Genomic DNA, 275,505 nt, shown 5'->3' with positions numbered 1-275,505 from the left:
AAGTCTTGTGTTGAGTACTAGCAAGATGGAGATGTTGGCATCCAACATCCATGTCTATGTTCTGTTTCAAGTGAAGTGATTAAGTAGGGTAAAGTGGGGGCAGCTAGGTGGTGCAGTGGATAGAGCACCAGCCCTGGATTCAGGAGGGCCTGAGTTCAAATCCAGCCTCAGACACAAAGCACTTACTAGCTGTGTGACCCTGGGCAAGTCACTTAACCCCATTGACTATCTCCCCCCAAAAATAAGTATGGTAAAGTGATAAGCAGTGCTACTCTCATGCATTTTGGGGCCACATTCAACACACACACACACACACACACACACACATCTCTACAGCTTACCAAAATACGGATGGAATTATTCAATCAATTAGCATTTATTAAGACCTTTATTGTTGTTGGTGTTCACTCATTTCAGCTGTTTCTGACTTTTCTTGACCCTAATTGGAGTTTTCTTGACAAAGATACTGGAGTGATTTGCCATTTCCTTCTTCAGCTCATTTTACAGATGAGGAAACTGAGGCAAACAGGGTTAAGTAACCCACGCAGGGTCACACAACAAGTGTCTGTGGCCAGATTTGAACTCAGATCTTCCTGATTCCAGGCTCAGCACTCCATCCATTGTGCCACCTAGCTGCCTTTATTAAGGTCTATTATGTGCCAGACACAGTGCTAAGCTCTGGGTATCAGATAAAGTCAGTTACATGGTCCCTGTTTTCAAGGAGGTCACAGTCTAATGAAGGATCATGGCAACAGTTATGAATAAACAAGATATATGCAGGGTTAGGGAAAGTATCGGAGGGAAAGCATTAAGATTGAGGAGGATAGGGCAAAGCTCAACCTTCTGCTTCGATGGTATAGACATAACCTAAGAATAATCATAAAAGACACATTGAACCATTTTAGGTTACTTCGTGCTGCTGGGAGTGCTAACAAATAGTAGCTCTTGGTACAATTGAGCATCAAAGAATTATTAAGAATTCTATAGACCTTCCTTATAGACTCCTTAAGAACTCTAACCATAGATGACCCTGCCTATGACCTCCCAGGTAGTTCAGAACAAACCTACTACAATTTGGCTTGAATTATATGGAGAAATGTTTGGAGCAGGAGAAGGAGTTTGGGGGATGTGGACACAAATTATCCACATAATCACACGTACAACATTTCACTTAACCCAGACATGTATTTATACTACTAGATCTAGAACATACAATGGGTAATAGATTTCTTTTAAAAAAATAATCCCAAGTTACCTTGTGTTTGTTTTATATCGATGATATAGATAGAGATGTAGAGAGATAAAGATGGAGATAGAGACAGAGACAGGTAAAGGCAGAGATAAACAGTGACAGAGATAGAGGCAGAGACAGAGAGAGATAGAAATAGAGGCAGAGGTAGAGATAAAGAAGGGGAGAGAGAGAGAGAAGGAGGGAAAGAGAAGGAGAGAAAGAGAGAGAGGGAGAGAGAGAGAGAAAGAGAGAGAGAGGTACACATAATACATGCATATTGTCTCACCATTGCATGTGAAAGTAAGCTCTTTCTTTTCTTATTAAACCTTAATCACTGAATGGGCATTGCCTCAGTCAGACTGAGACCTGTTAAAGACCTTAGCTTGAAAAGGCCAAAGTCCCCCACTGCATCCTGGGCCATCTCCAATTGCCCTTATCTATATCCGGACACTGGACTTAGATGACTCAGGAGGAAAAAGTGAGGCTGGTGACTGCATAGTCCCTCCTCACTTAAATCCAATTCACTTGCATGTCATGGCATCACCTCTCTGATGTCATGGTCCTCTTTGAGAATGAAAGACAAACAAGAAGAAGAAGAAGAAGCTCTTGAGGGCAGAGACAGTTTGACTTTTGTCTTTGCACCCCTTACTGGCTCAGTGCCCTGCTAGGTAGGTACTTAAGAAATGCGTGTTGATTGACTAATCAACTGAAACAATAGAATCCTAGAAGAGACTCATATCTGGTCTGGTCTTTCAGCCCTGCCAGCCCTGAAGCTGGGCTTTAGGCTGCAAAGCTACTGCAGATTAATTCTCTGAAAACATTTGAGGTTGGTGAACATTCTGGGGAAATATCTTCTTATTATGTAACAGTGAATGCTCTGGAAAGAACTTTGCTGAGAAAGGCTAGTTTGGTTTCTCCTATATGCCCAGGAACACAATCTACAGCCAGGTGGCTTCCTGAGTGTCCCCAGTGAATCACTCCCTCTGTCTAGCCTAACAATCCCTTTGTCCCTCGGCATCGGAAGAAAGGAAAAGGGAATGAAGGATGTTTTCTCTGCCTGTGGTTCTCTTTATTTCTTTGTTTCTTCATTTGTCCATTCATTTTTTAATTCTTTCATTCATTTTAAGACTGGGTCTCCCTATTTTGCCTCTGTTGAAAGTGCAGAGGCTACTCGTGGGCCTGTTTCCACTACTGATCAGTGTGGCTGAAGCTTTGACCTGATCCATTTCTGATGTGAGCTGGTTCTTTCCTCCTCCATCATCCTGGTGGCCCCTGGGCTCACCGTATCAATGTCAAACTTAGTATAGACATCTATTGGCTTAACCTACTGCAACTCAGAACTGCCAGGCTCAAGAGATCCACCAGCTTCAGTCTTTCTGGTAACAGGGATTATAGGTGTGTACTGTCATACCTAGATGCTTTTCTATTCCATTAACGTAGATTTACCTGGAAGTGAAAAAGATCATGGACACCCTATGTGTACCTGCATAGGCAAAGTGTAGCTCCATGATAATCTTGTTTCCAAACAGGAGAAATAAACATTCTACCATATTCTTCTCTTTGAAGGGATATTCTACAACTTCCCATATCCTCCAAAATACACACACACACACACACACACACACACACACACGCATGTATGCATGCACATACGTACACACATACATACACATCCTATCCAATCCTTGCTTAATCTTTCCAAAATTGTATCTTAATTAGCTCTACAGCTTTCTGCCATATTATAATCTGATCTCTGACAGCTTTTAAATTCCTGAAGCAATAAACCAATCACATGACAATACTAAGGCCAAAGAAATTCCAACATTCTCTCTATACCTCCTAGTGAACTGATATATGGTGGATCAATAGTTCCTGAAATATTGGGTTCATTGACCCAACTGAGCATTTGGCATTCAGTCTAGTCATTTGAAACAATGCTTAAACTTTAATAGTTTCCTTCCTATAAATTGAGGGGGAGGGGGAGAATCCTATAATGCATCATATACAATAATATACATTTATTGAGTACCTGCTGTTTGCAGGGTAATGGACAAGGCATTGGAGAGATCTGTAAGATGCAGTCTCAACCCTTAAAGAGTTAACCAGTAACAGGACATATACATAGATTGTGTAAGACTTTAATATATTACAGTTATGAAAAATTACAATATTTGGAACCAGATGATCTGAATTTGAAACCTTGGATGTCATTGAACTCTAGATTCCTCATTGGTAAAGTAATGTTGCAATAAACCTTTTAGCTGTGTATCTTATGACTTGAAATTCATGTAGTGGGTGCTAGACCAGCTAGGTGGTACAGTAGATAGAATCTCCAGCCTGGAGTCAAGAAGACTCATCTTCCTGAGTTCAAATCTAGCCTCAGACACTTACCAGCTGTGTCACTTAAATCCTATTGACTGCCATTTCCTCATCTGTAAAACGAGCTGGAGAAGGGAATGGTAAACCACTCTACTGTCTCTGCCAAGAAAATCCCAAATGGGGTCATGAAGAGCTGAACGTGACTGAACAGCTACAAAAGTAGGTGCTAAATAAGTATTTGTTGAAAATCTCATGGCAAGACAAATAGCCCTCCTAAGCATGATAAGATAAGAATGAGATTGTCCCCCATTGGCCAGGCAACACAAGTCACACATAGACTTGTATTTATATCATGAAGATAAATTTAGCTCATGTGGCTCAAGCCCCAACCTAAAAAGAAATTGGGAACCCCTATAATGCAAGTCAAACCTAGGTAACCAGTTTGCTACCATGCTGAAGTAATAGTGAGGTTGATTGTCACCCTACCCCACTTAAAGTATGTGATAATATGCCCAATCACGCTCTAAATTGAAGACTATGACCCCTTAGACTCAGTATATTCTTGTGGGAAAATGTGTCATAGACTTTTAGGGGAATGTTTTGCCCCACCTGTTCTTATAGTTACAGCACCTTAGTAAATGACCCTTTCTAAAGGGGTATTTCTAAAATTTCTTGGGAAAAAAAAAAGGAAGTATTTCTTCAGTAGCTTTCTAAAAGCTACTTAGCATTGAAGATCACCTGATAATCTTGGGTCACATCACTGGGGGGAGCTTGAACCAATGAGATTAAAGAATGACCAATAAACTCCTTGGGGATATCTAGAACCCTAAAGATGAGATATAGCCTTACTCTAGGACCCACGGTTCATCTCTGAGAGTAGTACTTAGGAGAAGGAACCTCAGAGCTTACATGGGCTATACTCACAAATCTAGGCCAATAGCAGCAAAATTTCCAAAAACATCAGGGAAAACACATAAATAAAAAATGGAAATGGAAATTTGCTATTCCTATTCCCTGAGTGAGCACCCTCCCATTTCCTTCTTCCTTAGCACAGTTTGGGAATCTCTCCTCCTCCAGCTTTCCTGCCCTGAGGAAGTCAGGGCAAAGTAGAGGCAGATTTGAGCCATCGCTGCTTCTAGTTCTCAGTCACCCCACTCTGGCCAGGTGTACCTCTCCTTGGCACTTTCAGACCCTGGCAGTTTGTACAGCCCTGCTGGCTCATATCCTCATAGCTTGGCCAGTAGCCTGCTCATCTAGTTCCTGGTTGGCTCCAGGACTTGCCATCTCAACACATGGCTCAGCTCCTACTTCCTCCTGGACTCTGCTCTTCCCCCTTAGGCCATCACTCTGGGTCACAGGCACCTAGTGTCACAAGAGCCAAAGTCTCAAAAATCTCCAACAGAACTGTCTATAGCCCCGAGGTCTATAGCCCCATAACAAGAGAGTTCTCTCCCTTGGACACGCCCCTGTTACAGAACCACAGATGACAGAAAAGAAAGTGTATGTGATAGAATGTAAGCCCCTTGAGGGTAGGAAATATTTCCTTTTGTGTGCGTATCTCTGGAATACATAGTAGGTTCCTAATAAATACTTGAGGACTGATTGCTTTAGTTTACTTCTCAGTGAAATGAAAGTAGATTAAATGATTTCCAAACGTGGGGGTTTTTTTTTTATTATTATTCAACTTACTGAGATTTGAAGTCATTTTGTATGAATTGCACATACCAGAGCTACCATATATATGGAGTACTAGGTGCTTACTCTTGGCTTAACCTGGTTCTTTCTTCAAGATTCTGTTTGGAGTTCATTTTAAGCTTGTCCTTTTGTACAAATTTTTGCTTAATGTCTCAGTGCCCTAGCTACTTTTGTAAGATTATAAATTGCAAAGAAGGTACTGAACTATATTGGTAGAAAGAGCTTCCTTATCCCAGAGTCCCCAGTGGGCCTCGGAATGGCCCTACAATGAATGACCTCTGAGAACTAATGGGTTCATCTAAGGCCCGATTGACTCCTATACTAGAAAGACCAATAAAGTGAGGGACTAGAGGCCTGGATTCCTCAAAGTAGCTGTCCTATTGAATAAGTCACTACCATTTGTGGTCTGTTTTCTCATCTGTAAAATGAGGCAGGATTGAACCAGATAACAACAGAAAGTCCCTTCTAACTTCAACATTCTACAAGTCTAGGAGACTTGGGCACTGAGAGAATCCATGTTGCTGTGTCAGAAAATATTGCTATTGGGACAGTGAGGTGGTGCAGTGGATAGAGCACCAGCCCTAGAGATCCTGAGTTCAAATCTGGCCTCAGACATGTGACACTTACTAGCTGTGTGACCCTAGGCAAGTCACTTAACCCCAATTACCTCACTCTTAAAAAAGAAAAAATTGTTGTAACATAACAGTTATTTTCTGTTGTTATTGCTGTCGGTATTCTGTTTTTGTTGTATGGAATTCATGATGGAGAAACTCTCCACCAAGGAAGATCAACACGTTGCATGAGTTCATAGAGAGTTGATTTGAATCCTTTATTGTTTGCAAAGCTTCCTAAGGTCCACTTGACCTCATTCTCCAAGATGTGTGGCTCTAGATCAGTAACCCCATCAGCATGGTTATCAATGATGTTAAGATCTTTCTTTTACTAGTTCTTCTGTATATTCTTTCCACCTCTTCTTAATCTCTTCTGCTTTTGTTCCTACCATTTTTGTCTTTTATCATGCCCATTTTTACATGAAACTTTCCTTTGATATCTCTAATTTTCTTGAAGAGGTCTCTTGTCTTTCCCATCCTATTATTTTCTTCTATTTCTTTGCATTACTCATCTCTCCTTGTTATTCTCTGGAATTATGTATTCAATTGGGTATACCTTTCCCTTTCTCCTTTACCTTTCATTTTCCTTCTTTTCCTCAGCTATTTGTAAAGCCTCATCAGATAGCCATATCTTCATTTTTTAGAATATTTTTTCTTGCAACCTCCTGTACAATATTGCAAACCTCTGTCCATAGTTCTTCAAGCACTTACTAGATTCAATCCCTTAAATCTATTCATCACTTCCACTTCATATTCATAAAGGATGCTATTTAGGTCCTACCTACATAGTCAGGTGGGTTTCCTACTTTCTTCAATTTCAGTCTGATTTTTGCAATAACAAATCTCAGTTAGTATTACTCATTTCTGGAAGCAGATAGTTACTTCTGAAGTAGTTCTTTTTGGTATGTAGCCAACCCTTCTAGCAGGTGGTGCTAATAAGGAAAGTAGAGGTGCCCATCACCCACGAGTGTGTTGCCTTGACTGTGCCAAGTTAGGGGAACTCTTCTCTTCACATGGATGGAGAACATCACTTTCTCTCTTCAGCTCTTTCTCTTTCCTTTCTGGTGGGTAAGCCTTTCTTGTCAAGGCCAGTGTGGGCTACACTGCTACCTTTCCAGATAAGTGGAGAAACACCTACCTGTTTCCACTTACTCATTAACTTCCACACTTCAACCAGCTCATGTTTACTGGGAACATCTAGTCACAAGGATTGTTCTCTCTCCTTCTCAAATAAACTCTCATCTCCATTAAATATGTGTCTATTGGGCCCCAGGACATTTGCAATTGGCAGTATTCAAAGTAGGTGTATACATTCCCTTTCCTTCCCTTCCTGCTCTTTTCTTCCCCATCTCTCCAAAACTATTCAAGAAAGTAGAATTGGCATAGTCTTAATAGCTACCTGTTTTTAAGGCAATTTCAAATACATAACAAGAAACAAAAAATTCTTCTTAAAGTACTGAAAGTCTGATGCCAGCTGCTCAGATTGTACCTGGGCAAGGGCCTCATCTCCCCTTATCCTGTTCCACAGGGAACGTATGAAGGCAGATAAAAGGAGCGTAAGTGTCCTCTCTCATGAGTGGGAACCTCAAGTTAGCTGGAACATGAAACACTCATTTCTCACAGGTGTTAGGCTATCTTTTCTCCCCCTCACAATGTCCTCAGAGCCTAGACCTCCTTGTTAACATGGTCAAGGGAAGCACATTCATTCAGGCCATATCTCAACAAAACACCGTAGAAAGTTCTGCATGAGGATCTGAGCTGGGGGCTCTTCCCGGCCCCCAACTAGTGCTATAGCGCCATTCTTCTCCACCCCCTTCACTGGCACAAATTCTTCTTTCTCTCTGGTAGGGGAAGCCTTGTCACTCTTCCAAAACCATTAAGAATTGGAACACTGCCAAATGAAAAATGACAGTGCTCTGTTCCCTCCCAGACCTTACTAGTCTCTGGAAGGATCATAGATTGAGTTGGAAGAGACCCCAGAGACCATCAAGTCCAATCCTCTCATTTTACAGATGAGAAAACTGAGGCATCAAGAAGTTAAGTGCTGTTTTCTTCTTGTCCATGTTTTCTTTCACGACATGACTATTACGAATTTGTTTTGCATGACTACAAATGTATAACCTATATGGAGTTGCTTGCCTTCTCAATGGGGGGGAGGTGGGAGGGAGGGAGGGAGGAAGGGAGAGAATTTGGAACTCAAAGGTTTAAAAACAAATGTTAAAAATTCTTTTTACATATAACTGGGGAAAAATAAAATACTAAATAAAAGCTTAAACAAAAGAAAGCATATAAAAATTCAACATGTAACTTTCAAGAAAAAAAAAGCTAGGTGACTTGTCTTGGGTCTGAAGCCAGTCTTTCTAGCTCTGGGTCCAGTACCCTATCCACTGTACAGCTACGTTAGAAGGGAATCTATTTACCCATTATAGAAGCTATCTTGGTCAGGTTGTCACTGACCATATTTTTAGAAACCCTCCCATTTTCAAAAGGTGAGCTCCTTTTTCTCAGACTTTCAAAAATCTTAATTTATCCATTGGGATTGGCACACAGGGGAGGCAGGTCTAAAGAGTTAAAGAGATATACCAATTACTGTGTACACTACAGTCTCCAAGCCTGAGATGTTTATTATTTTTGTTATATATTTCAGCTCTTTTAAATAACTTGTACCATACTCTTCAAAAGGGTTAATCAGCAGGTGGTCAAAAAATGAAAGAAGGCTAATGTAAGACTCAGCATATAAGGGTTCAAGACTCTATGCTAAAAGCAAGCATGAGAAAAAGTCAAGGGATCATTACAGTATACAAGGAAATTACAGATATGACAGATAAAGTGAATGGAAATTTGACGCGATACTATTCCCTGAATTATCCTGTTTTGAACTCATTAACAATTATTTCTAGGCATCCAGAGCCTCAGGCTGTCCATTTCTGTGGCTCTGCCCAGATGTTCTACTGAGACCCCAGTGCATTACTAACAGTGTATTCATATACAACGGAGAGCCAGATAACATCTACTAGTACATCAGAGCATGAGTTCATACGAAAAGTATCTGGACCAAATCCTCATTGGCTGTTTCTGGAACTCTTCAGATCACATTAATTAAAGAGCTCCTAGGGGAAAAGGAAGAGGATAGGAAGAAAAGGAAGACAATGTCCTCTTTCTCTGATAACAATCTGTTGTGATACTGGGATACAATGAATTGAAAGATTTGGTGGAGGAGAGGAAATATGAGAGGTCTTTTCAAGTACTTAAAGATTTGTCATGTGGAAGATGGATTAGACTTGCTCTGCTCGACCCCATAAAGCAAGAGTAGGAACACAGGTGTCTGTCAGAAAAAAAAAAAAAGATTTCCCAATAATTCGAACTGCCCCAGAACAGACTGCCTTCGGATGGCTTCCCCGTTACTGGGGCCCTTCAAGAAAAGGATGGGTGATCTCTTGTCAGGGACATGGCAGAGGGGATTTCTGCTTAGGTACCAGTTGGACTAGATGACATTGCTAGAGTTCTATACTCCCATGACATCATTTAAGGTCTATTTAGGCCTTTTAAGCATTCCAAAAGCAAAATTCAGCTACAAATACCCACCTGCCTAAAATATTTATAGTACATCACCCACAGTGTAGCAGCATTTTCCTATTCCAGTTGTTCAAGTCTAAATCAAACTTGGGCAAAATTTATTTTAGCCTTTCTCTCTTGACCTTTTGGAAAAGAAATATGCACATTAAAGAATGACTTTCAATCAAGAATAAGTGTCCCATCACTGAGCTATGTGGAGAACTCTGTGCAGTATGCCAATTTGCTAAGGCATGAGAAAAGGCTTGTAGGTTCTCTTCCTTTCAAAAATCAGTTTTTAATGGGAATAATGACAGCCTACGTTTCAAAAAGCAAAAGCAATATGGTCCACCTAGAAATTCATAGACCCTACCTAGCTAAGGAAAGGTTGTTAGGTTACATGATAGAAACCACAGCTACTCAAGACTCCATATCCATCTCCACTTATTCAAATTCAAACTCCAGTTAGTGTCCCTGGGTTCAGTTTTGCCCATGTCGCTCTCTCCTGGTTTTCCTTCTATTTGTCTGAGCAATTCTTTGCAGTCTGATTTTTTTTTTTTTTGCTGTATCTTTCATTCACGTCACACTAACTAGAAATGCTTCCCACAGGTCTGCCACGAGCCCTCTTTTCCTTTTTCTCTTTACTCTCTCACTTGGTGATATTGTCAGTTTCCATGGGTTTAATTATATTCTTCCTGTGAATAATTCCGAGCCTTAGTCCTTCTCCTGAACAGCAGTCCTGTATCAGCAGCCACTTTTTGGACACTTAAGCATCTCTAACTCAAAATATCCAAGACACATGTAATTACCTTTCTTGCCAAACCTTCCTTTTTCCAGATTTCCTTATTACTATTCTCTTCTCAGTTATTCAGGCCCTCAACTTTGGTATCATCCTCATCTCCTCATTGTCTTTCCCTTCATATAACCCAATTAATTGCCAAATCTCATTGTTTCTTTTTGTACATCTCCCATATACACTCCCATTTTTCCTGTCATAGAGGAAACTATTCTAGTCTAGGCCCTTATAACCTTTCTCCTGGACTGTTACAATATCCTACTAATTGGTCTCCCTGCTTTAAGTCTTTCCTCATTTCAATCCATCGTCAGCTTAGCTGCCAAGGTGATTTTTTAAGGTGTAGGTCTGGCAGCGGTGATGGCGATGGTGGTAGCAGTTGTGGTCATGGTGGTGGTAGTGGTCATCATGGTCAAGGTCACTGTGGTCTTGGTGGTTAGCTAGGTGGCTCAATGAATAGAGTGCCAAGCCTGAAGTCAGGAAGACTCATCTTCATGAATTCAAATCTAGCTGTGTGAGCCTGGGCAACTCACTTAACCTTTTTTGCCTCAGTTTTCTCATCTGAACCCAAAGACCCTAAGATGCAAAAGTGAGAGGGGAATAAGTAGCGGGCCAGTGATGCTTAGATGGAATGAAAGCTGGGGACAGTGCTTTTATTTATTTCTTAGATTGATAAGTTTGTATCTTTTGTAATAAGAATTCTGACATAAATGCATTTAGGTAAAATAGTGCTTAATTGAAGTATTTAATGCTGAGCCAAGGGGAGGCACTAATTGTCATCAACAGAAGATCAGTTTAAAAAGACACATCTTGGGGGCAGCTAGGTGGTGCAGTGGATAGAGCACCAGCCCTGGAGTCAGGAGGACCTGAGTTCAAATCTGGCCTCAGACACAACACTTACTAGCTATGTGACCCTGGGCAAGTCACGTAAGCCCAACTGCCTTGCCTAAAATAAAATAAAAAGACATATCTTGCCTATGCCCTAACCATGGCCCCAAAGAATGAGGATGGAGTGAGAGCCGCATGAGAGAAGGTGCTTCCTATGAAACATCTTGCATCACCCAGCTTTCTGCAGCTGGCACTGAGCAACTTGTGGGCAGGAACATCCCCAGGGAACCTGAACTGGTTCTGTGCTTTAATCAGAGATGGGCCATTTTTAAAGTTACTAGAAACCAATTTCCTGATAATTTCTATGCAGTGAATTTCACAGACAAACCATCAATGGTTCATGGTGTTACAATAAATATACGTCCTTATATGCTTATGCAACAAAACCAAATACAGCCTGTGCCCAGGAGGCTGGGGCCCTGTATTGTTTCCTCTAAGAGCTCCCTCTTAGCTCTAACCCAAGCAGATGTGCAGGTAAGGTTCAAATATGGGAGAGCTTGACTTCTAATGAAAGGGTCAGACTATTTGGCCATTTGTATTTCTCTCCCAGAGTCCCAGGGGAAAATATTTAAAGCTTAGGTTGAAGCTACTATCTAGGTCCTCAGAAAGCAGCATAATGCATATAAAAGTTACCAATGTACAATACAAATCACATATAGGACAACTATTTACTTCCTCCTCATGAAACAAATTCTAAAAAGCACACAGACTCATGGTACATATTGTCAAAGACTTAAAATAGGATATAATGCCTTTTAATTCTTCTTACACCATCACAGGAGGCTCAGGCAGGTGTCAGAGTGTGAAGCAGCCTGTAGGACTGCAGAGAGGTATCTTATCTTTCACATTGAATCTGTTCTGTTCAAAGAATCCCACATCTTCCAGCAAGCCGGGCCAAGGACTGGACTCATCCTCTGGCTGAGTTCTCCAAGAAGCTCTGTAGTAGATGTAGATGTAGAGAGAGCACCCACCCTTCTGGATACTCAACACCACAGCTGGAAATGTCCATCTCAGGATCACTGTTCATCACCTACAATCAGGCAGAAAAATACAAGGGAGCAGAGGCAGCCAGGTCTCTGAGCACCAGGCTCACACTTGCCCGAGCAGGACATTTGTTTCAGTTTCCATGTGATCAGGGCCTGCCATGAAGCCTAGGTAGCAGAAAGGGCAGCCTTTCTCCCTATCCATCATAGGAAAGTTACTCCCAGAGAATTGAAGTAATTGCTACAGTGCTGACACACTTCCTGATTCTGTCATGAGATGGGGAAAGAAGAAGTGTTTGCTCTGTCATCCCAGGGGACCTTGGAAATCATCTACTGCTAGGGGTGGGCAACCGCGGCCTCCAGGCCATATGTGGCCCTCTAGGTCCTCAAGTGCAGCCCTCTGACTGAATGCAAACGTCACAGTAGAAATCCCCTTAATAAAAGGATTTGTTCTGTAAAACCTGGACTCAGTCAAAAGGACCTGGAAGGCCATGTGTGGCCTCAAGGCAGCAGGTTCCCCACCCACTCCTGATTTTTCCAACTCTCTCATTTTACAGTGGAAGCAAATGAGGCTCAGAAAAGCAAGGCAGCTAAATGACACACTGTTGGACATCAAATCAGGAACACCTGAGTTCAAATCCTGCTCAAGAAACTTAACCTTGCTCAATCTCAGTTTCCTCATCTGTAAAATGGGAATAATAGCACCTAACCCATAGGGTTGGTGTAAGGATTATGAGATATCATATTTAAAGTGCTTTACAAACTTTATTATTCAAGCACTAGCTATTTTTTATTATTAGGAAAAGTGACTGGCCCACCGGTAGCAAGTGGAAGAGCTGAAATTTGAACCAAGTTTCTGATTCCAAATCCAGCACTCTTTACAATGCTTTGCACTATCACCTCTACTAATAGACTTTTCTGTGGCAGGGTTTCTGTTGAACTGAATACACAAAGAAGCTTTCTCAATTTGAACAGATAATTGTTTCTTAAATATTTTTTAAAACAATTCTCCCTGTAGTACCCAAGAGGAGCCTGAAAGTTTGCTCACCCTAGTGAGTAAACACCCTTGGTCTTCCAGCACCTAATAATCCCTATTTCAGATCAGATCCCTCTAGAATGGAATGGATTGAAATTTTAGGTTTGGGAAATATTTAAAATTATCTTTAAATTGAACACTCATTTGCATCTTCTTTTTCGTAGAAAAAGGACATTTATTCAAAACTAGTTCTGAAAACACATTGTACCCTGAAACATATGGGAGAGAGGAGAAAATATCACCTAGAAAATTGTCGATTGACAAAAATAGTAATACCCTGTAGGGAAATTGACTAGAAAAATAGGCAGCTGCTATGAAGTAAGGCTTCTGAGGAGTCCTGGAAAGACCTAGATGTCAATAATCTCAAGAATGAATAAACGGAACACTAAAATAAATCATAGATTCGTGACCTCGAGCCCACACACCCCTAAATGGGGTGATGGATTTCAAGGGGTCTATGGACTTAGATGTGAAAATAGTTTGATAATTGTATTTCAATATAATTGATCCTATATATTTTATTTTATGCATTTAAAATGTTATTCTGACAAAGACTACATAGACTTTACTAGGTAGCTAAAGGGGTCCATGAAACAAAAAAAAAAAGTAGGAACACCTGAAATAAAGAAATAACTGAAACAAGTCAATCCACTAAAGAGAGGGATGGGAGGGAGGATAGAAGGATTAACTTCATTATGAAAAGATCAACTAGTCTCTTTTCATTCCTCCTGAGGAGATACTGTCCTCAGTGGTACACTGAGGTGAAGAGAACACGCGGTTTGGAGCCAGGGCAGACCTGAATCTGTACCCTCCTACAGACCGACTCGCCATGTGACCCTGGGTAAGTCACTTAACTTCTCAGATTTGGTTTCCTCCTTTGTAAAATAGAAGTGATGACAAGCACTTACCTCACAAGGTTGCTGTCAGGAATCATGAAATAATCCAGGTGAAATGCTTTGCAAACCTTAAAGCGCTCTATAAATACTAGTTATTATCGTTAAATTAGATTTTTAAAAATTTCAACAAGAAGGTTTTGGGTTAAAAATATGGAAGAAGACCTATGAGAAACTCTTGTTCTTGTAGGAAGCAATGAATTACCTTTGGGAGGGAGACAGGGAGAGAGTGGTCTTTGAAAATACAATAGGTTTGTATTGGGCTGAATCTATTAGAGTCAGCTATCTAAAGATGAAGGATAAACTTTATAGGTTCTTGAGGCCTCATCAACTCTGTTTTCATGAGCCGAGAAGGTAGGGTTAGGTTCTTTAGAATATCTTTTAGATACTCTAATTATATCTATTTTTTGGATATTATCCTCAATTTTCCCTCCTTTCTTCCTTTCCTCCTCCCTTCTCCCAGCTACCACCTACACATTCCAACTCCCCCTTCTGTCTCCCAAAAAATCATTTAGGAACAAATACTGGTCTATAGCATTCAGATTTAAATGAGAAAATATATACTCGGTATCTAAAATCTTTAGACTTAATGAAATTAGAGAATCATTAAAGTTAAGAATCCAAAGGGACTGATGCTGTCTATGATAGCCTAACCCTGAGCAGGAAAGCACCTTGGAGAGCCCCAACCAGGCATCATCCAGATTGCATCCATTTCCCCTTTTCCTCTCCTAAGAATTGAAAGGATTCACCTTAAGAATCTCTGAAGCTCCTTTCAGCCCTAAAATCTATAACTATGTGTCTTAGAAATCTTCCATTACACTAGCACAAAGTAACATCATTGGCCTATGGAATTCACAAACGAGTGTCACGTGACTATCTGGCTTTTGTTGTCAATGATCAGAGCCATGATTTTAGTGATGGTTAGGCCATGGCAGCCCATCACTTTGCCTTAGCCTGCACTGCACCTACTGGTGAAAGACGAAACATCCACTCCCTTTCTTATCCCTACTTCTTACCAGCCCTTCATTCAAAGATAGACTGGACAGATGATAGATAGATAAATAGATAGATGATAGATAGATAGATAGATAGATAGATAGATAGATAGATAGATAGATAGATAGAAGATGGATATAGATAGATACATAAATAAATAGATGATACATAGATAGACAGATAGATAGATAGATAGATAGATAGATAGATAGATAGATAGATAGAAGACAGATATAGATAGACAGATAGATGATAGATAGTTAGATAGATGGTAGATAGATATAAATAGACAGATACACAGACAGATAGATAATAGATAGATACATAGATAGATAGATAGAAGATAGATATAGATAGATAGATGATAGATAAATACACAGACAGATAGATGATAGATAGATAGATAGATAGACAGATAAATACACAGACAGATAGATGATAGATAGATAGATAGATAGATAGATAGATAGATAGATAGATAGATCAAAGACAGACAAATATACTAAGTACAGAATTTACGAAGCACTTACTTTGTGCCAAACAACGACTCTTCAGATTCCAATATCGTACATTCCGAGAGTCCCAGTGTTACCTGGCTAGTGCTCTCCTTTACTCTGTGGCCATCCTGGGCAGCCACACTTGTCCATAAGCAACATCATCTGAGAAACCTTTTTTCTGGGTGAGGCATGAGAAATTCATTCTAGCTGTTCTGCTATTTCCACAGCTAGATGATGCAGTTGACAGAACACTGGACCTGGAGTCAGGAGGACCAGAGTCTAAATTTGGCCTCAGACACTTACTAGCTATGTGACCCTGGGCAAGTCACTTAACTTCTTGTATGCCTCAATTTCCTTAATTGTAAAATAAAGATAACAATAGCACCTAACTCCCAGAGTTGTTAGGAAGATCAAATGAGATATTTGCAAAGTGCCTGGCACATAGTAGGGCACTTAATAAATGTGTTTCCTTCCCTCCACAGGATTCTGAGTGGGTCTAGTTCCATAAATAGAGTTCACATCTGAGGTCTGCTCTACTGCTTTCCAGGATTCTTCATATCCTTCCTTCTCACTCTGGAACATCTGTCTTCCCCGGCATTAGCAAGTAGGTGGAAGGGAGGAATCCTTCTCCCATCAGTGAGTTTCTCCCTGGACCTCCTTTTGGGAGAGGCTCAGGTCAGCCATTCTTCATTCCCCTCTCAGCTCTGCTTCTTACTCTCTGGCTGCCAACATGATGTCTCCAAATCAGGCCCTCCCCACCCACTCACCCCTTCCCCTCTCTCTGCTTTCCAACTCCCCTTTATGTGTTATCTTTTCCCTTAGAATGTAAGCTCCTTGAGGACATGGACACTCTTTTTACCTTGTGTTTCTATCTCCACATTTAGTACAGAGCCTGGCACATAGTAAAGGCTTAATAAAAGCTTGTTGTCTTTCCTCATTTTCTATTTCTTATGTCTTACACTTATTGGGCGGGGGGGAGTGATTCTATTATTATTTTCATTTACTAATTGAAAAAAATGAGAAATAACGTTTAACCAGCACTTTTCACATTGTCTAAAACCATGTATTCTTACATTAAATTCTCAATGTCCTAGGATGAAATCTAGAATCAAAGATGATGACAAATGTCCATGTAGAAATATTCACTCACTGATACTCTAAGAGTGATCCTTGTTCAGTAACCAATGAATGATCCTCCTATGAGAAGGCTGGGGGGGTCTGCTAGCCAGCAAAAGGGGAGAAACCAGAAAGTGAATAATAAGGAACACCAGTAAAAAGCTAAAACACCAAGAATACAAAGAGGAGAAAAACTCAATAAAATAGAAGAATGAGTAAAACCTTTAAAAGAATTCAAGCCAACACTATTGCTTACTGCTACAATACAAAATAATGTTATCATATGAAGCAAAGTGAGACAATATTGCCTGGTGAAAGAAAAATGCCTATGGACTCCCTCAGAGAGCATAAAACAACAGCAAAAATGCCACAGGATCACACATGAGAATGAGAAAAGATCTTAGGGGTTCATTTTTTTTTTTTGCTAGGCAATGGGGTTAAGTGACTTGCCCAGGGTCACACAGCTAATAAGTGTTATGTGTCTGAGGCCGGATTTGAACTCAGGTCCTCCTGAATCCAGGGCCGGTGCTCTATCCATTGCACCACCTAGCTGCCCCAAGGGTTCATTTTTTTAAATCACATACTAAGAGCAGAGTAAAAATTATGGATTCAGGAAAAATCATAGACATATAATTTTACAATGTATACCACAATAAGCTCAAAGTAGAAGTATAACCTAAATGCAAAAAATCATACCATGAATAAGTAAAGGAATGAATGGATGGATGCAAATGTAATTATTAAGTGCTTACTATGGGTGAAATAGTGACTGAAAAGTCAGATAGCCAAAGCTTTCAAGGAGCACATGTTCTAATGGGAGAGACAACACATATGAAGGTTTTAGCCAAAAGTCAGATGGTCCCATGGTCCTTAGGGGGCAGCAGAAAAACAAATGGTGAAGTCTCTTTTTTAATGTCATTTCCATTGATTAAATCATATCAATGTTTTGTCTTTGTATTCCTGGAACCTAGAGGAGTGCCTTGCACATAGCAGGCTCTTTATCAATGTTTGCTGAATAAATGGAATTAATACAATGTCAAAGTACAAAAAGGAAAAACATTTAAAGTGCAAAGTATGGACCCTTGCTTCACCATTGACCATGCCAATGCCTACGTTTCAGTTGGCAGTGTCCCAACACTGACTTCGCGTTAATACTGCTTTTATCACTATTGCTGTTCTAAGAACCCTAAGCTTTTAAAAATAATGTTGTATTGATGCCATTTATCATTTATATCATAGTCCATTTAATTTTAATCATGTGCGTCTTGCTTTTCTTTTATCTCCAGTGATCAGTCTGGTACCTGCAAAGGGTAATTGCTTAACAAATATTTGTTGATTGACTGGCTGGGTTTGAGTAATCCTGAATGCACTAAGAAAGTTCTGCCATATTCTGGGGCTTCATACAATCAGCACAATGTCAAACACAAACAGGAGCTTCTAGAAGACCTCAGCACACACAACCCCACCCAAGGAATCCTTTTCATATTTTTATTTGCACGATGGTAATGAACAGCTTTGGGGGGTATAAATCTACATCCCTGTGTTACGCCTCCCTTGACATTAATAATCAGAGGACCACTGGTTAGAGTTATCTCTGTGGTTGTATTTATCAAGCAATCCTATAGCATCCTAGCACACACCTGAGAGCCTCCTTGTTGAGAGACAGCCTTTAAAGGTATGTTTAGTTCTACTGCATCAATTTAAAATAATAATGAACAAACAATAGGATCCTGAGTTTTTTGCATGTTTCAACCAACTATAGGACTATAAAGATGTGGACTGCTATAATAAATCACTTGCATAAATCTGCAGTAATACTCTTGATCACCTTACACCGGTCAGTGTTCCATATCCATGATCAGAAATTTCTCCATCTAATTCCAAGGCAGTTAAGTGGCACAGTAGATAGAGCACTGGGCCTTAAGTTGGGAGGACCTGAGTTCAAAACCAGCCTAAGCTGTATGACCTGGGGCAAGTCACTTAACTATCTGCCTCAGTTTCCTCAACTGTAAAAAGGGGACCATAATAGCACCTACCTCCTAAGATTGTTGGAAGAATCAAATGAGTTATCTGTAAAACACTTGATACAATGCCTACCAGGCAGATGCTTGTCCCCTCTCTCATGTCTGACCACAACTTTCCATCTCTCCCTGTACCTCACTCTCCTCCTAAATCTGTTCTTTTGGTGATCGCCAACCTTTCCGTGGCTCATTGCTCTCCTGGGCCATCACCACTCACTTAGCTTTACTTCCTTTCCTTCCCAAGCTTTATCCTATCATTAAGCATTTCAGCCATACACTGTCCTCTGGGCCAAGCCCATTGTCTCCTTCTCCCATCACCACTATGCCTTGCCAAACACCCTCTCTAAGTTTCTCTCACAGCCCACCATCTTTGCTCTTATTCACGTGCGATCAGATGACGCTGGGGGAAGTCACATAGCCATGCTGCTGGGGCCCAAAATAAATTTATGTCATCAAATCTCAGTTGAGCTTTCAACGAGCAAGGCAGTCTTTTTATTCTTCTTTATTATCTATCATACTCCCCACAAAAACGGCTGCAAACCTTCTCTTCTCTCCTCAAGACTCCTTCTTTCTCTCCGTCTCAGCAGAGGCTATTGTCTCGGGTCCTCCTGACTTGAGGCCCAGCGCTCTGTCTCCTGAGCTGCCTTGGAATTGGATAGAGGAACTTCTGATCATGGAAATGGAACACTGACCGGTGTAATGGGATCGAGAGTATTACTGCAGACTTACGCAAGTGATTGATATACTTTACTGAAACAATAGAAGGCAGTTCCTATGAATTCCTTCTTGTCTCTATCTCAAAATTCCTCATCACCATCCATTTCCTTCTTATTTTTGCTAGTCTCTGGTGTAGGCCTTCTCATCCAGAACAACCTCTCTGCTTATAACCTTGATTACCTAGGTAGCTCTGTTTTCTAGAGTGCTTCTTAAGCTGTCAGTTGTGAGCCCTTGTAGGGTCACAAAAAATTTGGCAACAGTAAAAGGTTCCTGAATGCACAACGACCAAAAATTAATTAAAAATCAAACACATAATGAATCTGAGGTGTTTCTGGCAGCCCTTACCCATTCTGCATTGCACAACTTCCCTGCAGCCTTGGTTCTGAACACAAAGCATGTGCACTTTGCACTGTGCATGCCCTCAGGCCACGCAATGCCAGCAAATGCTGCTGAACCGGGAAAACGGGTTGCAAATGAAAAAAGTTGAAGAAGCCCTGTTCTAGAAGATAGAGTGCTGGACTTGGGACCTGAGTTCAAATCCCACCTCAGACACTTCCCAGTTGTGGGATCCTGGGTAGGTCATGTAGACTCTTCTGGCCTCAGTTTCCTCCTCTAATAATAGCACCTACTTCACAGGGTTGCTGTGAGAATCGAATGAGATAATATACATAAAGCACTTTGCAGACCTTAAAATGCTTTATAAATGTTAGCCACTCTTATTATCTAATCTCTTCTTATAGCTTTCCTTTTCATTAATCCCTTGTCTAGAGTTTTTGGTATCTACTGGCTCCTTCCCTACTGCCTACAAACACACCCCAAGGGTCCAAGGTCCTTCAAAAGTCCTCTAATAATTATGCTAAATTTCCCCTCACATTCATAGGCAAACTCCTAAGGGAAAAGTTGCTCACACTCAGTGTTACAGTCTTCTTCCTCCCTTCCATCACACTCCTAGTCTGACTTCCAGCTTCACTACTCAACTGTGACTGCTCCCTCCAAAGTTACCAGCGAACCCTTATTGGAGTGGATAGTTAAAGCACATTGGAAATGAATTCCTCCATCTCTGTTTTCTGCAGAGAATGTCAAAATATTTTGGCAATACCCTGTTTCCCAGAACTAAGGCCCAGCAAGCAGGCTCTGTCCTGAGCTTGGCATAACAAGAATCCTTAGAGCCCTTGTTCCCCACCATTACTCCAGAATTAGGACCGCTCCTACAACCCTGGCCTCTAATCATCTCCCTCTCTTGGTACCATAACTGCAGGCTAATGATTGTGCATGCTTCTTGCGTTTCTCCATGTGGTCCCAGTCAGTGGCTGCTTATTCCCTTCACTCTGATGGCAGACAAGAAGTCCAAATCCCTGAGCATGGAAGAAGGTAAGCTTATCCCAGATTCCACAGGTTCTGTCCTTCTCTTTCCCATTACATAGCATCCTGCCTCAGAATGACTTTGGAGCAAAGAAGGTTTCACTGTCATCTCTCTACACAGAGAGAATTAGACAAATCTCCCCTCCAGTGGCAGCTAGGTGATACAGTGGCTAGAGTACCAGGCTTAGAGTTAGGACCACTCATCTTTGTGAGTTCAAATCTGGCCCCAGAAACTTACTAGCTATGTCACCCTGGACAAGTCACTTAACCTTGTTTGCCTCAGCTCCTTATCAATAAAACAAGCTGGAGAAGGAAATGGCGAACCACTCCAGTGTCTTTGCAAAGAAAACCCAAAATGGCATCAGGAAGAGTCAGATGTGATGTGACTGAAACTTGACTAGACAAGAAAAACCTTCCCTTTGAGTGGAATATAAGGCACTTCCCTTGGATGGGTCTTAGGCCAATCCCTTTAGGGGTGGGGAGAGAAAGAGAGGGAGAAAGGCAAGATCTTCAAGAAGATAAGAGGTCCTCTTTGTTTACATTTTAGTTTCTTCCCTTAATCCATTTCCTTATACAAGAGGCTTTTTTTTGTCCTTGACTTAATTCACCTTGAAACAGTGAAGTCTGAAAAGTCACTTAACCCTGTTCCCCTCACTTTCCTCATCTGTAAAATGAGATGGAGAAAGAAACGGCAAACTACTCAAGTATTTTTGCCAAGAAAATTCCAAATGCAGTCACAAAGAGTTAGACACAACTATAATGACTGAGCAACAACACATCTAGTGATGTGTCTTACAAATTTTCCTCCATCTATCTACTGCTTTGGAAACATTTTGGGTGCTAGTGAGGAGGATGGGATCTAGACTGCAAAGAGGAAAATCCCTGGACTTTCCTACATAGCCAAATTGGCGGTCGCCTGAGGCTCAAGATTCTTACAATCTAGCCAAAAGCTTACTAATGTTCAGACTCCTTAAGAGTCTGCTCAGGGTGAAGTACTGAACTCCATGTGCTGAACTCCATTTTGTTTTCTGACCTTCACCTTGTATGCCCTTCTTCACGGAAGGAGGAGTTCCCACCTTAGAAAACCTGCCAAGAAAGATACCCGCTCCAATCTTATTCCATGATCCTTATATGGTCCCAAAGGCAGGATTAACCAATCGCTTGTTTGGCTTCTGTAACTTCCCACTTATGCAACCCCTGACCGTTTCCTCTGTGGCTTCTGCCCTTATAAACTCAAGCTCTGCCCCTGATCGGGGCTGCTTGATTTGGGTGTGCATACCCCTTGCAGCCTCGTGCTAATAAATCCACATTTCAAATTATGTCTGGGTCTCGCTTGCTGATTTCTCTGTACAACAGGGGCAGCTAGATGGTGTAGTACCAGCCCTGGATTCAGGAGGATCTGAGTTCAAATCTGACCTCAGACACATAACACTTACTAGCTGTATGACCCTGGGCAAGTCACTTAACCCCATTGCCTAGCCAAAAAAAAAAAAGTTTGCCTTATATGACAGATGTTCTAATAAACCTTATGTTGGGCTGAAAGAAGGCTTGGGTCAAATTCTTTCAGGCAGGATCCATGTGCCATGATCTCAAGGTCCCAGCACCCCTAAACCTCAACATTAAGATCTCCACAAAAGTGAAATGGGTGATGAAGCACCAATTACATACAAAACTGTTTAGCACCAGAAAAAAGAAATAGATCGATGGGACAGAATAGAGAATCCAGAAGCAGAATCTAATGAATATAAAAGATAAGGATTTGATAAATTCGTGCTTTAAAAAAAATCACTGGGCAATGGAATTATTATTTAATTGTTAGCCCAGGAAAATTAGATGGCTAAGAGTAAAAATAAAAAATGTATTTGGATCTACACCTCCAAGAGTGTGGATTCTATCTCATCCCCATAATAGGATAAATATCTACCAGAATATCTCCATCCCATACCTGAAGTGGAGTTTAGACTAGTTTTTCCCCTAAAAGACAATAAAGTTCAGACTCAATTGTCCCCAGGGTGAGACAAGAATCAGGTTTTGCTTCTCTGAGTTTTCTGGTAGCCTCTGTTTATATGGATGTGGATTCATGGTCACCTAAGGGCATAAAAAGATCCACCTACAAGAGGTCAGAGTTATCTAGACTTGGCAAATGTCCCAAGAATAGCAATGCACCACATTTTACCTGGCTGAACAGATGCATTTTTATATGAAGTAAGAGAAGGGGCCACAGGGATGAGGGCGGGGGTTGAATCTACCCAAGCTAAGTACGTGGGTATCCTTGTTGAATATCCTTTCTATATCAGGGCTAAGTAAACCTTTTGCTAACTTTTATTTGGGGGGTTAACAGAGATCTTTTGCTCAAAGACCTTTGAATAACTCATGGCAACCCAACATTGAACCTGAACTAAAAGGAGCTAGCCTGAGTCAGGACAGCCTATAACTCATCCTCTCCCCACCCCTGACACTAGCCCTCCAGAGCTCAGAAGGTTACCCTTACATTTAAAGTTATCCTTTCCTATAAAATTATCCATATCTATAACCATATATATGCATGTGTGTATGTATGCTATATATGCATATTTATATATCCTTACAATAAACATATCTTACCATCAGGGGAGGTCTAAAGGGTGAGAATTTCCCCTTTAGTATATTCCCAGAGTTCTGCCTCAGCCACCAAGACGATATATTTTTAAAAGAATGCATAAAAAATGAAAAAAAAGGAATATTTACCTCCCCAATGGAGAAAAGGGATTTTTTTTAATGTCAAACAAATAGAAGAAGTAATTATATAAAATTAAGGTATGTGGCTATACTAAGATAGGATTTTTTTCAATGAATATTTATTACTTACTACATGCTACGCTGTTCTAAATATTGGAGACACAAAGGCAGGCAAAAAATAAAAATAATTAAAACAACCATCTCTGCCCTGAAGGAGCTCGCATATTAATGGGGAAGATACAATATAAATAAGGCTGCATATATACTAGATATATACAGAGCAGAAGAAGGTAGCAGGTAACCATAGAGGAGAAACAGAATGCCTCCTGCTAAAGGAGATGTTTGATCAGAGTCTTGATGGAAGCCACCAAAGCTAAGAGATGAAGGCTAGGAGAGAGTGGATTCCAGACTTGGGCAACAGCCATTACAAAGGCAGGAGATGGTACGTCATGTACAAGGAACGAGTGGTCCAATGTGGCTGGATCACAGAAGTCTTCCCATTAGCTAGGAAGGGACCAGACTGTGAAGGACTTTAATGCCATATGGAGGTCTTTGAATTTGATCCTGGAGGTAACAGGGAGCTGGTTAGAGTCAATTATGTCAGGTGAGGGGTGGCAGGTCACATCTGCACTTTAAGAAAATCACTTTGACAGTTAAACAGAGGATGATTTGACAGTTGAGTGAAGAGAGACTTGAAGTAGAGAAACCAATTAGGAATTTATTACAATGTCTAGGTGAGAGGTGACGTCAGTCTTACTAGGGTGGTGACTGTGTGAGCAGAGAGGAGACATAGGAGATGACATGAAGGTAGATATGACATGATCTGACAACAGATCAAATATGAGGTGGGGGGAGGAATCAAGAGGACACCAAGTTTACAAGCCTGGTGACTGGAAGGATGGCACCCTAGACAGTCATAGGAAATCTGGAGAAAGGGAATTGTTTGAAGTGAATGATAATGAGTTCTGCTTTGGATGTGTTGAATTTGAGATCTCTCCTGGATGTATTCAGGATGTATAAAAGGTGACAAGGAAGTGCAGCTTAGGAAAGAGACAAATGCTGAATCTATAGATCTGGAAATCAACGGTAAAAAGGTGAAAGAGAAGAGGGCCCAGGAAGAGCCTCAGAGGACACCTTTGGTTAGTGGGGCGACTTGGATAAAGATCCAGCAAAGGAGACCCAGCAGTGCAATCTGACATGTTGGAAGAGAACCAGGATAGAAAAGAGTTAGGAAAACCTAGAGAAGAGCTTGGCAGTACCCCCCAAAAGAAATAGATACATGTTGCACAAGCAAAAGCAATAGTGAAGAATTAGAAGTGGGGAGATCTTTGTAGCAAATTTTATGATAAAATTCAGATAACCAAGAAATACAGGTACTTAATTCATCTATACAGGGTATCCCAAAAGTCTTAGTACAGTATTAAGTATTAATAATCTTATTCAAGGGGCAGCTAGGTGGTGCAGTGCATAGAGCACCAGCTCTGAAGTCAGGAGAACCTGAGTTCAAATCTGGCCTCAGACCAAACACTTGACACTTCCTACCTGTGTGACCCTCGGCAAGTCACTTAACCACCATTGCCTAACCAAAAATAAAAATCTTATCAAGCATATTAAGCTTGAATAAGTTTCTCTCTTATTAGAACATATTAAATAAGCTTATTTTTTTATTATTAAGTTTATTAAAGCTTAAAACTTCACTAAGACTTTTGGGACACCCTATATAAGAATAAGAACCATTCCCCAAAAAATCTGAACAGGCAATTATCAAGAGAAGAAATCCAAGTTATCAACAACCATATGAAAAATGCTCCAAATCACTAATAACAAAAAAAAGAAAAAAGAAAATTAAAACTCTGAGTTTATACTTCACAACCATCATATTGGCAAGGATAGGAAAATGATAATCATTGCGGGGGCTATAACAGGGAAGGCATACTAAGGCAGTAATGACGAACCTGTGGGTTGAATTGGTCCAACCATTCCTGAATGCAATTTGGAAATATACCCAAAAAGTCGCTAAACTAGGTCACCTTTTGAACCAGCAAAACTGCTACTAAGAAAACACCCCAAAGGAAAAAGACCTTCTATGTATGAAAAATAATTATAGTGGGACTTTTTGTTTTAGCAAAGAAATGTGGGTACCTATCAATTACAGAATGGCTTAACAAATTGTGGCATAAGAATGTAATGTAATATTAACGTGGCGTAAGAGTTGGTTAAAATGACAGATACTGAGAAACCTTAGAAAAGTTGCATAGACTGATTCAGAGTAAAGCGAGCAGAAATAGAACTATTTAAAAAATAACCAACAGCATTATAAATGAAAACAACTTGGAAAACCTTAAGAACTCTGATCAACGCAATGAACAATTACAACGCAGAGAACTACTGATGAGAACACACTTCCCACTTCTAGTGGAGAGGTGATGACGCACTACAGGTTCAGAATGAACCATACTTAAGGGGCAACTAGGTGGCACAGTGGATAGAGCACCACCCCTGGAGTCATGAGGACCTGAGTTTAAATCCAGCCTCAGACACTTACTGGCTATGTGACTTAACCCCAATTGCCTCAAAAAAAAAAAAAAGACACACACACACAGGCAGTCAATGTAATAGAAGTTGATTTTACTTGAATATGCATAATGTTACAATGGAGGGCTTTTATTGAGGAGAAAGGGGTTAAGTTGTGAGATAGTGATCAAAATATTTTTTTTAAAAGGAGAGAGAAGAAAGCACACCAATGAAACAATTTTAAAATACATACCAAAGAGCAGAGGAAGTTTAGGAAGGGAGACTGAAGAAACAAAGCAATGTTGACACTAGCATGTTAAATTTTATTTTATTTTTAAAACAACTTGTATATAACAGATTCAAGAATTTATATGCAGTTCTCCTGCTGACCTTTGTATATGCAAATACTCATGTTAGCTAGTGATTTTCTAGTTCATAGTAAAAAACAATTTTTTAAAGAAATGCATAGCATGGCATGCAATTACTATTTGAGGAGCAGTAATATAGCTTATTGAATTGTTTTGTTGATTCCCTTCTTGTATGGGGACCAATAAGAGAGGAGCAATTCTGTGTTGTAAGGAAAGTAGCATTGGAATAATGGACATTGGTTAGGGAATGGGAAGAGGATTGCCAGTCTTAGGGAACCTCTAACACAGCAAGAGATCATGGAGGGCGCAGCATTAAAAATTGGTAACTCCATTCCTGAGTGACAGAACAATCAAGGGGACCTAAAGTCAGACCTTAAGAACTGAGGACCAAAAATAAAAATGTTAGTCTCTGCTACCTAAGACCCTTCAAGCCTTTACTCTTCAGCAAAGAACTGCCTCTTACAACTTTTCCTAAGATTTTACAGAAAATTAACTAAAATCAGAAGTGAAGAAGTCGATTTTTCTTCATTGAAAAAAGCAAAATATTAAAAAGAACTAAGGTAAAAATTCAAGCCTGACATGTAAATGATTAAACTCTTATCTCATGATATATGTAAAAAGCTCAAAGACCTCAAGAATGCAGGTTAAGCTGAATTCCAGCTTTACAGTAGCCCTTAAGAGTAATATAAACAATTATAAGTGCCACATGAGGGATAATTTGTACTATAAACTAGATTTTCAATAGTTGAAGGAGTTCAATTGGAGGTAATCACAAGGTCATAGTACTCTTATCTCTAAGGTCATTGTTTATGACCATGGGCAAATCACTTAACTCAGTTTGTCTCAGTTTCCTCATCTGTAAAAAAAAAAATGAGTCGGAGAAGGAATTGGCAAACCATTCCAGTATCTCCACCCAGAAAACCCTAAATGGGGTTATGAAGAAAAAGACATGATTAAAACATGTTTGGGGTTGTTTTTATGGCCCTGCTCTGCTAAGTACAAATTAATTGTACAATTTAACTTTAAAATGGATATATATATACACATATGCATATATATACATATATAATATATAATATGTATAATAACTATCATTAGATTTAGCCTACCATTTTAAGGTACCCTCCAATTTTCACTCACAGTTTAGGTTCCCTGAAGAATGACTACTTCAAGGTCAAAGATCTGCACTCTTCATGAGCCCCCACCAATGTTTACCTTTCAAATAGCCAGAGGTCACAACTGGCTTAGAGCAACGACATTTACTGGAATAGCTGAGGAAGAGAATTTACATTAGAGCATTACTGCCAAAATCTAGGGCATACTTCCTCTTGAACATACTATTATCAAAGAAAAGATATTAATACTGTACCAGCTGCACTTTAGGTGCAAGTCTTAGCACAGTGCTTAATAAAAGTTCATTGATTTATTAAATTTTGCCACAAAAATTTTATTTAATTTAACAATGATCCAAGCATTTCTAACTTGAAGAGAGAAAGAGAGAGAGATGTCCAAACTCATATGGTCTTTCAATACCCTTGGACATGACTCTTTCCTCTCAAGACAATTAAAGTCAACATTTATAAAAATATTGAACAAGGAAAAAATTATCATAAAAGTCATCATAAAAAGAAGTGATGTCTGCATTTGCTCTTCTCTCATTCTCTTTTTAACTGTTGACAGTCTAGCTTCCAACCTCATCATTCAACCAAAACTGCTCTCTCCAAAGTTACCAGTGCTTTCTTAAATGCCAAATCCAGTGACATTTTCTCATTCCTCATCCTTCTCAACCTGATTGCAGCCTTTGAGATTATCATCACTCTCTTCTTCTTCATACTCTCTTGAGGTTTTGGGGACACCACTCTCTCCTGGATGTCCTCCTCCTCCCTATCTGATATGCTCCTTCTCACTCTTCTTTGCTGGATCTTCAGCCAGGACCCACTCACCAAGGGTGAGTCCCATGGTGGTCTGTCCTGGGCCTCTGTTGCATGAATTGTCTTAGAGTCCTCTTAAGCCATTACCAACTAGCCAGCACAGGAGATAGACACAGGGGGAAAAAATAGTTTATTGCACTCAGAGCACAGGCTACACTGAACACTTGCCCATAAATCAGTGAGCCCCAAACATCAGTTTTAAGATACCCACATAGGTCTTGGCTACATAAGCAGGATGGGAACCATGGAATTTTACAGATAGCAGAAAGATAAAAGAGCATTCCATGAGGAACACAGGAAACAAGGTGGTTAAAACCAGAATGGTGGCTGATGTCTCAAGCTGGATATCACAAACTTCAGCAGGTTACGTGACAGGACTCACCTAGGAAGTTCAAGATGGAGCCAGAGACAGTTTTTCTTGTAACACTCTTAATACAAAAAACACTTTATACTACTTCAGCTACTGATCTTAACAGCTCCCAGGAATTCATCTCTCATCTCTATGTAGAAGACTCTCAGATCTGCTTATACAGCCCTAATCTTTCTGCTGACCTCTACTCTAAAAGCCTATTAGACATCTCAAACTGGATATCCTGCAGATATCTTAAAATCAACATGGCCAGAACTGAACTCATTATCTTTCCCCCTAAATCATCCCACCTCCCACCTTCCCTATTATAATCCAGAGCACTACCAGCACCCAATCCCTCAGGCTGTCAACCTAAGTGACATTCTTGACTTCTCATCATCTCTCATCTCCCATATCCCAATCTGTTGCCAAGACCTATTGCTTTCACCTTTGTAACCATCTCTCAAATATGTTCTCTTCTCTCCTTTGACACCTCATGCCTGGATTACTGCAAAAGCTTGCTGGTGGGTCTTCTGGACACAAGTCTCTCCCTACTCAGGTCCATCCTCCATGCAGCCACAAAGTGATTTTCTTAAAGAGCAGGTCTGACTACATATCACCCCCACCCCCACTCAATAAACTCACTCTCACCTCCAGGATAAAATCCTCCAATTTTCCCTCAAAGTTTTTCAAAACCTAGCCTCCTGTACAAACCCATCCAGTCTTACACCTTATATACCACACCCATACGTTACATACATATACTCTTGGTTCAGGGACACTGGCCTCCTTGCAGATCTTCCAACAAGCCTCTTCCTCTCCTGGCTCTAGAATTTTCACTGGCTACAAACCTACACACGTTCTTCCTCCTCATCTCTACCTCTTGGCTTCCCTGGCTTCCTTCAAGGCTCAGCTAGAATCCCACTTTCTATTAGTCAATGAACATTTATTAAGCACCTACTAGGTGCCAGGCATTGTGCTAAGCCCTGGCAGTTGTCGGACATTACCCCAGGGTGCGCGATGTTGGTGGAGTCAAGAGCAGCTAATGGAAAGTGAAGAGTTAAGCTGAAAAGTTCTGAGCCCTCTGTAGAGGAAGGCTTTGAAAGCAGTTTATTATCCTGTCCTCCAGCCCTCTAATGGGGGGGGGCAGCTGAGGAAGTTGAAAAGGTGTGGAGAATCCAAGCTGGATGAGTCTCCAGGAGGATGGAATTTCAGGTGAAGACGAGATTATCCTGGTGGAGCCATGATGTGCCTCTGCTTGCTATTGTTCTGTTCTTCTTTTCCTTTTTGTCTCATTTAGGCTTATACCTCCAAGAAGTGCTATTCCCTAAAGCCAGCCTTCTTAATGGCATTGTTTAACACGGATCGTTCTTATCTGTCAGATGAAGGGACTAAATAAAATCAGTTAAGTGGGGCAGTGGTTAAAATGCTGGTCTGATTAGGAGGGCCTGAGTTCAAATGTGGCCTCAGACGCTAAGCTGTGTGGACAACTCATTTAACCTTGTTTGCCTCAGTTGTACGACCTTAGGCAAGTCACTTCACCCTATGTGCCTCAGTTTCCTCATCCATAAAATGAGCTAGAAAAGGAAATGGCAAACCACTCCAGTATCTTTGCCATGAAAACTCCAAATGGGGTCATAGTCAGACATGACTGAACAACAAAAACAAAAATGATTAAATAACACCTACAGGAAACTTTTCCCAATCCCTCTTAATTCTAGTGCCTTCCCTCTGTTGATTATTTCCTTATTTACTTTACATATCACTTGTTTATACATATCCATTTGTGTGTTTTCTCCTCCTTTAAACTTGAGCTGTTTGAGGGCTGGGACTGTCTTTTGCCTTTCTTTGTAAGCCCAGCACTTGGCACAATGCCAGGCACAACACAATAAATACTTACTGACTGACTGACTAAATACATTTTGGAGCTAATATTCCGAACCGATAATTATTCATTCAGATTCTTCCTTGGCCATTTCCCTCAGAGAATCCAGGAGGCTTGTCCCAAAGATCTCTATCAAGAATGATTTTTGAATAATAATTGAGAGTAGGTGTTTCAGTGGATAGAGCTGGGCTTGGAATCAGGAAGACTCATCTTCCTGAGTTCATATCTGGCCCCAGACATTTACTAGATGTGTGATCCTGGGCAAGTCATTTAACCTTGTTTGCTTCAGTTCCTCATCTGTAAAATGAGCTGGAGAAGGAAATGGCAACTTCTCCAGTGTCTACGCCAAGAAAACTCCAAATGGGGTCATGAAGATTTAGATGCGACTGAAACTTAACTAGACAAGAAAAAACTTCCCTTTGACTAAAATATAGGGCACTTCTCTTGGGTGGGTCTTCGGCCAGTCCCTTTAGGGATGGGGAGAGGAGGAGAGAGAGAGAGAGACAAAGGCATTTAGGGTTAGGTCCTCTTTGTTTAAATTTCAGTTTCTTTTCCTTAATCCATTTCCTCATACAAGAGAATTTTTGTGTGTGTGTCCTTGACCTAACCTACCTTGAAATGGTGAAGTCTGAAGAGTGTTTTTCAAGATCATCAAAATAATATTTCTTGAGGTTTTCACTTTTTCTAGAAAGAAGGATTTCAATGTGTTTCTACAAGACATCATTTGGGAGATTGAACATTTACAGAGTTTACTCCCAAGGGCTTACTCTATGTCAGAAATACACGTTAAAGGACCCATTACAAACCGACCATTGCAGGACCTCTCCTGCCTCCTTGTTTCTCCTCCCAGGCTGGGCTGGGCATACAGCTCTGCTGATTATCCATGATCTCCAATTAAGAATTCTGATCAAGGTAATGACTATTGATGACTCTAGAAGACAAATGACGAAACATGTTTCCCACCTCCTGACAGAGAGGGCATGTGCTGTAGTATAAGGAACATTTCAGAAATGACTAATACAACATACATTTGTTTTACTTGGCTACACTCTACATTTACATAGTACCTCCTATTGCCAGCCACTGTGCTAACTACTTTACCTATATTATTTCATTTGATCATCACAATAACTTTAGAAGGTGTTCTTATTATCCCCATTTTATGGTTGAGGAAACTGAGGCAGATCCAAGTCCTCCAATCTTGACCATTTACCAAATTGGAATAAGAAAGTATATCCACACATCTCAGTTGTACATGGCACCTTTATTACTATATGCTAGAACATAAAAACCTCATCCACGAAGGAAGAAGAGCAGAACTATTCAATACTACTTTTACTGATCATAATACAATAAAAATGACAATGGATTACAGACCTTTGAAGAAAGGATACAAACTTAGATGGAAAATGACTAACTTGATCCTAAATTAATGGGTGCCTCAAAGATCATGACAATGATATATAATTTGAAGAAGATAATGACAACAATTAGACAACAAACCAAAACTTTTATGATGCAGACAAAGTAGTCCTTATGGGAAAAATTATATCTCTGTACACGTTCATTGAAAAGGAAAAATAAGAGATCAAAGAACTGGGCATTCATCTAAATTTCTGTAATAAAAACAGATCAAAAATCCCAACCTGAACACAATAATAGAAATGTTGAAAATTGGAGGATAGATTAAAACTAAAAATTAACAAGACAGTTAGCTAAATTTAATTTTTAAGAGAGTAAAACCTAATGGCTAATTTTTTAAATCAAAAATGAGAATTCACAACAAATGAAAAAGAAATAAAGGAAATTATTAGAAGCCATTTTTTCAAGTTTTATGTCCACAAAACTGGTAACAAAATAGGTGCATATTTACAAAAAATATAAAATACCCAGATTAATAGAACAAGAAATAGAGAATTCTAATAATGCAATCTGGGAGAAAAAATGAACAAGTCATATATGGAGTTTCAAGGGGGGGGGACTGGTCCAAGTGAGTTCTAATAAACATTAAATGAACTGTCAATCTTAATATCACTTTTTTTTCTTAAATAGGAAAAGAGGGGCTCTTGCCAAATTCCTTTTAAGGTGCAGATATGATCTTAATATCCAAATTGGGGAGAGAGAAAGTAGAGAAAGAAAATTATTAAACAGTGTTGACTATCAATACAAAAACATTGGAGGAAAAAATAGTAGCAAGAGGCTACAACATTATCCCTATTTAAAGAATTGCTGGGAAAACTGTAAAAGCCTGACACGAATTAGGTTTAGACCAGCATTTTATATTGTGTGCTATGATCAATTCAAAATGGATATGTGGCTTGAACCATAAAGACCATACTATAAAAGCTTAGACGAATCAGATCAGAAACCTGTTACAGCTATGGGTAGGAGCTAAATTCTTAAACAAGGGATATAGCAATTACAAAAGTTCAGTAAGAAAACTTTTTCTATAAAGAAAATTGGTGCACCTCAGATGAGAAGGGAACAGTGCATGTGAAGAATGTTTACATCAAATATCTCTGACAAAGGTCTTGATATCCAAGAAATATGGACAATTAACAGAAAGGTGTAATTAGCCTTGTATAAGAAAGCAATCTGGTGAAGTGCTTTACTACTAATTCATATGCCATTGTGAAATATTCGAGTTACTAATTATGGATCTTCTGCTGACCCAACATTTTCCCGTTTTGTAGAAAAGCTAGTTCCTATCACCATTCTTGAAGAACATCTTTAGCTGTACACGTTTTCTAATATATTGAACTTATTTCTGCCAAGTAGATGATCAGAAATTTTCCACGTCCTTCTTCTTCAGGGGTTCTACATCTTTCTAACGTCTTTGTTTCTCATGCTTCTCCAGCTTCATTTGGGCTTATGTTGAATTTTTTAAATTTTCTTATTTTCACTTTCATTCCTTATATCACCTTAACCTTTTTGTTTTCACTTTTATAGATTTGTTAAAGATATCAGAAACTGGGGTAGCTAGGTGGCACAGTGGATAGAGCACCAGCCTTGAAGTCAGGAGGACCCGAGTTTAAATCAGGCCTCAGATCAAACACTTGACACTTACTAGCTGTGTGGCCCTGGGCACGTCACTTAACCCCAATTGCCAAAAAAAAAAAAAAAGATACCAGAAACTTCAGGTATACTAGATTCCATTCTGCATACTACTTTTTCAATGCCATTAATCAGGGGATATAAGCATTCAAGTTTTCTACTGCATGTACCAATTAGATATTGATGTTATCTTGCATTGCCTTTCTTTAAATTTTCAATAGTGTTCTCAAACACCAAGCTTCTACCATGATTTGCATTTGATGTGTGTCATTGGAAGTATACCTCTATACCTCCACCTTTCTTTCCTCCTATGGTCCTTACCATGGCGGCAGCAGCAGCAGCAGCAGCAGCATTATTTTGTGTGCAGGTTCTGAAATGTTTTTATGCTATCAAATTTTGGGAGGATACGTTTCTTTATGATGGTTATAACAGGTACATTCATTACTTTGTTTTGATGTAATCAGATCCATACCATAAAACTCAATTAGGACTTTTCAAAATTACACTTTAATTATTCTCATCTCTTCATCAAAATCACTTGAGACATCAGTGTGGTTTTTGCCATATATTTCATGATTAAGTAACTCTCCTGAGGTTTGTGACAAGTATAAATTTCCAATTCCTTCCACTTCTTCAGATTTAAGTGCCTCAATTTCCATTTCCATCCTATGTAGGTTTTCGAAATGCGGTTCTCTTTATGATTGCCCTGCACTGATCTGTAATTATGTTTTATAAATTGGAAATGAGGATACCATTGACAAAATTGCAGTATGAAGCCCTTGCCTTTACCTGGTAAGATATTTCCAATTCTTTTTTATAGTACAGTAGTGTATCATAATAAAAGCATTCCTATATTTAGTCTATTTCATGTTTATTCATGGTTTGTCCAGTTTGGTGTCATGTACACTCTATATTTCTAGCAAATGGGTGTGGGGGTAATTTTTTATTTGTTCCACTTTATCTTGCCTTCTTGTGGCACCTGGGAAGGAAGAAGCCCCATTTGCTTCACTGTTTTTCATGTCAAGAACAACATGACACTTTGAAGTAGAGCCAGCCTGCGTTCTTCTATTTCTTAGGTTTGTAGGACCAGTTACAATACACTGGCAAGGTGTTAAACCCAATCAGTCATGTAACTAGAACCTAACTGACTGATTTTTCAGAATTCCTGAAACTGCAGTGGTCCCAGGACACATGAAATCCCCTCTGTGCATCACACAGACTGGCCTTGCTGTTCTTTGCTGTTACACTCCAATCAAAACATGGACAACAGATTAGCCTTTGAGGCTAATTACTATTATTATTATTATTATTATTATTATTATTATTATTATTATTATTATTAGACTATAATCACTTTATATTAGAGAGGATCAAGCTCACTTAGTATAAAGAATACTTTTTTTTCAAAGCTAAATGCTTCATACCTTAAGATTGGATTTACTTCTTGGGGAAGAATCTACTACCTGCATGACTTCAAGTAAGCTTCTTTAACCTCTCTGGGCCTCAGTTTCTTCCTTTGTAAAAATGGATATGTGGAGCTGAATTTGTTCTCAGGTTCTTTTCCATTCTGAAACTATGAGCCTCTGCCTATTACTAGTTGTAACAAGTATTACATGGGCTAATTTCTCTGCTCAAAAGAGCAGATCTAGATAAGATGAAAAAATCCTGGGTATTTTATGTAAAGGGAATCCAGATTCCAACATCTCTGTGGGAGATTTTGTGTGAAATCTGAGAAATCTCTCTGCAGCTGTGCTCGGGGAGATCCACTGCTCCTTTCCTGAGCAGATTATGATACAGCACGATTTGATGTCAGAAGATCCGGGTTAAAATTCTGCCTCTATGACCTACTACCACCGTAACCTTGAGTGAGTCACCAAACTTGGGGTGCCTATAGGATCCTATCCAGTTCTATATATATGATCTTATCATCTTCCTCTCTCCAAACTACCCACCATGCCATTCACCTCACTCTGGGCCCAGAGAGAGGGCACATCAGGAAGGAGCACAATTCAAAACATGTTCCCAGTGGTGAGAGAACACGTGTTTTGGAAGACACATCAACAATATGGAACTCAAGTGTCCATGTGGAAGAACAAAGAAACCAATGCTCTGAGAGGGATTGACCTGTCTTGAACTTCTCTCTTTCATGTTCCTCAAATATTTATTTAGCTCCAATTAATGAAATTCATTCATGCTTATGAACAGATTTCACCGCTCAATTTCTTTCTTTTCTTGAGGGCTCTGCCTATCTGTTATTAGCAGGAATACGGATGTGGAAAGCTGTTTATTGGCTGCAGTGCCATATTTGTGGTTCCAACTTTCTTGGTGCACATTCAAATGTGTAAATATTGGGGTGAGACGATGGGAAGAGCTGGCTTCTTTTTTGATTGTCCGACTCTTACTCATTCTTCCTGAGTGTATTTGATCTCTTGAGACAATTCACCTACATACTATTCTATGCCAGCTACCTTAAGTCCCTCAAGGTACTCAGCACCCTTTTAAGGTTTTTATTACAGTCGCCTGACCGGCAAAGAGACAGAATTGTAGAGTGGAAAGTCTGATAGAGTGAGAGGCAAGAAGCTCGGATTCAAACCCTGCCTCAAATATCAACTGTGACCTAAGCGAATCAGTCAATATGACCGGTAATGGCCCAGGATACAGCGGATGACCTTGGCATCTGTGATGTCTGACCTAAGTGCTCCACGTTACTTGCTTTAGCCACCTTCACGGCCAATGGAACAAGTTCTCATCCACCCATTCCACCAGGGAAAGTCTTCCCATGTTTGAGGTGGACATCCCCCTAACTCATCGATAGGTTTGAGGCCTGTTGGTTACCCTCAATCTGGTTTAGCCCACCTGCCAAGACAGTTTTAACAGGGTGTGGCCATCGTGCACACTACAGCTTTTTGGTGAGAGTTGCCTTGAAAAGGGTTCAGGCAGCCCTCACACCAGAGGCACTACTTCTCTCTTAACACCCTGTATACCCCTATTAATAATACCAACATTAATTAGCATAATCTATTATTATATATCACATATTAGATTGATATTAATTCATTAATAACATTAATCAATAATACAGTCATATTAATAGTGCCCCTGTTTCCTCATCTGTAAACCGAGAATAACAATACCACAATCAATCTCATGGAGTTGTCACTGAGACTCAAATGATGTGATGTATTATGATATGCGTAGACTTGGTGCGTGGCCCAGATGACACTCGGAGCACTGCGCTACTTCGTGTAAGCAGCACACATTGGCTTATGTCTTGCCTTCTACAAGCCTCAGAAAGACATGGACCTTCTCGGCAGCTTGGGTGTACTTTATAATTTTATCACCAAGTGGCGCTCTACTCCAACCAACAGACCAGTGGTCCATTAAAGATCCCTTCGACAGGTGCACAAAAGATTCCTTCCCTGCAAACGGGCAAGAAGCCCAATCCTGCCAAACTTTCACCTTCAAAAAGACCCAGAAGGAAAGTTCTTGCTATTCCAGGCTCAGGGGGGGAATTGCCACTCTGTACCATAAAGACAGGGCAATGTAGCTCTAGAACCTCCATCTCCACTGGCTGGGACATTCTCTAGCTGCATCTCAAGCTCTCTGTGTTAATATGGAGAAAACGAGTGCTGTCAGGGAGAAGTATTCTTCAGAGTCAGCTCTCAGTACGATGGTTCCTGCCTGGCTGCCGTCTCTAGTATCATGCCAGCCTTCGGCCACAGCTCCCAGTACAGATGGCACATAGGGCCACAGGTGCCAGTGGCTGCTCAGCAGACTGGGAGGTCCTGACCTAACAGGGATGGCTCTTTCCTGTCCCTGTGCCCTAAGGACTGCTGGATAGTTCCTCTTGGTCCAAGGCCAACGTGGTCATGGCCCCAATCCCATTTCCCAAAGTTGGTTGGTGTGTTAAGTCACCACTATGACTCCACCCAGCAGGAGCCAAGCATGCTTTCCTTAGCAAAGGAAGATTCCCAGTCCCAAGGGTGAGTTGGAAGAAGGGTAGGAATTCCAACTCAGTAATCTCACATTCAGCATCAACACTCCTCTGTCTTTTTGTTTTTCTTTCTTTTTTTTTTTTAGCTTCTCCCTTTAGAATATATTGTGGCATATAGCATAAGATGCCATTCTAAACCTATTTTTTTGCCAAAATGTTTTCCAGTTTTCATAGTCATTCTTGTCAAATAGTGGAATCTCTCTCTAAGTATGTTCTAGGTTTTCCAAACTGCCTCAAGGATTGTTTTCACTCTTGCCTTTTGCCCCTGAATTGTTCACAGAGCAAGACAAATATTTAAGCCATGTCAAGAAGTCACTGCTGTGGAAAGGACTGAGTCTGTGATTGAACCTGAGCTCTCCCACCAGAATCACGTTTGAGTGTATTTAGATCACACCGGCTTTCTCTCTGCCTTCCCACGTTGTGAATGCTAGGACAACGTACAACACGTGAGGCACTAGTGGTTAACTTATATGTTCTGCCAGCTGAGAGCCCTCCTGGGCTGGGAGGCAGCACATTTGGATCTCTTTTGGGCCTGAGTACTTGAAGGAACATTTAACAGATCATCCTATGCCTGGAGATGTGGCAGGTGTAATATTAAAAACATTACGGAATTTGGTGTTGGAGAATTCCGTCTGGATCCTCACGATGCTCCATACTCCTACGTGACCCATCGAAGCAGGAGAGGCAGAAGCCTGGGCATGCGTGGGTCAGAGACTGAGGTGTTCTAAGGAGCTGCAGTAATGGACTTGCCACTGTCTATGCATCCAATGTGATGGCCCTGATTGTACAGACTGGCCATGCCAGCAAGTCAAAGCTAGGGATTATAGGAAGGTGTACTTAGAAAGGGGTTAGCAGAGATTGTAAGACTGGTTAGGAAGCTATCTCTGTCTTTTAAGGATTGGCAATACTGAACTTACTAAGGCCAGGATTTGCTGTTTCCCAGGTGCAGAATATCATCAACTGGTCCAAGAGGGAAAGCAACTAAGGAAGAGATGTCAGGTGCCAGGTGGAGGGAAATAATAAGTTCCAGGGGCATAATAAAGATTTTTCCCCTAACTACAATTGAGGGTGTGTTTTCCTAGGGCCAAAAGCCAAGGGATACTGGACGGAGATGAGCCATAGCTGATTCTGGAGTTTCAGAAAATATTGCCCAGTGCTTGCAATAAAAAGGAATGGATTGTTATTCTGGGGAAAAACAATCCCAGGATTAGTGATGATGCCAGAAGGATGGTTTAGGAAGAAAATATCCATTAGACATCCTTGAAGACAGAGACCATCTTTTACTTTTCTTGGCAGAGTGCTTGGCCCACAGTAGGCACCCTCTTAAATGTTTGACTCATGGAAACAATTGTCAGGAAGTCACTCAAAGCTGGTGATGTGAGAGTCTGAGGCCGACATGATCTCCACATCAATAGAGTTTGAGCTGTGGTGACTCAGGAAACACAACCATTGCTCTGACCTCCACTCATCTTTATACACCTTCCTTGTATCCAGTTCTCGTGGATGGAAGCTGTGCCTCTAAAGTGTCTGCTGTCAAAGCAGAGCCTTGAGTCAAGAGAGCTTTCCCAGAAGTGCCGATCCACAGCCTTAATACCATGAGTCAGAAGAATGTAATATGTCTGAGGGCAAGGATCCCTTCCCACGCTTGTATTTGAACAGTATGAGGCTACTAGCAGATATGTATTTAATGCCCATTGATTGTCTGATTGAAGAACCTTGCATCCAAGGCACACTGTCTAAAGGGACATAGAGAAACCTTTGGCTGACAAATATTTAAAATTTAAGCCTCTGCTTCAGAAAGAAAGAAGGATGTTGGATGGAGGCAGTATTCTATCCTTCCCAGCACAGCTCCTTCTTCTCCAGCAGCCTCCTGCTGCTTCAGCGTTCCTAGGTCCCCATCTCTCCCCATGCCTTTAAGTGGTTTCATGACTGTGGCAAGCAAATGCCTCCCCAGGGAGAGATCCCATGTCAGACATTCCCAGTGAAGGCAGAGGGGAAACAAGGCAATAATCATGAGTACTTAAATCTTTCTTTCTGATCTCCAATCGACTGTCACCCTGGGCCCTGGGGCTTGAGGGCACTAGTTATATGGGACTCTTTAATGTGCTTTATAAATATCAGCTATTATTACTGACCCCTTGCAAGGGCTATCTTTGTAAAGGTCAATCAAATACAGAGGAATATGCTATTCACAATTCATGCTGGCTGCCACCCCACCCCGACTCCCCTCCCCACCCTAGGTTTGTAATGTCCCCATGCCAACCTGGAAATGTCTTACAACAGTTGCAGCCTAAATTTTGCTGTATAAAATGTCATTTGAAAAGCTTAGCAATACACCACAGCAGAAGAGTTGGTATTTTTAGTGTACCCTTGGAGAAATCTATCCTATTCTCACTTGCCAAACATACTTATAAAACCGTAATCCCTTTTATAACCACTTAGCTCATTTCACAGGGTGACAGAACATGTTTGCTTTGGTCCTTGATGGGTTGTATGGAGCATTTGAAAATGCCTTCTACATACCTCCAGGTGACCGTGTGGGTGCTTTGAGTCTATTTTCAGCCACGTGGGACCTATTGATGATATCATTTGGTATTTTCACATCACAAAATAGACTGCTGCCCCTCCTCCTGCTCCCCACCCCATGCTTTCTTTGGTTGGGAGGACAATGAAGGGATCACTTAGAGGCTATACCATCTATCATCAATGGATCTCCACATGGCCTGAAAGCTTTTATGCTGCCATAAACTGGAGGTAGGAAGAGAATATTTACACATACTCTGGGCAACCACCAGAAGGGCCAATCTAAACATCCCCCTATGTTAAACAGCCAAAAGTTGTATGGGCATGTTGATTAAGAATGAGCTCAGTTTTTCCAATGACTCAACAAAAATGTGGTAACTTCATTAGATGGAAACTAATTCAGGGTTTCGGATCATTGTGGAGCTCAATTAGCATGATGTTTATGGGCTATTGTCATTGATTTTTTTCTAGCTTTATATAAAAAATGTTTCATATTCAAACCTCATTCATTTAAAAATTATTTTATTTTAATTTATGAAATAAAATAAGCATTTCTATAACATAGAATAATAAAAAGATGATTGCACATGAAACTGCAAATCTATTATGTATAGCTTGCTATTGCTTTTAAATATATACCCAATTTATCATGCCATTTTCTTTTTCTTCTTTCTCTCCCCCTTCACCCTAAAGATGGCTACCATTAGACACAAATATGTGTATGTAAAATCATATATATGTATATATGTGTGTGTGTACATATATATATATGCATATACATATACATATATATATACGCTTCTATTTATCAGTTCTTACTCTGGATGCAGATAGCATCTTCCTTCATTTGTCCTTTGTAGCTAATTAGGATATTTATAATAGTCAAAATGACTTAGTTGTGCAAATTTGTTCTTTAAACAATATTACTGTTACTGTATACAATGTTCTTTTAGTTCTGCTCAGTTCCCTTTTCATTATTTTGTGCAAGTCTATCCACGTTTTTCTAAAACCAAAAAACTTGGGGCAGCTAGATGGCGCAGTGGATAGAGTACTGGCCCTGGATTCAGGAGGACCTGAATTCAAATCCGGCCTCAGACACATAACACTTATTAGCTGTGTGATCCTGGGCAAGTCACTTAACCTCATTGCCTAGCAAAAACAAATAAAATCAATGAAATTCATTTGGTTTTGGCCAGTAGCAATCATCCTTTCAACTGTCTCTTAAATTTCTCAGGTGCTTGGCAATGGACCACCTACCCCCTACCTCCTTACTTTTCTCTCTTCAATCCACCATTTCCCCCCTACTAACACAACTACTTTCGGAGTATTTCATTTGGTTAATTTACAGGGTGACCCAAAAGTCTTAGTGCAGTTTTAAGTTTTAATAACTTCAGAAGTATAAATGCTACAAACTTATTTAGAAAATAACATTTGAAAAGATAAATATTTAAAATTTTAAAGTATCAATGTGTTTCTTTTTATGTAAATAGTATTTTATTTTTTCCAATTACACATAAAGATAGTTTCCAACATTCATTTTTCATAAGATTTTGAGTTCTAAATTTTTCTCTCTCCCCCTCCCCAAGATAGCAAGCAATCTAATATAGGTTAGACATGTGCAATCATGTTAAATATATTTCCACATTAGCCATGTTGTAAAAGAAGAAACAGAAAAAAAGGAAAAGCCACCCAAAAAAGTGAAAATAGTCTGCTTCGATCTGCATTCAGATGGCATAGTCCTTTCTCTGGATGTAGATAACATTTTCCATCATGAGCCATTTGGAATTTTCTTGCACCGTTGTATTGCTGAGAAGAGCTAAGTCTACCAATGCTGACCATCACACAATGTTGCTGTTACTGTGTATGGCAAACCGTTCCAATATCTTTGCCAAAAAACAAAACAACACCAAAAAAGCAAAAAAAAAAACCCACCAAAAGGAGTCACAAAGAGTCCAGCATAAAACAACAACAATGACAACAACCTCCTGATACCAGGCTGGCACTCTAACCATTGTGCCACCTAACTGCCCCATACAAATATTAGCTGTTATTATTATTACTGTTTGGATAAAATGAGTCAATTTTGTAAAGCTCTTTGCAACCTTTAAAGTGCTCTATAAATACAATCAATATGCACATTTATGACGAACTCTACAAGTCATTTCCTTTCATACAGAAGGAGGATGCCAGAAAGTTTACCAAAAGCCCAGGTTGGCAAACCTTGGACTGGATAGGGTTAACCCACTGAACGCTTTAGGAAGCAAGTATGTCTGACTCTGCAGGCTGGTTTGGCTAAAAGCTAAGCTTTGATACAATGAAAAATTGTTGTATTTTCTTAATATGGTCTTAGTTTTCTTAACATTCACTTTATACTAGTGCCTAACTCCGTGTCCTCTAACAGCTACACTTATTGACTTGGCCAAGTATTGTGTGCCATTGATTAAAAAAAATGTGCCTGCTTTCCCCCCTCTGTTTTACAGCCCCGTAGTTATAAGTACATCTGTTTCTGGTCCAGCCTCCCTCCCTCAGGGGAGGAGCTGGGAGGGCTGAGTCCATCCTTTATCTAACAAACATATTTAGTCACAGCACCTGGTCCTGCAGCTGAGCCCGGTACATTTCCTCTGCTTTTGTTTCATCCTGACCCCCCCACCAAGGCAAAATACTACACCTTCCCAGCTTAGAATAACAACCATAAAAACTGCCTGATCAGGTCACTTTGTTGAATATCCTGTTCATCTCGTTTTATTGCCTTTTCTAAGAACATTGAAAGAAGTCATCTAAGTTGACTCGGTCACAGGAGCTGAATCATTTTCCAAGTCAGGCAGAGAAAATCTGGATTTCTGATTTCTCGGGAGAGGCAAGAAACAGGTAAGAAACAACACTACCCTCTGTTGAACCCAATCTTTCTTGGATTAATCAAAAATTCAAAGAACCAAAAAACTGAAGGGTGAGCAGAGTGTAGAGGAAGGTATGGGTAGTATTTGGGAGAACTGCCTTTTTAGCCCTAGCTCTACTAACCACCTGTATGCCTTCAGGAGAGTCACTTTGGGTGAGCTAGTTCAATATAAAATGAGTGAAGCTCTTAGCTGAGGTAATCTCTGGGGTGCCATCCAGCATTGAAGTGCCCTGCTGTGCTGTGCTGTCAGAGACATGAAAAAACAGTTTGAATGCACCATTGTGATGTAAGCCCCTATACCACAGTGTGACAGCTGGGTTTTCCCACCCCCCAAACAATTCAGGCGAAATCTGAGGACTCTCTGGTGCAAGAGGCTAGCATATGGACTGGAAATGTGTTTACAGTTAGATTAAACTCAAGATGAAGGCAGTTCCATATGTTATTTTTGAAGCTGAGCAATATAAAAATAAGAAATTTCAAGTTGTTAGGTGTGAATGCTTCCTCTGGCTAAGCAGTAATCCTCTCTCAGTATTTCTGATATCATTCAGTTGTAACTTCTCAGAAAATAGTACTAAATTCAAGTAATTAAGAGCCCTATACAGGAAAGAGCTCCTTGGGAAAGGGGATGTCAGGAAATCAGTCATGTGATTCATTTGCCAGCCTGTCTTATGTGAGTTTCTTTTCCTGGTGGCTACAGCATCAACTTTTACAAATGCACTTTTGGAATTTTACTTTTCAATAAATGCACTCATTATTTGGCTATTGTCATGGTGGATTTCTCCTCTTTTTTTTTTTAATATTATCTGAACATCATGAAAGCACATGAACCAACCTCTCATCATCAGAAGGCAGGCACTAATTAAGCCCAGCTCTGGGAAGTTCAGTTGTTTCAGTCATGTTTGACTCTTCTGACTCCATTTAGGGTTTTCTTGGCAAAGATACTGGAGTGGTTTGCCATTTCCTTCTCCAGCTCATTTGACAGATGAGGAAATTGAGGCAAACAGGGTTAAGTGACTTGCTTAGGGTCACACAGTCAGTAGGCTTGGTGCTGCTCTATCCACTATGCCACCTAGCTGCCTCCTCTGGGAAGGAAAAGAAGGACAATTGGGGTAGGCAGGTGGAGTATTCAGGGATCGCTGCAGAGCAGAACTAGCTAGCCAAAAACTGAACTTCTCTGTATATGGAAAAGGAAATGAAAATGCAGCCAGAGCCTGACCTGCCCCCACTAGGATTTACTTTGGGCAGGAACTTGAGCCAGACCCTACAATACCACCGTCTTAGATCACAGTCTTTCGTGTGGCCATGATCTATTGTCATTCCACATCCTCACTGTGACCACTAATCCCTCCACTCCTCGGGTTTTCCAGGTCTTCACTCCTACACTGGCTACACTCCCCTCTTCCCCAATTTGACTCCTTGTTTCAACCAGTTTAACTCTCCACTTTCCCCTTCTCTCGAGTCCCTCACCTCCTTTTTCCACAGATCTTTCCCTGCCAAGCACTAGTCTGGAATCACTCCCACCATGTACTACCTTTGCTCCTACTCATGTGTTGCTAAACAAAGCTGGAAAAATATTACGAAACTGTGCTCACTCGGTCCATTACGAGTTTATTTGACATCATCTCAAATGGGCTCTCACTGAGGCAAGGCAACCCTGTAATACCTCCTTAATTGCACCACATGCACTGACTCACCTTTAACACCTTCTTCCATCCTTCCTCAAACCTCCTGTGACTCCTGTTCCCTCGCCCTGTCAACTAAGAACATTGATTCATATTTCACTGAAAAATGACAATATTTGCCAAGAGTTGCCTCTTCTCCCCATTTCTTCATCTCAGATCTACATACTGTCCTCTCTCACCCCTGTCTCATGTGAAGAGGGGCCCCTTCTCCTTACCAAGACAAACTCCTCTCGATGCAAAAGTACATCCTATCTCATCTTCCAACATCTATGATTCCCACTCTCTCGCTAACCTTCAATCCCTCCCTTTTCACTAGCTGCTTCCCTCCTGCCTACAAACATGTCTGTGTCTCCCCCAACCTCAAAAAACCCTCACTTGATCCATGCATCCCTGCTAGCTACCAACCTATATCTCTCCTCCTTTTCATGTTAGGTGCCTCCCCTTTCTCTCCTCTCACTCTCTTCTTAACCCCTTATCATATTGGTCTGACCTCATCACTCAGCCAGAACTACTCTCTCCAAAGTTACCAGTGATCTAATTGCCAAATCCAATGGCCTTTTTTCATTCCTCATTCTTCTTAACCTCTCTGCAGCATTTGCCACTGGGTTGTTGGGTTTTTTTTTAATTTCTTTATAGGCAATTGGGGTTAAGTGACTTGCCCAGGGTCACACAGCTAGTAAGTGTCAAGTGTTTGGTCTGAGGCCAGATTTGAACTCAGGTCCTCCTGACTTCAGGGCTCTATCCACTGTGCCACCTAGCTGCCCCTGTGTTTGCCATTGTTCTTCTCTCTAGATCATTGTGACACTGCTCTCACTTGCTTCTCCTCCTGTCTGACCACTCCTCAGTCTTCTTTGTTAGATTTTCATCCAGGTCGTGCCCACTACCCATGGGGTTCCCCAAAACTCTATCTTAGGTCCTCTTTTTTTTCTCTCTTGATACTACTTTGCCTGGCAATCTCATTAGCTTCCACATAGGGAATCATACCCTCACCTGCAGGTGCTCTGCCCAAAAGAATATAAATTTTGATCACTGAAACTTAGCAAGATATCTTGGGGTTTATGGGCTAGATTTCATTTTTATGGATCATGCCTTAAATCCAAATCACTATGGCTCTCATCGAGTGGCCAACAATGGGCCTGCCCAAGCCTCACTTGATCATTGTTTGGATTCTGATGGCTCCCAGTAAGTACAAATAGCAAGTGTCTCTGTTTTGGCCAGAAACCCTGAGGGCCTTCCCCTCCCAGACTGATTGTTTTATGTTAGGTAAAAATTCTTTGCTTCATTTTTACCCAGCTTTTTATCACTGAATGGGTATTGCCTCAGACAAAGTGAGACCTGGAAAAGACTTTAGCTTAAAAAGGTCAAGGCCTCCCACTGCATCTGGGGCTATCTGTATTCATCCTGATCCATATCTGATCACTGGACCCAGAGGGCTCCTTGGGGAGAGAGTGAGGCTAGTGACTTTGCCCAGCCCTCCCTCACTTAAATCCAATTCACTTGGAAGTCATGACATCTCCTTCCTGATGTCATGGTCCTCTTTGAGAATGAAGGGCAAACAACAACAATCTGTAAGGGTCAGAGTTAGACTAGGAGAGTGGAAATGTGGGAGGCAGATGAAAGGATTATGTTGGAGATGTGAGATAGATCCTAGCAGGGATCAAAAGGTCTGAGTCTGAATGTTTAAGCTTCTTTTGTTTCCTCCACACCTCATAACACCAACTTATGCAAAACTACCAATTTGGTTCAGGGGGAAGTAACAATAGATAGACAGATAGGTATTATATATACATATGTGTATATATACATACATAATTATGTCGAGACAGAGAGAGAGAGAGAGAGAGAGAGAGAGAGAGAGAGAGAGACCATATTTACTTTTTGCTTTATTTATAATAAAATGTGGAAGAGTTGGTTAAAATTAATCTCAAAAATTTCAGCAAGAAAATCAACACAGTAGATGCTGCAATCTCCTAACTACCATCAATCAATCAACATTTATTAAGTACCTACTATGTGCCAGGCATTGTGCTAAGTGCTGAGTGTTTGAGATTAAAAAAAAAACTGATAAAAGCAAGTGACGACTGCAGAGAAATAAAAAGAATATGTTTAAATAGACAGATGGCAAAAGGAAGAAGAAATAAAGGAGGTATATACACACAAATAAATAAAGATGGAAACTCTTTGATTGTTGAACTCTACTAACTAAGCTTCTCCCCAAAAGAAAACCTATTGAGAAAATTAAAAGCTGTTTGTCCATACTGTCAGCAGCAGCTGGAATATATGATCTCATAGACGTCTTCAATTCCTCCTGAGGTTTATGCTGGTAGATGGTGTCTATGGCATCCTCAGACCCTGGGGAAGACAGGTGGACAGAAGTCTAGTTAACTCTTCCACTGGCTGTCACCTGTACTGGGAGCTCCTAAAACAGATGCCTCAGTAGCCGCTAGAATCCTACTGTATGCGTACATTGTATGAACTGTCAGAGAATTTCAAAGCACTTGATGGTATCAGAAACAGTAATGAATCTGGAATTGGAAAACCTGAACTCTTACTTGCTAACTGTGAGACTTTATTAATAATAGCATATATGTATCACCTTAAAGTTTGCGAAGCACTTTACCTAAGTTATCTCCTTCTATCTGCCCAACAGCCCCGGGAGGTAGGTGCTATTATTGTCCCCATTTTATAGATGAGGAAACTGAGGCTGAGAGAGGTAAATGGTTTGTCCCAGGGCATACAGCCAGTATATGCCTGCCACAAGATTCTAATTCAGATCATCCTGATTCCCAATCCAACATTCTGTGCACTCGCCCCCTTAGCTGCCTTCTTAATTTCTTCATCTACAAAATCAGAAGCAATGGGCATAGTGGAAAGAGCCCTGGACTTGAAAATAGGGGAGCTCAATTCAAATCCCATCCCAGGCACTTGTATCTGGATGACACTGGACAAGTCTATATATTTATAGAGAGAGAGATTCTGGGCAAGTCTATATATCAATAAGATGAGAATAAGAATACTTGCACCAACTACTACAAAGGGTGGCTTACTAAATAATAATAGTACTAGCACTTGTGAAGTGCTTTAAGATTTGCAAAGCACTTTACAAGCATTATCTCATTTGATCCTCACAACAACCCTGGAGGATAAGTGCTATTATTATCCCCCTTTTACAGATGAGAAAATTAAGACAGACAGCAGTAAAGTGACTCACCCAGGTCACTCAACGAGCAACTGTTTAAGGCAGAATTTGAACTCAGGTCTTCTGAGTCCTATATATTCAGGAAGCTAGGTGGTAAAATGGGTGAAGTGTTGTATGTGGAGACAGGAAGACCTGAGTTCAAATCCAGCTTCAGACACTTACTAGCTATGTGACCCTGGACAAGTCACTTAACCCTGTTTGACTCATCTGTCAAATGAGCTGAAGAAGGAAATGGCAAAACACTCCAGTACCTTTGCCAAGAAAACCCCAAAGGGGTCACGAAGAGTCGGACACAACTGAAATAGCTGAACAGAAACTTGCAGTCAGGCTGATTTTTCATTGACTGAAGGAAAACATTACTAAGCAGTAGAGTTATCCAGAAGTTGAACGAGCTGATAGAATGAGAAGAATCTTGACTTTGGTTGGAGGCAATGGGCAGCCATGAAGTTAACTTAGGCATTTGCTTATCTTTGAATTATTCCAGTTAATTAATAGCCCAAGTTACATAATTCAGGCACAGATTGGACTTGAGAGCTTGGAGTTCCTTGATAACCATAACATTTTATAATTCTGTCATATGAAGTCAACTTTCTTTATCTATTAAATTAGAGATGATAACAGTATTTTCCCTTCCTACTTCCAAAGGTTTGTTATGAGAATCAAATTAATTCATATTTCTAAAAGTGGTCTAAAGGGTACTAAGGAGTGTTTTGTAATATATAGTATTATTATTTTAATTAATTATTAATAGTGATGACAGTTAAAATTTAAAGTTAAGCAAGAAAAATCCCTGTGGGTAAGGACTTTCTTTATCTTATCATATTAAGGGGCAATAGAATTCCACAGTATGCTTTAGTTAACCCCTGCTAATGGGTTAATCATATCTTTCGGGGGACTGATCGTTTTCTGAAAGATTATAAATATCCTCTGGAGGAAACTCTGTTCCCAGACACCTTGGTTACAGAAGTAAACAGTAGGGGCCCAGTGAAAACTATTAACAGGTTGTCTGTGATTTGAGCTTACTCTTTTGCAAGGATCCCTGATGTAGGAATTTGGAAGGTACTCAGAGCAGAGTAAATTCAATGATCTTGGCCCTGATGCTTGATTTTTAAAATCTCTGGAGTTTAAAGGTAAGTGAAATTTGCATCCAATAAGATAAGATACATTTTGGGAATTTCTCACATAGAAGAATGTTTTGGTTCTAAGGAGTCATGATTTTGTTATATGATGTAAACCAACTCAATGTAAATCGGACTAATATCCATAAAGTGGGATAGGAGTGGAGGAAGGCCAACCTAAACTAATGCTTACTTTCTGCATGTAAACTATAACAGCTAATTCAATTCATTGTCATCCTAGGAGGGTTAGAGGTAAACAGAACATCCATTATTGTGATGTGGCCATACATTAAGTGGGATAAACACAAGGCATAGTATGTCCTCAGAAACAGGTCAAAAGAAAATATTCTCAGCTTTTACAAACAAGCAAAGCAATCCTGATATACGAACAGGAAGAAGAGCTATTAAAAATAAAATGCCAGATCACATGAAGTCCATGTTTTTACTTGGAATACGCATCCCATCCTGTGCATTAGACTGCTACAACATGTCTACTCTCATATTTTCATGAAGACAATTTATGTTTTTTTTAAGTACTGCAGTGTCCTAGAAAGGGAACAAAAGGCATTCTGAGCTAACACTATTCTATTCTGGAATGCTTCCCTCCTCCCTTCTAGCGACTCATCTTTGGAGGAGCTCTAGTCCTCTTCGAAAGCCTAACCAAATTCCACTCTTTCCTCACCACAACCCACCCATGAAAGCTTTCCAGTCCGTGCTAAATGCACAGCAATCTCTCACTTCTATGAGTGTCTGTAATACCTAATGTCCAATGCTACTCATTTGTCCTATTGGATGGAAAGGATAGTATTTTCCCCTTCTATCCCCAAAAGTTGGTTACGAGAATCAAATTTCCCATTTGAGAAAGTTGTCTAAGTACTACGAAGAAGTTCTCTCCGATGCACAGTATTATTATTATAATTAGTCATTCATAATATCAATAGTTATGATTTAAACACTACTTGCATTGGCATTCATCACTTGAAATTGACATCCTATCGCTAGACAACTTAACAGTAAACACTTCGATAGCTCTATTGCCCAGCACAGTGTTTTTGTTCCTAACAAGAAGTTACTACGTTTGTTAGTAATAATGCTTATATATACTTGTACTGCGCATTTTTCTCACTGGGGTGAAAGGAGACCACCCAAGAATCTACGGGTCAGTAATGTCTTTATCTACCCCTCCAATTTTCCTGGTGTAGAATAAAATTGCTTGGACCATGGTGTCACCTATACACAAACAGCCCGGATTTGGAACAGCCAAATCTTTGGAAAGGCTTGATCTGTGGCCTTCCTGTGTTCTATAATCTACAAAGTGCATCTTTACTGTCATGACCATGATATGGAGTTTCAACAGAGTGTTTGCAATTAGCTTGAGAATGTTGCCACACAAAGGCTCTCTTGATCTCTGGAAGAAGACATACAGATAAGATCTATCCGTTATTATTAAGGACAGGATTTTGCAAGTGATTCATGTTGTCATTAATACAAAAGAAGATGCAAGACATGTAGGTTTTCCTTAGGAAAGCTGAAAAATGAAACAGAAGCAGGTCAGGCCTAGCCAGACCAAGAAACCAGTGGAAACAATAAATGAAAAAGCATTTCTCTCCACCCAGGCAGGCAGGGTAGGCCAGGCCAGAAGATAGGTGGGGCAAGCCATCAGTCAATAAGCATTTCTTAAGCTCCGACTGTGTGCCGGGCACTATGCTAATCAGATCCTGCATACATAAAAATGTTACAGTCAGTCAGTGTCAGTCAATAACAATAAATAAATATTGTTAAGCACCTACTCTATGGTAAACAAGCCAAGTGCTGGGGATATAAAGAGAGGCAAAAGATAGTGCCTATCCTCAAGGACTTTGCCATCTAATGGGGAAAAGAATGAGCAAATAAATATATACAGAGCAAGCTATAGACAGGATAAATAGGAAATACTTACCAGAGGGAAGGCATTACAATTAAGAGGGGTTGGGAAAGGCTTCCTGGAGAAGGTGGGATTTTAGCTGGGATTTGAAGGAAGCCAAGGAAGCCAGGAGGTGGAGACGAGGAGGGAAAGCATTCCAGGCATTGGGGACAGCCAAAGAGGTGGAGCGTGTGGCCTGTGGAAGAGCCAGGAGGCCAGTGTCAAAGGATCAAACAGCATGTGTCAAAGAGTAAAGTGCAGGGGCAGCTAGGTAACACAGTGGAAAGAGCACCGGCCCTGGAGTCAGGAAGATCTGAGTTCAAATCAGGCCTCAAACACTTGACACTAGCTGTGTGACCCTGGGCAATAATCCCAATTGCCACATACAAACACACAACACACACACACACACACAAAGTAAGGTATAAGAAGACCAGAAAGGTAGGAGAGGGCTAGGTTATGAAAGGCCTTGAATGCCAAACATATGACTTTGTATTTGATTCTAGCTGTGATAAGATGGAACGAAATCTTTCTCTGTCCCCTGCAAACAGGAAGAGACCAGCCTAGAAGACTGGCACACTCAGTCCCTACTATTCATCTTCCCAAGTTCTCTTTGCATGTCGGCATTATGCAAATGAAAGAAAGAACATCATGCTAACTTATAGTTACCAGGAGCCCTGGGAAGTTCAGTGGCCCCTGGGCACAGCTGGATGCGAGGCCAGGTCTTCCTGACTCTAAGGCCAGCCCCTATACACATCTAGACATGAGGATGCCTTGTTTTCATGCTTTATAGAATTTTCTCAATGGCTCTGCTTGTCATCCATAGCTAAATTCCCATCTTGGGTAATTCACTTTCAGCGTACAAATAAATCCAAATACATTCAGGAGAAATGTGAAATAAATCTTCCTCATCAAGTGTAAATGAGGGGGCAGCTGGGTGGTGCCGAGGATAAAGCACCAGCCCTGGAGTCAGGAGGACCTGAGTTCAAATCTGCCCTCAGAGACATAACACTTACTAGCTGTGTGACTCTGGGCAAGTCACTTAACCCCATTGCCTAGCCAAAATTAAAAAAAAAAAACAGAGTAAATGAGGGGGAAACCTGTTTTAAAGGGATGCAGTTCCTTTGTGGAGTGCCAAATTCACTCTAAAAGGCTTCATGTTTAGGGACTAGAGGGCTGGCTTTGGAGTCAGAAAGACTCACCCTTCTAGGCAAGAATGCCGGAAAACTATACTGCGTGATATTCCCTGAGATTGGGGTTTGCCATTAACAGCCTAGAAAAACGAGCTCATTAAGGGGTATTCACGCCGGCTCTTCCCCTACCCCTTTCCCAGTGGCTGCAAGAGGAGTCAGCTAGGGGTGTAAATCCCACGGTCTTTAAGAGGTCTTGACCCAAACACACACACACTGCTAGTGCCTTCCCTATGAAATTATTTCTCATTTCTGATAGATAGATAATAGATAGCTATATACATATGTGTCTTACAAGAGATATGTGTAAAGCATAAGATATAGATATAGATATAGATATAGATATAGATATAGATATAGATATAGATATAGATATAGATATAGATATAGATATAGATATAGATATAGATATATGTAGCTCCCATTCTTTGTTTCTGGGTTGGTTTTTTTAGGCAATTTGGCTTAAGTGACTTGCCCAGGGTCACACAGCTAGTGCATGTCAAGTGTTTGGTCTGAGGCTGGATTTGAACTCAGGTCCTCCTGACTTCAGGGCCGGTGCTCTCTCCACTGCGCCACCTAGCTGCCCCCTTGTAGCTCCCATTCTTACGTGAGCTCCTCCAGAGCAGGAACCATATTTTTGCCTTTCTTTGTATCCCCAGGGCTTAGCACAGTACTTGGCACATAATAAGCTCTTCATAAGTGTTTGTTGACTCATTGATGCCATTCCATTGATGCCATGCCACTCTCAACCCCCCTTGATATCAACTAAGTTATTCTAAAACTACATTGGTTAGGGCAGCCTATCTTGTGAATGATGTTATGGGCTATGCCTGAACTTTTTTTCTCCATCATCTCTTATGGTGCCATCCCCAGGGTCTCCTACAATATTAGGAACATTATTGACATGCCAACCGGGAGGGGCTGTGCTCTGGTGGTGACTTTGATGGAGTGTAGGAGCCTGATGTTTGAAAACTAAATTACAGGAAATGTGTGGTGCCCTCCCAGGAGGCAGATGCTGTGACATCAATGCTAAGCAACAGAGGGGACAAAAGCCGTACAGGATAAATGAAGAAACTCAAACACTTGAAAACCAAAAATGCTCTTGATGAAGACTTTTAAATAGTAGCTTGGCAATAAGCTTCACGATCACCTAGCAGGGCCTCTGACAACACGACAGGCCCACCGCTCACGGGATAAGCTCACACCACCAGGCAATAGACCAGAACATCCTAGGAGCTAAGGGATGTGGGATCCAAGAGCCAGAAAGGATTAAACGATAGGCAAGTCTACAGTCCATGCAGCTAGGGACCAACCGACATAATTGGGCACCCTGATATTGGCAGCACAGGGGAATACAAGGCATGCCATGAGCCCTGGGTCACTGACACTCAGATTTCACTAGTTCTGTGTCCCTGTAGGAAAGGGGAGCCTACAAATAGGTGGCAGAAAGTAGAGAAGAACCTCTAGCAGTGAAGCAAAAGCCTCTAGTCCCCAGCCCATTAACATTCTAGCGTGGCCTGGGCCCAGTTTTTAGACATGAATGGACCTGGAATATTTGACTCCTTTGTGTAGGCAATGGTGCATTGATGGAAGATATGGGCAGTGATCTTACACAGGACTCAGCTGAGATGGGCAAAGTCCCACCAACTCCACCTACACTGATATCAAAACAACGATCTTGAGTCCAAAGTTGTAAGAGGTAATGAGAACCCAGAATAAGGGGTGATTTGGGGAAAGAGCAGATCAACAGCCTTCCAGCCCCAAGGAAAGGGTTCAGTCTAGCCTTGTGTCTTAGAAGATGGAAGAGAGCCACTTATCAGAACCCTGAAATTCAGGCTTCTCTGTCAAGAGACTTTGACAAGGACTAAGGACCTGGATGAGAATTTCTGGGATGGCAACAATAGTCTACTTCCCAGCCCCCATGTGGTTTGGTCTAGATTTTCATAAAAGGTTATGAAGACCAACCTAGTCCATGACAAGCACCTCAGACAAGGGGGAGGGGAGGTTCACTCAGCTGAATTAACTCATTTTGTCCTCAGTCCAAGTTCTTGTTGAATATTCCCCCCCTGCTATGGCTAATTAAATTCCCCATCAGTATCTCAGTTTGTCCCAGCATTGAATTGAAACCACCAGGGCACTGACCCAGAACAACTGGTTTTTTCCCCAAGTTGTATTCAGCACTCGGAGAAGATCAGTCTATAGAGAAGCAAAAGGTAGAACATTAGATAAAATATTGGACCAGGAAGCATTTAAGAAAGCATCGATACCTTTCCTGTTTATTCTAGCTGAAGCTAGCCAATTTCTTCCACGAGTCCAAGCCAAAAAGGCCAAGGATTAGAGAGAAGAGGCCAGAGCGCTGGGCCAAGATGGGGGAAAGCAGAAGTAGTTGTTCCCTGCCATCTTTAATGAGAGTCAGGAAGTGGAGTCGGGGCTGGGATTGCTTGAATAAGGCATTTTAAAGACAAGCCTGAGAAAAGGGATGGAGAGCTGCCTAGCTCTGGGAGTGAGGATGCATGGAGTGCTTGGAAAGTAGGACAGTAATATAATTGGAAAGGGCAGGCACCATGTGGGTGATTTCAGTGAGTTATGTGGGAGATCCAGAGAGTAAGGGACTTGGGGGGTATCAGCTGGCGAAGGGAATGATAGCAAGGAACTATTCTTCCTCTAATCTGAGGAAGATTATTGGGGGCAGGGAGCAAAGCCTAAGGCTGTGAATTGGGTTTCTACTGCATGCAGGAGAGAGAAGAACCATGGAAAACTATAAAATCCCATTCTGTCTGTACAGACTCTAAATCATGGGTTTCTGAGCTCCTCAGTTCTCTTTTAAGAAGAGATTGCCTTTTTAGTGGGATATAGGGTCACCTAGGCTATATAGGACATGCATCATTGCATCAGGACATTCCTTTTTGGGTGGTTCCATTTCTTCTTCTTCTTCCTCAGTCATGTCCAGCTCTGCATAACCCCATTTGGGGTTTTCTTGGCAAAGATACTGAAGTGGTTTGCCATTTCCTTCTCCAGCTCATTTGACAAATGAGGAAACTGAGGCAGTCAAGTGACTTGCCCAGGGTCACACAGTTAGTAAGTATCTATGGCCAGATTTGAATGCAGACCTTAACCCTGTTTGTCTCAGTTCCTCAATCTGTAAAATGAGCTGGAGAATGAAATAGCAAACCACTCTAGTATCCCTACCAAGAAAATCCCAAATGGGGTCACAAAGAGTCAGACACAACTGAAAAATAACTGAACAACAACAACAGCTCTCTGACTCCAGGTCCGGTGCTCCATCCACTGTGCTACCTAGCTGCCCAATTCCATTTCTACTGCCCTTGAATTCCATTTATCTTAAATGCTCATATTTACCGCTGATTTCAGTTAAGCTTTAAGGGGTTTCAGCTTTAGGAGAAATGGCATTGTTGCTACAGCCTTCATCTATACAACTAGTTATAAGACCATAGAAGAAACCCTAGGAGCCTTCCAGTTTATTTCCATCCTTTTACAGGTGAGGAAACTGAGGCAAACAAAGGTTTAAATCACTTGCCCATGGTCACATCTAATATGAGTCAAAGGCAACATCTGATCCTGGGTTCTCTGGCTCCAAAGCTAATACTTTCTCCACTGTACCATATCTATTACTGAGTATGTTTTCAAAAGGTTTTTTTTTTAGGCAATTGGGGTTAAGTGACTTGCCTAGGGTCACACAGCTAGTAGTGTCAAGTGTTCGTCTGAGGGCAGATTTGAACTCAGGTCCCCCTGACTTCAGGGCAGGTGCTCTATCCACTGCTTCACCTCAATGCACCATTGTAAAGTTATTTAAAGTGCTGTCAGGCATAGGGAGATAAAACTTGGGGGTAGTTTTCCCACCACACATCAAACAAGAGTCCTAAAATGCAGCAAAGTCAGCACTGGAAGATGTCTGCAAGAATCCTCCTTAAGATAAATAATACTGGAAAAAAAAAACATGATTAACCAGTTAGTTATTCGATCGTTAAGCATCTATTAAACATCTACACTGTGGGCCATCTAGGTCTGAATTAGCGTGAAGAAAGAATCTGGTAGGTGGCCATGAGGATTCAAATTCACACCATTTGAAGTTATAATTCTTTAAACTATGGTTATTGATCCCAGTCCAATGGAAATTCTCAGAGGGAACTGAAATAATGTGACTACTACACAGGATTCATTATTCACATTCATCAGGACCCAGCTGACTAAATAAATGTGTGTTGATTAATTGGTTTATTACTACTGCGGCCAAAGCTAAAATTTGGACCATTGAAGGTACTTTAATAATTGACAGTTGCTTGTTTTTTTTTCATATCCTTGTTTTTCCTCCCATTTGTTTTTCCTTACAAGAATTTTGAACTTAGATTCTAACCCTATAATTAAATTAATAAAAAGGGATTAATTTCTAGGACATGCTGATAAAATCTGGTTGAATGTCCCAAGGAAAAACTGAACCACTCAGTCCAGTATTGTACAATTTTCATGTATGCAAAATTAACTATTTAAATCACTATTTGCTCTATAACTGCTCCAAATGATTCCGTGTTAGTCATTCAACAACATTTGTATGCCAGCCACCATGGTAATCACTGAGTATACAAAGGAAAGGAGGCAGATAGTATTACTGAAGATCTTGCAAGCAGTTTGCCAATTTTGAATTCTGGAAGTTCTTCCAAATGCCCAATTCTTTTTGTTATCTTCACAGTGGTGATACAGGAAGTCAAAACTATTGTCTGCTCCATAATCAATGTTAGATCAGGATTTTACTATATGTGACTTAATAACTGTGACTGAATAACTGTATTATAATATGGTGCCACCATATATACTTTATTGTTTAATCGACCCAAAAATCATATTATAGATCTATATGTACATAAAACATATGTATATCAAAAAATATATATCAAATGCTAACGTCAAAATGAAGATTTCATAAACTCTGCCAATATTCATGGGGGTCTTCCATTTGATTGTTTTAAAGCCGGTCTCTGAAAAATGGACAACAAAAATGTGTTCAGACAGGAATTAGTGGATGTTAAGGGAGTCCCCCTCTTCTGGACCATTGCAGAAGCGTGGTCAGAGGTAGAAGGATTTGAGGCCAGACCAGATGATCTTCTCATCTCCACCTATCCCAAGTCTGGTGAGTTCAGTCACTTCACTAAGACCATTTTTATTTATTTGTAAAAACAATGTGCTACTGTGGTTTGAGAGCTGGCCTCCAGCTCAGAAGGCTGGTTTAGGTCCCATTTCTGCCACATACTGCCCATGTGTTACTAAGCCAATCACTTCATCTCTCAGTGCTCTGCATCAGAGGTGTCAAACATTCAGTCATCAGGCATATATGGCCCATAGCTCTCCAGAGTATGGTTGGAACCTAATTAAAATGGAGTTCCTATCTGATTTTTATGCGTTGATGTGTTCATTTAAATATAGATATACATATAGATATATTACATGTGTATGTATGTGTTGTTCTAAGTCAATACGCAACCCACAGAGATCCTCATGTATGGTTTAGGGGCCATTTCTATTTGAGTTTGACCTCACTGATCTAGACAACTATTTAAAACTCTAAATGATTTTCCTAAAGCTCAGATCTCCCTAATCAATAAACTCCCATGACTCCCTACAACCTCCAAGATCAAATGTAAAGTGCTCTATTTGGCATTCAAAACCCTTCATAACCTAGCTGCCTACTACCTATGCAGTCTTCTAACACCTCGCTCCTGGTTCCATCCTCTTTGATCCAGTATCACTGGCCTCTTGGCTGTCCCATCAAGAAGATGCTCCATCTCTCATTTCTTGGGCTTTTCTCTGGCTCTCCCCCATGCCTGGAATGCTCTCTCTTCTCTTCTCTACCTGCCAGCTTCCCTGGCTTCTTTTAAGGACCAACTAAAATCCCATTTGTTACAGGAAGCCTTTCTCAACCCCTTTTAATCTTGTGCCATGCCTTTCTTGATTATTTCTTTATTTCTCTTGTAAATAGCTTATACGGATTTGTTTGCTTGTGTCTCCCCCATTGGATTGTGAGCTCCTCGAGTGCAGGGATTGTCTTCTGTTTCTTTTTGTATCTCCAGCACTTAGTACAGTACCTGGAACAAAGTGGGCTCTCAATAACTGTTGATTGATTGATTGAAGATGGTAAGTTGCAGAGAAGATGACAACCTGCATCCCCTGGGATCCTTTGTATGCTAGCATCTAAACTTACTTTTACACAAATGGCTCCCACCCACATTTGGTGAATCACTCGATTTAAAAAATTGAGGGGTTCTTAACTTATTTTTTTTGGTGACAGAGACTCCTTTGGCAGTTTCATGAAGCTTATAGATCCCTTTGCAAAATAATTTTTTTAAATAACTAAGGAGAACGCTAGTTTTCAGTCCAAGGTTAATGAAAATAAAGGTGTCATTTTTCCCCTACAAAGTCGTGAACCCCCTAAAATCTATTCACAAAACAGGGTCTATAGATCTCTGATTAAGAACCCCTCCTTTAGATGTGAACAGACAGTTCTCAGGTAAAGAAATTAAAGCCATCTATAGTCATATGAAAAAATGCTCTAAATCATTATTGATTAGAGAAATGCAAATTAAAACAACTCTGAGGCACCACATCACACCTATCAGATTGGCCAACATGACAAAACAGGAAAATGATAAATGCTGGAGAAGATGTGGGAAAATTGGAACACTAATGCATTGTTGGTAGAGTTGTGAAATGATCCAACCATTTTGGAGAACAGTTTGGAACTATACCCAAAGGGCTATAAAAATGTGCATACCCTTTGACCCAGCAACAGCACTTCTAGGGCTATATCCCAAAGAGATCAAAGATATGGGAAAAGGACCCACATGCACAAAAATATTCATAACAGCTCTTTTTGTGGTGGCAAAGAATTGGAAATCGAGAGGATGCCCATCAAGTGGGGGAATGGCTGAGCAAGTTGTGATATATGAATATAATGGAATACCGTTGTGCTATAAGAAATGATGGACAGGTTGACTTCAGAAAAACCTGGAAAGACTTGTATGGTCTGATGCTGAGTGAAGTGAGCAGAATCAAGAGAACTTTGTACACAATAACATTCACATTGTGCAATGATTGATAGTGATAAACTTAACCCTTCTCAGCATTACAAGGATCTAAGACATCTCCAGAGGCCTCATGATGGAAAATGCTGTCCACATCCAAAGAAAGAACTATGGAAGTCGAATCGCTATTTTTTTCTCTTCTGTTGAGTTTTGTGTCCTCTTTCTGATGGTTCTTCCTATTGGTTTTAATTTTTACTTACAACTTCACTAACGTGAAAATATGTTTAATACGAATGTAAATGTATAGCCTATATCAGATTGTGCGCCGTCTTGGGGAGGGTGGTGGGGAGGAAGGGGGAGAAAAATTTTCAACTCAAAAGCATATAGAAGTGATTGTTGATAAATCAAAATAAATTAATAAATTTTAAAATAAAAATATAAAATACAAAAAAGAACCCCTTCTTTAACTCTACTAACTCTTAACTGAGTTAAGTAGATATGAAACCAAACCTTTCTTGACTGAAGACCAATAAATTCTACATCTTTTTTCTGCTCTGCAGTCATCAAAACAGCAATGACAAACACAAATATCTCACAAGCTTCATCTTAATTAGTCAAAATGGATTATAAATTCGCTTGTATTTAATTAGCAAATCCGAATGGCTTTGTATCTGCAATGCTAATAACTTGTCTTCTCCAGTATTGGATACTTCATTTGATTGTGAAAGGCCTTAATTAATTTTTCTATTTTTTCCAGACAATCCCCATCTGGGATCTCAGTGATACAGTCAAAAGAGCACTGTACCTGAAGTCAGCCAATCTGAATTCAAACTCTAGCTCTCTTCACCTTGGGCAAATCACTTTACCTGCCTGGGCCTCAGTTTCCCCATCTGTAAAATGAACGGGTAGCACTAGAAGATCACTAAAACCCTGTGCACCTAAACCTATTATCCCTTTCTATGTGTCTCTCACAGCTCCTCCTCCAGGACCTTTCAGTCTCCTTTGCTGGGATACTCAATCAGCAAATACTTCTTCTGGGTGGCATGATGGCTTCTAGGTGGCAGGACATGGAATGAAGAACAGCTGAATTTGAAGCCTGCATCAGATGCTTACTCCCTGTAAATGGGGTCTGGAATCAGGAAGCCTCAGTAGATCCCTCTGCAACATTTCATCAGCTCCCCTTTCTCTCCCCCTTAACATTCACTTTCACCAGATTTCAGCTGCTTACAAATCTCATAGGGTGGGGCACACAGCAGAGCCTCCCTTCCTAGGCTGTTGTGAGGACATTAATGAGATAACGGTTGTAAAGCATTTTGCAAACCTCCAAGCACTACATAAATGCTGGTGTTGCTGTCCTTGTTACTGTGGTTGTTGTCGTCCCACGCCGCACTCTCCAAGGGATCGCCTGCTTTTTTCACTCACATTGGTAGAATGTAAGCTCTTTAGGAGTGGGGATTCCCAAGTGCCTGGCTCATAACAGTCATCCAAGTTCTTAATGATTGATTCTTACGTTTCCCATAATTTTAGTCTTCTACTGTTTACGATATGACCTTTTATATCTAAGTCATGTGTCCATTTAAAGCTTATCTTGGTATAAGGTATTGGTCTAAACCAGGGCTGCAGAACCTGTGGCCTCGAGGCCACATGTGGCCCTCTAGGTCCTCAAGTACAGCCCTTGGACTGAATCCAAACTTCACAGAACAAATCTAAACCTAATTTCTGCCAGACTGCTGTCCAGTGTTCCCTGCAATGTTCATCAAATACTGATCTCTCACTTCTTTAGCTGTGGGTCTTTGGGTTTATCAAACACTACATTAGGTTACTCTGTTCGTTTGCGTTTGTATCTCATGAATCGAATCTGTTCCACTGATTGACCTTTCTTTTTCTTCACCAGGACTAAAACATTTGAATGATTTCTGCTTTGTAGTATAATTTGAGATCTGCTACTTCTAGGCCCCCTTCCTTCCCACTCTTTATTTTCCCATAAATTTATCACACAATTTCCCTCATAATAATAATAATAGCTAACATTTATATAACATTTGCTATGTGCCAGACATGGTACTAAGCATTTTACAATTTTATCTTCACAACAACCCAGGGATAAGTACTATTATTATCCTTATTTTACAAATGAGGAAACTGAGGCAAACCAACATTAATTGACTTGTCCAGGGTCACATAGCAAGTAAGTATCTTAGGCAGGATTTGAACTCAGGTCCTGGTGACTCAAGGACCAGTGTTCTGTCCACTGAGCCACTTAGCTACTTTCAGTTCCCTTGTGTGAAAATGTTTTTTTTAATAATCATGTTTCCATAAAACTAAAATAAGTCTTTTTCTTAATTTAAAAATCTAATTTCTGTAATTTTTTTTTCAGGTACCACTTGGGTCAGTGAAATCTTGGATCTGATCTATAACAATGGAGATGTGGAGAAATGCAAACGAGATGCTATATTTAATCGGGTCCCTTTCATGGAACTGATAATGCCTGGATACGTAAATGGTATTTTAGTGAATGTGTCTTTATTTTAGAACAAATCAGCATACCCATACACTTCCCATCATCTGTAGAGCAGACATTCTGAAAAGTTATGCTGGAAAAAAAATCTGCAAAGCTAAAAAAAAAGCATAGGAAACTAATCCAATGTAATCTGAGTAAATAACAAATTATAATAAGCTGGTCATCAGATAATAGCAGTAAACTCTCTCCCTTCATTATGCAACCTCTTGGTGGCTAAGGGGGCAGTAAGAAGAGAAGCAGGAAACATCATTTCACTGGCCAAGAAACACATCACTCCCTAAGTGCAGATCTAAAGATTTTTAGAGCTTTGATCAGATCCTAATGGAAAATCTTGAATGGGCTTATGAAGCCTTCCCTAACTTTGTTATAGAAGGAAGCTATCCCCAGGAGTAACAAGAACCCAAGCCAAGTCTTTGTTTCTCAGCAGACCCTTCTCACATAACAACATCCTCCCCCTTGCCTTTGTTAGCCATGGTCAGCCATTACTGCCTAAGGCTCTCCCTCCCACTAAAGGTCTTCCTGACCTTTCCAGGTGCTGTCAAAACTTGTCCAATTACCTGTTTCCCAGTTAAATAACACAAAGGAGAGACCACTAAACTTAGCACGGGAAGACTGAGTTTAAAGTCTGCTCAGACATGTCTATGATGCTGAGCAAGTCTTGTAACATCTCTCAGCTTCAGTTTTCTCATCGATAAAATGGGGATGATAATATCATCTCTCTCAGGGGGTAAAGCAGCAAATGGCATAATGTATATCAAGCACTTTGCCAATCTTAAAGCTACTCTGTGGCAATCATCCTATGTCTAAATGTCTTGCTCTTTCATTTGAAAAGCAGCTGCCATAATGGATTGAGCACTGGACTTGGCATTAGGAACTCTGGGTTCAAAGCCCATTTTGACACTGGAGTCAATATGGATCAAGTTCTGACCTGTACCGCTGTGGAACCAAAAGGAACTCAATCACACTGAACCTATTTCCTTTACCAGAACAGGATAATCATGATGACGCATTTAATATTATATGTTTGAGTCGTGGTAAGATAAGGGTCTGACCAACCTTAAAGTGTTAGAGAAGTTCATTCACTCATGAGCAATCAATTTCCCCATCATTTCTCCATCTGCAAAATGGAATTGATAATGACTTCCTCTAACCACCAAATGGTGGCATGTTTAAATATGAGTGAAATATTTATTGGTGAAACATATAAGCTCCTAAGGGAATTGTTTAGAAAAATAGCTGAATAAATAATGTAGAAGCCAAGTAGAACATAAATTATTAATATGTGGATTTGGATATATATATGGCAGCTAGGTGGCTCAGTGGACAGAGTGCTGGGCTTAGAATCAGGAAGACCCATCTTCATAAGTTCAAATCTGGTCTCAGACACTTACTAGCTGTGTGACCCTGGGCAAGTCACTTAACCCTATCTGCCTCAGTTTCCTTACCTGTAAAATGGGGATAATAATAGCACCTACCTCAGAGGGCTGTTGTGAGGATCAAATTAGATCATATCGGTAAAGTGCTTAGCACAGGACCTACATCGCTGGCATTTGTTTCCTTCTTTCCTCCCCTGATGAAGATCAGCTCTAAGAGGCTGCTAAGTGACACAGCAGATAGAGCACGGGGCCACGAGTCAGTAGGGTGTAGATTCAAATCTGACCTCAGACACTTACTAGTTGTATAATCTTGGGCAAGAAACTTAACCCCAGTTGCCTCAAAAAAAAAAAAAAGAAAAGAAAAGAAAAGAAAAGAAAACATCAGCTCAAAATCTAAACTGAGACTTTGGCATTTGCCCAGAGCATGGAAGGGTTAAATGATTTGCTCATGGTCACATAGCTTTTATACATATGTATGTATATCTTTATTAGGCAGAACTTGAACCCAGCTCTCTAGCTCTTCCTGACCCTATCCAACTGAAATATTGCATCTCCTAATATCATTTGCTTATTTAATTTATTTGCTCTTCTCTTCTCTTTATTTCTATGGCACAAACTAGGGCTCTTGACCCTCTGTCCCCCTGCCTCCCTCAGAATGCAATGACTCTCTATAGATCTACTGGACAAAACTGTGCACTTTTCTATGTAAAGTTTTCATGAGATGTGTGTGGCATTTGGCTAGGTTTGTATTAGCTAACTAGGACCAAACATGCCTGGGAGGCTAATGGCACTATTTAAACACCTTTATTTCTTGCTGTGGGCTGTTAAGGTTTTGTAAAGCTGGTTTGGCCCTAGTTTTTAGAGTTAGAGTACTGGCCTTCAAATCCTGTCTCTGGTACTTATCACCTGGGTGAGCCTGAGCAAGTTATTTAAACCCTTGGGGTTTCAGTTTCATCTGTAAAATGGGAGTATTTTACCTCTGCACTCCCTAAACCAAATGACCTCCATGTTGATTCCCGCTCTAACCTATGATATGGTTTCAAGAGAACATGCTGATGATGACTTGGACCACGGTGAAACTCCCCCACCATGATGAGGCACCACTGATCCTCACCAATCTTGGTTATTTCTGCACTTACAGGCATAAAGCAATTGGAAGCACTGAAGTCCCCACGTCTGGTGAAAACCCATCTGCCCGTTGAGCTCCTTCCTTCTTCTCTGTGGAAGAATGACTGTAAGGTAATCAACTCTAAAGGAAGGAGAAGGCTGAGGGGGGAGGCTGGCCTTCTCCAGACAGGACTTCCACCTCCCAATGGGAGAGGTATTTGTTTCCCAGGGAGGAGATAATTAGATAAGATATTGTCTGCAGGGACGCCATACCGGTAATCAGAGACTCACAAATCAGAGGTACAGAATTTTACTAATGGCTATCATTTTATATATCACTTTAAGGTTTACAAAGTACTTTACAAATACTATCTCATTTTGTCTTCATAATTATGCTGGGACGTATGTCCTATTATTATCCCCATTTTGCCAATGAGGAAACTGAGTCAGAAATTAGAAGACTTCCCTAGGGTTATACAGCTTCATCTGGATTTGGACTCAGCTTTTCCTGACTCCAGATCTACTGCTTTATCTACTGGGCCACTGATCTGCTTCCCTTCTTAGGGATTCTCCTGCAATGAGATTATGTTTCTAGGTATACATGTGACATGATATTGCAGTATAACACAGTGGGAAAAAAAAGCTGTCATGTCAACAAGCCCTTATGAAAGTTATTTTTTCCCCCAAAGAATGCAAGTTCCTTTAGGATAAGGTTTTCTTCTTTATTTCCTTACCCTGTGTATCCCTAACCCTAGCACAGTACATAATACACAGCAGATACTTCAGAAATATATGAATGAATTAATTGAATGGAGTCCATTAAAGAGTAAGCATCCCTCACTGGAAAGTCCCTTGATCACCCTGGCTATTGGGCCCTCTTGCCAGTCATCTCATACACTCCTGAAGAACTGATAATCTGAAAGCACAGGTCTAATCAGGTCACTCCCCCATTAAAGAAGTTTATAGGATCCCTGTTGGACCCTAGAATTAATATAAATTCCTTTACTTCACCTTTGAAACCCTTGAAAACCTATCTCCAGTCCACTTTCCCAGCCATAGTACAAATAATTCTCCTTCATACACTAAGTTCCAGTGAAAGTATGTATTTTGCTGTCCCAGGAGCTGAACTCCCTGTGTGACCCTGATGGAGTTCATTCAGCTCACTTACCCTCAGTTTCCTCACCTATATAGTGAGGGAATTGAAAGGTCCTTTCTAGACTTAGATCTGTTCTCCTGTGGTCTTCTATTTCTTAATTCTTATGGGTTATCAGGCTGTCTCCAGTGGTTGGAATAAATTTCCTCCTCACTTCTGCCCCAGTGTCCATAGTTTGATTGAAGGCTTAGCTCAAATTCTACCTCTTATAGAATTCCCCCCATTATGAATCCTCCCTATGAAAGTTGCCTTGTACTTGTATATTTTTTATTTAGTTTTCTTGGTATTTCATTTCTCTCCCAAAGGAATGTAAGTTTCTTAAAATCAAGGGCTATTTTGGTATTATCTTTGTATGCCTAGCACAGCACCTAGCAAATAGTAAGTGACTTGCCCAGGGTCACACATAAGCGTCAAGTGTCTGAGGCCAGATTTGAACTCAGGCCCTCCTGACTCCAGGGCCAGTGCTCTATGCAGTGTACCATCTAGCTGCCCCACAAAGTAGAAACTTTATAAATACTTGGTGAATAGATGAATAAACGGTTTTAAAACTTTCTATAGTAGCCAATTTTCACGACTTCATACGTAAAATGTAATCAACACAGCATTTTCTTTGATGACTGCAACGCCTTAATATCATTCTTCTTATACAATAAGAGTGCCCCTCACTGAAGTAGATGGGAGTGAGCTAAACTACCTTGGGCCATCCCCAGGGACATTTTTGGCCCACCTGAAGGACTTGGTCTTTGAGATGGTAATGCAACACCCTTACTGGCCACTGAACAGGAAGAGCTGCCCACTCAATAGTCATTATTTTTTTTTTTTGGTGAGGCAGTTAGGGTTAAGTGACCTGCCCAGGGTCACACAGCTAGTAAGTGTCAAGTGTCTGATCTGAGAGTGGTTTTGAACTCAGATCTTCCTGACTCCAGAGCCAGTGCTGTCTTCACTAACTGCCCCCTCAGTAGTCATTATTTAAAGGGAGAGAGAACTCCTGCCCTCACTCCCTAATTCCCACAGGAAGTCTCAGAGAGAGTTCCAAGGCACACACTCTTTCAGGAAAACAAAAAGTAGAGAGTAAAAGCAGAAGTTGTCTCTCTTTTCAGCTCCACCCTGAATGTTCCCATGGGGCTGTGATCTTGTCAGAGCACATGGGGAAGGAAGACATGGAAACCCCTATTACATCAAAATATCCACACAAAGTCATTGCAGTCATCAATAAATTGAGTTTATTATATTGTACTTAGAGCTAGGTGACTTAAAGGATAGAGCATTAGATCTGGAGTCAGGGAGATCTGAGTTCCGGTCCTTCCTCAGACACTAGTGGCTTAGCCCTGGGCAAGTCACTTACCCTTTGTCTGCCTCAGTTTTTCAATCTGTAAAATGAAAATAATAATAATACCTACCTCACAGGGCTGTTGTAAAGATCAAATGAGAGACTATATAAAGAGCTTGGCAAACTTTCAAGACATATAGTGTTGTCTATTATTATTACCAGCTAAGTCATGAAAATTGGCTGCTGTATTTTTAAAAATCCAACCATGAAGCTTCAAAACTCAACAAGCTGGTATAGAGTGCCTACTATGTGATAGGTGCCATACCAGGCACATAAAAACAAAAACAAAACAGTCCCTGCTTTCATTCTCCAGGGGAGGAGGGAGGGGAGAATGACATGTAAGGAAAAAGCTAAATATTTCATGTTCAAAATACCAAGTAAGTCTCGCCATTCCACAGAGCAACAGCTTTTTTGTAGTAGGAGAAATATGCTATCATAGAATCACAAAATCACAGGGAGGAAAGGAATTTTAATCAACTCATCCACTCCTCTCCCAAAGCCTGAGCCTTATCTATAACATCCCCAACTGTGGGTATATGCCAGAAATATTTGGGGTTTTTTTTTCATGGAATCTCTGATGTTAGGTTTGTATTTTTGTGATTGGCTTGTTTCTACTAAAGATGGAGTACAGAAAAAGATTCTAATTGAAGGTTATAGTTTAATTGGATGTTGGTTACCTGGAATTTTTTCATAGTACAACATTCGTATTTCTGATGACATAATTTCTTCCTAATTAGAAGCTATACATGCAATGGTGTTCTGGTGAATGTTTAACAACTGAGCCCTAAAGGGCACCTGGGTGGCTCAATGGATAGAGTGCTGGGCCTGGAGTCAGGAAGACGAGTTCAAATCCTGCCTTAGATACTTACTAGCTATGCAACTCTGGGCAAGTCACCTAATGCTGCCTCAGCTCCCTCATCTGTAAAATGAAGTGGAGAAGGAAATGGCAAGACACTCCACTATCTTTGCCAAAAAAAACCCAAATGGCATCATGGATAGTTGGACATAACTTAAACAACTGAACAACCCCAGGGGGAAAAAATGGTAGGGTATGTTTAAGATTAAAGGCATTATTAAAATTTTCTCCACCACCTTCTTAATTATAGACAATCAATAAAAGAATAAATCAAGCCCTGATTTATTTGCCAATATTTGAGGTGGAAATGCTCACACTGAAAATTTAAATCAGTTCTCTGAAGCCAATTCGAGCTGGCTCCAACACATGCCTGGAGAACTGAAAGTGTTGCCCTCACCCCTCCATGTTGTGCTAATGCACAGCTATGCAGGCCCTATGTTAGAGGACAGATGTGGAGGCCTAGATCTGAAAGTAGGAAGGGGAAGCATCTGTTCTAATAATACAAGTGCACGTTACTGAAGTCACTTAATTATCGTCTTGTAAAAGAATATGAACGAAAACCCACAAAATCTTCCATCTCTTCCCACAGATGATCTATGTGGCACGGAATGCTAAGGATGTAGCTGTCTCTTACTACTATTTCTACAAGATGGCAAAGATGCACCCAGAGCCTGGTACCTGGGAGCAGTTTCTGGAGAGTTTCATGACTGGAAGGGGTAAGACTAGCTATTCATTGGAGCTCAGAACTAAAAACAAGAAGTGTCCTAGAACACACAGTGAGTGCTTAATAAATGCTTGATGACTGAGTGACTGAATAAGGGCACATGGAGTTCACAGTGAATCAAGATGTATTGACTGAGGTCCCTTTCTCTACTTCCTATCCTCTTAGACAGCCGGTGGCAGTGAATAGAATGCTGGCTTCAGTGCTAGGAAGACTTAAGTTCAAATCCATACTCAGACACTGCATGACCTTAAGAGGTTACTTAACCTCTCTCAGCCTCAGTTTCCTCACTTGTAAAATAGGGCTAATAATAGCACCTCATTCCCAGCATTTTCATGAGACTCTTTTAAAAAATATAACATCTGGGGCAGCTAGGTGGTGCAGTGGATAGAGCACCAGCCCTGGAGTCAGGAGGACCTGAGTTCAAATGTGACCTCAGACACACAACACTTACTAGCTGTGTGACCCTGGACAAGTCACATAACCCCATTGACTAGCCAATGCTTTGCAAACCTTAAAACACTACATAAATGTTGTTATTATTATTATTATTATTATTACAGAAATGAAGGAAAAAAACAGAGGTGAACATGATTAAAAGAATGAACATTTTATGGTATCCCTTCCAATACAAGAGGTGTTTACAAATAATCAGAACTTATAGATCATAATTTTTCAGAATCATTTGCCCAAATTCATTCTCATTACCCTAGTGTAGCCCCAAGCTTATGGCAGAAATGTTTCAAAACTCTCCTAACTTGTGTTCCTGACTCCAATCTGCACCTTTTCAAATCTACCACATTTTCCAATATTTGTTTTTGTTTCAAGTCTTCAGTTCCTACCGAATAAAGTGGAGATTGCTTGCTCTGTTACAAGGGAAGGACTACATTAATTATCTTACCCACCTAAAAGTAATTACCTAACCTTAACAAATTAGATTATTGTTGTTATTGCTGTTCTACCATTTTCCATCCCGTCCAACTCTATGTGACCTTATTTGGAGTCATCTTCACAAAGATGCTAGAGGTGTATACCATTTCCTTCTCTAGCTCACCTTACAGATGAAGAAACTGAGGCAAAGAGTTAAGTGACTTGTCCAGAGTCACCAGCTAATGTGTCTGAGGCCAGATTTGAACTCAGTCTTCCTGATTTCAAGCCCTTCACTGTATCCACTGCAGTGCTACCTCACTGCCCCAACAAATTATGTAAGAACACCTTTTTGATTGAATCACAAGAGAAAGGATCAGGAACAAAGCCTATATACCTCCCTGAATTCCTCAAAGCCCACTGACTGAGAGACTGCTTATGCCCTAAGGAATTTGTATGAAAGGAAGACATGATCTCAGAACCTGAGATTCTAAGGGTGTGGATTCAAGAGGTATCCCAATGGGATTCCATTCTCATATAATGGCTTTGATTGATTCATGGAGGTGAACGGCCCCGTACATTGATTCTGGTTGTCAATCAAAAAGATGTTCTTACCTAACAAAGACAACTACTTTTAATTGAGTGGGATAATCAGTGGAGCCCTATCCTCACACTGACATTCAAGGCACTGTACAACCTGCCCTAGACAATCCCTCCAACCTTCAAACTTCTCCTCCATTAAACACGTATCTACTCACTTCCTCCAAGGCTGTCTTAGTTCCCCCTTTTTACTTTTGCTCATGATTTTCTACCTGCCCAACATTTCCCCCCCCCATCTTTTCTTATGATGTAAGTCCTATGTGTCCTTCAAGGCCCTGCTTAAGTCCCAGCTTCTTGCAGAAGCTCATAGATCCAGAGCTGGAAAGGACCAAAGAAGGCGTCCAGTCCAGCTCCTCTACTTTAAAAAAAGAAACTGAACCCCAGAGAGGTAAATGACTTGTCCAAAATCACACAATAGGCAAGCGGAAGATGCAGGATTTGAACCCAGGTCCTCTCATTTCAGATCCCCAGTTCCACATGATTTCTCCCTTCTCTGAACTTCCACTTTATCTATTGTTTTGACAAGGCATTTTGAACTTCCACTTCCTTACTTCCCTTCCTAACATCACTCATCGTTTTTGTGTAGATGTCCTTTAGATTGTAAGTACCTTGAGCAGGGACTGCTTCTTTTTTACAATCTATCTTAGTGCCTTAGTTGTATAGGTACTCAGCATATTGTATTACCACAGCAGAATGTAAGTTCCTTGAAGGCAATTTCCTTGTTGTTTTTTCCTTTATATCCCTAAAATTTAGCAGAGTTTTCAACAAACTCGGCACTTAATAAATGCTTCTTGAATTAAAATGGATAAGATGATAATGGTGACAATAACAAGAAATGTGAGTGGTTTTTAAAGGTCTTTCTTTCTTATAAATCCTTCTTTTTCCCTGAATGTCTTATGTTTTGTAACCTAGTGAGTTTTGGTTCCTGGTATGACCATGTGAAGGGCTGGTGGGAGAAGAAGAAGGACTACCGTATCCTCTACCTCTTCTATGAAGATATGAAGGAGGTGAGATAAAGAGAACCTTCTTCCACATGAAAGAAACTCTACCTCCCTCCCTTCCACCCTTGAAACTCTCTTCATTCATATGATTATTTCAAATATGACTGTCTTATAGTCACTCTATCTTCTAACAAAGCATCTCATATTCTTCTTGTGGAGATGAAGAGAGATGAATTAGGCAAGAATACAATTAGATGGATTCAAAACTGGTTGGATGGCCCCACTCAAAGAGTTATTGTGAGTAACTCAATGTCAATGGCCCAGGAGATCTGCAGTGGGCTGCCCCACAGATCTGGGCTTCACCCTGTGTTATATAACACTTTTATCAATGACTCAGATAAAGGTATAGAGGGCATACTCCTCCAATTTGCAGATGACTCAAAGTTGGGAGATAGTTAACTCACTGGATGACAGAGGCAGGACCCCAAAGGGCCTTTACAGGCTAGGGTGAAATTCAGTAGGAATAAATGTCAGATCTTATACTTGAGTACAATAACAAATTAGCTTTCCATGTATGAGATCAGAAGTCATGATTAGATAAGGTTGTATCTTTCCTGAGGTCCTCTCAAGTTGTCTTACGAGAACAACTGCCATACCCCTTTATTTTTGCGGCTCTATGTTCATTTTGGTATGATGTTCTGTTTGCAGAAGAAATTTGGAGAGCTTGGAAATTTCTGACCCTCCACCACCTTCCCAGAATGCTAGAGAACATAATTTTTCTTTAAAAAAAAAAGTTGAAGGATTTTAGTGGACCATGAGGTCAATGCGAGTCAGAGGTTATGTGGCACCCAAAAAAGCTAATACTATCTTGGGCTTCATTCAGAGAAGCATAGCTTCTAGGAATAGGGAAGTGTTGGTACAAATGTATTCAGCCCTCATCAGCCATCATGTGGAGTCTTGTCCTCCATGGTAGAAGGATTTTGATAAACTGGAGACTATCCAGAGTAAGTGGCCAGGTCGGTAGAAGGTCTTGAGCCCATAATGATCCATTGAAGGAACAGGATAGATCAAAGAAGAAAAGATGGGAAGAACATGATAGCTGTCTCCAAGCATTTGCAGCTTGTTCTGTTTGTCCAAGAAAACACAGCCAGAAGCAAGAAGTGAGCAGCATAAAGAAAGTCATTTAGTTATGATGTCAGGAAAACACTGCCTAAAAGGGAGAGCTTCCCCAAGTGGATTGAGCTTCCTTGAAAGGTGGTGGGTTCTCTTCTTTGGAGATCTTCAGACAGAAGCTGCATAACCATTTGTTGGCCGTGTTATAATGGGGGATTTCTTCCAAGTATGAGTTGAGCTACCTAACCATTGAAATCCCAGCTTTAAAATTCTGTGATTCCATGATTCTCTAGGACCCAAAACGTGAACTCCTGAAAATTCTGAAGTTCCTGGGAAAGGATTTGCCGGAAGAGATTGTGAATAAAATCCTCTATCACACTTCCTTCAATATCATGAAACAGAACCCAACTGCCAATTATACCATGATGACAGAAAAAGAAATGGACCACAGCATATCTCCTTTTATGAGAAAGGGTGAGAGTCTTACAGGAGAACTCATATTCAAAAATATGTAGGATTTGGGGATTGGAAGAGATATGAAAGCCCATCAGTCCAGCCCCCAAATTCCACGAGACTAAATGGACTAATAATAGCAGGAGTGGGAGAGGGAAATAGTAACCATGAGTGGGTTCTTTGTTGTTGTTCAGTCATTTTCAGTCATGTCTGACACTTCATGACCCCATTTGGGACTTTCTTGGCAAAGATACTGGAGGGGTTGGCCATTTCTTTCTCTAGCTCATTTTACAGATAAGGAAACTGAGGCAAACAGGGTTAAGTGACTTGCCCAGGATCACCCAGCCAATGAGTGAGGCTGAATTTGAACTCAGGTCTTCCTGACTCCAGGCCTGGTGCTCTATCCACTATACCACCTAGCTAGGTGGTTTAGAAAAACAATAAGGTGAGGGTAAAAAGAAAAATACAGCTTTAAGGTAATATTCTGTGGCAAACATCTTTACTGCCACAAACGTAACCTGATGGGAAGTTTTCAGGTGAGAACTTTCCCTTCGCATCCGAAGTGAGTATCCCAACCAATGTCTTTCCTGGGATCCTTTACTGAACTGAAACACCTTGGGCTTATGTAATGACTTGGGTTTCCTCACTCAGGAAAGTGTCAGTAACTGTAAGAGAAACAGGAACACGGATAACTGAGGTGTGTGTGCTTCCCTGAGCAGCCTCCTCATTGATAAAGTGAGTAGGTTAAGCTAGATGATCAGCTCAGACCTTTCTGGTCTAAAATTCGATCTTATATAGTTAGTGTACTTTGAGCTAAAGTTGTGGATGGATAAGTGGTTGAAATGGTGTGGGGCTTAGAGTATCTGCTGGGGTTTAGCCTAGCTGAGCTGTGTTCTGTGATTATTGCCCAGAAATTCAATTCAATTCAGTTCAGTAAACACTTACTGAGAGCCTACTGTATTCCAGGCACCATGCTAAGCACTGGGGATACAAAAAGAGGCAAAAGACCATGGTGGGCAGCTAGGTGGCGCAGTGGATAGAGAGTAGAGTCAGGAGGACCTGAGTTCAAATCCGGCCTTAGACACTTGACACTTACTAGCTGTGTGGCCCTGGGCAAGTCACTTAAACCTGATTGCCTCACCAAAAGCAAAAAAAAAAAAAGAGTCAAAAGATAGTCCCCACCCTCAAGGAACTTATAATCTCATGGGAACAGTATAAAAATATACAGTCAGTGGCAAATGCTTTTGCAAATTTGATATGAAAGTACTCAATTTGCATATTTATTAAAATAATGAAGTACCTTGTTGGGATTTGCTAAAATTGGGTTTTCCTAGACAACTAGATAGACCTGGAGTCTAGGACAGAGTACAAGACCTGGAATCACAAAGACTCAAGTTCAAATCCAGCCCTAGACGTTTAATAGCTGTGTGGTCTTGGGCAAGTCACTTAGCCTCCGTCTGCTTCAGTTTCCTCATCTGTAAAATGGGGAAATGGTGGGCAGCTAGGTGGTGCAGTGGATAGAGCTCCAGTCTTGGAGTCAGGAGGACCTGAGTTCTAATGTGAACTGAGACACATGACACTTACTAGCTGTGTGACCCTGGGCAAGTCACTTAACTGTGATTGCCTCCCTCAAAAAAAAAAAAAGCTAAAAAAAAATTGGGGGCAGCTAGATGGCGCAGTGGATAGAGTACCGGCCCTGGAGTCAGGAGGACCTAAGCCCAAATCTGGCCTCAGACACATGATACTCAACTAGCTGTGCGACCCTGGGTAAGTCACTTAATCCTAACTGCCTCACCAAAAAAAAAAATTTAAAAAAAGAAAAGTAAAATGGGGAAATGGGGATAATAATAATAGCACCTACTTCCCACTATTGTTGTGTGGATCAAAAGAGCTAATAATTGGAAATAATTTGTAAAACTAATTTATAAACCTTAAAGTGCTATAGAGGATGCTCTAAAAGTCTTAGCTTTTAAAATTTAAAATATAAAAGGGTATCACAGATACAACAAAGTTACACAGTTACCCACTAATTTGGGGGCAGCTAGGTGGCACAGTGGGTAGAGTGGCTGGGCTAGAGTCAAGAAGATTCATCTTCCTGAGCTCAAATATAGCCTCAGACAGCTCTGTGACCCTGGGCAACTCACAACTCAGTTTCCTCATCTGTAAAATGAGCTGGAGAAGGAAATGGCAAGCTGCTCCAGTGTCTCTGCCAAGAAAACCCCACATGGGCTCATGGAGAGTTGAACAGGACTGTACAACAACAACACACCTATTAATTTCAGGCTTAAAACTGTACTAAGACTTCGGGAATATCCTGTATTAATGCTAAAGACTATTGGAATATCAAATGCTATTATGCTATTAATTTTCTCTGCCATCTACAGATATCTAAGCTACAAAAAAAAAAGATTGAAGAGATTCTTGGTGCAGTGGGGAAAACACTGGGCTTGGAATCAGGAAGATTCATTTTCTTGAGTTCAAATCTAACCTCAGACACTTACCAGCAGTATGACCCTGGGAAAGTCACTTAACCCTGTTGGCCTCAGTTTCCTCATCTGTAAAATGAGCTAGAGAAAGAAATGGCCAACCACTCTGGTATCTTTGCCAAGAAAGCCCCAAATGGGGTCATGAAGAGTCATTCACAACTGACCGACAACAACAAATAAGAGAAAATACCTAGGGCAGCTGCCCTACCTTCCTTAAAAAGCATATTTCATCCCCCTTAATTCTAAAGGATTTGGGTGGAAATCTTGAGGGACTCTTCATATTCAGGATTTCGGTTAAATAAAATTAGCAAGAAAATGAAACTGTCCAGACTTTGAATCCCAGAGTCCTCTCTTGGGTGGCTCAAGAGCTGTCTAAGCCATGATTGCTGATGTAATGTTGAAAAAGCCACAGGAATTATACACCTGGAGAAAATAAAGAAATTTGAGAAACTTGAGAACATGTAAAGCACAGCTCTAAAATCAACATACAACATTTGGGCCATGATTTAGAAAACAGACTAAAAATGGTTTGACAGGAGAGCGACACAGTGGGTTAATTCTCTATCCTTTCTTTTCTGCCAGGGATTTCAGGCGACTGGAAGAATCAGTTCACAGTCGCCCAGTATGAAAGATTTGAAAAACATTATAACCAGCAAATGGAAGAGACCACACTGAAGTTTCGAGCAGAGGTCTGAAGAATGTTTCCCTTCCCTCCAAAGCTTTCAGATACTTTGCAGGAGAAAAAACACCTATTAAACACTTAGTGAAAATACGTGAGTTTCTGCGGTTGTCTAGCTTAGTAATTTGCATATACATGCATACACACACACACACACACACACACACACACACACACACACACACATATATATGTAAAATTCAGGAAAAAGTCCTAAAACAACTATATATCAGAGGATATCAAGAATGATAGTCCAAGATTTCCTAGTAAACTGCCCAAGGGTTTGAATTGTCTTAAAGAATTAAATCAAGAAATGAGACAAGAATTTTGAAAGCATGCAATTACATACCTTCCTATTATCAGAGTTGTAACTAGAGTTGGACAGGTGGGGCTTTGTCCAAGAGCAATGAAATCTAGAAGGTTTAAAAAAATTGTAAATGATGATTTTAAAAGACTACAATCATGGACTCTAGCAGAATTAAAACACACCTCAGTAGCAAAGATTATTAGTTCAAAGTGGAAGATACCAGAAGGTAGAATATGTGCCCCAAATGAGTTCCTTCTTAGCCTGGCCACACCAAGTTCCCAGTCAAGGTGGACACCTAAATACATGCTACAATCTGCCTGCAACAAAATTCCTTGTGTCCGTGTGTCTCTTCTACTCAACTGACTTTGTCTTAATTCTCTCCTACCTTGTTTTTGTATCACATTTTATAAAGTTTATTTGAGGTCTCCTTTTGATCTGCTTGCCCCAGACATCAAAACTGCTAGTTACAGCTCTGTGATGCCATGTTTCTTCATGATTTAAACGTATAGGCAGTAGAAAGGCCTAGATTATGGGTTCTTGATCACAGAAAATCTCAGCACGACGGAGGCTTTGGATTTCTGAGGCCTAGAAACAACCTTGATCAAAACTAGCTCACTAACTCCTCATTGTCTCCTTCCATAAGAACTGGGATGTACCAAGTCAACGCTACGTTTTTAACTGAGTCTATACAAGAGAAGCACTAGATAGATTCACCCTCAGATGGCCCAATAATCTATATTACAGCAAATCAAGATGACTGCATCAAAGTCTTGGAACAATTCAGTATTTTGGTAATCCCTCTCTCCAATGGATACATTTTATATAATGAGGGTATAAAGTAATATCAGGGGCAGCGAGGTGGCGCAGTGGATAGAGCATCTGCCCTGAAGTCAGGAGGACCTGAGTTCAAATCCAGCTTCAGACCGAACACTCTGACACTTACTAGCTGTGTGACCTTAGTCAGGTCATGTAACTCCAATTGGCTAAAATAATAATACTGGTAATAAAATAATATCAAAAAAGCAACAAATAAATATAGTGAACAAATGCCAAAAATGACAAGATTCACTTGGAATACGTCTTTCAGAAACTATTTAGTGAGCATTTGTCATCCCTTTTAATCAAATTAGCTAATCTTTACTGAGCAACTGCATTGTGTGAGACTGTACTAGTCCTGTGCCAGGCACCACACGGGATACAAAAATGTAACTTGTGGTCCCTGCCCTCAAGAAGCTTACAGTCTTCTTGGAGAGGCAAAGCATACGAAGCAGTAAAAGAACAAAGGCAAAATGATGGGGGAGTAATGGAAGTTCAGGAAAAGGACCACTCTATTCCCCTTTCCAAAGATTCAGACTATTCACGTTTAATTCCAAGGCAGGCCCCTTTCCACATGAAGAGATTGAAGGGGATTCCCTTTTTCAATACTAACTACAAAGGTTGGAATGGAAGTGGGGCCAGTGGTCTAGGGCAATGCTGTTGCTGAAATGCTAGGGCTTGGGGCAGCTAGGTGGTGCAGTGGATAGAGCACCAGCCCTGGAATCAGGAGGACCTGAGTTCAGATCTGGCCTCAGACACATAATACTTCCTAGCTGTGTGACTCTGGGCAAGTCACTTAACCCCAATTGCCCCACAAAAAAAAAAAAGAAAGAAATGCTACAGTTTACCTTTTCATTAGTGGCATTTAGACAGCAGTTGGCAGTGGGTTTGGCAGATTTGGTGGGCCCATTCTCTACAAGAATTTCTTCCATCAATGATAATTTCAGGAGTCAATATAACTCAAATACAATAACCATTATTAAGCACCTACCATGTGCCAGGCACTGTGCTAAATCCTAGAACAAGTCACTAAGCAAGAGGAGTGGTCAAGAGCCCCAAGCACACTGGGGTCGAAATGGAGAAAGACCACAGCTGCAATCATGTGTGGGAAGCAAGGGAGATAGCACCAAGCCCTTCTGCCACCACTGCCACATCCAAGCGGCTTCCACCACTGGGCAACCAGAGGTTAAAGTGGGCATAAGCTTCCCTCCAATTTAACTAAAAAAAGGTCACAACTTGGCAATTGAGAAATCTTTGGCAAATTTAGAGAAGGCTATTTCAGTTGAATAATGAGGCAGAAAACCAGACAACAGAGTTAAGAGGCGAGCAAGATGAAAGTTGAGGCACTGACTGAAATGGCTTTCTCAAGGAGCTTGGCCATGAAAGGGAGACAAGATACAGAAAGAAAGGTAGTAGAGATGGATGGATCAATTGAGGGTTTTTTGAGGATGAGGGAGACATGGGCATGTTTATAGGCAGCAGGAACACAGCCAGTAGAAAGGGAGAAATTGAAGATAAGTAAGAGAGTGGGGATGACAGAGGAGGCAACCTGCTGGAGAAGACAGGATGGAATGGGGTCACCTGTGCAGGTAGAGGGGTCTGCCTTGGCAAAGAAAAGCGACATTTCTTCATGTGAGAAAGGAGAGAAGGAGATAGTAGAGGAAGGCAATTGCAATGAAAGAAATGGAGCAAAATGAAGAGAGAAAAAGAGTGAGGTAAATGATCTCAATTCTTTTTTGATGAAGTATAACACAAGCTCCTTAACTGAGAGAGTTGGAGGAGGGGTGCCATGGGGGCTTAAGGAGAGATGAAAAAGTTTGGATAACTGTTGTGGTGAGTTGGATAGGAATAAATTAAGAAGGTGTGAAAAATTGATAAATAAACAAAGATGCCTGGCTATAGCAAGTCCCCAGATGAGATTATATAACATAAGTTTACAATGCGCCCAATCAACAGTTTTGTGCTTTTTCTCCAGCTCCACTTGTAATGCAGAACATTATTTTACCATTTGGGTAGTAGAACCCTTTAGGCCATGGAAAACTCCAAATTCCTTAGCAAGACCCATATCTGGCTGCTCAGGCTCCAGCCCTCAGATCATATCTCTGGAAACCTCCAAATTCCTTAGCAAGACCCTTATCTGGCTGCTCAGGCCACAGCCTTCAGATCATATCTCTGGAAGCCTCCATTGTGAGAAAGTTTGCACAGCATTATCATATCTACACAGAGGGAGAAGGGTGTCCTTGACCAGCCCCCAAAAAACCTCTTCCTCTTGCCAGACTTCAAAGATCCATCCCCCTCCCTGTCCTGTATACTCCCTATATAAACCCTAGCTCAACCCCTGATGGGGGCTGCTTGATTTGGATGTGAATATCCCTGGCAGCCGCACACTAATAGCTAATAAAGTCCACAATTTAAAATTAGCTTGGGTGGTCAACTCGCTCATTTCTCGGTATAACACACTCAAGAGCAGGTCAGTGGCAGTGAAGGTTGCAAATGGTGGTAGTAATACAAAGTTGAAGCTGGCAATGCATGCTTGATGACAAGATAAGGGGGCAAGGGTGTGGTCCTGAATTGGTTTACTGAAGGTTTGAGAAAGGAAGGGGAGCAGAATGTAGCTAAAGCTTAGGTGATAATTGGAGAAAACACTGAAGGGTGTAGAGATTGAAGGTCACAGTGAGAATGAGAGCTGCTTTCCCTGCCTCAAGTGTCTTCCATTCTCCATTCAAAAGTCATGATGTGCCCAAAGTCTGGGTCTGACCATATAACCTCACCCCACACAGAGTACACTTCAGTGTCTCCCTTATCTACCTCCAGGATAAAGTCTTCTGTTTGGCTTTTAAAGCCCCTCTCATCCTTATGCTTTCCTACTTCTCCAGTTTTTTTACAGGTTAGTTCCTTCCAAGCACTTTCTGAACCTGCTACAACAGCCTTCTTTCTGTTCCTTGCACAAGATAACTCTATATTCTGATTCTATGACTTATCACTGGCTGTCTTCTATGCACAAAATGCTCTTCCTTCTCTTCTCTGCTTCCTGACGTCCTAGGCTTCCTTCAAATTTCACCCCAAACCCCATCTTGTGAAAAAGAGCTTCCCCTTCTTCCTCAATGCTAGTGCCATCCCTTTAAGAGTAAACCTCCCATTTATTTTATATATAGATACATATATAATATACATAATATACAAACATACATACAAAGAGAGAAAAACCAGGAAGACTTATGTGAACTGATACAAAATGAAGTGAGCAGAAACAGGAGAAGAATGTACATAGTAACAGCAAAATTGTATGATGATCAACTGTGAATGACCCAGCTATTCTCAGCAATCCAAGACAATTCCAAAAGACACGATGGAAAATATTATCTACTTCTAGAGAAAGAACTCATGGTGTATGAATGCAAATTGGAGCATATTTTTTTTACTTCCTTTATTATATTTACTTGTTTTGGTCTGTATTTTCTTTTGCAACATAGCTAATATAGAAATGTTTTATATGACTACACATGTATAATGTATATTAAATTGCTTGCCTTTCCAAGGAGGGAAAGGGGGGAGGGGGATTTGGAATTCAAAATTTTTTTAAATGAATGTTAAAGGGGCAGCTAGGTTGAGCAATGGATAGAGCACAGGACCTGAGTTCAAATTTGGCCTCAGACCAAGCATTTGACACTTACTAGCTGTGTGCTTCTGGGCAAGTCACTTAACCTCAATTGCCTAAACAATTTTTTTAATTAATGTTAAAAGTTTTTGTTTACATGTAATTGAGAAAAAATAAAATGAAAAATGAAAGAATTAAAAATAAAGAAATAAGTATTTTTATACATATAGATTCATCTTTCTTTAATCACTTTGAAATATAGGCCTAGAAGCAATGTAACTGCCTCAAACAGTAGGCACAGCTTCATACTTTGGAGACATAATTGTAGCAATGAGCTAATCTTACAAAATAATAATTGCCTAAATGTGTGAATAGGAAGTGGGGGGTGCATTTTTCATCATAAGTCCTTTGGAATTGTCTTGGACCATTGTATTGCTGAGAATAGCTGAATCATTCAGAGTGATTATCTTACAATATTGCTGTTATCTCCTGGTTCTGTTCACTTCACTTTGTATCAGTTCATATAAATAGAGAGAATTTGGAACTCAAAAATTTTTTTTAATTAATGTTAAAATTTTTGTTTACATGTAACTAAGAAAAAATAAATGAAAAATGAAAGAAATCAAAAAATAATTATTTCTATACATATAGATTCCTCTTGGGGGTAGCTAGGTGGCCCAGTGGATAGAGGACCTGGATTCAGGAGGACCTAACTTCAAATCCGGCATCCAACACATAACACTTACTAGCTGTGTGACTCTGGGCAAGTCACTTAACCCCATTGCCTAACCAAAAAAAAAAAAAGTGCTGCTAGATTCTTCTTTCTTTGATTTCTTTGGAATAGAGGACTAGTAGCAGTATAACTGCCTCAAACAGTAGGCACCTAAATGTGAGTGGGGAAGAGGGCATATATGGAACCATTCCAAGTAATGGGTGTTTGAACAGGGGTCCTGTAATGCTATCATCTTCACACAAAGGACTGGCTTTAATACAGCCATCTAGTGAGGAAGGGGGCCACCTCCAGGCATCCTGATCTAAATCTTGCCACTGGACTCAGTTGGTTCCACAGGAGAAAATGAGACTGGTGATTGCCCAGCTCTGCCTCTCTTAAATCCAATTCACTTGCAAGTCATGATATCACCTTCCTGATGTCACAGTCCCCTTCAAGAACGAAAGACAAATAACAACAAAAACCAGTGAGGAAGACATAGATGGGCCAAGTGTCCTCCAGTCCCCTCAGATAGTACTATAGAAATATCACAAAGTTCAGGTAGGGTGGACCTGCCCTGTTACATTCACCACTGTATTTTTTTTTCCTCCAGCCAGCAGCAAGAAGACATTATAAAGAAAACATTTGTCCAATCTTGCTCATTAAAATTGTAATGTTTTATTTCTTCCTTGGCTCCCTGCCCAAGGCTCTGCACTCACTGTTGTAAATTAGTTCTCAGCCAACTAGCCTTTGCTGTTGTGTGTTCAGGAAACTCTTGCTCAACTCTAGATTTTAACTCCTTATACAGCAGCCAGTGCAGAATTTGCCCACTTCTGTTTTCTCTTCCTGGTAAGTCTTTGATGGGGAATGTGGAATATTTGTTTTCTTCCTGTTCTGGTATCTCCTTGTAAAACCACATCCATAGGCCAACTCTACCCTTCAATCATTACCATGGGCTTTTCCCCAAATGGTTCGAGGGTTTCAAAGGGGATGATAGATTCGTGCCAGGAACACTCTTATCTCTTCAGGGTGGAGTGGAACTTGACCACAGGGATTGAGTTGTCAAGAACAGAAGTGTGACAGGCTGCAACCTGAAGAGAAGGGAAGGAAGGCTTGTCTGTTGGGAAAAGATTGAATATTTGATCCAGAGGGTAAGTCTTTTTATTCTCACCCAGGAATTTCTTCACTGTATGCCTGAGTTTTTTAAACACCCATGCTGTCAGATGTAGGATTCTGTAGAACACAGAACATCTGGCATTGGAGAAGCTGGATTAAAATCTGGGCTCCTCTACTATTTCCACAATCTTTGACAAATGTGGGAGGATTGGACTGAATCAAAGATTCCCAATCTTTGGGCCCCAGAATTTTTGCAATAAGTACATATCTAGGCAAGTACTAAATCATTTAATGGATATCCACTGCACATCTACTATTATGTGGAAGGGTTTAATTTGAAAAAGAGATCCCTCATGCTAGAAAATATTGGAATGATTTCTAAAGTCCATTCTAGCTATAATTTGAATTAATTAATTGGACTAGATACATCAAGTAACCTTGACACAAAGTGCCTGAATTTTTCTAGCTAGAAGGGATTATTCAATTTATCATATAAATAAAGGAACAAAACTCAGGAAGGAAATGATTTCTCACATATGCAACTGAAGCACTTTGGGCATAAATGATTAGTGGCAGTCAGGACTAGAACTCGGGTGTCTGGGGTCCTAGAATTTTTCTGTTCTACCGCACTGTATAATATATGATACTGTATTAAAATATGTAAATATATGATATTCAAGTTTCAATCCAAATCCTATCTTCTGAAAAAGAACCTTAAAATATATGATAGTTATTTTAGACATTGTCTTTACTCTGTATCTCTTCATGCTCATCTCACATTTCTTTGTATTCTTTACATTCATCATTCTTTGCAGTATAATCAGCCACTTACTAATCCTTGGGCAGACATTTTATTTTCAGGGGGTTTTTTTTATTACAAATAATGCTGCTGTGGACACCATTGAATGCATGGGTTCTTTCTTGCTGCTATTAATCTCCTTGGGGCAGAATCCAAGGAATGGAATCTCTGAGTCAGAGGATATGAATGATTTGTAACTTTTCTTGCATAATTCCAAATAATTTGCCAAATGGTTTGTGATGAGGGCGGGGCCCAAGCCAAGATCTTCACCCTTTGCCCTAAAGGGAATCTGGCTCCCCTTTTGTCTACAGACCCCAGCTCTTATCTCCCCTTGAAAGCCCTAGCTTACCTTTAGATCTTATTCAGATGCACCTTCAACCCTTGCCCAGAATAGAATCTGGCTCTTGTCTATAGGCCCCAGAAAGGCCTTCCTTTATCTCCTTTTGAAAGTCCTAGCCCCACCTTGATTTTGTGCAGATGTCTTTCAAACTTCTGCCTTCCTGTTCCTCCATTATCTATTCCCATTGTCTATTCAATCTCACTGACCTCCCCAATTAGAATTGTTACCTACACCCTTTACCCAACCCCCTTCTCTGGCCACCCAAAGTTACTTTAGTATTTAAGATCCACCTTGGCCCTCATTCAGATGCTGAGAATCTCACGCTCAAAAGGCTGAGAACCTCTCATGCCCGCTCATCTTTATGGGTGTCACCTGGCCTATATGTTTTATCACTAATAAACTTTTCCTCTGGCTGAAGAAGATTTGAGTTGAATTCTTTCAGGCAGGGCCCGGTACCGCAATCTTGGGGTCCCAGCACCCCAAAACCCCTGGACCTCTTCAGTTTGGACCAATTTATACCTCTACCAACATTGAAATATGTGCGTGCTCCAGGATTTATAGCTTTCCCAGCATTGAAATATCTGTGTGCTCCAGGACTCTCTTCACTACCCCTACAACAGTCCCTTTCCTTCTTTCTGATTTGAAACTAATTAAAAATACCACCACCAACACCCTTCCAACACACCCACCAAGGTGCCTCTTTTCCCCTACCATTTTTTTTCACAGTACTCAGCTCAGTCCTTGGGCTGTAAAATTCCTGAAGCCAGTCCTATACATTTGTGTCACACTTGAGTATTTGTTCTTATTAAAACATCCCTCTTTCACCTTTGCTACACATCTTTTAAAATATAAGCTAAGCAGAGGACTTATAGCCTGAGCCCCGGTTCTTCTAGGATTTAAACATTGGCATTGTATTGAAAATTAAATGAAGAAACCCCTCACTCCATTCCCAAATGTCAGATGCTCCTATTTTCTTTTCTCCCATTTTAGACTCTTAGGGAAACTTTGGTGTAAAAAATGTGACCTAAGCACCTCAGCCTCCAGCCAAATGGAAGCATTCCAAGAATAGGGTTTTGAAGTGCTGAGAATGGAATTCATAATGTCACATTTCCTTCAGAACAGCTTAGCCCCCTCAATCTTGAAAACAGGAAAGAATGTCTCTATTGTGATCAGATTATAAACAATTTGAACTGATCCACATCAAAAAGCACTAGGCTGTAGGAGTTCCAAGTTTCAATAAAAGTCCCAGGCTCTTTGGGGGTCCCATATTGCAGTGATTTAATCAGGAGCTCCTGATTTTGTTCCCCTGTTTCCCAGCTGTAGCTTGTCCTTAGAATCCATTCTAGTCCTTAGGTGCCCCTACTACCCTCTGAAAAGCAGAACAGAGCAGAGCTTATGTTGATCTCGGATCCTTGGAATGACCCATGGACTGATGTGCCCACTGGCATTTCCTTTTTTCTTTCCTTCCTGGGAAAGGCAGGGTAGCAGAGTTGAGAGATAGGGCCATCATTGGAATTAGAAAAACCTGAACTAGAATCCTGCCTCTGACATACTAGTTATGTGGCCATGGACAAGTCACTTGACATCTCAGGGTGCTAGGCTAGCTGGTGGCACCATGGACAGAGCACTAGACCTAGAGTCAGGAAGTTGTTTTGTTTTATTGTGTTTCAGCCATTTCTGCCTCTTTATGACTCCATTTAGGGAGTGGAGTGGCTTGTCATTTCCTTCTCCAGCTCATTTTATAGGTGAGGAAACTGAGGTAAACAGGGTAAGTGTCCCATGGTCAGGAAGACCTGAGTTCAAATCCAGCCTCAGGCACTTCTTAACTGAGTGGCCCTGGGCAAGTCATTTAACCTCAGTCTGCTTCAGTTTCCCCAACTGTAAAATAGGGGCAATAACAACACCTACCTCACAGGGTTGTTGTGAAAATCAAAAAAGGTAATATTAGTCAAGGTGCTTACCACAGTGCCTGTTCTCTTCCGTTCTTCTGCCTAAGGTTGTCATAGAGAAGTTACTGATCACACTGAGAGCTCCTTACACCGATGAAATAACTTCACTGGAAAGCTCCTCCTCAAAAACAATTTCCTGCATCTGAAAAGGCTGACTTACCAATTAATTATGAGGTTTAAATACATTCAAAGTGCTGCTACAGTAATATATGGTGTCTGGATTTTATTTTTTCTTTCTAAAACATCTTCACAGCCGAGATTCTTTAGGAGGCTTTTCCTGAGCCCATTAATTAGTTATTGCAGCTCTCTCTCTCTCAAAATTTACTTGTATTACTTTTTAAAATAAATTTTATTCATGTCTTTTGTTTTTACATCACCTAAATTTCTTCTGTAATCCTCTCTCTTCTCCCAGAGAACCTTTTCAGATAACAAAGAATATTTTTTAAAAGAAAAAGGAGAATTTTTTTAAAAATCAGCAAAACCAATTAAATTCTTTAGAAAAATCTCATACTACATGCAAAGTTAAACATCTGCGGACTCTCACTCTGAGAAGAAATAGAAGTACCTTGTCTTATCTATTCTTTGGTGCCGAGTTTGAACTTTGTAATTTTGCAACATTTATTTTCAATAGTTTTGTGGTTGTTATTCTTTTCATTTACATTGTTATTGTCATTGTGTATACTGTTTCCTTGATGCTGCTTACTTCGGTTCGCATCAGTCCATGTAAGTTTCTTTATACTTCTTTATATTAATCTTATTCTTCATTTCTTACAGCAAAAGAATATTCTGCTGCATTAATGTACCATGAATTCTTTTTATGTACTTTGGGTTGAGTTTTGTTTTTGTTTTTGTTTTTTTGCTAATCTGTATATGTGCCATTCCCCACAACCCCAGTTTTAAAGGATTTTAAAGGTAAACAGAAAAGTTTATACATACTACTACAGGTCAAAAGGTAACACTGAATTTCAAGTAGTGGAGTGTCCTGGTTAGATCTACACTTAAGCTGAAATCACTTTGATAGCTGTGTTGAGGATGGATTGGAGTTAGGTACAAACTTGAGTCAGGAAGGATAATTAGGAGGCTGTTGTAATAAAGGTAATGAGAACATAAACTAAGGCAGTGGGTTTAAATGGAGAAAAGGGGTCTGATGTAAGAGATGTTGTAAAGAAAGAAAAAACAAGATTTAACAACTGATTGAATACGTTGTCTACAAGAGACACACTTGAAACAGAAAGACACACACAGAATTAAAAATAAAGGGCTAGAGCAGAGTGTATCATGCTTCAGCTGGATTTTTAAAAGGCTGGGGTAGTAATCATGATCTCAGACAAAGCAAAAGCAAAAATAGACCTACTTAAAAGAGATAATCAGGCAAATTACATTTTGCTAAAAGGTACCATAGACAATGAAGTAATATCAAAAAAAAATTTTACAACAACTTTCTCTGATAAAGGCCTCATTTTTCAAATATATAGGAAACTGAGTCAAATTTATATAAATAAGAGCCATTCCCCAACTGATAAATGGTCAAAGGATGTGAACAGGCAGTTTGCAGAAGAAGAAATCAAAGTTATATGTATTCATATGAAAAAATAAATCACTGTTGATTAAAAATTCAAATTAAAACAACTTTAAGGTGAAGCTAGGTGTCACAGTGGATAGAGCACTGGCCCTGGAGTCAGGAGGACCTGAGTTCAAATCTGCTCTCAGACCAGACACTTGACACTTACTAACTGTGTGACCCTGGGCAAGCCACTTAACCCCAACTGCCTCAGAAAAAACCACTCTAAGGTACCACCTCACACCCATCAGCAACTGTTGTTGTTTATTCTTTGATTTTTTTCATTTAAAACTGATTATTCATGTCTTTGATCATTTATCTACTGATGAATGGGCATTGCCTCAGACAAACTGAGACCTGGGAAAGATCAGCAATTACAAATGCTGGAGGAGATAGGAGAAAATAGGTACACTGATGGTGCAATAGTGAACTAACCCAACCATTCTGGAGAACAATTTGGAACTGAGTCCGAAGCATTATAAAACTGAGTACACCCTTTGACCCAGCAGTGTCACTACTAGGTCTGTATGCCAAAAAGATCAAAGGAAAAGGAAAAGGACCTATGTGTACAAAAATATGTATAATAGATCTTTTTGTGAGGGCAAAGAACTGGAAATCGAGAGAATGGTCATCATTTATGGAATAGCACAAATGTAAGTGGCAGACTTAGGATTCAAAGCAAAGTCTTTGACTCCAGATTCATTCTGTTACTGTTTTGTTACCTCTAAAGATGGGATGCTTGTTTTGTATGTGTGCCTTCCAGAACACAAACACATGGAAAGGATAGGTTTAGGATATCTTTGGCATGTTGTAGGACAGAGTTACAATATCTGGCACTTAGTTATTCAGGGGAAGGAGATTTCAATGGGAAAGCCTGCCAATCAAAGGCAATAATTGAACAAGAGAAAACATTAGTCAGGTAAAAAATGTTTTCAGAGAATCTGAATTTGAAAGCTATCCAATAAAGCAGTCTTCCTTCCCATGAAATCCGACTCTTGAGGCTTCATTGTAGTACAGAGTTGTGAGTTCTCAAAGGGTTCTGTCAGAGATAAGCTCTTGCAAGTCCTGCCAAACTAGAAATGCTTCAAGTATCATTTGGCAACACAGTATAGCTTTCCTTTCTTTTTCACATGTTTCATTGACATTCTTTTCTTTTTTATATATCACTGTTACTTCTCAACAACAACCCTACCCTTAACTTTGAACACTCAATGAATTGAATAAGTACAATGTTGTAAAGCAAACACATTGGTCATATCTGAAAAAAAAATGGGAGAGACTTGGGGATGATTGAAGGTAGGAGGGATGGAATCAGTAAATATGGAAAGGTTAAAGATTAGAAAGGGAGATGACTGAGTGGGCAAATGGATGGAGAAAATGGGAGAGCATGTGAAGTACCTTGGCAAAGAGATGTACAACTTCATGGTCAGAAACTGGGGTAAAGCAGAACAGAATGGAGGATGATGTGAAGGGGTTTTGAAGGCAAGGGGGAAAGGAGTTCTCAGCAAATGATAACAATTTTCTCAGTTAAGTTAGATCCTCAACAAAGACAATGCAGTGAGGGGAAGATATGGAAGGCAGGAGGAGAGAAGAGATTTGGAGTAGCTTCTGTGGGGAGTGAGATAAGGAATCAGTTAGGGAGGAATAAAAGAACTGCCTTATTTCCCTGACAGCCCATTTGTAATTAGGGCCTATAAATCTATAATGTAATCCAGTCAGCCTTGTTAAGTGACTTTCTCCAACCCCATTCAGCATCAAAAGAGTAAAGTGGAGGAAGTCATTGGTGAAAATAATGCAGGGCTAGGGTTTGGCTAGAAATGGGCAGTATTTAAACAAAGGGGCTAAGGAATCCAAGAGTACAATTAGGTGTACTGTTGAATTGGCTATCTCTGAGGTCCAGAGTAGGAAGGGGAATAAGTGAAGTCAGAAAAGGGTAATGGTCTAAGAAAGTGAAGGGAAGGAGAGAAAAGAAATTGAGGTCAAAACAACAGAGAAGAATACATTTAGGAGGGGTGAGGTATAAGGGGGTCCGAGTTAGGGTAGTAAGAGATTGTGGTCAAATAAAGGACTGTTAGGGGTTTTTAATGAGGAAAGTTGAACACTGTGATAGTGAAATCCCAAGAGTGACCATATCTGTGTGTGGTAGAGAATAAGCATAGGAACAGATCTTGGCATTTAAAGAGATTAAGGAATTAGCAGTTTGGGAAGTGGGAGAAAGCATCAAGGTGTATGCTGAAATCTCCTAGTAGGAGGGCAGAAGTTGAGGAGGAAAGAAAAACAGCATTCCAGACACTGAATATGTATGCCCCATGACAAATGGTATAAGGCCACATTCACAATAGCCAACAGGATTTAAATGATGTGCAAATTTTTAATAGAGTGAACTTCAAAGTAAGTGAGATTACTGAGCAATGAAAGCAAAAGGAAAAACTACAAGTGTCAGTGGAGAGCAAGAAGTATTCCAACTCTACCTACAGAGCCACTGTGCCAGGTGTTGTGAATAAAAATAATGGTGAGGATGATCGGGGAGGCAATGATTTCTGGGAGAAGTCATGTTTCAGTGACAGCAAATCAATAGAAGTATGAGAGAAAGAGTTCCAGAATGAAGGGAAATTTGTTCAGTAGGGCACAGGAATTCCAGAGGGCAGCATGGAAGGAGGGGACAGAGTTGGAGTGGGTAGAGAGTAGAGTTGATAAAAATGGGGATGAGAGCACAGGAAGGTAAGTTAGGGAAGAGTTTGTTCCTTGCCAGCTGGTGATGAAGTAGGATAAGGAGGGTAACAGGTGCTAGGAATTTGCTAGTTATAAGGGCAGTGGGTAGAAGCTGAATTATAGTGGCCAGTCTCAAATAACACCTGTACCACCTATCACGAAGGGCTGTTGTGAAGACAGTGTTTTGTAAACCCAAAGTGCCATATAGATGTGACATAATATTAGCATGAATTGCACTAAAAATGAAAAGTAAAAATAAAAAAAGAATTGCCCTATAAGACTTTCAAAGCAAATATGAGAGACAATTAGAGAGCCTCCACTAACATCTGAAACTCTTAAGACAGTTCTCCAAACAAAGCCACTAGTTATGCAGAAATCAATGATTTATCCCATTAAACAAATAAATGACATAAAAACCAGGGGAACATGGGTAGGAATGGAAGTCATGAGGCCTGAGTTCTAATACTAGTTTTCCCCTGAAATGGCAGTGGTCAAACTTTCAGCCAGTCACTCCACACTCCAGAGGGCAGCTAGGCACCAGCAGGTAGAACACCTGAGTTGGAATCAGGAAGATTTCAGTTCAAATCCTGACTCAAATCCTTCACTAAGATATATCACACTGAGCAAGTCACTTAACCTCTCTCAGGCTGTTTCCTCATCAATAAAACAGAGATAATAATAGCACCTACTTCCCAGGGTTATTGTAGGAATCAAATGCAAAAAATGCAAAATGTTTATGTGTTATATAAATATATTATTATTATAATATAAATATACTTCACATGTCGTATATATGCACATATACACAAATATATATTTCTTTCTGCATATGATATTGTTCAGTCATTTCAGTCATGTCTGACTCTTCCTGATCCCATTTGGGGATTTCTTTGCAAAGCTACTTAAATGGTTTTCCATTTCCTTCTCCAGCTCATTTTACAGATGAGGAAACTGAGGCAAATAGGGTGAAGTGACTTGCCCAGGGTCACACAGCTAGTAAGTGCCTGAGACAAGATTTGACTTCAGGAAGATGAGTTTTTCTGACTCCAGGCACAGCATTCTATTCACTGTGCCACCTAGCTGTGCCATGCATATCTATCTGTATATAATATGTGTGTATGTTAGCCACTATTATCTAGAATTTAGCTCTCTCTCGTCTATTAAATGAAGAGGTTATATTCAGTGATCTCTAAAGTGCCTTCCAGCTCCACCACCCAAAGAAAGACCCACTATGGAATCTTGATCATCCACAACTGAAAAACTGCAAAACCCACCCCAGATTTCGTTAATGTTATGACTGGTCTAGAATGAAATAAGACACAGGCTCACACATGTGCATGCCTGGCTTCTCTTCACTCTGTATTCCAGCCCAAACTACACTCTCCAAAGTATTAAAGCAAACCCACTTCCTGATAAAGAGGAGATGGACTCAGGGTACAAAATGAGATATGGACTTTTTGGATATGACCTTCTGGGAATTTGGAATAGGCACAGCTTGGAATCAGGGAAACCAATTTAGAGGCCATTGGAAGAATTCAGGTAATAGGCAATGAGGGCTTGATTCAGACTAAGATAGTGGCTGTGAACTGGGAGAAGGGGTTAGATGCAAGAGATATCATAGGGATAGAAATGCTAGCATACGGCAACTGGTTGGATATGTGGGGTATGGAAGAGGGAGGAAACAAGAATAATGCTGAGCTTACAAACCTTGGAGACTGACAGGATGGCCTTGCCTTTGATAGAAACAAGAAACTTTGGAAGAAGGGAGGGTTTGGGGGAAAAGTTAATGAGTTCAGTTTTAGATCTATTGAATTCATGGCATCTCTGGGACATCCAAAACATAGGCTATTTGGTGACCTGGCCGACTTCATCCTTCCTACCTCTTTTTAGCCCTGCCCCAGTCTCCATTAACAGTATCCTCACTTGGAATAATTAATACTCATTTGCATGCTAAATGCAAAGGAAATCTTGTCCAGGAAGTCTCCAAACACTTAAACCTTCAGTACTGACCTCATAACCTCACGTTTCCATTTGAATATGGGAAAAGTTTCCCGATTTGTCTGTTTCTATTACAAAAATATCCCTTCTTTGGAGAAGAAATGCACAGCAAAATAATGAAGGAAAGGTGGCAGGGGAGATGGGTGTTCTAACGTGCATGTGGAAGAATAGGGACTTTCTGCATTCTTGATGTCTGGGGAACCTTTCTCTAGATCCCAGATGCCATCTTCACCTTGAAGCCTCTTTATTCTTTCTGGCCAAAGACTTTCCACCCTCCCTTCCTGAATCTGAAGCTTTGATAGCCAAGCCTGACTGGCAGATGATAGAGATCTGAGCACTACAGTGTTATCCACTATCTGGAATGGTTATTCTAGCCAACAGAGGATGTTTTTCTGAACTAAGTAGGAGTTTGACTTCAGCACTAGCTTTTTCTGCAGGCTCAAGTAGTGAGGTTTCCCACTTCCTCTAATCTCTGCTTTGTTTCTTCTCCCATTATCTCAGAGCTCTTAAAGATTTTCTCCTAAACTTGTGGGATTACTCCTGGGTAAGAAGCAGATATGGTTATGTTGGAGATAGGCCCCAGGATAGGGGAGGAGAGAATCCTGCTTAGATTTCCTCCTTCTAGGGGCAGCTAGGTGGCACAGTGGATAGAGCTCTGTCCAGCCTGGAGTCAGGAGGACCTGAGTTTAAATCTGGCCTCAGACATTTGACACTTCCTAACTGTGTGACGCTGGGCAAGTCACTTAACCCCAATTGCCTCACAAAAAAAGAAAAAAAGATTTCCAGCTTCTCATTATTTGATCACAATTTCATTGTGGGTCATGCCATGGCTTCTCACTTTGAAGCCCACTAGTCTGCAAGAAATAATTCACGTTATACATGGCCACTCCAAACTTTGATTCAGTCTAGCTTTTCATCCCCCCCTCTTCTAGTCGTGTACAAGACTCACAAAGTTAATGGTATTTTTTTCCTTCTCAACGTACCCTGAATTTCTACTTTTCTTCACAGTGTTCTGCTGACTACAATTTCTGCTTTGATTCCTCAGTTTTACAATCGACACATCCACCGCCCAACACCAGAATGACTTCTCCAGATTTCATCCGACGGGCTTGGGAGACTGTCCATGGCTACCCCATGGTTTATGCCTTTGCAATAAACTGGGAAAGGATTGAGCAGTTCCAATGCAGGCCAGAAGATATTTGGATAATCACTTATCCCAAGTCTGGTGAGTATCATGTCTTCAAAAGGGATGTCTGCCTCAAATGCATATTTCCTTATCCCCACAACCTTTTCCCTTCAATCTTCACAAAGCACTTGACTTTGTGACACTCTGACAAAATTATGAAATAATACTAATTTTGTTGTTGTTCAGGAATGTCCAACTCTTCATGACCTCATTTGGGGTTTCCTTGGCAAAGATACTGAAGTGGCTTGTCATTTTACAGATGAGGAACTGAGGCAAGTAATAAGTTAAGTGATTTGCCCAGGGCCACATAGCTAATAAGGCCAGATTTGAACTCAGGAAGATGACTTCAGGCCTAGCACTCTATACACTGCTCCACCTGGTTGTCCTCAACAGCAACATTTCATCCTCACACCAACCTTGTGAGATATGACAAACAACAGGCAAAACGTTAGATTGCGACAAACATTAGCTCATGAGCTCCTTGAGGGCAGAGGCTGTCTTTTGCCTCTCTTTGTATCTTCTCTGCTTAGCACAGTGCCAGGCACATAATAGGTACTTAATTAAAAAATTTTATGTTTATTGACTTACTGTTATTAACGACTACAAGAAAATAAAAATAACTATGATAATAAGTACAATGTACATAGCACTTAAAGGTTTGCAAAGTGCTTTACCTATATTAACTCATTTGATCCTCACAGCAACTCTGGGAAGGAAGAGCTATTATTAAGCAGATTTTACAGTTGAAGAAACTGAGGCAGAAAGCAGTTAGTGCCTTTCCCAGAGTTACATGGCTAATAAGTGTCTGAAGCAGGATTCAAAGTGAGTTCTTCTTGACTCCAAATCCAGCCCAACCTCTACTAACACCTAAGTACCTCATTACCACTTGTACCCTTGAACTCAAGTTAAATGTATGACTGTACTATTCTTTGCCTTTATTTCAGGTACCACGTGGGTAAGTGAAGTCATGGACTTAATTAAAAATGATGGATCCGTTGAAAAACAGGAAAAAATTCCAATTAACCAACGAGTTCCAATGATGGAAGCAGCAGCTCCTGGGGTACTTCCCTCAGGTATATGTCAAATTTTTCCTCTTTAAGGAAAAGAATGGGGGAGCAGGGTAAGAGGGCAGGAGAATGTAATTGAGAGAACACTGCACTGAGCTCTGGTAGGCCTGGGTTTGAGTCCTAGACTTGCCCCTTCCTAGCTCTTGACCAAACAAATCATTTGATGTTTCCCAGAATCATTTTCTTCCTCTATAAATTGGGTGGTTGGACGACATGCCTTGTAAGGTCTTTCCTAGCTTCAAATCTCACCCTATCCCATTAGAACCATTATTACTCAGTTATTACATGAAAACTCACTAATTAATCTATATCTTTCTTCAGGTAAAGTAGTATGATGGTAAGAGCACTGATCCTGAAGTCAGGAAGATAAGAATTCAAATCCAGCCTCAGATACTTATTAGCTGTGTGACTATGGAGCAAATCACTTCACCTCAGTTTCCTCATATGTAAAGCAGGAATAATAATAGCATCTATTTCCCAAGGTTATTGTGTGGATCAAATGAGATAGCACAATGCCTTAGACACTATATAAATGCTAGCTAGCTATTATCATTATTTATTATGATTATCTTTCTCAAGGACAAAGTTACTAAAAGGTTTAGGACGTTTGTCCTAAAAAATAGAAACAAGCCCAGTAACCTGTGCAACAGGATCATTGCTGCTGCCCATTGACTTAGAAAACCAGATATTAACATTATCTATGTTTTGTATAATGGGTATCATATTGCTTGCCTTCTCAATGGACAGAGGAAGGGTTGGGGGAGGGAGAGAATTTGGAATTCAGAATAAAAAATTAATCTGAACCTCCCTTCCAAAAAACCAACATTATTTGTGTTCTATTATAATTGTGTTTATTTTGTTAAATATGTCCCAATTCCATTTTAATCTAGTTCAGGTCACACTTGGGAATGTGGAGGCAACAATTCAGCCCCCTGGCCATGGGTTTGACATTTAAATTCTACACGATCTTTGGTTGCTGACAGCAGTTGTAGTAGTTACTGTGGTGGTGCTAAGTAATCGTAGTAGTTGTAGCAATGGTAGTAGTCATAGTAGTAATTGTGATGGTAGTAGTAAATAGTAGTAGTTGTAGTAGTAATAATAGTAATAGGAGTAATAGCAGTAGGAGTAGTAGTAATAGTAGTTGTAGCAGTAGTAAATAGTAGTAGTGGTGGTGGTGGTGGTGCTAGTAGTAATAGCAGTAGTTGTAGTGATAGTTATAGGAGAAGTAGTAGTAGTAATAATAGTAGTAGTAGTGATAGTAGTAGTTGCTGTTGTACTTGTAGTAGTAGTAGCTGTTGTAGTAAATAGTAGATAGTAGTAGTCATAGTAGTAGTAGTAGTCGTAGTAGTCGTAGTAGTAGTAGTAGTGTAGTAGTCGTAGTAGTAGTAGTAGTAGTAGTAGTAGTAGTATAGACAAGTCTTCCTGACTCCAGGCTCAGCACTCTCTCACTGGGCCACCTAGCTACCACATTTCTATTGACATATCCAAATTTACATTTGCAAAATACTTTATACTTTTCAAAACACTTTCACATACATTATCCTCTCTGAATCTCACACTAAGTTAGGGCAATAGTCAAAGTACTACGATCCTCATTTAATCGATGAGGAAACTGAGGGTCAAAGTGGTTAAATGTGTTGTAAAGGAAAGACAATTTTTGAGCCTCCCATCTATCAGAGTCTATGATTACGGGGAAAATACTGACTGTATCACCAGTGCTACCATCATTATCTTTCCCTCTCCTGCCCCAGGGCTCTGAAGTCAGTTAGACTTGAGGTCAAATGTGACCTCAGACACATACTAAGTGTGTGATCCAAGGCAAAGTCATTTTAACCTTTGTCTGCCTCAATTTCTTCATCCATAAAATGGGAATAAGAAACGTACCTACCCCCCACCCCTGGGTTGTTGTGAGGACCAAATAAGAGACTATGTCTAAGCATTTTACAAGTCACTATTTCTTCTTCTTTATCATCTTCATCATCATCATCATCATTCTTTTTTGTTTACCTTGCGCTTCTCCCTTAGCCCACAGATTTCAGGCTCTCCCCCCCCCACCCTGCTTGGTGTATATGGAACTATCTTCCTCTTGTACTCACCTTCGTTATTCTTCTCATTGACAGCTGCCTCTCCCACTATCATTCTTTCTGTCTGTTGAGCTTTTGGAACGATAATAATAATAATAAATTAATGATGATGATGATGGAATAGTGGCTTGCAAAGCTCTTTACAAATATTATCTTATTAATAATAGCACTTACTCTGTGCCAGTTTCACCATATTATTTCCTTTGGTTCCCACAAGAAGCAGGGGAGGTGGGTCCTATTATTATCTCTCTTATATAGAGTAAACAGAGAGGTTAAGTGAATCTCCTCCAATAAACACACATTTGCCCTAATATTAATTGGCCGTGTCATAATGTGCTGCCTTAGGCAACCACACAGACGGGTGACTATGTCTGTACTTATTATCCTCAAAGCACACTCAGGAAACAAAGGCAGTGGGGCTGAGTAGACAGGGGATCTACCTCAAAGTCAAGAACTAGGTTCAAATCCTGCCTCTGTGTCATCAAACTTCTCAATATTCTAGAGTCATGGCAACTTACTAAGAGATATAAATTGGAGAGAAGGTGTGTACTACATGAGGAGAGGGAGCTTTCTCACCAGCAAGTTCTCTATAGCAGGGGCTCTCCAACATTTGGGTCTCAGGACCCCTTTACACTCTTAAAAATTATTGAGGCCCCAAAAAAGCTTTTGTTTATGTGGGTTATATGATCTCTACCAATACTTACTGTATTTGAAGTTAAAACTGATAAAAATTTAAACTATTTATTAATTCATTTAAAAACAACAATAATGAACCCATCATATGTTAATATAAATAACTTATTTTATGAAAAAATAACAAAAAATATCAGTGAGAAGAGTAATTCTGCTTTACATATTTTTTCGAAACTTTAATGTTTGGCTTAACAGAAGAAGCTGGATTCTTCTACCGGCTTTTGCATTTAATCTGTTGGAATCTTATTTTGCCTGAAGAAAATCCAGCCTTAAACAAAAGTGTTGTTGGAAATAGCAAGAGTATTTTCATAGGCAATTAGCATCTTGTTATTGAATACTCTGAATATATACTTCTGCACAAATTGTTAGCAAGAGAGGGTATACAATATTTGGACCTGTAGTGTTTTCAGAAGGTTGCTAGGTGGTTCCATAGTGCACAGGAGTCGGGAAGATTCATCTTCCTGAGTTCAAATCTGGCCTCAGACACTTACTAGCTGTGTGACCCTGGGCAAGTCACTTCATCCTGTTTGCCTCAGTTTCCTCATCTGTAAAATGAGCTAGAGAAAGAAATGGTTAATTATTCTAGTATCTTTGCCAAGAAAACCCCAAATAGGGTTAAGAAGAGTAGGACTTGACTAAAAATGACTGAACAAGTGTTTTCAGTGTGCAAAACTCAACTAATCAGTCTCTGAAACCAGTCTTCTACAACGTTATGCAGTCATAGAGCTGTCTGAAACCAAGAGACATTTTGGACGTGCCCAGGGTTACACAGCCAGGAAATATGAGCCCAGGTATTCCTGATTCCAAGTATAGTGTTGTATCCACTATTCCATATTGCCCAGGAAGGATCATATTAGCCGAGATGATGCTATAAACAAAAACGTTTTCCATAACCTTGAGATACAGTAGTTCTTTGACCATTAAAGGGAACCACGTGTGCATAGGTCCTCTAAGCCACAATCACACCTTTCATTCAGCTGCAGCCGCTGTTTTCAGTGGTCCTCTGCTGAGCTGACACAGTAAGCAGGGAAGGGGAGAGGGGGTTCCATCTCAGCCTTTCCCAGCACAAGAAAAAGCAAAGACAACTCGAGATTGGGTTAGTCTTCCCAAGCAGACAATACTTTTCAGAAAGTCGCAGGAAAGCCATCAGTTAAGACAAGATGGTAGAAATTTCAAGGGGAAAATCTAATTTCTGCATGTATCAAATTGACTTTTCCCAGGTACAGAGTATTTAGAAAATATGCCATCTCCTCGGTTTGTGAAGAGTCACCTGCCAATTTCCCTCCTTCCTAAGAATTTCTGGGAGAGCAACTGTAAGGTAACCACACTCTTGAGAGGCAGATGAGGAGACACAAGACTGGGGACCTAGGCAGATTATAGCACCTGCCTTGCCCACCTCAGAGGTCTATGTGTGAAAGTACTTTGGAAACTGTACATGGATAGACAATGCAAGCTCGTATTATCATCTACCTCCCCTCCCTACCCACAGTCCTAAGGATATAGAGAGGTCAGTAACCTAAGCTTTACTTCCACCTTATTTTTCTACCAGTTTTCAAGTTAACTCTTCATCTATGTGACTTTTAATTTCTCAGCAGGGAGAAAAGTGTATTCAATGACAGGTGACAAAGGTCAGTACTTTAAGGACAAAACTCACTAAATGTCAGTCCTGACTATGTGCCAGGCACTGTGCCAAGTGCTGGGCATATAGAGAAAGGAAGAAGGAAGTCTCTGCTCTAGAGGAGCCCACAGTTGAATGGGGGAGACACTGTAACTGGTACAAAAACTAGCATCTCCAGTCCCTAGCTTGGACTCCCCCAAGAAGGCAATAACATACTTTGGAACTTGCTGAAGTTGGCCCTGTCAAATGAGCTCCCTAGCTTTGCTCTAGAAGTCAGGTTCTGCTATGCTCAAAGGGCTACAAAAATGTGCATACCCTTTGATCCAGCAATAGCACTTCTGGGGCTATATCCCAAAGAGATCATACAAATGGGAAAAGGACCCACATGTACAAAAATACTCATAGCAGCTCTTTTTGTGGTGGCAAAGAATTGGAAATTGAGAGGATGCCCACCAATTGGGGAAGGGCTGAACAAGTTGTGGTATATGAATGCAATGGAATACTATTGTGCTGTAAGAAATGATGAACAGGCTGACTTCAGAAAAACCTGGAAAGACTTATATGGTCTGATGCTGAGTGAAGTGAGCAGAACCAAGAGAACTCTGTACACAATAATAGCCACATTACGCAATGACTAATATTGTTAAACGGAACCCTTCTCAGCATTACAAGGATCTAAGACATCTTCAGAGGCCTCAGGATGGAAAATGCTGTCCACATCCAAAGAACTATGGAAGTCGAATCACTATCACTTATTTGTACCTTCTGTTCAGTTTTGTTTCATCTTTCTGATGGTTCCTTCTATTGGTTTTAATTTTTACTTACAACTTCACTAATGTGAAAATATGTTTAATAGGAAGGTAAATGTAAAGCCTATATCAGATTGCGCTTCATCTTGGGGGGGGAGGAGAAAAATTTTCAACTCAAAAGCATATAGAAGTGATTGTTGATAAATCAAAATAAATTAATAAAATTTAAAAAAAAGAAGAAGTCAAGTTCTGGGCAGCCTTCTGTGGACTGCCCTTCTTTTTCCCAAGGGTGGACTGCATCCAGAAATCTCCATTCTCAAACTCAGAATCTCTTAATCTTGAGGTTACCAAAACTACCAAGACAGATACTCTAGAGGAAAACAAGCTTCTCTGATCAAAAGGCTGGATTCTAGGACCACACTGCCTATGGAGTTAAAATCTCCATGGCACCCCCTCTTCTTTACACAAGATGCTGGGGTGCAGGAATAGTGTCCTTGAACTTGACTTCCTGGCCTCTGCAAGCACGTCTGACACCATCATGTAAGGAAAGCACATGCTGTTGGTTTGCATTACTGTTCCTGGAGAGGAGGGAGAAATCCCTGCCCCAAACACACTCTGGAAGGAGTCCCAAGGGCAGAGTGAAACAAGAAGCCCAGAGAGCAAGGGAGACAAGCTTGTTTTTAGACTATCGGGATGGGACCCCCCAATCCCCGCTCCTCAGTTGGACAAATATTAGGAGCTCTCCGATCCCCTTCAGTTGCTTTCAAAGCAATGGTCCACACCCTGTATTTCCATCAGGTTGAATGAACTCAATTTGATCAGAGACTCAGTTAATCCAACCTTTAAACATTCCACTGGGAAAATACACCATGTACCAGCTAAATCAATACCAGAGGGTCAGTTACACAAGGTAATTTTAAAAGGGAAAGAGAACACTAAAAACTAGAGAGATCAGAAGATGCTGCACATAGCACGAATCTTTGGAGGAAGCTAAGGGGGGCTATGAGAGAGAACTGAGAACACAGAGTTCATTGCAAAAGTGAGACATTACCTGAGCAAAGGCATGGAAATTAGTGATGGAATGCTGCTGCGTGTGATTGTTGGAGAAACCCTTCTCCAGAGATTTAGAGTGCACAATGTCCTAAGGGACAACCAAGGTCCAAAAAGTCAAATAGCTCAGCCTTGCCAAATTACATATTGAAAATTATATTATATACATATATATAAACACACATATACATACACATATGTATTGTGCGCACATGTGTATATACATATACATACACATACACATATAACACATACACATAAAATACATTCATATATAATTACATCTATAAATTATATGCATATATAAATTATATCTAATACATATATAAATTAAAATATACATATATAACCAAATATAGGCATATGTTGATGTGTATGTGTATTATATGATTACATTTGTATATTACATATTTATATAATTGCATATATAAAATATCTCATGTATGTATGTATGTATGTGTGCATATATATATGTATATATGTATGTATGTATACACATACAGTCCTCTAAGGCTTATGAAACACTTTACAGAAATTATCTCACTTGATCCTTGCACAACAACATTGGGAGGTAGGTTCTATATTTATCCACATTTTACAGATGAATGAACTGAGACAGAAAGAGGATAATGATTGTTCAAGGTTTCACATATAATTAGTGTCTAACGCAGGATATGAACTCAGGTCTTCCTGCACCTCCAGCACTCTATCCACTGGGCCACCACCAAGGCTCTCTCCTGTCATCCTGATCCATATCTTGCCACTGGACCCAGATGGCTCCAATGGAGAGAGTGAGGCTGGTGACTCTGCACAGTCCAGCCCTCTCCTACTTGTATCCAATACTCTTCCAGGTCATGGCATCGCCTCCCTGACGTCATGGTCCTCTTTGAGAAAGAAGGACAAACATAAATAACAACAACAACACCCGCTGAGGCACCAGCTGCTTTTGCAGGGACGGGTTTGTACATATCCACATATAACTAAATATCCACATGTATGTGACGTCTATACCATCACTCATAGTGATCTAATCTTACTCCATGCTAGCTATCAACTAACCTTGCTAGACTTTCCCCAGTAGTAATAACATAATAAATTTAGAGCTTAAAATAGCTTTGAGATCATCTAGTCTCTGAGACTAATTGAGGTTAAGTGATTTTCTCAGTCTCACAGTAAGTACCTTAGGTAAGATTTGAATCTAGGCCTTTTGCTCAAAGGGGAAGCTAGGTGGCGCTGCAGTGGATAGAGTGCTGGGTCTGGAATCAGGAAAACTCCTCTTCCTGAGTTCAAATCTGGCCTCAGACACTTAGTAACTGTGTGACCCTGGACCAGTCAGTTAACCCTGTTTGCCTCAGTTTCCTCATCTGTAAAATGAGATGGAGAAAGAAATGTCAAACCACTCCATTATCCTTGCCAGGAAAACCTCAAATGAGGTCAGGAAGAGTCAGACACAACAATTTCTGTTCAAAACCAGCAATCTTCCCACCACACCACACTGCCCCCAAATGCTAATGCATAGCTGTTCTTCTGGAACTTTTACTGAGTTACCAAAGCTGGAAAAAGGCTGACTACAAACTGGATTTTTTCCTTGAAGGTCAGGTTTAGGGTATATAAATATCTTAGCCTCCACCTTAATAATCTGATGGCAAGTTGAAACTGTCCACCCAGGTTTATTTGAATCTCAAATGGTATCATCTTCATATTTAGTACAAAAACTTCTTTTTCAGGGTCCCAGAAGATTGTTACAGCACAGTGTGAATACTCCACTATCATTTTTTTTATATAATTCGGGTGAGGGGAGACCTATCCTTTTGACTTGGCAGAGCTATCCTATTAAAATCACAGTTTAATGATTTATATGGTGTAGATGTAGGGAAATCTCTTTTAACTAGGGTTCCCAGGCTCTGGACTCATAATAATGACTTGCATTGATATACCACCTTAAGATGTGCAAAACACTTTACAAATATTATCTCATTTTATACTGACCACAACCCTGACTTGGAGATGAAGTGGCTTGCCTGGAGTCATACAATTAGGAAAGATCTGAGGTCAAATTGAACTGAAGTATTCCTGACTTCAGGTCCATTGCTCCACCTAGCTGCCTCATGCAAGACCGGGTTCAATCTTCAGAGAGTCAGTCTGACCTGTAAAGGAATGGGATTAGACTTTCCTCACACTCCCTGCCTCATTATGCCCTTGCCTCCCAGTAGAAAAGCTCTGATGCCCATGCTTAGAGTCTCTCAATAATTAACAGTGTCCCTTCTAGAAAAACACCCAATGCACAAAACATATCAGGTATAGGACTGTTATTTATTTCCTCTACTACAAAAGAAATGCTTAAAATATAAAAGTCGCAGAAACCCACATTGATAGATACTTAAAACATGAAATTCCTCTTCTACTCTCCTAGAAAAGAAAATTCCTGGGAGATTTGTGGGACTGCCAACAGGCATTTCAACTTCACATCAGTCAACAAGCACTTGTTAAGCTCTTACTATATGCCAAGCCCGGTGCTGAGTTCTGGGAATACAAATACAAACAGAAATTAAAATGGTCCATGCCCTGATGGAGCTTGGGAGCTGAAAAAGAGATGGAGGGAAGATGAAGAATGCTGGGGTGAGGACACTATAAAGAAAATCCAAGAAGAGAAGAAAACCCGCGTTTATTAAGTGCCTACTAAGTGCTCACCCTACATTGGCTCACTTAAAACAATGGCTTTTGATCTTGACCTTTCCCATTCCCAAAGCTCAGGTGGTTTTAGCCACAGATTTGAATGAGGAGCTCCTCCGCACTCTCGGCTCTGCTCCCTGTAATGCCTCTTTCCTCTGCTGCCTGCCTACAGGTAATCTACTTGGCTCGGAATGCCAAGGATGTGGCAGTCTCCTATTACAACTTTGACAGAATGAACAAGTTCCACCCCGAGCCAGGCACATTTGCCGAGTACCTGGAGAAATTCATGTCTGGGAACGGTAAGCAAAACAATTATGACAAACTCACTGGGATAACAGTCACAAAAGATGCTGCTGGCAGAAGTACTATGCAGATCAGAAAGTGATCATTAAATGGTGTATATAAGCATTTGCCCTCTTTTTTTTTGTTTGTTTGTTTGTTTTTTGTTTGTTTGTTTTTTCTAGGTAATGGGGTTAAGTGATTTGCCCAGGGTCATACATCTAGTAAGTTTTAAGTGTCTGAGGCAGGATTTGAACTCAGGTCCTCCTGATTCCTTGGTCTTTGCCCTCTTAAATGTTCATCTTCTTTGTTCTCTCCTTGATGGGTTTTCTATATCTTCCCATGTTCTTTCTTTTTCTTTATGTACTTATAGTCATCTCCTTTTCCCTAGAACTAAATGATCAGTTTCACAATCACAGAATCATCAAGAAGAAGTTGGGGGAGGGGACAGTGGAGAGCAGAAAGCTAATTTTCTTCTTCCTTCAGTACTTTCATATCCAGGGTTAAAGCAGATTACTGGTATACTTCATTAGATGTCTAGAGATCCCAACCTAGTGTGGGCACATGTCTAGCCTGAAATGTTTCTAATGTATTTCCCCTCTCCATTTTATTTTGTTTTCTGAACATAGTGGCCTACGGCTCCTGGTATGAACATGTCACAAGCTGGTGGGAGAAGAAGAAAGATCACCCCATACTCTATCTGTTCTATGAGGACATAAAAGAGGTAGAGTTGGCACAGTGATATATTTCAACTAATATTTTTCATACCAATGAGATGGGAGGTTGAGTCCATCCAAAGTGAAATAGGCAAATTGGTAATGAAGGGCTTCCATGCAAGAGATCCATACCAACCTCTTGCCTTTAATAACAACATCTATTGAATGAGTGCTTTCCATCTTATTTTGGTTTTTGAAAATTAGGTATGCATAACTGTGGCCATTAAAAGGTTCAGCTATCATTGATTGGGTACCAATGAGGATATGATAACCCCACAGAGCAGTTTTTGCTTCCAAATCTTCAGCTTGACTTCTTTGAAATCAAAGGGTTTGGGAAGTTCCGCTTCAGGGAGCAAAGATGGTGGAGGAAAAAGGTAGTCGCTCTAACCCTCCCCTCTCAACCTCTGAAAACCCAGAAAATATCACCCCAGAAAAAAAAAAAAACCCTGGAACAGCTGAACTAGAAGAAAGACAGGGAACAGCAGTGCAGCAGTCCAGCAAACAGGTCTCCCAGTGCCTCAGCAAAAATAAGGGAAGCAGCACTACAAAGGGCCCCAGCATAAGCACCCTGCAGCATTCATCTGAAAGGAGCTGAAGGAAGCAACCTAGAGTCTTCCTAAAGTCCCAGCCTTGCTGATTCCAACCCAACACCAGGTAAGCTGTCAGAACCCTACAGCCTACAGTCAACCAGGAGGAGATCCTGAAGCCCAGGTGGCAGAGCAAGGAAACACCAACACCTGGACCTCCGAGTGCCTCAGTGAGGGCAGTGGAACCGGTGGAAACCAGCTCAGAAAACCACCAGACGCCTGGCACTCTACCACAAAGGAATCTCCCAATGCATTAGCAGAAACTAGGAAGGCAGCATTGCAAGGGGCCCCAGGCAGATAAACACCCTGCAGCACACATCTAAAAGGAGCTGAAGAAAGCTAAAGGAAAGGAAAAGCAGGCAACCTAGAATTGCCTGAAAGTTCCAGCCTTGCTGATTCCAGCCCAACATGAGGTAAGCTGCCAACCTACAGCCTCCAATTGCCAACATAAGAGGCCCCAGCCCACAAAGCCAGTGACCAAGACCTAGGCTCCCAACACAAGAAGTTTGGGTCAGTGCCCTCTGTTCCTCAGCAGAAGAGCTCAATCTCTTTAAAGGCCAGGGAATAAAGAAACCATGAGTAAAAAGAAACGTACCATAGATTCATATTATAAGAGTGAAGATCAAGACAGAAATTCTGAAGAGGACATTGTCAACAAACCCACATCTGCAACATCAAAAGGGAATATGAACTGGTCTGAAGCCCAAAAAGCCTTCTTAGAAGAGCTCAAGAAGGATTTTAAAAGTCTAATGAGAGAGGTAGAAGAGTCCTTAAAAAATACAATTGGCCAATTGGAAAAAAAGTACACTGAAGAAAACAAGTCCCTTAAAAATACAATTGGCCAATTGAAGAAGGAAGTACAAAAACTAACAGAAGAAAACAATCTGTTAAAAACTAGAATTGGACAAATGGAAACTAATGACTCTATGAGAGAGCAAGAATCAGTCAAACAGAAACAAAAAAATGAAAAAATAGATGAAAACATAAAATACCTCATCGGTAAAACAACTGACCTGGAAAACTGATCCAGGAGAGACAATTTAAAAATCATTGGACTACCTGAAAATCATGATGAAAAAAGAGCCTGGACAGTATCTTTCAGGAAATCATAAAGGAAAACTGCCCTGAAGTCCTAGAACCAGAAGGTAAAATAACCATAAAAAGAATACACTCACCACCTGAAAGAGATCCCAAATTGAAACCAAGGAATATAATAGCAAAATTCCAAAATTACCAGATGAAAGAGAAGGTGCTGCAAGCAGCCAGAAAGAAACAATTTAAATATCATGGAACCACAGTCAGGATTACACAGGACCTTGCAGCTTCTACATTAAAAGACCACAGGGCATGGAACATGATATTCTGTAAGGCAAAGGAGCTTGGATTGCAGCCAAGGATCAACTACCCTGCAAAAATGAGCATGATTTTTCAAGGGAGGAGATGGATATTCAATGAAATAGGGGACTTCCAAACCTTCCTGATAAAAAGACCAGAGCTCAACAAAAAATTTGATCTTCAAGTACAAGATTCAAGAAAGACATAAAAAGGTAAATGGGACAGAAAGATACAAAATGTTGTTAATAAGGGCAGACTGTTTACATCCCTACAAGGGAAGATGACACTTGCAACTCTTGAGAACTGTATTATTACACCATGTTAAAGGAGTATACATAAAGGGGGTGGATATTAGTTGACTTTGATGTAATGATAAAAAAAATCTAATCAAGTGGGTTAAATGGATCCAAGTAAGTGGATTAGTCTGATCTTAGAAAATGTACTGAGAAAGGAGGAGGCAGACAAGGGTAAATTACATTACAGGAAAAGACAGAAAATCCTATTACAGCAGAGGGAAAGAAGGGAGGGGTGAGCATTGTTTGAACCTTACTCTCATCAGATTTGGCTCAAGAAGGGAATAACATAATCAGTTAGGTATAGAAATCTAACTTGCCCTATAGGCAGTAGGAGGGAAAAGGGGAAAGAAAAGGGAGGGGGATAGAAGGGAGGGAAGAAGCAGTAAGGGCAAAGGGGAAGAAAAGGGAAAGGGATAATAGAAGGGAGGAGAGACTGAAGGAGGCAGTGGTCAAAAGCAAAACACTAGTGAGGGGGGAAAGGAGAAAGGAGAAAGAAAAGCATAAACAGGGGAAAAAGGATGGAGAAAAAGACACAGATAGTAATCATAACTGTGAAAGTTGAATCGTTATCTTTCTTTTTCCTCTTCTGTTGAGTTTTGTTTCCTCTTTCTGATGGTTCCTCCTATTGGTTTTAATTTTTACTTACAACTTCACTAATGTGAAAATATGTTTAATAGGAATGTAAATGTATAGCCTATATCAGATTGTGTGCCGTCTTGGGGAGGGTGGTGGGGAGGAAGGGGGAGAAAAATTTTAAACTCAAAAGCATATGGAAGTGATTATTGATAAATCAAAATAAATTAATAAAATAAATTTTAAAAAAAGAAAAAAAAAGAAATCAAAGGATTTGGGTTTATATCCCAACTCTGACGTTTATTACTTGTGTGACTTTGAGCATGTCAATGTCTATCTCAAACATCTAGTAAACTAAACGAACTGGATACGGTCTTCCCAGGCTTGTGCAACTACTAGGTGAAAGAACCCTAATGCATCTCCTGATTCAATTCATGGAATCATACATTTAAAGCTAGAAGGAATCTGAGTACCTCTGGTCCCAAATCCTCCTTCTATAGATGAGCACACTGAGGCTTGGAGAGATCAAGTGATTTAGCAAAGGTCACATAACTAGTGAAAGGCCAAGCAAGGTCTCCCACTGGAGATCCACTGGAGCCATCACCAGTCATCCTGACCTATGTCTTGCCACTGGACCCCAATGACTCTGGAGGAGAGAGTGAGGCATAGCTCTGCCTCACTTAAATCCAATTCAGCTGCAAATCAAGACCTCACCATCCTGATGTGTCTTAGAGAATGAAAGAGGATACTGTGGGTGACACAGGAGTTGCCATCGATGATGTCTTCCTTCCTTCAGGGGGATCCAGAACAATGCCCTCCCTGGTCCTCAATACCTGTCTGCCCATCTTGAAAGTGCACCACAATGCAACTCCTGGGATTAACGGGACTGAAAAGTGCTCAGGTTGGAAAGGCACACAGACATAAAAAAGAGCTAGTGTCAGAGTCGAGATCTGAGCCCTGGTCTTCCTGGCTCCAGGCCCCCTCTCTCTCCACTGAACCACTCTGATTGCATCCAGCTTTCTCCCACATCTGACTGCCTTCCTAAAACATTAATAGTAGAGGAAAATGAGGAAGCTTATCCTTATGGAAGGCAGAATAATTGAAATGAGAATACAATGTGCATTCCATCTCCAAAAGCAGCACCCAACATAGATCAAATGAGAACAAATTGTTTCTGATTATTTTTTAATCCAGTAGATATTTATTAAATTTTAAAATTGATTTTTAATTTTAAAAAATAAATTGTGGCAGCTAGGTGGTGCAGTAGATAGAGCACCGGCCCTGAAGTCAGGAGGACCTGAGTTCAAATCCGGCCTCAGACCAAACACTTAACACTTACTACTTGTGTGAACCTGGGCAAGTCACTTAACCCCAATTGCCTAAGAAAAAAAAAGTTTTAAAAAATTAATTAATTTATGTATTTTCCCTTTTTTATCATTGTGTAACTTTGTGGCCCGCCTGAGATATAAAGATTAAATTAAACATATCAAGTCCATAAAGCTTGATAAGGATTGTTGAATAATCATCTTACTATGGGAATCCACATGATTTAGAATCAAATGCGCTGATAAATATTTACGTTGTTGATCAAACAAGAGTATATTTAACAGTAGAAATTCTACTTAACAGTAGAAATTAGAAGGAGTTACAGATTTTAAAATCACAGAACTTTTCTTTAACTAGCTTAAATGTAGTTCACCATACTACTGAGGACCTTCATCTTTCTGCGTCCACAGGACCCAAAGAGGGAAATTCGGAAGGTGATGCAATTCCTAGGGAAGAAATGGGATGAAGAGGCCTTGGACAGAATTGTCCAACACACCTCCTTCGAAGCAATGAAAGAGAACTCCATGGTGAATTACAGCTTACTGCCAACTACCTTGATGGATCACAGTATCTCTCCTTTTATGCGCAAGGGTGAGTATCTCCATTTTTACCTTTTTTGGTTCAGACCTACAATTTTAGCAATGTGGGGAACTCCCCACATGGAGAGGCCCTCCACCAATACAGCTTAGTGCTTCACTGATTTGTCATTTATGGTTTAAATGAGTTGTCTGGGGCATTGAGACATTAAATACCTTGTCCATGGTGACACAACTATTCCTGACTCCAAAGTGACCTTCCATCCACTACAGAAGCTACCTCTCCAAATAGTTTGGAGATCATAAATAAATATAAAAATAAGTTGGAAAGCCTAAAAAATAAGCTTGAAAGTGTAAATCTAAATATTTATATTGGGAAGAGAAATTAAAGGTCGTCCAGTCTAATCTTCTTATTCTGTGCATGTGGAAACTTAATGCCCGTCGGCATTTAGTCCAAGATCACACATCTTATAAGCAAAAGAACCGGAATTATTATCATCATTGTTATTATTACTATTGCTGTTGTTTTTATATAGTGCTTTAAGACTGGCAAAGTACTTTACAATCCTGGGAGGTAGATGCTATTACTAGCCCCATTTTACAGTTAAAGAAACTGAGATGCAAAGAGGTAAGTAATTTGCTCAAGATTACAGAGCTAGCATCTGAGGACACATTCGAACTCAGAGCTTATCCTAATTCTAGGTCCAGTGCTCTATCCACCTAGCTGCCTCAACCTTTTTTGAACTTCATTTCCTCTCATTTCAGCCTAAGGAGAGATAGCATGGCTTTCCTCCTGTAGTCATAATGATGGTCAGAAGTAATTGTTAACATTTATTAAAATATTATTTGGTTCCTCCAAGTATCATTGACCCCTCCTCCTCCTCAATACTCTCACAAGTGGTTGGTATTTTCATCTACCTTTTTTTCCTTTGGTCTTCAGGGATTGCTGGTGACTGGAAGAACTACTTCACTGTGGCACAAAATGAAAAATTTGATGGAGATTATGAGAAAAAGATGAGCGGAACAACTCTGAAGTTCCGAACTGAAATTTGAAAAAAATATGGGTTTTTATGCATAAATAGATTTGTTGCAATTTCATTTTAACAGATATCTCTAATGAAGAGTTTTGTTTTCTTAACCTAGAAAATAAAAGCAACTACCTTGATGGTTCAAATAAGGGTAATTGCATAAAAGAACAGAGTCAAAAATTTGGGCAATTCCTAAGCAAACCAGCTCCTATCCAACTTCTGATCAATAGTTTTTTTAATTTTATTTAATTCTTTCCAGTTAACACATCTATTTTCTCTCTACCCCATCTTGCTGTCTCCTTCCCCACTCCCTCCAAATGAGGGGGAGAACTCTAGTAATAAATATGCTTAACCAAGCAAAACATATTCACTAACTGACTGTGTCTCATTTTGCACCTTGAACCCTTTTTTTCTTCGTAGGTAGGTAGCATGTTTTGTCACTGGGCCCTGAAGTTATGGTTAGGCATTGTGCTGATCAGTAGTTTTTAATTGACCACGTTTTTCTCCCCCCATTCTTACCCTATGTGAATAACTTAAATCATGGTTGGGTACAAAGACTAAACCAGTATTTTTTGATACCATCCTACCCCTTTTTGAATTGGTTTTATGTTGCATAGGTACTTCAGTTGGGATAGAGAGAGTGTGTATTCACCTGGGGTCTGACTCTGAATCAGGAAAGGGCTGCCAAGGAAAAGCAAATCCAGGCTGTTCACCAAACAACTTCTCTCTCACCCAGTCCTTATGTTCCCATTAAAGAACAGCACCCAGAGTATACAGTAATTCATAAGGGAAACTTAGCTTGGCCATTAGATTGTAAGCTCCTTGGAGTCAGGGACATTTATCTCTCTTTATATCTCCAGCGCTTGGCATAGTGCCTGGCACATTATAAGTGCTTAATAAGTGTTGATTGTGGGGCAGCTAGGTGGCGCACTGGATAGAGCACCGGCCTTGAAGTCAGGAGGACCTGAGTTCAAATCCGGCCTCAGACCAAACACCTGACACTTACTAACTGTGTGACCCTGGGCAAGTCACTTAACCCCAATTGCCTAAAAAAGAAAAAAAAAAGAAAAGAAAAACAGGTCTGAGTGGCAGGGATTACTCCTTTAGCATAGCCATGGAGTTCCAGTTCAGCAGCCAGTTATAATGACTGACAGGAAGTGGTCAGAGTATGTCTGCCCCTGTTTTGAAGTAGGGGATACAGGAAGTGACACTCTATCACATATTCCCAAGACGGTGATACTGCTATTAAAGGCTTGAGACTTTTTTCCTCATTTCTGGTATTTTTTTTTGATTCACCAACATGAGGGTGACCCTTTCCCCAATGTCTTCCTTCATCATCCCCTTGCCTGGCCCTGGAATTGGCTAAAACCCATTTGAGATGGCAGGCAGCAGGAAGACTCACCACCACTGAAAAACATCACCCACCTTTGCCCAGCCTCCTTGAAACTCACGTGGCTTAGTAATATAAAAGTTTATTATATTATATTACACTACATTATATTGTCATATATTATATTATATCATATTATGTAATTATTACATGTAATATTATATATTGTATAATTATACAATTCTATTCTTCCTGATGAAATAGAAGTACCTTGTACCTTACTATCTACCCTTATACCCTTACCATAAAACTTTTAGCGCTCTTTCTGTCTGACTTACCAGTATGACCTAGGAATGCCTAGGCCTTTCCATATACCCCATCAGCAAATTCTTAGGATTCCGAGGTCTTTCTTCATTGGAATCTCTCTCTCTCTTCTCTCTCTCTCTCTTCTCTCTCTCTCTCTCTCTCTCTCTCTCTCTCTCTCTCCCTCTCTCTCTCTCTCTCCCCACATATACGTGTATATATATATATACACACACATATGTAGGTGTGTGTGCATGTGTATGTGTTTGTATATGTTGTCTCCCCTAATCAGAGGGAGGTTCATTGAGAACAGGGTTAGCCACTTTTTCAGTTTGTATTGCTGGTGCTTAGCGCATAGTAAACACTTCACTTTTTCATTCATTCATTTCTTCATATTTTCCAGTCCCCTCATACCTTCACATTGTGTGGCCTCCAACATAAATCTCATTTTTGTACATTTGCTCTCATCAAGGTGCGTTCCTCTATCTTTTTCTCTTTAGTGCCATTTCTAAAGACTGATATTACAGTCCAAGTATGACGTCTTTACTTTCCTCAATGGTGAAGAGGATTTTTTATAAAAATCTTTGCAGATCTTCTACATTTTTCTTCTGTTTGCTCTTCAGTTTTGATGCTTAAATGGCCTCAGGAGACCTTTGCTTACTTGGATCTCTTACCAAGCTTTCGGTACATGGGTTTCACACTCCATTGCCTCCATTTGATGACTTATTATCCCCAGTTCATAGCCTTCTACCCTTCTTCTCTATTAAGATTTCATAAACTAGTTTACATTCTAAAGTGGTGTTGCATTAGGCTACTTAGTAAGTAAGTCAATTGCTCGATGACGAATGTGTTTTTAGGACGTTTTTGTCTTCTTGTTCCAGACGTTTGCTTACGTTGATTAAACTTCTACATAAAATTATTATGATTCATGCCTATGGCAACTTCTTCTTTCTTCTTTAGCTCTGTTCTACTGTGCTGTGAATGGCCAAATTAGTTTTATAAAATTTTAATGACATGTGTAAATAAACATTCCAAATCTGACATTCATAGCTCTCTCCCAAATGCATACATCTTTTAGCATTGAGATTCAGGTTTATTCTACAGTTATACTAAGAATTTCCCAAAGATCTTCCTAATTATTTCTCCATCCTCCTTATCTCATGGCTTTGCAAAGAAACCAGCCCAGGAAAAGGAATGATTAATAATACAATGTGGAAGCCATTGTCAAACACAGAGCACTCTTCCTCTTGGCTCTTGGGCGGTCAGGATGCACATTTGCTGCTGCCTTTGTTTTTTCATACTAGAAAGTCATTCAGTCCAAGCCCCCGCCATACTTCCAAGGCCACGCAGCCCAGACTCTAGAGGAACAAGGCAAGAACGAGTCCTCCATGACAGTAAATTCATATGGAAACTTAAGTCAGCAGACCCTGCTCCCTCCACATGAGATGGATGTAATCAGGTTGCCATGGGTCCCCTGGGTTCTATTGGTCTATTTAGGCTTCAGCAATATCAATTTTGCTCAATGAATTTTAGAGACCATGGAAATAGTTACGGCACCAAGGGAAGGGCCCTCCAGGTCCCTGATGAAAGACCTGAGGTCTGTCTTTAATGCTCTGACTTCTTTCTCAGGGTCCAAAATGGCAGCCAACCCAATCCACAATCTTTGCACCTGAAAAATTTAAATACCGAGTCAAGATAGCAGATTTAAGGAGTTCTTTATCATGTACCAGGGCCACTACAGGGGCAATTAAAAAATTTTTTTAATTTCCCATAGTCTGGCAGCCTGGTATAAGGACCTCAAACCCATTTTTCATTCCCTTGATGAAACATTACACTAACCCTAAAATAAGGAACATGGAGAAAGGGGGAAATGACTAAAGAGAGAAGGAGAAAAGGGAAGACAGAGCCACAGCCAAAGGGGAATTAATGCTTGGGGAGGTGGGGAACAGGAACCAGCCCCTCCCCCCCAGTCTCTATGCTTCACTCTTCCAGCACCAAAATTAACGGTCTATGATGCTAAACACTAAGATCTGCCCAGCCCTCACCCCACCCCCACCTTCATAAGGACTGCAGCAGTAAGAATGAAGTAAAGCAATAGAATTTTAAGTCACCAGATATTTTTTGAAATATATGCCACTGTGGTTACTCTATGCAGGCTATGCTACATTTTCCCTAAAAAGGAATGAAACCATCCTCAAGAATTAATTGGCGGGGGGGTTAAATCTCAGACTATTGATGCAGCTTCCTGGTGGCCTGAAAATAAAAGCCCAGGGCATAAAAAACTGTGACTTCCTTAGGCTTGACACACTGCTGACCCAAACCATTAGGACAGGAGTTTGAAAGAAAGGATACAGCCAGGGATGTCACTGGACCTCAGACGGTCTTCAAGCCGTGGCAGGATTGTGGTTCAGTCTTTTCAGTCGTGTCTGACCTTTCATGACTCCATTCGGGTTTTTGGTTTTGTTTTTTTGATGAGGCAATTAGGGTTAAGTGACTTGCACAAAGCTAGTAAGTATCATGTGTCTGAGGTCAGATTTGAACTCAGGTCCTCTTGACTCCAGGGACAGTGCTCTAACCACTACTTCACCTAGCTGCCCCATTTGGGCTTTTCTTGGCAAAGACACTGTAGTGGTTTGCTATTTTCTTCTCCAGCTAGTTTTACAAATGAGGAAACTGAGGCAAACAGGGTGAAGTGACTTGCCCAGAGTCACACAGCTACTAAGTGTCTGAGGCCAGATTTGAACTCATGAAGATGAGTTTCCTGACTACAGGTACAGTGCTGTATCCACCATGGCACCTAGCTGTCCTAATGGCAGTATTGAAGTAGCTGAAACAAAAACTCAAGAGATACACTTGTCAGTCAACAAAATTTTAACTTATAAGCAAAGGAAGATTTTGTTGTTCAGTACTTTCAATCATGTCTGACCCTTCATGACCCCATTTTTGGGATTTTCTTGGCTAAGACACCAGAGTAGTTTGCCATTTCCTTCTCCACATCATTTGACAGATGAGGAAACTGAGGTAAACAGAGGTAAATGACCTGCCCAGGGTCACGCAGGTACTAAAGTGTCTGAAACTACATTTGAACTCATGAAGATGAGTCCTGACTCCAAGCCCACCTAGCTGCCCAGCAAAGGGGATACACAAAGACAAATATCGGAGCACAGTTCCCTCAGATTTTACTATAGGATTTCTTTTCCACAGGAAATCAAAGTTTAAAAAAATGGCTTACTCTATTCTGGCTGGCTACATTAACAGGACATAAATATATACAAGAAACATCTGCTCTGAACGTTTTAAATGCTATGTTGTTTAGATAATTAATTGCAGTAAATGAAACATCTGCATAAACAGGATATCAATGATATATTGCACAGAAAATGAACTACAAGGAAGAAATACCTATTAGGACAAAAAGCACGAGGTGTTTCTTTAGTTACACGTGGTGACACGTTGTGTTTACTCCACCAACTCCGGCTGTTCTGCCATTACTCGAAGCCAAGACACAGTAACTTGAGTTCATACTTGAGCTCCATTTCCGCACAAAGAGAGTTCTTTGGGGATCACCAACCCCACGTTTTCCATAAAGTATTGTTTAGAGAAAAATACAGTGCCCCAGGAGTTAGGAGACCTGGACTCTAAGCCTAGCACTGCCATGAACTCAGGGTGTGATCTCAGCCAAGTCAGTCACCTCTTTGGGTTTCTATTTCTTCATCTACATTTGAAATAAGGGTGTTGTCTAAGTTTATAAGTGGCCATGTTTTTTCATTGTGAGCGACATGATCAGAAATTCATAATATGTAAGAGCCACCTGAATTTCATTTTATAATTAATTTTAGTTAGTTTAATTAATAAATGCGAATTGACCAAAGCCAGCTGGAGTAAACCCTGACAGCAGGGGGTTACAAGAAGGTAGATATAGGCAGGCTGCTAAACCCTACTGGCCTACTAGGTTCAATTGTACTAGAGTGGGGCCACATGATTACTCCTGAGCAAAACTGACCAGACTGTCCTGAGGCAACCCGTCAGCCAGGTGTACAAGACTTAGCATACAGGCAGCACATCATGTCTTTTCCTCAGGGACTCTTTCCAAAATCACATCTCCCTGCCGTGGCTCCTCAAATCCGTCCTTTGCTCCTCTGCTACCTCATCGGTGGGCTCACTACTGACCCACATAGTTTCCCCAGTAGTTAGAATCCCATATAAGCACTCACTTGGGTATAAGCCCCCTCGTACGATGCCCTGTGGGACACAGAGGGCACCAGGAGCCACCTGACCCCCAAACCTGTAAGCCTAATAAACACATTGACTGCTCTGATCCCGGCAGCACTGGAGTCAGTTTTCCTGCATCTCCTCCCACTCTCTGCCTTCTGTACTTTTTGACACGGGAAAGTCATGCACTGTCTCTCTACGCCCATTTCTTTTCTGACTCACAAAGTCAGTGCAATCATGCTTAGAGTGAACTCTTTCCTATGAAGTCCTGGAGGCCAGATGAGGGGTGTCCCAATAGTGAGCACCAAAGGGTGATGTCATTACTGTCGCTCATTCTCATCAATCATTCAATTATTCAAACAAAAAATGCCAAGCACCTCTGATGTGCCAAGCACTGTGTGAGGCATGAGAAATACAAGGACAAAATGCAAACCGCCCCAGCCCCTGGGGAGAATCCTGGACTGAGAGGTGGGAGGGGCCTCATCTAATCCCCCCCCTCTTCATTTCAGAGCTGAGAATGCAGCTTTTCTGGTCCCAGAGCCTGTGTTCTTTTCACCATTTACATTCTACCAGAGAGACAACAGGTGTGTGCATCTATGTGTGTATACATAGATATACATAGATATAATATAACATATAACACATATAATAAATATGGGAGTGGGGGAGCACTCACATCCAGGGAGACCGGGAAAAGCCTCATGCAGGAGGTGGGGCTCGTGGGGAGTTTTGAAGGAACACAGGAATTCTGAGAGGCTGGGAGAAAGGGGAAGTGGACTCTCTCCTCGGCCTTGGGCCACGGGACGCAGAGACTGAATGTATTGTGGGCAAGACAGCAAGCGGCCCGCTTTGAGCCTAACCCAGAATATCAGGTGAATGATGTGGGAAAAGGCTATAAAGGGCCATTTCACAGCAATACACATCAACAACACATGTAATAATAATAACAGCACTAACAATGGCTAGCTAGCATTTCAGTAAAGCTTTTAAGCTTTGCAAATTGCAAATAAATATTTCAATAAATAAATAAAAATTTCGCAACAGCCCTGGAAAGTAAATGCTATTATACCCATTTTATAAATGAGGAAACTGAGTCACATCCCTAGGGCCACATAGCTAGCCAGTGTAAGGAGGCCGGATTTGAGTTCAAGTCTTCCTGACTATCAGCTCTACCCACTTTGAGGACATCCCTTGACAGGCTGTTTCAGTGACTATGGGTCTGAATTTCACGTAGCATATATTATATGGATGTGTCTCTGCATATCCGCGTAACACAAAGGAAGAGCAAACAAAATTAATAGGACATTTGTGACCTATGCGAGATACCTAAAATGGTATCCGCTAGGAGACACCAGAGTGCACAGAGCACTGGGTCTGAACTCAGGGAAGATCTGAGTTCAAGCCCAGCCTTAGGCATTTATGAGCTGTTGACCCTGGGCAAGTCACTTCACTTCTGCATGCCTCAGTTTCTTCATTTGTAAAATGGTGTCAATAATAGTACCTACCTCCCTGGACTGTTGTATAATAATTATAAAGTGCTTTACCATCCTGCTTAGCACATAGTAGGCACTCTATAAATGTTTATTTCATTCCACTCCCCCTTCTCCTTACTGTGTATCCCCAGTGCTGAGCATCGTGCCTGGTACATAGTAGGTATTACATAAATGCACTTTGTCCCTCCAGTGCCTAGCACACAGTAGGTGCTATATATATGTATATACCCATTCTCCTTTCCTTCCAAAAATAGATTATGAGCACATAGCTTAAAAAAAAACCTATTTAACAAACTATGCTATACATTCACAATGCTAATACAGAGAAAATATAAGTGAGAAAAATAATCATGAAACAGAAGCACATTGAATAGGGAATCATTAATCTGTGCATTAATGCGTGTAAGGAACCACATGCATGAGTAGACATTACCATGACGGTCTGGCGCGGCTTCCCCAGGCACATCGTCATTTGGGCCACCCCCTTGCTCATTATTCAGGCATTCCTTGCTATTCTGTGACCTGCTGACCCATCTGTCCCTATCCAAGTGCGAGCTGCCAGGTGGGCTCATCATAATCCTCATCAAAACTCTAGCCTTGCCTTTCTAAACCCGAACTTACAGAGGACCCAGGAGGCTAGAAGTGTTAATGATATTCTGGGTCAGAATGCCGGCCCCTGTGAACTACAAATCCCAAGGTGCCAGGCAGTTGTCAAACCCTTTTAAAATAAGGATGGAGAAGACCTGGGCATGGATGTAGACAGCAGAAAAAGAGTCAGTAGGTGGAAAGAGACTGAAGATTAGACAGAGGAGGGCTGATTACGGGATCTGCCAAAGGAGACGAGAGGTCAGAGGTACAAGGGGCTGGCGCTCAGGCCTTCAATAGGCCAGCATCTTCATCAGACACTATAACAAATAAGAGGATGAAGGATGATGTCAAGGGGTTTTGAGATGTAGGCAAGAAGAGATGAGGGCGGGGGCAGCTAGGTGGTGCAGTGGATAGAGCACTGACCCTGAAGTCAGGAGGACCTGAGTTCAAATCTGGCCTCAGACACATAATACTCACTAGCTGAGCGACTCTGGGTAAGTCACTTAACTCCATTGCCTAACCAAAAAGTAGAAAAAATAAACATGATAATAGTATAGGAGTGGTTGTGAAGATCAAACAATATATTTGTAAAGTGCTTTGCAAACCTTAAAGCCCAATAAAAAGGATGAGGTATGGGAGGAGGTCCTCATTTAAAGGGGGCAGAGAAAGCGGTGGTGAAGAAAGATTAAGCATCACAGATGTAGAGTTAGCAGGAAGCTCCAGGCCCATCTGGTCTTATCTTCTCACTGTGCAGACAAGGAGAATTAGGGCCAAGGAGATTAAGCCCAAGGTGGCACTGTATCAGAGGAGAGATTCAAACCCAAGTCCCCTGAGAAGAGGAGAGCTGGTACTCTTCCCACTATACTCTGTTGCCTCTTAGAGAAAAGGTTTAGAAGAGCCCCAAGCAAAAGGAGCGTACTTGAGATGTAGATATAGGAGGCAGCTGGCTGGCACAGTGGATAGAGCACCAGCGCTGGATTCAGGAGGACCCGAGTTCAAATCCGGCCTCAGACACTGAGTAGCTGTGTGACCCTGAGCAAGTCACTTATCCCCAAATACCTGGGGAAAAAAAAGGAATCAGTTATGAAGAAGCAAGTCCTTTCCCCTTGCATATACAATAGCAGTTCAGGCCAATAATCCCTGCAATTTTCTGCCAACACTGTCTGAGCCCCCATGACTCAAATCTGAGCAGGCTGTGCCTTTGTTCACCACTGGCCACCTCCCAGCTGCATTTCCTTCTCATTCCTTCTTCACTCTGCCAGATGTTGAAACAGTAGGGCCTGCCTGCTCATTGTCTAACACACACTGCTTACAATACAAACTGACTCTTCAGTTTTGTTTTGTTTTGTTTTTTAACACCAAAGATCCCCAAAACTTATTCTTTTCTAGTGAGGCTGCTCAATTCACCCTGACTGCCGACCCCACGGCTATGACTGCTGCTCCCTTGTTGATGACTGCCTGAGAAAGAGAACGAGGAAATCTGCACTAAGGTTTGTCAATTTTTCTATTTTCTTGGTGTTTCCTGCTGTGTGTCCAGAGCTGCTAAATGGATTTTCATTCAGTGTATGTACTTCCTGTGATCTCAAAGTAGCCCTTGCAGAATTCAGAACTAGTCTACTGACTGGGATCCCTCAGGCTCTCTCTAAGTGTGACTCCTGTTTTGATGGGCACAATGCATCTCCAGGAATTTTGAATTCTAGATTCAGAGTTGAAAGACGTTAGAGTTCATTGGCTGCAGCTTCCTCATTTTGCAATTAGCATGAAGCAACAGTGATTCCTCCCTTCCTATTGCCTTCCACTAAGGGCTACTCTGGAGCCAGGGACACAGGCCAAGCTAGGTTCAATTGTGGGGGAGCCAGCCCTCTAACAAGAGGGCAGTTTTTCCCTTAAATTCTTCAGCTGCTTAAAACTCCACCCTGGTGCTCCTGGGAAGAATTCTTCAGAGCTCATGTTGCAATTCATATCTATGGTCTCTCCAAAAGAGGAATAAAAAGATATTCAATTTACAACAACAATCAGTTATAGGACAAATAATTATTTCCTACTAACAAAAAAAAATGTATATACTAAAAGACACAAAAAGACTTACAGCACACATTGATAAGACTCCAGTAACAAGTTATCCCTTCTACATCATGGGGGTTGGGGCATGGCACCCCCCTGATCTGGAAAATCTGGGTAAAATTTTTTTGGCCCTCCCTTCATATTGGAGAAGTCTGAATTTTTTTTCTTTTTCTTTTATGGGGCGTTTACAGTACCTTATTGTAAAATGTGGGTTAACTATTTGGTCATAGGCTCTGTGTCATCTATTGGCCTTCACATGTCATCTGCTACTTCCACAAGACTCCGAAAAAATTCCCATTTAATTTCTTATACTGACTCAAGATATATCAAAACCATGATGGGGAAAGTCATGAGTTTCAAGGGATAACTGTGCTATCATCCTCTATCGCGAGGTTGAGTTATAAACATAGGAGCATGAACAGTTTGGACCACTGAACAGGCATAGCTACATTTCACCTTTTTTCTGCACTGTCCAAACAATTCCCAAAACATCGTCCTGCCAGTGGTCATCTTTTCTGATAAAGAAACTCCCTTAGGCCAGCCAGCTTCACCCAATGGACCCAGCACATCTCAAGCTCACAAGATCACCTCTAGGTCTAGACAGCATCCATCTAGAAAACAATGTTTATTCATCTATTCTGGAAAAGAAACAGAAAGAGGAAAAGGCAGCCAGAGGCCCAGAGGTAAACTCTCCTGGTTGCTTGAGCCATGATCCTAGGAGTGGCCACACTCCTAGCAAAGAACACCACTGATCTCCCCTAATCCTTTACTAAAAGTCTGGTGACAGAGAGAATCATTTACCACACAGGAGAGTCAAAGGAAAAAATCTAATCAGAAGCTGGCTCTTCTTTTTAACTGATGCAATATCTGACCATGCTAATGATGTCACAGGGTGGGGGAAAGGATTAAGGGACCACCCAGGGTTTTCATCATTTTTCAACATTGAGTCATACGCATCCTGGAGTCACAGGAATTTTACAAGGGAGTCCTATTCACACAATTCCTGGAGTGGCCCCTGTAGGCCATAAATACAGCCAAATAAAGAAACTGAGGCCCCAATAATTGATTTTTGGGCTCTCCATATCTAGCATTCTCCCACTGTGCCTTATTTCTGAGCATCTCAGGTCCCTTTTTGTAGACAGCCAGACTTTGGTAACTAACACCCAACCCCCACTCTGCCATTATAACCCTTTCCAAGAGATTGACTATAAAATTTATATCAACAGCTGCTCTGTGTGTGTGTGTGAATGTATGTGAGTACAGGGCAGAGAAGGACATAGTAGGATCGAGGAAGGGAGGCAGGGAGAGAAGAAGCAGAAAATCGAGGGGTTTTTTAAGAGTTATACTACAACAGATACAAAGTGAAGTGAGCAGAACCAGGGGAATATGTACACAGTATCAACATCATTGTGTGATGAAGTTATGCTACATTTTACATTATGCTAAGTCCTCCTTTAGGGGTATTATTCTTGTATTTAATTTATTCATTGCATTGATCTTCCCTAAAGTCTTTAAAATCTTTCCCTAGAGTCTATTAAACATTTACCTAAAGTGGTTTGCCATTTCCTTCTCTAGCTTGTTTTACAGATGAGGAAACTGAGGCAAACAGGGTTAAGTGATTTGCCCAGGGTCACACAGTCAGTAAGTGCCTGAGGCCAGATTTGAACTCAGGAAGAGGAGTCTTCCTAAGTCCAGGCAGGGCACTCTATCCACTGTGTGACCAAGCTGCCCTATATAAATATATACACATACATACAAATATGGGTACATACACACATATTCAGATGAGTTTAATTCCTTCCCCTGACATACACAACTCTGTGACTCTGGAAAAGTTACATAACTTCTCAATGTCCCATGCAACTCTCTTTATTATATGTTACAGGGGAGATACCAGGACCGGTGGGTGCTGATGGAAGAAGTTTCCCCAAAGGGAGTTTCCTACACCAATGGAAACGTAGGTCTGATAGGGAAAAAAAATAGAGAGAGAAAGAAAAAAGCAATATAGAGAGAGAGATGGATAGATACACATATACACATATGTATATACACATGTATGTACATACGTATGTGTATATATATGTATATATACATAAACACATATACACCTTACTTTTTCGTACGGCTGCCAGGTGGTGCTGCATTGGATAGACAGCCAGCCTGGAATCAGGAAGATGAGTCTTCCTGAGTTCAAATCTGGCCTCAGACACTCTCTGTGTGACCCTGGGCAAGTCACTTAAGCCTGTTTGCCTCAGTTTCCTCATCTGTCAAATGAGCTGGAGAAAGAAACGGCAAACCACTCCAGTCACTTTGCCAAGAAAACCCTAAATGGGGTCACAGAGAGTCAGACATGACTGAAAAATGACTGAACAACAACTCTTTTACTGAGCTAAAGCAAAGTACAAAGTACAAGTATTGTTTGTACAAACTTACAGCATATTCTTAAGTTTCTCATACATCTGATGGAAAATATACTGATTCCCCTGTAAATTTTCTGAATTGTATTTCTGGAACAGCTAGGTGGTGCAGTGGATAGAGCACCAGCCTTAGAGTCAGGAGGACCTGAGTTCAAATCTGGCCTCAGACACTTGACATTTACTAGCTGTGTGACTCTGCACAGGTCCTTTAACCCCAATTGCCTCCCAAAAAAATGCTTAACGTAAAACTTAAAAAATAAATTATATTTCTGTTTGCCTTGAAATCAGGGAAAGAGAGCTGGATTTGAAGTCAAGAGATCTGGGTTCAAATCCTATCTACAGCTGTGTGAATTTGGACAAGTCAAGTAACCACCTTGGGCCATAGTTGCTTCATTCATAAAATGATGGAGTCAGACTAAATGGTTTCTATTATCCCTGACAGCTTTAAATCCTATGATCTGGAACAATTATTTTATTATTATTATTAATTATTATTATCCATTAAAATGGAATTCTTATTCCTACACAGATATTTTCAATTGTCAGTGAATCTTCTGAATCAATCCCAAATTCTACCGGTGACTGTATTGGACTCAGTCATATGCTCTTTGAGAGCAGGGACTCTTTTTTGCCTTTCTTTTAACCTCTAGTTTTTAGTACAGTACCTGGCACACAGTAAGTGCTTAATTAATGTTTGTTGACTGTCTTGGGTGGGATCCCTTAATAGTTTTCATAGAGGCCTTTATTTCAGTGTGCCTATGTACTTAGACTTAACTCCAATATCATCAACTCATTAATTCCATGCTTCTTAAACAATATTTTTCTACCAGGAGAAGCTTAAGGCATCTGGCAGTGGAAACTTTCTTAGTCAAAGAAAACAAAATCATCTAAGAAACTGTTTGTATCACTGGTAATGTTTCTGGGTCATCTGAAGGTGTTGGTGAGCCTCTAGTTTTCCCAATCACTTCCTGAGTCTACTTTTTAAGCTCTCAATCTATGACTCATGTGACTTTAAAGAGTAGGGGTAAGAATAAGGATAAGGATAAGGATAAGGATGAGGATAGGAATAGGGACAGACAGAGCAACAGGGATAGGGATAGGGACCGGACTTAAGATTTCACTGGTTTAAGGCACTCCCATGAAACTCCCTCTACAATGGAAGTTGAGGTTCATTGACTTACCCAAAGTCACTCAGCTATCACACGACAGAGACAGGACTTTGTAGCTTTGAATCTGTCTGTCCATTGCAATACACTGTCTTTCATGACTTTGAACACTCCATTTATTGAAAAGCCATGAATATGCTGATTATATTATTCATTGAGGCAACTTGTTGGCAGTGTATAGAGCATGGGGACTGGAGTGAGGAGGACACGAGTTCAAATGCTACCTCGGACACTTACTTGCTGTGTGACCCTGGGGAAGTCACTTAACCTCTGCCTACCTCAGTTTCCTCAAATATAAAATGAGGATAACACAAAGCACCTGACTCACAGAGTTGTTACAAGATGACATCAAATGAGATGACATTCGTGCAGCCCTTAGCACAGTGCCCAGCACACAGCAGGCACTTATAAATGCTTGTCTCCTTTCTTTGCCCCTTCTTTTATAGCTTCATCAAGGCAGCTTTACTGGCAGTCTCTACTTTGACCCAGAGGAATTGCTGCTGAGTCATTTCAATTGTGTCCAATTCTCCATGACCCCATTTGGGGTTTTCTTGGCAGAGATATTGAAGTGGTTTGCTATTTACTTCTCCAGGTCATTTTACAGATAAGGAAACTGAGGCGAACAGGGTGAAATGACTTGCTCAGGGTCACATAACTGGTAAGTGTCTGAGGCCAGGCTTGAATTCTGAAAGATGAGTCTTCCTCATCACAAGACCAGTGCTCTATGCACTATGGCAACACCTAGCTACCCTGACCCAGTGGAAAGAATGCCACACGTGTAGTACTTCAGTGTGAAATAAGGCTCCGCCATTTTCTATTTGTGCGACCTTGGGCAAGCCACTTAACCCATGCTTATCTCAGTTTCCTCATCTGTAAAATAAAAAAAAGAGGTAGAACTAGACAGACTCTAGACCTATGGACCTACTTTGGCAGCTGAATCCCAGTTATTGTTTGCAAGTAATAGACTTACATTTCTTTCAAAGTAGTTTATCTTTAATAATATCTTTTATCTTTAATGATATCTTTTAACCTTTAATGTGGACTTTGACGAGTTTAAACTGATTCTCCCTCCATTTGGGATCCTTTTCACTGAACGGTCACCCAGAACAATGAAGTGTGAATAGGTTATGCTTTCCCAAGAGCCCTCAGGCATCCACATTTAGCAATGATTGCTACTTCTCAGGTATTTACATCGCAAAGAAACCTTCTGGTGAGAAAGAATATCAAGACTTTCAGTACCTGGATGGTTCCTTATTAAAGAGACACATTTTCAGGAACCTTTGTGGCCAAGAAAACCTCAAGCTGGATGGGAACGGAAGCCACGCTCCTAACCCGAGTCGTTTTGTAGGTGGTAGAGCCAGCCTGGGTGTGCGGTTGTTTATGTGAATGCGTCAGTAAAGGAGCGTGTGCCCAACCTTCAGACAGGGCTGCTCTCCCTCCTGTTACTGGCATGAAGCTCTCTGTCAGGAGTGTTTGTATTCATTGGGAAAACTAAAAAGCCAGAGTCTGTGAGAGCTGCCACTTTCCTCCTCCTCCCCATGACTGCAGCCTTGACTTCAAATGAGGCAGCAACAGGACATTGGATCCAACAGATGAGTGTTGACCTGAAGTGGGAGGTTAAGACGTTCCTGGGTTAGAGTGGAGAGAACCCTGATTAACTACTGGATTCAGAAGACCTAGGTTCAAATTCTGCATCTGTCACTTCCTACCTGTGATATCTCGGGCAAATCAACTTCTTTTCTCTGGGCCTCAGTTTCCTCATCTGTAAAATGAGGGAATGGGATTTGATGGCCCCTGGCCACAGGAAGATGGGTAAGAAGAAAGGGAAAACTAAAAACAAAGCAAAACCCAGTCCCTGGTCTCCAGGAGCTCCTAGTCTAATAAGGGAGAGATCCTCCTAGAAGTGTTGTTAGGATCAAATGAGGCAACATTCATAGTTATAACACATGTAGAGTTAATGTATACAATGCATTACGGCATCTGCTCTGTGACTTTCAACTTGAAGAATAACAGGTATCACATTTCATTCTTTGTGGACAAATGACGTATAAGTAAATCGTATACAATCAAGACATCTGAATGAAGACAAGCAGTCTGAAATGGTAGTAGAATTTGGTGGGAGTGTTATTTCAATGACAAGTTATTGTTCAGTCATTTCAGTCATATCCAACTCTTTGTGACCCCGTTTGGTGGTGGTGCTTTTTGGGCAGAGACACTGGAGTGGTTTGCCATTTCTTTTTCCAGCTCATTTTATAGATGAGGAAAATGAGGCCAACAGGGTGAAGTGACTTGCACAGGGTCACACAGCTAGTAAGTGTCAGGGTCTGGATTTGAACTCAGGTCGTCCTAACTCCCGGCCCAACACTGTATCCAGCCTCCTAGCTGCTCCTAATGGCAAGGTCTTTTCCTAAAAACATTTTTAAGAAGACCTCTAAAACTGGTAGTGAGCTGACGGTCTCTCTTGAGGAAGCACCTGATCCCTAAAGATGTCATTCTCCCTGCTTGACTTTTACTCTGAAATTTCAATAAGAATTTCAAAGGAAATATTTATTTGATTTTATTCTAACCCTTCCACTCCCAGAGACCTTTGTTCAATTTGTCACCTGGCCTCTGCCCGTGTTTACAACCTGCCTATACTCCCACTCGCCCTTTGTATTCTGTTAGTGCAGTGTGGTCATTTCAAATTCATGTTTCTGTGCCAGTTGCCTACCAACGATTCTGATTCGTATTCTGTTCATCTCTCTGCACCCCACCACCTCCTCCTAGAATGCTCACCCTGGCAGATTTCATCAGGAAGGAGCCCAAGAGTATCCATGGATACCCCATGGTCTATGCCTTTTCACACAACTGGGAGAGAATAGAGAAGTTCCAGTGGAGGCCAGATGACATTGTGATTGCCACTTACCCCAAATCTGGTGAGTCTGGTGGCCTTTGGAAAGTCCACCAACCAACAGCTCTCATGGAAATGCCCCCGTTTTATCAGGCCCTTGACCTCTTCAGATAACATAGATGATCTTCCCCCATGGTTCATGTTTCCTGGCAAAGATAGATATTTTAGCAGGAGGGGGAAAAAAAGGATTTTATGTACTTCTAATACCTTCCCCGGCAACCATGCGAGTAGGGCTAAAAGCTGAGTATGGTTAAAGACTAGATTTGAATTATTCACATGCTTGGTTTATTCATGTTACTGATGTTTATTGTTTTGTTGTTTTTGAATCATTTAAATTGTGTCCAACCCTTTGTGACCTCGTTTTGGGGTGTTCTTGGCAAAGATACTGCAGTGGTTTTCCATTTCCTTCTGCAGCTCATTTTACAGATGAGGAAACTGAGGCAAACCAGGGTGAAGTGACTTGCCCAGGGTCACACAGTAGTAAGTGTCTGAGGCCAGGTTTGAACCGAGGAAGATAAGTCTTCCTGACTCCAAGCCTGGTGCTCTATCCACTGCACCACCTAGCTGCTCTCAAGAATTTCCAGTGGCTCCCTATTGCTCCCAGGAACAAATACAGACTCTTCTGTTTGGCATTTAAAACCCTTCACAACCTGACCCTTTTCTTACCTACTCATCTTCTTATATTTAACTCCTTTCCATCTAATCTATGGTCCAGTCAACACTGGCCTGCCTGCTGCTCCTTAAACACAATGTTCAGCATCTTCCTCTAGGCCCGGAGCTGTCCCTCTCCTCTACCTCTTAGCCTCTCTGGCTTCTTTTAAGCATCAGCTCAAAGCCCACTTCTTCCAGGAGGGCTTCCCCAGTCGCTGCTGCTGCTAGTGCCTTCATTTGACATTCCCTTCCATCCGGCCTGGATACATCTTGTCTGGACCTAGTTATTAACATGGTGTCTTCCTCCTCTGAATGTAAGCTCCTAGGGGGCAGGATCTGTTTTTACCTTTCTTTGTATCTTTAGCTCTTAGCATAGTGCCTAGCACATAAGTAAGTGCTTAGTGAATATAAATGTAAATAAATATATTTATCGATAAAAATAATTTATTAAATATATAATTATACATAACAATATAAAATATAAATAAGCACTTAATAAATGTTTTCCAATGGATATTATTCATTGTTATTATTTCAATAACAGGGAATAGAAAGGGATCTGGGGTGGCCAGGCAGGCTTTAGGGAGGTACAGCAAGCCTAGGGATGTCCCAGTTAGGTTGGGCATAATGGATTTTCCTAGGCCCCAGATCCTGAGCCTGAGTCCCCAGTATATAGAGTCCCCTGATGTGGACCACTCTCTTGTCTGGATCCCTGCCCACTGCTAGATGACCCTTACATTGGCTCTTGAGCCTGTGGAATGATTGGTGGAAGAAAGGTAAGAATTGGGTTATGGGGCAGGATAATGATGGGGGAACTTAAGCGTGAGGAGACAAGGGCAAGAGAGGGACCCATCATGAGGATTTGGGGCAGAATCAGTCACCGTATGCTCGGCCTGGTTACTTTCAATTGGTAGGACCAAGCCAGAACAGGACACTGCAGAAGTATCTCCAAACCGAGCCACAGAAGTTGAAGGTCTATCCACTCTTTTATATCCTGCCCAGGAGCAGGGCTGGTCCCAGTCTTTCTAGCTTACACCTACAAATGGGGATATTACATGGTTGAAGTTGGAAGGACAGTCAACAAATATCCAACATTCTCATTCTATGCCTCTATACAGGCTGTCTTTTCCATGCTTGGAATGCACTTTCTCCAGCTCAGGTACCACCTCCCACAAGAGGCCTCTCTTGAATTGCCAATGCCTCCACCCATGATTGCCTTGTATTTATTTCATCTGCCTTAGGTGTTGACTTCTATACATACATATTGTCTCCTCAACATCATGCCATGTCCTTGAGTGCAGAGCCAAAGAGAGAGAGTTTTGGTTTTGTACAATGTAAAGGCTTTGTAATTTGATTCATTGTGAGGCAGAGAGCTTGATGGGACTGTACAGTGAATTCTCATACTGGGAATTCTCAATGAAACACTAAACTGACATGATGGAACTTCTTATACTCAGTACAACAAAAAGAACTCAGTACAACCAAAGTTCAAATGGAATAATTGAGAAATTGCGAGTATCATTAGTTGGCCAAATAACTTGGGTAGGTTCATTTGGTAGATATTATATCCTTGACCTTCTGCTTCAGGTACCACCTGGATTTCCGAAGTTGTGGATATGATTCAAAACGATGGCGACATTGAAAAATGTAGTCGAAGCGCCATTACTGAAAAAATTCCAATGTTGGAATTGTTTGTCCCAGGGTTGAGGATTACAGGTATCTTCTGTTTTGTTTGTTTGTTTTTATTATTCTGTCCTTCTACTGCATGCCATCATGAATTAATATGGACACAACAGCATTTGCAATTTTCCTCAACCCAGATATGGATGCTGATGAAGATGACGATGATGATGATGACAATGATGATGATGATGGATGATGATGATGATGACGATGATAGCTAACATTTATATAGCTCTTACTATGTACCAGACACTGTGCTAAGTGTTTTACAATTATTATCTTATTTGATCATCACAACAACCACGGGAGATAGATCCTATTATGATACCCATTTTACAGATAAGGAAACTGAGACAAAGATTACATGACTTGCTCAGGCTCTCACAGCTAGTAAGTATCTGAGGCTAGATTTGAACTCATGTTTTCCTCACTCCAGGTGAGACACTCTATCCACTGTACCACCTAGCAGTAAATAGAGTCCTAGCATCTCCCTGCAAATGAAATAATAATAACTAGTGAAGAGGTCTAGGCTTTTTGGGGTGCTGGGACCCTAAGATTGTGGTACCAGGCCCTGTCTGAAAGAATTCAACTCAAATCTTCTTCAGCCAGAGGAAAAGTTTATTAGTGGTAAAACATATAGGCCAGGTGACACCCGTAAAGACGAGCGGGCATGAGAGGTTCTCAGCCTGGTGGGCCTGAGATTCTCAGCATCTGAATGAGGGCCAAGTAATTTTGGGTGGCCAGAGAAGGGGGTTGGGAAAAGGGTCTAGGTAAGAATTCTAACTGGGGAGGTCAGAGAGATTGAGTAGACAATGGGAATAAATAATGGAGAGAACAGGAAGGCAGAAGTTTGAAAGGCATCTGCACAAAATCAAGGTGGGGCTAGGACTTTCAAAAGGAGATAAAGGAAGGCCTTTCTGGGGCCTATAGATGAAAGGGAGCCAGATCTGAATAAGATTAAAAGGTAAGGCAAAGGCTTCAAAGGGAGATGAGGGGAGTGGATTGGGAAATTTGAAGGTTTAAGGATTTTCCGGTCCTATAGACAAACAGGAGCCAGATTCTATTCTGGGCAAAGGTTGAAGGTGCATCTGAAGAAGATCTAAAGGTAAGCTAGGGCTTTCAAGGGGAGATAAGAGCTGGGGTCTGTAGACAAAAGGGGAGCCAGATTCCCTTTAGGGCAAGGGGCAAAGACCTTGGCTTGGGCCACGCCCAGTCACTAGCACTTATTTAATGCTTTAATATTTGCAAAGCACTTTACGTGTTATCTTACATGATCTTCACAACTCCCAGAGGAAAGTGCTATTATTATCCCCATCTCTGTGAATAAGGTTGTTGTTCATCCTTGATTCTTGAAGAGGAGCAATGACATCATGAGGGTGTATCGGATCACAATGAATTGGATTTAAGTGAGGCAGAGCTGAACAAAGTCATCAGTCTCACTCCCTCCTCCACAGTCATCAGAGTCCAGCGGCAAGATAAAAGTCAAGACAAGTGGTGATGACCTGGAATGCCATGGTGACCTTGACCTTCCTAAATTAAGGTCTTGCTCAGGTCTCAGGTTGTCCAAGGCCACACCCATTCAATGACTAAGGGCAAAATAAGAATTGAGACAAAATATGGCTTAATTTACCATCACAAAAATATCATTCTGAGAGGGGAAGAACCTCAAAGGTTCTGGCCAGAAGACAAAACAATTACCATTTACACTCATTCTAAGCCACCTAGATCTAAACAATGAGCCAGTGAGCCTTGGTCTGGGGGCTATTATTGGCCATTCAATGAAAATCAGAGTGATTTGGGTTTAAAGGGATAGTCAAGTAGCTTCATTTGAAACACAAATGGGCTTTTTTAAAGCCTCTTTTTCCAGAACTATTACTTCAAGAAATCATAAGTGAAAACTGCAGACAAAAAGTAAATTATCCTTGTTTTTTTAAAAAATAATAATAATTGATTGAATGATGGATAAATATTTTTAAAAGCTATTCCCCAAACTCCAAAATATCTTACAAAATATAAGAAACCAAAAATTATATTCCTGTAAACATAGGACCCACATGTAAGGATATGGTGCCCCATAGGAAGAGGAGGAAGAGGAGGAGGAGGAGGAGGAGGAGGAAGAGGCTTCTCATACTGTCAGTCCTGAATGCCCAAAGAAGTAGTTCCCATTGACAGTCATCTAATAGTCTCAATTAGTTTTTACCAGAGGTATTTGCTCAGATAACATGATAAAGACCGTTAATACAAAACATTCTCCTAAAATCTGGTTCACTCCTTCCCACAACAGCATCCACGGGAGGGGATAACCTTAAACTTGGACCATAATAGTAGTGAGGCACAGGTATAAGAAATATGTGTAACAAAGCTTTAATTCACAACATCTGCTCTGGATGGATACAGATGAGGAAACTGAGGTTCAATGACTTGCCCAGGGTCACATAGCCAGTTAGTATCTAAGGCAAGATTTGAACTCAGGTCTCCTTGACTCCAAATCCAACACTCTAATCACTGTGCCACCTAGCAATTTGCAGTCAAGTTATCACAAAGATACACTGAAATGGCCAAGGCTCAATACATTCTAGCATCTTATTTATTTATTTATTTTGCCAAATGGCTTGATGGAAGTTTGCATCTTAAAATTGTGCTGCTGAACTGAAACAGATTCCAGCAGCCCTATTCCCACTTTCCTTTGAGCAAAGAGCAAGAGGTTGCTTCAAAACAATTTTTATGTTTCAGAGCCTACTCTTGTTATAACACAGAAATTATTATTCGACAGACTTGACTCATGTTTATTGCACGACTGTCACTTTTAGAGTACTGGGTACATTTTCAAGTGTAACAAAAGAAAGCCATGCTTGTTAGGGCAAACAACATTCCATCTCCAGATGTTTACACAGTCACAGACCACAAAAGGGGAAATCTTGTTCTGAAGTATCCATAAATTTATACATGTAAAAGGAAGTTGTGTGTTGCATTATTTATGTAATGGCTATATAACTAACTTTCTGCCAGAAATCTACCCATCACACACACACCAAAAAAAAATGGTTAAGAGAGAAATATCCAAATTTATTTTACAGTATTTTTTTAAGTTGATTGCTTTTATGTGAGCTGAACTGACATTCACTTTAAAATGAACATATGTGGCAAAATATAGAAAGAAGAGTTCCAAATTTGTCTAGAAGCCCTGTTATATAACCCCCTACTTTGGGCATTAAATATTCCAGCAATTTATCTCCCTCAGACTCACTTCCAAGCCTGGGTTTCTTTGTCTATCGAACCAGACTTCTGCTTTCCTTGGCATTGGGAATCTCAAGCAAGAATTCTCCTCACCAATACAGATCCTTGCCTACTCTTAAATTCTTAGAAAGCTGCTTGGAACACTGGGATATCAAGGGTCACTCTACGTTTCAGAGGCAAGATGTGAACCTAGGCCTTCCTAACCCTGAGGCTAGCTCTTTATCGACTGTGCCTCAGTGGCCTCATATCTTTGATTGATTCCTCTTCAAGAGTCCCCATCATCTTTCTATGTGAAAGTTCTCTGTTGTGGAATAGAGGTTCCCACAGGAGCTCAGTGGCATCTAATCTGAACTGAACATATATAAGAATCACCTTTATAGTATTCCCAACAAGAGGTCATTCAGCTTCTTCTTAAAGACTTCAGTCCTCTGGTTGAGTGGCATAGGGTACAGCTGTCTTCAAGCATCTGAGGGGTTATCATCGGAGAGGGATTGGACATGTTCTGTTTGGCCAAAAGGGATAGAACAAGAAGCAGAAGTAGATTTGACCTGAAAGGCACATAATGGAGGCAAAGAGGTCAACCTGCTTGTTCTGAGACTCTTGGGTAATAGTTTCCTTCTTACCTTACTCACCTTACTCTGACAACCACACCCAAATGCCTTTCCCTTGTTTTGCTAACCTCTTACCTAGGCCCACCAGCTTCTGTCCTACTTTATCTTATGGACTTTGCCCTACCAACTTCATTTTCCTCCTGAATCTCCTTCTCCTTCACCTTAAACCCAAGTCTTCCTCCGTGGGTCCATCATTCTCCTGTATCTCAGATCCTTCTCCTCCTTCAAATTCTCCAATTTTCCCTCCCCAACTTTAATCTTCTTCCCAACTGCAAAGCCTTCTAAGTCTTCTTCATAATTCCTTCTTCTGTTCAAGTTTTCCTGTACCATCTCCCACACAGACTCCAAATTGAGAATCCTAGTGGAGCCAAACATTGAACGTAATCATCCAATCACAGCAATTCACCTCAGCAACCCTCACACTGAGTCTTTGAGTAAGAGGACTTGAGTCTTATCCTGGCTCTGCTATTTAACTAGTGGTGTCCTGGTTCACTTATCCAGATGGATGTGATTGTAGTCAAAACAGATTATGAAGAACAAGCCAAGAGGCTGCTAGAATTCATGGGGAAACTCAAAATGGCTAAAGCCATTCTGGGCTTTGGTGTCTCTATTTGTAAAAGAAGGGGTTGGCTTAGATGATTTCTAAGGTGGCTTCCACCTCAAAGTCCTCGATGAATAAAACTGGTTTAGAGTTGATCTGATAAAAAAAAAATACTTATTGTGGTTGAGTCATGTCCAACTCTTCATGACTCCATTTGGGGTTTTCTTGGCAAAAGTACTGGAGTGGTTTGCCATTTCCTTCTCCAGCTTATTTTACAGATGAGGAAACTGGGGCAAACATGATTAAGCAACTTGCCCACAGTCACACAGCTAATAAATATCTGAGACCAGATCTTACCTCACAAAAAGGAATCTTCCCAGCTCCAGGCCCAGCCCCCTACCCACTGCTCCACTTAGCTGACGGAAATACTGCATAGGAGCAAATTTTGGATGCTAAAGAGTAAATTGACCTCTAACTTGTTTGGGTTACCCTTCAACTCCCACCATGTTTGTCAAAGGTTTATACCAGAAGAGCCCAAGTAGGAAATTTGCAACTGTTTCAGAGTTCAACAGCAGCTACTCAGAAAAATATGGTGACAGTTGGCCACGGAATTGGTGCTAAAGAAATGTTCCTGGCAAAGTCTAATGTCTCCCTCTACAAAATGGACTCTTCCTAGGCACAGAGGCATTAGAAAAAATGCCCTCACCCCGCCTTATCAAGACCCATCTGCCAGTTGATCTCATTCCCAAGGACTGCTGGAAAAACAACTGCAAGGTAACGTGTTTGTTACAGCTCTCCAGTCCATGGAGGGATAGTCTTCGTAGTTGTCGCTATCGTTCAATCATTTTTCGGTCCTGTCTGACTCTTCATGACCTCATTTGAAGTTTTTTTGGCAAAGATACTGGAGTGGTTTGCCATTTCCTTCTCCAGCTTATTTTACAGACGAGGAAACTGAGGCAAATGGGATTAAGTGACTTGCCCAGGGTCACACCGCCAGGAAGTGTCTACAGACAGATTTGAACTCAGGAAGAGGAAACTTCCTGATTCCCAGCCTGACACTCTATCTACCGTGATGCCACCTACCTGCCCTGAAATATAGTTAATTCTCATTAAGTGCTTGCTCATTATTACAGTAGAGCTAGACTGAGGGGCAGAGATAATTAATTTCTTCTGTCAATCTGAAGTTATCATCTATATTACTGGTCTCCACAAGCAGTTACTATCAGCTCCATGGGGCAGGGATTTAATTTAAGGATCTAAAGCAAATGTACATTCATTTCACAATAAAGCATCACTCCAGAGACCCCACATATTCTCAATGCATTTTGTCCTACTCTGGAAATGGAATGGGAGGCTTAAACTATAAAATTAGTATTTAATCTAATTTAATTCAATAAATATTCGCTAAGTGCTACCTGTAAGTTTCTGGAGATGTGAAACAAAACCAAAACAATCCCTGCCCTCGAGGGGCTAACATTCTCCAGGAAGATGGGTGGGAATCAGAATAGGGACAAGGCGATGCAGGGTAATTTGAGAAGGCATGGAACATACAGGACGATTTAATAAAATGTAAGCTCCACAAGGGGAAGAGATTGCCTTTTGGATGTGAAGCCTCAATGATTGGCTTACAGTTGACTTGCTGATCGATGGAGAAGAAGTAGGCGGGAAGGAGTAGACATTATTACTGGGCTATAGTACCAGCTAGATGCTGGTTTAAATAATGAGTGGACGAAATGTCATCCAGACAAGGAGACCATGTCACACTAGTGACTGGGATTGTAGAGTGTGCAGAGAATAAAATGTTAGCGTCACACAGAATTATACGGTCTTGGCTATAAGATGTGGTTCAGAACACTGGGGGAAACTAGCGCCTTTTTGGTCTAGACCAACAAGGCGACTCTAGAATGAATTGTCTACTTCTGAGGAATTCTCTGCATATCTGATACTGAAACAGGTATAGACAAGACCTCTTAGGGCAACTGTGACTTTCCTGGGCTCACATCTCCTATCTATCTGAGGGAGGAGGTATAAAAAGGAGGAAGAGGTGGCAGGAAGAGATAAGCATTTATTTATTTATTTTAGGCAGTTGGGGTTAAGTGACTTGCCCAAGGTCACACAGCTAGTGTCAAGTGTTTGGTCTGAGGCCGGATTTGAACTCAGGTCCTCCTGACTCCAGGGCTGGTGCTCCATCCACTGTGCCACCTAGCTGCCCTTTAGAGTTGTTTTAATTTGCATTTTTAATCAATATCTACCAATTCTAAAAAAAAAAAAAAATTAAATCTGCTAATGAATGATTAGCTTCTTTGAAGCTTACTTACTCTCCTGATTACAATTCTCTTCCTGGGATTCCCACTAAATCTCCCCTCCATCTTCTTGCAGATAATTTACATGGCAAGAAATGCCAAAGATGTTGCAGTTTCATATTACCATTTTGATCTGATGAATAAACTAGAGCCTTACCCCAACTCCTGGGCAGAGTACCTGGAGAAGTACATGACTGGAAAAGGTAGGTTGGAATTACCCTGAAAATTATTTTCATTCTTAAATGTCTATTTTTTTATATATTTCTGGTATCTTTTGTTTTTAATTTCACTTACATTTCCCAATATTTCCATTCTCCTTCACTAGTCCAGAGAGGGGCAGGGGCAGAGAAATTACCCCACATATTTGCCAAATACATTATATGCAGCATTCTACACTCATAGTCCCCACCTCTGCAGAGAAGAGAGGGAAGGACATTCTCACACACCTTCTTTAGGGGCAAGGGTAGGCATGGTCATTTCATAGCATTCAGTTTTGATTGTTTTACTATCATTCTTTCTATTTACACTGTTGCAGTCATGTATACTGCTATGCTGATTTTGTTTCACTTTGCATCAGTTCATATGTCTTCCTGTGCTTCTTTGTATCTTTCACATCCATCATTTTTCACACTGTGGTAATGTTCCATTCATGTGCCACAGTTCACCTAATCATTCTCCAATCTATTTAGTTTCTAAGTATTTGCAGCCACAAACTAAGTTATGCTATAAATGTTTGGGAGCCTTCTTTTTTATATTGATCTCCTGGGTATATATGCCTAGCAGTGGAACATCCAGGTCAATGCACAGGGGCATTTTAGTCACTTTCTTAGCATAATTCCAACTGACTTTCCTGAATAGTTAGACCAATTCATAGCTCTACCAATGGCGTATTAGTGTATCTGTCTTTCCATAACCCCAACTACTTCTGTCTTTGTCAGTTTGCTGGATTTGAGGTAAAACCTCAAAATTGTTTCCCTTATTATTAGTGATTTGGAAATTTTTTTCATATGGTTGTTAGTTGTTTGCAATTCTTCATTTGAATACTGTTGCTCACATCCTTTGGCCAATTATTCACTGGAGATTAACTTTTGTTCTTGTATATTTATGTTAATTCTCTACATATCTAGGATATCAGACCCTTAGCAGAAATATTTGCTGCAAAGAAAATTTTCCCAATCAATGGCTTCCCTTTTCCTATGTGTGTTAATTTTGTTCATGTAAAAATCTTTTTTATTTTCATGTAATCAAAATGATCTATTTTACCTTTTGTGATTGCCTTTATCTCCTGCTTAGTGTATCAAACCTAACTATATCTTACTTGGCAAGAATTGTCTCTCTAGATATATCTGTGCAAGATTCTTACTCTGATTCTCTTCTAATTTTTTTATAGTACAAACTTTAATATTCAGGTCATATATGTATTCTTAGCTTTTTTTTTTTTGCTTTTGTTTTGGTGAGGCAATAGAGATTAAGTGACTTGCCCAGGGTCATACAGCTAGTAAGTGTCAAGTGTCTGAGGGCTGGAACTCTATCCATTGTGCCACCTAGCTGCCTCTTATTCTTAGCTTTCTGTGGTAAATGATGTGAAATGTTGGTATAAACTTAATTTATGATAAGGTCCTTTTTGGTTTTCTCAACAATTCTTATCAAATAGAGAATCCTTCCCTGAGTAACTTATGGCCTCAGATTTATCAAATACTGGATTATTTAGTTCAATTGTTTTTCATTCTTCCTTATCTAGCCTGTACCATTGATTTATATTTTTATTTTTTAACTAACATTAAAGTAGTTGTGATGACTATTGCTTTATAATCTAGTTTGAGATCTAGTAATACCATTCATGCTTCAGAGCTACTTTTTTTTTGTTTTTGCAATATCTTTATTTGTGAATAAATTCTTCCCAACTATTGAACCATTCCTTGTTATGAAAAATAACAAAGAAGAAAAAAAACAGTTCAGCAAAACTAACCACATCGACTGAGTGTGGTAGAGCATGCAATATCACACACCCATAATTCCCAACTTCTTTTTTTTAACATGTGTTTTTAAAACTTTGGGTTACAAATTTTCTCCCTTCCTCCCTCCCCAACCCCCCTCATTGAAAAGGCAAGCATCTCGATACAGGTTATAGATGTATAGTCATGCAAAACACTTCCATAGTAGTCATGTTGTGAAAAGCTAAGCATATTTCCCTTCATCCTATCCTACCCCCCATTTATTCTATTTTCTCTTTTGACCCTGTCCCTCCTCAGAAGTGTTTGCTTCTGATTATCCCCTCCCCCAATCTGCCCTCCCCTCTATCAACCCCCTACTCTCTTGTCCCCTTCCCCCCTTATTTTCCTGTAGGGTAAGATAGGTTTCCATACCCCATTATATATGTTATTCCCTCCTTAAGCCAAATCCTATGATAACAAGATTCACTCATTCCCTCTCACCTTCCCCCATTTCCCTTCCACTGTAAAAGCCTTTTCTTGTCTGTTTTGTGTGAGATAATTTACCCCATTCTACTTCTCCCTTTCTCCTTCTCCCAGTATAATCCTCTCTCACCCCTTAATTTTTTTTTTTTGCTTTTAGGCAATTGGGGTTAAGTGACTTGCCCAGGGTCACACAGCTAGGAAGTGTCAAGTGTTTGGTCTGAGGGCAGATTTGAACTCAGGTCCTCCTGACTTCAGGGCTGGTGCTCTATCCCCCACGCCACCTAGCTGCCCCCCTCACCCCTTAATTTTATCCTCAAGATATGACCCCTTCATCTTCAACTCACCCTGTTCCTTCTATCTATCTATCTATCTATCTATCTATCTATCTATCTATCTATCTATCTATACATATAATTTTTCCCTTCCACTACCCTAATAGTGACAAAGGACTCATGAGTTACAAATACCATCTTTCCATGCAGAAATGTAAACAGTTCAACCTTAATAAGTCTCTTATGATTTCTCTTTCCTGTTTACCTCTTCCATGTTTCACTTGAGTCTTGTATTTGAAAGTCAAATTTTATATTCAGCTCTGCTCTTTTCCTCAGGAATGCTTGAAAGTCCCCTATTTCATTTAATTACCATTTTTTTACCCTGAAGGATTATACTCAGTTTTGCTGGGTAGGTGATTCTTGGTTGTAATCCTATCTCCTTTGCCCTCCAGAATATCATACTCCATGCCCTCTGGACCCTTAATGTAGAAACTGCTAAATCTTGTTATCCTGATTGTGTTTCCACAATACTCAGGGAATGGGGCTGGGACCCCATGCTTCTTTCTCACTGCAGAAACAGACTTTTCCCACTGACCTTCTAAGTTGTCTTTGGCGTTCATGGATCTGGAAACCACCACAGCTGCCTGCGATTCAGTCCTCTGAGTCCTGCTCCAGGTTCGCTGGGGCCTGTGCACCCACACCAAACTGTGCTCCTCTCACCACCTGACAGATATACCTTTCCAATCAATCATCCAGGTTGTCTTGGGCTGGAAATTTGTTTCGCTCTGTCTTTTTGTGGGTTCTGCTGCTTTAGAATTTGTTTAGAGCCATTTTTTATAGGCATTTGGAGGGGTTTGGGGGACAGCTCAAGCAAGTCACTGCTTTTACTCCCCAGAGCTACTTTTTCATCATTTCCCTTGTTTGCTTTGTATTTTGTTAGTTTGATTTTCAATTAATTTTATCAATTTTATTTCAATTTTCTTTTCAAAGAATCAGGTTTTAATTTTGTATATCAACTTTATGGTCTTCCTATTTTTCAGTTTGCTCAATTTTCCTCTGCTTGCTGAGAGGTCCTTTTTTGTGTTTATCTGGAGTTTATTTGTTAGCTTTCTAGTTTCTAATTGCATATTCAGTTCATTAATGCTATCTTTTTCTACTGCTAATGTTTGTCTTTGTTCATTTTTAATCATCTGAACTCTTTTTTGTGAAGCATCATTTGGTGAAAAATCCCAATCATAGCTCTATCCACAAGCATGTGAGATAATAATAATAATCTACCAAACCAGATCTAGAAAATATTTTGACCTTCTAAACACTAATCAATTGCTCACAGCAGATACTGCTGAGCTTAGTAAAAAGAATGGAAATGCAGGAAAGTAATAGGTGTACTTCACTTGGGATCTGTTTGTGCTAGAAAAGCTACAAGTGATCTTAATACATTTCTTTTCACCTCTCTATCTAGAAATAATCTCTGCATAGTTAGTCTTAAGACAAAAAAATTATCACTCAGAGTGATACTAAGAAATCCTAAATGAATGTATATATCATTTCACTCTGAAATTTTTCTAATATCCTTCCCATTTTTTTCTTACTGTTAATAATGACATGGGGAACAAAATAGGAACGATAATTATTTCATGACATTTTGATGGACCAATCCCCCAACCACCTGGTGATCCAGTAATAGAAAGTCCCTATCCTCTATTGAAGAAGAAATAAGATACAACAAAGTATGTAAGGACATGACAAATCATATAGTCTCGCTCACTGAGGTAATAAACATTTGTGGTCCTTACATAAGAGATACCTATAATCTCGTCTAAATGGTTATCTCAACCCTGAAGTTTTGTTTAATTGGATTTATTTAAAAATTGTGAAATTACTTGGTCCTTTCCCTTTGCCTCCTGACCTTGAACAGAAGATGTTTTCTTATTCTGATAATTAATCCTGCCAGTTGTGTTCCAAATACTCCCCTTCTTGAACAATCCCCCTTCTCTACCTCTCCTTCTCCCGTGAAATGTTTTATGTATCTATCCTAAGCACCACAGAATGCTTCTGATTGGCTGTGTACTCTAAGCAGTCCTGAAAAGGTTTAAAAACCCTAAGAAGCTAAAACTATTATCAGCAAGAGCAGTCTTCCTGAGTGCGTTAATAAATTTCTTTGTTTCATTTTGGCGCCATATCTTCAGGCCACAGTCATCAGGCCTCCACTGATGGGGGAGCTTCTCCCAAGAGGTCCTGTTCCTCTTGATTGACAGAATCCCCCGATAATGCACACTCGTACACAAATACTAAGCCAAAAAGTATCCAAACCAATGTTTTCAGTTGCCGTGGTGACCAAATTAGATCAAGCCCTTGGATAGTTATAATGACATGAAAAACCTAATCAGGGGCATCTAGGTGGCGGAGTGGATAGATCTGGCCTTGAAGTCAGGAGGACCTGAGTTCAAATCCGGCCTCAGACACTTGACACTTACTAACTGTGTCACTTAATCCTGACTGCCTCACCAAAAAGCAAAAAACAAAAACAAAAAACCCTAATCAGATAGAAACATGGCGGTTGGATGGACTCTTATAGAAATTACCTTTTCCTTTCTCTGGATGTAGTGTCCTACGGCTCCTGGTTTGCCCACGTGAAGAGCTGGTGGGATAAAAAGGAAGATTACCCTATGCTCTATCTGTTCTATGAAGACATGAAAAAGGTAAAAACAGATCATACACTACACTATGGCTGATTTCCCCTCTACCCCATGGGGCGAGAAGGTTGAGATCAATACGTACTTGCTTTTGCACTCTTCACTCCTTCACTACCTAGCTATCATTTGTTTCCAACCTCCTTTTGCAGACATATGCTTCACTTACAGATGTTCCAATTATCTTATGAATGTATGAAGTTTTGACTTGGGCAGGTGGAAATCATAGCTGATTATAAGAAGCAACTCACACTCACACAACATGGGTTTAGGTGTAGCATGTACGTTCTCCCAGAGTCAGGTTCTAGGAACTCTCGGGCTTCTAGGGGGATTCTGAAAGGTTTGGATATATTTCCCTAACTGGCAGGTGTCAATGACTTATGCCCAAGTTCTATTTAATCTCAATTAGCTTTTGCAAAGGAACATTTACCTTAAGATATAACAAGACTAAAAGTACAAACATTTCCCCCAACATCTCAGAAGCACACTCTCTGCTATCATATCTCAGTCTCTGAGGAGACAGGGCTCAAACTTAGCTCAATTCCTACCTAGCCTCAACCTCACCAACTTCATATCCATATGTGGCATGACTGTCAGATGAGCCTCATCTCAGCTACTGCTAGGCTGGGTCCCAGAGGTCACTCTGTGCTCCTTTGGGCATCAATGCTGACCTGGCTGCAAAGTCCAGGTGCTGGAGCACCAGGATACCACTCTCTCTTTACCGGCAAAGAAAGAACCCAAGTTTGTATTCAGTCAGGCTGCTTCAATGGGAAGGGTCCAAGGCTTGTCATGTTATACCACTGGCTCTCACCAGCTACTATCAGCAAAGACATCAAACCAAGGGCAGAGCAGCAGAAGAGACTAAGCTGAGGCTGAGTGGTGCCTTTTGAATGATTCCACAGTCAGACAACCTCCTACTCACCATGTGGTTGGCCAACCAGAACCAGTTTCAAAATATCTATATATACTCCACAATCTCTCCTAGGCACTTCCATTATAGAGTCTCATGGCTCTCCCACAAGCAGACTCTTCAGCTTCTCCACCAGGAAGAGAATTAGCAAAAGCATGTCGCACTCTGGGAATTTACCAGGGATACACAGATAGATAGATAGATAGATAGATAGATAGATAGATACATAGATACATAGATACATACATACATACATACATACACAGATAGATAGCTGGATGGATGGATGGATGGATGGATGAAGATAGATAGATAGATAGATAGATAGATAGATAGATAGATAGATAGATAGATAGATAGATAGAGATACATGCCCTCAGATTGACTTCTGAAGAAATTTAAGTGCAGAGACAAAAATCATTAATGGAAAATTGGCTCACCTGGTGAATACTTTTTCACTGGGGGACTGTTTTTTAAAAAATCATGTAACTCATTGAGTTTAATCAAACAGAGAATGGATGGATAGGTTCACTCAGAGAGGGAGAAGATGCATGCTACATACATATAAAGAAAATTGGCAACAGAAGTGGTGACTGAAACTGCAGGGAACATACTTCTAGAAAGACAGAAGAACAGAGTAAAGGTATTTTTCCCAGGGTTCTATTGGACCTTGGTTAAACCGAAACTCCTGGTTAGGCAATGGGGGAATGGGGGAATTCATAGGAGGATATGAAGAAAGAGAAGTAAAAAAAAACTATCTCCAAGCTACCCAGCTTTCAGAAAGGGCATGCCCCTAGGCAGAAATTAAGCAGACCACAAGGGACAACACACCTCTAAACCAAACAGAAAAAGCATGAACCTCTTCCAAGCCAGCTTCAGGGAGAAACGAAATCCCCTCTGGGCCACCTTTAGAAAAAGGTCTGAGGCAAATACTGAAAAAGAAAGGCTCCTCCAGGCCAGAAAGGGAAAGACAACATCTTATCTTTCAATCAACCTCCCCTGTGCTTTCTAACCTTTATATTCTCTTCCAAACTCCAACATTCGCATCTTCTTTGTACAGAAAGAGAACAGAGAAAAAGAAGAGGTTGCTATGCAGAGAAATATACAATTAATAAACACACCCGGGCAGAGAAGCGCTAGACTAAAGGGGCAACAGAAAACATTTCCAGAGCCAATGTGAGCATTTGATAGCCAGGTGGCACAGTACATACAGCACTAGGAAGGTGCATCTTCTTGAGTTTAAACCCAGCCTCAGATACTTACTAGCTGTGTGACCCTGGGCAAGTCGCTTCACCCTCAGTTTGCCTCAGCTTCTTCATCTGTAAAATGAGCTGTAGAAAGAATTGGCAAATCATTCCAGTATTTTTACAAAGAAAACCCCAAAGTGGGGTCATAAAGAGTCAGACACAACCAAAATGACTCAACGCCAACAAAAATTTGTTGCAAGGATTTGGATAGAGGAAAGGGAGGAGAATATGAAAATAGTGATAGTAATAGCGGTACCTTTTTCCATATTGAAATATTTATGTTTTTGGTGGTTAAGTTCATAATAAAAAAATTTATAATAAAGTATACCAATGCAAGATCATTAAAAACAAACCTAACTAGACTAGCTCCATGTCCTTAAAAAAAATCCACAGTTATACCCATGACTCAGTCCATGTGGTAATTATTTATTCCTAAAATAAAGAAAGAAAAGAAAAAAGAAACAAGCCATTAAAACATTCAGAGGAGAGCAGAAGTTCAGAAGGTGACATAGACAAGTAGGACAGTGTTAAATTGGAAATAAACCAAAAAATCCAAGCTACTCAATCATGAGTCTCCATGACATGTGTCATAGGAGACTCATGCTTTCATCTATTTTCTGGGTTTTTTATAGAGAAATGCTTGTGTTTGTTGATGGTTCTCAAGTTCATAATAATAAAAAAGTTCACATTAACGGGGAAACAAATGTGACTCAAGTAAAAAAGGACCAAGTGCTCTCTCCCAAGTCCAATCTTATTCAACATTTAATGGAGCTCTAAAAATCGGGGGCTGTTTTTTGCCCTTGTCTTGGCTCCTCAACACCCATGTCTTTCTGGCTGTGTTAGAGAAAAGGAAAAGAAGGAAGATTACCTTGGAGAACATAACAGGAAAGCACTGAATTTTTCATTGTTAGGGGACATGTAGTGGGGAGCAGTAACAACCCTCAATAATTTGTAAGGGAGCAGCCCCCTTTTTAATTGTAAGTGGAACGGAGCTCAAGATTGTAATGGGAATAAACAGGACAGTGAGAGTCAAGGACAAGGAAGAGGCTCTCAGGTGAGGCCCCTCCCAGATTCCCTAACCCCAATCCACTGGACACTGGCTCTGCCTAGGTTAATGTTTGCCTCTTGGGTTTATTGCATTTGCCTAGGGGGTTGATTTCAGTACTTTCTCTTGATTGATTCCAATAAGTTCAACGTCCACTGTTCCCCTCTTCTAAACTCACCCCTATATCTCAGAAGCAAGGAATTATCCTTAACCTGTTTGCCTCTAAGGAATCAAAACTTCTTCCTGAATCTTTACCTTTGGCCAATATTCATCACACCAGATGTGTATTTAGTGAATGCTTAGCTTTTAAAAATAATTAAAGTAGAATATACATTACAATCACCCAAACAAGCTTTTTAATGTGTCTACTATGAGCCAACCACCATGTTGGGCACTGGGGACCCAGATACAAAGAATGAAGCAATCCCTACTCTCAAGGAGCTAGGTAGAACAGTGGATAGAGTGCTGAACCTGGAGTCAGGAAGACTTGAGTTCAAATCCAGTCTGAGAAACCTATGCTGGACTCTACCCCACCTCACTGCACAGTTCAGCAAGAGCAGGAATGAAAGCTTCCCTTTCCCTCCAATGGACTCAAAGCGCTTTGGGGAAAACCCAGGAATGTTAACATTCTGTTGTTCATGGGCTATATGACTGAGGATAACGTGGCCATTGTGACACAGCGGTGTGAGGGCAGCAGTCTTTATAAGTCCACGTCCAGGAGACCAAATTTCGCATGTTCCAGCTTATCGACATCACCTGGCAGATGGCACAAGGACATCATCCACGGAGACATGAAATCAAATAATAGATTTCTTCATGAAGGTCTGACAGTGAAAACAGGAGACTTTGGTTTGGCAACAGTGAGATCGAGATGGAGTGGTTCTCAGCAAGTGGAATAGCCAACCGCTTCCATTCTCTGGATGGCTCTGGAAGTTATCTGCATGTAGGACAATAATCCATTCAGCTTTCAATCAGATGTCTATTCCTATGGCATTGTGCTGTATGAACTAATCACAGGGGAGCTACCATATTCATACATCAGCAACCAAGATCAGATTCTATTTATGTTTGGTCGAGGGTACGTATCTCCAGATCTCAGTAAGCTATACAAGAATCACCCCAAAGCCATGAAGAGGCTTGTAGCAGACTGTGTGAAGAAAGTTAAGGAAGAAAGACCTCTTTTTCCACAGATATTGTCTTCCACTGAGTTACTACAACACTCTTTACTGAAAATCAACTGCAGTGCTTCCGAACCCTCTCTGTACCGTGCAGCCCACACGGAGGACATAAACTCATGCACATTGACATCCACAAGACTCCTGGTTTTCTAGGCACATTCTTGTACCATCATCCCCAACAGGGAAGTCCCCAGAGTTCTGCTTTTCTTACTTTAATGCATGAGATGAATTTTTTTTTTTATCAGAAAAGGCTGCTACCAATTTCTACAATTGAAGTACTACAGGGACATCCTCCATGTTGCCTTTTTCTACTATTTGTTTGCTCAATGCAATGTTTTCTGCTCATTTTGTGTCATGTCATAATAGTGTCATTTTACCAATTACTAACAGACAACTTGCAATACAAGCCAATGTTTTAAAAATAGATGCCCTTGAACCTTTTTTTCCTCTACAGAGGCGGCTGTGTTTATTTGGCAATATTTTCTCTTGATCATTTTTGTTGAATCAATTAGTATTTTTATAGTAAGAATGGCTAAAATTCTTTGTGGGGGATCCTGAAAAGTTCTGGTCCTAGAGGATGTTTCCGGACAAAGATAGCAGTCCAACTCCAGCGAAAAGGGAATAATGAATTCTGAATACAAGTTCCTACAATGAGTGTTACTCATGCCAAGGAATTTTAATTCTTTTAAAAGATGGCAAGTTACCAGATAATTCTGCACATAGAAAACAATCTTGGGAAGGAATAAACTGTTCTCCATAGTACTGTTCTCAAATGGGGGCCATACATACAGCCTTGCTGCAATTACTGACCTAAGGAGTGATACCTTGGTACTTAACAGACTTCTTTCTTGCACCCAATGAGACATCCAGTTGTGGAATGACAGTCTTTTGAATGAGGAATTGCTATGCTCCACTCTCAGCAAGCAGAGTGACCTACCAATTTGAAGCTGTCTTCCAGGAGATACACTATATGAGGTATGAATTTAAAAAGATTGATCTTTCATTTGTATCTGGCCCCCCCAAAAAAATCTGTGTGTCATGTCGCTTTACAGTCATACCTTATATAACAAGGAAACTAAATATATACAGCTTTTTTTGATGGTTTGGAGTTCTGTTTTTATTACTCCTGAAAAAATGAATTTATTGTAAGCTATGGTTGTAGTGATTTATAGAAGGGAGGGCAGATTGGGGAAGGGGGTAATCAGAAGCAAACACTTCTGAGGAGAGACAGGGTCAAAAGAGAGAATAGAATAAATGGAGGGCGGGATAGGATGAAGGGAAATACAGTTAGTTTTCCACAGCATGACTACTATGGAAGTGTTCTGCATGACTGCACATGTATAACCTGTATTGAGTTGTTTGCCATCTCAATGACAGTGGATGGGGAGGGAGGAAGGGAGAGTTTTAAAAACGAATGTTAAAAATTACTTACATATGTAACTGGTAAATAAGATATACAGGCAATGGGGTACAGAAATCTATCCTGCTCTACACGAAAATAGAAGGGGAAGGTGATAAGAGAAGGGAGGGGTGATAGAAGGAAGGGCAGATTAGGGGAAGAGGTATTCAGAATGTAGGCCATCTTGGGGTGGGAGGAGGGGAGAGATGGGGAGAAAATTTGGAACTCAAAATCTTGTGGAAATGAACATTGAAAACTAAAAATAAATTAATTGACTTAATTTTAAAAAAAGAAACCTACACTGGTGTTCACATCTATAAAATGAGGATGATAATTGCACCTACTTCCTCAGGGTTGAGGATCAAATAAGATAATATCTATAAAGCTCTTTAGAAATCTTAAGGTGCCATATAAATGCTAGCTCTTATTACTCTAATTATAATGAAATGGAGGGAGGAAAAGAAGCCAATTAAAGGTAAACCATATAAACAAACAGCAGCCATTTTGTAATGCAACCAGGGGACACACTTGGGTCTATTCTCCACACCTGGCAGGAGGTAAGGTAGGGCTAGTAAGCAGCACCCTATCAGCTCCAATTACCACCAGCTGGCAAAGGCAACCCCACAAAAGCCTTGGAGGGAGTGGGGAAGGGGAAGGGGAAGGGGAAGGACGCCTATGTATTCATTCTTTGACCTCCAACCCTCTCTTCCATCATCTCTCTCTGACTTATTCCAGAAAAAACAAATTCACTGAAGTACTTGGCATACTAGCTTTTTTGAAATATCTCTCTACCCATTGGCAGAACCCTAAGAAGGAAATCAAGAAGGTGATGCATTTCCTGGGGAAGAACCTAGATGAAGAGGTCTTGAGGAAGATCATCCATCATACCTCATTTGAAATGATGAAAAATAACCCCTTGTTGAACTTCACAAATATATCGAGTAAAATGATGGATCATGATGTCTCCTCTCACCTGCGGAAAGGTAACGATTTTCCTGAGATTTCAATAACCATTTCTGTGCTCTCATTGTTTGGTGTGGTGGGAAGAAATTATAATAATGTCATTATCATCATCATCATCATCATTATTATAGAGGCTAGCATTTATATAGTGCCACTACACGTCACATGCCAGGCACTGTGCTAAGTGCTTTACAAATATTATTTCATTTGACCCATACAACAACCCTGGGAAGTAGGTGCTGTTATCCCCATTTTATAGATGAGGAAATTGAGGCAGATAGAAGTTAGGGGTCTTGCTACCGGTTTCAAATACCATCACCATCTGGTCACTCTCCCCTGGACAAACTCTCCAATTTGTGGGTATCCTTTCTGAAGTGGGGTACCCAGGACTAATCACAATACTGCAGAAGTGGTCTGACTAGGGCAGAGTACAGAAGGAGTCACTGTATTTCTGCTGATTCAGCCTAATACTGTTGCTTGAGTGGGGAAGGCAGGGAGGGCAGGGCTGCCACATCACAATGTTGTCTCTGAACCTACACCTCATAAAGACCCTCCAGTCTGGGTTTTTTTTTCTTTTTCACATGAGTTGCTTTCATGATCCCATCCATGGGCAGATAACTTCTTAAATATTTGTGCAAAACACTACCTTCAGCCCTATTAAATTCCATCTCTTTAGTTTCAGTCCACCATTCTGGACTTTCACGGATCCAAATCCTTCCATCTGATGGATTATCAATTCTTCTCAGCTTTGTGTCATACAAGTTTGATGAGCAAGCCATATAGGCCTTCATCCAAGGAATTAATAAAGATTTCAAACAGAAGAGGGTACTGTATAGAAAAAACTCAACCAGACACCCTTCTCCAGTTTGATATCGGTTTAATAATCACCCCTCTTTGGATTGAGGCAAACAATCTGAACTCACCTAAGTGTACCTTACATCTCCTCCATCACAAAGATCTCATGAAAAAGATCTCTATCAAAAGCCATATGTAGGATCTCATGAAAAAACTTATCAAAAGCCATTTATAGGATCTCATGAAAAAACTTATCAAAAGCCATGTGCAGGATCTCATGGGGGAAAAAAAACTCGTATTAAAAGCCATATGTAGGGTCTCACAAAAAAAAAAAACCTATTAAAAGTCCTACATAGGATCTCATGAAAACATTATATTCAAGGGAAGAGGGCAGAAGGCAGAATGGGCTTCCTCATCTCATCCTGTAGATGTCGCTAGAAGACTATTGATAGCTCTCCACTTAGCTGCGGCAGTCAGCTCTCTTCCAATGAGCTTCCAGCAGCTGTCCTTCTCCAGCCAATCAGCAAAGCAGAACCTCTCTTGCAAATTCCCAGCAAAGAAACTGACCAGTGGCTATTTCAGTGGGAAGCCTTGTGTGTTGTGCCTCTCCTGGGCTGGGCTCACTCTCTTGTTTCTTCTTCTAACACTTCTTCCTATGCCTTGCTCTCAAAGCATTTTCTCATGCTTCTTAACAAGCTCGTGAGTCAGATTAGTGCCTCTAGCTGGCCAGAGACCCTTTTGAGATGAAACTCAAGGACTCTCATAGAGGCTGCTAGATGGCTCAGTGGGGAGAGTACTGGACCTGGAGCAGGAAGGCCTGTGTTCAAATCTGGATTCAGATACTTCCTACTTTTGTGTCCCTGAGCACTTTGCCTGCCTCTGTTTCCCCATTTATAAAGTGGAGATAACAATAGCACCTACCTCACAGAGTTGTGAGGGTCAAATAAAGTAACATATCAAAGTACTATATAAACCCTATGTGGGTTCATAACTCGTTCCTTTTCTGTCTCACAAACAGATGGCTTCGAAGTTTCATTCCCTATCTTTTTTGTTTTTCAGGGATTATTGGTGACTGGAAGAATTACTTTACAGTGGCCCAGAATGAAATATTTGATGGGCTGTATGAGAAGGAAATGGCCCGAACCACATTGAAGTTCTGTACAGAGGTGTAAGGTGACCTGACTCTCAAGCTTGTGTTCCTGTGTTATAAGCTGAAGGCACCAGTAGCTAAACACATCCCCATCACCACTTGGTGGTTCCTCGGTGCCTTCTACCAATTTCTTATTGCCTTTTTCACATCCTTATCAAGTCCCTGGCCAAAAGGGAATGTAAGGTTTTACTTTTCCCTTGCCCTGATGGCTCTGAAAACAGTACACAATTCACAACTACTTTTCTCTACCCTCTGTTCTTCTTCCTTCTTTTTTTCCCTTTCCTCTTCATTCTTCCTCCTCTTTCTTCCTTATTTTTCCCTTTCCTCTTTGTCCTTTCTTCTTTCTCCTCCTCTTCCTCCACCTTCTTCTTTCTTCTACTAAAGGGACTTATATGGCTCATCACTCCAAAAAAAAATAATTAAATGAAACCTCACAAAGGGCAAAAATCGTAAAGGCTGACCCCGGCCTTCCATAAAAGTGGGCAAGGAATTAGTCACTGCAAGATCAAAGCCCTCTTTTATACCTTGTTCCCAGATTCAGCTTGTCTAAGGTTAGATGGCAATAGATCAAACCCAAGGATTTCTAGACAAGGCAGATTCAAATTGCCATGACAACTAGGATTCTCTGGCTTTTGGCAATCTTCTTATTTGTTCTACCTCTAGGCAAACACTTCTATATGGCAGAAGGCACTCTTTACCAACTCTGCCTATCTTTCAATACTTCCCTGTCCCCAGAGCCTCACCCCCACACCCCTGGACCCCACTTCAGTCTAATCTATGAGGACTTGGTAGTCTCCTACCTCGGTTTTGTTGACTGTGTGCCATTATGAAGTCTTGATCTCATTTTAGGTTCCCTGGTGCCTGAAAAACTCCCTCCTCACTTTCACTTCTTCAAAGGCCTACATGGGGATTATAATTGCCCAACTTACAATAAAAGAGACTGAGGCAGAGCTCTAAACCAATGGCACTTTCTTGAAGTGTCCATGGTCCCTTCTAATGAAGTGGACCTCAGATCTTCCTCATGATCTGAGATGCTCCCTTCTTCCAGTACCTTGTTTTTGTAGGGTTTGGTACCCAAATATGCAAAAGAGGCATGGCAAAATACAGAATCTCATTGGTTGATAGACCTTGGCTCTTGAGAGCCAAAAATGACATATCAGCATGAGGGAGGGGAAGGGGGTCACAGGTTGGATGAAGCATGGGGCATCTCCACTGACTAAGTGGTCATAAGATGGTCACCTGCTTATGTTGTATGAGAGAGAATGATCTGGAGGTATAAAAATAAACTCAGCAACTTTCCAAAGTACTAAGACATCACACCCATGCTAGATTTGGACATGGAATTGAGTGAAACAGGATGGAGATGTCTACATCAAAGTTTGAGGCCCACTATAAGAACCTATCTATCCATACACAATTTATGTAAAATATCAAACTGATTAATGCTGATTGGAATAGAGTAAGGGTCCAAATGAATTATTTCTCACACCTAACAAGGCTTAGTTCAAGTAGCAGTTCCTACATAACATCTTTCCTGATTCCCCAAATTTTTTAAGCTTCTTCTTGCCCTCAAAAAAGGGGATGGAGGGAGGGAGGGAAGGAGAGAGAGAGAGGGAGAGAGAGAGAGGGAGAGAGAGAGAGAGAGAGAGAGAGAGAGAGAAAGAGAGAGAGAGAGAGAGAGAGAGAGAGAGAGAGAGAGAGAGAATGAGAATCTGGCAGCTAGGTGGTACAATGGATAGAGTGCTGGCCCTAGAATAAGGAAGACCTGAGTTCAAATCTGGCATCAGACACTTACTAGCTGTGTGACCCTGGACAAGTTACTTAACTTGGTTTGTCTCAGTTTCCTATCTATAAAATGAGCTGGACAAGGAAATAGCGAAATCACTCCAGTATCTTTATAGCTGAAACAGGCACTGTGGAGCACTTAGATTTAGAGTTTGGTTAGACATCTCTGACGCCAAGGTCATCCACTGCATCTCAAGCCATCACCATCACCATCACCTCGACCCTGTCCTACCACTGGACTGTGATGACTCTGGAGGAGAGAGTGAGGCTGGTGACTTCCTCACTTAAATCCAATTTACACACAAATCAAAAGACATCACCCATACCAGTGCACAGGTTGAGAGAATCCACCCCAAATGTTTGCATGGACTATTTGTGCCTGACTTGCGGTAGAGCAGCCAGAGCTCATATTGGTTTGATCAGACACAGTCGAACACTGTAGCTTGACTCTAGCTAATGATGTCATTTTGGTCCTCTTCAAGAACAAAGGACAAGAATCACCACATGACCAACAAAGCCCAGCAGCAAGAGATAGAGAGAGAAATTCCATTTAAAATAATTGTAAATAATATAAAGTACTTGCAAGTCTACCTGCCAAGACAAACCCAGGAATTACACAAACACAATTACAAAACACTTTTCACACAAAGTCAGATTTAAACAAACAGAAAAATATCAACTGCTCATGGGTAGGCTGAGCCAATATAATAAAAATGACAATTCTGCCTAAACTAATTTACTCATTCAGTGCCATATCAAAATGGGTGTATGATTTAGATATAAAAGGTGATACCATAAGCAAATTAGAATATCAAGGGAATTAATAAAAAAAAATACAAAGGAAGGTAGCTTAGCAATACTAGATCTCAGACTATATTATCAAGCACTAACCATCAAAACTACCTGGTATTGGCTAAGGAATAGAGTGGTGGATCAGTGGAATAGGTTAGGCACACAAGACAAGGTAGTCAATGACCATAGTGAAGTAGTGTTTGATAAACCCAAAGACCCCCGCCTTTGAGATAAGAACTCACTATTAGACAAAAACTGCTGAGAAAACTGGAGAACGATAGGGCACAAACCAGGTAGAGATCAACATCTCACACCGTATACCACGCTAGGGTCAAAATGGGTATATGATTTAGATAGAAAAGGTGATACCATAAGCAAATTAGAAGAACAAGGAATAGTCCACCTGTCAGATCTATGGAGAAGGGAAGAATTCATGACCAAACAAGAGATACAGAGCATTATGAAATGTAAAATAGATAATTTTGATTAAATTAAAAAGCTTTTGCACAAACAAAAACAATGCAACCATGATGAAAAGGAAAATCAAAAGCTGGGAAATAATCTTTACAGCAAGTGTCCCTGATAAAGGGCTCATTTCTCAAATACATAAAGAACTGAGTCAAATTTATAAGAATACAAGCCATTCCCCAATTGATAAATGGTCAAAGGATATGAATAGGCAGTTTTTAGATGAAGAAATCAAAGCTATCTATAGTCATGTGAAGAAGTACTCTAAATCACTTTTGATTAAAGAAATGCAAATTAAAACAACTCTGAGGTACCACCTCACACCTATCAGATTGCCTAATATAACAAAAAAGAAAAATGATAAATGTTGGAGAGGATATGGGAAAATTGAGACCCTGATACACTGTTGATGGAGTTGTGAACTGATCCAACCATTCTAGAGAGCAATTTGGAACTATGACCAAAGGGTAACCAAAATGTGCATTCCCTTTGATCTAGCAATACCACTACTAGGTCTGTATCTTAAAGAGATCATTAAAAAAAAAAGGGGAAAGAACCTACATGTACAAAAATATTCACAGCAGCCCTTTTTGTGGTGGCAATATATTGGAAATTGAGGGAATGCCCATCAGTTGGGGAACAGCTGAACAAATTGTGGTATATGAATGTAATGGAATACTATTGGGCAATAAGAAATGATGAGCAGGCAGATTTCAGGAAAACCCAGAAAGATTTGTATTAACTGATCCAAAGTGAAATGAGCAGAACCAGGAAAACATTGTACACAGTATCAGCAGCACTGTGTGATGATTAACTATAAATGACTCAGCTCTTCTCAGCAACACGATGGTCCAAGACAAGTACAAAGTGCTCATGATGGAAAATGCTATCCACAGCCAGAGAAAGAATTGATAGACTCTGAATGCAGATCGAAGCATACTTTTTTCACTTACTTTATTTTTTGTGTGTTTTTTTCTCTTTTAATCTGTGTCTTCTTTCACAGCTATGACTAATATGGAAATGTGTTTTACATAATTGCACATATATAACCTATATCAAATTGCCTACCATTTTAGGAAGAGGGAAGAGGAGGGGAGGGAGAAAAATTTAGAACTCAAAATCTTGTACAAAAGAATGCTAAAAATCGCCTTGACATATAATTGGGGGGAAAATAAAATCCTATTAAAAATAAAAAGGAAAACATCTACATAGAAACTGTCCCTAAGTTAATTGGCTGTGAAGGGGGAATCCATTTCAATCAAAATACAAAGTTCAGATTCCTTGGCCACCCTGAGGCAGTTAGGTGGGGCTGTGGAGAGAGCCCCGAAGTCCAGAAGTTGTTCAGTTATTTCAATTATGTTCCATTCTTCCTGACCGCATTCGGTGTTTTCTTAGCAAAGATATTAAAGCAGTTTGCCATTTCCTTCTCCAGCTCATTTTACAGATGGGGAACTGAGGCAAACAGGGTAAATGACTTGCTCAGGGTCACACAGCTCATAAGTGTCTGAGGCCAGATTTGAACTCAACAGGATGAGTTTTCCTGAAGCCAGGACTGGCACTGTATCCACTGAGCCACCTAGCAGCCCCTAGAAAGTCAGGAAGACCTGAGTTCAAATTCATCCTCAGATACTTACTATGTGACACTGAGCAAATCACTTATCCTGTCTGCCTCAGTTCTCTCATCTCTAAAATAAAATGGAGGTAGCAATAATACCTACTTCCCAGGGTTGTAAGGATCAAATGAAATAATATTTGTGAAAGGTTTAGCACAGTGCCTGGAATATAATAGCACTTATTATAAATGGCTTTTCCCTTCCCTCTGTTGACTGAGTGACTGGTACTTCAAAATTAGAATCTGAAATGTTTGGGGATTGCCAAGTTATGTCATTATTTGTTGTTCTTTGTAGAGACATGACAAAGGATAAAGATTGCTTATTGGAGGAAAAGGAGAACAGATAATAAATCTCCCCAAAGCTAGGAAGACTAGCTAGATAAGATTGGAGATGGGAAAAGACCTTGAAGGACTGGAGCACTGTGCTATATAGAATGAGGTGAAGTTCAAGAGGAATAAGGACAGTTAGGTGGTTCTGCAGTGGATAGAGCACTGAGTTTAGAATCTGGAAGACTCATCTTCCTGAGTTCAAATCTGGCCTCAAACACTAGCTGTGTGACCTTGGACAAGTCACTTAACCCTTTTGCCTCAGTTTCCTCATCTGTAAAATAGGCACCACAACAACAATTTAAAAAGTCAACTTACAAGCTCAGAATGGGAGAGGCATGAACAAGCATAAAAAAGAAAAGTGACCCGGGGACTTCAGTGGGCTGCAAGCACATTATTAAGAAGCAGTGGGGTATAGCAGCCAAAAAAATCTTAGAGTACATTCAGAAGGACACAGCTTACAGGACAGAGAGGTGATCATGGAGTCTGATCTGGAGTATTGTCTTCAGTTCTCTGCTCCAGAGTCAAGGGGCATTGACTAGAGGGATGGATATATAGCCTGGAGGAGGGCAATCATGTTAGTGGAAAGCCTTGATGAATCAGTTGAAGGAACGAATGTTGTTGACATTTGACGTAAAGATAATATATGGAAAAGAGGACATTCAAAGAGGACATAAAAGTTGTCTTTGAGGATGCAAAGGACTGTTGTGTAGAGAAGGGGCTAGACTTTTTCTGTTTGGCCCCAGAGGGTTGAGCCATGAAGTTGCAAAGAGGGAAATTGGGGCTTGATGTCAAGAAAAACATTGAGACAATGAGAGTTGCCCCAAAGTGGAATGGATGCCTAAGGAAGTGGTGGGTTCTACCCCCTTGGAGGTCTTCAGGCAGAAGCTGGATGGTGGGCATTTGTTAGATATGTTATATTTTGGGTGTGGGTTGGACTGGTTGGCTAACAAAGGCTTATTTCAATTCCAAAATTCCTTGATTCTCTGACTGTGTGAGCTACCAAGTATCAGCCTTGTCTTACAAGTCCTTGAGCATCTGCCTCAACGGCCACTGGAGGGCAGTGGCCCAAAATTGCTTGGATGGTGTGTTTAAAAAGATACAAAACCAAGAGTGGGAAGATATGAGATCAAGTCTCTGCCTTGCGATTTTGTGGTTGTGTGGTTTTAGGGTGTGTTATTTAAATCCTTTGGGTCCTCAGGTTACTCTATAAAATGGGGGCAATATTTACCCAGGTTTTCGAAGAGCTACAAACAAGAGAGACACAGCACAGTGTCTGCATGTGCAAGCACACTATCACGTGGAGAGCGCTGGCCTTAAAGTCAGTGATCAGTCAACAAGCTTTCATGAGTGCTCACCGTATGTCAGAGACTGTGCTAAGTAAGCACTGGAGGTGCAGAGAAAGGCAAAAACAAAACAAATTAGAGAATAATCCCTACCTTCAAGGAACTCGGAGTCTCCCAGTCTCACGTCAGCAAGACCTGGCTAGCACTGACGTCAGGCAGCGACGTGGCTCTGTGGATAGAGTGCCACAAATATGGCCTCAGACGCTTACCAGATGTGTGACCCTGGGCAAGTTAACCCTGTTTGCCTCAGATTCCTCATCTGTCAAATGAGCTGGAGAAGGAAAGGGCAAACTACTCCAGCATCTCTGCCAAGAAAACCCCAAAAGAGGTCACAGAGACTGAGAAACGACTGAACAACAAGCACATGTAAGCTATTATTAATCTGAACCAGAACTTTCTTTATGGCCTGTGGTTAGTACAAGATATGAAGGGGGGAAGAATCAGTACTTGGAATCACTGCAATATGATTCATTTCAGATAAAACCGAAATAAGAGGAGGAATTTTCAGATACTAGAAGTAGCACAGGGATGAAGGTGTGGGACAACATGCCATTTCATTTCTTTATATGTAGCTGAGAGCAAGTGATCCTTATAATCTTTGGACAAAGTACACATTGAGAATATGCATCCAAGGACCATGGAAATCTGGTCCTGATATCTCTATGGCAATGACAACTCAGAATTAGAAACCTGAACCCTTTGGGGATTACCTAATTGTGTAAACATAGGGTCATAATTTGTTAGGATTTTGTTTGTTTGTTTTCTTTTTGTATTTACTTTTGTACCTTTGGGAGCACAGCCAAAGGCTTGGCTATGGACCAAGATGGTAGAATGTCTGTCACTGGGGACAGCTTTTTCTTTTTTTTTCCCCTAAGCCCCACAGGGAACTTCAGACAGACGATCCAGAGTTCGGCCAATCTTGATCTTTAGGGTAGGGTTTGTGATGCAAGATGCAGAAACTGAGCTTGTGGGACATAGAGAGGCAAGCAAGAAGGCAAAGGAAAGGATGCCATTGTAAGCAGGCAATGCAAGTGGGACCATGGAAAGGGAGAGGGAAAGAGAGACCTAGAAACAAAGAGACAGAGAGTCCAAGACAAAGAGAGACAGACACAGGAATGAAATTTGCTTCACATGGGGACTTAGAGATAGTTTAGAAAAGTCGGGCAAAGTAAGAAATTGGTATTCAACTGTTACAAGCCTGGCAAGTTGTGAATCTATATAATCCCTAGAGCACAGGTTCTCATCCTGGGCTCCATGAACTTTTTAAATTATTGTTTTGATGACTGTATTTCATCATTACTGCTTTCCTTTGTGTTTTATTGCATGCATTTAAAAACATTTTTCTGAGAAGGGATCCATAGGCTTTACCAGACTGCCAAAGGGGTCCATGACCCAAACATGATTAAGAGCCCCTGGGCAAGAGATGAAACTGTGAGCTGGTAAGAATCACAGGCTGCAAAGGGGAGATGAAATGGGAACCCTTCACTTTCCCTTTTTTTCTGGTGGTGGCCAGTCACCATACGGTCTTTGAAAACCAAGCTCCCATGAAGGGAGAGGGAGGGAGTTGCTTAGAAAGAGGAAATATGCCTCTGAAGAGAAATGAGCTTCTAGTAAGGCTCTATCCATATGAAAGGATTAGGAATGAGTTGTATGGCAGACTTAATACCTCCTCTGGTTCAGTGGATGATTGGCAGCTTGGCTGTGAATTACCACCTGCTAAATAAACTTTTTTTTTTTAATCTGAACTTGAGATTTGATTGGTATAATAAACTGGTGTTGAAAAGACTAGCTCTGCCAATGTAGGTAGGTAACTGTTCTGAAATGTACGGTGTTAGAATATCAGGCTGTATTTCTTCCACGGCCAAGTGACTTGTATAAATAGATGGTGTCTGAGAATAAGTTTGGGATTGCTGGATCACAACTTAAAAGACAAGACTTTTAGAGAGAGAAGGAACTAGACTTACAACAGCTGGTTTGATTTTGTAAAAGACATTTGTCTGGAGTCATACAAATCTAATTAAAAGGGCTTTTTTTTAAAAAAAAGATTTGGTCATAGGCCAGCTAAGTGGCACGGTGGATAGAGCACTGGCCCTGGAGTCAGGAGGACTTGAATTCAAATCCAGCCTCAGATACTTAATGGCTGGGTGACCCTGGGCAAGTCACTTAATGCCAATTGCCTTAAAAAAAAAAAAAGACTCAGGCAACCCAGTCTGGAAGTACAGGGGATACTCAAGGGCCAGATCTCACTGTGATCAGCCTGAGTTTTATCTGCTCTGCTTTCCTTAGGTAGTCTGGTGACACCACTCCCTGCCTCTCAGAGACTCATCATATTAATGCTAAATTTAATGTGGACATTGGATGAACTTTAGCCCACTATAGCTCAGAATCCTGACCTCAAAATATCCACCAGCCTCAGCTTCCGCAGTAGTGGGATCACACTGGTGACGGAGGCCTCCCAACAGCCCTGGAGAAGGACTTGAGGCAGGTGAAGGTGACAGTGAGAGATGCTGGTAATGTCAGTAGCACTAAGGCTCACAGGCAGGCTGAGGACAGGAAGAAATGCTGGTCACAAAAAGTGACATTTTGGGTTTGGATTTAGTTTTTGGGTTTTTAGCTTCCCAGGAAGATAGGATCACTGATTGGCTGGATAGCATGGTGATAAAGGCAGAACTATCATCGCTTGGTTTTGTCCAGGAGAAGGAGCAAAATGAAAAGAAAAGGAGTTGAAAGTCAAGATAAGGCCAGGTTTGGAAGAGATTTAAATGCAAAAGGGTGCAGTTTATGTTGATCCTGGAGGCAATCTGGGAACCACCAGGGATTATTGGGCAAGAGGCTAAGTGGTCCAATCTGAGCTCCAGGAAAATCTCTCCAGTGGCTGCCGGAGGGGTGGGGTGCATTGTTGGAGAGGCCAGTTGCGGGTGTACTTATGAAGAGGTTTTGATGTGTGGAGGAAAAGAGAGCACTTTTCTCCTTTTTTCCTCTAGTGAATGTCCTGAATTAATTTCAGTGTTGATTGATTTGCTCTCCTTGCTACCCAAGAGACTCTATGTCTTCTGCAGCCCACAATCCAAAAGCATCCAGTCCAGGCTGCTCAGCTTTCCTTGCAGTCTTAACTCACACAGCTGCACTAGCTCCTGGAAAAACCATAGCTTTGACTAGATGGACCTTTGTTGGCAAGGTGGTGTTTCTGCTTTTTAGCATGCTGTCCGCATGTGCCACGGCTTTCCTTCCAAGGAGCAAGCCTCTTTTAATTTCATGGCTGCAGTCACCGTCTGCAGTGATCTTTGAGCCCAAGAACATAAATCTGGCACTGCTTCCATTTCTTCTCCCTCTATTTGCCAGGAAGGGAAGGACCAGTTGCCAAGATCTTGGTTTTTTTGTTTTGTTTTGTTTTGTTTTTTAATGTTTAGCTTCAAGCCAGCTTCCACACTCTTCTCTTTCACCCTCATGAAGAGACTTAATTCTTCTTCACTTTCTGCCATCAGAGTGGCATCACCTGCATATCTGAGACTACTGATATTTCTCCCCAATTCTTCACTTTCTGTTCTCAGAGTGCTATTATCTGCATACCTGAGGTTGTCGATATTTCTCCAGGCATTTGAGTTGTAGGAAGTAATCACTAGATTTTCCTAAAGTCCTGCAAAAGCTATGCAAAAAATCCATAACAGCTGTGAGCCAGCTTCCTCCCCAAGGAAGGGGATTTCTTTCCTAAATGAATGAATGAATAAAACATTTATTAAGCACTTACTTTAAGCCAAGCATGGCGCTAAGTGCTGGGGATTCAAATAGAAAAGGAAGACTATGCCTTTGTTCAAGGACCTCACTTCCTAATGTGGGGAGACCACACACAGAGAGGTCCCATCATCCTTAGCGTACAGCAGGAAAGCAGATGTTAATGTATTTTCTTTCATGTCATTCTCACTGACAAAAATCATATCGGTTTCTGATGATGAATCAGTTGACTGTGCCAAGGACCTCGGTGGCAAGAATGTTCCTTTCTGGCCTTCCAGTGTCTGTGGCTGTAGCCCCTGCAGGACCAGAGACTAGACTGCCTCTCCCCAGGGGCTGCTTCCCAGGGCGGTGGCTACGGACGCTGGCCTGGAAGCCTTGTTCTTGGGTTCAAGGTCCTGGGCTCTCTCCATCAAGATCTGAGGGGAGATGTCAAAGGGGAGGTGGTGATTCAACTTGCCTGGCACAAGCCAGTCCTCCTCCTTCCTTCCTGTCTTTCCTTAGGGTAAAATCTGGAGAAGAATGCTAATGATTGAGATAAAGGCTAAAAGTCACCCCGCTATCAGAGCTCCACGTTTCCAACATAACACAATCGATTTTTTTCCACATCAACTATCTCCTGAGAATAAATTCCAGTCTAGGTCATTGCTTCCAGACTCATATAATAAGATAATCTAGTTCAGAGTCCTTTTGGATGTAATTAAGGGATACAGGAAGCCCAAGAGAAGGTCTAAAGAGATTGGAAAAAATCTTTGCTTCTCTCCCCTGAACTGGACTGTCTCTTGCCACAAGATTCTATCAACAACTATTTACTAAATGTGGAATTTGCCATCATGGTCTGAGTTTGAGTTTAAAAGGCTAGCACCCACAAGGCTACTAGGTGCTTTGCCTACAAAGGATTTCTCCCTCTTCCAGAGGACCTCAAAGCAAAGCCTACTCTTCTAACAAACGCATCATATCCTAATTTGCATTACACTTCTCTGAGAAGGTGTCTCCCTCCATTTATTCCTGCTCCAAAGGCCCCATCACAATGGGTGAGTGACCTTTGGTTTCTTGAAAGCAATGCCCACGTAGCCTTGTTCTAAGTCACAGACTTGTTCCTTCAATTCTCAATCTCTCTCTACAACAATGGATCTTTGACAGGGTAAGATTCACACGTTCTAATCTAGTGACTCAAAAATCATTGCAATTCTGCACCCAAGAGGGAATCTGCTCATCCTTGTATTAGCCAAAGTAGCTAGAAGTCATGCTAGTTTTTTGTTTTGTTTTGTTATTAGGCAATTGGGGTTAAGTGACTTGCCCAGAGTCACACAGCTAGTAAGTGTCAAGTGTTTGGTCTGAGGCCAGATTTGAACTCAGGTCCTCCTGACTTCAGGGCCGGTGCTCTATCCACTGCACCACCTAGCTGCCCCGAAGTCATGCTAGTTTTAAATTAGAATGTTTCCTTCAGATTTTCCCATTTAGATTACCTTCAGTTTTTCAGGGCTAATCAATGTTATAAATACTGTCATAGTCTTTTCACAGGTCTCTGACCATTTGGTAAGATCACAGATCTCAAAATGAAAGGGACCTCAGAAGTCACCTATGACAATCTCCTTATTTTACAGATGAGGAAACCGAGTCACAGAGAGGCTAAGTGATTTGTCCAAGATCACTTAGTATAGTATTTTAGTAGTTTGGGTCTAATTTCCCTGTGGCAAGTGGGCATTGTCATTCTAGCATATAGCTGTGTACATTTTTCTGGATAACTAGACTTAAAAAGGTATTTAAAGTAGCAGCTCTCAAAGTATGGTGTCTAGACTCCTGGAAGACTTCTGGGGTCTTGTGAGATCAAAACTATTTTCATAGTAATACAAAGATGTTATTTGTCTATTCAAATACTTCTCCCCTTTCCAATTACATATCTGTAAAAGACTAGATTTTCTTCATATACTTCAAGCAAAATAACGTATCAATTAAATGTAGAATCAATTAAATATAAAGCAGAGAATCCAGCTGTCTACCACTAAGCCAAACATTCAAGAAATGTACAAAAATATGTAAACAATGTCACTCCTCTAAATTTTTTTAATTTGGGAAAAGTTATTTTCCTTAAATATGTTATTTAACTCAGTATTTCACATAGTTTCTAGTGCTACCAATTTCTTATCCTTCTGTCTCCTCTTATGTTGCACATTATTTTCAGATGAGTTTCCTTTTTTACTTCATTGAATGTTTTTTTGAAAATTAATATAACTTTCATATGCATTCCAAATTCACTGCAAAACTTTACTTTTAGGGAATCAGAGCTGAATCTGGCAGGTTTACTGGTAATTTTCATCTTGTTAGGTAAAGCATTGACAATTTTTTTTTCTTGAGAACATGCAAATAGGTGGTATATTATAATTCCTTTTAGGCTACTTTGCTTCCAATTTACTAGGCAATTAAATTCTGCCAAATTATTCAGAAGCTCCACAGTGGTAATGATGGACCCCTAAAAGGAAAAGACATTGAAAGCAACCAAATCTCAGAATTTTCCCATACATTTTAGCAGCCCAGATCACTGTACTAATCACTGGTGATATAAATACAAAAGAAAAAAAAATCTTATTTATTTTATTTAATTCCACATTAAGAGTTGAGTAACAAAGTCCCCATCATTCCATTTCTTCTTGGACCCCTCTCCTCAAAGAACCAATGAGGCCCCTCCGAAGGAGTCCTTCCAGATAAGAAGCAGCAAGGGTACCTCCCTTGGGCAGAAAGAGAGGACTCCCCTTGGGTGAATCCCAAGTTAATCTCTTCAGGACAAAGAATTGGAGAAGCCCTAAAAGAGGTCAACAGTCAGATGACTTCTGGGGTGGAGTGAAATGCTTTTATCCAGATTGGTAGCAATCTGTTCTAAATTGTGGTGACTGCCTCTAACCCATAGGAAAGGCCTTCATCTTTGTTCTACCCATTTTCAAAATGGGAAAAGTCCAGAAAGGGTTTTAAACTAGAGAAAATTTTCAGTTTTAGGAGGTATTAGCATGTTTCCCCATTTACAGCTGCCCCTAGGGCAGCTAGGTGGCAGTGGAGAGAGAGTCAGACCTGAAGTCAGAAAGACTCATCTCCCAGAGTTCAAATCCGGATAGCCTCGGATAGCCTCACTTTTCTGGGGGAGGACTAGCAACTCTGGTGTGAAGGCTTTCTGAGCCCTTTTCAGGGCTGCTCATTCACCTTTGATATCCAACTATTTACACAACTCACCTGTGGCTCCAAGATGCTTCCGTTAAAACTGTCTCAGGAGCCAAGCTAAACCAGGCTGAGGGTAAATGACCAGCCTCAAACATGTTGGGGAATGAAGGGGATATCCACCCCAAGCATGGAAGGCTTCCCCTGATAGAATGGGCAGATGAGAACAATTTGTCCACGCCACGAAGCAGGCCCCTGGAGTGCCTGGAGCTTGGTTAGACTCAAAGACACCAAGGTCATCTTTTGTCATTGCCACTGGATTTCCATGAGGCTGACAACTTTGAGAAGCTCCGCCTCACTTAAATCCAGTTCACTCAGGACAAGTCAAGACTCACCCCATAATGTCATTGGTCCTCTTCAAAAATGAAGGTCTAACAACAGCTAGCCCTCCTAACTTTGACAGAACTGGGACGGAGCAGAGAGAGAGAAAAAACCTTTGAAACATCTCAGTTGAACATTTTTCACCTTTGGCTGGTCACACCCCAGAACAAAGTTCAGCAGGCTTTACCAGGACACAGCATACAGACAAGGTTAGACCACAGAGAACAAGCAAGCAAAACATTTATTAAGAGCCTCCTATATGCCAGGCACTGTCCTAAGCACTAGGGATACAAAAAGAGGAGACAGTCCCTGCCCTCAAGGATCTTACAGACTAGCAAGGCAGACAACTCCCAATGGATCTACAGAGCAAGCTATATACAGGACAAAGGGGAAATAATTAACACAGGGACGGCACTGAAATTAAACAAAAAAAAAAGCGATCAAAAAAGACAATCTCTCCAACTCAGGAAAAGCAAAGAAAAACCAAAAAGAGTCCTGCAAACAGTTTCCTGAGCCAACTTTTAAAATATCTCAGATGTTTTCACCACTGGAATCCCAGGAATCTTTGCTTTATCTTCTGTATCTGAAGTCTCAGTCTATCCTCGAGCTAAGCCAAGAACTGCTAAACACCTGCAAACAGGGAGGGAGAAGATTTTTATCATCTTTTGGCCTGGGGTCTGACCCAGGAATTTTGGTGCTATTGAATCTTCAGTCATGCCTGACTCTTCATGACTCTATCTGGAGTTTTTTTTGGCAAACATATTAGAGTGGTTTGGCATTTCCTCTTCCAGTTCATTTTACAGATGAGGAAACTAAGGCAAACTGAGTTAAGTGACTTGTCCAGGGTCACTAAGTGTCTGAGGCTGGATTTGAATTCTGGTCCTCCTGACTCCAGGGCAATCACTCTGTCCAGTGAAACAACTAGCTGCCCTCCGATTCAGGTTAACCAGAGGCTGTCCTCCGATCTCTCATGGGACTCAGAAATATATAAATAGGGGAGGCAGAGGCTATCCTCAGCCTCCCCTCTGGGGGTCCTGGAATTGTTCTTTCCCTCTGGTTGAACACATATACTCTCCCACTCAACCCTAATTAGGCCCCAGTAGCCTAATTGCTTATTTTGTCTTGGGATAAGAGACCTTAAGTCCTTAGTCTCAGTCAAGGTATTGCCTGGGGAAAGAGCAAGTCATCCCACAGAGGCACAGGTTCACACACTCAACCCTTACGTTTTTACTTTCCCTGAGACAGGCCTTGGGAAGCAAAGGAAGATGCTGGGAGGTGAGCCCCTGTCCCAGACAATGGCTGACATCATCCTAGAGGGGTCCCTACACAGAGAAAATTATAAGGGATGAAAATAAGTCATAATCAGAGAAAAAATTTTCTTTCAAATTATTTTTTAATTTGAAAATAACTTTTCAAATTTTCCAAGTCTGCCCTAATTTCAATTCAGCTTCTCATGGACATGAGAAAGGGAAATTTCATTTCTTTTCATTTAATTTAAAAGGAAAATAACACCACTCCTTCAGAGTAGGAGAGAAAGCCAGTCATCATAAGAGTCTAACTGGATAAAATTTTAGGTTGTGTGCGCTCTAATTAACTGTCCTGCATGGTAATTAGATGGTATAGTTCAAGTCATTCCACCATGACAGGGAAACTCAAATGCCCTTCCTCCTGCAGAATGGAGCCTGGACGCTTAGGGACGGTTCCCGTAATAGAAAGGGCTAGGGGTGCCACCTCCTGGAAAGGACAGAGAACTACAGGTAAATTAATGGGGCACAGAGAATGATTGGCGAGCCACAGGCACTTCATACCATCTACCAGGGACTAACACTGCAGAAAGAAGGGAAATTATTAAAAAAAAAAAAATTAAGGTTGATATCACCTGCAAAGAGCTGCAGAAGGAGCCGGCCACATACAGAATGAGAGGGAAAACGAGATGGAAGCTCAATCCAAGACTATTAAGAGATGGAAGCTGGCAAGTGTGCTTATTGGTGAATGGTTGTTGAAGCTTCCCATGAGCTCTGATGGAAGGTTTTGTTTCCTGTCTTTGACCAGCAACTAAACTTTTTCATCTCCAAGTTTTGTTAACTGTGTGCTTGTAAGGGGAATTGGTGACAGCTCATGAAGTAGTGACACAAAGTAGCATTTTCCGATTTCATGGGTGGGGGCAACCAGCCAGAGGGCTGAGAATTTACCTGGGCCCTTCTGGTGTGGTGGATAACTCTAGAATATTCCCAGAGGAGCAATTATCCCAACTCCCACTTACTCCCACTGACTTCCTTTCCCTTCCCACTTGGCTTCTCACCTGGACTTCATCATTGACTCCAGAATCTCATCTTCTAGTAAGATCAAATCAATTCTGAAATTCCCCTCTCCTCAGCACCCTCTGCCCCTTGGGGATTGGAAAGGGTTGGAGGGTGGATTTAGGAAAGTTCCTACCAGATCCTTTATCCTGGGAGGGGACCTAGGGCAGACACACCCTCCCTTTTTCAGTTTTCTTTGTGTAGAGTCTTCCTTCATCACCCTGTGAGCTCCCTGAGCTCAAAACATGACATAAAATGCTATATAAATGTTAGCTATTAAAATAACTTTGACCCCAGGCCACACTTTGAAAACCACTACTCTGCCAATTGCCCTAGAATCTATTAGGAGAATTTTTATGAATCTGGGGCACAGGGCCATTTCTCTTGGCCTTACCTGGTTAAAACTTGACTCTTGACTAGTGGAATGATAATAGTAAGGGAAGATTTTTGATGTTCCTGAGAGATAAGAAACCAAAAGGGAACTTCAGTCATTTAACTGGTTTTATTTTTGTGAAAGGATCCCCCTGGCTCTGAGCCTTGGGCTAACTTTAGTGACATTAGAGAAGCATGAGATAAGGATTGACTAGGCCTGTGTGATCAAGATGGTTAAGAAAAGATTACTTACCTGTCTCTGATGTAATATTTCTCTATACAAAGCTTGGTCTAGGGGCAGCTAGGTGGTGCAGTGGATAGAGCTCTGGCCTTGGAGTCAGGAGAACCTGAATTCAAATCCGGCCACAGACACTTGACACTTACTAGCTGTGTGACCCTGGACAAGTCACTTAACCCTGACTACATCACTAAAAAGTGAAAAGAAAAAAAAAACTTAGTCCAAAACCCAGTCTTAGTTCAGGATTATTTTTCTGAGTCCTAAACCTGTGCTTAAGCATAAGAAAACCTAGGTTTTAACCTCTAGAGTTTCTGTGTTGAGACAGCATTATTTGGCTGCATATGAACTCAGTGAGAAATAATTTTCCCCAATAAATCTAAAGCAAGAGTTCTTAACGTTTTTGTGTGTTGTAGACACCTTTAGAAGACTGGCAAAACCTATGGACCCTTTCTCAAAATCATGTTTTTAAGTGCAAAAGAAATCAATTATATTGAAATAAAGATATAATTTTTATTTTCCCATTCAAATTTATGGACCCCCTGAAATCTAGCAACAGATCCTTGAGACTCTGGGGACCCCAGGTGAAGAGCCCCCAGTCTAGGGGTTGTGGTTTCTTTTGATGCCATTCTTAAGGGCTTAACAGGATAGTTCTTATAGAAAATCCCTCAGCCATGGAGCTGAAATGGACCTCAGTGACTATCTAAGACCATGTGGACACAAAAGGAATCCCCACAGTAACATACCTAACAAATGGCCATGCAGCCTTTGATTGAAGATTCCCTGGGAGGGGGAACCCACCAGTCCGGACACAGCCCATTTCACCTTGGGATAGCCCTACCCATTAGGAGCCTTTAATCTGATTATTTTCCATTTCCAACCATTACTCCTGGCTCTGCCCTCTGGGGTCAAAGGAAGCAAGGCTAATCGCTGTTCTGTGGATCAGCCTTTCAAATACATGAAGGCACCATCACCTCTCCCCACCTGCCCACCCCCAAGCTCTAACTCCTTGGACCCATCGCCATCTTGACTGCTCTCCTCCAGAGCTCCCCAACTCAGCAACAACCTCCCGTCTAAAATGTGGCTCCCAGAACTGAACCTGATACTTGGGATCTAGTCTGACCTGGGCAGAGAATGGTGGCACCATCACCTTCCTACTCTGAACATGGTGCTTCCCTTAATGCAAACCATTTAACACTGTTGACTTATACTGACTTCGGTTGGGTTTCAATCATGTCTGACTCTTCATGACTCCATCTGGGATTTTCTTGGCAAAGATAATGGAGTGGTTTGTCATTTTCTTCTCCAGCTCATTTGACAGATGAAGAAACTGAGGCAAACAAGGTGGAGTGAGACTTGCCCAGAGTCATTCCATTTCCTGGCCACCATTTCCCTATGAGTACTGTCTCTGCCATTAGAATATAAGCATCTTGAAGGCAGGGACTATATTTATTTTTAGTATTCAAATCCCCAGCACTATAGCACAATGCTCAGCACATATTAAGTGCTTAATAAATGCTTTCATTCATTCATTCATTCACCTAACTGGAGATCAAAGACACAATTTAATTAATTAATTAATTGCAGCTGCTACAGAAAGGAGTAGGTTTGGATAAAAGTTGTCTCCTGGAGACACTTGCTTTTAGAAATGGAAAACAGAGTTGTTTAATGTGAACTTAGACATGCCAACATTAAGTAATCCCCTCCACACACTGTTCTCTTTGCCTCCTGTTGACACGAGCATTTTCATCCACCTTATAAAAGCACTTTGTGTTCCCCAGATAAAAGGAGACTCACAAATTCTGAGTGCTGCATCACATGGCTCTGTCTGGCCATGAGTGCACTCTTCTGGTCAGAAAACCCAAAATTAATTTTAAACTTCAGGATTAACTGTCATACTGTGTAAAGTGATGAGATTAAATGACAATACTGGAGGAAGGGAGGTTAAGCACTAGAAAGGGTCACACTAGTGATGGAGACTTGGCCATCTCCTGACTCCACTCATTTTGTATTCTTTGCCTTCTCCATCATAGCCTGTACCTTCCCCACCCCTTTTCAGCTTTCTTTTGTGAATTATCTTCCTTCATTAGATGGTAAACTCCTTGAGGGCGGACTGTCTTTCTTTTCTTTATTTGTATGTCCAGCACTTAGCAAAGTGCCTGGCATATACTAATTAGTGTTTATTGACTATCTACAGTGAGGCACTTCTTCCTTGGGGCAGTCTCCTGACCTGGTATTCATCCCTGCACCTCCTAATCCTTCATCAGCCCAGAACTGTGCTACAAATCCATAAGGCTATTCCTGTTCCCTCATTTGTCCCTGGTCACCATCCCCAGGGTCCCATCAACATAGCACAATCCATCTCCAGGATCTGTCTTCCCCCTCCTCCTGCTTCCCTCCCGTCTCTAGTCAATATTGGTGGGATTTATGGGGAAGGTCCAGATACTCTGAAAGATGGGATTCGTCCTGTCCTGGTGGGACCATAACAACCAGCTCCGTAATCACACCGTATGCCACACCTTCCGTGGGCAACACCTAGGATTGCTGTTTCTCCTTCTCAAAGAGGACCCAAACATCAGGAGGGTGGGTCTTGACTCACAAGTGATTGTATTTGAGTGACTTAGAGCTGTGCAAAGGCATGAGCTTCACTCTCTCCTCCAGTCATTGGAGTGCAGTGGCAAGATATAGGTCAAGACAACTGGTAGTGATACAGGTAATGACAAGAAGTCTATACCACAAGTCAACTCCCTCTTCAATTAAATTTGCCCCAGACAGGGCCTGGAGTCAGGAAGACTCATCTTCCTGAGTTCAAATCCAGCCTCAGACACTTACTAGCAGTGTGACCCTGGGCAAGGCACTTAACCCTGCTTGCCTCAGTTTCCTTATCTGTAAAATGAGATGGAGAAGGAAATGGCAAACGCCTTCAGTATCTCTGCCAAGAAAACCCCAAATGGAGTCACAAAGAGTCAGATGCGACTGAAAAACAACTGAGCAACAAAAAAACCCCAAAATTCTGTTATAACTCTGCCCTTATCCCCAAGGAGTTTCTGGGTTTCCTCCCAGTGTAACAGCCAGCACACAGCTTTTAGGTGGTGTCGGAGCTGACAGCAGCTCATAGCTGCCTGCCATCAAACATGAAGTGGGAAGGAAGTGGTGAACAGACCCTCTTAGTGTAAGCAGACAATGAAATGTGGAAACACTGGGCTGCCAACTTGGTTTCTGACAGCCGTTTCTCTTGGGAATCATAATCTGCTATTGACCCCAAGGGACTTCCTCTGGAAATCTCTTCTAGAGCCACTGCCAACAGAACTTTCATTCCCAGACTTCAGGTTCCCTTCCCTTCTAAGTTGGTTTCAATGTGCCTAGTGAACATATGAAGTCAGCTAGATCTAGAGAGACTTCAACACATTCAGAACATCTCCATTCTAATTTTCTCAATCTAGCTGGATTTTTAACAATAGAGTTACATGTGACTTCTAGTTTCATCATGCTAAAATTGTTTTTCTCAATTAGCTTTTCTGTGTTCCAGCTTTTTGAGGTCATCCATCCTACACTTTGGAATTGTGTAGAATGTGGGACGGAGAAGTGAGAGACCAGAGACATAGAAGCCAATTAGAAAGATACTGCAGTAGTACCCGGGAGAGGTGATAAAGGCCAGGTAAGTGGGAAGAAAGGGATACACTGGAAAGATGTTGAACCAACAAGGAAGAATCAACAAGATTGTGACTGGATAAGGGATGGGGGTGAGTAGAGAGTCTAGGATGACCCCGAGGTTGTGACAGTGGGAGGCTGGAAGCGTGGTGGTACCGATGATGCCACTTCTCTTTCTGAGAAATCTCACTGAAATGATGACAATGTAATTTTTTATGGGATATCTACTTAGATGTCTAGCTTCCTGGTGAGAACATCTGGCTTCTCTGGCTGGCTTGCCAATAGTCTAGTTTTTTGGTAGCCATGCACAATGAATTGTAATTCCCTGGGTGGGTATATTACAATGGGGGTAGCTAGTGCAGTGCATAGAGTGCCAGATCTAAGGTTTTTTTGAACTTCCAGAGTTCAAATATGGCCTCAGATACTAGCTGTGTGACCCTGGGCAAGTCACCTCACCCTATTTGCCTTAGTTTCCTCATCTGTAAAATGAGCTGGAGAAGGAAACGGCAAACCGCTCCACTGTCTTTGCCAAGAAAACTTCAAATGGGGTCACGAAGAGTGGGATAAAATTGAAACAACAGAACAATAACAACAATAAAATACTACCATGACATTACATGGGTGAAACATGATAGCCGGCTTATGCCATGGCTGATAAGGATCAGTTAGGCAATGGATCAATAAGTATTTAATGATGGCTGATATGTGCTGGACACCGTCCTAGGCACTGGGGAATCCAAAGAAATAAATCATCCCTACTCAAAAGTAGCTTCAGTTCTTTTGGGGGATAGAATAAGAACATTAAAAAGTATATAGCATAAATATAAAGTTTGTAATGTACAAATATTTCTGTATATGCAAAGGAGTTCAATAAGTTATTTGGGGAGGGAGGGCGCTAGCAATTAGAGAAGGGAAGGGAATAATCATTTAGGTAGGGCCTACCATGTGCCAGTCACTGTGCTGAGCACTTTACAACCCTGCAAGGTAGGTGCTGTCATGATCCCCATTTTACAGTAGAGGAAACTAAGGGAGACTGAGGCTAAGTGACTTGCCCAGGGTCACACAGCTAGGAAGTGTCTGAGGCCACATTTGAACTCAGGTCTTCCTGACTCGAGGTCTTGAACTCTATCCACTGCACCACCCAGCTGTCCAAGACAGGTTGAGGCCAGGTTTAAAAAGGCCTTAAAACCTAACCAGAGGAGTGGATATTTATCCTAGAGGCAGGAGCAGCCACTAGAATTCACTGAGCAGGAGAGCCACACAGTCAGCTCTGCACTTAAGCAAAAATGACTCTGGCAGCCACGGGGAGGAGGGACGGGAGTGGGACGAGACCTGGGGCAGGGCTGCTTCAGGGATGGAGGTGAGAGCCCTCAAGTAACCTAAAGGCATGTAAGTGGTTTGGCCACCAGATGGCGCTCTGGACACACAAGAATCTGACCCTTCCTCCAAGGCTCCTGAATGTTGAAACTGACCTGCTCCCTCCTCCTCCTTCTTACCCCCTCCTCCAATAAAGGGCTGGTGACAGAAGCTGGAATATTCCTCAATTGACCAAAACATGAACTCCTTCTCATCTGTACTCTTTGAGCCCCCGTCCCAAGGATTAGCGTCTTCCTCCCTTTCACTAAAGCTGGGACTCAACAACTCACTCTAAAAAATATTGGGTTGATATATTTTGGTTTTGCGTCACATTCATTTCCCAATATATTTCTCTCCTGTACCCCAAAAATCCATCCCTTGAAACAGAATAAAAACAGAGGGAGGGGAATAATTGTAGCAAACCTAATCAATACATCAGCCAAGCGTAACAGTGTATGCAGTATTTCACACCCAAAACTTCCCGTCTCTGCAAAGAAGGGAAATAGGTCCATTTTCTCACTTCCCCTTCAGGGCCAAGCTTGGTCATCATGACTGCACATGCGTTCCATGCATTTTTAGGGGGAAATGATCCATGAAGCTGCTTCCAGCCTCAAGTAACTAGCCGTAGCCATGCCTATCCAGAGGGTGTGTCTCTCCTTGAACATTTCTCCTACCTGGACTCTTCTGAGCCAATTCTTCCTGTCCTGGATGGGGTGTCCTTCCAGGAATGTAGCTCCACTGCTTGATGCCGTGGCCTATAGGGAGGAGGGGCAGAGTTAAAAGCCCCTTCTCTTTACCCCAAGAAATGAAGCCTTACATTCTTCCCCAACTGTCTCACAGACTTACTCTTAGTCTCATAAACTTATCTGCTCCAAAGCTAAGCTAATTAACTACCCCACACCAACCTTAGGCATGGCCAATACTTTTCCTTATCCAATGGCCAGTCTTCTTTTCATTTCATTCGAGAAAGGTCTCCATACTTGTGAAGCGATAATGGCGTTAAGACATGGGGAATCCTTTCACTCCTCATCAGTTGATTGCGCTCAGTAACTACATCAGCAATCTGGACTAGGGGACCAAATGTCCCAGCCACTCTGGGAAGTAGCACTGCATGCATTGTTACAGATTAGGTTACTCAAACCCAGAGAAAATAATTGGTTTAGGAACTCTGGGGAATATCTCCTAGAGACATGAAAAGGAAACAGACCTTTCTCCCCTTGGCTTTATTCAAGCCCAAATACTGGTGAGAACTAGAATGATCTGGGAACTGCTAGGGCCCAAAGAGTCTCCCAATTAATATTTCCAGCATGTATCCATTTGAATTCTTCAAAGTCCATGGAGATCACCTCTCCCCTGCAGCCATGCCCACCTGGATCAGAGATCAAAGATTCAGAGCCAGAAGGAACTTAGAGGTCCTCTAATCCAGCTCTCCCATTTTGTAGATAAGGAAACTGAGGCCCAGGAGAGGTAGGTGACTTACCCAAGGCCACACAGCTAATACTTTGTATTCCAATGCTTTGCACAGAGTAATGCTTCATAAATGCATTATTCATTTAAATTTATTCATTCAAGATTTGAACCCAGGATAACTAGAACTCATGATTCACTCAGAGCCAGCAAAGGTGGAAGGAATTCTGAAGTTTCCCAAGAACACCATGAACACCACGGTAGGCCTGAAACATCACACGACCCTGACATAGGTAAATCATAATGACGAAAGACTCTGAGACTTCAAAGAGCTTCAATATTTCAAAAGCTCTGCTATCCTACATCCTGACAGACGCAAATCCCAGGCCTCTCAGGCCTTATCAGTCACTCCTCATGAGCCATCGCCAAAAGTTTCCATCCTCTAGAGCTCAGGCACTTAGCTAGGGCTGTCATCACACAACACACGTGCTTTCTATCCCTGGGCCAGCACTGGACCAGCCAGAGCTTGTACTAGGCTGCCCTAGTCATTTGCCAATAGCAACACGGTATTGGGAGAGGCAGTCCGTAATGACGACCACAGCAAATCCTCAGTCGGGGGGCCTCAAAGCTATATCCAGGTTCCAGGCACGTTTTGGGTAGGCATCTATTCAAATCCACTGCTCAAAATCCCCACTGATGTCTTCTCTTACCTGGTCAAATCAGAGGCAACATTAACTCAAAGCAAAATTTAATTAAACATCTAGGCGTACACAAGTAAGCGTATTCTTCCAAAGGATCCCATGCAACCAGTAGGGAAGGGAATATATCTAGTCTTGCATTCCTAAAACTGAATCCCACCTGGATTATCTCTGCCTCTTAAGCTGCTCCTTACTGCGGGTGGCTTAGTGAATACAGCGTTGAGCCTGGAGTCAGGAAGACTCATCTTTGTGAGTTCAAATCTGCCTTCAGACATTTACTAGCTGTGTGACCCTGGGCAAGTCTCACTCCACCTTGTCTGCCTCAGTTTCCTCATCTGTAAAACGAGCTGGAGAAGGAAATAGCAAACCACTCCAGTATCTTTGCCAAGAAAACTACAAATGGGGTCACGAAGAGTTGGACATGATTGGACTGCCTTCTCTGGTCTATTGGTCTACTTTCTCCATTGACTGCCCTCTGCTGGTTCTCTGCTGAGTTGCTACTGTCACCTGCTGATTCTCTTCCCTAAGAGAAGAGTGCCTTTTTTTAAAGCATAACCAGAAGGTGAGGCTATTTCACCTCATTTTGTGAGATCAAATCTGTTTTTATTCAACTCCTTTCCTTCCTCCAGCAGCATTTTCTTCGGTCCATCCTAGTAACTGGTTTGCAATGAGTTCCTTCCAATCCCTATGATGTCACTGGGACATGCAGATTACCCTAGAGCTTAATTTTGCAAGATTTGGAGGGGGTGGAGTGGAGCTGGGAGGCTTTTGTTCTACATCCCTGCTGTTGTCCTTCAGTCGTGTCCAACTCTTCACGACCCCATTTGGGGTTGCTTGGCAAAGACACTGGAGTGGTTTGCAGTTTCCTTCTCCAGCTCATTTTACAGATGAGGAAACTGAGGCAAACAGGGGACTTACCCAGGGTCACACAGATAGTAACTGTCTGAGGTCAGATTTGAACTCAACAACAATAGTGAGTCTGACTTCACCCACTTCACAAGATCATATAAAGATCAGTCAATTAGAGATTTGTTTTCCATAATGAGATACATATCTTTGGGATACAATAGCATCCCAAAAATATGGGAGCTCACCTTTCTTTAGCCTAGAGAACTCCCAGTGTGGACACTTCATTCAACAAACCGTATTGCAACCCCATGGGCTTGCTGAAAGGATATACAGGTTAAATGACTTGGCCACAGTCATCCTTATGATAAATATCAGAGACAGGATTTGAACACAGGTGTTCCTGACTCCAACACACTATCTACTATGCCACCCTGTCCCTACCGATCTTGGAAATTGAGTCTCAGAGAAAAGAAGTGACTTCACTATTCAAATACAGCCAGTAAGCCCAAGGGGCAGGATTTGGACCTGGCTCTTCTTGACTCCAAACCCAATTCTCCATCATTTACACTACATCGTGTCCCTTGAGCACTATTGCCTAAGGATCTTATAAGAATCTCTACTAAAATATTAACAACCATGAAGGATCCACAGACTTTGTACCTGAGCCTACCACCATCCTTTTCCTAGATTATGCCGTGTGGAATTCTGGTCATAAATAATATTTCAATAAAATGACTAAAATAAGACCAGGACATTCTCAGTCAACTTGTAAAGATGAATATCCTTGGCAGAAAATGCTGGGCCTGATTTTTATTCGAGCCCAAATACTGGTGTGAGCTAGAATGATCTGGGAATGGCTCGTCTCCACAGAGTCTCCCAATTAATATTTCCAGCAAGTAGCCCCTCAGGGAGCTGGGAGGAAATCAGTCTCTGTTTATGAGATGATACTAAGATCATCCGTCAACAATACTGCTTCTACAGGTTACTACGGAAGGAGAATGAATGTGAAACTGAGCAACAGTGAGGATGGGACTCCAGATTTGTAATCACAGGACCAAATTTCAGTCCTGGTTCTGCTCTTCACTCGCTGTGTGACTTTGGCCAAGTCACTGGCCCTTTCTAGCCTCAGTTTCTGCCTCTGTAAAATGAAGAATCGCACTGGAAAGGCATGGTGACACCATAAGGAACAAGTGGTGAGAATGTCCAGAAAGAATGTAGAGAGGCATGTAGAGAATGCAAAAAGCCAATGGGACACTTGCTCTTTTGCTCCCAGACTCTGCGAGATCTCTTCTCCTGTCCTCCTCCATCCATAGTCACTCAGTCAAAGAACTATTAAGCCTACTGAGCGTCACGCACAAACCCAGGGGATACAAAGAAAGGCTAAAGACAGGTTACAATCATGCAGGATAAATAGGAAACAATTAACAGGGGGAAGGCAGACGAATTCAGAGAGGTTGGGAAAGGCTTCCTGTAGAAGTGGGGTTTTAGCTGGGACTTGAAGGAAGCCAGGGGAGCCAGGGGATGGAGATGTGGAGGGGGAGAGGTCCAGGCATAGGGCACAGCCAGAGAGAATGCCCAGAGCTTGAGAGATGGAGTATCTTGTTCAAGGCCAACGTTCCTTGGTCGCAGAGTCCATTGGTTGTAAGGTGTGAGAACACTAGAAAGGGGTGGGGCAAGTTAAGAAGACCTCTGGACCTCAGATAGAGGCCTTTGTGTTTGATACTGGAGGCGACAGGGAGCCAGCAGCAGTTATTAAGTAGGGTGTGAGGCAGTGGAGGGGTGACATGTTCAGATCTGAGCTTTAGGAAGATCACTGACTGCTGAGTGGAGGGTGGATCAGAGTGGTAGGAGACTTGTGGCAGGCAGAGCAATGAACAAGCTATTGCAGTAGTCCAGGTATGAGGCGACCAGGCCTTGCACCAGACTGGTGGCAGTGTCAGAAGAGAGAAGAGGGCACGTGTGACAGATGTCACAAAGGCAAAATCAACAGGTCTTGGTAAAAGACTGTATGCGGGAGTGCGAGAGAGGGAGAAGGCAAGAATGAGCTAGGGTGGAGCCTGGCGGGACCCTTCCCTATTACTAAAGGAAAGTTAGGAAAAGAGGAGACTAAGGAGAAAGATAGGGAGTCATTTCTGGATGTGGCAAGTTTAAGATGTCTATGGGACATACAATTCAAGATATCTGGTAGGGAGTTGGAGATATAAGACTGGAGGCCAGCAGAGAGGTTAGGGTTGGATTCCTCTCCTCTCCTTTCCTTTCCCTTCCTTCACTCTTCTTCTTTCCTTCCCTCCTTCCCTCTCCTCTCCTCTCCTTTCCTTTCTCTTCCTCTTCTTCCTTCCCTCCCTTCCTCTCTTGTCCTCTCCTCTCCTTTCTCCTATCTCTCTTCCCCACATCTTTCAAGGTAAATGTGGGGAAAGGGGCCAGTGCCCAGAGGGACAAAGAAAACCCCAGGTAGAAGATGTTAATAGGTAAGACCTGAAGGAATGTAGAATTACTGAAAGGCAGAGATGAGGAAGAGGTATGGTCCAGGCAAACAGACCTCTCTATTCCACAGCATGGGGGCAGGAGCACTGAGTGTGAAGGACAGCAAGAAAGTCAGTCTGACTAGGTAGGAGAGTAGGTGAAGGTGGGTAATGCATACATCTGGAGTGGGAATGGTGATGTGTAAATAGAAGAAAGCCCGACTACACATGGGCAAGCAACACAAAGAAGTTGGTATTTGGTCCTCAAAGCAACAAAGAACCACTCGGCTTCTTGAGCAGATGGATAATGGGGGACCCTGCCCTTTAGGGATACTGCTTGGTTAGCCATGTGGAGGACAATTTGGAGAGGGAGGAAGACCAATTAAAAGCCTATTAATAGCTAACATTGACAGAGCACTTTAAGATTTGCAAAAGGCTTTAAATATATTATATCATTTGACCCTCACAACAACCCCATGAAGTAGGTGCTATTATCATCCCCATTTTACAGATGAGGAAACTGAGGCAGATAAAGCTTGCCCAGGGTCACATGGCTAGTCATTGTCTAAAGAAAGAGTTGAACTCGGGTCTTTTTCACCCCAAGTCCATCATTCTATCCACTGTGCCACCTAGCTGCCCTGCCCTCTTGGTGAGGGCCTGAACTAGGGACCAATCTGAGAGATGAGGGAGGTAGAATGGGCAAGATGTGGCAACTGACTGGATATGTGGGGGGAGAGGGAGTGAGGATTCAAAGATGACAAGGTTGCAAGCCTAGATGACTGGGTGGGTGTCGACTTCAGAAATCATGAAATTTCAAAGAAGGCTGGGTTTGAGGTTAGAAGGAACCTTACAGATTTGGCTTAATTCAATTCAACAAATGCTTATTAAACATCTACTGTGTGCAAGGTACTGTTAAGCCCCGGTGATTCAGAGACAAAAATGAAATATGCCTGTAGTCAGAGAAGTAAATCCAAGGTACCTTGAGGCAGAGAACACTAATAACTGAGGCATGGAGAAGCCCTTGTGGAATATATGGTGCCTGAGCTGAGCCTTGAAGGAAGAAGGAGGTACTGTAAGCTCAGGACAGCTTGTGCAAGTGCCCAGAGGCTGGAGATGAAGGGTCAAGTTCAGCTGGAAATACAGTTTGACTGGAACAGAATTATGTGAAAGGGATTCTGAAACATATCTGAAAAGGCAGTTGGAGCCAGACTGTGAAGGACCTTAAATGCCAGATTGAAGAACTTTGTCCTAGAGGCAACTGGGAGTCACTGATGATTTGGGGGCAGGAGAATCACAGAATCACACCTGTGCTTTAGAAAGTTATCTCACTAGCTGAGTAGGAGACAAAATGGAGAGGGGAGGATCTCGAGACAGAGACACAAGTTAGAAGGCTGTTGCAATAGGTCTAGGCAGACAGTGGTGACAGCCTGAACTAGGGTGGTGACCCCGTAAGCAAAAAGAAGGGGGTTGGTGGATGAGAAATGTGATGGCAAAATCAGTAAGACTTGGGAATTAACTGAATATGATTAAAGAGCATAAGTACCCATAGAGTATTAAGACAACCAGCCACGACCATGTCCGTGGTGAAGAAGCAGTCAAGATTAACCCTGAGCTTACAAACCTGGGTCATTAAACATACGAGAGCACTCTCGACAGAAATAAGGAAGGGCAAATAAGAGGCAGGTTTAAGGGAAGAGGATGAGTTTCACTTTGGACATGGCAAATCTTAGAGGAAGATGGGGCATCCAAGCAATGTCCTGCAGACAACTGAAGAGTCAGGACAGGGATTCAGGAGACAGAAGATGGGGCATGATGTGGGATACCATCCAGCCCAAGCCTCTCTTTGTGTGGATAAGAAAACTGAAGACCAGAGAATTAAGCGGCCGTTCCAAGGTCACAAAAGTAGGATATTGTACTGAGAGCGAGAAGGAACCTTGGACCCCATCCAGTCATAAGATCATGTGTACAGAGGAAGGTCACCTAGTCCACTCCCTTACCCCTCTCATTTTACAGATGAGGAAACTGAAGCCAAGGGGGATTAACTGTCTTGTGTGTCACGTAGGTAGTAAGTACACGGCAGAGTCCGGATTCGAGTCCCAGTCCTCTGACTCTAAATCCAGCATCCCCTCCACTCTAAGGATTCAATTTCTTAACAAATTCCACAGACTGGAATGACCCCATTGGGAGGTGTTTTTGCTTCCCAAGTTCATCTACTGCCTGCAATTCAACACGACTTAGTTAAATTTTTAAAGAAGAGAAAAGTGCTGTTGAGTCAGTTTCTGACTGCCCAGTTAAAGGTTGCAAAAATAGGAATCTGGCCTTTTTAACTGGTTACTCAGAGGGTTCCCAGAGATCCATCCCTCAAATACTTGAAATGTTCCATTGGTTCTATGATCCCCCGTCTGAATGTTCCCTCACTGATGTGGATCACAACTCTATCTTGTATCCATGACCTCCCAAGAACTCAACTCAGGGAGTCTACCCACCCAGGCTGCAGGGACCTTCCTCGATTTCTCCTGATATCATGAGGACAAGACAGGGGACTGGTATCAATCATTGCCATATGATCAACTTGTCCTCCATTTTGATCACACATTTTGTTAATGACATCCTTTACTCCCATATTTTTTTTTCCAAATTCCTTATTTGTATGTTGTAACACCTCTCCATTGCTTGCTCTATGACACATTTTTTTCATTCTACAGAGACAACTGCATTCCATGACTTGTAGCTGTATAACAACTCTGCCAGAAGGCTGGTTTGAAAGACATGCTTTTGGGGGTAGTGCAGTGCATAGAGCACCAGCCCTGGAGTCAGGAGGACTTGAGTTCAAATTCGGCCTCAGATACATAATATTCAACTTGCTGTGTGACCCTGGGTAAGTCACTTAACCCCAACTGCCTCAATCAAAAAAAAAAAAAGACACACTTTTATTTCTGGGGGGGCCATTAAAAGAATATTGCAAATTTCTTGAAGACAACCTAGTCCTTTCCCCTCCCCCTAAAACTTTGTTGCTTTGTTGTCATTCAGTTGTCAGAATCTTTGTGACCCCATTTGGGGTTGCTTTAGCAAAGATACTGACTCGGCTTGCCATTTGTTTCTCCAGCCCATTTTACAGATAAGGAAACTGAGGCAAACAGCATCTTGCCCTGGCTCACACATCTAGCAAGTGTCTGAGACTGGAATTGAACTCTGGTCTTACTGACTTCAGGCCCAGCACTATATCTACTGTACCACCTAGCTGCCCTACTTAATCAATAAATATTTAACAACAGAAAGACTCGGACATGTCAATTGATGCAAAAAAATATAATTTACTATAATTTCTCTTATCTGGTCAAATGTACTTTTTAAATTTTATTTTATTTTATTTTTTCTCAATTACATGTAAACAAAAATGTTTAACATTTTTTAAAATTTTGAGTTCCAAATTCTCTCCCTCTCTCCCCTCCAAACAATTTGATATAGATTATACATGTGCACTCATGCAAAACATTTCTACATTAGCCATGTTGCAAAAGAAAATACAGACCAAAAAACCCCCAAGATTGATAAGGAAAAAAAAAAAGTATGCTTCAATCTGCATTCCGACACCATCAGCTCTTCTTCTGGAGGTGGATAGCATTTTTCATCCTAAATCCATCAGAACCGTCTTGGATCATTGTATTGCTGAGAATAGCGAAGTCATTCACAATTGATCATCATACAATATTGCTATTACTGTATACACTGTTCTCTTGGTTCTGCTCACTTCAACTTTGTATCAGTTCAAGTAAGTTTTCCCAAGTTTTTCTCATCATTTCTTATAGCACAATAGTATTCTATCACAATCACATACTACATCTTGTCCAGCCATTTCTCAATTGATGGGCATCCCTTTGGTTTCCAATTGTTTGTCACCACAAAAAGAGCTGCTATAAACATTTTTGTGCACGTGGGTCCTTTTCTTTTTATCCCTCTGGGGTACAGTCCTACTAGTGGTATTGCTGGGTCAAAGGATATGCACAGCTTTATAGCCCTTTAGGCATAGTTCCAAATTGCTCTCCAGAATGGTTGGATCAATCACAACTCCACCAACAATGCATTAGTGTCCTCTTTTTTCATATCCCCTCCAACATTTGTCATTTTCCTTTTTTGTCATATTAGCCAATCTGATGGGTGCGAAGTGGTACCTCAGAGCTATTTTGATTTGCAGCAAATGCACTTTAAATATAATTAATTACAAGATATTATCATTTTTCTTTGAAATAAAATTGTCCATGCTACAATCTCTATTTTACCCTTTGCCAATGGATTTTTTAAAAGGTGCTGCTGTGATGCAGTTTGGTCCTTCCAGGTATTCTTGAATTCCAGCTCCTTCTTAAGCTCTCACTAAGCTCTTAAAAATCAGGCAAGAGGGGGGCAGCTAGGTGGCACAGTGGACAGAGCACTGGTCCTGAAGTCAAGAGGACCTGAATTCAAATGCCGGCTTCAGACCAAACACTTGACACTTACTAACTGTGTGACCCCGGGCAAGTGACTTAACTCCTATTGCCTAAAAATAAAAAATTTAAAAATCAGGCACTATGCCAAGCTCTGAAGATATAAAGAAAAAAGCCGAGTATATGCCCTCAAGGAACCTAGTCTAAGGGGGATCCCCAACAACATATGTAAACGAGAATATACAAGATAAATGCAGAATAGATGAGAAGCAATCTTAGAGGGGAAAAGTGTAAATAGTTACAGCAAAGACTGAGAGCAAAAGGCCAATGAAAGGCTTCTTGGAAGCAAGTTTTGCTCTTAAAAAAATGGAAAATTGGGAAAATTGCTTGGGAAATTGCTTCATTGTTTCCTTCCCTCAATTCTTCAGGCTCTCCAGATTTTAAATAGATTTTATTGATATGTTTTGTTTTTACATTACCTGGATTTCTTCTTACATCCTCCCTACCCAACGTAGCCATCCCTTATATTATGAGAAGGGTCAAATATGGAGAATTCTCTTTATATCACTCCCCAGTGATATAATTTAACCAGATTAAATTAATGGAATCAGATAAAAATGTAATTGAAAAATACTTAGAGGTTTTTTTTAAGTACAATACAACAAAGATAATGTCGATGTGTGGTTTTCTAATTCTGTCTATGGCCTGCAGGGATCCTTACGTATGGCTTAGTAGCCCTAGTGCTATGTGAATTAGATACCACTGTCTAATAACCAAGAATATTTTTTAAGAAGGAAAAAGAGAAATAAAAGAAAAAAATCAGCAAAATCATTCAATACACTGAAAAGAAACTTGATGTAATATATGAAATTATCTACAACAGTAGACTCCAGTATCTCTGTAACAGAGCAGTGTTATGGGGGGAGAGAAGAAAAAAAAAAGAAATTTAAGTGATAACTTTGTATATTTAAAAGGAATAGCAAGTTGTGCGTAATAGATTTGCGGTTTCATGTGCAATCATCATTTTTATTATACTGTGTTAGGGAAATGTTTGTTTTATTCCATAAATTAAAAAATAAATTTTTAAAAAACAGAGCAGCGTGAGGTATCTTCTCCTATCTCTTCTTTGGCACGTTCTCTCTACCCAGGCTATCTTAAATATGAAATTAGGACACAGAATCAACATCTATCCACAAAAATGACAAAAATGAATCCAGGGAGATGATCCCCATGCAGGAGGCGGACCTCAGAGGCGTGTTTCAGTACTGCCATACGTGCTCCACATTGATCTTAATGCTTGTGTCCAAGTCAGTGAATGTCAAGCCCTTAGTCACCCATGTTTCCTCTAGGAAAAGTTCTGGAGGCCTTTGACGCATCCAGTTAGGGAATAGGGTCAAAAGTCATGCTTAAATGTGACCCCAATGACTAGAATCCTCAACACTGATATGAGTTCCTGCCCTCCACCCTCCCTCCTCTCTGCTCAGGGGCTCACTGACCAGAGTGCTTTAGAGTGGATGGGCTTTTTTGTTGAAGTGATTTATTTTGAATCGTTAAGAGTAAATAAAAACACCACATCCTAACAGGGGGGAAATGAATCCAGGTCTGGGCAAATTTCTAAGGCCAATTCATCAAACCTTTTTTTTTTTATTTGCCCAATGTCTTGAATGCTTTTGCTGATTTTTTTCTCTCTAGAAGCCTCCCCAGCCTGGCATTTCCAGGCTGTGCATAGCCACAATCCAGGCACTCCTCCTCCCAGGCTTGCAATTCCAGAATTTGTGAGAGGCCCCACCCACCCACTTGGCAGAACCTGGCCAGGGCTCTTAGAACGAACATGCCTTATCTTGTGGGGAGTAGTTGACAGCAGGAAGGAACATGGCATTGTTCACAGGGTTATTAATAAGTTGTTTCCAAGTTGCCCTAATGGAGCAAAAACTCATTTTCCAGCTATGTTGAGCTATTTATAACCCACAATCATGGTCAGGGAACGCTCTCCTACCCAGAACAGTATTTTAAGCCACACTTGCTGGCAACGGGGAGTTTTATCTCTCTTGAATTTTTAAAGCGGATCAAAGTTGTCCTCTATTTACCAGTTACACCAGTTTTGGTTATTTGAAAATAATACTTATCCCCAAAGTTGTATCTTTTTCCTGGACGACTGCAGTGGCCTCCTAACTGGTCTTTTCTGCCTCCAGTCTCTCTCCTCTCCTAGGCACAGGAATAGCAAATGGAAATTCCTAAATCACAGATGTCTGAAGGACACTGCTGATAATCATTTGCTCAACTTTGCCACCATGCCTTCAAGTCAGTGCCTGAGGTACCACCTCACATCCATCAGATTGACTAACATGACAAAAAGGGAAAATGACAAATGTTGGAGGGGATGTGGAAAAATAGGACACTAACGTACTGTTGGTAGAATTGTAAACTGGTCCAACCATTCTGGATTAACTTTCTCCTCAATCTTGTTCAGACCCTACCCAAGTGGGGAAACCCATTGTGTTCTACTCAGGCTTGGGTGGAGGGGTAGATCCTTTGTCTAGATTGTCAAGGCTGTGGGGCAGTCTGGGAAAGAATGATCAAAGTCACATTCCCCAACCCCTCATTAGAATGGGTCCACCTCTCATTCTTCTCATTAATTGTTAACCAATCAGAGTTGATTGCTACCCTAAGGAACACCCACTCTTCCAAGGGCATATAAGCGTTCAGTGGCTTACTTGAGGGGGTCTCTGGCATTTGAGAGTGCCACTGACCCCTTTTATTAATCATGCACTAACATAATTAATAAAATTATTAATTACCCAGAAATTATGTCTCTTGAATTTTTTGTAGATCATGGTCATCAAGTCAGGATGCAGTGAAGGACACGGCAACTTGTGTGGTCATCAGAAATCCCCCAGGTCTAGGAGGCTACTTCACGTGGTTGGGATTTTTTATGACCATAGGTGACTGGAAAGGCACATCAGGAAAGCCAATCAGGTCGCAGGGGTAGGTTTTATTTGGTGTTTTTGTCTTTCAAAGCTGTGCAGTGTTTGGCAGTAAGCTTGAAATGTAGCTGGATTCTTTAACAAACAAACAAAAAGCAAATCCTGGTGCAGGAAGGAGGATGGGACTTGCACCTACCCCATTTTGTCGCGGGGTGGGGGGGGGGGGAGAGAAGGAACTCCACTGGAGAAATGCTTACAAATATTAGTTCTTTTGCACCCTGGAGGATGCCTCTGTCCCTGCAGCCCCCTCCTGCCACTGGTGAGTTCCTCTCAGAACCTCCATATTGAAGAAAGGCGTCCTTCACACACCTCTCCTGGCTACACGGCTCATTAGCTAGACTTTGCCACCATGCTTTCAAGTAACTGCCTTCTCCTTTCTCTCTGCTCCCCCTTTTCAGATCCCAGAGACTAAGTCCAACACCCTTTTTCTGATGAGTAAACTGAGGCTGAAAGCGTGCCTTAGTAAAGACTTACCCAGGGTCACAAAAGTAGTAAGCTTCAGAGGTGATCACGGTAACGTAAGATTTTTATAGCACCTACAGTGTGCCAGGCACTGTGCTAAGCAGATTTTTAATCCTATTTGATCCTCACAACCACTCGGGGAGATGGGTGCTATCAGCATCCTCATTTTACAGATGAGGAAACTGAAACACACAGAGGTTAAGTGACTCACCCAGGGTTACATAGCTACCGCCTGAGGTCAGATTTGAACCCAGGTCCTCCTGACTCTGTGCCAGGTGCTCTATCCATTGCACTACCTAATTGCCTCTAGGTAGGATTTGAACCTCTGACTTCAGAGCCAAAAATCTTTCCATTATACTGGTTATATATTCCACTATACTTGTTGAATTGAACTTCTTTCCTGAAAAGTTATCACTAACTCTATTTTAGTCTCCTCAAATTCCTTTTCTGATGTTTCATTGTGACAGGGAGGGGGAGACTCTGGGATTTTCTTTTTTTGTTTTGTGAAGCAATTGGGATTAAGTGACTTGCCCAGGGTCACACAGCTATTAAGTGTCAAGTGTCTGAGGCTGGATTTGAACTTAGGTCCTGATTCCAGGGCCAGTGCTCTATCCACTGTGCCACCTCGCTGCCCCAAGACTCTTGATTTTCAAAATGTACACAAGCAGAGAATAAGCTCTAGCCGTCTTACCCAGCTGGAAAGGCACCAAGCGTGGTCTGGGGTTGATGAAATCCAAGATGTCAATGGTGGTGGTGGTGGTGGTGGTGTGTGTGTGTGTGGGGGGGTGCATGCATGCACCTGTAATCACAGCTACTCATTAAGACCTACCATGTCAATGGAGGAAGTTCCCAAACCAATGAAATCAGAGATCTATGAAGAACGGAAACTGCAAATCTAATAAAATAAAATTCCATTCAATTCTCTGCATTTATTGTCTCAACAGGGAGCCCAGAGTTATACTAGGCCCTGGGATCAGCTCTGTGGGAAATGACGGAGGGAAAAACTTAGGTGCGCCCTATAACATTATTTACAAAATACGATACTCTAATCAATCTAACTTTGTAATAATACAGTTCAATCTATCAATCACGGAGGTGGGGAAAACCTAAGTCAGTGAGTCAATGAGCATTAGTCAAATCAAGCATTTGATAACTGCTTGCTATGTGCCAGGCACTGTACTAAGCCCTCTGGACATAAGGAAAGGTAAAAGGTAAGGGAAGGTGGAGGGAAGATGGCAGCATGTAACAGGCAGAATTTTTGCCTAGCCCTCACGACATATGTCTTCCACAGCAACCTAGAAAACAAATTCTGATGGGAAAGCCATGAAGAGTCCCAATGGGCCATTTTTCTAGCCTAAGGCATGTTAAGAAGACAGATGGAGAGGTCTTCAGACACTACGGTGAAGGCTGTAGCAATGGCCAGACCAGGAGGACTTCAGGACCATGGAGACGGAAAGGGAACTGAGATAAAGCACCAGGGCAGGAAGCCCTGCCCAGAACGAGGGCTGGGAGCAGGAACGGGTGCCACCTGGCGACCGTCATCTATCACCCAGCTCCAAGTCACAGATCCAGGGCAAAGAAGAGCAGCTATAGCAAAGCACAGGACCCTGGATGAATACTAAGCACAAAACAAATTTCAGAAACTTCACTATGTGTCCTGTCTGTCTTTCATTCATCATTTCTTTTCTTTTCTTTCTTTCTTTTCTCTTTCCTTCCTTCCTTCCTTCTTTCTTTTTCTTTCTTTCTTTCTTTCTTCTCTCTCCACATAGGGTATGACACTCTTGCCTGCCCAGTACTCTGTCCAAAGGGAACGTAAATTTTAATCTCTAAAGCTTTTTTTTTGTTCTGTTTTTTTTTCCTCTTGAAGACCAGCCTTAACCCCAAATCACTCTGGTCCCAGACCAAGCCCTACTTGGTCACTGTTTGGGCTCTGATTGGCCCAGAATGAAGGTAAATAACAATTGTTCTGTTTTGGATTGATAAACCCAAAGATCTCAACTATAGGGACAAGAATTCTATCTAACAAAAACTGTTGGGAAAACTGGAAAACAATCTGTCAGAAACTAGGCATAAACCAGTATCTCACACCATATACTGTTACATTTGAAATTAAAGCAAAGTGAGGCACAAAATTCCAAGCACATTCAATTTATTGGGAAGGCTAGTGATTTACCCATAAAAGGAGTCTCTCAACTCAGGCAATCAAAAGACCATGAAGTAGGGTTTACTAGCCTTCATATAGTTTTGGGAAGTACAAGAGAACAAAGAACAAACAGATATAAAACAATGTGATTGGTTATTGATAAGTATCCTAGGTGACAGAAAACAACATGATTTGAAGGAAGTCAGGAATGCAGGGCTAGCAACAATTCCTCCTGCCATCGTGTTGCTATGGAAAGCTCCTTGGTGGCATCCACCTGCATGGTCAGTCAGAGTCATGCTGGCTGTTAACAGTCTAAGACTTTCTTGAAGGACATCCAGTTTTCCAGAGATAACAGATCTCCTGGAACTATAAAGGATCTTTCTTAACTGTATATGGGCAGTAAGATGTATAGAGCCAATATACTTCTTTGAATTAAGATGACTCTTAATTAACTTAGCTTAGAGAAGAAAGCTGAACTTCTGAATGTTACCCAGAGACAAAGAAACACGGCTTAGGAAATTTTACAATATTTTGGAGGTGATAACAGCATAGGAACAATTACAAAATGGAATCAGAATCAATTTCATTGCTTCAAAACCAAGATAACTTCAAAATGTATGTGATTTAGACATACAAGATGAGATCATAAGGAAATGAGTGGAACACAGAAGGAATTACCTCTAAGATCTATGGCTAGAGGAAGAGTTCATGAACCAACATGAGATAGAGAAGTTCATAGGAAATGAAATGGATTAGATTGTACAAAATTAAAAACAGAAAATTAGGAAACCAGAAGGAAAATCACCTTTGTAACAAGTTAAGCTATATAGGGAACTGAATCCAATTTACAAGAGTAAGAGCCATTCCCCAATTGATAAATGGTCAAGGCGTATGAACAGGCAGTTTTGAAAGGAAGAAATCCAAACTAATGGCCGTACGGGAAAAAAATGTTCTAAATCATGAAAAAATAGAGAAATGCAAATTTAAAAATTTCTAGGGTACCACCTCTCACCCATCAGATTGTCTAAGAGGATGAAAAAGGAAAATAACAAATACTGGAGAAGATGCAGAAAAACAGATACAGTAATGCACTACTGGTGGAGCTATGAACCAGTCTGACCATTCTGGGAAAACAATTTGGAATCACGCCCCAAATCTATTAAACTTTATATAACCTTTAACTGATACTGCTACTATGTCTATACCTCAAAAAGATTAAACAGAAAGGAAAAGGACTCACATGTACAAAAATAGTGGTAGCAGTTCTTTTTATGGTGGCAAAGAATTGGAAACTTAGAGAATACACATCAGTTGCGCAGGAGCATGCCCATGAATGGCTGAACAAGTTATGGCATACGAATGTGACAGAATACTATCATGCTGTAAGAAATACTAAACAGGTTGGTTTCAGAAACCAGGAAGATGTCATGACTTGCAGAGGGAAAGCACTAATAGTGGGGTGGTGGGCAAGAAAGTTCTGCTGCAAAAGGGGAGACAAAAGTCCCTCTCCAAAAGGAGAGGCAGGCATGGACAGATTACCATCTTCATCATTAAAAGGAATACGCATATCAATGAGATCACGGCACCAATGCAGTGCTGAATTATAATTTATACATTATAAGGAAGCCCCTCCATAAAGTCATGATATTTCCCACTACATTATTCAGTTGCCCATTTATTCGATTTTTTTCTTTGAAATCCTGAGTCTTCACTGTACCATACTTCACTTAACGTGGTATTCTTCCATAACTAATTTGACAGAAAATGGTGTAAGCAGAGTCACTTTATTTCTTCAGAACTCAGTTTCTTAATCTGTAAAATTAAGAGGCTGAACTAAAATAATGGTCTTCAAAGCAGAGCACCCACGTCCTAGGGACTGCATAAGATGATTCATTAGGGTGATGGAGAAAAAAACATCAGTTTCTATTTCTATTTACTTTTTTATCTTTAAAAAGGGGAAATTAAGCATTACTGATATTTAAAAATGAATTCACATTGATTTCCTCACTCAGTGCATATGTGAGACGGTAACATGTCAAGTATGGTATATGAAATTTTTTGTGTGAAGAGGGGGAGTTCCATAACTTAGAGAGATTAACAATGCCGCCTTTTCTTGTCTCATCACTTTCAACACATTGTGACATACTGACTTGTGCCTCATTAAGCAGATTTATGGCATTCCTATGACAGTTCTTTAAAACAGTCAACAATCACTTATTAAGCACCTACTGTATGTCATGTGCTAGAGAGACAAAGAAGGGTAAAAGAACAGTCCTTGGTCATCAAGGAGCCCACCGTCTAAGGGGGAGCTTCAAAACAAGCAGAATAAAAACCATACCTTCACATCTCTAATCACAAAGTGGTAAACTAAAGTTTTCAAAAATAATGGAGCATATTCATAACATAGCTGTCAGAAGAAATCGTGTTTTTAATAATTGCATGCAGCAAGAGCAAAAAGTTTTGTGCCATTAATAAAAAATTATTTTCAAAATATCCATTTCATTTTTATCTCATATTTTTAAATTTCTATCTTCATGTGTTTTATAATTTACATAAAATATTAGTACAGTAGCATATATATACAATTTCAACCATTTCAGTAGTGTCTGACTTTTCGTGACCCCATTTAGGGTTTTCTTGGCAAAGATACCAGGGTGGTTTGTCATTCCCTTCTCCAGCTCATTTTACAGATGAGGAGACTGAGGCCAACAGGGTTAACTGATTTGCCCAGGGTCACACAGCTAGTAAATGTCTGAGGCCAGATTTGAACTCAGAAAGATGTCTTCCTGACTCCAAGCCCAACCATCCATCCACTGTACCACCAAGCTGCTATGTTACGGATTCTACATCAGATAATGACAACTATGTTGATGTAAATTAGGAGCCATACAGTGCCTTAGGGGAATCTTACATTCAAATAATTTCTGAGTATTTCAAGAGTTGGAAGAGACATCGAGGGTTGTATTCCAGATCCAAGGTCTAATCCAACAGTAGGAATTTCCTACACAACGTCCCTGGCAAGGGATACCGTCACATCAAATCTCTACTAGAAGACCCCAGTGGAGGAGAACTCAGTACCTATAAGGCAGCCCATTCCATTTTTTGAACTCTAATTTTTAGAAAAGCTTGGCTTTTTATAACACTAGGTGTCGCTGTGGAGCAAAACAAGACAGACACAGAGAGACAGAGATGGGTGAAGAGTGGAAAAGAGGAAGGAAGGAAGGAAGGAAGGAAGGAAGGAAGGAAGGAAGGAAGGAAGGAAGGAAGGAAGGAAGGAAGGAAGGAAGGAAGGAAGGAAGGAAGGAAGGAAGGAAGGAAGGAAGGAAGGAAGGAAGGAAGAGAGGGAGGGAAGGAGGAGAGAAGAGAGGGAGAGGGAGGGAAAGAGAGACAGAGAGCCAGAGCCAAAGACTGGTAGAGACAGATACACAGACAAGAGAGACAGACACAGAGAGACAGAGGCAGAGTCATACAGGGGCAGATAAAGGCAAAGACAGATACAAAGCGGTTCAAATCTCATATCTCTCTCTCTCCTACCCGTTTCTCCACTATCTAGGAAGCCAGAGAGGATTTAGTCCTAAGTACTCAATAAGCAGAGTTATGATGCATATTTTTTTGTCCAGGAAAGTGAATGGCCCACAATTCTCTTTTAAATTCTGTTTCTGGGAGAGTTATACGTTCATTGACAAAAATTTTAATTTAAAAAAAAAAACTAAACTGTCACTCAATAGCCCAGAGGCTTAAGAATGCAAGGTCCTAGAATTGTCCATCTATGAAGCATAAAATTCCTTAGGACCATCTGATTTCAAGTGGTGACATTGCCCATGGACAATGGGAACAAAATCACTTCTAAAAAGAGAATCAGACTTATGCACTACCTCCCAGAAATTAAGGACAGCAAAAATAGGATATGATAGGGTTTGTTTTCAGCTCCACCTAAATGAAAGGAGGAAGGATCTAAGCCCCTAACCCAAAACCCCAAACCTTTGGGTTCTGCATGTGATAAAGAAGGGCCCACTATCACCCAGGCTCCAATCAACTTGTTTCCCATACCCTTATCATGTTTGACAACAACTACCCCAAAGGGGGTCCCATTCAGTCAATCAGTAGGCATTTATCATGTGTCTACACATGATTAGCCAGGCACTGTGCTAACAAATGGGGCTACAAGAAAGATAAAAGATAGTCCCTTCCCTCAAGGAGCTTAAAGTCTATCGGTGAAGATAACATTGAAACAATTATGTACAAACAAGACAGGATAAATTGAAGACAGTCTTAGAGGAAAGGCACTAAAATTGTGGCCCCATTAAAATCAACAAGCATTTATTAAGTACCTATTTTTGTCAGGCACTGTGCTAAGAACTGAGGATACAATGAAAAGCAAAAAACGGTCCTTGTTCTCAAGGAGCTCACATTTTAATGTGGAAGACAACATGCAAACAGCTATGTACAAAGATAGATGGATAGACAGATGGATGGATGGATGGATGGATGGATGATGGATAGATAGAGAGATAGATGGATGGATGGATGGATGGATAGATAGATAACTAGATAGATGGATGGATGGATAGATAAAACAATCAGGTATAATAAACAAAGGGAAGGGATTCAGCAGCCTCTGTCCTGCTCTATAAATCTCAATGGTCCTCTTTTTTTTTTTTACTATATTCCTCCCAGTCCAAGCCTCTTCCTGATAAAGCAGACATTCCTCTCCTTTCTCTGCCTTCTCCTAGGCTAAGAGGGGTTGGCAGGGAGTTACACCTAAGGGAGACAAGCAATTAATCTCTGGCCTATAGATTACACCTTAACAGAGACTAAATTTGCCTTTCTCCCCATCATTCCATTTCTTTCCTCTGAGGAAAAGCAAAGCCAATCTAATTCTATTCCACACAACAGCCCTTCAGCTACTTAAAAGCGTCGGCTGCTCTGCAATGGACACTCTCAAGCTTGTGAGCATCAGTGTTAAAAAGAGGCACTAGATATGATAGGACCTGGGTAGTATAAGACTGTGATTGCCCCCTTTTCATACTTGCAAAGATGATTTTTTTTAAACCCAAATATAGGACTTTTAAATTTATCTGTTAAATTTCCATTTTATTTGATTTGGCCTATCCTTCTAGCCTGTTGAGACTGATGATGACAGCTAACATTCATATAGTGCTTTAAGGTTTGTAAAATGCTATACAAATATTAACTAATTTGATCCTCATAACACCCTAGGTAAGGGCAGGTGCTATTATTAACCCAATATTACAGATGAGGAAACTGAGGCAGACGGAGGTGAAGTGACTAGCCCAGGGTCACAGAGTAGGTGTCTATGGCCAGGTTTTAATTCATATCTTCCTGACTCCAGGGCAGGTGCTCTCTCCACAGTGCCACCTTCAGATTCTGATTCAACATGTTATGTGCCCCTCCTAGCTTCACATCAACCCCAAACTTGACGAGCATGCCATCTATGACTTCTTCCAAGTCATTGATAAAACTGCTGAATTATGGCACTCCACAGGAGCCCTCTGTCCTTTAATTGAGGACATTAACTGAGGCTTCTTTGAATTCCATTATTCTTTTTCTTTCAGTCTGTCTGTCTCTTTCCTTCCCTCTCTCCTTACTTCCTTCTTTCCTCCTCCTCTTTTTCTTTCTTTCTTCCCTCTTTCTTTTCTTCATTCCTATCATTCTTTCTTTCCTTCTTTTCTTTCTTCCTAGGCTGGGTCTCCCTATTCTTCCCCAGGATGGTAATGAAGTGGCCACCACAGGCCTGATCTCAACGTGGATCAAGGTATGAGCTTTAACCTGCTCCATTTTTCTGACCTGAGTTCACCCCATCTTGAGTAGCCTTCTGCTTCCCCTCCCTGCAACCTCTCAGTTTTGAGAACTCACCAGATTGGTGCTAGAACATTATGGACACCCGATACACTGAAAACACTGCATCTTAGAGCTCCTGGACTCAAGTGACGGTCATAATTTTTCAACCATCTATGGATCTACCCAACTACATTATCACGTGGCCACATTCTATCTTCTCCATGAAGACATCATAAGAAACCTTATTCAATCAAGATCTTACTGAAGTCCCTATGTGCCGTAGCTCCAATAATTTTATTGGCAGTTCCCCAAAGTTCTTACCAAACGCCACCTGCAACGCAGCATACTGAAAAAGAAATAGAAAACTGAATCCGGAAGACAGCATGAACTGGAGACAAATCCTGGGCAGAGTGGCCAAGGGAGGAGCTGAATTAACGACAGCTGTCAAATGCAACAAAGACAGCAAGGAAGACAAGGACTTGGGAGAGGCCATATCTAAAAGGATGTGAACAAACTATTTGTAAAAGAAAAATAACGACTTCCATCAGTGACCTGAGAGCTTTCTCCACACCACTACTAAGAGAAATGCAAGCTGAAGCCACTGTTGCACCTTACACACCTTAAAGTGGCAAAGATAAGAGACAGAAATAGTTCACACTGGGAGTGCTAAGGGAATGCAAACACACCAATACACAGTTGGCGAGCTGAGAATTGCTCTAACCATTCTGAAAAACGATTCGGAATGATGAAAGAAAATCCATTAAGCCTCCCACCTTTGACCTAGAGACCCCATCATAGAATATAGAAATCAATATTGTGCCTACTACGTGCCAGGAACTATGCTAAGCCCTGGGGATACAAAAAGAGGCGAAAGCCAGACCCTACCCTCAAGGAGCTTACAATCTATTAGAGGAAACAACATGCAAACGAATACATACAAAGCAAGCTATATAAGATAAATAGGAAATAAGTAACAGAATTAAGAGGGGTTGGGAAGGAGGTGAAAGACAGAAGTCAAATTAACAAACACTTACTAAGCACCTACTATATGCTAGGCACAGTGCTAAGCAATGAGGATACAAAAAAAGGACAAAAAAAAAAGTCAAAATATGCATGCCAGCCCCTTTGGGTCAAAGTAAAAACCCGGGAACAGTGAGTGCCCATCTATTAAGAATGGCTGAATAAATCGTGGCGTGTGTTTACAATGCGTTATCATTACATAATTGTGAGAAATGACAAATAGGAGGGAACTGAGAAAAATACAGGATCCATTCAGAGAGGCGGAACCTCTAGGAGTAGGATGCTTCCTCTATCCACTGTCCTACTCAAGCCACATGGAGAATGCCATTTGGTTCTGGACATTACTGTTTAAGGTCCGTGACAGAGCATACAAGAAAGGGAAGCAGCCTGTGAAGAGTGTTAAGTCCAAGTTACATAAGGAACTGGAGATGTTTAGCTGAGAGGCGATGCCTCAGGGGGGCACATGATACTTCTCTAAAGTATTTCAAAGTCTGTCGTGAGGAAGAGGTTTTAAATTTTTTCCATTTGTCCCCAGGGGGCAGAACCAGGAATAAGGAGCAGAAACTATAAGCAAGCAATTTTAAGCTTGATGTCAGAAGAAAAAAAAAACTTCCTTATAATTAAAGATGTCCCACAGTGGAATAAGCTCCCTCGGGAGCAAGTGATTCTTCCTTCGCTGGAGGTCTAAAACCGAAGGCTGGGTGGTCTTAGACAACATATCGAACTGGAGATGATTTTGGAGGCAGATTGAACTATATAGCCACTGAGGTTCCCCTTCACCATGTTTAATTCTGTGATTTTACGATTGGCACAGAGAAAAGAAAAAAAGCAAGAAAATGAGGCAGCCAATGTGAAACTTTCATTGTAAGCATCTACAACTGGAAAATCAGCAAATGCTCCCAATCAGGGTTTGACCTGTTGTTTTATTGGTTGTCTGGTCATGAGAAAGTGATGCAGAAAGTGTGAAGAAGACACATTAAACTGAACGGTAGGCTAAGTATACTTCTTGTTTTTTTCCCTGAATAGCCCTGGTAAATGGTTAACATTTAAATGGCACTTCAAGGTTGGCACAATTCCGTGCCTGTGTTATCTCATTTGAATCCCACAAGAAACTTGGGAAATAGGTACGATTATTACCCCCATATTACACACGAGGAAACTGAGTCAGGGGAAGCATCCATACTGCTAGTAAGTGTCTGAGGTTGAGTTTGAACCTGGGTCTTGCTTACCACCTAGCTATGCAATATAAACAACATCTGTAAGAATGAAAATGGAAACAACGCTAAAAGGCCCTTGGACTCTGATTAATCATAATGACTAATCTCAGACAAAAAAAGGTGATGAAATATATTCTCTTCTCAGTAGAAAAATGAGGAACTGTGGGTGTGGGATGCGGCAGATGGTGTGAGATATGGTCATTGCTGGTTTTGCTTCATTGTTTTCTTTGTCCAAAGGTGGGGCTTAGGTGGGGAAATCCAAAAATAATCATGGAGCAAAAACAAAAGGAAATCATCCTTTGAAAACGTGTTGGAGGTAGGGGAGCCCACATCTGGCTTTCTATAATACATAAATGATATGTGGCCAGATGAGAAGGCATTATAAGACAAGAAATTATCAACAAGATGTTGAAATCAAATCAGTCAGTGAGCAGGTCAAGTTCACCAAATGCCATACAATAGTGGGGTAGAAGATAGGGAGGAATTCCACATTCCCCACCCCGACCCCCAGGTGTGGAATGAGAATTGTCTCACACCAGAAGCCCCGAAATGGGAGGGGCTGCAGGGACCACCAGCTTTGAAAACAGAGAATCCTTCAACAAACATGAATTAATTAGCATTTATTACATACTATGTTCCAGGCCTACTGGGGTTATATGAAAAGGCAAAAACCAATACGTGCCCTCAGGAATTTACATTCCAAGACGGAGGATGGGGAGGGATGGGAATACCCATGGTAGCTGTGGTTGCATTGGATGGAGAACTCCCAGGTTAGGAAACATCTTCTTGGAAGTGAGCTGCCACTTTCTCTGCAATTTGTCATCGTGGAGAGTTTCCTAGAACACTGAGTACTCTTAAGGGACTTGACAAGAGCCACACAGGCAATTGATGTCAGAGGAAGAACTTGAACCCAGGTCTTCCTGGCTCTGGATCTCTAGCCACCATGGCACACTAGCTCTCATCAGGAGAGATATCTAAATAACAATAACAGCTAATGTTTATATGGACAGCTAGGTGGCGCCACAGTGCATAGAACACTGGGCCTGGAATCAGGAAGACTCATCTTGATGAGTTCAAATTCAGCCTCAGACACTTACTAGCAGTGTGACCCTGGGCAAGTCACTTAACTCTGTTTGCCTCAGTTTCCTCATCTGTAAAATGAGCTAGAGAAATAAATGGAAAATTATTCCAGTATCTTTGCCAAGGAAACTCCAAATGGGGTCATAGAGAGTCAGTCATGACAGAAAAACAACTGAACAACACCAAACATTTATGTCGCCCCCTAAGACACTGTGCCAAGCATTTTACAATTATTTTCTCACTTGATCCTCACAACAACCTTGGGAGGCAGGTACCATTATTATCCCCATTTTACAGTTGAGGAAACTGAGGCAAACAGGAGTTAAGTGACTTGCCCAGGATCACACAGCTGGTATCTGAGGCCAGAGTTGAACTCAGGTCTTCCCAACTCGAGGCTCAGTTAAATAAATAGATTAAAATGGAGATTATGAACTTGCCTCAGATCTTCAGTTAAATCCTTGTAGAATTAGGCCAAGGCTCTGCAACATGGTCAAGATAAGACATCCTTAGAAAACGTCCACTGGGACTAGGGCTGTATTCCAAAGAGAGCCATAAAAATGGGAAAAGGACCCACATGTACAAAATTATTTATAGCAGCTCTTTCTGTGGTGGCAAAGAACTGGAAATTGAGAGGATGCCCACCAATTGGGGGCATGGCTGAGCAAGTTGTGGTATATGAATGTAATGGAATACTATTGTGCTATAAGAAATGATGAACAGGCAGACTTCAGAAAAACCTGGAAAGACTTATATGGTCTGATGCTGAGTGAAGTGAGCAGAACCAGGAGAACACTGTACACAGTAACAGCCACACTGTGTGATGACTAACATTGATAGACTTAGCCCTTCTCAGCAATGGAAGGATCTAAGATATCTCCAAAAGACTCATGATAGCATAGAAAACGCTATCCACATCCAGAGAAAGAACTACGGAGTCTGAATGCAGATTGAAGCATACCATTTTCATTTTGAGGGGGGTGGTTTCTTTCTCATGGTTTTTCCCTTTTGTTCTGATTCTTCTTTCACAACATGACTAATGTGGAAATATGTTTAACACGATTGTACGTGTGTAACCTGTATCAGACTGCTTGCTGTCTTAGGGAGGGGGTAAGGGGAGAGAAGGAGAAAATTTGGAACTCAAAATCTTATTAAAAAAGTGAACGCTGAAAACTATTTTTACATGTAATTGGGAAAAATAAAATACACTTACTAGCTATGCAACCCCGGGCAAGTCATTTAATCCCAATTTCCTCATCTGAAAATGAGTCGGAGAAGGAAATGGCAAACCACTCCAGTGTCTTTGCCCAGAAAACTCTAAATGGGCTTGTGAAGAGTCGGGCAGGACTGAAAAGACTGAACCACAAAAAATCAAGAGCTAAGGACTCCAGGGAATCTATGTAAGGTTCCAGAGTAACGCCATTCAACAGCCACTTACTAAGTGCTTTCTGTGTCAAAGGAAGGCCTTATGCCTTATGCAGAACAGCCACTTCTCTCCAGGAGCATGTGTGTGTGCTACAGTGGGCAGGGCGCTGGGCATGGAGTTGGGAAGACCTGCGTTCCAATTCCACCCCAGGCGCGTACTAATTTGTGTGATTTATCCTGTCTATGCCTCAGTTTCCCCATCACAGCCTCCAGTCCTAAATCTACGATCCTATGCTGTACTGGGGGGAAGAAGAGGAGGAGAAAGAGATGTTGGTCAGAGAAGAAATATCCTGCAAAGATGAATACTACGAATTCTACTTAGAAAGGGAAACCCCAAAACCATAGAAAAAATTTGGTGTGGGGGCAGTGAAAGAGAAAAAAGTGCAAATGGAGATGTGCAAGTCAATGAAGAAAAAAAATAAATCAGAGAAGATGAAGATCCTCCTAGAAAGAGGAGAGAAAAAATGAAAACAAAAGCCCCAGTTCCCCCCAAAGGAGGGTGAAGCCTCCAGGCAAGCCTACTGCTTGTGAAATAGAAGGTTTGGGAGCTGTTCCTGGCCAGCCTTAGTACCTACAACAAACAGCACATGAAATACTAGCATTTGCTAGTGAAGAAATTACTTCACCCCCATCCCTCCTGGGAAGCAGCTGCTGGGAGGTATCCAGCATCACAGAGCTCACAGGGACTGGATTCTTTCTGGGAATTCTGTGCTTGGGACCTTGAAGAGGTTCCAGCATTTGGCAGTGCAGCAGATGAGAGGAACTGAGGGAAAGCTGTCACATGCAGGGTGAGAGCTACAGGCCAGGGCCTTCCCTGAATCGGCCCAGGGAGAAGCCAGCTGCAGGCTGCTCCTGGCTGTGGTCTTAAGGACAGCATGGTGGTACAGAAGCTAAAGGAGCCCTGATCACCAGCCTGGGTACTGGCCCAGAGCCCCTGGCCCAATCCACTGGTGCTCAGGGCCTTCCTCCTCTTCCTGAGCCTTTGGAGAAACTGCACCCCTGAAGAGTACCTCCTTTTAGAGGCTGCCAAAGAGGCATTCATTTCACAGGGGCTGTGCAGCTGATCTCAAGAGATCTTCAGGGAAAGTGGCAGGGTCGCAAGAGGATTCCTGAGCTCAAGGCTCTGGCTGAAGATTCAGACTCTGCTACACCTTAGTGGGAAGGGAAAATACCAGCAATGAAGCAACTCAGCTTTTATATCTTAAAAAAATCACAGCATTAAGGGGAGTAGAGACAGCATCTGTGACTTAACTGGTATAGGAAATACCCTCTAAAGGAAAGTCAGCACCTTTTTTGCAATTTCAGAGTCTTAGAAAGTTGTCTAGAGCAGGGAGAGCTCAAGTGACTTGCTTTGAGTCACACCTTCAGCATGTGTCAAAGGCAAGACTTGATTCCAGGTTTTCAGGTTTGAAGCCCCAGCCCTAGCTAGACACCACTCAGCCGCCAATTTGCAGTTTGTTTGACTTGGGTTACTGTTTTTGAGACTGGCCACTCTACACTCTAGCTCACCCTCACTATTAGTAGTACAGAAGCAGCTCCATCTAACCTGAGTCGGCTTGCCCCTCCTTAGACAGCTTGGTGGACCCCTGTTCTTATGGGCTCACCATATTGGTGCCAGACATAGTATTGACATCCTATCAGTTTAGTCCATTGCAGATGGGAACTCCCGAGCCCAAGCCTCCCCTATAGCGGAGACTACTGGTAAACTTAGCTCAGCCTCTAAATTTAAAATAAATTACATTTTGGTAAAAGTAACTATAGTTATCCCTTTTACATCATGATTTTCCCCATCTCGGTTTTGATACATTGAAGGTCAGCATAAGAAATTAAATGGGAATTTGGGGGAGTTTTGCAGAAGCTGCAGATGACAGGTGAAGGCCCAGCAGACAACACCGAAAAAGTTAGTGCATAAAATATACGTATAGTACTGTGTAATATCAACATATTTTACCTTTTGATACCATAATAATTCAGACTTCTTCTCTGGTACGAAGTGAGGGCCAAAAACTTTTATGTGGATTTTCCAGATCACAGAAGAGGGGAAAGGTGCCCCTAACCCCTGTGTCCAATCCAAATTTGTTTATTCGGTCCCCAATCTATGGGATTCTGCTTTGTATCCAGTTCTTTGCCATTACGAAAAGTGCTGCTATAAATATTTTAGTGTGGATGGGACCTTCTCCCTCAAAAGAATGCAGGCTTCTTGAGGGCAGGAGCTATTTCATTTTTGCTTATTAATCAGTAGTTGGTTGATTGATTGGACATGTAAATAGAGAAGTAAAATACAAGCAGCAACAATAGGGGACTTGTGAAAAGCTTGCTGGTGAAAGACACAGACAGCAAGGATTCCAAGAGGCAGAGGGAGGAGGAAGCTTATTCCAAGGGTAGGGAAACAGCTTAATCAAAGGTTTGGAGGCAAGAGGTCACTTACAGGAAAGGGCAAACAGGCCAGTTTGTCTAGAAGATAGTGTGTGTGAGTACGTATGCGTGTTCTGGTGGTGTGATTTTGAGGAGCGGCAGGCAGGAGTGTCTACCCAAAAATATCCTCTGTGGGCACGCCCTAGAGAGCGTAGCTGCCAAATCTCACTGTTTTCTCCAGTGCTCCAGGAAGCATTGCCAAGAACTCCAATTGTGCAAAGTTCTCGGAATCAGACTCTAAAATTGCAAAAATAAATAAAATAAAATATGACAAGCCAGCCCTTTTCTCTTTGGTGCTTATTTTAACAAGCAATAAATAGGCATTTGGAAAGACATGGAATAGATTTCTACGACTGACCACAGACTCCATAGCTGGAAGGGACCTTCAAGGCCAACCCCTTTCTTTGATTTTATTTTTTGGCTAGGCAATGGGGTTAAGTGACTTGCTCACACAGCTATAAGTGTTATATGTCTCAGGGCAGATTTGAACCCAGGTCCTCCTGACTCCGGGGCCGGCACTCTATCCACTGTGCCGCCTAGCTGTCCCCAGCCTGCTTTTTCCACAGATGAGGAAATAATCTCGGAGAGAAGAAATGATCTGCCCAAAATCACAGAGGGAGAGCCAGGATTGGAATCCACTCTATATCTGACTCTCTTCCTATTATATGCCTCACAGTGTGGGAAATAAAAAGGCTTGCAGTCTGGCTCCAGTCTGGTTTCCCTGGCTCCCTACACACTGATCCTCTGCGATACTGTGTAGCCCCAGTGGCCCATGTACGACTCCCAGTACAAAGATCGCATTTCCTGCCTGCTGGCCTTTACACAGACCTAACCAGCATTTCCCAGTCTTCTCAGAGCTGTCTCTCTGGATCCTCACCTTCCATCAAGGCTCAGCTCAGACAAGGCCTTTCGTTTTCCCTCAACCAGAACTTATTTTTGTAGTACTATCTCAAGACTCACTCCTACCCCACTCCTCCAAACTCATACTAACAAGTCGGGCGCCCCGAGGGGCACCTGCTGCCTTGGTTTCTAGGAGTAAACCTATGGGTGACTGTTCCTAGCACCGCAGCTCACAAGCCCCCAAAGTGCCTCTCACTAACAATAACATCTTAGAAGAGGCATTCAGTCACTATGGATTAGAGAAATGCAAATTAAAACAACTCTGAGGTACCACATCATACCTAGCAGATTGGCTAATATGACAGGAAAAAAAATGATAAATGTTGGAGGGGATGAAGGAAAATTGGGATACTAATGCACTACTGGTGGAGTTGTGAACTGATCCAGCTATTCTAGGAAGCAGTTTGGAACTGTGGCCAAAGATCTATAAAACTGTGTATAAACTCCTTTGATCCAGCAATACCACTACTACGTCTGTATCCCAAAGAGATTAAAAAAAAAAAAAGGGAAAAGGATCTATTTGTACAAAAATATTTATAGCAGCTCTTTTTGTGGTGGCAAAGAATTGGAAATTGAGGGGACGCCTGTTCATTGAGGAATGGCTGAACAAGCTGTGGTATATGTTTGCGATGGAATACCATTGTGCTATAAGAAATGACAAGCAGGCTGATTTCAGAAAACCTGGAAAGACTTATACGAACTGATGAAGTGAGCAGAACCAGGAGAACACTGTACATGGCAACAGCAACATTGCACTATGATCAGTTGTGAGTGACTTAGCTATTCTGAGCAATACATTTCCAAAGGACTCATGGTGAAAAATGCTACATGCCTTAAGAGAAAGAACTGATGGAGTTCGAATGCAGATCAGAGCATACTTTTTTCACTATTTTTTTCATGTTTTTTTTCCCTTTGGTCTGTGTCTTCTTTTATATCATATATATATGTATATACATATATATACATCATATAATATGGAAATGTTTTACATGATTGCATATGTATAACCTATATCAGACTGGTTACCATCTCAGGGAGGAATGAGGTAACAAAGGGAGAAAATCTGAAAATCAAATGTTGTTTAGATGAATGTTAAAAATTATCTTTACAGTTAATTGTAAAGAAATAAAGGAACTTTAAAAAAGAAAGAAAAGGCATTTACTCAGATAGCATAGCAAGAACAGAGTTAAAAGTTATTTTCACAAAAACCTGGAGTATATGCTCCAATAAATACACACAGAGGAGAAAGTGCACACAAATTTTAAAGTATGATGGTAGTGATAAAGATATACAGGGAGCACACGCAGCCAAGGTACCTCCTAGTTCCAGACTGACACGGCCTCAACATCCTCTGTCACTTCAGAAAATCCCTCTGTAGAGTCCCAGTCAGTCCACGAAACACAGTTATTGAACACTACAAAATTAACAGACTTTAAGAAAGGCTCAGGCCTACTTAAAGTTTTCCTAATATTGAACCAGCTCTGCATACCCTGTATAAATTTCACCCGATTGTAACACACGATCTCTGAGACATATTGTTGAAATCTCCTTGCTAGTATTTTATTAAAAACTTTTACATCGATATTCACTAGGGAAATTAATCTATAGGTTTCTTTCTCTATTTGATTCTCTCTAGTTTAGATATCAAAACCATATTTGTGTCATAAAAAGAATTTGGTAGGATTCCACCTATTTTTCCAAATAATTTATACAGTATTGTAATTAATTGTTCTTTAAATGTTTGGTAGAATTCACTTGTAAATCCATCTCACCTTTGGGATTTTTTCTTTATGGCTTGTTCAACTTATTTTATGGAAAAAGAGTTATTTAGGTGTGCTATTTCCTCTTCCCTATCCTAAGCAGTTTAGATTTTTGTAAATATTTATCCATTTCATGTAAATTGTCAGCATTATTAGCATATGATTGGGCAAACTATCTCCTAATAACTACTTTGGTTTCATTTTCATCAGTGGAATTTATCCTTTTCATTTTTGATACTGATAATTTGCTTTTCTTCTTTCTTTTTTTCAATCAGATTAACCAATGGTTTATCTACTTTTTTACCATAAAACTAGCTCCTAGTTTATTTATGAATTCAATAGGGTTTTTTTTAATTTTTGATTTTTTAATCTCTCCTTTGATTTTCAGGATTCCTATTTCTCCCTCCAACTTTCATTCTCTACCCTCATATCCCTGATCTTGACAGAGTTCAATTGTTTTTTGTCCTTTGTTTTCAAAGAGGACCAATGACATCACAGGGCCATGTCTTGATTTGCTCATAAGTTGGATTTAAGTGAGGCAGAGTTGCACAAAGTTGTCAGCCTCACTTTCTCTTCCAGAGTCATTGAAATCCAGTAGCAAGACAAAAGTTAAGACAGCAGGCAATGGCCCAGAACATAATGAATGACCTCGGCATCTTCCAAGTCTGATCAGTCTCTCTGTGCTCCACAGCACCTGCTTCAGCCACCTTCATGGAAGCTGGACCACCCATGCTCTACCCACCCATTCCAAGGGGGAAGTCTTCATACGCTTGGGGTAGACATTCGCCTACCTCACTGACAGTTGAGGCCTGTCAGTTACCCTCAACTTGCCTTAGTCATTTGTTGAAACAGTTTTTTACCAGGGTGTGGCCACTGCACTGCAATTATCAATAATGCAGTTAAAGCAAATACAGTCCCAGCCACTTCCGAAAGCTAGCTCTTGAATCGTTTGAATGCCATCCTTAATTTAACTGCTCTCATTTCTGACAATTCAACATTACAGAACCATTAAGGCAACAAAATAGGGCAAAGCTGTCATACCTAACCACTGTACTGGCACTTCCACAATCCATGGCCATACTTGGCATTCCAATGGAAAATGGTGGCAAAAATTAATTCTTCAAAGCCTAATGGGTGACAGATTCACAGAAACATGGCAGGAAGCTAACACTTGAAATTCAGTGCATTCTTTGGTGGCCTATATCTAAGGCTAGACCTGTACTCTGCACTGTTATCATAGCTATAGATCTCCTTCACCCTCAGGACAGATGACCTTGTGGGAAGCTGCTAAGCCTGGGCCTTTTCTCTCTCTTCTGAAACTTTCATAATGCAGCCCTGGAAGAAAGTGAGTAACCAGGCCCAGAAATCCACCAAGTTAGAGGGCCCCAAGCGCACATACATAGGACTCACCCTTAGGTGACCAGGATGCTGGGTTAAAGAAGCAGGGGGCCATCAGATTCCAGGATCCTCTGCTTTGTTGCCTTTTATGGAACAAAAATTCTGCAAGCAGCCAGAAAGAAAGAATTCAAGTACTGAGGGGCCACAGTCAGGATGACACAAGATTTAGCAGATACCACTATAAAGGGGTGGAGGGCTTAGCATATGATATTCCAGAAGGCAAAGGATCTAGGCTTACAGTCAAGAATAACCTACCCAGCAAAATGGTACAATTCTACTGAGGGATAACGGACCTTGAATAAAACAGTGGAACTCTAAGCATTCCTGACAAAAAGAGCAGAACTGAGTAGAAAATATGACATACAAACACAAGAGTCAAAAGAAGCATGACAAGAAAACCACGAGTGAGAAATCCTAAGGGATTAAGCAACGTTCAACTGTTCACATTCTTTCATGGCAAGAAAGGTGGCCACCAAGAACTTTATCATCACCAGGGTCTTAGAGGGAATCTAATCGGTCAGAGGGTCTAAGTGTGATTCTATTATGTTTGGTTGTTCTTCAAACAAGAACGGAAGGGTGAGAAAGAAAAATACTGGGGGGTGGGGAGGAAGACAGAGAGCAAGAATGGAATTAACAAGGGAGAGGTTATACAAGAAATGGGGGGAGGGCTAAAGGAAGAAGGTGACACTAGAACCTCATACTCTTTGAACTAAAGAAGGGAGGAATACAGGGGCAGCTAGGTGGCGCAGTGGATAGAGCACCGGCCCTGAAGGCAGGAGGACCTGAGTTCAAATCCAGCCTCAGACCAAACACTTGATACTTACTAGCTGTGTGACCCTGGGCAAGTCACTTAACCTCAATTGCCTAAAAAGCAAAAGAAAAAAACTATATATATGTGTGTGTATATATATATATATATATATATATATATATATATATATATATATATATATATACACACACATATACATATTATATTAAGAAGGGAGGAATACACACACACACGGTTGAGTCCAGAAATACAACTTACCCAATAGCGAAACAGGAAAGAGAAAGATATGGGAGAATAAGAGGGAGGGTAGACTTAGGGCAGCAGTAGTCAGAAGTAAAAGATTCTTTTAAAGAGGGGGTGGGGTGGGGAGAGAAAAGGACAAGAGAATAGGATGGAGGGAAATACATAGTTAGCAATAACTATGAATGTGAATGGGATGAACTCGGTGATAAAATGGAAGAGAATGGAAAAGTGGATTAAAAATCAGAAAACAAAAACATGTTATTTTCAAGAAACATACTTGAAATAAAAAGATACACACAGTTAAAATAAATGGGTGAAGCAAAATCTGTTATGCTTTTATACTCTCTTCTCTCACCCTCATCCAGAGGCTTCTTAATTCTTTTTCACTTTCTGCCATCAGAAAGTATCATCTGCATATCTGAAACTGTTGATATTTCTCCCAGCAACCTTAATTTCAGCTTTTGATTCCTCCTGCCTGACATTTCACATGATGTACCCTGCAGGTAAATTAAATAAATAAAGTGACAATATACAGCCTTGCTGTACCTCTTTTCCAGTCTTAAACCAATCAGTTGTTCCACGTTTGGTTCTGTTTTTGTTTTGTTTTTGGCTATGCAATGGGGTTAAGTGACTTGCCCAGGGTCACACAGCTAGTAAGCGTTATGTGTCTAAGGCCAGATTTGAACTCAGGTCCTCCTGAGTGCAGGGCCGGTGCTATATCCACTGCGCCACCTAGCTGCCCCTAATGTTTGGTTCTAAGTGCTGGTTTTTGACCCACATACAGGTTCTTTTGTTGTTGTTGTTATTTATTTATTTACTTATTTATTCACGCATTCACGCGTTTTCATTCATTCATTTATTTTTAGTTTTCAACATTCACTCCCACAAGTTTTTGAGTTCCAAATTTTCACCCCATCTCTCCCTCCCTCCCCCACCCAAGATGGCATGCATTCTGAATATCCCTTCCCCTAGTCTGTCCTCTCTTCCCTTCTCTTATCCCCTTCCCCTTCTATTTTCCTGTAGGGCAGGATAGACTTCTGTACCCCATTTACTGTATTTCTTATTTCCCAGTTGCATGTGCAAACACTTTTTTTAAACATATGTTTTTAAAACTTTAGGTTTCAAATTTTCTCTTCCTCCCTCCCCACCCACCCTCATTGAAAAGGCAAGCAACTCAATATAGGTTGTACACATGCAGTTATGCAAAACACTTCCATATGAAAAACCAACTCTATTTCCCTTAATCCTATCCTGCCCTCCCATTTATTCTATTCTTTCTTTTGACCCTGTCCCTCCTCAGAAGTATTTACTTCTCATTACCCCTTTCCCAATCTGCCCTCCTCTCTATCATCCCCCTGCTCTCTTGTCCCCTTCTCCCCCTATTTTCCTGTAGGGTAAGACAGATTTCCATACCCAATTGAATGTGTATGTTATTCCCTCCTTAAGCCAAATCCTATGAGAATAAGATTCACTCATTCTCTCTCACCTTCCCCCGTTTCCCCTCCACTGTAAGAGACTTTTCTGGGTTTGTTTTTTTTGTGAGATAATTTACCCCATTCTACCTCTCCCTTTCTTCTCTCCAGTATCATCCTCTCTCATCCCTTAATTTTATTCTCCAGATATGACCCCTTAATCTTCAACTCACCCTGTGCCCTCTATCTATCTATCTACATATACATACATATAATTTTTTTCCTCCAACTACCCTAATACTGACAAAGGTCTCATGAGTTATAAATATCATCTTTCCATGCAGGAATGTAAACAGTTCAATCTTAATAAGTCTCTTATGATTTCTCTTTCCTGTTTACCTCTTCATGTTCCACTGAGTCCTGTATTTGAAAGTCAAATTTTCTATTCAGCTCTGGTCTTTTCATCAAGAATGCTTGAAAGTCCTCTATTTCACTGAATGACCATTTTTTCCCCTGAAGGATTATACTCAGTTTTGCTGGGTAGGTGATTCTTGGTTGTAATCCTATCTCCTTTGCCCTCCGGAATATTATATTCCATGCCCTGTGGTCCTTTAATGTAGAAGCTGCTAAATCTTGTGTTATCCTGATTGTGTTTCCACAGTACTTGAATTGTTTCCTTCTGGCAGCTTGTAATATTTTCTCCTTGACCTGGGAACTCTGGAATTTGGCTACAATATTCCTAGGAGTTTTCCTTTGGGGATCTCTTTCAGGAGGAGATCTGTGGATTCTTTCAATTTCTATTTTGCCCTCTGGTTCTAATAATCAGGGCAGTTTTCCTTGATAATTTCTTGAAAGATGATGTCTAGGCTCTTTTTTTGATCATGGCTTTCAGATAGTCCAATAATTTTTAAATTCTCTCTCCTGGATCTATTTTCCAGGTCAGTTGTTTTTCCAATGAGATATTTCACATTGTTTTCTAATTTTTCATTCTTTTGGATTTGTTTACAGTGTCTGATTTCTCATAAAGTCACTACTTCCAATTGCTCTATTCTAATTTTTAAGGAAGTATTTTCTTCAGTAAGCTTTTGGACTTCCTTTTCCATTTGGCCAATTTTTCTTTTTAGGGCATTCTCCTCATTGGCTTTTTGGACCTCTTTTGCCATTCGGGTTAGGCTATTTTTTCAGGTGTTATTTTCTTCAGTATTTTTTTGGGTCTCCTTTAGCAAGCTGTTGACTTGTTTTTCATGATTTTCTTGCATCACTTCTCAGTTTTTCCTCTACTTCCCTTACTTGCTTCTCAAAATCCCTTTTGAGCTCTTCCAAGGCCTGGGACTGATTCATATTTTTCTTGGAGGCTTTGGATGTAGGAGCTTTGACTTTGTTGTCTTCTTCTGGTTGTATGTTTTAATCTTCTTTTTCACCAAAGTAAGATAATATAGTCTGACTCTTTTTGCGCTGCTTGCTCATGATCCCGCCAATTACTTGAGTTTTAAACTCTTTGTTAAGGTAAGAGTCTGCTTCCAATGTGGAGAGTGTACTGTCCCAAGCTTCAGGGGTTTGTGTAGCTGTTTTGAGAGATACTTCTAGGGACCTGTAAATTTTCAGTTCTACCAAGGTGGTATGATAAGGGGCGAGGTGTTTACTCCTTTCCTGGCCTGTGACCACAGGTATTCCTTTCTGTCCTGTAACTGTGAGGAAGGGTTCCTCTCCACAGCCACTCCAAGCTCCACCACGCCAGCGCTCCTCCTCACCCCAGCACCGCCGCCCAGAACTGTGACCCAGATCCAAACACTGGCAAAGCAAGAGATTCCTGCCTCAGCACTGGCAAAGAGATCCCTGCAATCCCTCTCTGATCAGCCACTGGATTCCCCCTCAGTCTGTGGGCCAGAAGCTCGGGAAGCAGCTGCCCCTCCCTCCAGGGCCACCCTCTTGGGGAATGGAGCTGAGACCCCACCTTCCTGTCTGACCACTGACAGAAACAGACTCTTCCCACTGACCCTCTAAGTTGTCTTTGGCATTGGTGGATTGAGGAGTCTGGAAACCTCCCCAGAGATTCAGTCCTCTGAGGCCTGCTCCAGTTTCACTGCAGCCTGTGCGACCACTGCTCTGCGCTCCCAGCCAGGCGCGATACACCTTTCTGATCAATCATCCAGGTTGTCTTGGGCTGGAAATTTGTTTCACTCTGTCTTTTTGTGGGTTCTGCTGCTTCAGAATTTGTTTAGAACCATTTTCTTATGAGTATTTGGAGGGGTTTGGGGGAGAGCTCAAGCAAGTCACTGCTTTCACTCTGCCATCTTGGCCCCACCCCACCCACATACAGGTTCTTCAGCAGACAAGTAAGATGATCTGGTACTCTCAGCTCTTTGAGGACTTGCCACATTTTATTGTGATCCACGCAAAGGCTTTAGTATAGTCAATGAAGCAGAAGCAGATATTTTTCTGGAACTCCCTTGCTTTCTCCATAATCCTGCAAATGTTGGCAGTTTGGGCTCTAGCTCCTCTGTCTTCAAAACCCAGCTTGCTCTTCTGGCAATTCTCAGGTCACATTTTGCTGAAGCCTAGCTTGCAGCACCTTAACCATAGCCTTACTGGAGTGTGATGTGGGCGCAATTGTTCAGTAATTTGAACATTCCTGAGCATTGCCCTTCTTTAGGACTGAGAGGTAAACTGAGCTTTTCTAATCCAGTGGCCACTGTTGAGTTTTCCAAATGTGCTGGCATTCTGAGTGCAGCACTTTAATAGCATCATTTTTTAGGGTTTTAAATAGCTCAGCTGGAATTCCATCACTTCCTCTAGCCTTACTGTTTGTAAAGCTTCCTAAGGTCCACTTGACTTCATTCTCCAGGATGCCTGGTTCCAGAGCAGTAACCCCACCATTGTGGTTATTGGTGATGTTAAGTTCTTTCTTAAATAATTCTTCCGTGTATTTCTGCCACCTCTTCTTAATCTCTTCTGTTTCTGTTAAGTCCCTACCAGTTTTGTCTTTTATCATGCCCATTTTTGCAAAAAACATTCCCTTCATATCTGATTTTCTTGAAGAGATCTCTTGTCTTTCCCATTCTATTCTTTTATTTCTTTGCATTGCTCATTTATGAAAACCTTATCTCTCCTTGCTATTCTCTGAAATTCTGCGTTCATTTGGATACATCTTTCCCTTTCCCCTTTCCTTCTGCTTTCCTTCTTTCCTCAGCTATTTGTAAAGCCCCATCAGACTGCCATTTTGCTTTCTTGCTCTTCTTTTTCTTTGGTATGTTTTTTGTTGCTGTCTCCTAAACAACACTGTGAACCTCTGTTCTTTAGGCACACTGTCTACCAGATCCAATCCCTTAAATCTATCATTCACTTTCACTTCATGTTTATGAATACGATTTTACTTAGGGATGTTATTTAGGTCATACCTATACAATCTGATGGTTTTCCTTACCTTCTTCAATTTATGCCTGAATTTAGCCATAAGAAGCTCATCACCTGAGCCACAGACTGCTCAAGGTCTTGTTTTTACTGACTCCACCTTTGGCTGCAAACCATATAATCACTCTGATTCCTAATTGACCATCTGGTGATATCCATGTGTACAGTCACCTTTTGGATTGTTGAAAAAGAGCGTTTGCTATCACCAGCAAGTTACCTTGACAAAATGTCCTCCAAGGCCAAACTTGCCTTTTGATTTCCTACTTGAGCATTCCAATCCCCTGTGATGAATGTGATGTCTTTTCTTGGTGTTATTTCTAGATGTTGTAGGTCTTTATAGAACTGATCAACTTTGGCCTCTTTGACATCAGCGGCTGGAATACAGGCTTACATTACTGTGATGCTGAATGGTTTGCCTTGCAAGTTATTATGGTGTAGTATAATTTTCTGCATTCTCACTGTTTCTCAAGTAAGAAATGGAGTATAAGCAGATTTGAAATTCATATTTTGCTAAAAATGTTCCCTAAAATATCAATCAGAAGAAACAAATTCATGTTTTCAAAACAAGCATTAATCCTACTGGGTGGGTGGGAGAGAAATAAGCCTTTAACATAAGACTTCGAAGGATTCCTGATGAAAAGAATCACACCTAGAATTTCTGAAAACTCAACACAAGGGAAACATGAAAAGGTAAATATATTTGAGCAATTGAAAGTCATTAAAGCAATAAGCATTTATTAAGCGTTTTTTTCCTGTGCTAAGGACTGGGAATACAAGCAGAAGTACAAAGAAGACACACTCTATCTTCAAGGAGCTTACATTCTAATGAAGGAAGACAACACAATAAAAGGACATTGAAAAACAAAAGGGTGGTGGGGATAAAAGTTTCCCCCATGGGGGCATGGTAGAGAACGAAGTTTTAAGAGTCAAGAATGAGGTAGAATAGAGCAACCACGGTTGGTCTGGGCATTTCCTTAAAATGCAGGATCAGGGAAGAACTGACCAATCAGAGAAAAGGGTTTAAAAGGCAGAGGACTCTTCAAGGATAAGAAGGCTGCTGGAACATGGAGGCAAAAGCATTTCCACGGGTAAGAAGGCTGCTGGTGAATGGTGAAGAAGGAAGTCCTGAAAGTCAGGAGTGGAGACCAGAGAAGAATGAAAGAATGACCATGGCTAGCCTGAGAACACAGTTAAAACAAAGGAAGGATCTGGGAGGAACTAGCCAATCAGAGGAAGGGGCCACAGGGGTGGAGGCATCTTCCAGGGTGAGAGGGCTGCTGGTACATGTGGAAAAAGATCTTTACAAGGTAAAGCGTAGAGAACAGAATGAAGCTATGGAACAGGCTAAATGGTGATGACATGCTTACATTCTTATGAGGGAGAAGAGAATACCACTATGCTCTAGAGCAGAAATGCCCAAGTGGGGGATACCACCCCCTGGGGGATGCTGGAATGATCCAGGGGGGCGGTAGTAACCTCAAGTGCAATTGGGGGGCATTGAATAAAAATAAGGGGGTGGTGGGAGCCTTATGGAGAAGAGAAGAAAATTTTGAAAAATCCTTCATACGTGTTTCATCTGTTGTATACAGAGTTAAAGTTGTAGTGATTACATTATTTTCCAAATAAACATACAAAATGCAAGTTATAACCCATCAGTGGTCAAGTCCGCTGACAGGATCTTAACAAGCAAGTGTTGGCAGGCCAGCTTTTTGAGAACATTGTCAGGAAGTTCAGCATGCATCAGCAGGAATGTGTGTGTGTGTAATGACTTGTTTACAGTACAATACTATGTGATTACATGACATAACACTGCATCATCAAAATTTCGATGCAGGAAAATCCCCGCAAATTTACAATAAATTACTAAATTTAAGATGCATCATTTTTAAAAATATATTACATATTTTTTGAAATGATGGAAATTTCAAAAAAACAAAACACTGTTAAAGGGTTAAAAAAAGTAGATTTCCAGAGGGGTGCTGAGTAATTTTTTTTAAAGGGGGCAGTAAGCCGAATAAGTTTGGGAACCTCTGTTCTAGAGCTACAGAGGGAGTGTTTTTTTAAAGGCAAATACAGGGCTTGGGTGTGGTTTTGTCCTTTTTTGATGGTTCTGAGCTAGGGAAGAAAAGGAAGTGAAAACAAATGCACTCAAGGGAACACTCTTTGCTCTAGCCCTACAAAATATTCTATTGGGAATTTGGTATAACATATGATAACTATTAATTAGGCAGTATTTCACAAGATAAGTGACATTTATATAGCACATCAAGGTTTGCAAAGCATTTTTGACTTATATATAAGAATTTGTATTATATATAAATACATATAATGTATATGTATATATGTGTGTGTGTACCAGAGAGACAGAGAGAAAGCCTGGAGTCAGGAAGACCCCAGTTCAAATCCAGCCTCAGACACTTAACTAGCTGTGTGACCCTGGGCGAGTCACTTAACCTCTGCCTGCTTCAGTTTCCTAATCTGTAAAATTAAGATAATAATAGCACCTACTATCAAATGAGATGTTTCTAAAGCATTTTGTAAACCTTAAAGGAGTATATAAATGCTATTGTTATAAATATGTGTTTTGCACTATCTTCATTATCTCATCTGGGCCTCACAACAACCTTGTGCAATAGATACTATCATGATCCCCTTTTGCTTTTCAATTGTTTTCCAGTCATGTATGATTTTTTTGTGATCCCATTTGGGGTTTTCTTGGCAGAGATACTGGAGTGGTTTGCCATTTCCTTCTCTAGCTCATTTTACAGATGAGGAAACTGAGGCAAACAGTTAGATTTGAACTCAGGTCTTCCTGACTCCAACCCAACAATCCCGTGAGAACCATATGTACATATTACTACTATCCCCACTTTAGAGATGAAGATAGTGAGGTTGAGGTAACTTAACGACGTGCCCATAGTCACAGAGCTAGTAACAGGGGCCAGAGTTGAGCCCATGTCTTCCCTACTCTGCCCTCAAGAAGCTCACTGTAGTGGGGCAGACAACATGAGAGGGAAAGTCTTACAGAAGGTGGGATTTAGGCTGAATATCAGCAAAAAAAAAGGGGGGGAAGGGAATATTTTCTGGAGTAAGATTCCACAGTAAATGATGCAAAGCTTTGCCTGTTACAAAAGCCTACCATAAAGCCACTTGCAGGTCTGACAAAGAAGAATGACCAGGGACAATTCAATGAAATGTTTGCATACCTTTCTCAGTTGTAGTGCAAGTTAGTTGTATGAGAAGATTTAACTAACATTCTGTAGGAAATAGTAGGGAATTTTCAGGATCCTTTATACAGAAAGACTTATAGAAGTCACCATTGTCTGACCTCTAAAGCAGAATTACTGTATATGCCACATCTGCTCAGTCAAGAAGTAGCTTGAATCTGACCAGGTGAACTCCCTTATCTATGATTGCCAAGAGACCAACCTGAATCTCTAGGTTACATACCCTGGGGCAGCCAGAATTAAAGAGATTTGGTTTACCACCCCCTTTTCAAAAAAAAAAAATTACTCAAGTGTTCCCTGGAAATCTGCTTTAACTCTTTTAACTTTTTTTAAAATTTGTGTCATTTCAAAAAATATATAATTTTTATAAAATGATGCACCTTAAATTTAATAATTTATTGTAAATTTGTGGGGGTTTTCTGCATTGAAATTTTGATGATGCAATATTGTGTCATGTAACTGTATAGTATCATACTGTCAACAAGTCATTACACGCACATATTCCTGCTGATGCATGCTGGACTTCCTGACAATGTGCATGAAATGCTGGCTTGTCAACACTTGCTTGTTAAGACCAGTCAGTGGATTTGACCACTGAAGGGTTATAACTTGCATTTTTATTGTTGTGTTTTGTTTTGGTTTTTGCTTTTAGGCAATTGGGGTTAAGTGACTTGCCCAGGGTCACACAGCTAGTAAGTGTCAAGTGTTTGGTCTGAGGCCGGATTTGAACTCAGGTCCTCCTGACTTCAGGGCCAGTGTTCTATCCACTGCGCCACCTAGCTGCCCCATATAACTTGCATTTTTACCCAGCAAAAATAAGCATGGTCTTTCAGGGGAGGAGATGCACATTCAACGAAATAGGGGACTTCCATACCTTCCTGATAAAAAGGCCAGAGCTCAACAGAAAATTTGATCTTCAAATACAAGACTCAAGAGAGACACAAAAAGGTAAACGGGACAGAAAGTAACAACATGTTATTAATAAGGGCAAACTCTTTACATCCCTACAAGGGAAGATGACACTTGTAACTCTTGAGAACCATATTGTTATTATACCATGTCAAAGGGGCATATGTAAAGGGGGTGGGTGTAAATTGACTTTGATACAATGACGAAAAAATCCAATCAAGCGGGTTAAATGGATCCAAGTAAGTGAATTATTCTGATCTAAGAAAATGTACTGAGAGAAAAGGAAAGGAGGAGACAGACAAGGCTAAATTACATCACAGGAAAAGGCACAAAAACCTTTTACAGGAGAGGGAAAGAAGGGAGGGAGATGAGCATTGTTTGAACCTTACTCTCATCAGATTTGGCTTAAGAAGGGAATAACAATCAGTTAGGTATAGCATCTAACATGCCCTATAGGAGGTTGGAGGGAAAAAGGGAAAGAAAAGGGAGGGGGCTAATAGAAGGGAGGTGGGACTGAGGGAGTCGGTGGTCAAAAGCAAAACAGTGAGGAGGGGAAAGGAGAAAGGAGAAAGAAAAGCGTAAACAGGGGGAAAGGATGGCCAGAAAGACAAAGGTAGTAATCATAATTGTGAATGTGATATATGCATGTAATGGAATACTATCATGCTATCAGAAATGATGACCAGGCAGACTTCAGATAAACCGGGAAAGACTTGTGTGGTTTGATGCTGGGTGAGGTGAGCAGAACCAGGAGAGCTTTATGCACAGTAACAGTCACCCTGAGGGATGACTGACTTTGATAGACTTTTAACCCCTCTCAGCAATACAAGGATCTAAGACATCTCCAAAAGCCTCATGATAGAAAATGCTATCCATTTCCAAAGAAAAAACTATGGAGTCTGAAGGCAGATTGAAGCAGACTATTTTTTTTCTTCTGTTGTGTTTTGTTTCCACTTTCTGGTGGTTCCTCGTATTGGTTCTAGTTCTTATTTACAACATCACTCACGTGAAAATATGTTTAATAAGAATGTATATGTATAGCCTATATTAGATTGTGCGCTGTCTCCGGGAGGGAGGGAGGGGGAGAAAAATTTAAAACTCAAAAGCTTACAGAAGTGATTGTTGATAAATCAAAATAAATTAATAACTTGCATTTTATGTGTTCATTTGAAAAATAATGTAATCACTACAATTTTAATTCTGTTACACAACAGATGAAACATGTACAAAGGGTTTTTCAAAATTTTCCTATCTTCTCTTCTGCATAAGGCTTCCACTGCCCCCTTATTTTTATTCAACACCCCCCCCAACTGTACTTGAGACTACTACCACCCCCCAGACCATTCCAGCTCCCCCCAGGAGCAGTATCACCCACGTTGGGAATCTGTGATGCCTCTTGGAAGCCTTCATCCACATTGAGCTGGTGATGCTAGATGGTTCCCCTACATGCATGGAACCCATAAACTTTTTTAAATATATAATTGTTTTTATATAATTTATTTTCTTTGCAGTTCTACGTATTTTTTTACACATTTAAAGACATTATTCTGAGAAGGGACCATCAGCTTCACCAGACTACTGAGGGGGTCAAAGACACAGAAATGGTGAAGAACTTTTGAGGCCCACATGGTCTTTACCCCCAATTTTCCCTTCCCGCTAGAAACATGTGTTTGTCCCCATTCATAACAGTTCTCTTTGCCACCAACTGCAGTTCTCCTTTGTTCCAGTACTCCCCCGGCCCTTCGATCTGCACCTTCTTAGAATCTCTGTCCTTAGAACTGAGCATCAAACCAACAAGTAAATTAATGCCTACTGTTTCTTTCATGTCTTGGCAGAAAAAATGAATAACGGCTGAACAGATTAATAACCTCAGTTTTCACCTCCTATCAATTTGACAGGTTGTACTTTCAGCTTCTAAGACACAAGGGAATCTTTCTGTAGGGAGATATTATGTCAACACACAGGGCATTATCATTAATGAGTTATATAAATGCCCCCAAAGGGATGAATGGAAGCTATTATGTTTTCTTGTCAACAAAATGAAAACCTGGCCCAGGGCCTTAGAGAGTCATAGAAGGAACCATTAAGAAAAAATCCTCAAGGGAAGGAGGCGGCTTATTCCTTTCCCTAACCACTAGGCTAATGGAGCAGCACTGACAGGCTCCAGTGTACCTTGGCTGTATTTATTTTTCCCAGGCTCAGGTCTTGAGGGTTTGTTTAGGCTGCATGGTGTTACTAATTTAAAGCAGATGTACAACTTCACCATCATTATTATTTGTGTCATCACAGCTTTGATCCTGGCAGCTTCCCACCCACCTGGATTCAACTTGGCTTGTGCAACTGCTCTGAAATCTTTGATAATTACTTTCTCCAAGTCCAGTAGACGCATGAGGCAGCTCACTGCTCACCTGGCTGCCCTTTGTTCACAACATGCCCTTGGCCCAGGTACCACCTCCTCTCACCCCCTCTGCCCCCTCACCCTTTTCAGCTCCTTTCTGTATGTTGTCTTCTCTCCTTAGATTGTAAGCTCCTTGAGGGCAGGGATTGTCTTTCCTTGTTTATATTTGTATCTCCAACATTTCAAAGAGTGCCTGACCCATCACAGATGCTTAACAAATGTTTATTGGCATTTGGCACTCATCTTCCTTGTCTTCCACACACTCTTAAGAGGTTCCGTTCACTTCCTCCCAAGATTTTATTCATTTCTATTTTGGCAACTAGCTCCTCCTTTTTGGTCAGAATCAGACTGCATTAGTCATGATCTCAGACCACTGCAATGGCATCTCCCAACAGTCGATCAGACAGTCAATAATTTATTAAGCACCTACTATGTGCTAAGTACTGGAGATAAAAAAAGAGGCAAGAGACAGGCCCTGTCCTCAATGAGCTCACAAATCACAGGAAAAGGTACTTGGCACTGGAGTCTTTTTTATAGTCTCTAAATATTAGACTATTTAACAATTTAACCATCGGGCAGTCTAGACTTACCAGGTTTGTCTAGCAGCTAGCCCTGAGTACTGACTTTTCCTTACCACCACTATGAAATTCTGTTTGCTTCAAGCCTCTGTTTCTTCTCTCTACTCTTACATCTGCTCAGAGAACCAAGGCTGCTTTCCCAAAGGCCTAACTCTAGGTCTTTTAATATTACACATACTTCTAGGAACTGATGTAAAATGGAGTAAGCAGAACCAGAACAGTTTACACAGTAACAGCAATAACAGAAAGAAATTCAACTGGCAAAGACGTAGGATCAATACAATCAATGATCCACCACAATTCCGAAGAACTCATGATGAAAAATGCTGTGCACTTTCAGATAGAGAGCTGATGGACTCAGATTGCAGACTGAAACATTTCTTTTTTCTTTTTCTTGTATGTGTGTGTGTAACATGGCTAATGCAGACATATGTTTTGCATGATTTCATACTTATAATGGGTATTGTACATCTTGCCTTCTCAGTGCACAGGGGAGAGGGTGAAGGGAGGGAAAAAATTTGGAACTAAAAACAAAAATAAAATTGAATTTTAAAAATTAAATAAGAGATCTTGAAAGAACCCCAAAATATTACATGGATATCATGTCACTCAGACTGTCCATAGGGTATCACTCATCTCTCTACATGACTAACTCACTCCCCTTTCCAATCATGCATCTCCAGATCTCAAGCCTACGTCTGTTTCTTTGCAATTTCCATACATTCTTCTGGTGCTCCCGGTTAAGGGGACAGAGGTCACAGATGGCAAAAATCAGGCAGAACTGCTCTTGGCTGTTGTTGGGTGGTTTGATTTATTGGGGGAAGACGGGCATTGGCAAAGGAAAATGATCTTTGACTGGAAAAATATCGCTAATAGTGAGCTGGTGCCTGTGATATGGCCACATCCCAACCATGATGCTTGACCTTGGACAATGCGCATTCTGCCTCTGAACCCTGGGCTCTAATAGGTGAGCTTTTGCTTTATCTTTCTTGAAACTAGGTCACCAGCTCTCCGAGTCTAAGATTCTTGGAGCTCGAGATCAAGTCATCCTGATCCAAGTGAGCTACATTTTTCAGGGCTGTGGTCAAAGAAATGGTTTAAATTTTACGTATAAACCAATCAATCAACCAGCATTTATAATGCACCTGCTATGTCCTAGGCATTGTGCAAAGCTCAGGAGATACAAAAACAAAACCATCCCTGTCCTTATGGAGCTTAAATTATGACAAGAGACAGTTTGTTAAAATTAATAATAAAATTAAAAGCTAATAATAGCTAGCACACAGACAAACAGTATATATAAAGAGAGGAAGCTCAAGCAGCTGGGTACCAGGGAAGCCCTCATGCCAAAGGTGTCCCTTGGACTGAGTCCTGAATGAAACAGAGCTCCGGGAGGCAGAGGTAAAGGAACAGTGCATTCCAAACATGGAAGAGAGAGACAGTGCAGAGCACAGATAGGAGATGGAGGTAAAGAACAGGAGAAAGGGCCAGGCTGCTATCCATGCAATCAGCCCTCTCTGGCTGGAGTGTGTCCTAGTCACAACTAGAAACAGAGCCAATTCTGGGTTCAGAACTGTACCAGGAGGAGCCAAGGCCTAAAACCCAAACTGAACCACCAAGACTGAGGCAAAACCCAGCAATTCCTGCAGAAGGTGGGTCCTATCTTAATCACTGCATCTAGGAGCAAGCTGGGGCCTGCCAACAATACCCAAGATTATAGGAGAAATCAGAGTATGATCCAAGCACAAAGCTTCAATCTAGAAGAGGATGGAAATGTGAACAAACAGAATAAAAAATACTATAGATTGACAGAAGCCAAAAAGACAAACCCAACAGAGAGTAACTCCATAGCAACTCCAAATCGAGTCTCAGAGGAAAAATGACCTGACTCCAAGGACACGAGAGTATGAAGCAAGAGATACAAAATACGATGTTAAGTGAAATGAGACACAGCACGGACAAAATGCAAAAGAGAACTTATACCTTAGTACACAAAGTGGTAAATGTTACCTGAGCACTGGACTCCCTGAAAACTAAACTAGACCAACCAGAAAGCAACGGCTCCATGAAACAAGAAATATTATTTTCTGTTTTGTTAAACATGGCAATTTATATTTTTATAAATATTAAACCATTTCATTTAGATAGATCATTTTATTGGTATATAGTCGTACGAAAAGGCTCCTAATAATTGCTTAAATTTCATCTTCATTGGTACATTTACCCTTTTCATTTTTGATACTGGTAATGTGGTTTTCTTTCTTTTTCTTAAATTAACTAATGGCTTAACTATTTTATCAGTCTAAAATAACAGCTCCTGGTTGTATGTATTAATTCAATTTTGCTGCTGTTTTTTGCTTTCAATTTTGTCAATCTCCCCTTTGATTTTCAATATTTCCATGTTGGTATTTAATTGGCTTTTTTTCAATTGCATGCCCACATATTGATAAAAGAGTTTAAAGATAGATATTCTCCCCTAAGTACTATTTTGACCAGATCCCACAAATTTCGGTATGTTGTCTTACTGTCATTATCTTTAATGAAATTATTGATTTTGTGTCTATAATTTGTTCTTTAACTCGCATTCTTTATGATTGTCAGTTTCCAATTAATGTTTTGTCTTTGCTTCAACATCCTGCTTCAAAATTACATTAAATGCAATTTTTGTTCCATTTTTCCTCTTCCTCTCCCCCTCTCCTAGTGCATTCTTCTTTCCTATCCATTCCATTCTTCTTCTGAAATCACCAAACACTAGAAAATAACACCCCGGCCCCTCTCTCTAATTAGACTCTCTCTATGACCGCCGGTGATGATAATTTTCTGAAGAGTTACGTGTATCATCTCCTTGTATAAAAATATAAATAATTTAACCCTGTTCAGTCTCTTATGACTTTTCATACTTGTTTTCCTTTCTATGCTTTTCTTGGCTCCTATATTTGTATCTTTAAAGGGGATAACGCAGAGGCTTTTCCAACAAGATCAGGGGTGAAGCAAGAATGTCCATTGCCAGCATCTGTATTACTAGAAATGCTAGCAATAGCAATAGAATGATAAAAAATAAACTGAACAAATAACCACAGGCAAAGAAGAAACAGGAAACGTCACTTTTCGTAAATGATAAGCTAGTTTACTTAGAGAACCTTAGAGAGCCAACTAAAAATCTAATCAAAACAATAACTTCAACAAAGACTTGGGATATAACATAAACCCTCACAAATCATCAACAGTTCGGTATATGGCCAACAAAACACAGGAGAAGGAGACGGAAAGAAAAATTCCATTTAAAATAACTGCAGACAGTATAAAATACTTGGGAGTCCCCCTGCCAGGATACACACAGGAATCACATGAACACAATTGCAAAACACACTTCACGCAAATAAAGACAGATTTAAACAGAGAAATATTAATTGTTCATGGGAACGCTGAGCCAATATAACAAAAATGACAATACTACCTAAATTAACGTACTTATTCAGTGCCATACCAATTAAACTATTAAAGAATTATTTTAAAGAGAAGAAAATAATAATAACAAAATTTATCAAGAGAAACAAAAGATAAAAAATATCAGAATAACCAATGGAAAAAAAAATTTGGGAAGGAAAGGGACCTGGCAGTATCAGATCTTAAACTATATTACAAAGCAATTATCACCAAATAATTTGATATTGGGTAACAAATAAAGAGGCTGATCAGTGGAACAGATAAGGAAAGAATAAATATAAAGAAGCAGATTAGCACAGTAATCTACTGTTTGATAAACCCAAAGATCCCATCTATAAAAAAGATAAATCACTATTTAACCAAACTGTTAGAAAAAAAAAACAGAAAATAGTCTGGCAGAAACTAAGTACAGACCAACATCTCATGCTATATTACCAAGATAAGCTCAAAATGAGTCATGATTTAGACATAAAGGGTGACATTATAAGCAAATTAATGGTGCATAGAAGAAATTACCTGTCAGATCTGTTGATAGGGAGAAAGTTCATGACCAAACAAGAAATAGAGAGGTTTACAGGAGGTAAAATGGATAATTTGGCTTGCATAAAATTAAAGTTTTTGCAGAAGTAAAATCAATGCAGCTAAAATGAGAAGAAAAGCAAGAAACTGGGGAAGAGGGGGAGTCTTTGAAGATTTCTTTGATAAAAGTCTCATTCCTAAGTTATGTAAGGAACTGCATCAAATTTACAAGAATAGAAGCTATTCCCCAACTGATCAAAGCATATGAATAGACAGTTTTCAGAGGAAGAAATCCAAGCTATCGATAGCCATATGAAAACATGCTCTAAATCATTAATAATTAGAGAAAAGCAAATTAAAACAACCCTGAGCTACCACCCTATGCCCATCAGATTGGCTAACATGACAGAAAAGGAAAATGATAAATGCTGAAGTTGTTGTGGGAAAACAGTATACTAACACACTGTTGGTGGGAGTGTGAACTAATTTAGGCAATTTGGAACTACACTGAAAAGAGTACTTCATTTTTTATATCCTTTGAACCTGCAATACTGCTACTAGGTCTATACATACCCTAAAGAGAACAAATAAAAAGGAAAGGGATTTAGATATACAAAAATATTTACAGCAGTTCTGTTTGTAGTGGACAAAAATTGGAAACCAAGGGGATGTCCATCAACTGGGAAATGTTTGAACAAATTATGGAATATGAAAGTGATGGAATAATATCGTGCTGTAAGAAATGGTGAAAGGGATGGTTTCAGAGAAACCTGGTGAGACTTGTATGAACTGATGCAAGTGAATTGAGTAGAGCCAGGAAAACAATTGATTTAATAACAACATTGTCAAGATAATGAATTCTGAAAGACCTAATAACTCTGACTGACACTATGACCAACCACAACTCCAAAGAATGAATGACGAAACATGGCATCTAATTCCAGACAGAGACTGAATTCAACAAATCGTAACGTTTTCTTTTCTTCCTTTTTCTTTCTTTCTTTCTTTCTTTTTTGGACATGGTTAATGTGGGAACTTGTTCTGTATGACCATACATGTTTGTAATTGGCTTTGCTTTTCTTGCCTTCCCAATGGGTAGGGCAGAAGGAAGGAGATAATTTAGAACTAAAAATAATTGAATCAAAATAAAATTTAAATACATAAGACTAAGTGTACAGTTCCTTAATATGGTTAAGTAGTATAGATCTGAAACCAAGAGCCACTATTATATGTAGGGGAGAAAGGCTCAGCCATTCCAGCAAGACCAAAAGTAAAACAAGAATATTTATTATCATCACTATTATTTGACATAGTTCCAGAAATTCTAGCTATAACAGTAAGAAACTTAGAAAGAAATTGAGGGAATAAGCATAAACAAAACATATATGTGTATACATTATATACACACACACACACACACACACACACACACATAATTTACATATATAAACAAAGGCAACAAAACTATCGTTTTTTGAAGATGATAGGATTATCTTTCCTAGTGAACCTTAAGGTATCAACTAAAAAAATTGAAATAATTTATAAACAGCAAAATCACAGGTTATGAAATAAACTCACATAAATCATTAGCTTTTCTATCATCAACAAAATCCAACCAGAAGATAGAGAGAGAAATTGTATTTAAAATAACTACAGAATACACAAAATATTTAGGAAACAGGCAAATGGGAAAAAATTTTTATAAAAAGTTTTTCTGATAAAGGTCCCATGTCCAAGATCTACAGGGAGACAATTCAAAGAAGAGCCATTCATTCCTTCATTTATAAACGGTCGAAGAATATGAACAAGCAGTTCTCAAAGGAAGAAATCCAAGCATTCGACAACCAAAAAAACAAGAGACACAAACCAACCAGGTCTGAAGTCACACCTCACACCCATCAGACTGGCAAAGATAATGTAACAGAGACATGACAGTTCTCGGACAGCTTCGGGCAGGAGGTGTACCAATGGGGGAGTTCAAAACTGGCACACCTATTCTAGAAAGCAATTTTGAATTTTGTCCCCAAAATCACTACGCTGTGTGTATTTTTTGACCCAACGATACCGCTACTAGGCATATATCCCAAGGCAATCAAAGAAAAGTAGAAAAGACTGGTATGTATAAAAATATTTAAAACAGCTCTTTTTGTGGTGACAAAGAACTGGAAGTGAAGGGGGTGTTCATCAATTAAGAAATGACTGAACAAATTATGATCTATGAATACAATGAAATATTACTGTGCCATACGAAATGATCAAAGAAGTGGTTTTAGGGGAAACTGAGAAGACTTGAATGAACTCATGTAAAGTGAGTAGAAACAGGAGAACAATTTATATAATTAGTGATTTAGACTATGAAGAAAAATAACTTTGAAGGACTTAAGAAATTTGATCAGTGCAATGATTAACAATAACTCCAGAGGGCCAAAGATGGTACCCATCTCCTCACACAGTTTGCAGTTCGACGTATAATCTTCTTTCTTTGCTCTACTTTGTAAACAGAAATGCTCATTTTATTTGATATTTGTTAAGTTCAGAAAAAATTATGAATAATACAAGTGTATATGTGTGTGTGTGTGTGTGTGTGTATGTGTGTATACGTGTACATGTTTTGTGGCTCATATAGTTTACACATGCCCACACAGGTTTGTCTAGATGTAGCTCACAGGGAGGAGTGAATAGATATATTTAAAGTCTCCTCCACTCACCCTTTTTCAAGGAAACTGATTCTTGCCAGGATGGGAAGGAAGCAGGAGATTGGGGCCAGAGGCCAGACACTCACTCTGCTCTCCTCAAGAGAGGTAGGGTTATCTAGGTAGAATTATACCTATCTGCCCCTCTAAATATTGCTATGCTAAGGGGAAATAATTTCTAGGTTCAGGCTGTATTCGTGTTCCATATCCCTTAACAGGGAAGAAGTGCCCCAAAATCTCTTTCCAAGGCTTGACTCCCTTCCCACCAAATGCCAGTTCTATAAAGACCACATCTAGAAACAGCAAAAAACAAAAACTTTTATCCAGGCTGGGAGCAAACAAAATCAGAAAAGACGTACGAATGAGAATACACCAGAAAATACATAAGAGTGAATAAGATCTCTCACTGGGAGTAAGACAGCTCAACCAAAAGAGAGAATCCAAGACCTCACCTCAAGGGGAAAGTCCCCAAAGACTCTAAGTCTGGGGATACAGACATGACCAAGGTAGCAACTCGTCCAACGTGTTGGCTTCTTCCCTGCGCTGCTCCCTTAAGGAACCCCCTCCCCCCAGAAGAGAAGCTGGAACCATGGGTCTTCTCTCTCAAAACTGGAAGCCAGAAGGTCAAGCTTTCCCATTTCTCAAACTCTCTGCCACACAGTCCCTCACACAGGCATGAAGGACTGAGCAGTTAATATCCACCAAGAAGAAGAGTCTTATGCAACTGAGTTTTGAACCAAGAGTTACAATAAAATTAAATGGAGGAGCCAGGCTGGAGGGCCTCTGAGGCCCCTTCTAGCTCTTCATCTGTGACCTCTAAAATGGGAACAACAATGCCTGTAATAACCACCACACACCACTGTTCTGAGAATCAAATGTAAATTTTACATCAACGTGCAAAATGCTTTGCACACTTTTAAGGCCCTTTATAATAAATGCTCAGGTTTATGCAGCACTTCCAGGTTTGATCCTCACAGCAATTCTGTGAAGTAGATGCTATGACTATCCCCATTTTACAGAAGAAGAAACGGAGGCTAGTGACTTAGCCTGTATCATATAGCTTGCAAGTGTCAGAGGCAGGATTCAAACCTAGAACTTTCTGATTCCTGATTCAATGAGCTACCCACTATACCACAAAGCATATCAATATTGGCCTGAGCCAGGCTAAACCACTAAGAATTAACTCTCTAATCATCGAATAACGTGACCAATGGAAAACGTTTCTGGTTTTTTGGCCCCTTGAGCCTTGATAAAGTCAACTGAATGCTCACCTTTACTCCCCATGATAAAGTGAGGGGCCAAAGTCCTGAAACAGCCATGACTGATAGCCACTGAGATGACGTGTCAATAGTGTGCAGAGCCAAGCTCCTACCGCCTTGACCTGGGGAGCAATAGCTCAGTGTGCCCTTCCCCTGCCAGGCTGGCTGTGCCCTAGCAGTTCTGCTACCTTCCAACTCACCCTGGTCTGCCTTCCTGGAGATAAGAGTCACAGAGTGTCTGAACGTTAGAGGTGGAAGGGACCTTAGAGATCCTCTAAGGCCAACCCCCTTATTTTACAAGATAAGGAAACTGAGGCCCAGAGCATGAAAGGGACTTGCCCAAAGTCATGGATAAAACCAGTGGCAAAGTCAGGACCCTTCTATGACTGCCTAATCCGGCTACTCTTTCCACCAGCATTACAGAAGAGGGTTAGAAAGAAGATTAAGCATGGGCTAGCTCTGGTCCTCTTATCTAAGAAATCATCAAACAGCAGAATGTCTCCAGGACCAATGGGGTTAACCTTAGCAGAGGAATTAGAGGCACTGAAGAGGTCCCAGGAAGGCTCCCTTCCCATACATAAACCATTTCCTTCTATAACCTCCCTGGCTACCTGAAATTCTTAACTTTGATGGTCCATTTCTGTAAAAATTCAATTACCTAGGGGGGAGGGAATATATTATGGTTTCAGCCAGTCACACTATATGTGAATTCATTTTAAAATCTTTTGTTAGCAGAGATATCAGAACTCAGGGAATTGAAGCTGTTACTTGGGGGGGAATGAAGGGAAAGACCCATCTACATACAAATGTTTAAAGCAGCTTTTTCTAGTAGCAAAGAACTACACACTAATGGGGTACCCATCAATGGGGAAACAGCTGAACCAATTATTGTGTGTGGACATAATGGAATATTACTGTAACTTAAGAAATTATGAAAGGAAAGGTTTTGAAGAAATCTGGGAAGACTTATATAAACCGACGTAGAGTAAAGTGAGCAGAATCAGGAGAACAATCTATACAATAATTACAACATTGTAAAGAAAAAAAATTTAAAGCCTTAAGAATTCTAATTAATGCAATGAGTAGTCACGATTCTAGAGGTTCAATGATGACGCATACTACCCATCTCCCAACTCAGGGCTGAGAGACACAAGATGTTGAATATTATACATCTATCTTTTCAGACATGGCCAATGTGGGAATTAGTTTTGCTCGATGATGTGTATTTGTTTAAAAAGATTTTGTTTTTCTTTCTTTTTCCAATGGGAAGATGAGGAAAGAGGGAACAAAAACAAATGCTTATTAATTAAAAAATACAACAAAATTAAAATTTTTTAAAAGCATGGGTTTGCCTCCCATGAATGTTCATAGCTTGGAGGCCTGCACACACCATCCAAAGTCTTTCTCTTTCTACTTTAAACCTATGGAGGTCACCAAGGACACCACCTTGGTGAACACCCACCATACATATGGATGAGAAGACAGCAAAAAGGACTGAGGAGGATTGGTAGACAGGTAGGAAGAGAACCACAGTATATGACTATCGTGAAAACTCATAGAGAAGAAACTGCAAGAAGAGTATGTGATCAACAGCGTCGAGTGATACAGAAAGTTCGGAAGAACTAGCACTGAGAAAAGGCAACAGCAAGTAGCCATAGAGAGGTGGCTGGTGACTTCAGGGAGGGCAGTTTAGTTTCGAGGTGAGGTTGAAAGCCAGATTGCAAAGGGCTGAGGAGTAAATGAAAAGAAAATGGAAGCCACAAATGTCGACAGTTAGGTAGGGTCTTTTTTCCCCCTAGGAGTTTGGCTGGAAAAGGAAGGAGAGAGATAATATGATAGCTGTGAGTTGACAGAATATAATAGAAGTTGGCTTTTTAAAAAAACTTAAGTATCGGTGCAATAAAGGAATAGATTGTGGGGTGTGAGAAGACTGCGGAACTGGGGGATTAGAGAATCAGAATGAGCACCAACATGAATGCTGAAGTCACCTAGTACGAGGGCAGGAGTTGTGGAAGGCAGGAAGGCTGTGGGAGTCAGTAGCAGACCAGAGCCAATGGGATCTGTACTAGGAAAACGTTTAACTGAGGGAACTTCAAAGCAGGAGAGATCACTAACCGAGTCCCTGCAGCAAAGGGAGAGTCTGAAAGTGGCAGGAGAGAGCAAGAAGGAATCTTACTCTGCCTCTAGGACCAGCAGGGTGGAGGGAATGGAGAAGACATCCAGAGATATCGTGTCACCTGGGAGAATCTGGGTCTCAGAGTACGCAACAAGATGGAAGGCATACAAGAAGAAAAGGTCCACAATGAACGGAAGTTTGTTTATCATAGAGTGAGAATTCCAGAGGGCACAGAGGAAGGGAGGGGTGGAAGAAGATGAGAATGACAGAACAGGAAGCGGAAGCCAGGCAGTTTATTCCCAGTAAGCTGGTGATGAAATGATACAGGGATACTCAGAGTAACTCACAGTGGGTTAGCCACAGGGGTACGATGGATAGAAGACGAATCAGAATGCTCACTAGTGTAATGCTTAGAAATCTCCAAAAGAAATTCCAGACTCTTCCAATCACTAGTCCCATAACAAGCAATCAGCTTTCACATTTGCATTTTGTTAATTTACTCACTTTGCATTTTTACACTACAGTCACTTCCCAATAAACCATTCCCACCCATTGAACCATCATCTATAACAAAGAAAAACTATTAAGCAAAACCAGTTCACACAGAGATTATGTCTAATGTGGGATATAGTATCCCATATACATTGTTTACCACCTCTCTTCCAACAAGAGGATGAAAAGTATGTTCCTTCTTTCCTTGAAACCAAGATATATCATTGTATTTACTCTTGGTTTTACAATTCTCCATCAGCAAAGAAACACCTGACCTCCACATCTACTTGGCAAGGATAATTAAGGAAAATAAGAAGTTCCCAGAGCTACTTCCTCTACTCCTCTCTCCCTCCCTCCACCCCAGTAGGTACACTCTAGGTGAACTAATTCTTCCCAGCAGCGTCCCACTTTGCAATGTCCCAGAGTCTTTCCCACATAATACACCACCTACATATTTTGTGCCACTTTCCTGGGCAAGAAATTACTAGCTGATGCCCTACCTGAGGACCTTTCTGCCATTTAATTCCCTAATCCATGTCCATGTCCTGAGCTCCAAGCAGTCTACAATCAATCCAATCGGCTATCGGTCCCAAAATTGGTAAAGGAGGGGCAGAGACAGGAAGGGGTGGGGTGGAGTAAGACGCTCCCAGTTGTACCATTAAATAAAAAAGCCGTCCTGCTTGTTGGTTTGGTTATTCATCTACTTAGAGGTTGGACACTGGACTATTAACTCAACTCAATAAATCTTTGTTGAGCATCCCTGGAAGTCACAGAACCGTGGAAAGAACACCACAGTCGGCAGTATATCAGCTGCCACTTACTGCCTGCTGTCAGGGAAGTTACATAATGCCTCTGGGTCTCAGTTTCCTCCTCTGTAATAGGAGGAGGTTAGAATAAATGATCTCTAAGGTCCCTTCCAGATCTGAATCTATGACCCCCTAACGTGAGCTACGAGCAACCTCTTAAAGTTATCTCCTGTTTTATTCCATGACCAAAGACTCAGAATGAGTCCTCCCAACATTTCTGAAAGTCATCTGATCCTTCCATTTCTTTACAATATACACTGAGGACCTTCCCACTACACCCAATTCCCAACCAGTGTCACATGGTCCTACTTGAACCTACACCATTGTTTCAGTAAAGTTTATTATCATCGTTGTTTGATTGATTTTCAGGCGTGTCACGTTTTCTTGGCAAACATAATGAAGAGGTTTTCCACTTATTCTCCAGCTCATTTTACAGATGAGGAAACTGAGGCAGGCAGCGGTTAAGTGACTTGCCCTAGGTCACACAGCTAGCAAGTATCTGAGCAGATCTGAACTCACGAAGATGAGTTTTCCCGACTCCAGGCCCAGCACTGTGTGACCTAACTGTCCATTCAGTAAAGTTACCAGAATGCTCATTGCTATTCACAGTGAAATGTGCCTCTTCCCTGCAGGTGCGTGAGGGGGGCTTGTTTTGGTTTTTTACAACAAATCAAGAAGTGCCTACTATGTGTCAGATGCTGTGCCAAACAACAGTTCCTGCCCTCATGAAGCTCACAGTCTAACGGGGGAGATAAGCCGGCAAACAACCTGGTGCAAAGAAGCTACAGCCTGGACAGCATCACCAAGGGAAGGCACCAGCATCGATGGGGTTCAGGAACGGTCTCCTTAGAAGGTGGTGGTTTAGCTCGTCCTTGTAGGAAGCCAGGAAAGCCAGAAGACAGAGATGAGGAGAGGGTGAATAAATGCCCAGAGTTGGGAGAAGGCCTCGTGCAAAGAACAGCAAAGAGGTCAATGGCACTACGAGATACAAGGCAGTTACAAATGAGAAAGGGGCGTGAGGGAGGCAGGCAGATAAAGACAGAAAGTCCTTTTGTGAAGCTGTTAGAAATGGTTTTATTTCACAAAGAATGGGGGGGAAATCTCATTTAAAATAACTCTGGAATGTGACAAGGAAGTGGGAAAACATCAATATTCAGAGGTGCTTTCCCTACATTATCCAAATGCAGTTCGAAAATATCAGGTTCTGGGCAGCTAGGTGGCTCGGTGGATAGAGCACCGGCCTTGAAATCAGGAGGACCTGAGTTCAAATCCGGATTCAGACCAAACACTTGACACTCACTAGCTGTGTGGCCCCAGGCAAGTCAACCCCAATTGCCTAAAAAAAAGAAAAGAAAAGAAAAAAGAAAATATCAGGTTCTCCTGAATCACAGACAACTCCACAGAGCTCTCCCACCTGCTCCTGGGATGCACTGCCTCAGAGCAAAATCTGTGAAAATCAGAAACACCAAATCTGACTCTGGAAGTAACCTAGCCCATGGTACAATGTCCGGGATGAAGGCCCTCACTTTCAAATCCTGTTTTAGGGATTCATTAAATTGTTTACAGACAGACGGTAGAATTTTCCCCCCCACAAATAATTAACGGAATGGTTCAGAGAGAAATACAGAATGTTAACTCAATCCCATAATTTCTAAGTAATGGAACTAGAAGAACTGAGTTCAAATCTTGGCTCTGTGACATACTACTTATGTCATCTTCAGCAAGACACTTTACTACTCTAAACCTCAAATCCCTAATCCATAAAATAAGGGAGTTAAATTAGATGATTCTGTCCCTGCTAACTCTATATAAACATGTGTGTGTATTTATGTATGTATATGTACAAAGAGTGGGAGAAAGAGAAAAACAGAGACAGAGAAACAGAGTTTAGGATCAATGACCTTCATGTAGAGCCCTCATGGGTTTCAGTTGCACATACTTGTCAACGAGCACATGAAATCCCCCCCACACAGTTTAGTTGATCTATTACCTTATTATTATTCCAGTTTCAGAGGCAATTAAGGGGCATATTGTGATTTTCCTCTTCAATTACAAATTTTGTAACTCTAATCAACTAGCTATGAGCCCCTCATCTCACCCCAAGGTTTTATTAAATATCATTCTTAAACAAACTGACAAAATCTGTTTTCATATAAATATTTGATCATCTCTTTAAAAAGGTCCCTAACCTTTTTTGTTAAGGTCACAAACCCCTTTGGTTATCAGAGGACCCTATGGACTCCTCAAAATAATGCTGCTGTTTTTTAATTCACTAATAAAGGAAATGCTAAATTTCAATTGGAGGTTAGTGAAAATAAAAATGTGGTTTTTTTTCCCCCCAGCAAGTTGATGGACCTTCTGAAACCTTAACCCCAGGTTACAAAACTATGCTCTAAATATCTCAAATCCTGGAATTGTCTAAGTTCAACTGGACATCAAGATGGATTTCTGGTTAAGATAACAATATTCAAGGTCCTAGAGAAGCCCAGCTCTCCAAACACTTCAGCAAAGACCTAAAAGGGCAGCAGATGAAATGGTGATCAAGAAGATGGAGGAGAAACAGGTATGCATCTCTATTCAGTCCAGAAATGCACAAGAAGGCCAGATGCTCAAAGCAGGCAGCTCCAGAAGACAGAAGCCAGGACAAACTCTGCTAAATGGGGCCTGAAGCCAGTGAAGTCTTGGCCCTGACTTATCAGAGCTGTGGGGAACAGAGCCAGCACCCAGTAGATTACTGCACGGGAAAACCCAGGCAGGCAGGGCAAAAATGCACTGTGGCTCCCCAAGAAGGAGCGGGGGGGGGGGGGTCAAAGCTAAAGACAGAGAGGCAGGACCCACCTGCTAGGGGGTCCTCCAAAGGCCTGAAGCCAGCCCTCCTGAAGAATCCAGAGCAGGAAACAAAGACAGCCCAGGGTTGTATACCAGGGTTGAGGTAGGGACTAAGGGGTGGGGGCATCTCCAGAAGGCACAAGACCAGCTTGATCTTCGACATCGAGTTGGGGCCTGTGGGCCATGGCAAGAGGGTGGAACCACCTCCTGTATCGGGATTATGCAAGAAGGAGAGCAGAGACCAGCACTGGCATGGAGCCACCAGGAAGCAGAGACAAAAGCCAGGGACTGTGGTAGAGGTCAGGAAATGGGTCCATCCAGACCAGTAACAGGAGCAGCATCCAGAATAAAGAGAGAACTTGACCAAAGATGGCCTGCCAGCGCCATCAGGGAGAGTAGGGTCCTGGCACAAAGCCCAATCCTGGATCCCAGGCTGGAGATACGAATAAAGCAAAGAAGATGCCAACTACTATGGGGAAGCATTATGGATTAAGACAGCCCAAGAGGTAAACCCAGAAGAGAGTAACCCCATCATAAGAATAATGAGAGCCTCAGAGAATTTGTCACAAGCATTCCAAAAATGGATGGAAGAAATTAAACAAGAAATAAAAATTAACTAGAACTATTGAGGAAAAAATGGACTAGGAACTAAATAGCTTAGAACAAAGAAAAAGAACAGGTCAAACTGAACTTCTTGATTCCATGGAACAAGAAGAAATATGAAAACAAAGTCAAGAGTGAAAAATATAAGAAGGTAAAAGGCATATACTATCACCAAAAACAACTGATTTGGAAAAAAGGTTGAAGAAGAATAATTTTAGAATCATCAGACATCCTGGAAACCACGAAACATAAGCCAGAAGAGCATGTTTCAAGAAGTCACAAAAGAAAACTACCCAGATCTATTAGAATCAAAATGCAAAGTAAAAGTGGAAAAGATCAACTGGTCGCCTCTAGAGAGAAGCCCCAAACTGAAAACACCTGGTAATATCAAAGCCAAAATCCAGAGCTTCTAAGTTATAGAAGAAATACCATAAACAGCCACAGAAAAGAGTTCAAGTATAAAGAAACGTCAACAATAAATAAATTAGCAAAGACTCAGAGGTAAGCTCCTCCATCCAGTCTGGAACTGCACAAAAAATATGGCTAGGAAAGCATGGAAGTTGACAGAGGGGTTGAACCAGAGAAGCTAAAGTTGGCTCAGGAAAACCTCAGAAGCCAAAGGAGGGATGTCTTGTGAACTCCAGCCACCCAGGTGGAAGTCAGCAGAGGTAGGGTGGTGGGGCAGACACCTACAAATTAACCAGAGGCAGCCAGAGCTCAGAACAATGAATTCAAAAGCCAGAGTAACTCCAGTAATCAGATGCCTGAAGCCAGATCCCAGCCTGATCTGCCAAAAAGAGGTGGCTACACTAGCAGTACCCAAGGGTACTGCACAAGGAGACAGTGTGCCTGAATGCGAACTCTTGCATGGACTGTGAACTTCAGCAGAAGACGGAGATGCCCAAGGCTGAGTGCCAGCGCCAGAAGGGCTGTGCAGCAGGTCTAAGAACAATTCGATCTTCAACCTGTTATGGGGGGCCTGTCAGGACTACATCAGGGCACAGCACCAACTACGAGAATCATTCAAAGACAGAAAGAAAGATACCAGCTGAGGCCTGAAGCTGGTACGGATTACCAGGAAACAGATAACAATCATGGATAAAGGGCGATACCTAAAAACAGCCCATCCAGATCTCCAGCAGAGGCACCCAGAACACCGAATGAAGCAAAGTAAAGCATTTGTTAAACATCTACTGAGTGCCAGGCACCATGCTGAACACTTACAAATATTTATCACATTTGGTTCTCACAGTACTCCAGGGAGGTAGGTGCTATTATTACACCCATTTTAGAGGCAGACTGAGGTTAAGTGACTTGCCCAGGGTCACACAGTTAGTTAACTGTCTGAACTCAGGTGTTCCAGATTTCAGTCCCAGCATTCCATCCCTCACACCACCTAGCTGCCTTTACTTAACCCATCCAAAAGTAGAAGAGACTGGCTGGAACACAAAAACCTAATGAAAAACTTAAGTGAAAAATATGAGCAAACAGAAGGTGACTCTAAACACAAGAAAAAAAAATGGGGAAAGGGAGAATGGAGACAAAACTCCAGAAGAGAGTATTCCCATAACAACTACAAGCTGAGTCTCAGAAAAAAAAGAAAAAGAGGTTTGATCGTAAGGACTATAACAAAGGCAAGAATAAGTGAAACAAGTTAAAATAAAGCTAACAAAACGAAAACAAGTTAAAAATTAATTAGAAATTGATTGAGAGTTGGGAAAAAACCTGAAAGAGAATTAATATCTTAGAGTAAAAAGTGGAAAATTATAGGGAGCAATGGATTCCCTGAAACACAGAATGGAGCCAACAGAACTCCGTGGCTCTATGAGAGAGAAAGAAATATAAGAAAATGAAAAAAATTAAAAATAAAAGAGGAAATATAAGGTGCTAAAAACAACTGTCTTGGAAGATGGGTCAAGGAGAAATAATTTAAAAAATCAGACTCCCTGAAAAACATGACTGAAACAAAACAAACAAAAGATATTATTATTTCAAGAAATCATAAGAGAAAACTGTCCACAGCTATTTGAACCAGAGGGAAAAGCCTCCAAATCTTGAAACACGATATTGCAAAAGGCAAAAGATATGCTTTCAACAACAACAACAAAAAAACTTAGTCTGCAAAACTGTACATAATCCTACAAGGGCGAGGGGAAATGGATTTTTTTTGTGTGTGAGGCAACTGGGGTTAAGTGACTTGCCCAGAGTCACACAGTTAGGAAGTATTATGTGTCTAAGGCCACATTTGAACTCAGGTCCTCCTGACTTCAAGGCCAGAGCTTTATCCACTGCACCACCTCGCTGTCCTGGAAATGGATTTTTAATAAAAGATTTTCAGACAATCCTAACGAAAAGACCAGAGCAAAGTAGAAACTTTGAAATGAAAACTCTGAAGGCAAGAGAAATCTAGAAAGGTAAATTTGAGTACTTAGAAGGAACTAAATGCTGATAAAGTTCCCCAAAAGAAAAGCATCCCTTTAGAATCTGAATGTCTTTGAGAATAAGAGAGGTAAATAAAATAGATGGTTTTGGGTTTGCTATCTTTTTCTGGTTTTAAGAAAATACAAAGGTAGGGGAAAAAGAGATACATAGGGAATGAAGAAAAAGTGAGGGAAAGAACTTAAAACCATATAAATGGTATATGTAAGGAGAAGCAGCAGAACCCAGGTTTCAAGTCTTAAGGCATTTGGTCTGCTCCTGCCTGAATCCTAATTTGGTAGAGAGTGATGAGTAAATGTCACTTAGCTTCAGGAAGGGTAGAGCTGGCATGAAAATTTAGGAGAAGCAAAATATTGTTCTTTTTGCTTGTTTCTTTTACCAAAAGATAAAACATTTCCATATATGGAAAATAAAACAGAAAAAAGGAGCATTGTATATATAAAGCCATGACTATTACACATAGCTACTTTTTTAAAAAAGCATATAACTTCAACATGTTACTTTCAAAGCTGTCCTGCTTGTGTTTCCCTCTGAATTTCCTTGTTACCTTTTTTCTTATTTTTCTTTCTTTGTGTTTACTTCTACACAAATGTATTCTCTGTCCCTCCTACTCTCCTGTCCCCCAACTGAACAATAAAAAGAAAAAGAAAACCCTCATAACAAATGTGCATAGTTCAACATAACAAATTCCCACACTGGCCATGTCCAAAAATGTCTGTTTATATTTTAAGCCTATCACCTTTACAGCAGGAGATGGGTAATGTGCTCCATCTTCAGTCCTCTGGCACTGTCATTTATCATTACATCAATCAGAATTCTAACGACTTTCAAAGTTGATTTTCTTTGTAATATTTCTGTCATTGTGTAAACTGTCCTCCTACTTTTACCCACTTTACTCTGTATCAGATCACAGAGGTCTTCACAATTTCCTCATATTTTTCATTTCATTGCTTTTTATGGCACAATAATATTACATGACTGTACTATATACTATAATTTATTCAGCCATTCCCCAATAAGTGGGCACTTCCTTAGCTTCCATTTCTTGACTATGAAAAAAGCTGCTATAAATGTCTATGTGCACGTGGAGATACTGCATACACAGAGGATTATTCTTCTACACTACTTCTTTAACAAACAAGTGGTTCCAGACTTGAAGACGGACCTTTGGAGAGAAAGACAAGCCTTAGGAAGGCAAACATGCAGAAGAAAGCCGTCTCCTCAACAGGTCCCTCATTTCCTGCTTGCCTCTCTAGAGATCTAGGGAATATCCCCTTGGGTGAAATCAAGGTCTCTCTCTTGGGTGAGCTGAGATATCTCATTCCCAAAGCTGTGTATTTTCTCAGCAGAGGGCAAGACAGATAGTGTCATGGAAACAACGGACATGAACTTGGACAGATTTTGAGAGTTAGTGGAGGACAGAAGGGCCTGGCGGGCTGTTTCGTGGGGGCACAAAGAGTTGGACACAACTGAACAAACAAACAACAAAATTTCCTCATATATCTAACTTGTCTAACTTCTCCACTATTCACTAGGACAAGTGGGTTTATTCATGATTCAGTATTTGAGATGGTCTCTTGGGTAACTAGCATTTGGACAGGAGTCAAACCTATGGGTGTAAGCTTAGCTTAACCTCTCCTCGTTGCTGGGATAATGATTGTAGAAGCTAGCAGTTTGTTGCTTTTGAACCTGAAAAAAAACATGCCTTTTAGGGGCATGACTCCTCAGGGCTCCAGCCCTTAGACCATTAAGATTCAGGGAGGGCAGAGATATAATTTGGTAACCTACCTCTCTAAGAGAAAAGAAAAGGCATCCTAATGGCCCCTTCCCCTATTCTCTTCTATGCAGGAATCAAAGTGTTCCTTAGAGAAGGGTGGGCAAGATACCTAATTAAAATGCCTTTCCACAAGCCAAATGTAGATAACCCATGTGGACATACCCGAGTTACATGGGTAACGTACACCTTGCACAAACATGGAGAAAGGTGAGGTGGGAGCGGATATCTCATAACCTCCATCTTCTCTGAACCAGAAAAAGGAATACATCAAAGTCAACAGGAAACACCTGAGGACAAAGGATGGCCAGGGCTATCAGCAAAACAAACTTCAAGCTTGGAAGGTTACTCACAAAGGGCGAATTGAAAAGAGAAAAAGTCCAAGAAGCAGAGAAATGGTTCTGGACTTGAAGGGAGGAGGGGCCGAGGAGCAGGAAGAGATCATCACTACGGGACCATGACATCCTGCCTCCCTATATGGACATCACAGAGCTCCCCACACCTGACACCAATTTGTTTTAAAATTTGTTCATATCAAACTGTAAGAGAGATTGGTGTACATGGTGGCCACTGCCACCTGCAATGGAAAACGATGGAAAGGTATATTGTGTTAGCCAAATTAGGGGTGGAGGTGAGGGAAAGGGAAGGACCAGGGTAGGAAAAAGAGCCTGGTTGTATCTGGCATCAGAGGACCTGAGCTCATGTTCTTACCCCGCTTCTAAGTGACTCTGGCCAAGCCACCTCTAGAGCACGAATTCTTTTGGGAAGGAACTCTCGGAAGCCTTGGCAGTGACAGAGAAAGAGACAAGAAAGAGAAAGGGGGGCTGTAGGGGAAAGAAAGGAGGAAAGGAGGAAGAAAGGGAAAGAAAAAGAGGGGAGTTACCCAGTTCAGAAGGGTGGGGGTGTCTCCTTGACCACCTGAACCAGGAGTATTTGCCCCAAGGGTAGAGGCCCAGTAGGTGTGGTACTCGAGACAGACCCCTTTTAAAGCCAGGCACCTTGGGTAAGTCTCAATTCCCAACCAGAATTGGGGTACAGGGGCCACCCCACGTCTTCTCCTAAGGATCCTCCCCTTGCTAGGGCAGAGGGTGTGAAGGAGACCGTGCCCGGCCAGACTTTCGCCCCCGATGACTTGTAACATGGTAACCCGGCAACAGTGTTAGCAGAGCAGATGGAGGGCCAGAGTGAGGACCGATGGGTCCGGCACGTGGAGCCGGCCCAGAGTCATTCTCCACGTCAGGACACCCGTCTTTTTGCTTCTGGTCGGGACGTATCAGGGACGCATTAACCGCAGCCTGGGTGGAAAGTCGCACTCCACCCCCGCCCCGGAGCCCCGCACACCCAACTCCACCCCCCACCCCCCCACCCCCGCTCGTCCACACTCGCGGAAGCCGCAAGGCGTTCACTTTGCGAGGGGGGCGGGAGAGAGTCCGGCTTTCCTTCCGCCCTCGCCGCACCTCCCCAGGCCAGCGGGACTTGTGCGGGGTGAGGGCAGGCAGCCGCCCCCGGGGCTCAGTGGGGCGGTCTGGAGCTGTCTCCTGGTCTACACGCATCGCGGTCGGGGTGCGCAGATGCAGCAGCACAGCCTCCAAATGGGAAGGAGAGGCCTGCCCGGCCTGTGGGGTGCGCAGGCTGGGACTGCCGGCACAAGGGCTAGGCCCGCCCTCAAGCGGCTTACGCTCCAACGCGGCTGAGGCTGCACCCCGGGATTCTGGAAAGCGGCGGCCAGCAGGGACGGCACGCGAGGGCGGGAAACCGCCGGTGCAAAAGCCTGGCGAGTGGCGGGCGGGGTGCCTAGGGGACCCCGAGGAAGCACGGCCCTCCCTGAAGCCTTGGGACACCTGGCGTTGAAGGAGTGAGAATGCAGGCCCCGCACGTGGGACCTGCGGACGGCGCCATTAAAGTCACTCGGCCCGCCCGGGCCTCGGTTTCCCCGCCTGTAAAGTGGGGGGCAGGGACAGGCTGAACTCGAGATCCCAACGCCCTCGTTTCCGTGGCGCCCCGCTTCCCGGAGCGGCCTCAGAGCCCCGAGGTTTCCGACTTGCGCAAGCGCCAAACCAACCGGGAAGTGGGGCAGGGAAGGGTGGGAGAGACTGCGCGTGCGCAGAAGGAGGTTTCCCTCGGGTGGGAGGGGCGGGGTGGGGCCGGAGAGAGAGGAGGGACGCGTGGCGCTACGCATCTCGAGTCCGTGCCCCGCCCCGTCCTCGCGACAGGCGGTTGAGGCCCCACGGTTCCACCTCCCCACCTCCCCGCCCCAAGGAGAGAGGAAGGAGAGGAGGGAAGCGTGGGGCGATGTGGGTGGGGTGGGGTGGCGTGGCGTGCGCGAGCGCCGCGGAGGAGGGGAGGGCTCGAGGGGAGGCGGGCCGGGCCAACGTCCCCACCCCGCCCCCTCCCGTGCCGTCGTGACACGGCCGCGGTCCCTCCCCTCGCGCGTCGCCATTGGCCGACAGTCGTCAGATGGGCGGGGCAAGGGGCGGGCCCGCGGGCGGGCAGTGATGGCGGCAGGCGATGGGGACTTGAAGCTCGGCACCCCGGGAGGCGACGGTGATAGTAGCGGCAGCAGCGACGGCGGCGAGGCCCCGGCGGGCGGCGCGGAGGGGGGCGGCGGCTGGGCGCTGTGGCCCGCGGGCGGCGGCGGCAACGAGGGCGGCGGCGGCGGCGGCGGCGAGATGCTGCTGAACGTGCTGCTCGTGCTGCTCGTGCTGCTCGGGGCCTACCGGCTGTGGGTGCGCTGGGGCCGGCGCGGGCTGGGCGCGGGCGCGGGCGCCAGCCGGGACAGCCCGGCCGCCGCGCTGCCGCGCATGAAGAAGCGCGACTTCAGCCTGGAGCAGCTGCGCCAGTACGACGGCGCGCGCACGCCGCGCATCCTGCTGGCCGTCAACGGCAAAGTGTTCGACGTGACCAAAGGCAGCAAGTTCTACGGGCCCGGTGAGCGTGGGGGGGCGCGCGGGGGGGAAGGGGAGAGGCGGGGGCGAGCGGGCCGCCCCACCCCCCACCGCGGCCGGCCCGGGCCCGGAGTCCCCGCTTCGTAGGCTCGGCCTGCGGGGGCCCGCGCGCAGGCTCGCCCGGCGCCCTTTGTCCGCGGGCTCGCGGGCCCCGGCCTTCCCTGCCTCCGTCCCTCCCTCCCTCCCTCCCTCGCCCGCCGCTTGCAGGGGCGGCCCCTTCCCGGCTCTCCCGGATTGTCGCCGGCCAGGCCCGAGCCGAGGGGGGGGAGGCGGGGCGCGGGGCGGTGGGGTTGGGTTTTTTTGTTTGTTTGGTTTTTTACCGGCGGTGTTCTCGAGCCAGCCGTGAAGCGCCGTGGATTGCCATCTGTTCTTGGTGGGGACACGAGCGTCCAAAGGCGCCCGCGATTAAGAGGGAGGTGTGCTCTTAGGGCACGAGGCCTCCCGGGCGTGCGAGAGCGCACAAGTGATACTTGTGCGCGCCAAGGCTGCTGCTTCACGTGCAGCCTGGGGGCCTGGAAAGAGCGGAAGCCCACCGAGGGGGCTCCGTGCGGCGGGGAATCACGCGTGGCACGATCCCGTGGGCCCTGCTGCCCTCGGGCAGATTGGAAGGACCTTCCCCTCCTGGAGGCTGAAGTGCTTAGAACTTCAAACTCCTTCGGATACAGGATCGCTCTCTGTTTGCAGTCAGCCCAGCGTGGGGTGGGGGGACCTTGGCTGTTTCGATACCTTGCGAGGCATTTGCTGCTGCTGACACGGACGTGCGTGCACGTCCTCCTGCTTGTGTCGGCTCTCGGGGTTCGTTCTCGTAACAGCTGCCCTGAGGGCCTCTCCGCCTGCGCCGCCGACGCTGGAGAGCGGAGCTGGGTGCGGGGTCCGACCAGCCCAGAGTGGATGGGTCATTGTCGTAAAATTGGGGTCGGCGCGCAGGCGATTGCCTTCGATAGAACAGGACTGACCGCAGGAACCTAACCAATCCATTACACTTGATTGAGCAGGGCAGCTTTTAGAGTGCCTAGATTGAATAGGAAGTGAATTGTGCATAGCGTTGGGGTGGTTTTCATGCCAGTTTCCAACTTGAGCTGTCATTGACGTGCTGAGCTTATCGGAATTGTAAGCCAGGAGCTTATAGGAGAGAGGTACAGAAGTCACGCTATACGGGTGGCTGTTTACAGTGTCTTAAAATAGCCGCCAGAGAGCCGGCCACGGACATGTTGTTTGGCGGCCTGCTGCAGTTAATGCGCTGTGGTCATGTATGTGATCATACGTTCACATACACGCACGGTTTAAAAAGCTTTGCCGCAGGAATCCTCTGGAACCTGGAGATTGAAGGCCCGCGGAAGGGGCCATTGAGACACCAACCCCGAAGTGACAGAAACTTCCCTGCTCCCTCCTGCCTCGTCCTGCTTTTGGTTAACTCAGCAAGAGGTATTTATAGATGGATACCAGAAATGCTGCCCACACACGCATGGGCTTGGCGTTTCCTTTATTTTTTGATTAGCTGAGGGTAAGAAGGTCTCTCTCTTTTTTTTTAAGGTTAGTAGGAAAAAGAGGACAAAATTTTCTAGCTGAGCCCCTGAGCATTTTAAGGAGGTTTTTAGAGGACCTGTGATTTCATCGGTGTAGAAAGGTGAGCTCTCAGTCTACCACTGCAGATGGTACTTTGCAATTGGAGAGTTGTCTGGAACCCTTTGAGGTTACGTGACTTGCCCAGGGTTACCCAGTCTGTGCCACAGAGTAGGGACTTGAACCTGTAGGTCTTTCTGACTGAATCCAGCTTACTATTACTGGGAAAAAACATTATATTTAGGGTTTTAATTTCAGTAATTTTCAGGTAAGACCACTTTGCAGTTAAACAATTTGCTGACAAGTATTAATCTTGTCTGAGAGGCTGACTCCACAGCTCACAGAAATTAAGAAGCTTTCTATTATCTAGCCAAACCCGAAATTGGACTGTTTTAACTTTATTTTAGTGCCTTGCGGAAGATGAATAGCTTACACTTACTTCACCGAGGTGCCTGGTGGGAGTGGTCTACAAGAGTGCCGAGTTTATGGAATTGTCATTTGATGGATTTAGCATTCTTTCAGCACTAGTATAGTAGAAATAACTTTGAATTCATAGATGACCTGGGTTCACCAGCTTCGGTTCTGTACTTATTACCCACTTATTACCTTGGCATGTCTGGCATCTCTTTGGGCCTCAGTTTACTTCTGTAAAATGAAAGGTTATGGCTACCTCAGGGCTCTTAGCCTGGGGTCCATGAAAATATTTTGAAATTCTTTCCATGCAATTAGTTGCCTTTGTAATCCTAAGGATTTTGTTTTATGCATTTAAAACATGCCTGAATCATCCCCAGACAGACCAAAAAGGATAGGAATCCCCACATTCCCTGATCTCTAAATCTGTGATCCGCTATTGCAGGCACAGGATCCTCATTGACACACTGGAGAAACATGTATGATCAGTACAAGGAACCAGGAAAACAAGAGACAATGGGTTACTGCACATGCCGCAAGCTGTTCTCGGCCTGACTGCTTATCTGAGAGAAACTTGTAAAAAGGCCCACTGCCAAGCCTCCATGTTATTGTGCTTTCTGAAGTTGACTTAGCCTGGTATAAAATTCAGATCCTTTAGAGAAATTGCAATACAGATGCTTGATTTACAGTAGCTATCAGATACAAGTAGTAAAAGTGTCTTTTATATCAGTTTATTTCAAACTGTCGAGCTGAGCTAATTTCAGCCTTGGTTAAAATTAAGAATGAGGGGAGATGATGATTTTTGGCATTTTATGAAACTAGTCATTGACTTCCTAACAGTGGGAGAAATTATTTTAAGAAAAGTTTAAGCAGCATCTAGTTTTCAGTTGTGATTTGTTGTAGCAGTAGTGAATTTGTTTTTATAAACATTATTTCAGTTTGGCATACATCTTGTACGAGGGCATGCACTCGGTCTTGAAGTTAACAAACACAAAAGCAAAAAGTCCCTGTCTCCGAGGAATTTACGTTCTGGTTCTCTGTTAACTGAGCAAATACACACCTTGTGGACCTGTTATAAAGGGAGTGATTATACGTGCTGGGACTGTTGGTAGATGGAGAAATTCTTTCATCTGTCTTCAGTTTTCTCCCTTCTAAATTTAGGGGATCAGTTGAGATGATTTCTAAGTGTTATGTTTTTATGTACTATGATTCTAAGTTTTGTGTTTTGAAGGGCCCATTAAGCAAATGGACCCTCCTAGTTTGACAACAGCATTTGTGTAATTACTAAATTTCTTTTCTAACTTGACATTTCCGTTCCTAAATTTTTTCTTCAGCATTACATTTGGAATAATTGCTACAATGTACGGAGTTGTGAATAAAATGAAAAAATACGCATTAAATTTCAATTAGCTTAAAGCATGAAGATAATATCATGCTAAAAAATGTAGGGGGGAGGGAAGCAGAATTGGAAGGGATCTCAGAAGTCCTCTGGTCCAACCTCTAGTGAATCTCTGGCATCCAGAAAAGTGGCTGTCCCGCTGCTGCTTGGAGAATTCCAGTCATGGGGAATTCAGTGTTTGGCAAACTGCATACATGCTGTTATCACCAGAAAGAGAAGAGTGTCCGCGTGGAGCGCCGGAGGCCCTCTGGAGCGCTCACACATCCAGGTGCCAGGGACCTTCCGGAACCGGGGTTAGAGCCGGCGGTGTAAGCCGTGACACAAAAGTTGCCAGTGTGTGTGTGTGCCATGTAGTGAGTCTGTAAACTGTAAGGTCAGCCCTTCATATGCATCACCTAAGAATTTAGTTGCTCGACCAGTATGTATTGTATTCTGTGCATAGGCACCTTGTGTTCACTGAGATGTACAAATCGCTTCTGTCGTTTTATTGCCTCCCTTACTGAAGTTTCCTTATGTCTGGCTTAGTGACAGACATCATCACAGGGTCGTAAATTTCATGCCAGAAAGGACCCTTTCTCTCATTTTGAAGATCAGGGCGCCGAGGCCCCAGAAGACTAATGACTTGTCCCGTGTTACACGGGTAGCGGGAGGGCGACAGTTTGCACTGGACGCGCCCAGTGGCCTTTCGGTCACACTACACTGCCCAATTTAATACAAAAATGGAACTAGATTGTTGATTGTTTTTAGAATCTGTCATGAAATGAGCGACCAGGAGAGGAGGCAGAGCAGAGGATCACAAGCTTGGTTCCTTGGAGATCTCCTAGACCAGATAGGCTCCTCCAGGTCCTGGGACCAGCACAGGGTCATCTGTGTGGCAGGAAGGACTAGGGTCAGCATTGGAACCCAAAGCCTCCCCAGCCTCGTTGCTGCCTGACTCTAAGAAAATTCTGGTCTCCCTCCTCTTTTCACACACAGTCTCCTCTCTTAGGCTCGCTAAAATAATCCCACAGAAAGGAGAGGAGACGACACCTCCATCTGCTGCTAGTACTGTAGTCACAGGAAAGCAATTAGAATTTGTAATGATGACCCCCGCTAGGCACAGAAGGAATTCGGGAAAGATTACCTAAGGCTCAGCTCAACCTCAGCACTTCTGCTACTTTAACTTTAAAACTCTGTGTGGATCCATAGCCCTAGACTAACAGGTTAGAAATGGATTGCCAGAGGTTGCAGTCACACTTTGGATTTGAAGCCAACATTAATTCTCTGCTTCTCTTACTTGCTCCTCAAAATCCCTTTTGAGCTCTTCCATGGCCTGGGATTGGTTCATATTTTTCTTGGAGGCTTTGGTTGTAGGAACTTTGACTTTGTTGTCTTCTTCTGGTTGTGTGTTTTGATCTTCTTTGTTACCAAAGAAAGATTGCATGGTCTTTTTTTTTTTTTTACACAGTCTGCTCATGATCCCAGCCAGTTACTTGAGTTTTAAACTCTTTGTTAAGGTGGGGATCTGCTTCCAGTGTGGAGAATGTACTGTCCCAAGCTTCAGGGGTTTTGTGCAGCTGTTTTCAGAGATGCTTCTAGCAACCTGTAAGCTTTCAGTTCTTCCAAGACTGTATGATCAAGGGCAAGGTGTTTATTCCTTTGCTGGCCTGTGCTCTGGTCTGTGAGTGACCACAAGCACTGTTTTCTGCCTTGAAACTGTGAGGAGCACCCTCTCTCTTCACTGCCACTACAAGCTCTCAGTCTGTAGGCTGAGAGCTCTGGAAGCAGCCACTGCCCCAGGGCTGCACCAGGACTGCGGCTGGGATAGAGCTTCTCTCTCACCATGGCCACGGACTTTTCCTACTGACCCTCTAAGTTGTCTTTGGTGTTTGTGGGTTGAGAAATCTGGATACCACCACAGCTGTCTGTGATCCAGTCCTCTAAGGTCTGCTCCAGCTTTGCTGAGGCCTGTTCTGTCTGCACACCCACACTGAACTGTGTTTCTCTCCCCACCTGGTGCAATAGACCTTTCTAATCAAGCATCCAGGTTGTCTTGGGCTGGAAATTTGTTTCACTCTGTCTTTTTGTGGGTTCTGCTGTAGAATTTGTTCAGAGCCATTTTTTACAGGTATTTGGAGGAGTTTGGGGGAAAGCTGAAGCAAGACACTGCTTTTTGCCAAAGCCACAGATAAGTGAAGAAGGCCAGCAGATGACGTAGAAAAGTTTAGAAACTCAGAAATGCATAAAATATATGTATGGTATTATATAATATCAACATATTTTGTCTTTTAATACCATAATGATTAGACTTTTCTGGTATGGAGGGCCAAAAAATTGTGTGAGTTTTCCAGATCACAGAGGCATCTGCCGTAACCCCCACAATATGGAAAGGATAACTATTAATCTTAATGATTGTTTACCCAAAGGACCCATTTATTTAAATTGCAGGTATAATTTGCATTTTCTGGGGCCATAGATTTTAGATTCTAACCCCCATCTGATCGAGTTCCTTGTGGACTGATCTTTCTAGGCACCCCTATAGCTCATACCACTCCACTGAAACTGCTCCAAGGTCCCCAGTGACTTTCAGGTTTCATTTTCCGTAACTTCTGTATAGTATAACATCCGAGGCTGTTAACCGCCCCTTCTTAAAACCGTCTTCCCCTTGGCCTCCGACTCCTCTGTCTGTCTTCTCGGATAGCTCTCCTTCCTGGTTCTCTCTCCATTTCAGCCCCATGCGGATAGTATTGTCCAGCAGCCCTAAGGGGTCTGCTCTCAGAGCTCTGCCACTGTCTCTGCTCCAGCTTTGTTGGACCGCTGGCTAGCTCAGATCTTGGTCTCTAGGTTTGGCTTCACACCCAGCCGGTTGTCCTGCTCTTGCAGTTTTGTGTAGGCCGTTCACCTGCTTAGAATACATCAAAATACTCCCAGTCCTTTAAGGTCCATCTCTCCTACCAGGGCCTTTAGGAGACCCCTGACCACTGCAGGGAGAAGAAATCCATCTTGCCCTTTTTTCAACTGCAGGAGTACCTAAGATCAACCTCTCTTTGCACACTTACGAGATATTCTGCCCCAAGTGGTTAGTGTAGTTTGCTTTTGTCTGCAGAAACTTTTCACTTTGCTTTCTGAACCCATCCCTCCTTGGCCCCTGCCTGCCCTGTGCACACGTACCTTGCAGTACACAGCGATCTTCCTCCGTCCTGTTCCCAGTCCCATGCTCTCCTTTTTGTGATCAAAGGGGAGGTATTGGTTGGAAAGCTGTGTGATAGAACTGAGCTTGAAAATCTCTGTCTCTGTGTGTGTGTGTCTGATTAAGGAGATGTTAATAGCATTACCACCAAGCAGAGCATATTTATTAAGCACATACTCATACAATGTTCCAAGCCCTGCACATGTGAAACAGTTTCTGCCTTCAAGAATTTTATGGGGAAGACAGCAAGTACCTGTATGAATATATATTTATACACACACACACACACACACACACACACACACACACACACACAAGATACTTTGGCAAAGGGGGTGAGAAGTGCTAGCCGTGAGGGTGCCTATAGGAAGTGAGCTTTGAAGGAATGTAAGGATGCCAGCAGATGCAGGTGAAGGGGGAGTGCATCCCCTTTATTCAGAAAAGAGATGAGATCTCTGGGAGGAGAAGGAAGTAGGCCAGTCGTCCCCTCAAGCAGTTGGTAGAATTTGTCTGTATATATGAAAAAGGAATGGACATTTTGGGACAGGGTGAGGAAAGCATTATGGGGGAGAAATTTGGGGCTTCTGTTGGTGTAGAGAACTTCTTTGGTGGCATGCTAGTACAGTTTTGTGATTTAAAATTTTCTCTTTGAAGTAAGGCAGTCAGAAAAAGATGTGTGCTTTAGGACTCCTGTGTTTGGCACAGGCCTAAACCAGGAATAACTGCTTGGTAATAGAAGTTACATTCTAAGCTGTTCCACGTATGAGAAATGTGAAGTGCCCCATGAGTGTTATAAGTAAGGTGTCAAACTCTCAAAAGTGCTTCTAAACCTTTTGTCTGAGTGCTTCAGGCCTGAAGCCTTTGAATGCAGACAGAATGTTAGGTCCTTGACCTTTTCTTATTAGCCCCCCCCCCCGAAAAAAGTCATTTACTAGAGCAGACTCTTTGAACTCTGATTTATATACTGTGCTGTGATCCTAGATTCCAGAGGATATACAGTAGGTTATGTGACTCTTTTGGTGAACGATTTTATTTATGGCCTTTAGTCTAAGGTGGCCTGCCAAAGAATTTCCGGTCTGTAGTAGAGAGACTGACCATGGTTGGTTGCCACGGGTCATGTGATGGCCACGTGAAATCCTTTGGCAGGCCATATATTATACAGGCCTGTTCTAGAGTCACATAAATGAGCACCATTGATTTTAAAATTCTAGAAGTAACTAGGATTTAATTCAAGAAATATTTATTGAAGTTCACCATCTAACGCTGTTCTATTATGCTAATAATTCATAGTAATATAGCATGGTTTCATATCAGAAGGAATGTGTGGGTGTTCAGTTTTGTAGATCAGGAAACTGAGATAGAAATTTTTTTATACAGTTGACAGCAAGTCTGGCTTACAGGGTTCTTGACTCTGAATGCATAAATGAGAGTTTATTAAGGGTCATTCAAAGCACTGGATTTATTAGAGGTGCATTTATTAAGAATCATGTTAAGCATTGGAAAAAAAGAAGTCAGTCCTTGCTTTTAAGAAGCTCACAACCTACATAGTAGGTGTTTCCAGCTGCGGGTCAGACAAGCCCCACTGGTTGTGAGCAAGTCACAGGGTAACAGTGCATCTTCTTTAGTGTCACTTCAGTTGTTCAGACCCCATCCAATTCTGATGCTGAACCATGGAAAAAGCCGGGGACTTTGGTGGCAAATACTCTACTTCTGCACCTTCAGGAGTCACAATAGCCACATTTACTGAGGCTTTGGGCCCCTCTCCCTAAACCTTGCTTGCCTGGGTCATGAAGTTCTCGGTTCTTTGCTGTAAATGAGCCTCCCTGTTCTAGGACACGCTAGTCATGCTTGAATTCTCCAGCAGCCACTCCTTTGCATGCCTGTACCTCCAGCTACCATGTGGCCATGCGGGTGACTTGATGATACCCCCTTCTTTACTTGTGCCTGCAGCAGAGTTCTCTTACTATTCCTGAATCAGCTTAGCCTGCCGCTCTCTCTGCCACTTGGTAACAGGGAGTATGAGGTAATCATTAGCTCTGACTACCAGGGATTCCTTGTTATGTTTGGGGTACAGTACTAAAGACCTGCTTGAGCAGGTCGCAACAGCAAAACTGTTTTGCTGTCACTTGGGTGGTAAGAGTTCACCATGTTTTATTTTTGCTAAGGACTCAATGTACTATTATGGCCACACTTTTAGGTTTTAAGGTCATTTTTCCCTCATGTCCCATTTCATTTTATCCTTTCTCCAGTCAAAATAATTGCTGATTAAATAGCATCTAGGAGGAAAATTGTTACACACCTGAAAAGGTTACTTCTCATAAAATACACTAAAGTTTAGAAATACACTAAGATTTAGTTGTGATGTGCGTTAATGGGGATGGAGTAATAGCGGACCATTAACCTTCATTTTGTGTGATCTTCATTGTCTTGGAGATCAATATGCTGTTCTCATCACCACCTCACAGAGAAGACCTTGATGCAGAGAGTTAAAGTGACTTGCCCAGAGTGCCATAAACCAGTAGGTGTCTAAGGTGAGATTGGGGAGTTCTGTGTCCAGATCCTTAGGGCTTTCTGACCTGTGGGTCCCTGGGGCCCATTCACAGGAGCCAAGCTGGAAGGGGACTCAGAGCTCATCTAGGCCAGCCCCTTAGTTTAGATGAGGAAGCCTGAGGCCAAGAGGTTAACCCGGAGCCACGGTTGGAGCATGCCCCCTTCTCTGATGACCAGATCCAGGCCTCTTCACGTGATACTGCACTGTCTCACAGCAGCACCAGCTTGGAAATACATGTATCCTTGTTTGGGATTGAAAGAACTTTCAGTAAGTTCTTGTTGACCTTTCGTAGGAATTTTATCCCTAGTTTTATTGACAAAGTAGAAGAACAACTTGGAATCACTCATGGCGAAACTTATTCCTGCACTTTAGGACTCCTGCCAGTGGCTTGTGTGGCTGGGCCTGCTGCTGGTGGAGTTAGTGGAAGTAGAATTAAAGTGTGTTTGCTCAGATCTCTGATAGATGATTAACAAGATGTCTAAAAATGGCATCCTCGTTCTAGAGATGGGTTATTTTTAAAAGGCTCTGTTTTATGAATCACACTATTTTCCCTTGTTAGAATTTTCACTTGAATTTGTGGCTTTTTTTTTTTTGCCTTAACCCTGCTCATTAGATTTTGAATGATAATTGCTAATTCCTAAATTTATTTTAATGAACTAGGGATATATCATTAGTGAACACTGTCATTTTCAGGACTAATATTGCATTATAACACTATTGGTTGGGTGGATCCTTACTTATTCAACATTATTGAAAGCCAAGTACAGCTAATAAAACATGAACAAGTCTGTTATATGAGTTTAATAGAATGGGAATTATGACTGGTTTCTGAGGTTATACCTCATTTTCATGGACCTATATTGCTAATACTAGAAAAAGCTCCTTTCATTAGAATAGAATTAGTCACACTCAGAACTGACTGATCCCACATACAAAAAAGCATGTTGTGGTCTTGCATAACTTTTTGGTGAAAGTGAAGAAATCTGTTGCCACAGAGACTTTGGAGAGCTCAATCTTTCCGTAAAATGCTGCAATTTTTAAAGAAGATGGGCTGAAAAGTTGAGTGGCTAAACAGATCTGTTTACCAATGAACCATTCCTCCTCAAGAGTCAATAAAGCATACTTTTGTTTTGGTTTTGGCATTGAATTTTAACTGTTTACACAAGTCCACTTTAATTCAACAGCTCAGCTGTAAGAAGAAAAGGGGGTAGCATTTATTCAAAATCAAGACCTCCTGGGGGGAAATTGGCATTATACACAAATTAGATCCTATGCTAGTGTATATATTAATTTCCTAAAGCTAGGAGTTTTTCTATCTAGCAGTTTTCAAAGATCATAGCCATCTTTTTCTTTGCCTGCCTTTGTGCGCTTAAAATGGAAGACCATGTACATCTGCCATCGGCATAGCTTCCTCTAGATCTGAACTAGCCTTTCTACCCCGCCCAGGCCCTGGACAAGTTACTTCTCTAGGTGTTAACCTCCTCTTCTGACGTGACCTCTACCTTTCATCTTCCAATTTCAATTAAGAGTTGTACTACTCAGGAATTTTTTGTTGATGAGTGAGGAACCATAGAATCTGAGTATGTATTTATGCCAACTCTGTCATTAACCAGCAGTGTGACTTTAGGAAAGTTGTTTTGTCCCTGCCCTTCTCTGTTAATTGAAGGGTGAATGGAAAGGCCTGGACGTCTAAGGGTGCAGACAAGTGTCTGTGCCCCCAAGGTCTGAGGGTTGGTAGCAGGTGGGCCCTTTGTGCAGTGGCAGAACAGGTGCGAAAGCCCAGTAATCATCTTATCACAAGGACTGTGGGTGGTGATGCTGAGGCTCATCTGAGGGTACAAGCAAGGCCTCTGCTCTCTTACCCTTGAGAAAAGGGATTGTCCCTGGGAGTCCTACTTAAGCCAGTATTGGAGGAGGGGTATAATGAGGGGAGGGTCCAGGATTGGACCTGGCCTGACCTGGCTGGGCTGGTCTGGCGAGAGCCTCTTGTCTGGCAACCTGCTCCTTCCTACCCACTTCCAGCTGGAGTCTAGACAACAAGTTTAGTTTTGATTTTGGGTGTGTTGAATTCAGTGTGCCAGTGGGACATCCATGTGGAGCTTGGGAACCATCCTTGTGGAATTTAGAATAATCCGAATTAATAGCTGATGATAAAGGAGCTCTGGAGTTTTTATTGGGCTTTTTAGGTTCTTCTGGGAAGTAGGAAGGAAATTTTATCAGCTGACGGCATGACATAATTCTCCTTACCTCAGAGTGACCAGAACAACCAAACTTGGCTCTCCTGAAAGAGAAATACTAATGAAGTTCAGCAGCAAAGTGGGCGCATGCCCTTCAGCGTGCTCCATGAGGCAGAGTCAACTGAAAGAGTTAGCAAGAAGATTATTGGAATGATTGTATGTGTATAGCCTGTATCAGATTGGAGTCAAGGAGGGGAGCTGAGGGAGGGAGGGAGAAAAAATTTATAACTCAAAATCCCATAAAAGTGAATATTGAAAACTAAATTTTTTTAAAAGAAGGTGGGAGGAAAAAAGATTATTGGAAAGCTAGATTTTATAGTCATTGGTTTGAACAGTGAATCTTACCCTAAGTGTATATGGTACCTTGACATGTTATTTAATGCTAGCATGAAGCCATCAGAATGAACAGAGACATTGAAAAATACATAAGATTTTATTGCCAAAAATCATGTATATGTGGCACCTATAAGAATTCTTACGTCTACATTTTAACAGCTTGGAAACAATAGCTTGGCCAGTTAAAAAAATCTTCCAAAGGCTCTGGGTTTTGAACCCATTTGTTTAAAAAAAAAGCAGCAACACCTTTTCATTAGGTGAGCAAGAATTATTGACGTGAAGAAAGATGAATATTTACTAGCTGAATTTCACCAAAAACCTTCTGCCTAATTGGCAGGTAAGTGCACGACCAGTGGTGCATTTCTTCCGTTGAGATCTTGGGATCCTTTCTTTGGGAAGTATCCTTTCAGCTCTCACAGCCTTTAAAAATAAACCTTTTTAGAACCAGGCCTTTGAATTATTGAATCATAAACTGTTAAACCAAGATTTAAAAAAATAACATTCAGTCACATTGCTCTCACAAAAAAAATTACTCCTTTTTTTTCAATTAGAGCAAAAGTTTTAGGTACTATTTACTTAGTTCACCTTCATGTCAGCCTTTTAAAGTTTGTCTTGTATGTTTTCTAATATACGTAATATGTTAGTACAGTTTAGTATATTGCATGAATTGTGAACATACATACATTGTGATCTATTCTCAAAAAAGAGTTTTCCTTATAAGAGGGTGTGTGATCCAAAAATGACAGAGACCACTGCTCTAGAGATCACTTTAGCTTGTGCTATGGTTGTTTCAAAGGTGAATTATTTCCCTAAAAAGTTATTAAAACCATTTAAGCAAACTAGAATCCAATTCAGAGTAATACCTTTGTAGACCATATTTGTTTTTATTTTCAAATGTTTTGCAGTTAAATTTTTTAAAAATATTCCTTTGGAACATGGATTGGAATAGTTGTTTTAATGGTACAGATGTTAGCTAACCCAATAAGCTTGAAAATATGTCATAATTAAAATGTTGTGGCAATACGCGTTCATTTAGGTTGCCTTCATGGCCCATGAAACTGATCCGTTTTATTGGGCTGATGTTCACCAGAACTTTTAAACAGTTCAGGGGACAAGAAGACCTACTTTTCATGTGTCCCTTTAGAAAATGTTGTCCCCCACTCCCATTTAGGGGTGTAAAGCCTTCTTTTGGGGGGGGCAGAAGAGGGGTCTGCTTACAGATGCTTGGATCAGAGGGGCCCCAAGACCCTTTCCTGAAGAAGATCCCAAAGAGGAAAAGGATGAGCTTATTGATTGTTCTACCACCTGACTGACATGCGAAGTGAATATATGTGCATAGTCTAGGTGAAAGTATCTGCTAAATCACCCAGTGACTAGAAAGGTGCTCTCCTTATCATAAATAAGAATGCATATAATTCATTCTGTAATGACCCAGGATTCCGTGTTGTTATACAGTGGTGTGCAGGAATAAAGAACCTAGGAGAAAGTAAGCAACTAACGGTTACATCAGCAGAAGCATGGTTGGGTGAGGTGAAGAGACCTGGGCTTGGGGTCAGGAAACCACGAGTTCAGTGCTGCCTCAGACGCTTCCAGCTGGGGGACCCTGGGCAAGTCACTTAACCTCAGCTTTTCTCAGTTTCCTTATCTGGAGGTGGTAGTAATAGCACCTAACTCCCAGGGTTATTGAGAGGGTTAATTGAGACAATATTTGTCTTGCAAGCTTTGCAAGGCCTAAAAGTCATAGAGAATGTTAACCCTGGTGGTGGTAGAAGAGCCTCATTGTATACATAATCGAACCCTTTGGGAGGTTCAGTTGGGATCAGTTTTTGAGACTAAATGTGACCCTGTGGATTAAGTATAGATTAAAGATTAGAATCATGAGTTCTTTGAGGTTATTTTGGAGGGGGGAAGGGGAATATGATAGGAGGTTTTTAGATAGCTGTTTGTATTAACAAATGAGCTCTTTAGACATGAATGTTTTATTATTTTAGATATTGAATTAACATGAGCTTTTTGGATAGGTATATTAACAATGCTTTTTGAGTATTAACGCTCAGAATGCTTTACCTTCTTTTTAATCTATTCTGTTGCATTGTTGATAGCCCCCTTTTCTCTTCCCTTCTGCTCTCTGTAGCCATTAACTAGTTATTAGTAAGAAAGTTGTACCCACAATAGCTTTGTTCCCCAATACCACAGATAATCAGGATCTGACTGAACTGGCAAAAGGAATGCCCTCTGGGATTTCTAGTCTTCTTACCTCTTTATATTAAGCTGCTTTTTATAAATACGGATTTTTGAAATAGATTTTATCCATTCAGCTAGCCATCCCTGTAAGCTGAATTTCAGTCCGTTATGAGGAGCAAAGGGTAATCGAAGTAGAGCTTCCTACAATGTATTTCCATTGAAGTTTTCTTAAAATGCATTTGTGTTCCTTTTCTCAGCTGGATATGAGTAATAAGGTTAAAGAGGCAGTTTGGCTAGGATTGTGGAAGTGGGCTCACCCTGCCCAGTAGGGGGTACCAGAATTTTGACACAGCTCTTTTCTGTCATAGAGAAGGTTAAGGGAGACCAGATTTGGAGAATGAAAAAAGAAAAAATGTAAATGCTTTTAGAGTAGGATTTCTTCTCTACTTAATATAGAGAACAAAATCAGAGGGTTTTGGTGGGGTTTGGGTTTTTTTTTACATTATGTACTATATATTTGGTTAAAAATTGTTTTTCCTCTCGGATTTATTTTTCTTTAAAGTTCCTATTAGAATTTGTCATGCAGTTCAGGTGATGGCAGCTCTTGTCCAAATGTCCAGGTCAAGCTTCCTCTTTTCTCTCAGAGTTCTGGGGCTAGCTCACTGTCTTCCTTTCCTCCACAATACCTGCCCTCAGATTAAGGGGCCTAGCACTCGTGTTGATCTCCAGGACCCTCTGTCCACCTCCTCAGATCCTGTGATCTCAGCCACCTAGAGGAATGGCCTCACCCTGGGTCTTACTCTCCACCAAAAATGTTCCAGTTTCATGACCAAAAATTCTGACAGTTCTTCACCTGACTTGATTTCTAACCTCCCTCTTTCTCACCTCTGTAAACTTCCAGCCCCAGTACTTCCTCAGGCCATCAGCCCTGCTCTGATTTCACTTTCTTCCCTTTTTAATCACAACCCCATAGTTAGCCATTCAAATCTACTTTGTTTTCTGTTCTTGCATCTCATGCTTTGCCAAAACAGCCTTAAATTACTACCATCATCCATTTCTTTTTAGTAAATGCTCAGTGATTGATAAAACTGTAATTCTCTTATTAATTATTTCCAGAAGAGCATTACTTTTATCATTGTAGGTATCAGATACCAAAATGGATCACGAGCTTCCATTCCTCAGTTAAATCATCTTCTTTAGTTACCAAAGCCAAAGTAACCTGGTTGCCAGTTCTGTGACATTTAACTACTGTGAAACTGATCGGTCTTGTAAAGACCATAACTGCAAGCCTTTGCCACTTTGGTAGGGCCTGCCAAAACTTATACATCTTGTTAACATAGCCATCAGAAATTCTCTAACCCATAATGAGTCGTCAGAGTAGATGTGTTGCTGTAGGCTGTGTGGGATTATGAATATTTGTCAATGACATTTCCCCCTATTTCCAAATCACTTGGTTCCTTGAAAGGGTAGCGGTAGCAACCTTGTCTTACCTAATTGTACCCCCATCCTTAGCACTTAGCCTTAGTGAATTGATATGAATAGGATGTCTAAAACTGTGTTTAACTTGACACTTACTAGCCAAGTGACCCTGGGCAAGTCATTTAACCCCATTGCCTAGTAAAAACAAAACAAAACAAAAAACTGTTTAGAATTTTAACAGAATCTCACTTCAAAACATACTCCAACATTAGGCCGTCTGCCTTGAGTTTTGGAAAAATAGATTCATAAATTGCAAAAGTTTCTGTTTCTGAGATCACAGTGTACAATTGTAAGTTGTGTTCCTATTCTCCTCCACTAGTTTAATTAATGTTAAACTTTCCAGTATAAGGCACTATATATAGCCACTGCATTTGTTTAATATAATTAAGGAAAACTTTACAGAGTGTACCACATCGAGCAGCGCTTTACATATTGAAAGAAGACGTAAGACCCCAGGACAGAAAAATCTTACTTGTGATTCTCCAAAATACATACTCTTTACAGGGCTCCTAGAATCCTCAAAATTGACCAGGTCAGAGAAGGCCCTACCTGAGTTCAGAAAGTGAGAAACAGGGGTCAGCATTTTCAGATTGCAGTGAAATAAAGTAAGTGGCAATGTGCATAAAAGACACCAAGCCACTTGGAAACTAAAAACCAATTTAATAAACAGCGATTAGGTTATGAAGAAATAAAGGGAAAAAACATTTGAATCGATGATGGTAGTGAGACTATTTAGCATTTCTATAGGGCCTACTCTGTGCCGAGTGTTGTGCTGTCAACCCTGGGAGGTAGGTGCTATCATTATGCCCCTTTTACAGATGAGGAAACTGAGGCAAGCAGAGGCTAAGTGATTTGACCCATATAGTCATACAGCTGGTAAATGTTTGAGGCTCGATTTGAATCCAGTCTTCTTGACTCCAGGCCTAGAACTCTATCCACTGCACCACCAAGAATGTCAACAGTAATGTAACAATACTGCAAATTAATTTTACTGAATGCCTATGTTAGAAGAAAATAGATCAATAAATAAATAAAAATAAAGAAGAAAATAGATAAATAAAAAGAGAACAAAGCAAAGTCCAATAAAATCACATTAAAAACAGTTTAATGGAAGCAAGTAGACTAAAAGATGAAAGAGCAGCTGAGATGACAGGTAAAGCCAGATAAAATTGGGAAAGTATTAGCAAATTGAAAAAGAATTCAGAGGTGGAAAATTACTAATGAAAAAGGAGAGAACAAAGTAAAATATCAGCACGTCTCTACATTAACAAATCAGAGAACGGAAGGGAAGGTGGCTGGCCAGCCGCACCCCAGCCACAGAAACTGAACGTTTCACAGAAATAACAAAGTTGGCAGTAGAGAGTAGTCTGAAGAAGCGAATGTCAGAAAGGAGAGAGACAAGTCATCACGTCTCCCCACCAAAAACCACAGACTCCCCGGGCCCAGATCAATACACAGATTGTCTTTACGGAAACCAATGATTTGTAGCTTACGTAGATTATTCCTAACTGTAGACAGATGTAGAATGCACATTATTCCCTTTTATGAGGTAAGTGGTTTTGATTTTAAAACCCAAAAAGGTTCTTGGATATTCACACAGAACTATGGACCCATATATGTAAATTTTCTCTTTAACGGCACAGAATGCTGCCCATCCACTTCTCTGTCTGTGCTTCTCAACAGTTCCTGCAGGGAGATCTGCCCAGCTGCCTCAGGCACAGCGTCCCCACTGTCCAGAAGTTACCTCCCCCTCTCCCTGTGTGACCAGTCCATCTTCTTTTCCCATTATACGTTTCTTTGATGAAATCCTTTAAGGAAATTATAGAGGAATTGCCTTCATGATATGAATGCAGAGTACTAAAGAATTAGCTAAGGGAGCAGATACAATACCACTGCTGATGTTCCTGTATCCCATTTCGAGGTTTGCTTGCATCCTGTGAGGCCTAAGAATCACAAGCGTGCTCTCCCCCATTTTAAAGAGGAGCAGATTGCACGCAGGTCAGCAAGCTGATGAGTGGATCGCCCGAGCTCTCAATAGCACTCATCAGAGCCCTCCCGCCAGCCCCTGCTGCCTCTGTGAGACATGCAGTACATTTCAAAAAGATTAGTCATCATGAGTGATAATGAAGAGTCTATTATACTACATGCAGAGCACCGTTTCAGCGTTCAAAAAACTGTCCGTGTGACATTGTAATCACACCACCAGACCTCATAATTATATCAGTAGGTAAAGGGTAAACGCCTTTCATAAAATTGAGCATTCGTTTATAATTATAAAAAGAGCCAGAATGTAGATTCCTACATTGTAGAGGAATTTTCCTCCTACTCGAGTACTGGGATCTCATTGATCAGTGGGTTCCCTCTCAGTTATGCAGATAGCAGACCACCCATGCTTGCTCATTCTCTCCGTCCTCCCACCCACTGTCTGTGCTCGAGGCCTGCAGTCCTTGGTGACATTTCAGGGCTGTTGGTGAAGCCCTCGGGGCCATCTGGCTGCCATCCCTGCCCATGCCTAGCCTGTTCTCTTTTTCTGACACATAACGCCTTAAAAACATACCTTTGCACACTGGCCATGCTCCTTTCTGTTGTCCCCTGGGGGATGCCTACGCCCTTCTTTAGTTCTTTAGAAGCAATGGTGTTTCAGGTCTCATTGCCCAAGGGCAACACCAGTAAAATGTTTGTATTGATAAGATGGCTGTTTGCTGTTATGGGAGGGTTGAGGGTCAGCTTTGAAATTCCCAAAAGTAATCCCACCCATTCTTTTCCTTTTAAATCTGGGCCTGGTCCCTTCTTTGTCAGCATCACCTGTCCCATACATACATACATACATACATACGGCTGGCTGAGCTTTTTTGATTTATTCAGATGCATGTTAACATCTGGGCAATACACATTCTTCATCCATTTGGTCTTTCCCGTGTCTGTGGACCAAAAGACTTTTGGGGGATTACAGCTCTCGAGAGAAGATACTTTGCACTATCTCTAAGCAAAAGTAAAAACAGACAAAATGGAGAAACATCAAAACTTCCTGCCAAAAACTGGAACCAAACAAGTATGTCTGCTTTAGCCACTTCTATTTAACATATGAGTAACAGTGATTGAATGGTAGGTAGAATGCCAAAGGAGTCCAAGACCCTGGCAAGAGGATTCCTTGGATACCTGCCCTATGTGTCGCTTCACTTTTCTGAAATAGCCTCATGCCTGTAGTATCCACACCCCCAGATTGTTGTGATGGCCTTCAAATGAGGCCAAGCATTGTGCAAATACCAGTTAAAATTATAGTATCAGGAATGGTAGCAATTACAGTAAACAGTAAAAGGTTTTGGGATCAGCTTCAGAAATAAAAGTTTATTTGCAAATTATTTACATCTAAAAAATTCAGCTGCCTTCACCAAAAACATCAAGACAACAAATGAGTTCAGGAGGGCTGCAATAAATTATTAATCCACAAAGATATTTATGTTCTTACATGAAAAATGGTTTTTTATTTGTTTTTAAATATAGAAACAATCAGCTACTTGGGAATTGAATTTCCTAGGTACACATCCTTTCATTGGGACAACTTTTGGGGGAGGGTAATGTCTTTTGATTCGTGCGTAAATTGGATTTAAGTGAGACAGAGTTGTATGAAGTCATCGGCCTCACTCTTCTCCAGAGTCATCAAAACTATAAAATTACAGTTATCCCTTCCACACTGCAGATGTTAGGAACGTGGTGCCCCTGAGATCTGGAAAATCTGCACAAAATTTTTGCCCCCTTCATATCAGAGAAGAAATCTGAATTTTTTCTTTTGTGATGATTATAGTACCGTATTGTAAAATTTGGGTTGATATTCTACAAATACTGTACATGCTTTATGCATTTCTGGGTTTCTGAACTTATTCTGTCTCGTCTGTGGCTTCCACAGAACTCCCAGAATGTTTCCATTTAATTTCTTAAGCCAACCCTCGATATAGCAAACCTGTTGTGGGGAAAGTCACAATGTGGAAAGGATAACTGTATAATGATTTAAATAAAGGGAGGCCTAAAAAATTGGAGCGATTCAATAATTGGATGTTCGTGGATCGATTGGTTCAACAGAGTAAAGGTGATAGTATTCAAGAGGCATCTGGAGGTCATCTGGAGTGATTGCCTCTTTCCTTTGGATTTTCTGTAATAGCAGCAAACGGCATTTGGTGAGCACCCATCTCCCTGTTGTGTGCCACACTTGATTTACAGTAAGCAGGCAAAGGTGTCTCTGTTGAGGAATCGCCTGTGTTTTTGACATGTGTGTGTAAGAGACCTTGAGAGTGACCCTTTCAGTAAGCAACCTTCTGCTCCACCCAGTGAAGTAATAACTGACACACCAGCACAGCCGGACCTGGTGTTCTGACGCTCGTCCACCAGAGATGCCTCAGGAGTCTGGTTCACCTTCCTCGCTCGGACAGACGAGGACGGGAGGTGTGTTGATTCCTCACCCACGCAGGCAGAGCCAAGCCCCTGTTTCCAAAGCCAGCTCTCTCTTCACTCTGCTGCTCTTCATCCGGGAGCCCTCAAGCTGCAAGCACACATCCTTCTCCTAAAGTCATCAGTGGCTGATGAGCGTACACGTGAACTCACAGGCTTCAGCATTAAACCCATCTCCTACCAGGCAGAGCAAGAAAAACGTTAGTGCAACAGCATAGAAATGCTGGGTATCCAACCAGACACGTAGAAAAACTGTAATTTGATAGAACACAGCTAGAGAAATTTTCATGATTTCCCAGATAAATGTTCTTGGGAAAATTGGCTAGCAGCATGATAGGAAAGTGGTTTTATTAGGCCCAAAACCACACTATATATAATGATAGCTAACATTTATATAGCACCTACTGTGTGCCAGACACTGTGCTAAGGACTTTACAATTATCTCATGATCTTCACAACCACCTTTGTATGTGCTATTATGGTACCCACTTTACAGAGAGGAAGCTGAGGCAAACAGGGTTAAGTGATCTGTCATACAGATAGTGAGAGTCTAAGGCTGGATTTGAACTCCTCCTCCTGATTCCATGTCCAACACTATCCACTGGGCCAGCCACCTTAAGGGAGGGAATATTAAAGGGAATTCCAACTCACTAGTATAAAAACTGCCATGAAAATCCGAAAGAATTGTGATGAAGAGGTCGAGTTTTCTGATAAGCAAAGAGAGTAAGTTCTGGACAAGGTGGGTGTCTCATGAAAACAGGCTTCAGTACATTGTTAAAGAAAATCACTAAGCAGAAAAATACGCTATGATACAAAATCTTGACATTAGATCAACTGTGTAAAAGATATAATAGCACCACCTGTTCTCTACTGATCATTTTTAAATGTTCAGACTCATCATCACATGCAGATTAAAACAGTTTTGAGGCAGCATTCTCACATGCATAGAATTGCTATATTAATAATAGAAGCCGCCGAATTCTAGTGAGGGTGTGGAACATTAGCACCTCGCGGGCTCGGGTGGCTGGTTTTCTGTTTGGTCCCTGGCGCGCTGCACAGGAAGAGTCCTCAAGTGTTGATTCAACTGAGTTTGTTTTAATTGTAGAGAAACTTGTCCATTGCTAACAAGTGCAAACTAGTACAGTGTCTTTGAAGGATGGACTCATAGGGTATACAACAAATATTAGGAAAAATAAACACGTCCTTTGGCGCCCAAATGCTCATCAGCACTCCGGGCCTGGAGTTGGGAGGGCCTCAGACTGAACCAGTCACAGAATCGCTGTCTGCCTCAGTTTCTCCATCTGTGAAATGGATAATGACAGCACCTACCTCCCAAGGTGGTTGTGAGGATCAAATGTAATGTTTATAAAGTGCTTTGCAAACTTAAAATTGATATAAAATGTTAGCTGTTGTCATCATGTTGTTCTCCATATTAGCCTAATTCATTCAGTTGATCCAAGTGCAACTACTTTTCTCTGAATTATTTATTCATAATTTATTACCACACAGTACTAATCCATCGTATCCATGTACTACACCGTTGCTGAGCCGTTCTCCAAATGATGGAGTGCCCAGGTTCTTTCCAGTTCTTTGCTGCAACAGTGTTGCTATAAAGGTCTTATCCCTCCACGTGGGCCTTTTTAAAAACTTCTGTGAGGGATTATCGTTGTCCGTTTGTGACACACTCTTTGTGATGCCATGTGGGATTTTCTTGGCATTGGGACTGCAGTAGTTGGCCCTTTCCTTCTCCAGCAGATTAAGGCAAAAGTAAGTGAAGTGACTTGCGGGGTCACACATGTCTGAAACCAGATTTGAACTCAGGTCTTCTGATTCCAGGCCAAGCTACCTAGCCGCTTTGAGGTATATGGGGATGGCCTTCCTTAGTCAGAGGCTGTGTATGGCTTAGTATATTTCCAAATTATTTTCCAGATTGGTTGCAAAATTCAGCCATTCAGTCCTGCCATTTTCGTCTTCTGTGTTTGTCAGTTCAGTGCACATGAAGTGAAACCTGAGGCTTGTGTGCATGTTCCTCCTATAAGTGATTTTTAAGCTTTTTTTTTGCCTTTTGTCATTGCAAAAAACTAGAACTGTTCTGAATTCCTAATTGTATAGGAATGGCTGAGTAAACTATGGGTAGTACGTTAACATAATGAGCTATTGCGATGCGAATAATACCCACATAGCAGGAATACAAAGAAATATGGAAAGACCTTTTTGAAATAAAGCAAAGAAGGGGGCAACTAGGTGGCGCAATGGGTAGAGGAGTCAGGAGGACCTGCATTCAAATTTGGCCTCAGACCAAACACTTGACACTTACTAGCTGTGTGACCCTGGGCAAGTCACTTAACCCCAATTGCCTTTAAAAAAAAAAAAGAAAGAAAGAAAGAATGCAAAGAAAAAGTAGAACAAAGCATACGCTAATTACAACCATTGAACAGGAATGAACAAAGAAGATTCTGGGAAACTAAAAGTGAATTAAATTTTGTATTATTCATTTAAAACTAATGCTTAAATATAGTTACAAAGTAAATTTAGTTGCTTGTATTAGAATTTAAAATACTTATAATTGGTTTTAAAATATGATAGTTTACTTCCAGCAAGGGGGCTTACAATCTAATGAGAGAAGGTTTGAACACAGGCAGACCGTAATAAGAACTGTAAGAAAAGGGCACAATTCTAGGAGAGTTCCCAGGTGGGAGGTTTGGCTAAGAAGAATCAGGGAAAGATAAAGAAGGTGGAGATATTTGTGCTGGATCTTAAAGAAAAAATGGGATTCCAGCAGGAGGATGTGAGAAGAGAGGGAAAGGGAGGGGGTGGGTGGGAACCAGAGACTGGAGGGGCTTGAATACCAGGCTGAGGAAGCCACTGAAGGCTTTTGAGCAATTGAAAACCATGCTCCAGTTTTTACCTTAAAAAGATCAGCTTGGCAGTGGCCAAAAAAAAAAAAATGAGAATAGCCACAACAAGACAGAAGGCAATTGGCCCAAATACTTATTAGCGTACCACCTCTCTATATGGAGCGGGTGCGGTAATATCCTGTTAACATTAACATGCCGCAATCTGTTAAGTCACAAATGTAGCAACAGCCTGGGGTGATATGTGACACAGACCCCTTGGACCAGGGTATCGGTGTTAGGAGGAAGTTCCCAAAGTGTTGTCCTGAAGGAATGTTTCTGATGGTGACAAAAGATAACACAGAGCATGTTAGCAAAATAATGACGGGACCAATTAGAGCAGAAGTTATGTGAAGGGACAGGAGAGGTAGGTTAGAGCCAGAGAGCAGAGGGGCTTGGATACCAGCCTGAGGAGGCCACTTTGGAGCAGGTGGGCAAGATGATCATGTCCCCATTTGAGTGTGTTTATAGACATGTCATCTGAAGAATGCCCAAAGCTGTCTTGATATTACAAATGACAGATCAAGATTCAAAAAGACAATAGTGATGACTAAAAGTTTAGCAGTTGGTTCAATAAAACTTAGCCTTGTCACAAAAGGCTGGGAGATGGGACTGCACGTCATGTTCATGTTGGCAGCTGACTGACACCCCCATGGGGGTCACCGACTGTCTCGTGACTGCCAGAGTGCTTACTGTCTAAGAGAGATGATGGTCACATTGAATTGGGTGTTGAGCAGACCATTCGTGGAGGAGTGGATTAGTTCTATTGCCGTGTTTTAGATGTAATGTTGATAAATGATCATGTCTGGAAGGGAGCAGCTCAGATGAAGAAAGGACTGGAAACCACGTCATGTGAGGATTGACCGAAGGACCTTGGAATGTGTAGTCATAAGAATAGAACTTATGGTGGGATTTTTTGGTATTTGGAGCCGTGTCGTATGGAAGGGGGAGATGACATGTATGTGTGACACAAGAAAAAGGCACTAGAACCTGTAGACGAATTACAGGGAGACCAACTTCAGTTCATTGTTGAGGTTCTTTTTTTCCTAATGACCTGGAGCAGGCTGAAAATGGAATAGGATTCCTCCTGAAATAGTGACGCCTGTCCCTCCAGAGCGTTCCAGGAAGAAACTGGATGACCACTTGTTAGAGATCACGGAGAGGGGATTCATTTGTCCCAAGGTCCCTTTTCAACTTTAGGATGCTGGGGCAAATTTTGGAAACTGATTTGGATGTAAGGACATGCTGCCTAGGAGAATGGTGTGAAAGCACATAAATTGAGTAGTCAAGAGGCAGACTAGATTGAGAGTTTAGTTCTGGATGAGGAAAAAACAATAGGACCTCGTCTGTATTATAGGTTCTTATTATTTAAGATACTACCTTTTTTATTGGTAGTAACTGTGCAGTGAAAGAGACAAGCAAACTCTGGAATTTCTGGCCTAAAACGAACAGTTGGCTACAATCTGGCCTACAAGAAGATTTGATAAAGGCTCAACGACTTAGTGGTGGCGTCTTAGCTTTACGTGTTGAAGGTGAGAGAAGAGGGCCTGAGTCCCAAAGAGTTGGATCCTCAGGCATATACATATATACATATGTCATAGGGATGTGTGTATATCGTTCCCCATTGCCTTACATGGGAAACTCTTCTTTCATTTGTGAAAGACAAAATTTTAAGAGTCTGAAATAACATTCAGTTTTATGAGAATACAGTTTGATTTTGATCGTAAAACAAACTTTTTACTATTCTGAACCTACTGGCTTTAACCAGAATAACCATCATAACCCCAGCTAGTATCATTTCATACTTCTCCGTTAGAGGCTTTTGGAAGTAAAGGCTATACACCGAAGTATGAGTCGTATGGTGGTGTCTTTTCTCCATATCTACCTGCCAGATCTTTTACAATATGGATCAACCTAATAGAACAAACTTTTAAAATAATCATTTTCTTTTTTTCTCTCCAGTGGGACCATATGGAATATTTGCTGGTAGAGATGCCTCCAGAGGACTAGCAACATTCTGCCTAGATAAAGAGGCGCTCAAAGACGAATACGATGATCTCTCAGACTTGAACGCTGTGCAGATGGAAAGTGTTAGAGAGTGGGAAATGCAATTTAAAGGTACTGGTGGTGGGTGGGCATGAGAATGTACTTTACTCTTCATAATTCTCCATCATTAGGAAATAGATTTTAGTTTTCATTTACTTTCTTTTAAAGCCCAAAGATGGTATGCTTTTCACTATGATTCTACTTTTGTGATATTAATATATTTTAATATTTGTAAGGTACAAATACTTCTGCCACTTAATGGTATTCAAGAGTGTTAAAATCTGATTTCTCAATGGTCGTGTGTCACACATAGAATATAGAAGCTCTAGTTACATACTCCCTTGTCTAAAATCCCAAAGATTGCTTTGTTATTCAAATTGTTGTTTACTAATATTGACATATAATTTAATTATAATTAAACTCCAATTTTTAAAAAACTTCATTGTGCCCTCTAACATATATTGGAAAGGCACTACTTTCTGAACAGCCTCTTGGGTAGGTTTTCCTAACCCGTTTAGACTCCTAGCTTCCTGTATGCTTGCATCCAGCCATTACGCTATTATGTATGTGTAGAGCAAAACCTATTAATAATTCGGAATGCCTTAACAGTGAGAAGAAATGTGACATGGCTCAGATGTGTGTGCTCACACACATGAGAGAGAGGAAAAAACAGTGTGTTCTCCAGCGGTGAAGACCTTCATGGGGTCACCCAAATCTCTGTTTTTTTCACACAATTTAAATAGTTCTTCTGGATCAGTAGCATTAAAGAATTTTGAGATGGTGTTTCTCCTTGGCAAAGTAGAGAGCGGCCTGCTAAAAGGAGCTTCCCACACCTTATCAGCGTTCCCATTTTGTTTGGAGTAGCAAGCTGTTCATTTAAATAATTGGCAACCTCAGTGAATGATAAGGAAGTAACTTACTCTGTTGGAGGAGATACATGACTTCCCCCTTCTGTAGTGACACTGAAAACAGAAACTGATGGCTGCGATTGATAATGGTCTTTTCCTGTCTCTTCCAGAAAAATATGATTATGTTGGCAGGCTCCTCAAACCAGGGGAGGAGCCATCAGAATACACAGATGAAGAAGATACCAAGGATCACAACAAACAGGACTGAACTTGGTCAACAGCCAAAGTCAGGGGCCTTCAGAACTGCAACCTCTTTTAATTCCCTTTCACAGAATGTCCTGCGTCTTTGGGTTTGAGTCATCTGCTGCGAGAAAAAAAGAAACCATTCAACAGATTTGGTACAAGAACATGCGTAGCCATGCTCCGGAGCTTCAACTGCTGGACACCGTCTGAGCTGCCAGATGGTCGTTGGGGTCATCTGCGGCGGCCAGCGCAGCTGTGGCGCCGAAGAGGAGGGGGCGGGGATTCTGGAAGGTGTGAGGAAGCCACCCAGCTGGTCCTGCTTGGTGATCACAGACACCCAGCAGCACGGGCTGCTCTGGAAGCGTACCGGCTTTCTCGGGAAAACAGCATGGACGTGTTTTTTATGTGCTGTATTTTTGTTTCAGCCTTGAGGGAAAACTTGTATACATCCATCCGTTTGAGTAGTTGGCCTACTGAAACATTAAAATGTGAATTTCCAAGCTTTTGTCATAGAGGTGTTACTAGCTCTGGCAAAAAATAAATAAATAAACAAATAAATGAAAACAGTACTTCAGTCCTAAGAAACCTTGGCAGATTAGAAGGGGGATATCAGGTTGTCCTTTTCCCAGGTGGATTTATATCAGAACTAATTTCCCAGCATCAAGAGCCCCGAAGCCAGTCTCTTTACCCCTTTCTTCAAATCAGATCAACATGAATTGTGCCTTATTTCATTTAGGTAGACTCGGATTGTTTGAAGGAGAGCCCTATTTGTGATGTCAGAAGTCACTACAAGCAGCATTGAGACTGAAGCTGAGAAGGTTGCGTTGACTGGAAACCTTGATGTCATTCTGTGTGCGTAGAATGTAAAAGGGATATTCAGTGTTACTGCCATATCTGTTAATGTACATGAACTTAATTAGCATTGCAATGGCCAAATACACCCTCCATGATCTCTTTTTAAAAACAAATGAAAAGGCACCTCCCTGTCCCCCAAGCAGCTGCCTAACCATGGGAGCCCAGCCTTTGCGTCTCCTGATGCAAGGTGCGAGTGTGCAGGGGGATCGTGTGGCTGGGTGTCTGCAGGTGTGTCTGTCTTAGTGGGAGTGCATGTGTGTGTGTGTGCGCGTGCGTGAGAGAGGGCCTCAGAAGGGGCTGCTTCTGCCGATGTTGTAAATACAAATGCCATTTTAATAAAGCATGTACAATAAACCAAAATAAGTTTGAGTTGGACTTTATATACAAAGTATGAGTCTGAGTTAGGCTTTTGTTGGCCAGGTTTGTGCTGTAACCTGAGGATAAGGAAAACTCTTAGTCGTGAAAACTTGGCTTTGTTAGCTAATGGTACCACATCCATGGAACTTCACGAATTCTCCAGAAAAATCTGAGGTGATTCAGGTAAGAATGGGCTTATTAAAACATACCTACTTTCCTCTATGTTTGGTGAAAGCATTACAGGTAGCAGTAATTGAAAACATAATAAAAAGGAAATATTCCCCCATTGTTCATGAAATTCTCTCCCCCCTAGATTGAAAATGCCCGGTATCTGACCAATCACTGGACTTCATTATGACCGCTTAATTCCTTAGCAAGGCGACGTGTTGGGCCCAGAAAAGCAATCATCTTTAAAAAGTCACCAACTAACCAGATTGCTTCTTTCTGTTGTTATAGACTTGATGTATTCACTCAGAAGCAGTCTCACAGAAGAAAACACTAAAACCACAATAAATTGAGCTCTAATGGACGTGAACGACTGTGTTCTGTATCCAGTTTTGGAATGTTTTGTACAAAACAGTTGAACCTCCACTAATTTGTGCTAGGGAGTGGTTGCAAGGACTGAAGAATGTTGGTAGATGCTGTGTGTGTGTTTATGTAAGGCATTTTCTAGAAGAAAAAATGTTAAGATAGATGTCTGTCATAAATTGATATGAATCACTTGAGCCCAAAGTTCATAGTAAATCCACACTGTGGCTACTTCAATTTTATAGATTGGTACAGCCAATATATATATATATATATATATATATGTGCAGTCTGTTGAGAGAAAAGAGCAATTTGTGTTTGAAATGAAAATAAAGTTCTGTAGATAACACTCTGGACTTCAGTTAAATGTGTCCCTCATCTTGGAATATTCTTGCTCAGCAGTCAGTGTAAGTCCCCACAGAAGTAGATCTGGGTTCTAGTTTTTGTTGTTGTTGTCTTCGGTTTTTTTTTAAGGAAAATTTGTTCCAATTTTATTTGTGTAATGCTAAATTATTTTCCAGATGGCCGTACAAATGCCCAGCTCCACCAACAATACAGTAGTGTACTTATTTTTCCACACTCCCCCCAACATTGACTATTTCCATCTTTACTTAATCTTTGCCCCCTTTTTTAAAAACATTTATTTTGATTTATCAACAATCATTTTCTGTAAGTGGGTTTTAGTTTTTTAAAAGACCATCCTGGGGAATAAGAATAAGATGAGGAAAGCATCAGTGAGTCTTATCTAAACCTGGCCAGGGACTGGATTCATTCTTCCAAATGCAACTCTGTTTCTACCAATAGCCTGTCCAGGCCTGCCCCTGCCACTTGTACTTAAGTGGATATAGTGAGTGGGGAAAAAAAGTAGACCCGCCTTTCCCTCCATCCTTCCTCCCTCCCCCATTGCCTTGTCTCTTTAAAGTCTGTTAGCCCTTGCCTAACCTTTGTTTCTCCCCCAAGTAGTTAAAGAATTATGTTCTGGAGAATAAAAACGCTGGCAGGATTATTTGGCATAGTGAATCTCTTTCCATTTGAGGGAATAATGAGGTCACCAGAAGAATGAGTGGCAAAAGGGAAGAGGCTACAACTCCTGGGCGTGCCAATCCTCGAGACTGAAGTAGAACTCAAAAAATGGTGAGGAGACCAAATGGCTAGTAGTGCAAGGTCTGCTTGTGCAAAACTAGTGAACGTGCCTCTGCGGCCAGGTGTAGCCGTCGGATGGATCTGTTGAACAACTTTTCATCGCTGAGTTTGCCTTCGTTTCCACAACTCCATGTAATAAGGATATTGGCTTTGCCCCAGTGCAGCTGCCTGGACCATAATAGGCATTTACTGTTAAAAGGACCAACCTGTGCAAACCTTCAGCCACTCTTTAAGCGTGTTGGCTCTCTGGGGCTAACGAAAGCTCCAGCAGTGCAGGGAAGTAACACTCAGGCCCATGTTTTAATAGCTGTCAGTCATCACTCTGTGAGAGCCTTTATTGAGATTTATTCTAGCATCCAAAAACCAGTGCTAAAACACAAAAACAGTGCACATCCATGGGATGGTCATTAGAATAACGATGAAACTCAAAACTGCATCACCGGGTTCAGTAGTCGGAGGACCTGGGATCGTTCACCTTGGAGAAGACAAGACGAGTGGAACGTGATTGCTGCTGTGGAGTATTTAAAGGGTTCCAACCAGCAGCAGTGGTTGGACGTTATGGGGACAAACATTCATCTGAAACTGAATCGGCTGCCTTGAGGGAGTGTCTGTGTATCCCAGGAGGTGTGTGAATGAGAGCTCACCTGGGCCGCTAATTGTAGATTAATTGATTAATGATGATAAGCATCAGGCAGAATAATCTTCCAGGTCCCTTCCAGTTCGTATTCTGTGAATGGGTGGGATGCTTTGGGAGTAAGGACCAATTTCAAGAAAATGTGTGCACATTTGGTGAATTCTATTTTTGTTGTCTACGTTACAATCAGAAGAGGCACTGATATAAATATGTGGGTGTGTACACGTACATGTCTGCATGCACAGGTCTGTGTTCAGAATGTGTTTCGGGCTAATACGGAACCAAACAAGGAGATTGGGAGGTAGAACTCCTAGTCCTGCTTCCTGCATGAGCACATAAGTTCTCCGCTCCACGTTAAGGATTAGTTGTTTCATGTAAGTCTGTTGCTTAAGTGGTCACCCGCAAGGTAATGTGCTACTAGCTGTAGTAATTATTTAACTTTCGAAAGTAGGTCCTTTGGAGCCCTGGTACCAGTGGAGTTTATTAATGCTACAAACATGTCCAAGAAAAGCAGTATGGCATGGCGTATAGAGGGCCAGCCTCAGAGTCAATGAGGTCAGGGTTCAGGTCCTGCGTCGGACAGATTCATCCTGTCTGTGTGCCCGCTGGCACATCGAGCCTTTTAACGCCCCACAAGCAACTCTCAAAGCCTCTCCATTATAGTGCCACTCAACAACTAAGCAATTTCCACCCTGGAAGTTCCCCACTCCAGGCATTCCCCCTCTAAGTTTTGGTAACAGTGGGCAGTGAGATGGACTGCTGGTCTCAAAAGAATGAAAAAGCATTCATGGACTAAGTGCCAGGGATACAACTGCAAAAGCATGACAATGCCGACGCTTGATAGAGAGGTGATGGCCAGGGAAGGGGGTGTGGGTCAGAGAAGTGATGTTGAGGGGGCCAGAAGGCTCTCCAGGGTCACCACCTTTCCTGAGTTCCTTGGAGTGTTCCTTTGATTCCATTTCTCTGGGCTAGGAGGGTTGGGGTTGGGACAGTCTGGTAGGTCGGAAGATGAGGACGCTTGGGACTAGGTAGTGCAGGGATGAATGACTGAAGAGCGTTCCAAAGCAGGGAAAGTTGGCAAATGTGAATAGCGTCGGGGGAAGGGTGGGTTCTTGTGTGGGCATTTAGTGACCTGGATCTCTTCATAGTGGTCCCAGTGAAAAGGAGCTGTTTTTAAAAAGCATTAACCATATCTCTTGAGTTTCTTGGTGCTTGGTACCATTTGGTGGACAGACTGTACCTAAAGTATTATATTGGCGAGGCACCCAACCATGACCCCCTCTGCATCCTGCCAGCCCCTCCTAACTCACACACACACACACACACACACACACACACACACACACACACACACACACACACATACACACACATACACACAGAAGAAGCCAAAGTAGTCTGCTGGATATGGTGAACTGCCCCTCTGCCTTTTTTGTTTCAGTCCTCATATCAATCCTGGTCCTCTTTCCCCCAAAAATATGGAGGATTAGAATCCATATGTTGAAATTCCTGTCATGGGAAGATGTCACTGGAGAACTCTGAGTGTTGATTCATGTTTCTCTCCCCGAAGCATGCAGTGTCTTTGCGCGCCGAGTAGCAGTTTATGAAGTAAATTGCCAAAATCACTTTCCTGAGCTTTTTTAGTATTTTTGCAGATTCAAGCCACATTGCAACATCACTACAAAGTTGTCAGATTACATCCGCATCCCATGAAGAGTTCATTTCTGATGTGTGCTTCATGTCGGGGGGGGGGTAGGGAATTAACATGTTTGCTAGCTGGACCCTCCTGTCAGTTTTCCTTCATTTCCAAAGCTAATGCTATTGGCAGAGATTAAGGTCTGTCCATGGGGGAGATGCAACAAAGCCGATGGAGAGACCGTGGGCTTTGTAGAGTGTCTTTGTAAAGCCTGTTAATTACACTCACAACTGGCGCCAGGAGAGCCTCTAACCCAGCTTTGGTTAAATGTCAGTGGCCTGCCACAAAGGTGCCAAGATTGTACTGGGGGTATTGGGGCTCTCACATCAGGGAAAGGCTTCATGAGACCTTATTAACTGTGAGTTTGCTTTCCTTCTGCTCTATATTATTCTTATTTAGACCCTGATGCACTCCTCCAAATATATACGTGTGTGTGTGTGTGTGTGTGTGTGTGTGTGTGTGTGTGTGTGTGTAGTGATTATTTTTAAGGCAAAAAGATTGGCAAAATGCTGGCTTCAAATGGGATTTTTCACCTATTATGAAGGTTGGCCTAATCTCTCAAAACACAAAGGTGAAGTGGACAATAAATGTTTAGTTTAGCTGTATGTTTTTTGTTTTATACATACATGTATATGTATAATTTATTTTTAGTTTTCAGCATTCACTTCATAAGATTTTGAATTTTAAATTTTCTCTCCTTCTCTCGCCTCCCCCTACCCCCAAGACGGCATGCAATCTGATATAGGCTCTAGTTATATATTCATATTAAGCACATTTTCACATTAGTCATTATGTAAAGAAGAATTAGAACTAATGGGAGGAACCATGAGAAAGAAGAAACAAAACAAAACAATAAAAGAAAAGGAGGGCAAATAGTGTGTTTCCATCTGCATTCAGACTCCATAGTTCTTTCTCTGGATGTGGATAGCATTTTCCATCATGAGCCTTTTGGAGATGTCTTAGATCCATGCATTGCTGAGAAGAGCCAAGTCTATCCAAGTCATTGCACAATGTGGCTGTTACTGTGTACAACATTCTCCTGGTTCTGCTCATCTCGCTGCATCAGTTCATAGAAGTCTTTCCAGGTTTTTCTGAAGTCCTCCTGCTCATCATTTCTTATAGCACACTAGTATTCCATTACATTCATAGACCACACCTTGTTCAGCCATTCCCCAACTGATGGGCATCCCCTCCATTTCCAGTTCTTTGACACCACAAAGAGCTGCTATAAATATTTTTGTACGTGTGGATAACCATGTTTTTTAAGCAACTTATGTTATGAAATATGTCTAGGCTCTTTCTTTGGGTCGTGGCTTTCAGGTAGTCTGATGATTCTAAGATTCTCTCTCCTTAATCTGTTTTCTAGGTTAGTTGTTTTTTACTATGAGATACTTAGAGTTTATTCTGTTTTTGTTCTTTTGTCTTATATTCATATTTCTTGTCTCATGGAATCATTATCTTCTATTTGCTCCATTTCAGTTTTCTAATTTTTTTAAACACTTCATCTCTTCCAGAAATTCTGGTTGAATTTGTGCTCAAGCTGTGTTTTTTTTCCCCTTGGACAATTGTGCCACAGCATCAATTCCATTTCTAATTCTTTCTTCCATACCTCTCATTTCTTTTCCATTTTTTTTTCCTCAAGCAGCCTCTTTTCATTTATTAAAAAAAATTTTTTTTTAAATCTTGCTTTCTCGGTTCCAGGAATTCTCGCTGAACTTGTACTGGAGCTATGTTTTTCTTTCAGGCTTTTCTTGTAGGTGTTTTGATGTCATTCTCTTTTCTGGGTTTGTATTTTGAGAGGCCCTGTCACCATGATAGCTTTTTATTATGGAATTCTTTTTTTTGTTTGCTTATTATTTCAGCCAGCTTCCTGAATCCAGACTTTATATTAGGTCTGGATGCTGCATACCTCTGGAAATAATGCCTGAGCTGACCCTACTGCAGCTTTCCCAGGGTATTGGGTGTTGTGTGATTCCAGAATATCAGGGGCAATGCAGGCTGGGGACCTGCAAACTTTCGGTGCTTCCGAAGTTGTCTGATCCAAAGTAATTCCTAAGTTTTCCCTTCTGCCTGAGCTCTGCAAGTTCCTGACTTAGGTTTGGGTCTGAGCAACACACCTATGGGTTTGCCCCTTTTTGGAAGTTCCAGTAGACTGCTTCTGGACCCGGCCATTATTAGCCAACTAGAAAAGCTCTACCGGTTCAGAGTGACAACTGTAGGCTCCCTTTTTGTCTGGATTCCTGCCCTGGTTATTTAGCTGTAGGCTTTAGACTGGGCTAGAGGCTGGAAATGAGACCTTGCTCCATTCCTGGGGTCGGAGCTCCGCAGCTGCTCTGCTTCTGAACTTGCTCCTTGTAAAGCACACGTCTGGTGGCCTGTCACTGATGCCCACCTAAGATCACCACTCCTAGATCCTCTCCTCAGTCTACTCTGGCTCTGTGCCAGAACAAGCTAGTGCATGGCAGAGCTGACGGTCAGGCCCTTTTGAGCTGGATCTCAGACCTCATCTTGCCTGATACACAGCTTGCCTGATACTGGCATTCTCAAGGTAGATGTTCTTGGCTAAACTATGTTCCCAGTGCCCACAGACCTGTCTCCCTGTGCTGATGCCACAGTGGATAGACTACTGGGCCTGGAGTCAGAAGACCCGAATTCAGAACCTGGCCTCAGACACTTAATATCAATGTTACCCCGGGCAAATCTGTTAACCCTTGCCTCAGTTTCCTCCACTGTGAAATGGGGATAGCAATAGCATCTACCTCTCAGGGTCGTTTTCAGGATCAAATAAGATAATACTCTTCCCCTCAGTGCTGACCTGAGCAGGAAAAATGACCCACTGAATAAATCTTGGACTTCCCAAGCAGGGCTTGGTCCGGGGTGTTTTCTAGGTTTGTTTAAAGGAGTAGTGGTGAAGAGGTCCACTCTGCCGCGTTGGCTTGGTTGTCCAGCGTTCCATGTTTTCAAAAGCAACGTGTTATAGTGGAAACAACGTTGGACTAGGAGTTGAGATTGTGGCTCTGCCTGGCAGTGGCCATGCGACCTCAAGCAAGTCCAACAAGCCGAAGGAGACTTGCCTCCTCATTCCCTGGGCCTTTATTCCTCAGTCAGCTGTGGAACTCCGCCAGGTGTCTGCATCTGAGACCGTGGGTCAGTTAAGTCTTGAGGCTGGTCCCACTGCCTTTTTAAGGGGCGACTAGCCTGTGTAGCAGGAAACATCCCATTCTGCTTTGCCACGACAGGTCGGGTTCTAGCAGCGCAACAGAACCAGCTGCCGTGGTTCCTAATTGGGCCCGTAGTGGATGCTGTTCATACCACATTCCACCTCTTGGTGGCGAGGTCCTAACAGTCACCTCAGGGAATTGGCGCCTCTTAAATGCCCTTCGAGACATTAGTCACACATAGTGGGCAACCCTGGATGACTTCTGGGATACAAGAAGCCTGGCCTAGCCAGGTCTGGAGAGAGACAACACCACCCAGAAAAGAAAGCACCAAACATTAGCTTCCTAAAGGAATGGAGATGAGAAATTCCAGGCTTCGCCTCCCTGCTTCAGAATGACCCCATCCCAGATCTGGATGCGCTGGGCTGTGATACGGAGGGGAGATTGGGGCGGTTTACAACACAGCTCACAGTGTATGATAGCGATGATGAGATAGACAGCAGTGCCTGAAATATCAGGGCCTCGGCCCAGAGGGCGGCATTTCCCAGCGCAGTAACTGATTCTCTTGTAGGTTATCTGTAGGAAGGTTCTAAACATCTGTTGCGAGCAGCCTGTGGCAGGGAACCCAATAGACAGAGGGAGGCAATGATACCAGAACCGTGCCCTTCAGAGGCCTCCGCTGAGGGCAGAGGTCTGGGTAAGGACTCCCCCTCACTCTCCTTCAGGGACTCGGGATTGCCACCGAGTCAGCTGAAGGATCTGCTTCCTTCCAGGTAAATTCTGTATTACTGTGGTGCGTATGAACTTGTTAAATAGCGAGGCACTTTCAACAATTCTGCCCCCTTGGCATCCCAAACCCTTCCTGGGAAGGAGTTAGCCGAATCAGGCCTCCCTGGGCAAAGGACACCTGCTAATTAAATGGAACATAATCTCTCCATGGTGTATGGTGCCCTCTGAAGGGACAGAAACCCCAGAGATCAGGGAAATTCTGCACAGCACATGACATTGCTCTTTGTTTTTGAAGAGCACCTACGCCATCACGGAACGATGTCTTGAATTGCACGAGTTGAGCTTAACTGAGTCAGAGTTGCACAGTTGTCAGCCTCACTCTTGCAGAATCATTGAAGTCCAGTGGCAAGACAAAAAGGGGTAGAGTAAGGAAAAGTGGAAGAGGGCCCATTGGAAATGTCTAAAAGCAGTCCATCCTCTTGGGGCAAAATCCAGATAAAGAGGCTTCCTGGTTCCTAGCAAGGTGCTAATTCATCTCCGACATGGCATCTGAGAGGTGGGACACCCAGTAGCCAGGCGTGGGCATGAAGCTCAGTCTCTCTTCTTTACTCTCATCCTTGGACACAGGGCAGTTATGGGGCTGACCACTGGGTAATGCATTGGCAGGACTATGAAGGGGCCTGATCACTTTCATGTCAGTAAAGGGCTATGACAGACCTGCCTGTCCTAATATCTGTATCACTGCCTGTGCTGCTGTCTAAAAGCCAAGGCATGATTCCATAACCCTCTCCATCGCTCTCTCTGTTTTTTTAACATCACTTGAAAGAACCATGGGGATGAGCCAATCAATGGGAACCATCAGTATACTAAGGAGGAGAATGTGGGCTCTCCAAAACCTAAACAGCCCAGTTAGCCTCCAGGCTTCTCTCTCTCTCAGACTATAAAGAAATAAAGGTCAATAGCTTGTTCCAGATTGAATTTAAAATTATCTGGATTTTTCTGATAAACCATATTACCAAATTTTTAGATTTAAATCCAGAAAGTGTGACTGACCAGCCCAGACTGAATTTTCATTAATTACTCATTTTCATTAGTATAGTAGCCACCAATTGCCATCTTCCTTCCTCGCTGGCCACACAGGGTTGCTATAAGGGAAGATGGCTTAGTAAAGTACTCTAGCCTCCTTCATCTCCATCACACTTGGGAGCATCGTCAGGAAGCACTAGCAGTGTGAAAGATCAGAACTACCTTTCACCCCTCCTTGGACTTGGTATTATTTTGTGTTAACTGTTTTCAGGATAGCTCTGGCAACTCCCAAGTTTCCCATTTGGCCCTGTTCACAATAGCCTGTGGAGGTGCTGACTTCCAAGAGCTCATGATGTCCATTCCCACAATCCTCACCCCGATTGACCACTGCAGCTGCCGCCTGGAAAGGATTGCACTTCTGCCTGAGTGAAGATGACCCTTCCCTCGGTAGTCCACCTCCTGACATCCCAATGAAAATTGGGGGACCCTGGTTGACCCATCGGAGGTTGCTTGATATGTTAGTAACCTAGCCATCACCATTCAGAAGACTCTTATATATTTGGTGATCCCCCAACCCCCTTTCCAGGCCATTAGAACTTGAGCATTTGGCTCCCAGTTCCCCCATGGTCCCACAGTAAGAGTAGCCTGAGTCAGGAGAACCTTGGCTCTCGCCCAAGGGGTCTTTGTCTCAGAAGTCTCAAGTGTGTACATTGGGATTCAGGTGACTTGTGACTGACAAAGTGGGGCAGGAGTGTTAGGAGCTACCTTAAGCCTGGAAGTAGGGTGCCCTGATCTGGGCAGCCTTCACAGTCCCCCCATAGTCTGGCAATCCATCTTCTTAACCTTATATTTCAGGAGACACACCCCACATTCCTAACAGGAGAGGTTGTGGTCACTCTCCACTCATCCGACAGGCCAGCAGGTGCTGGACTTAATTTCACCATTTGCAGGTAGACAACCTCTGTGACCATCTGATCTCACCCTTCACCAGTGGGTGAAGTGCCCACACTAGTATGGTGGTGTGGTAGTCAGGAGGCTGGTGGCCCAATCCTGATCCCACTTGGGTAGAGTTCTCCAATCAAAGCCATCTCTTAGAAGATTTTTACCTCTGCCTTGAGAACTCCTGTTGTGGAACCACTGCAAAGGTATCTTTTGCTTTCTTCTGTGTATTTTATTGTTTTTAAATTAATTTATTTTTAGTTTTCAATGATCACTTCCATATGCTTTTGAGTTTTAAATTTTCTCCCTCTCCCTTCCCACCTCCCTCCCCAAGACAGCGTACAGTCTGATATAGGCTCTACATACACATTCCTATTAAACATATTTTCATATTAGTCATGTTGTAAAGAATTAGAATCAATAGGAGGACCCACAAGAAAGCGGAAACAAAACAAAAAAGAAGGGGAAAAAAAGCAAATAGTATGCTTCAATCTGCATTCAAACTGCATAGTTCTTTCTTTGCACGTAGATAGCATTTTCCATCATGAGACTTTGGAGATGTCTTAGATCCTTGTATTGCTGAGAAGGGCCAAGTCTATCAATATTAGTCATCGCACAACATGGCTGTTACTGTGTACAGCGTTCTCCTGGTTCTGCTCACTTCACTCAGCATCAGTAAAGGTGATTCACGATCTCAGCTACCTAAAAAGAAAAAAGGGATAGTCCCCTCTGGGGTCCCTAGTCATCAGTGCATTGTCTGGGTCTAAAAACCTATGTCTCTCATCCATCGCCTGTTGTGGTAAGAGGGTTACTGCCATGCCAGCTGGGCTAACCTTTTCTAAGGTCCTGTCCTATGCTAATTAAGCTAGTCTCTCTTTGGGAAAGATTGAAGCTGTCCTTAAGCCGTCACTGACTTCCAGGTATGGTGGTGCACACCTGCTACTCAGGAAAATGAGGCTGTGGTTCCCCTGAGCTCTGGAGTTCTGAGCTGCAGCTGGGCTAAAGCTGATCAGGTGTCTGCATGAAGTCCAGCACTGATGTGACAAGCCCCTGGGAGCAAAGGGCCACCAGTGCTGCCCAATGAGGCACACACCAGCCCAGATCAGAAATGGAGCAGGTCAAAGCTTCCGTGTCAATCAGTAGTGGGATCAGCCTAGGAGTGGCTGCTGCCTACCCTACTGAGCTGCTTCCCTAGTCTGGGCGGGATGGGAAGACCCAGTCTCACTCCCCATCCCACCTCTCCCCAAAAAAATTGTTAATTGGTCCAGGGGGCTCAGGCTGCTGACAT

At 41.5% G+C, this 275,505-nt stretch overlaps 5 protein-coding genes across 6 annotated transcripts; 4 read left to right on the top strand and 1 right to left on the bottom strand.

Annotated features, from left to right (window-relative positions):
* The first annotated feature begins 42,615 nt into the window (after window positions 1–42,615).
* On the top strand, window positions 42,616–75,364 carry LOC110209828 (sulfotransferase 1 family member D1-like). The gene is made up of 8 exons (XM_020988551.2): window positions 42,616–42,914; window positions 57,022–57,180; window positions 61,446–61,571; window positions 64,107–64,204; window positions 68,001–68,127; window positions 70,512–70,606; window positions 71,947–72,127; window positions 75,175–75,364. The coding sequence occupies exons 2-8, from the start codon at window positions 57,036–57,038 to the stop codon at window positions 75,285–75,287; spliced, it is 885 nt and encodes a 294-aa protein (XP_020844210.1). The 5' UTR covers window positions 42,616–42,914; window positions 57,022–57,035; the 3' UTR covers window positions 75,288–75,364.
* A 6,170-nt stretch (window positions 75,365–81,534) lies between these two features.
* On the top strand, window positions 81,535–109,338 carry LOC110209827 (sulfotransferase 1B1-like). Its single transcript, XM_020988546.2, has 8 exons — window positions 81,535–81,852; window positions 92,222–92,401; window positions 93,307–93,435; window positions 97,427–97,524; window positions 102,469–102,595; window positions 103,205–103,299; window positions 107,819–107,999; window positions 108,885–109,338. The coding sequence occupies exons 2-8, from the start codon at window positions 92,257–92,259 to the stop codon at window positions 108,995–108,997; spliced, it is 888 nt and encodes a 295-aa protein (XP_020844205.1). The 5' UTR covers window positions 81,535–81,852; window positions 92,222–92,256; the 3' UTR covers window positions 108,998–109,338.
* Window positions 109,339–118,157: 8,819 nt separating this feature from the next.
* On the top strand, window positions 118,158–149,836 carry LOC110209826 (sulfotransferase 1B1-like). Of its 2 annotated transcripts, none has more exons than XM_020988545.2 (8): window positions 118,158–118,388; window positions 125,312–125,460; window positions 127,674–127,802; window positions 132,835–132,932; window positions 134,538–134,664; window positions 139,758–139,852; window positions 146,425–146,605; window positions 148,440–149,836. In XM_020988545.2, the coding sequence occupies exons 2-8, from the start codon at window positions 125,313–125,315 to the stop codon at window positions 148,550–148,552; spliced, it is 891 nt and encodes a 296-aa protein (XP_020844204.1). In that variant the 5' UTR covers window positions 118,158–118,388; window position 125,312; the 3' UTR covers window positions 148,553–149,836. The 2 variants fall into 2 exon arrangements, with proteins under 2 accessions (XP_020844204.1, XP_078004427.1); XM_078148301.1 differs by lacking the exon at window positions 118,158–118,388 and adding an exon at window positions 120,846–120,919.
* On the bottom strand, window positions 130,815–237,267 carry LOC110209830 (uncharacterized). The gene is made up of 7 exons (XM_078148833.1): window positions 237,119–237,267; window positions 235,859–237,073; window positions 226,451–228,092; window positions 170,709–170,789; window positions 142,017–142,084; window positions 139,736–139,791; window positions 130,815–131,554 (listed from the first exon to the last, which is right to left on the bottom strand). Exons 1-2 carry the CDS (start codon window positions 237,265–237,267, stop codon window positions 235,945–235,947), a joined length of 1,278 nt encoding a protein of 425 aa, XP_078004959.1. The 3' UTR covers window positions 130,815–131,554; window positions 139,736–139,791; window positions 142,017–142,084; window positions 170,709–170,789; window positions 226,451–228,092; window positions 235,859–235,944.
* Window positions 236,897–264,370, top strand: PGRMC2 (progesterone receptor membrane component 2). Its single transcript, XM_020988553.2, has 3 exons — window positions 236,897–237,329; window positions 261,978–262,133; window positions 263,080–264,370. Exons 1-3 carry the CDS (start codon window positions 236,897–236,899, stop codon window positions 263,175–263,177), a joined length of 687 nt encoding a protein of 228 aa, XP_020844212.1. The 3' UTR covers window positions 263,178–264,370.
* Window positions 264,371–275,505: the final 11,135 nt, after the last annotated feature.

This window comes from Phascolarctos cinereus, unplaced genomic scaffold (assembly GCF_003287225.1).
Source record: "Phascolarctos cinereus isolate Bilbo 61053 unplaced genomic scaffold, phaCin_HiC Scaffold_9;HRSCAF=440, whole genome shotgun sequence".
NCBI lineage: Eukaryota > Metazoa > Chordata > Mammalia > Diprotodontia > Phascolarctidae > Phascolarctos > Phascolarctos cinereus.
This window is presented reverse-complemented; position numbering and strand designations above follow the sequence as displayed.

Coding starts and splice junctions, on each gene's coding strand:
- LOC110209827 (XM_020988546.2), top strand. CDS start 92,257: ATGACTTCTCCAGATTTCATCCGACGGGCTTGGGAGACTGTCCATGGC. Junction 93,436..97,426: donor TCCTGGGGTACTTCCCTCAG/GTATATGTCAAA, acceptor GACTTTTCCCAG/GTACAGAGTATTTAGAAAAT. Junction 108,000..108,884: donor CTCTCCTTTTATGCGCAAGG/GTGAGTATCTCC, acceptor TTTGGTCTTCAG/GGATTGCTGGTGACTGGAAG.
- PGRMC2 (XM_020988553.2), top strand. CDS start 236,897: ATGGCGGCAGGCGATGGGGACTTGAAGCTCGGCACCCCGGGAGGCGAC. Junction 237,330..261,977: donor CAGCAAGTTCTACGGGCCCG/GTGAGCGTGGGG, acceptor TTTTCTCTCCAG/TGGGACCATATGGAATATTT. Junction 262,134..263,079: donor GTGGGAAATGCAATTTAAAG/GTACTGGTGGTG, acceptor TGTCTCTTCCAG/AAAAATATGATTATGTTGGC.
- LOC110209828 (XM_020988551.2), top strand. CDS start 57,036: ATGGACAACAAAAATGTGTTCAGACAGGAATTAGTGGATGTTAAGGGA. Junction 64,205..68,000: donor TGTGGAAGAATGACTGTAAG/GTAATCAACTCT, acceptor CTCTTCCCACAG/ATGATCTATGTGGCACGGAA. Junction 72,128..75,174: donor ATCTCCTTTTATGAGAAAGG/GTGAGAGTCTTA, acceptor CTTTTCTGCCAG/GGATTTCAGGCGACTGGAAG.
- LOC110209826 (XM_078148301.1), top strand. Junction 139,853..146,424: donor TCTATGAAGACATGAAAAAG/GTAAAAACAGAT, acceptor ACCCATTGGCAG/AACCCTAAGAAGGAAATCAA. Junction 146,606..148,439: donor CTCCTCTCACCTGCGGAAAG/GTAACGATTTTC, acceptor TTTGTTTTTCAG/GGATTATTGGTGACTGGAAG.
- LOC110209830 (XM_078148833.1), bottom strand. CDS start 237,267: ATGCGCGGCGTGCGCGCGCCGTCGTACTGGCGCAGCTGCTCCAGGCTG. Junction 237,074..237,118: donor CCCCAGCGCACCCACAGCCG/GTAGGCCCCGAG, acceptor CACGTTCAGCAG/CATCTCGCCGCCGCCGCCGC.